General features: G+C 44.1%; 4 long non-coding RNA genes across 11 annotated transcripts; 2 read left to right on the top strand and 2 right to left on the bottom strand.

Annotated features, from left to right (window-relative positions):
- Positions 1 to 46782: 46782 nt before the first annotated feature.
- On the bottom strand, positions 46783 to 48285 carry LOC309845715. The gene is made up of 2 exons (XR_014301468.1): positions 47243 to 48285; positions 46783 to 47024 (listed from the first exon to the last, which is right to left on the bottom strand). It is a non-coding gene; the product is annotated as an uncharacterized lncRNA (long non-coding RNA).
- A 1893-nt stretch (positions 48286 to 50178) lies between these two features.
- LOC309845709 lies at positions 50179 to 266110 on the bottom strand. 8 transcript variants are annotated; one of them, XR_014301455.1, is made up of 14 exons: positions 265756 to 266110; positions 263776 to 264859; positions 262649 to 262721; positions 261047 to 261226; positions 215235 to 215364; positions 186895 to 187061; positions 147912 to 147969; positions 128641 to 128800; positions 111314 to 111754; positions 80518 to 80562; positions 67479 to 67797; positions 55331 to 55412; positions 51366 to 54806; positions 50179 to 50946 (listed from the first exon to the last, which is right to left on the bottom strand). It is a non-coding gene; the product is annotated as an uncharacterized lncRNA (long non-coding RNA). The 8 variants fall into 8 exon arrangements; XR_014301457.1 differs by lacking the exons at positions 50179 to 50946; positions 51366 to 54806; positions 55331 to 55412; positions 261047 to 261226 and adding an exon at positions 70765 to 70980 and having other exon boundaries at positions 62782 to 67797; XR_014301456.1 differs by lacking the exons at positions 50179 to 50946; positions 67479 to 67797; positions 261047 to 261226 and having other exon boundaries at positions 52237 to 55412.
- Positions 120777 to 129022, top strand: LOC309845714. Its single transcript, XR_014301467.1, has 2 exons — positions 120777 to 121880; positions 126248 to 129022. It is a non-coding gene; the product is annotated as an uncharacterized lncRNA (long non-coding RNA).
- On the top strand, positions 198568 to 213793 carry LOC309845711. Its single transcript, XR_014301464.1, has 2 exons — positions 198568 to 212304; positions 212515 to 213793. It is a non-coding gene; the product is annotated as an uncharacterized lncRNA (long non-coding RNA).
- Positions 266111 to 288358: the final 22248 nt, after the last annotated feature.

Raw genomic sequence — 288358 nt, 5'->3', positions numbered from 1 at the left:
CGAGGAGGGGCTTGACCCCAGGACCCTGAGATCATGACCTGAGGTGAAGGTAGTTGTTTAAACGACTCAGCCACCCAGGTGCCCCAAAAGTATTCTTTTCAACAACAAATGGACCTGAGACAAAAGAAAAAACATACCCTTAACCCACAGGACACAAAAATCAACTTCAAATAGATCACAGACCTAAATATAATAGCTAAAATACGTTGAAGAAAATCTTCGTGATCTTGGATTAAGCAAGCATTTCTTAGATATGATACTCAAACCATGTTCCATAACAGAACAAACTGATCAAACAGACTTCATCAAAACTTAAAACACTTCTTTTTTTGTTTTGTTAACACTTAAAACACTTCATTTTTTTGCTTGTTAAAGTAGGCTTCATATTGGGCATGGAGCCCAACATGGGGCTTGGGCTCACAACCCTGAGATCAAGACCTGGGCTGTGATTAAGAGTCAGACACTTAGACAACTGAACAACCCCAGAAGCCCCCAAACTTGAACTCTTCAAAAGATAGCATTAAAAAATTAAAGGTCACACCAAAAACAGAAAAATATTTGCAAAGCACTTATCTGATAAAGGACTTGATCCAGAATATAAAAGAATTCTTATAACTTAATAATAAGAAAAATAATAAAATTAAGTAATAGGCAGTAGATCTGAATACCCATTTCACCAAAGAAGATATATGAACAGCCCACAAGCACAAGAAGAGATGCCCAACACCATAAGGAAATGCAAATTAAAACTTCAGTGGGACACTCCTACACACCTATTAGAATGGTTTAATTAAAAAGAAATCAACATACCAAGTGTTGGTGAGGATATGGATAAATTATAACCTTATGTTTTGCTAATGGGAATGTAAAATGTATAGTCACTTTGGAAAACACTTGGACATTTTCTTTTTTTGTTATTGTTGTTGATATTTTATTTATTTATTTGTCAGAGAGAGAGAGAGCACACAAGCAGGCAGAGCATCAGGCTCCCAACTGAGCAGGGAGCCTGATGCAGGACTCAATCCCAGGACCCTGGGATCGTGACCTGAGCTGAAGGCAAGCACTTAACCAACCGAGCCACCCAAGTGTTCCCATTTTGGCATTTTCTTTAAAAGTTAGGTGTAAATGTATCATGCAACAGAGCACTTTGACTCCTAGATATCCGTCCACGATAAATGGAAACATATGTCCACACAAATATTTCTAAGTACATTTTCATAGCTGCATAATTCACAATAAACAAAAACTAGAAATAATCTGAATGTCAATTAACTGGTGAATGGATAAACAAAATGTAGTATATTCACCTATTACTCATCAGGAAAAGGAAAGGAGCTACGGATAAATACTACAACAGGCATAATGGAAAGTTAATAGGCACCGTTCAAAGTTAATGTGAGAAATGTTTGCATGTTCTTTAAAGATGTAACAATGACATTTGGATAACCAAACTTGGGTGTGAAGGGAAAAATGTGCAGAGAGATGCAGAATAGATTATGCTTATTTCCTTATGTTTCAAAGTAGGAATCCAATATAAATCTAATGTAAAGTAAAAGACGATTGATCCAAAACCTATGGGATTCATTTTGCTGTTATAAGAAAACAACATTCACATTGGATCAGAAAGCCAAGCTGTTTATAAAGGACACAGCCGAAAGTAAGTGCCTCAGGATGTTCAAAAATAAAAGGAGAGGCAGAGTCATATGAAGCAAATTCAATGAGGAGAAAGTGGAGATTTTAATATCAGGCTATGACAAATAAAAGAAAAATTAGCATTAAATGAGATAATCATGCCATTTCACATTCATGACTTAACAGTCATGCATATTTCATATCAAATAAAACATAAAAACAGAAAATCTGGAGGAACCAACCATACAAAGAGAAACAGTACTAGAAGATCTTAGTTTGCCTTTTTGCTACTCATAAGAGATGAAGAGATTTTAAAGGTAATAGTAGTGGTACTGTGGAGATTTCCCCACTGGTTCTTCCGTCCCTTCTGCCCCAATCCTCAAGAAACAGAAACAACTGGAGAAAGGGTAGGAGTGAGGCAGGGAGGGAGTCCCGCCTGGAATTCAGGAGTAGCCCTCCTTGTTCTAACTTAATCAGAACCATCCTGTCCGCCTACCAGTGACAGTTTTCAGCAAACCAGGCCAACATGATCCCTGCATGCGATGTCCTTTACTGATGATTACTTAGGATCGAATGGGGTGGGGTAGGTAAATAATCCAGTTTAAGACAAAAGGTTGGAAAACTTGTTGGGGTTTCTGGGCCAAGTTCCCTCATTCTTTTAAAAAAAAAAAGAGAGAGAGAGAGAGATGGTCAGCTGTCTTTAGAATGTTGTTGTGTGGGAATGTGACTTCTGGAACTATCTATTCATCTTGCAAAGCAACTGGCCCCATGCTGACAAGCAAGAGTTTAGCCCAAGAGAATCACAGGGAAATTTTCTGGTGCTGTGGCCTCTGGTAGGTAAATTTGAGGCTCACCCCAACCCTTGCACCTATGGTCATGTGAGCCAATGAATCTCATTATTGCTCACGTCACTCTGAGGGGGGTTCTCTGTTACCTGAAGTCAGATATGGCTAAGATAATTAGTCATATAAATAAAATGGTTAATAAGGGATGGCTAATTAAGTTAGAAAAACCCACACCTGCAAGTCAAGCATACATCTTGTTTTCAAGTGCCTGTGAAAGTTTTCCGAAACTGAGCACATATTAGGGCACAAAGAAGACGTCAATCCGAAGCAAAAAGAGTGATACCCCAGCCTCTAACCATAGTTCGAGAAAGTTGGAAATGAGTGTCAGCTCTAGAAAATCCACAGTCCCAAATGCTGATGTAGATGAGCGATGAAGAATAAAAATAAAGTTCAGAGTGGCTCTATTCACAATAGCAAAAAGACAGAAATAACCTAAATGTCTGTTAACCGACGAGTGGATAAACCCAGTCTCACAACAGATAAAAAGTAGATTAGTAGTACCAGGGACTGGGGGAGACCGGCGAACGGAAAGACGCTGCTAATGGGTACGAGGCTTCTTTTGAGGATGTTCTAGAATGAGTGGTGATTGGTGCACAGCTTTGTCAATACACTAAAAATCACCGAGCCACATGCTTCAAATGATTGCCGTTTATACATGTGAATTACAGGTCAACATAAAAGGTGACCTACTTCTGCCATATTCTGTTGGCCACAGAGGCCAACCATGATGCAGTGTGGGAAGGGACACAAAGCATGGATACCAGGAGGCAGGGAACATCTGGGGACTGTTTTGGCGGCTGGCCACGACACAGATCTCCAGAAAGTGTCTCCTATTACACACCATATCCTCTTCCATGTCAATCTGTCACACGGCTAATTCACTGGCACTAACATCTCTATACTTGTCCCCTTTGAGCGGCCATTCCCGGCTGCATCTCATGACTCCTTTTCTATCCTAAACAATGCTCGCTTTGAACAAGGGTGATGTGATTCAGAAATCACTTTCTAACACAATATCATTTCTTACTGAGCTGTCCGCTCTCCCGGACAAGAGTTTCTGCTTCTAAGAATCTCAACTATATTCAACGTAGATTCATTATTTCCAACCCTCATAGAATTCTTGCAGAGTGGTCTATTATTGGCAAAGAAACTGAGGCTTGAAAAGGTGACATAATTTGCCCAGGGTTTTATGGCTAGTGAGGGGCAGCGCAAGGACTATCCAAATCATATAATGACACCACCATGAGAGTGAACACATATAAATATTTAGGCATTTAATATTAGGAATTTATATTTAGGTATATAAATATTTAGGTAGATATTATCATCAATATTGTACAAATGGGAAACTGAGGCACGGAGAGGCTAACTCACCCACAGTGACAAAGGTGATGAGTGACAGCACTGACTCTAACCTGGGTTCATTGGACTGTGGGTTTACTCTTCTTGATAACACACTGCCTCTCAGACTAGAGCTGAGTAGAACAAAGTGGGGGAGGGTATTTTTATTTATGTATTATTTATTAATTTATGGACATGACCATTATACCCTTGCCCCAGACATGATTTGAGGTGGCCAGAGAATCTAAGTTTCCCCTCCACAAGGATATAACTAACTCATCTTTCTCATAGGGAAAATAAAGGACTCTAGTTTTTCATGCATGTCTTTCACAGAAAGTCTGAGTGAATTTTTCTAGATTCTGTCCCTATATCCTTCTCTATAAACCTTCTGAAATGTCTAATTATTTTCTCTTTTAAATTCTTATCACCGCAGGAGATCAAGAAGAGCTGGTTTTAGACCCAACTCCACCCAAATGGGTTTTCCTCACAACCCACCCTGTCTCAGAAAAGATTTCTAGTTCCCAAAGGGGGCGCTGTGGTGCAGGTGGTTCACGTGAGTGCCTTCGCTACAAAGTTCCACTTGAGCTTTCTTACTTTTGTGTCCCGGGAATGATGAAGAGTTCCTCTTTTGGAGGCGCTCAACAACTCCATCATCAAACACAACTCAAACCGAAGAGTCTGTATTTCTTGGAGGAAAAGGAAACCACTGAGGTTTCTGCAGTTAGAATGGGAGGAGTATCCCTCAAAGAACTGTCCCACTAGCTAAGAACTAGACTAAGACAGACTTAGATGAACAAGGTCAATGATAACTAGGCTTCAAGATCACCTACTCGCACAGCCCTTTCCAAGTCGCAGGAAGAGGACCAGCACCCAGGGTGTAATGGTCATGTTTCTATAACATTGTCAAAGTGTTAGATTTATTTCCACCAAAGTCTTGTTCCTTCTTTGACTTTCCCTTGGGTCACGTGCCTCCTCAGCTCCACTCCTAGTGGGTCACCTCAGTGTGACCTGGATCTGGCTAAGACAGAGAGGAGCTGGAAATGGATTTAGTTTGGGGTTGGTAGAGTATCTTCATGAGATCTGCAGTCATTTCTGTTGAATTAAGTTATTGCTGGGCATTCTGGTGCTAGAGTGGCTTCCAAGAACACTGTTAATCACATAGAGCCAACTCTCCCAACATCATGATATAAAGTTGTGGGTCTGTGGTGCTGTTGCAGTGGAATGGTCTGCCAGAAGGGGGTGGAACCTAAGGGGGGGTGTCAGTGGTTCAATCCTCTGACTCTTGATTTGAGCTCAGGTTGTGACCTCAGGGTTGTGAGATGGAGCCCCGTGTCCAGATCTGTGCTGGGTGTGGAACTTGCTTAAGATTCTCTCTCTCCCTCAGCACCTCCCTCCAAAACAAACAAACAAACGAAAACCACAAAAACCGAAAACCACACACATAAAAAAACTGTATGCCTGGCACCAAAATGATGTCAGTTGTAGTAGAATTAGGCTTGGAATGCACATACACAGAAGCCAGTCCACAGAACATTCACACATTTCTTGGACATGTGCAATTACAGGCACAGGATTTAGTTCTCATAGATGCCTAGTCAAAACAGAGCTACTCTTTCACCAGGCATATACTCAGTAATGCAGCATATCCAATTATAAAACCCAAACATTCCTATGGGAATATTTCCAGGGCATGAACTTGCAACCACCAGCAGTAACTTCTGTGGATGAAGTTGAACCTTGGATGCATCTTGATACGCTATCAAAATACATAGAGACATGTGATAAATAAATAAAAAAAAATATATATATATATATAATTTTAAAATATATATACAACCATACTATAAAGAGTAAAACATTTTTCTCTCCTCTCTATGGAAAAGGATATTACAAAATCACTACCACAGAAACTGGGGATCAAAGAGCATGTGGCCAAAATATGTATGGGAAAATACAGAGGTTTGTCAGGCAACAAATGAATTAAAAAAAAAAAAAAATATATATATATATATATATATATATATATATGTATGTTGGATTCGATTTGTGATGTTTGTGGCATTTATCAGCTTTTTACAATTTGTTAATTTGTTCCAATTTATAAATTTTAAATGGATATTCTCATTTCTGCCTAACTATAAATTTATATTCTCCAGCTCACAATAGACCTCCAAAATTACCTATGCTTCAGGCCCCACAAGACCTGGAAAGGTCCCTGACTGGGCATGCTATCTCTGATAACTAGAGCAGAAGGAAGGCAGAAATAAAGTGTACTTCAAACTTTGGCTTATTTAATAGTTAGAGATATTTCTGAATTTAAGATTTAGTTCTATGAACTTGCCTTTTTAAAAAACAGATCTTATTTATTCATTTACGTCTTGAGAGAGCATTCACGCGAGTGGGGGAGGGGCAGAGGGAAAGGGAAAGAGAGAGCCCCACGCAGGTTTTGATGCTGAGATCAAGATCTGAGCCAAAATCAAGAGTCAGCCACCCAATCAACAGAACCACCCAGGTGCCCTGCTGTGAGATTCCTTTTTGACTGTTTTCTTTAAGTATAGTTTGCACCCAGACATATGCAAAAGTCTTTAATTACAGTAATTTTTGACAAATGTATGCATGAGACCATACGAAGTACATATATTGGTCGCTGCCCCCCAGTTCCTGGCACAGAGCTCCTAAAATACTCATAAATTCCTAAGTGATAAGAGCACAAGGAGCATCTTCTGTTTTAATGAGATGACTCTTGTGGGTGCCTGGATGGGGGGGAGGGGTCAGTCAACCGAAAAGACCATAAGCCGTGATTAGAAGCTGGGAATTTCATCCCCACCCTTCATCCTCCAGAGAGGGAACAGGGGCTGGAAATGGAGTCAAGAATTGATCAGACCCATCTTAGCAACCCTCCATAAAATCCCATAGCATATTGTTCCGATGTTTCCGGGTTGGCCCACACATCCACACTGGGAGGAGGATGCACTTCAACTCCATGGGGACAGAAGCTCTTGTGCTTGGGACCCTCCCAGACCTTGTCCCATGTATCTTTTCATCTGGCTGCTCATTTGTATCCTTTTTCATATTTTTAAAAATTAACATATAATGTATTATTTGCCCCAGGGGCACAGGGGCAAAGACAGGTCTGTGAATCATCAAGCTAACACATTACACAGCACTCACCATAGCATGCACCCTCTGCAATGTCCATCACCCAGCCAACCGATCCTCTCCACCACCCTCCAGCAACCCTCAGTTTATTTCACGAGATTATCATTTTTCTCGCTCCAGATCCCACCTTGTTTCATTTTTTTCCCTCCCTACCCCCAACAGCCCCCCACCCTGGCTCTCAAATACCTCATATCAGAGAGATTATATGATAATTGTCTTTCTCTGATTGACTTATTTCACTCAGCGTAATACCCTCTAGTTCCATCCATATGGTTGCAAATGGCAAGATTTTGTTTCTTTTGATGGCTGGATAGTATTCCATCATATATATATACCACATCTTCTTTATCCATTCATCTGTTGATGGACATCTAGGCTCTTTCCATAGTTTGGCTATTGTGGACACTGCTGCTATAAATATTCAGGTGCATGTGCCCCTTTGGAACGCTACATTTGTATCTTTAGGGTAAATTGCAAATCTCCTATTATTTAATAAACTGGTAAATGTAAGTAAATGTCTCCCTGAGTTCTGTGAGCTGCTCTAGAAAATTAATTAAACATGAGGAGCTGTAGTGGGCACATCTGATCTGTAGCCAAGTGGGACAGACATCATGGGTCTACTTCTTGAGACTGCCGTGGGAATGGGATGCGAGCAGGCTTATGGGACTGAACCCGTAACCTGTGGGATTGAACTGAAGCATAGATTACTCAGTTGGTGTTGCAGAGAATTGTCTGGTGTGGGAAAAATTCCCACACACTTGGTGACAATAAGGGTTCAAAGTGACCCATGGGAGAGTAAAGGAGACCCTGGAGAAACTCGGGAGGGGAAGAGTGGGTTTTAACCGACACAGGAGGAAAACCATCGATTTTTCCAACTTGGTACAAAGGCGTGAAGCTAACACCCAAATAAAGATATGACATTTTTTTCACCCCCTAAATTCCTTTGTGTCACTTCCCAGTAAATCCTCTCACACCAGAGGAAACGGACACTCTGATTTTTATCTCCAGAGATTATTTTGCTGTTCTGGAACTTCACAGAAGTGGAATCATGATGTATTACTGAGCAATTTCTTCACTCAAAGTGTTTCTGAGATTCACGCCTGCTGCAGCAAATGTCAGTAATCTCCTCCCTTTTATTGCTGACCACTTTTCCACTGTAGCTGTATCATGATTCATCCATTGTTCTGCCACCCGTTTGGGTTATTTTCAGGTTTGGGCATTATGAACAAAGGTGCTATAAATGTGTGTATAGTAGTTTTGTGAAGATAGATTTTCTTTTCTCTTGGCAATGTACCCAAGCATGGAATTGCTGGGTCCCTGGGAGCTGGATATTTAACAATAAGGAACTGCCAAAACTTTTTCCAAGGAGATTGTACCATGTTATACACCCATCAGCAGTTAAGGAGAGCTCCATGGTCTCATCTGCTCGCCAATATTCTAATGGGTGTCAAGTGGTGACTTGTTGTGGTTTGAATTTACATTTCTTGATTAATAATGACATTGAATGCCTTTCCCTGTGCTCACTATCCAGTCCTGTATCTTCCTCGGTGAAGGGTTCCTCCAGGTAATCCATTTTTAAAAATTTATCAATTTTGATTCAGATTGTCTTTTGTTAATGAGTGGTAGGAGTTTATAAACTCTGGATATAAGTCCTTTGAGATACATATTTAGAAACATAATATTTTGGGGGAGCTTCAGTTAAGTGTCTGACTCCTGGTTTTGGCTGTCATGATCTGGGGTTCATGAGATCAAGCCACACATCTGGCTCCTCACTCAGCATGGAGCCTGCTTGAGACTCATCGCCCCTCCCTTTTCCTACCCTCTGCTTCTTGTGCTCTCTAAAATAAATAAATCAAATCTTTTTTTTTTTTTTTAAGATTTTATTTATTTATTTGACAGAGAGAGATCACAAGCAGGCAGAGAGGCAGGCAGAGAGAGAGGAGGAAGCAGGCTCCCCGCCGAGCAGAGAGCCCGATGTGGGACTCGATCCCAGGACGCTGGGATCATGACCTGAGCCGAAGGCAGCGGCTTAACCCACTGAGCCACCCAGGCGCCCTAAATAAATCAAATCTTTAAAAAAAAAAAAAAACATTTCCTTTCAGTCTGTGATCTGTCTTCATTGCTTTTTTTTTTTTTAATACTTTTTTCTTTTGGAATAATTGTGGAGTTCAGAAGAGTAGCAAACATGGTAAAGAGAGCTCCCAAAAACCTTTCACTTGGCTTCCACTAAAGTTAGTATTTTACATTTTCCACAAATTTTTCTCTTTATCTTTGACTTTCAGCATCTGTGTGTTATTTTACTGAGTTTGCTGAGCTTTCTGGATGTGTAGATCAATGTTGTTCACCAAATTTGGAGCATATTCAGCCATTATTTCTCCTTCCTCTCTCTACTCTCCATCCCACTATGTGTATGTGGTATGCTAACAGTGTCCCACAGAGCTCTGAGACTATGTTCACTTTGTCATTTTTTTCTTTTCAATCTTCAGATTACATAATCTCTATAAATTTACATTCCAAATTGTTCTTTTTTTTTGCCTGCTTTCATGTAATGTTAAACCTGTACAGTGAGTGTTTTATTTCTGTCACATTTTTCAATGTCATAATTTCCATTTGGTTTTTTATAATTTATATTTATTGTATTGATACATTTTTCAAGATTTTATTTATTTGAGAGAGAGAGAGAGGTAGTGAGAGAGAGCATGAGCATGGAGAAGAGGGACCCTGAGATCGTGACCTGAGCCAAAGGCTGATGCCCAACCAAATGAACCACCCAGGTGACCCTGTATTGATATTTTCTATAAAGCATTGTCATCATTCCTTCCTTTACTTCTTTCAAAATTATTTCCATTTGCTTTTTTTTTTTTTTTTAAGATTTTATTTGAGAGCAAGAGCATGAGTTGGGGGTGGAGGGGGTGATGTCTACCACCCCCCTCCCCAACGAGTCAAGCCTCTGATGTTGCTTCTCAGAGGGTGTACCCTTGGGCAGGTGCACCATCATCCTGGTATGGCTGAGGCTTTTGCAGGACTCCCTGGGACTGGCCCTTCCTCTGCTCATGCCTGCTGTCAGGCTCACTAAGTGCCAGCTGATTACTCTACTGTTTCACCGCCCTGGGGTATACATTGCTCCATAGTCTGATCTGATCAAATTGGTCCCGTTGCAAGGGTTGTTTTTGAGATCGGCCTTTGAGGTTTGTTCTGACCTTAGGAGGGTTCTTTGTAGTTGTCTCTCCCTGGATTTTCTGGTTAGGTTAGCTGGCCTCTGGTTGACCTTGTTGCTCTAATGGAGCCACCAGCCTCTTCCCAGTGTTACTGCCAAATAGCCATTATTTTTGAGAGTGTCCTCAGTATTGAATTTCCTCCTGTTCTGTTTCAAATTGTTCTTTTTGGGGGAGAGCTTGGATGCTCCCTAATCTTATGGACTGCCTCTCTCCTCTGGGCAAAATCCCTGGAGCTGGCTTCCTTCAGACTGACACCCTACCTTAGGAGTAGGCTGCTGGGAGATGAGCCCTTACACTCCGAGTTTGGGCTGGGTGGAGGAAGGGTGTCCTATCTCTCAGACATGCTCACCAGGAATTTAGCCTCGGCAACTTGAAAATTCTCACTTTTTCCCATCAGCTGCCATCCAGCTTTGGGGCTAGAAGGTGCTAGAGCATTAGTACTACCCTGTATTCTTCCAGTCTAGCTCCTGGTTTGAACAGGTGTATTCATCTGCTCAATAACAGAAAGATCATAAAAGAGATCCTTTAGACAACAGAAACGTATTCCCTTAGTTTCTAGAGGCTGGAAGTCTGAGAACAGAGTGCCAGCTTAGTAGTGTTGGGGAGGACTTCCTTACTGGCTTGTGAACAACCATCTTCTCAGCATGTCCTCACAGGGTGAAGAGAGAGGGACGAGCGGGCTGGTTTCTCTGATCAGGGCACTAATCCCATCAAGGGGGCCCCAACTTCATGATCTCATTTAAACCTAATTACCTCCAAAGGCCCCGCCTCTAAATACCATCACACCGTGGGTTAGGGCTTCCACCTATTAATTTTGTGTGTGGGGGGGCAGGGGGCAGGGAGGCACAGTGTATATCAGCAGGGTTCGGGATTCTTTGAGAAGGTCCTGGGGCAGAAAAGCAGAAAAACCTGGCATACCCTTGGGGTGAGATCCTATTAGCATAAATATATATATACATACATATATACATATATATTTTATATATATGTGTGTGTGTGTGTGTGTGTGTGTGTGTGTATCCCATGCACTGGAATATGCTGGTTAGATTTTTTATAATCTCATTTTTTCCCATTTGACTTGTGCCCTGTGTTGGACCAAAAGTGACATCAGCTAGTTTTAGTGTAGTTTTATGTATTGTTCTTATATATCCTTAAGTTTCTGATTTATAAAGGTAGTTCTGATGTTCTTTGGGTCATATTCATCCATAACTGATGTATTATCATTGTGAATTGTGGCTCCTGGAATTATCCTGTATCTGAAAGAGGACTTCAGCTATTTCCACCTTGACCTCAAACTTTCTAATGGAGAAGTCCTTCTTTGCAGCTCATCTCCTAAGTCAGGCAAAGACCGTGCAAGCAGAGCATCCCCCTAAGGGAAACAAAACTCGCCCCTCATGCAACAAGGACTGCCCCGAGCCAGCGAGACCCCAGATGACCGGCCCCAAGACTGTGATCATCCCGACCTTTACTGCCCACCTGCAGGTACCCACCAAACTCCGTCCCACATTTTCCTTCTATAAGCCTGGAAGTATTGGGGGCACCTTGCCCACAGTGTTTGAGATGCCAGTCCACCATCTTCCCGGGGGGTGGGGCAGTGGCCTCGCGGAAATAAATCCCTTTCTCGTTTCACCACTACAGTCTCTCTGCATTTGGATTTTGTCAGCGGCAAGTGGCCAAATCTGGTTTGTTTGGGCCCTGCCCCCACTCCCCTTTCCCTGCCCCCCAGCCGGGTACCCTTGCACCCCTGCTCCCCAGCCACATATTCTGCTCTCTTATTTAACACTTTTTGTCCAAATGCAACATTTCCTGATATCATGATCAGAACATGTGCTTTCTTATTTTCATATTTGCCTGCTATACCTCTGCAATGCTCTAGCACTAGCCATTCTGAATGAATTCGATTTAGGTGTATCTCTGAACACAGCATGGAGTGGGGTTTTGCTGGATGAATCTGAAAATCTTTTTCTTTTAATAGATGAGTTTCCACTTACACCTATTGAGCCAGGGGACAGATAGGGGTTTTTTAATTTTTGTTTTTGGTTTTTTTTTAAGATTTTATTTATTTGTCAGAGCAAGAGTGCACAAGCAGGGGAGCAGCAGACAGAGGGAGAGGCAGGCTCCCTGCTGAGCAGGGAGCCTGATGCAGGGATTCCATCCCAAGACCCTGGGATCGTGCGACAATTACGGCTTTAAATCTATTTTAATGTTGTATTTATTGGGTGTTTTGCTTTATTTAATATGTTCCTTTTTCTGTGCGGTATGTTCTCTTAGCTCTTTTAAAATTTTCTTTGATGTTTGGAAAATTTTGAAAATTGGTTCCTGCAGTTATCTTACCAAATTTCCATATGTCACTCTCTCTGGGTGCGGGGCTGTGTCCACGTTCCCACTGGTATAAGGACACCAGTTACACTGAATTGGGGCCTACCCTACCCTACCCTGACTTCATCTTAACTAAGTTATATCTGCAGTGACCCTATTTCCAAATACAGTCACATTCTGAGATACTGGAGGTTAAGTCTTCAGCATACGCATTGTGAAGAGACACAACTCAACACATAATAACTTCCGTCTGTATATTTACTGTGGTTGCCCTCAGACTCTGTCCTTTGATTCTTGAAAGCAGGAAGATTGTGGGTTTCCATCCCAGTTTTTGTCCCACCTAGGGAGAAGGACTGTGGGCAGCCCTCAGGCTAAAAGTCATCAAAACAGTAAACTTACCCAGTACAATGCTCTCCTTCCAAGTGTCTTCCAGTTCTGCCTCTTTTTGGTTGTTCTCCAGCGCCTTCAAGTGGTTGTTTTTATATTGACAGGAATTTATGACCGTTATTTGCTGATCAAAGACTCTCTTCCATCATTAATGCAATACTGGTTCTACATTGTCCTGTGTTTGCTTGCTTGGTGTTGGCGGTGGTGATGGTGGGGTCTACCCCTGAGTTTTTGCATTTGGGGATCTAGATGTTTTTTATAGCTGCAAATGTTTAAGACCGCTTCATTCTGATCCATTACTGTGAATCCATTTCGTCCTGCTTCATGTTGCAGAGGGAATTTTTACCAGCTGAAATGTTTTGATTTTTATATATTGGCTTTGTTTAGATGTGATCTACCATCCATTTGCCATTTATTGAAAATGTCCTGGTTTGGGTTTTTGTTTTGTTTTGTTTTGTTGTTTTTCCCTTGCCCCGGCAATAATAGGCAAAGATAAGGAAATTGCATTTTGCAGTTCAAGCGCGCCCTCTTCTGTTGATTTACAAAATTGGAGTTTCTTTAGTAATCCCACTTTTGCGGGGGTAGATTGGATATCTTTTGCTTTTGTTCTACTAGTTATTACTTTTCATTAAAAAACATACGCCTAACTTCCTGGGAGGCTAGTAAGTTTTTATTTCTTGATGTGTATGATGGCTGGAAGGGTGTGTTCATTTATTGGAAATTTAGTGAGCTGGACACCAATAAATAACGTCAAGAATAAAACGGCATTATGTTTGAGAAAATTATTTTCTACCGTCCACTTCTGTTATGACTGATTTATCATTTTTTCCATCCGTTACTCTAAAAATTATATTTTGTACATATGCCTAAAAATATTTTACAAATACACTTGATAGTATCTTACAGTAACTTGTTTTCAAATCACTTGATGCTTCCTGCCAGTCTGTTCAAACTATGTCTCTATCACTCAGGAATTCTTTATCTTGATTTATCCTGCAGGTGGCTGAAGTATAACATCAAGCAATTTTTAGTGGCAAATAGCCACAATCAAGGAGCACTCCTTCATACTCCCGCTGTTAAAGCTGATACGACATTCCATATCTAAGAGTGTCCATCACTTCAAAGAAGAAAATCTGCCAGATTGCAAATATATCCCCTCAAAACTTGTTAGACAATATTACCTTATTTTCTGATCACATTCTGTGGTGGACTATGAAGCCAGCCTGGTTTCCAAAAATGTCAGTGTCTAATTCTTGTGTTGCTAGTGTATAAAAGTATAATTGACTTTTAAATACTGATCTTGTATCTAATAACCTTGCTAATGCACTTATTGATTATAACAGTCTGTTGATTCTTTTGAATTTTTTACATACGTAATTGTGTCATCCCTGAACTATGGAAATTCTATAAATTCTACTTGCTTCTATCTACTAGGACTCTCTTCTCCTGCTTTACTGTGAGGTCTACTTCCCTGGGTTTCCCTTGGCTCACATATCCTGGCACCTGGAACCCTGCCTGAATGACCTATTCTCTAAATATTTAAAACAGGTTTTTAGCTATTCCAACTTTGACTGTTATTTCCAGTAGAAGAATTCATCTGTTATTATCTATTCCACTCCAGCTAAGCCCTTGTTTGTAAACTTTACTTTCCACTTAGGCATTTATGGATTCATTCTTCATCCTTAAATCTTTTAAAAAATATATTTTATTTATTTGAGAGAGAGTGCACATGAGAGAGAGCATGAAGGGGGAGTGCATAGGAGTGGAGAGGGAGAAGCAGACTTTGCTGCCCAAAAAGGGGCTTGACCCCAAAAGGGGCTCCATCCCAGAGACCCCTGGATCATGACCTGAGCTGAGGCAGCCACTTAACAGACTGAGCCACTCAGGCACCCCTTATTTCCCTTAAATCTTAATGCTTACAAAGGAACCTGTTGGGGTTGATTGCTTTCCATTTACTGGTTGTTCCGTGGGAATCTTTTTGGGTCTTACTGGGTTCCATCCACTATTATTCCATTTCCTTTTTTCCTAAGTCGATGAAAATAGACAACCAAGGAGCAATCCCTTCACAGTTGCATCATTAAAACCAACTTCCTACCTGCCTTCCTACCTACCTGCCTTCCTTCCTCCCTACCTGGTCTGTGACCAGAGGATCTCTCTTCCAGTGAAAGAACCACCCCTCCCCTTTGCCCTGGATCAGGCCCCGCTCCCTCCGAATGAGTTAAGCTCTTTAGCTCCTGCAGTGGTTTCTCCCGTGGCTGCTCAGCATCAGCAAACAAGCACGCCCCACTGATCTGCCATCCTGCAGGTAACAAGATCTGCCTTTACCATGTCTCCTCCAAACTCTGTGCCATTCCCCTTCAGAGTGAAACTTATCATGAAAATTCCCCTTAATCTCTTCCGTTTCCTCCCATTCCCCCCCTACCCCCACCCCCCTCAGTGTGACTTTTTCCCCCAGAACGCCATTGAGACTTCCCTGGTCACAGCACTTGTCAAATACAATCATGGCTTCACATCTCACTCAGTCTCTAAACAGCATTCAGTCACACTTTCTTCTTTGACTTCTATGACCACATATTAGCCCAGGTTTTCTCCTAGCTTTATTTATTTATTTTTTTTAACCTAGCTATAGTCTCTCTAGATGATGGAGTCATGAATAAGTCCTTTGGCTTGTTAATCATTTATATGTTAGTGACTCCCAAGTAGATACACATCTAGCTCTGGACATTCCCCTGAGACATGGGGCTGTCCATCCAGTGATTTAACACATGCACAGAGATACCTAAAGCTACTAAGGAAAGAAATGAGTTTCATTTCCTTCCTTCAAGCCTGTTAATCCTCCATTTACCCCCATTTCAGTAAATAACTTTATCATATATTCAGTGGTCCAGCCCAAAGCATAAGAATCATCACAATCCCTCTTTCCTTCAACCCCCATTTTCCAGCCTTCCACACACCCTGTCAGATGCACCTGCAGAACACATTTCCCCAAATCCCACTTGTGTTTGCTTTGCCTGTTCCCACTGACGTTCAACTCACCACCATACTTCACCATTACTAGCTCTCTAATTGGGCACTGGGGTTTCATGCAGCAGGAGGCATTATCCCTTTAAGATGTGATCAGTATCATCCTCCTAAACTCACGACGGACTGCCTCAAAGTCAACTCCAAGTTCTGCACCGCAGTCTACAATTTGTACATGCTCTGGCCCCTGCCCAACCACAAAAACCCAGAAAGAATAATCCTATTACATCCCCACAATGTGAAAAGCTCTAATAGCTATCACACTCCATATATTATTTTGTTTACACACTGTTTTTCTAGTTATGAAATAGATCGTAAAGAATGAACATTACTGTGGGGAAGTGCTGACGGCACACAGTGACATGTAACGTAGTCCTCCTTTTTCAACCACCCTCCTTTCTAACACAACAGACAGCCATCCATGAACAAAAGCACCTTTTGTGCTTGTGGGAGTTGTTGGATTCTTTACTATCCAAGCACCGAGGGACCCAGAAGAAGTCTCACCTACCTGTGCATCCAGTAAGAGGCAGACAGACCTCCGTATGGGCTGTGGAGCCAGGAGAGCCAGTTAACCTGCCCAGATTCCTCTGGCCATGGGGGAAGGAGGGGGCAGTGGGGGACTGGAGAGTGCTGACCTGGGCAGATGCCCATGCACAGGAGGAGAATTTGCAAAAGTCCAGCCTTCCTGAGAGGAAATTCCAGCACGCCGTTCTAGAAAAAAAAAATTGCTTTTGGTCGTAGCAAAGGGGGCAGTGAGAGAAACTTTCCCAGCTCCCGACCCCCTCTGGCCCCCGAGGAAACACTGCCAGGCTCATCTATCTATCCAGGGGTGGTGGTGACCTCTCTTTGGGGGAAGAAGGATAGCAGTGAGTGAATGCCTGGCCATCCCAGTTGTGCAGGATGTGGCTGGAGAAACCCATTTATTTCCAAAAGCACCCAGAGTACTGAAGCAGGACCCCCATGATTGGAGGGGAAGGGAGGAGATGGGGAAAGAGGCAGACATGGGACATCTTTCCTGCTGATTGCACTCGGCCAGAAGTCCACCCACAAGCCCCTGGAGTACCAGATCGTCAGGCACCCCCAGGGTCTCCAGTGCTAACCCCACATGTCCCCTCACTCTGCAACAATTCCCTGTGCAAGCTTCCAAGTGTGGCTGTAAGAGCAAGCTCCTGGAAACAAAGAAAGGGCTCAGAAAACAGGCCGCAGTATGTGGGCAAGGGAGAAGCCACAAACTTGAGCTACAGTGCCACCTTGTGGACAAGAAAAGAGAGGTTTCCGTAGCCAGCCAGGTGACTTTAAAAAACCAGAGAAGACAAAAGGTTAAGAATCTTGCCACTTGAGAGAAGAAGAGTAGAACAGGTAGATAAAACCCCAGATAATAATCATCAAACAGAATGTCCCATCTGAAAGCAACCAGCAAAGATTTCAGGAAGTGCCTGCTACTTCAAATGCAAAAGCAGCAATGCAAAACTACAAGGCCCCTGAAAAATCAAAGAAACCTGCCATCACCAAAAGAAAGCAGTAATTTTCCAAAAACTCAAAGGTAAGGAATTTTGGGGTCCAGCTGATGGAGAATTCAAAATGGCTGTTTTGGAGAAATTTAGCATGCTACGAGAAAACTCAGAAAGATAATTCAATGAAATCTTGAAAAAAACACATGATTAAAATGAATTTTGTTCAAAGAGGTAGAAATTAGAAAAAGAACTAGAGATTCCAGAGCTGAAGAACTCAATAGATGACATAAAAAGAATGTAATAGAGAGAAGCTGCAATAGTCAAACAAGTTAAAAATAGGATAAATGAGAGAGGATATGAATTTTGAAATAACCCAGTTAGAGTCAAACAAAGGAAACAGTGGGGGGGAAAAAGATTGCATACGTGATCTATGGGATTCTATCAAAAGGACAAATATTAGAATAATTGGGATTCCAGAAAGAAAAGAGAGGGAGAAGGGAACTGAAAATTTACTTAAGGAAATAATAGCTGAGAACTTCCCAAACCTGGGAAGAGAACTGGACATCCAAATATGTGAAGCTAATAGATCAGCTCAATTTTTAAAAGTTTTAAAGTTTATTTTTAAGTAAGTTCAACACCCAACATGGGGCTTGAACTCATGACTCCAAGATCTAGAGTTGCACCTTCTTCTGACGGGACCAATCAGGCACTCCTAAGTCACCCTATTATCCCCATACAAAAGACCTTCTCCAAGATACATTATAATGAAATTGTCAAAACTCAAGGAGAAAGAACAAAGTTTAAAAGCAGACAGGGGAGAAAAGATTGTAACCTACAAAGGTACTGTTACTAGGCTATCAGTGGATTTCTCAACAGAAACCCTAAAGATCAGGAGAGGTTGGAATGACATATTCAAAGTGTAGAAAGAAAAAAGTCACCTGCCAAAAATAGTCTATCCGGAAAAGTTATCCTTCAGATATGAAGGAAAAAACAAAGACTTTCAGAGACAAACAAAAGCAGAGAGAGTTCATGACCACTAGACCTGCCTTGCAAGAAATGTTGAAAAGAATTCTTCAAGCTGAAATAAAAAGAAGTTAATTAGTGACATGAAAATAAAAAATAGCACACTGGTAAAGGTACATAGAGAGAACTAGAAAATTCTAAATCTGTAATAGGATGCTATAATCACTTAACTATAGTATAAAGGTCAAAGCAAAAGAGTATTAAAAATAATTATAGTTATTATAATGTGTTAACAAATACACAGTGTAAAAAGAGGTTAATTGTCATGCCAAAAACATAAAAAGGGGGGAGTAAAAGAGTGAAGCTTTTGTAGGCAATTGAAGTTAAGTCACTATCAGCTTAAAATTGACTGTTTTACCTATGAGAGGTCTTTGCAAGACCTATGTTTACCACAAAATGAAAACCTAGAGCAGATGCATTAAAGATAAAGAGAAACAGAACATACCGCCAAGGAAAACGGCCAGTTTACAAAGGTAGGCAGAAACAGAGGGAAAAGAAACAATGGAAATACAAAACAGCCAGAAAACAAATACTTTAAGCCAAAAAAAATAACAAGAGACAAAGAATGCCATTGTATAATGATACAGTGGTCAATTCATCAAGAATGTATAACAGTGATAATATATATCCACCCAATACCAGAGTATCTAGATATATTAAGCAAATACCAATAGATCTGAAGAAAGAACTAGACGACAATACAACAATAATGGAGGACTTGCACACCCCATTTTTAGCAACAGATAGATCATCCAGACAGAAAATCAATAAATAAACAGTTGATCTGAATGATACAATTCGATCTAATGGACCTAACAGACATTTACCAAACATTCCATTGATTAGATACAAAAGATACATTCTTCTCAAGTACACATGAAACATTCTCCAGGATAGACCATATGATAGGACAGAACACACGTCTTACCAAATTTAAGAAGATTGAAGTTGGGACGCCTGGGTGGCTCAGTTGGTTAAGCAGCTGCCTTCGGCTCGGGTCATGGTCCCAGCGTCCTGGGATCGAGTCCCACATCGGGCTCCTTGCTCCGCAGGAAGCAGAAGCAGGAGCAGAAGCAGGAGCAGGAGCAGGAGCAGAAGCAGGCAGGGAGCCTGCTTCTCCCTCTGACTCTGCCTTCCACTCTGCCTATGCTCGCTCTCGCTCGCTCACTCTCTGACAAATAAATAAATAAAAATCTTTAAAAAAAAAAAAAAAAAGATTGAAGTCATTCCAAATAATTTTTTCCTTTTTTTTAAAAAAAGAGATTTTATTTATTTGAGGGAGAGAGAGCAGGGGTGAGGAGAGCAGGTGGGGGTGGGGAGCAGACTCCCCGCTGAGTGTGGAGCCTGACTTTAAGCTTGATCCCAGGATCCTAAGACTGTGAGCTGAGCCAAAGTCAGACACTTAACCAACTGAGACACCCAGATGCCCTGCCAAGCATCTTTTTTTTTTTTTTAAAGATTTTATTTGCTTATTTGAGGGGAGGGGAGCACAAATTGTGGGGAGGGGGAAAAGAAGATTCCTTGTTATGCAGGGAGCTCTATGTGGGGCTTGAACCCAGGACCCTGGGTTCATGACCTGAGCCAAAGGCAGATTCTTAACCAACTGAGCCACATAGGTGCCCTGCCAAGCATCTTTTTTTACCATAATGGTATGAAACTAGAAATCACAAGAGAAAAGTGGGAAACTCTACAAATAGTAAAAATTAAACCACACACACCTGAACAACCAGTGAGTCAGAGAAGAAACCAAAAGCAAAATCAAAAGATATCTCAAAACAAATGAAAATGGAAGCCCAACATACCAAAACCTATGAAATGCTGCAGAAGCAGTTTTGAGAGGGAAGTTTACAGAAATAAATGCATATATTAAGAAAATAGAAGGATTTCAAACAAATAAAACCCTAACTTTGCACCTCAAAGAACTCTCTGCCTACTTGTGATCTCTGTCAAATAAATAAAATCTTTTAAAAAATCAATAAACAATAAAATACTTAGGAATAAATTTAACTAAGGATACGAAAAATCTGTGCAGTGAAAGATGACAAGATCTTGATGAGAGAAATTGAAGAAGGTACAATTGAATCTCTAGATTTAATACAATTCCTACCAAAATTCCAGTTCCATGGTCAAAATTACGTTGTTGTTTTGTTTTGTTTTGTTTTGTTTTTTACAGAAATAAAAACAAAATCCTAAAATTTGTATGGAACACAAAAGACTGAATAGCCAAAGCAATCAGGAGAAGGAGAATAAAGCCAGAAGCATCATACTTCCTGATTTCAAACTATTATAAAGCTATAGTAGTAAGACAGTATGATACTGGCATAAAAATAGACATACAGACCAATGAAACAGAATAGAGAGCCCAGAAATAAACCTCCACACATTCTAAAAGGGAACCAAGGACACTCCATGGAGAAAGGATAAACTCATCCACAAATGACATTGGGAAAACTGGATAACCACATGCAAGAAACATGAAGTTGGATCCTAATCTAACACCACTCACAAAAATAAATTGAAATGGATTAAAGAGTTAAGGGTTACGATTGATACCATAAAATTCTTAGAGGAAAACATTGGGAAGAATCTCCTTGACTTTGCACTGGGCAATGGTGTTTTGGATATGACACCAGAAAAACAAACGTAAAAATCAACAAGTGAACTACATTAAACTTAAAAGCTTCTACACAGCAAAAGAAACCATCAACAAGGGGCCCCTGGCTAGCTCAGTTGGAAGAGCATGTGACTGACTCTTGATCTCAGGGTCATGAGTTCGAGCCCCATATTGGGTACAGATATGACTTAAACTTTAAAAAGATTAAAAAAAGAGAGAGAGAGAAACAATCAACAAGATGAAAAGGTAACCTGTAAAATGGGATAAAATATTTGCAAACCATATATCATATATAAGGGATTAATATCCAAAATATGTAAAGAACTCATATAATTCAACAACAACAATCTTACTTTTAAAAACAGGCAGAGGAACTAAATAGACATTTCCCAAAGAAGACATTCAAATAGCTGACAGGTACATGAAAAGATGCTCAACACCACTAATTATCAGAGAAATGTGGATCAAGTCCACAGTGAACTATCGATTCAATCTGCTAGCTGCCACCAAAAAGACAAGACACTGGGGGGTCTGGGGGGCTCAGCTGTTTAAGTGTCTGCCTTTGGCTCAGGTCATGATCTCAGGGTTTTGGGATGGAATCCCACATCAGCATCCCTGCTCAGTGGGGAGTCTTCTTCTCCCTCTCCCTCTGCTTCTCCTGCTGGTGCTCACCCTTCCTACCTTTCTCAAGTAAATGAACAAAATCTTTAAAAATAAATAAATAAATAAATAAAGACAAGACATAACAAGCATTGGCAAGGATGTAGAGACAAGGGAATCTTATACCCTACTGGTGGGAATGCAATTGGTTCAGCCACTGTGAAAAACAGTATGAAGGTTCCTTTAAAAATTAAAGGATCCATAGGTGCCTGGGTGGCTCAGTGGGTTAAAGCCTTGCCTTTGGTCATGATCCCAGGGTCATGATCCCAGGGTCCTGGGATTGAGTCCCACATCAGGCTCTCTGCTCAGCAGGGAGCCTGCTTCTCTGTCTCTCTCTGCCTGCCTCTCTGCCTACTTGTGATCTCTCTCTGTCAAATAAATAAATAAAATCTTTTTTTAAAAATTAAAGGATCCAGCAATTCCACATCTGGGTATCCGAAAGAAATGAAAACAGGAGTTTGAAGAGACATATGCACTCCCATGCTCAGTACAGCCATTATTCACAAAAGCGAAAATACGGAAACAATCTAAGGGTTGATCAACAGATGAATGGATAAAAAAAGTGGTGGCATATATATGTACATATACACATATGTATACAGGCATATGCATAGGTATATATGACCATTATTCAACCATAAGAAAGAAGAAAATCCTGCCAACATGCAATAACATGGATGGACCTTGAGGGCATTATGCTAAGTAAGGTCAGTCCGACTGAGAAAGACAAATACTATATGATATCAATTAAATATGGAATCTGAAAATGCCAAACTCATGAAAAACAGAGAGTAGAAAGGTGACTACCAGAGGCTGGAGGGTGTAGAAATTGGGAATAGGTTGTTTAAAGGTATAAACTGGGAACTAGTAGATAAACAAGTCCCAGAGAGCTAATGCACAGCATAGTGGCTATAGACAGTACTGGATTAGAGACTTTAAAGAATTCCTAAGAGACTAGATCTGAATTATTCCCATCTCTCTCTCTCTCTCTCTCTCTCTCACACACACACACACACACACACACTCTTATGAAACATGATAGAAGTGTTAACTAACCCTACGTGGTAGCATGTCACTATTATTTAAATGTATTCATCTTAATGTCTAGGGATGTTTGTGTTGTCCCTAGTTTTGGCTTTTGTAAACAATATTTCTATGACTATTCTAGTACATGTCTTGTGAGAGCGGAATTGCTGAATTATGGGATACCTCTACTCCGTAATGTCAAACTCTTCAAAAGTGATTGTAAATTGTACTCTCAAAACAGCATGAGTTTCAGCCAACTTTTACCTTGGCTGTATCAGCTTTTGGTTCTGCACTTTTTCCTTTCAGCCAGTCTGGTGGGTATATGATAGACTTATTTTTTGTTTTTAAAGATTTATTTGTTTGACAGAGAGAGAGAGAGGGAGATCAAGCACAAGCAGGGGGAATGGCAGACCGAGGAGAAGCAGGCTCCTTGCTGACCAAGGAGCCCCATGTGGGGCTCAATTCCAGGAGCCTGGAATCAGGACCCAAGCCAAACGCAGATGCTTAACAACTGAGCCACACAGGTGCCTCTGTTTTTGTCTTTTTTGAGATTTTATTTATCTAAGAAAGAGAGCATGAGTGGGGGGAGGAGTGAAGGAGAGGGAGAAGCAGTCTCCCCTCTGAGCAGGGAGGCTAATATGGGACTTCATTCTGGGACTTGATCCTGGGACTCCAGGATCACGACCTGAGCCCAAGGCGTACGCTTAACCAACTGAGCCACCCAAGCACCCCCATTTTGGCTTTGTTTTGGTAACTAAGTAGGTTTGCCACCTTTACATGTTGATTCCCTTTGTTAGGGTGATGGGGTTATACTTGTTCTCCCAACATGGTTATTAAAAGGGATGGCTTGTATTCCCTAACATGTCACTTACGACAATAAATTACATGGCACCCTATTCCTTGTGGCGTTCCTTCCCCAACAAGGAAATTTCTTTCTTGCTCTTTAGGATTAAGGATAATACTCCTGCACTCAAGCAGCTCTAAGGGAAGAAGAAAAAACTGGAGTAGATGCAGAGGATGGAGTGAAAAATAAATGGAAAGGAAACCAAACTTTACTAACTATGATGACTCAGTCTGACTCAGGGGGACCATTTCCAAAACAATGTGAGATGGAGCCTTCTCGTGGGCACAGGCAGATGGACCTGATCATAATCAAACAGTCAGCGTGGAAGGATTTGCTCATTTATTTCCCAGAAGTGACTCGAGCACATTGTTTGAAAGCTGGTCACCAGCATCTACTGCAACCACTCCTTTCCCTCTCAATCTGTAATAGTTCTCTTAAAAACTGGCAGGTGAAATGAAACAGTACTGTTCTGACATTGAGACCATGCTGTGAAGTCCCCTAGTCTTTTTTATATTTTTTAAAGATTAACTTCTTTATTTGAGAAAGAGTGTGTGTGAGAGGCAGAGGGAGAAAGGATATTAAGCAGAATTGGCCCTAAGTTCAGAGTTTGCACTTAGGACTCCAAGACCAAGACCTGAGCCAAAATCAAGAGTAGGACACTTAGCTGACTGCACCACCCAGGTGCCCCTCCCCTTAATAATAACATTATAATATAATAACATAATGCTATAATAATAGCATTATTATGCTATAATTCGGTAACATCTTCATTTTAATTTATATTGGGGGATACTTTGCATTTGTTAAAATGGTTTATAATGATTATAATGGTTCTAGTCTTTTCCCTCAAGGGAAAAAAAAAAAAAAAACAACCTGAGGAAGCATCCCTCCCAAGCTGTTTACGGAAAACCTAGGGGGCCCATCGAGGCTGAGTGGTTCCTAGTCACTAAGGAGAGAAAGCAGATAGATTGCCTCAGAACTTCTGAGTCTATGGTTTAGCTGAGCACAGGTCCCAACAAAGCACGTTTTCTTCCTAATATGAGCTAATGGGGTTGCGGAACCCACTTGTGCTGAGGACCAAATGGTGAGCTGTTTTCTTGCTTGATATTCTTCCACCATCATTTCAAATATGAGCTATGTCTATATCCCATGTGCCCCATACTGCATGTTGGGAGACTCACCCATCAGCGTGTTATGGAGACCACATGGCCATATCGTCCAATATGCAGCCACTTGTCATGTATAACTATTACATTTTAATTACACACAATTTAAAAATTCAGTTGCTCAGTTTCCCCAGCAGCATTTCAAGTACTCAGTAGCCACATGTGGCTGGAAGCCACCATACTGGATGGTGCAGATGTAAACTAGGTCTCCATCACCGCCTGTAGTCCTATCTCGTAGCGCTGCTTCTCAGTGCTGGGGTGAGCAAGGCTTCCCAGAAAATTCTGGTGTCCACCTTGTGGGCTGCCTTGTAACTTGTTCCAAAGACCAATGCCTTGCTGGCCTGTACCCCCATGCATACACCACTCTTCATCAGCCTGTGGGTTGTCTACACTCCCCCAACCTCTACGGGAAGCCTCAAATGTAGAAATCCACAGGTGTGTTGGAAAAAAAGCTTTTGGACAGTGACTTTTAGAGCAAGGTAACAAGAAAGCCAGTCTCAGGAGTACAATCCTTATAGTCCTATTGACTTTAACTCTCCATCTGGCAGGTCACCCAGCTCTCAGCTGGTCTCCCACAAACATGGTCCTGGTTCCAGGTGAGCATGGGGCCGTGGTCCCACCCTCCGCCCACCCCCTCTGATTTCCCAACACACCCTGCCCTCCAGGAGCTCCACGTTCCCTACAGTCCCCAGATATGCCTGCCTCTCCTGTCTCACATCTTCGTTTCTGGTCTTGGCTAAATCCTCTACATCTGTAGCTGACTTCTTTCCGGATTAGCAGCAGCTTGGTTTATACACTTAACAGAACAGAAAGAAAATCTGCCATTTCTGAAGAAATGAGGCAGTAAATGTACAGGGCAGGACAAGATTAGGCAGGATCAAAAGGCAAGTGCCGGATGCTCATAACAAAGCAGTTTTTAAATTATAACCGTAATTGTTCATTGTGTTGGAATTTACGGGCTGTCAGCACATGTGGGTGTAAATTGTAAGGCATCTGGATGAGTGATCTCTCTTCTCATTCCTGGCTCTCTGACGGCATCTCCTACAAAGCTCCATGTCATCATTGAAACAGAAAAACAAACAGCACACTAATGAATTAACTTGCTTGGATGCAAGTTTTTGAGCAGCTCTTTGAGTCACAAATTTAGAAATCAGGAAATAGATATTTTACATAAAACAAGTGTAAGAGTATGAAGTTAATTAAGTACATGGAATATTTGTCTTCAGTTCTTAGTTAATAGTCCGCTCATGAGGGTTCTTCCGAGAATCAGAGCCAACAGTACGTGTGTGGTGGGGATGGGAGTGGGGAGAGAGAATTATGAATTGGTTGCAAATCTGTTGTCTGCAGGGTGGGCAGGCTGGAAGTTCTGGCAAGAGTGGATGATGTAGTCTTGAGTTTGAAGGCAGTGCAGAGTCAGAATTCCTTTCTCTTCAGAGGACCTTTTTTTTATTTAGGGCCTTCAACTGATAGGATTAAGCCCACCCACCTGGTAGAGGGTAATCTGCTTTACTCAAAGTCTACTGACTTAAACGTTAATTATATCTGAAAATACCTTCACAGCAACATTGGGACTGCTGTTTGAATAAGCAAGCAGGCACCAGAGCTTAGTCAAGTTGCCACATAAAATTAACGAGATCACAGCCTCCAAACATCCAATTAACATGATGAGTGGGTATGTTTGCCAGGGCAACAAAGTACTATGGACTGGGGTTGGCTTAAACAACAGAAATGTATTTTCTCACAATACTGGAGGCTAGCAGTCCAAGATCAAGGTATCCCCAGAGCTGGTTTCTTCTGAGGCCTTTCTCCTTGACCTGGAGATGGCATTTCCTCTCTGTGTCTTACCATGGTCTTCTCTCTCAGCACATCTGTGTCCTTCTCTCTTCTTCTTATAGGGACACCCCTCAGACTGGATTAGGGCCACCAGAATCACCTCATTTTAAGTTAATTGCCTCTTTAATGACTATCTACAAATAGTCATTCTGGGGTATTGGGATTTAGGACTTCAACATATGAACTTGTGTGTGTGTTGGGGAACACAACTTAGCTCATAATAGTGGGAAACTATGAAAGAATTCAAGAACGGTGGTCGCTATAAATTGCGCTAAAAAGTGCTGAGTTCATTTTAATCATTTGCAATTGATCCATTTGGCATGGATCTGGAAGGAGATAATCGCTCTGCTTTGAAGATGGACAACTTTCCCTGTGAGAAGCTTTATGACTGTCCCCACATATAAAGAATGAATGTTTACAGCTAATGTGGTACTCAATGATGAAAAACCGAGAGCTTTCCCCTGAAGGTCAGGAACAAGACAAGACACTCTCACCAATTTTATTCAACATCATACTGGGAGTCCCAGCCACAGCAATCAGACAAGAGACTACAAGGCAGATTACAAAGCAATAGTAATCAAAACAGTAAGGTAATGGTACAAAAAGGGATAGGTCACTGTAGCAGGATAGAAAGTCCAGAAACAGACCCATGATTTTATGGTCAACTAATCTTTGGCAAAGCAAGGAAAAATATGCAATGGGAAGAAGTCTCTTCAACAAATGGTGTCGGGAAAATTGGACACCTATGTGCAGGGCATGAAACTAGATCACTTTCTTTCACACACCAAAATAAATTCAAAATGGATTAAGGACCTAACTGTGAGATCTGAAAGCATAAAAAGCCTAGAAGAGAGCACAAGCAGTAATTTCTCTGACTTTGGCTGCAACAACATCTTTCTGGATAGGTCTCTTGAGGCAAGGGAAACAAAAGCAGAAATAAATTATCAGGACTACATCAAAATACTCCACACAGTATGCCATGGGAAAGAAAACAATGGACAAAACTAAAAGGCAACCTAAAGAATGAGAGAAGATATTTGTAAAAGACATATCCCACAAAGGGTGAGTATCCAACATATATAAAGAACTGATACAACTCAATATACAAAAATAAACAATCCAACTAAAAGTGGGCAGAAGACATGAACCAACATTTCTCTAAAGACTACAGATGGCCAAAAGACTCAGGAAAAGATGCTCAGCATCACTCATCATCAGGGAAATGCAAATAAAAACCACAATGAGAGATTGTCTCATACCTGTCAGAGGGGCTAAAATCAAAACCCTAGAAACAGCAAGTGTTGATGAGGATGTGGAGAAAAAGGAACACTTGCACGCTGTTGGTGGGAATGCAAGCTGGTGCAGCCACTAGGGAAAATGGTAGGGAGGTTCCTCAAAAAATTAAAAACAGAACTACCCTATAATCCAGTAATCATGCTACTGGATACTTACCCCCCCAAATCCAAAAACATTAATTCAAAGGAATACAGGCACCCCTATATGTTTTGCAGCATTATTTAGAATAACCAAATTATAGAAGCATCCCAAGTGTCCATAGATTAATGAGTGGATAAAGAGGTGGGATATATATTTACAATGGAATATTATTCAGCCATAAGGAAGAACATAATCTTGCTATTTGCAACAACATGGAGACTGCTGGAGTATAATGCTAAGCAAAATAGGTCAGAGAAAGACACATGTGGAATTTAAGAAACAAATGACCAAAGGGGAAAAAAAAGAGACAAACCAAGAAACAGACTTTTTTTTTTTTTTTTAAGATTTTCTTTGTGAGTGTGCACATGCATGTGGGGACAGGGAGAGGCAGAAGGAAAGGAGAAAGAGAATCTCAAGCAGGCTCCCCACTGTGGAGCCTGATCTCATGACCCTGAGATCATGACCTGAGCCAAAATCAGGAGTCGGACGCTCAACTGACTGAACCTCATCAACCATAGAAAACAGATGTTAGCCGAAGGAGAAGTGGGGGGAGGAGGGGAGGATGGGTGAAACAGGAGAAGAGCATGAAGACGACACTTACCTTGACGAGTAAGGAGTAATGAATGGGACTGTTGAATCACTCTATTGTACACCTGAGACTAATATATATAACTTTGTATGTTAACTAAAGAAAAAAAAAGTGTTTATATGCCCTACTATTAGGTTAAAGAAACTGAGATATAGGATAGGGAATTAATTTGTCACCTCTAAATATAGGGTAGTAATGATTCCACAAGGTCGTTATTTACAAATGTCAACCGCCCCTTTCCCCCAAATTGTAAAACAAACTGAAGGACAAAGGAAGCTCTAAAGAAGGATTGTTGGGCTCTGCACAGCAAATGTTGTTGGTTACTCTCCTAAGTTGATAAGCTCATTACCTGGTTTTAATACTAAGACTGAAGTGGTCTTCTAGTTTTTATTTTTTTTTCTAACTAGAAAAATAATCTGGCTCTTTGCAGAAATTTGGGAAGTGTGTAAAAGAATGAAGAAATACTTTAAAATCAGAGCAATTTCATCATATATTTAGAAAATCATTTATTTCTAATCTTTTTTTCTGAGCATACATAGGTTTTCAATAAAATTAGGATTATGCTAAATATAGTTAATGTGCTTCCACATATTATATTATAATGAACATTTCCTTATTTCTTATTTTTGGAAAAAAACATATTTTTAAAGATTTTAAGTAACCTCTCCATGCAACATGGGACTCGAACTCACAACCCTGAGATCAAGAGTTGCATGCTCTACCAACTGAGCCAGCCAGGCACCCTGAAAATATTTTTGAAGTGAAGATTTTTTTTGAAGATTTTATTGTCTTCAGGGTATCTGGGTGGCTCAATCAGTTGAGTGTCAGCCTCTTGGTTTCTGCTCAGGTCATGATCTTGGGGTTGTGAGATCAAGCCCTGAGTCAGGCTCGAGGCTCAGCACAGAGTCTGCTTGTCCCTCTCCCTCTGCACCTCTCCACTCCCATATTCTAATAAATAACATCTTAAAGATTTTATTTTCATAAGAAAACAGAATATGAAGTTTAGAACTAGATCACTTGGCCCTTCATCTTCCTGATTCAAAACATTTGTCTCTTTTCTTTTTCACGATTGATTGATTGATTTGACAAAAAAGAGAGAGAGAGATCACAAGCAGGCAGAGCAGCAGGCAGAGACAGAGGAGGAAGCAGGCTCCCTACCAAGCAGAGAGCCCAGTCCGGGGCTCGATCCCAGGACCCTGAGTTTATAACCTGAGCCGCAGGCAGAGGCTTTACCCACTAAGCCACCCAGGAGCCCCCAAAATATTTGCCTCTTAATAGTTAAGTGTTCACTTAGATCTGCAACTGGCCTCACCTTCAAGCCCTGGCACTACTTTTTTTGTAGTTTTAGCTTTTTCTGGGAAATCAGCTTAGGCTTCTCACCATAGCCGCTCTGCTTCCTGTACTAATGCTGCTTTCCCTGGACACAGACAGCATACTGGCATTTCTGTACCATGTCACCTTGTGGGGTTGGTACTTGCCTTGCTTCTTACAGACAGTACAAGGGGTTTGTTCAACATGTTTTCCAGGGTGCTATCGGCCTGAACATATTTAAACCATTGTTAGGTTGCATTTATCTATTTCTTTGTGTGTATCTATTCACTTCATACTTTTTTTTTTTTTTTTTTAGTGCCTTTAATGTCCTGTGTCTAGTGCAAGTCTCTGGGGATGCATTGATAAACAAGACAGTGGTCTTGCCTCATACAGCTTTCCCCATTTTATAGATATCTGAGCATTTATTTAACGATATCTTTATTCTACTCAAAGAAAGCTGATTTAGCTGGGAGGAAAATATTTTGTCCTTCCCCCTCTTTCTGCTGCACACCTGAAATGTGAAATGATGGCTGGCACTTCAGCAGCCATCTTTGACCATAAGGTAACTGAAGACATAAGCCAAATACTGAATACAGGACATACAGAAATCGGTGTCCATAAACAAACCATAGAGATAGTTCATGGGTCCTGGCCTGTTCACATTAGGAATTCATCTGTGTGAAATAAAAAAAGCTTCTAACCTGTTTCAGTTACTATTATCATGGGTTTTTCTGAAAAATGCAGCAGAGGCATTGCCTAATTGATACAATGCTATTAGTATAGAAGCTTCACATTTCCATGTAATCAAATGTCACGTTTCATCAACTCTAAGACACATTTTTTTTTCTCAACAATGCAAGTGTATCTGAAATCCATATCAAAATTCACCATCTTCTGTTGAACAATTCAGTGGCTTTTAGTAGAGCCACAATGCATTCATGCCAACAGTACCAATTCCAGAACAGGAAACCATGTACCTTTTAGGTAGTCACTCGCCATGCCCCCTTCTCCCAGTCCCTAGCAATCACTAATCTGCTTTCTGGCTCTGTGGATTGGCCTATTCTGGACATTTCATATCAATGTAATCATACAACATAGGGCTGTTTGACTTCTTTTGCTTTATATAATGTTTTCTAGGTTCATCCACATTGTAGCACTTATCAGTACTTCATTTTTTATGGCCAGATAATATTCCATTGTATGGATATAACACATTTTGTTCATTCATCAGTTGGTAAATGTTTGGGTTATTTCCACTTTTTGGCTATAAGAATAATGTTGCTACGAGTGCTTGTGTACTTTTTTTTTTTTTTTTTTTTTTGAGGCTATGTGTTCTCATTTCTCTTCAGTACATATGGGGGAGTGGAATTTCTGGGTCATATGGTCATTCTGTGTTTAGCTTTTGGAGGAACTGCTGAACTGTTTTCCAGCATGGCGGCAACCACTTAACTTCTCACCAGCAATGTACCAGGGTTTCAATTTCTACACATCCTCACCAACACTTATCTTTTTTAAAAAATATTTTATTTATTTGACAGAGAGGGAGACAGCGAGATAGGGAACACAAGTAGTGGGAGTGACAGAGGGAGAAGCAGATCTCCCGCTGAGCAGGAAGCCCAACCAGGGGTTCCATCCCAGGACCCTGGGATCATGACCTGAGCTGAAGGCAGATGATTAACAACTGAGCCACGCAAGTGCCCCAATCAACACTTACTTTTTAAAAAGTATTTTTATTTATTTGAGAGAGTGCATGTGCACAGAGAGAGAGGGAGAAACAGATTCTCTCTTGAGCAGGGAGCCTAACACGGGGCTTGATCCCAGGGCCCTGAGATCATGACATGAGCCAATTGCAGACACTTAACCAACTGAGCCACCCAGACATCCTATTATTATCTGTCTTTTTTTTTTTTTTTTAAGATTTTATTTATTTATCTGACAGATCACAAGTAGGCAGAGAGGCAGGCAGAGTGAGAGAAGAGGAAGCAGGCTCCCCGCTAAGCAGAGAGCCTGATGTGGGGCTTGACCCCAGGACCCCGGGATCATGACCTGAGCTGAAGGCAAAGGCTTTAAACCACTGAGCCACCCAGGCACCCTATTATCTGTCTTTTGATTCTAGTCATCCTACTGGGCATGAACCATCTTTTATTTATCCACACCCCAGCTGATGGACATTTGGGTGGTTTCCATCTCTTTACTATTATGAATAATGCCACTACAAACATTTGTGTACAAGTTTTTGAATGTATGTTCTCAATTCCCTTGGGTATGTACCTAGGCATGACATTGCCAGGTCATATGTAATTCTGTGTGTAAATATTTGAATATTTGAAGAACAGTCAAGTTTTTTTTTTTATAGCCACAACATTTTTATATTCTTGCCAACAATGGATAATTCTTCACACTCTCATCAACACTATTTTTATCAACATAATTTAAATGACAGATTTTAAATTTAGAAACAGAAGCTAAGATGTATGCAAAGTTGTATTGTTGCTATTGCATTTGGCTTTGAGCAACAAAGAACCATATTAAAAGTGTGGAAGACATTTATTTCAAGTGGTAAGAGGTCCAGGGCTGGTCAAGGAGGCAGTGGTGCCATTCTGGACCTAAGCTTCCACCAGATTTCTCTGCCATCCTTTGCCCATACGCCTATTTGCTCATGCTTCTAACCTCATGGTTACAAAATAGCTGCTGTGGCGACAGGATTCCTATCAGTATTCAAGGCAGGAAGCAAAAGCAGGGCTCAGATCAGGTTCTTGTCACAGGCCAGCCCTGTGCTGGGTGAGTAGTCTTTAACCCACTGAGCCACCCAGGCGCCCCTGGGTGAGTAGTCTTAATGGGAAATATTCTCTCTTATCCTTCAAACAAAATTGGTATTCTGTTAGGCTGGGAAAGGAGAAAGGAGATGCCTACCACAAGGGTTATTAGAAATGTGGATTTTATGTACATTGATTCCTAGTAGTCTCAGAGTAGGTGAATGCTGGGAACTTACTTACAATTCTTTTCAAAGATTGAAGACAGAATGTGTACACGAGTCAGCAGGGGGAGCAGAGCAAGAGGGAGAGAAAAAATCTCAAGCAGACCCTGAGCTGAGCACAAGCCCCATGCAGGGTTGGATTTCAAAACCCTGATATCACGACCTGAGCTGAAACCAAGAGTCTGACGCTTAACCAACTGAGCCACACAGGCACCCCAAATTTATTCAGAAATTTTGACTACTCTAAAGAACACAGAGTACAGAGTGTCTACTTTTCATTGCTTTGTTGGTCACTATTTTGTTCATTCTGCACCACCAAGTATCTGGGTTTCACTTCTCATTGCCCCTTTTTACTAATTGAAAAAGAATGTAAAATGTTAGAGCTGATGAATATTTAACTAGGCACATGCTATCTTATGATGAATTTTCCAGGTATGTCTCCTGCCATAAACGTGCTGAAAACTTTATAGGTATAGGCTGTGGGGTTGTGGGAGGCAAGCACATGGGCTTAAGAAAATCTACCTTGTCATTGATTGTTTTGTGTTTGTAAGACAAGTCTTCTTTAGTGTCTCATATTATTAACGTAACTCATAAGTGCTCCTTTCCAAGTTGAAAACGCTTAGCAATACGTGCGGGCTGGGCCAGAAAGGGTGTGGTGCCTTTATAGACCATAACCGAGAGCTGAGTCATGGAGAAGCTGCACTTGAAACAGGAAGGAGGCTATCTGGACATGAAAGGAGAACATACATTAGATTCCACAGCAATTAGACTTTTCTATAAAAGCAGCATCTGGTTTTGGAACTTGCAAGAAGAATAAAAAGAATTCAAAGCAGCTCTGGAGGAAAGCATCAGGACTCTCGTTAAGTCAGTAATTAACAAGCAAGTCCTGTGAAGAAAACCTGGCCTGTGCAGTGTCCTCCCTGAGCTACTGCCCAGGAACACCCTGCAACTGGGGCTGCACCTGCGCTCCAGCACTGTTAGCACAGAAAGAGCATAGGTGTACACATGTGGCTTTGAGTCACTTTTAATATTCATTTATTGCAGTTTGTTTTATCCATTCCCCATTCTTCAATTCTATCTATTCTAGTATAGATCAGAGAAGCACTTCATCATCTCTAAGTGTCTCCTTGAATAGCTTATCTTTCCAGTGGAAGGATTTAGTTCCATGCTTGCTGGATTCTGGAATTTTTGAAACATGGACAAAAAAAACCAACAACACTTGGATGGAGTGCTCTCTGACCTCAGATGACACAATGTGTGTGTCAAGCTTAACTCATATGCCTCTTTAGGAACAAGAATGGTTTCCTTCCCCACGGCCTGGCATCGCATCCCTGTCGGTGCACATGTTCTTGTGTAAGGGAGCTAGAGAGCGACCACATTGGACTGCTGTGAGGATGGACGAAGGCAGTTTCCATTGTACATGTGCTGCAGGGGGGATGCTCAGTAGATGCCAGCAATCTTCCCCCCCATCCTTCCAGAGCCATCTGCATGCTAAGTGTGTCTGCATTTGTATGGGTTTAGCCTTTGCCTTAGCGGGGCCATTACAGAGGAAGCCCAGAGAGGATTCTAGGACCAGGAGCTCTTCCTCCAGAGTCCTGGGGGACAGCCTCCAACCTCGTCTTGGAGGAGGTCTCAGACACTTGGACTAACACAGCTCAGAGATAGAGGACTCTTCTCATGTCACAGATTAGCAGACATCAAAAACCCACATGGGGAAAGAACCTACATCCAAAGTCAAAAGACACTTGATGGGATACGTTCAGAGTGAGCCCTATGGCTGTGGATCTGGGTGTGGTCCAGGTGACACCTGGAGATAGAGGTGGGTGTATTATGGCATGGAGCTGGGGTTCCTACAGTCTTTTCTGTGGCTGACCTGAACACTGGTCTGAAAGCTCACTTGAGTGGGAGAAGGAGAATATTTTTTCTTAAAGATTTTTTTTTTAGAGAAGTTTTACATTTACTGCAAAATTGAGAAGAAAGTTCAGAGATCTCCCATAACTCCCACATGCATAGCCTCTCCTGTTATCAGTATCCCCCACCAGAATGGTGTGTTTATCCCTAACCCTTGGCAACCGCCGATCTTTTCACTGCCACCATAGTTTTGTCTTTTCCAGAATGTCATATACAGCCTTTTCAGATTGGCTTCTTTCACTTGATAATATGCATTCAAATCTCCTCCATGTCTTTTCATCTATCCGTAACCTTTTTTTTTTTTTTTTTTTTTTTGGTTAGGGCTGAATAACATTCCCTCGTCTGGATATACCACAGTTGATTCATTCACCTGCTGAAGGACATCTTGGTTGCCTCCAAGTTTGGTCGATTGTGAACAATGGGGCTAAAAACAGCCAAGGGCAGGTTTCTGAGCAGACGTAACTTTTCAGCTCCTTTGGGTAAATGCAAAGGAGAACAACTGCTAGATGTATGGTAATAGTAGGTTTAATTTTGCAAGAAACCACAAAACGGTCTTCCAAAGTGGCCATATATACCACTTTGCATTCCTACCTGCAATGAAAGAAAATTCCTGTTTGCTCCATATTCTTACCAGCATCTGGGGTTGTCAGTGTTCTGGATTTTGGCCATTCGAAAATGTGTGTAGTGCTATCACACTACTGTTTAAAAGGAGAATTCTTCAAGTAAAGATTCCCTTTGTTTTTCTCCTGCACAGAGGACTTCCTGGAAGCCCAAATTCACCCTCTCTTTGGCTCTGACCATGGTGCTGAATCCTCAAATCTTGAAAATTCAACTCCTGCAACGGCAGTGGATTCAAAGCCTTTCAGTTGTGGGATGTGTTAAAGCGATATATCGTTAGGATATGTGCTCCTTCTCTCTTGTGTAATTCTACTAGTTACATATTTAAGCTATAGAGTTTATCTATGCTCTTGAACCCTTCTTGAGGAATAGGACTGGGGGAGAATTTTTGCCTACAATTTACAGATTCAGATGCTCCTAGTATCTGAACTACATCTGAATAGGAGCAGAAGATTTTTGAGTAGTCCGATAACCATCTGGCACCAAAGTAAACTGAATTCAGGTCAAGAAGACTTCCCCCCTTCAATCTCGAGGGAACAGCAGCATCTATACCATAGTTCCTAAAACAGTGAGCATGAAGAGGCTTCTGCCTCTCTGAGTGGAGGTCCCTGACTTTAACGCAGTCTGTTTCACTACTGACATCCAGCAAATTTGTGTTTACATAAGGCTCTATCCTAGGTTTGATAGAGCCTTATGTAGGCCTACTCTCCTAAAGGTTTTGTGGGAGCAGAATAGCATTTTTCATGCTAATTCATCACAGAATGCCTACACGGTGCTAGGCATGTGGACCCAGACATCAAGAAGCTTACAGCTTATTAGGTAAGAAAAACATGAATAGGAGGGACTCTAACGCAGGGCAGAATGTACTCTGTGCTACGTGTTAGAAATGCCACATGTGAGAAAAATTGTGACAGTACAGTGATCCATTCTGATCTGGGATCTAACCAGAGAGAGCTCTCCAGAGTCTTGAGCTCTGGTCTTAACTGGGCAGACACATCTGAGTTGATTAAAGAGAGGTTTATGGCTGACCAGACTTAGAGGTTTACGAGGTTTATGATGATATGCTGTGCGATGATATTCTCAGGACTCCTGCTTGCAGGGAGCTGGGGTGGACAGCAGTTGTGGGGACCACTGAGGGGACAGACACGGGCAGGTTGGGCAGATAGTATTAAGCTGTCTTATGGGCAAAAATGCAGCTCCATCTCCACCAGCTCTGTGCCAACAAGCAAAGCAGGGAGATTAGGGTTGGAGTAAACAAAGGGACACACAAGTTTAGGAGGGACAAACCATATGATCAGCCTCCCTTCAGCTGACTTTGGAGGACACGGATCAGGAACAGGATCAGAGTGTCTTTCATCTAATTAAACATTGGCTTTTCCTCCTACTGTTCATAGGATCTCTTCCATCAAACTTAAAGTACTTCAGAGAGAAAGTTATGGCATGCTCAGCCAGATGCCAGCTTTGTCTAGGAGAACAGCACAGATTTTTAAAATAACTGCATGAAAAGATAGCACTTGCGATAAGTTTTCCAGTACCTGGAGAGGGAAATGGCCCTGAGGAGCACAGGGGGACCCCATAGGCAGTGCCTACAACATTGTAGGCATTCCACTAATCTTTATTCAACCAAATTATTGCTGAGATACTAAGTGAATGGGGGATGGTTGCTTCCCAAGGCCAATGTTGCCCTCCAGAAGGCAAAGAGGAACCATTCATGAGTTTTGGTCCTTGGGGACACGCTCACCATCAATAGACGGTAATTCTGACGTTCTGTAGCATTGAGGAATTCCTGGGATGAGAGGTGTGAGCTCGGGAGCAGTGCGCCCAGGGACTCAGTCTAAGCCATCTCTACCTGCCACATCGTCTTCCATTGAAAAAGGTGAGTATACACATCTAGAACTCAACTGTTTCTCTTTATGGACATTGCCACTTTCACCTACAAGACTTGTCAATGAGGTATTGCTACTGGCCTCACCTTTCAGTAGGGAAAAAATGAAGTTACTGGTTCTTTTCATGCACATCAGTGTGGAAACAGGACCTTTCCAAGGTCATTTCAAAGTCATTCCCAGGTAGAGACCTCCCAAGAATCTCTTATCTGCTCACTGTTGAGTTGTCAAAGCCCTGTTCCCTTACATGTGTCCCAGCCTTTTCCCCCGACCCAAGTCTCTAATTCTGTTTGCTTTGTTCTCCACGTGCAGGAAGTCAGCGAGCTAGGATTAGAACATGGCTCTATGTACAATCCACACCTCCTTCCTTTGTCCTTGTTCTACTGCCTGCCCTTGACCTTCCCCTCTGGCCTGTTCAGTCACAGGAAGGAAGCTTGAAGGGAGAGGCAGCTGTTTTCATAGACTAAAAATGCCTCCCACAAAAGTATACCTAAGGGCCGTGCTTATTTCCAAGACCAGTTCTGACAGCTAAGAAGGCCGGCGCCCAGCTGGCACGCTCCGATACCTTTGTCCTGTCACCTCCTGCCACATCAAGCCTTTGGCACAGTCCTGGCTACTCGGCCTGTGCCAGGCCTCCCCCAGCTCTGCCCAACCCACAGCGGGAGGTGGCCAACATGTTCAGGGTTGATAGATTGGTATGGGGCCATACTTTTCTGGCCTTTTCTTCCCCCCGCCATGGAGCCAGGATTTGGAGAAGCACCACCATCCTCCGCCTGGCCCCTCTGACTTCTGATGAACAAGGTCTCCGTCCCCCTGCAGGCCCTCTCACCACCCAGGAGGAAGCGTTCTGGGTCCACTGCCCCTTATCCCCTCTCTGCTTTTAGAAAGCGCTCATCTTGAGACAGCAAGTCTGTACAGTTTGGCCTGAAGCTCCCCGACCGCACCCACATACCAGGGCAGGGCCAGCTCAGGCACCTACCTGTGCTTTCCACACAGTGGGCCGGGCTGGCCATCGGGCACTCAAGGCCGCCCTGGTGGAATGAGCCTTTTCAAAGCAGGATGGCTCCAAAGGCATTGGCTAGAGTTTATTCCCTGGCCCTTAGGACAGAAAGAGCAAAGCTGAGGGGTGTGGAGCCCAGAACTTCCCTAAGAGCAAACCATAGGGATTAAAACAACAAAAACAAAAAAGTCAATGCCAAAAAAATTCTTCAGTCAACGTATTAACAAAACACACTTTCCAAGAGATTCCAAGCTCCGTGCTCAGAAAAATCAAAACCCACAGCAACGGGTGGCCATTATGCCTTGATGAGGCAGAACAGAGACGATGCCTCCTCCCAACCCTCGCTGACCCACTATGTAGGTGTTACGACAACAGCTCTCCCTTCAGATACCTCCATTTCACCAGCTGTAGAATGGGCCAAATACTATTTTTATTTATTTTTTTTAAGATTTATTTATTTATTTGACAGACAGAAATCACAAGTAGGCAGAGAGGCAGACAGAGAGAGAGGAGGAAGCAGGCTCCCTGCTAAGCAGAGAGCCCGATGTGGGGCTCGATCCCAGGACCCTGGGATCATGACCCAAGCCGAAAGCAGAGGCTTCAACCCACTGAGCTACCCAGGCGCCCCCCAAATACTATTTTTAAAAAAGGTTTTGAAATAGGTTTTAAGGATGGTTTGGCTAGTAGAGCTGCTGCTTTTATTACAGGCTATAGGAAATAATCAACACGACTTTTATTCACTCACCAGACTCAACTCTCCAAAGAAAACTAGAGCATGCAAAAAGAAAGAAAGAAAGAAAACAGAACAAAATGACTAGCGCACAGGAGGATGGCACAAAAGTCACAGGTATGTAGCATCCATCCAATCAATAATAATCCCACTGGGGTAGGACACCTGGGCTTCTGAGGTGCCTCAACCACATGGAAAAGGAAGACAATTAGCAGCACAGGGCTGACCTGAGCTCGCCGCAGGTCCAGAGATAAGGAACGGTAACTTCAGGATCACTCCAGTTTCTGAGAAATCGCTTAGTGGAGACCCTTAACAATTCCTCCGAACCTACACTACAGACTGTGCCATCCTCCTCCACCTCCCCTTTCCCAGCAATACAGAAAGACGCTCCATTTGTTAACCACTTAACCCGCCACCCAAAGCAAGTGCGTCTTGCTCCTTAGCCGGATACGGTAGATCGTGCCCAGAATCCCAGGAGCTGGGCTGCCCCTCGGGTCCCGAAGAGCTGGAAATAAAGACCAAAAATCATGTAGGGCTGTCGGTACAGGGTAATACTATTAGCGAGTCTGTAGTTCAGGTTAGCCTGTTTTCTGACGTCGTCGTCAGAATCGCCTGCCACGAGAGAGCATGGCCGAGGACGCCACTGCGAATGTCGCCTGTTCCAATCCGATGCCTGCTGGCCAAGCTGCCGCGTCGATTTCTCACCATGATTCATTCCATGGCGTTTGTCACGGTGAGCAAACGAGAGAGGGTTTCTTTCATCTCTGCTCAGTCCTTCCACTGGCCGTGCCAATTAGCCGCCATCCACAGCCACTTAAATCTCGAAGCCTCTTGATTCTCTGAACTGAATTCAGACTAACTCCGGGACTTCAGCTTTTTTAGGGGGGAGGAGGGGCGAGGGAGGTGGGGGAGGTTTCCTAACAGTACATTGAAACTAACTTTTAAAAAGGCCAGCTTCAAATGTCACCTTTGAAATCTATTATTTTTAAGCCAGTGGCTTTGGGAATCAGAATGTCAGGTCTTAAAAGTGACCTCAGAGATTATCTGAACCTGGGGGTTAATGCCCTTGGAGGGTTGGTGGAAGCGTTGGGGGCCCATGAACCTTCTAGAACACATTCAATTTTGTATGCATGTGTACTATTTTTCTTAAACAGAGAGAGACCACAGCTTTCTTTAGCGTCTATTTCAAGACCCATCAGGGTACCAACTTGCTTTTAGAGAGCAGAAAACCAGCTCCTCACAAGTAAAATGGTGAGACCACTAGAATAGGCCGCCTGACTTTGTGTTCTTTGCACTGTAAGATTTTGATCTTAAAAATCACACAGACTTTCACTTAAACACAGTAACACGTGGGCTTGTGTTTGTCCTTCTGAAATCCCACTAATTTGACGATCAAGAAACAACCGAAGTAGGGACCAGCAAGGATGTAGAGAACATGTACTGTAGTCACAGCAGCAGGGGAGCCCGTGGGAACGTAGAGCAGAAAAAGCTGAAACCCAAGCCCCCAGAGAAGCAAGCCCGCGAGAAGCAACCCGTGCCCCATGGAAAGGCTCAGGAGCCAGGGCGGGGCTGAGAGCAGGACCAGGGAAGGCTCCGTGGAACCCGCCCTTCTCTCCCTTCCTCTCCAAGCCCAGTTCCGCTCTGCAGGGCTTGCACTGGAGAAGCCCTGGACTTAGGAGTATCAGGCACAACCAAGGAAAGAACAGAGGCGTTGCTACAAAGAGGGGCTCAGTTTGAGTCCATATTCCAAACAGTAGGACTCCCACCCTTTCCTTAAGCAGTTCAGCCTCCAGGACCCAGCAGCCAGGCTTGTCCCTCTATGCGGGACTATCTAGGACAGTCAACTTGCCACCATCACCAGCCCACGTATGGGTGGGAGCCACATTTCCCAGAACCCTCTCCCTGCATGGTTCCACGCTCCTGTTTTTGCCAATGAGAGAAAGGTGCGTGAGATTTGGGAGGCAGAAGGGACATGAACCATTATTTCAGTGTTGGACGTGGCGTCGTGGACGTCTCCCCGCCAGCTTCCTCTCTCACCCCTCCCCCCACCCCCCACCCCCCACCTGGGGGCTCCATGCCCCAGTTTCTGGGATTTTCCCAACTGCCAGCTTTTCTCACCCCAGGGCTGCGAGCTCAAGTCTTTGGTGACAATTTCACTAGTTGTCTGGCTGTAGCTTCCAAGACCCTCAGTCCCTCAGCAAACCCTGCATCGTGGACGCCATCATATCCATAACGAGACCCTTTATTCTTATAAACTTCGGAGAGACTCTGTTTGAGCCTGATACCACCCCCAGCAAGAGACGAAAGGATTCATCTCTGTGGAAACTAGACCAGACCAAGGGAGGAGAAAACCCCAAACTTACTAACCACCATATTGGGAGTCCTCAGTGAAACAGCTGAATCTCCCGTCACCTTATATCAGCTTTCTATGGCTGCTATCACATTCCACAAACTGAGCAGCTTAAAACAACACAGTTTTCCGGCTTACCGTTCTGAAGGCCAGAAGTCGATACAGGTCTCACTGGGGTAAAAGCTGGGTCCACACAGCTGGGTTCTCTTCTGGAAGCTCCAGAGGAGACTGCCTCCTTGCTTTCTGCAGCTTCTAGAAGTCGGCTGTGTTCCTTGGCCCGCAACGCCACATCTAACCTCTCTTCTGTAGTCACGTCTCCCACTGACCACAGCTGGGAAAGGCACTCTGCTTATGAGGACTCACGTGACTGGATTGATCCCACCTGGGTAAAGCACGTTTCTCTCCCCGTCTCAGGGTCCTTAACTAGAAACACCTGTGCAAAACCCCTTTCGCCATCTAAAGCATGTTTTTGCAGATTCTAGGGATTGAGATGTGGGCACCTCTGGGAGCTCCTTCTTTTGCCTACCACACATCCTACAATGAGGCCCAAGAGTTGTTAAGTCCTGACGAGGCATAGAGTTTCCCACAGTTTTTGTTTTTAATTTTTTTTTTTAAATTTACTTGACAGAGGAAGATCACATGCAGGCAGAGAGGCTAGCAGAGAAAGAGGAGGAAGCAGGCTCCCTGCTGAGCAGAGAGCCCAATGCAGGGCTCAATCCCAGGACCCTGAGATCATGACCTGAGCCGAAGGCAGAGGCTTAACCCACTGAGCCACCCAGGTGCCCCGAGTTTCCCACAGTTTTAAAGGCCCCATTCGTAAGTATAAGCGGATAGTCAAGAATCCACAGACCTCTGAGAAAACTTCTACCACGAAAGATAAAACTAAAACCAGCACACAAAGAACCCAGAAGACACAGAGACAATGTCATGAACAGAAATTGTCAAAAAGGAAAAAAAAAAAAGGTTTAACATCCTTAGAAACATTTCTGAATCCTCAAAACAAAACAAAATGCTAAGAAAAACCTTTCAGATGTTAAAAATACATTCGCAGAAATCAGAATTCAGTGTCAAGTTTTGGAAATAGCGCAGGGAGTGGGGGGGGCGGATTTCCCCAGAAAGTAGGACAAGATCAAAACAATGAAAAACTGGAAAGGAAACAAATGGGAAAACTCAGCATTATTCCGGGAGGGCCAATGTACAAAAAATAAAGACTTTTTAGAAAGAGAACGGTGAGAATGAGGAAAGAGAATTATCTGAGGAATAAGAAGATTATTTTCTAGAATTAAAGACATAAGCCTCCAGAATGAAAGGGACATTAAACTCTTGGCCAAATAAGTGAAGATGCCCTTTATCCCGGCACATAATTGTGACATTTAAACTCAAGGGATAAACTGACTGTTCTAAAACTTCTGGAGAAAAAGAGCCAGAAATCAGCACTGTTTCAGACTTTCCAATAGCACGGGGAGTCAGAGATGGACATTAAAGTTCCCTAGCAAAGACCAGGCATTAAGTAAGTACATGGAAAATTAAAGAATTTTTTTTTTTAAAAAGGAAATTAAAAATTTCAGAATTTAAAGAGTTTTAAAAGGAAATGTCAAACTGCATCGTTACATGGTCAATAATATCGATACAAGTCTGATTGAACCCAAAATCATGCTGTAATGAAGTCGTGAGGTGGACAGAGTCGGAGGCATAAGAATGGGGGTGTTAAGAGCTAAACCTTCCTTTCCACAGTAGAAAAGTAAAATGAAGTCAAAAGCAAGAAATAGCCATAGGAGAGTTTGGGGTGGGGGAAACAAAAGGGACCCGTGAAGGGGCTCCAAGTGGCTGCTTTGAGGGAGGGCAGTGGACAGCCAGCCCTTCGTTCCTGTAGGACTCGGTGCCGCTGACTTGTTGGTCTCTGGACACATAGGATGTTGGCGGGATAAAAGCATACATGTAAAGAACCCCCCAAATGTCCATCAAACAGACGGGTGGGTAAACTATTCCCATCACCTGACTTGATGGGACAGGATTCAGACTTAAAAAGGAGTGAAGCGTGGACGCACGCTACAACATGGGTGAACCTTGACGACGTTATGCCAAGTGAAAGACGCCCATCACGAAAGGCCACATACTGTGTGATTCCTTTCTATGAACATCTAGAATAGGTAAATGCACAGAAAGCAAATTAGCAGTTGCCAGGAGCAATGAGGAGGGGTGCATGTGGGGTGTTTACTTAACGGCTATGGGGCTTCTTAGCGGGTGATGGGATTCGTTGTGATGGTGGCACAATATCATCAATGTCCTAAAAGCCACGGAATCGTACACTTTTAAATTGGCCGAAATGGTGAATTTTATGTGAATTTTACCTCGATAATTAAAAAAACATAATGAATATAGTATAATGGATTCTCCCTAGTGTACAAATTCTATTTCATTTCGGCCTAAAGGAGAACTGTTTACAAAGTCTCTACAACATGTTTATACATTTTTCGGTTTCAATGAACACAGGACTATGAATTAGACGGAAGCTTTTGATGATTTACAGTTTCCACAGTATCTGCGGATCACTTGTCATTTTGAATGAGCCAAGATTATATTTCAGGCACAATAGGCAGAAAATGAATTATGTACTAACCTCAAATGTGGTATTAGAAATATTTGTGTGTGCAGTTCTTCAGTTAACCTAACAGCTTGATTTCTTGTAATCTGACACTTTGATTTCAAAGTTGAGAAGCGCAGAAAATGTAATGAATTCGGAGTTCTGGGAAGTAGTATGTTGTAAGTGAGGTTACATTGTGTTTTGCTCCCTTTTCCCCAATTAGATTTCATTTCTCTCTCCTTTCGCACTCCCTCCTTTTCAACCTTTTCCATTCTCTGTTTTTCTCAGGAGTCAGCTATTGAAAATCATTGAGTCTTTCTGGCAATGGAGAAAAGCTGGGCCCCTAGAGTCAAGCCTAGAAGCAAACCTCGGCCACTAAGATTTGGGGTCTTGTGTGCAGTAATTTCCAGACTTCAAATCTGTTTCTGTTATTTTATGACTTATTTGGGTTCTTTGGTAGATCACCAAGGAGATTTTTAAAGTCCTGTCTTGCTTAATGGCTTTTAAGGATCTACACAAAGCTTAAGGTCACCTGATTTTCTCATTATTCACCCTGTTAAAAAATTCAACCAGATTGTATGTGGAAGTAGGAGGTCTTTTCTCTTTCAAGCAGCATCACTCACTTTTCCCCAAAAGCTTTACTTTCGTCTTGCTTGTTAAGGATCATCTGGAAATGCTGCAAAATAATGCAGCTCAATGTTTAAGCAATCAGGAAATAGGAGTTTTTATTACCATTTTACAGTTTTATTTACAAAAGATCTACAATGATTAAGCATCTGTAGTACATGATTAATTCGTTGTAAAACTCTGATAATACAAACTGATACTACAGGAAAATCCAAGAAGACTAACTGACTTGGCCAAGATCACACCGCATAGGAATCAATAAAAAAGGAAACTTGTTCTCTTAGATGGACAGTTTCCATTTAAATACTTATGAGAAAATTAAGTAATTACGTATTATATAAATAAAAGTTAATTTGTACCAACATGGTAATGCAAAATAACCACTGGCTAATCTGATATTTGATATTCTTATTAAATAAAAATCAAAGTCTTCATTTATTAAAAAAGCATTATTGATTTTTTAAGTCAAGGTAGACTTGACATTTAGAAGTATTTTTGACTTGTTAGGGTATCATTTTTAACTTATAGCCCCCCCCACCTCCCCCTCAGTAATTTCCCATAATAGATTTTTTAAAAAAATACTTTATTGAGGGGCGCCTGGGTGGCTCAGTGGGTTAAAGCCTCTGCCTTTGGCTCAGGTCATGATCCCAGTGTCCTGGGATCGAGCCCCACATCAGGCTCTCTGCTTAGCAGAGAGCCTGCTTTCTCCTATCTCTCTGCCTGACTCTCTGCCTACTTGTAATCTCTGTCAAATAAATAAATAAATAAATAAATCTTTTAAAAAAATTTATTGATTTATCTATTTAGAGAGTGAGTACGTGGAAGTGGGGGAAGGGGCGGGGGGAGGGGCAGAGGGAACAGGGGAGAGACACTCTGAAGCAGATTCCCCACTGAGCATGGGGCCCAAAACAGGCTCAACCTCACAACTCTGAGACCATGACCTGAGCAGAAACCAAGAGTCAGATGCTTAACCAACTGAGCCACCCAGCTGCCCCTAGACATTTTTCATTAATGTAATGGTTATTTTTCCTAGTAATTATAAACAAGACCCCAGTTAAAGATCTTGCTAATATTCCTTTATTATCTGTGAGTAGATCCTCCAGATTTGAGCAAACATATATGTATTCTTCTTTCTTCCTACACACACGCACAGTTATGAGGCATGGTAGCTACTAGGCTTTGAGCAATTCTGGTGTAGAAAAAGGACATCAGTGGGGAAACTAGTGAGATATGAATAAAGTCCGAAATTCAGTCACCAGGAAGTGCTAATGTTGGTTTCTTAGTATTGACAAACGTACCCCGGTTATGTAAGATGTTAGTAACAGAGGAACCTGGATGAGGGACAGACGACAACTCGATTACCTGTGCAGCTTGTCTGCTAATCTGAAGTGATTCTCCAACACAATGTTTACCTAAAAACAAATTAGGTACCATAAGCAAAGTCCGAGTCTAGGTAGGAGTATCACAAGCTATAACAGTCCTCTCTTGCTGCCTAACAAGTAACCCCAGCATGCAGTGGCTTAAAATGAAAAACATTTATTAGGGGACAATTTCTGGGTCTCCCAGGGCTGTAGTAAGGGTGTTGGCTGGAGCTGTAGTCATCCCCACACGTGCTGAGAGAGCGAGTTCATTTCCAAGCTCGTGTGGCACTAGGCAGACAAGACATCAGTTCCTATCCACCTGGGCCTCTCCATGGGGCGGTTCCTGACATGCAGGTCCTTTCCTTAGTGAGAGAAAGAGAGAGCGAGTGAACACAAAAGCGTGACAGGATCAGCCCTTTCGTAACCGAATCTTGGCAGTGACTCCTCACCTTCCCTGTGTTCTATCCAAGAGAAGTTTAAGTCACTTGGTCCAGCCCACGCGCCACGGGAGGGAACTGCACGTGGCGTGAACGCTGGCCGGCAGGGACCTATGGGGGCCACGTCAGAGGCTCCCTGGCCAGAGCAGCAGGCCGGTCATTACATCAACCACTATGAAGACAACAGTACTCCTTAAAAGCATGGGAACTGGCTTCGTACACCTGCCTGAAAGCTTGAATGTTACGTGATCGGGGACAAATGACTTTGTTCTTAGTGGGGTTTTTTTTCTCATCTGCAAAATGGGAGTGATGATAATTATAATACCGCCCTCCCATAAATCAATGCCTATCTTTATTTCGAAAGTTAGAGTAAATTAGATAATTTACATAAAATGCTCAGCAAGGAACAAAGTAAGAGCTCAGTGTTGGCTGCTATCATCATCGTCATTGTTTATTATCCAATTTAGAATGCAAATCAAATGCCAACGCATTATGAAACCCCAGGCAAGTGACTTTTCTGTGCTTCTACTTCCTCATCTACGACTTGGGGGAACTACCCACCTCGCAGGGCTGCTGGGTGTGATGGGCGCTGACTGCCCGGTGGGCACGCGGTCGCTGTAAATTATGATTTTTAATGGGCGCAGCCTTCTCGGCAAACATTTGCTGCCTGTTAAGAGTTAGGGCACATCTGTTTTCGTGGTTTTGGTATTCTCTAAAACAGGGACAAACATCCTTCCATAATAATTATTCTCTCCAAGGCTAACTCATTAAATGTACAATTCCTAATACTTATGCATAGAAGAAGGAAAAAAAAAAAAACCCACCCAGATAATCCACAGTGGAACATCCATCAACATCGTATTTCAGAGTTTTAGAAAAGGATACATGCCCTCTGAAGCCCATGTACTGTCCTCTATTTAATGTAGATGACGACATCCCTGAGAGCAGTTTTCGTTCTCCGTGCCTTTGGCAAATGACCATGGGAGAGAGACCCTGAACTGGCTGAAAGGGGGAAGCACAGCTCAGAAGGAACACTTGCTAAAGAAGGAACATCTGCAACCTGTGAACGGAACGTACAGTGTGTGTGACTCCGATCCCTCTCCAACGCAAGGATCTCAACGGCCAGCAGGGAAGACATGGGAAGTCAGTGACCACAGGACAATGTGGAGCGTGCCATCAGGTTCTCAGGACAGAGAAGGAAGCCACTGCCAGTGCTCTAACCCTCAAAGAGGAAGACCAAGTGAAGGCCTCACAGACAAGCACACATGCCAGCCAGGGGCGAAGAATTAGCTGGAGCGCCCAGGACGAGGAGGAGGAGGGTGGGTCGGAGGAGGAGAGGGCCAGGCAGGGGAAACAGGGTACGCACACGCTTGGAACTATGGAGGTACTGGGAAGGGAAGCAGCGGCAAGGGGCTGGCTGAGCTCAGGGAACAGGCCGGGAGAGGAGTGTGAATCACGAAGGATGGAGAAGGGACAAGGTTGCACGCGCGCTGCAGAAAGGTAACTGGTAGAAACAGAAGCGGGACTGACGGTGGGAGGTGGGACGAGAACGCCACCGAGGCGGCTCAAGGATGGCTTTTATTGTATTTTATTAAAGATTTTATTTATTTGTCATAGAGAGAGCACAAGCAGGTAGAGTGGCAGGCAGAGGCTGAGAGAGAAGCAGGCTCCCTGCTGGACAAGGAGTCCGATGCGGGACTCGATCCCAGGACCCTGGGGTCAGGACCTGAGCCGAAAGGCAGCGGCTTAACCGACTGAGCCACCCAGGTATTCCAAGGATGGATTTTATATTATTTATTTATTTGACAGAGATCACAAGTAAGCAGAGAAACAGGCAGACAGAGGGAGGAGGAAGCAGACTCCCCGGTGAGCAGAGAGCCCAACTCGGGGCTCCATCCCAGACCAGGACCTGAGCCGAAGGCAGAGGCTTTAACCCACTGAGCCACCCAGGCACCCCGCAAGGATGGATTTTAACGAGTGGAAGGAGAACAGCCACAGGACTTGGTGAGGAGGGTGTCAGGGGGCAGCAGGGTAAGCGAGCGAGACCCGTCCTGCAAGTCTGTGGGGTCTAGCCTTAACCACGGGCTACAGCAGGGAGGGCGCAGAGAGAGAACGGGCATGGCTTTGGCATATTAAATTGAGCCAGGTGTAGACTAGCAAGTAGAACTATCTAGGAGCTCCTGAAAACATGGCAATGGAGAGTTCTGGAAAACGGTCTGTAGCTAGAGCTCTGGTTTGGGGAAAATCCAGCCCCACTGGAAAGAGGAGTCAGGGAGGAGCGCGCCATGGAGGAAAGCAACAGAGAGGGTTTTGGGGAAACAGTAACCACAGGACAGCAAAAGAAGAAGGGACATGACCTCATGTCCTGTGGGTGGTAGAACGTTTTGGTTGCCGATTCCAAGTGCTTTCCCAGACAAAGGAGGAGGAGGTCAACAGGAGGAAGTAGGCATGAGAAGGGCGGGAAGGTAGAGAGGCGAGTCCTGGCATCCACCTGGTGGCCCCGGCCCGGGTCGCTGGGAAGCTGCGTGGAGACCCGGAGGGACAGCATCAGGCTGACCCTGGGCCAGAGGCTCAGTACGTGTGGCCACAAGCAGGAGGGATGACCCCTGGGAGCTCATTCCGAAGCCTTTTCTCCCCGCCTTGCTTGGTTCTAGAAACCCAGGGCTGTTTTTTTTTAACCTCACCACTTCCCTTCCATGGTAAGAAGATGTAATTTAGGAGAATAGTCCGAATACCACCTCTGGCGCCCCTGACCTTGTTTTCTGACGGAACGGAGCTGTGTTCACTTAGTTCTGTCCTAGACACAGAAACCTAGTTCTCTGTACCATTTTTCCTCCTGTGCCTCGTTAGACTGAACTTCTAGCCGGCTTGAGCCTGGCACTGCCTTTTACGAAGGTGACCTGGTTAACCAAGGACTGAGCTCCCCGCCAGGCCGGAGAGGGTTCGTAGATGAGGTCACACACGCATGTGTCCCACGGGGAACAAAATTTACTCCCTCGCTGTGCCTTTGTTTTGTTTTGTTTTACGTTGCTTTGTTTTTCCTTGCTGCTCCTTTTCAAATGACCCGAGGCAGTCTTTGATTTTATCCATTTTTTTCTAGGTATCTAGCATCCAAACAAAAGTCTTCAGAAATTCTGTGGAGTTTCTCTAAAATATATCGATGGGCATCTGCTAACAGTTAACCAGTTATCAGCATTATAACGCACGCAATTCAGGGCAGTGAGAGTTAACTTAAAAACCAAAGCACTATTCTGTTATTTCTGCTCCATATTTCCACTCTCTTGGTTATTATTCATGGCCTCATAGGTCATTGATACATTTTCTCTCCTTTCATCGGCTGCACGGTGCTCTTCCCCAATCATTATAACCGATTTCAGATGGTGCTAGAAAATTATATTGACTCTGAACACCAAAAGAAATCAGTCATCCTCTAAGGGGGTCACAGGAGGACGGGAGGGTCAGGAGGGACCAAGGAGGGATAAATCCACCATACGTTTGTCCTCTGACCCTCAGACGAGGAGTCTGTCCTGCAGGAGGGTTACACAAAACAAGCACTAAGAATAAAGACTTCCGTATACTGAGCTTTGTTAAATGTGACACCACGGCTGGGAGGGTGAGCAGCGGGTCTGCCGCATCAGGCAGACTCCCGTGGCTGTCTGGGCTCTGCGTTCAGGCACTCCGGGGCTGTCCCATTCATTCCCTTCACTACACGCAGTGCAGCTGGTCTCCCCCAAGAACACTGATTTCAAATGGTGCTAGACAATCACTATTTAAATCTAAACCACCATGTGAAACCAGCTTCCTGAAGAAGTTTTGCCATCTATTTCTTCTTTACAGTGAGCTCTTATAACGGCCTCCAGACAACCTAGAAAGGAAAATGCTGAAACGTGGCTGTGGCTATGTCACTCTGTGGTCTGAACGGAACTTCCCTGAATCACGTGGGCATAGACTGCTGTCACTGCTTGGCTGGGTGGTGGTGGTGGGGGGGGGACACACGCCTGTGGTTCTTTACGCTTGATCTGCCCAGACGCAGGCTCCGTGTTGTCACCCACAGCCAAGAGCACACGTCAACCCCTTTACTCTTGATGGGAAGCAGCAGAGCTCTTCCAGGTGCAGATCTCGAGGACGTGGTGCTGATGGACCTGACCATGTACATGGAAAGACACACTGTAAGCGGGTGCTCTGGGAGAAACGGGAGAAAACCCTTTCTTAAGACTGACTTTCTCTTTGGGATAGTTTTGTTTGATTCAAAGGTTTACTCTGATTTTAGGGTCCAAGGAGGACAAAAGGCTAGCTCAGAGGCAAAGTCACAGGCTGACACTAATGAGATCCTAAGGTTGTTTTCCAGATTAGAATTCCTTTGACCACATCTATGAGTTAAAGATTTTTGTTCGCTTTACTTACGAGTCTCCTCCTCTACAATCCAAAAGTCAGGCCTTGACCTCTCAATTTTCCTTGGCAAGTTATTTTTTGCCAGTTTTCTCCTTCCCATTAGGATTCCCAGTGTCCTTTTATTAGGAAGACTGTTGTCATCCCCCTTAGTGTTCTGAACCCAAGAAGATACTTCGTGCATCCAGGCCACGGGCCATCTAAAAAGAAAGGCATTCATTTTTTTAATTGTTATGAAAAACTTCAGACATGCATTACATTAAAAATGACATACCACTTCAACTCAACCACTATTCATTTTTGCCATTTTTGCTTTAGCTGTGCTACGTGTATGTAAGAAACATGCCTCTTTCTTTGCTGGACTATTTGAAAGCAAGCTGACAACCATCCCAACACTCTGCTCCTAACTTGAGCAGGTCTAAAAACACGAGGTCATTCTTCTATATAATTATAATACCTTTACCATAACGAAGAAAATGAACAACTCTTGGTATCCTCTAATAGCCACGCCAAATGCAACTTTTCCCATCAGCCCAGCTCCCATCAGGGTTCACTCACTCGGTCTTTTCACCTAAAATGTTCCCCTCACTTTTCCTTGGTTTTATCACGATAGCATCACCTTGGGAAGATGGGTTCTAATCCGGGGCACACCATTCACCGAGCCTGTCTGTTCTCTTGGCTTAAATAAATCCTCCAAATTTCCCAGCTTCCCCTCTTGACTTTCTACATGCGTCCTCCTGATTTATCATCTTCAAGGAGCATGAGAAGAACTAGTAGGAGCTGAGTCAGGAGAGGCAGGGGGCTTGGCTCAGGTCTGACGAAAGTTCTTGCCCCTGACTCTTCCTAGGAGATCCCAATACAAACTCTTCCTCCTTTAAGGAAAAATATCCACCGAACAGGATGTTCAGGACGCTCCTGGTCCTGGGCTGGTTGACTCGTCCTCTGTAAGTAAGAGAATGAACACCATGGGCTTGCAAGGACATACAGCAAGGACATCACCGCGATGAAGCTGCCATACACTCATGGACTGTGAAGGAATGCGTCTACTCTGTGAAGCGACAGGCGGTTAGGCACCGGTTTCAACCGGAGAGTCAATTCAAGCATTTAAACCTTAAAAAGTACCAAGACAGGGGCACCTGGGTGATTCAGTGGGTTAAAGCCTCTGCCTTCGGCTCAGGTCATGATCCCAGGGTCCTGGGATTGAGCCCCACATCGGGCTCTCTGCTCCGTGGAGAGCCTGCTTCCTCCTCTCTCTCTGCCTGCCTCTCTGCCTACTTGTGATCTCTGTCTGTCAAATAAATAAATAAAATGTTTTTTAAAAAAGAAAAAGTACCGAGACAGAAGAACCCCTGCAATCCTTCAATAACTAGTTCATGAATTTTGTGACTCATTTAGATATCCACTGCCTCCCTCCGTGTGTGCTATTAGAATTCGTAGTATCAGACTGATGCGTGCAAGCTTATTCTCACCGGTTCAAAAAACCCAAAATCTGAACAGAAAGGTCTGCTTATTTTTATTTTTATTTTTATTTTCTTACAAGTGACTAGTCACAGCTTTTCCTTACTACCAGTTAGAAGCATTTTTCAAGTGACTGACACTTCAGTTACGGGGACAATTTTTCCTGAAGCATGAATTTCTTCCTTTTGCTTATGTCTGATAAGATCATATGTATCTCCCACCTCAAATGCACATCCCACCCATATATACACAGACGTGTTTCATACACACACAGATGTGTTCCATACATGACCGTCCAGAACGTCCAGTTTGACTCCCTTAGCAGAAACAGATATGGTAAGGTTTTCTGCATTCTACCTTACTCTGGCTTTTCAAAACCCTCAGCAGAAGAGCAAAGGGAGGTGGACTCTCTTGTGTCTATCTTGGTCTCTTCCTGGGAGTGGTCTGCCAAGGCGTTTCCAGCAGACGGACTTAGTAAGCGCAGCCATTGTACACACTTCTCTGCAGGTTTTAAGCCCTTTGGGTTAGAAACTGAGATACTGAGCTGGTAAGTCTGAAATGACTGAAAACAGGCTGAAACAGAGGTCTTGAGCTCAGGCCTCTGTTTTCACAACTTCATCCAAAGCACGAGGCCAGTTTCTTAAAAATAAGTCTATGGGAGGAGACTGGCGAGCCAAAAAACATGCAGGGAAGGCTACACTGTTCACCAGTAGGAGATGAAAATGAGTTCGTTGATGAAACCAACAGGGGCCCCTTCATTCTCCTTCCAGGACGTGCACAGGGAAACGGGGGGCCAGCGACTGGCTCCTGAACTGGGGTGAAGAAGTCTCTGCTTCCTTTGTTGAGTCTTTCAGAGACAGTCAACGACCAGGAAGGACGGTCGTCCGTGCACATGGGCAGGCTTCCGTGCCTCCGTGTCCTCCAACCTCTGACAATCAACCGGATTGTTCTGTATTTTTAGGCCAGGATGCGGGAAGGGCTGAGTTTCTGTAACTCGGGGCGTTTCTATTTTTAACCATCAACCATTTTAAGGTCTTGTACCTTTTGAAAGGAGTGTTTTCTGGCCGGTTCTTTCTCACACACACAGAACACACACCTAGAATTGTTCACCACCTCCAGCCTGAACATAATCACCTTTTGAGGAAAAAAAAAATCCTTCCTCGGCGTCTCTGGGCCCACAGGCTCTGAGAATGGGTCTCCATTTCAACATCCAGTCTGTACCGGCAGACTTCGTGCTGTTTTCAAGCAAGCTTGCCTTTTTGTAGTTTTCCTTCCAAATCTGATAGGAGACTTGGAGTCTGAAACCGTGAATCAAGAAACCACATGGCTGACTCCTGTGTGGCAGGAGCGGAACCGAGCAAGCACATTGTTTTCGTGGCAGCACAAGGCCAGTCCCTTCTTGCACGAGCAAGCCAGGTTAAGACAGCCTCCCTGGCGGTTTGAGGATTTCCCAAGAAGACCGTATCTGCCCACGACACTTGTTTAAGAATGCGCCTTCAAGACGCTGCGGACCTCAGGACATGGCAGTCCTAACTGCAGCCCGGGCCAGGCTGGAAAGGTGAGCTGGGTCCCTCTGTTCTAAGTCATTCTCTGGCTGACTTGAATGCCCTCAAAGAACACTTTCTTCTTGTAAGAAGCAGACGAACGAGCGGTGTGGGATCTGGGTTGAAGTCCTGGCTGTGCTGGGTGCAGACTTTTCTGAGCCTTGGGATCCTGAGCTAGAGCAAGGAGATATGCGGTCGTATGCTGGGGTGGTGGTGAGGGTCAGGGGGGATTCAGCACGTGGAGACGGTCGATTTTTAAAGCACTACACCCTTATCTGTCATTTCATTAGATGGGTCAGAACTCTAGAGAGCCTTCCAGGGCAAAGGCTGGAATGACCTCAGAAGTAGACGGGAAGACATTCAACATGAGCTTCCGTTCTGGGAATGCCCCCTCCATCCCAGGCACCGCGTTTCCTGCTTCCTGTGCATTTTCTCAACACTCGCAACCACCACTGAACAGGGCTGGTGGTACCTCCCTTTCCCAGGTGAGAAAACAGAGATTTAGAGAGGGTACGTGACTTGTTGCTCTTGGTGACAAAGCTTACGAATGGCAAATCCAAACCCCAATTTGCCCGATTCCAAGCCCAGGCTTGTAGCCACCATTTCTTCCCTGCCCAGTGCTTTACAGGCCCTGTCACAGCTCATCTTCCACAGCCGCCTGGACCTCTGGGCACACACAGGCTCCGAGCTCCAGGGTTTCATCAATAGGCACATGAGCAAACCGGTAAAACCAGCGTGGGTTTTGATTAGCAGAAGCACCACCAAAGCAGCCCACCAAACAGGAGGAGAAAATCTAGAAATGGGCAGGACCTGGCTAGCACTGAAGGAACGTGACAGGACAAAATACCGGCTCCAAAATACAGCTCAGCCGCTTCTCCTTCTGCAGTTCCCGTTTCTGCAGGGCAGTGGGGCAGGAGGGGCCGTGTGGGCTTCTGGATCAGGTGTCAAGCTCTGCAGCTAGCTAGCTCCCCGAATCGCCTCGGCTGGGTTATTTTGACCCTGGGCCTCCGTCTCCTCACCTGTAGAATCAGGGTAACAGCAGCACCTGCTGCACAAGGCTGTGAGAACGGAGATACAGAAGGAAAAGCAACTTGAGTTAGAAAGAGCACATGGTAAACATTCAGTAAATGGCGGCTATGAGGCTCGAAGTAAGAAATCACAATTCTTCCGCACACCGTTAGCAGAGATGAAAGGACAGGGCTCACAGATCCTGCCTGCATCTGTTTTGCTGTACATGGACGCATTCCAGAGTGGCCAACTACAAAGGTGTCTGGAGAATACTCAAATCTGGAAAAGATGCCCTGGGATGTCCAGATGGTATCTCCTGCTGAATTAACTGAAATGAGTATTTTTAGTATTTTCTAACTCCTTCTCCTGTTCCCATTCTCAGACCCAAATATGGGATCAATACCCTTGCTTTTCAGCAGGCCCAACAGTAAATCGGGAACTGAGTGTTTAAGAGAAAAGGTATAGAGATCAAACACTGATGACTGTTTCAAACAGTTTTACCGGGGAATCATCCAGGAACAAAATAAAACAGAACTCCCTTAAGGTTGATTTACGAGCACAAGCCTCTACTTACACAGGGATGTGAACGCAATCTGCTGACAGATATTTTCCAGACTCAGAAATCCTCAGGAGGCATTCGTTCACGAAATCGGCACCTGGAATTTAAATGACAGCGTGAACCTTTAGGAAGTATCCCAGAGCAACAGAGAAAGTATAAGTCAGTTGTTTTCTCTTACTGCTTCACCAATGACCTGAAGAGATGAATTAAAAACAAACAAAAACAAACCTGGGAAATAAACAGCACTTTCTCTTTTCTGCTTAAGACGTGGAGGTTGTGGGCAAGTTCCTGTGCGGAGAGGGACCTCCCGCTGGTGTGCTCTCTGTCCTGGGGGCTGCTGCTATGGAAACCGTCTGCAGCGCACGAACCCCTGCGTTTCGCAGAATGTCAGGGTTTGCTCAGCAAGATGTCATACGGAATAATATACGGTATAAGCCTCTCGCTCCAGTCACGGGAGAAGGCATAAGAGCAGCCTGCCCAGAAGACGTGAAGAAGTTTCTATTTTAAAAGCAGACTCTGCACCCTCACAAGGCACAGCCCGGGCTCCTGACAGCCAGCAGAGGGCAGCACTAGTCTGTAGGTACCACCCCACCGCTCCAGAGGTGGGCGGAGGGCCATTTAGAACCAAAACCGCAAGACTTTCTCCCCTCCGTGGTCTGACTTTTAAAGCAGGAATGCACCTTTCACCACATCACAGAAAAGGAAGCCCATCAGAGGTTTCGGAAAGGCAATCATTCAAGGGCACTTTAGTCTTCTGACATGGGACAAGCCGCAGCCAAGGAGTGGGGTGGGGTGGGGAATGCCTACGTAAGAGCTCCCAGGAGGGATCTTCACGAGGGGCTTCTATCCCAGACTGCGAGAGGCTGAGTGACTCAGCAGTGTGTGAAGAGTCCCACGTGTCAAGTTACCACCTACTGCAATGTCTAAGTTAATGATTACACTGCCACAGAGGACCTTAAACACAGCTGAGGCCACAGAGCATGCCACGCTTATCGTGGACAGGGTGATACAGCCTAGCAGAGCTGATCGACTGTGGTTCCCAGGTGTGCTCTTTAAGCCGAGTTCTCCCAAACACGTTCTCGAAGTTACTGCCTGAGCACTTGAAGATGCCATCAAAACCGGGACCTATTACACTGGGAGCATTCTTGAGAGTTGGGACTGAAACTCAAGGAGGTCTTGACAAGAGGAGTGGTCAAGAGAAGCCACAGTTATATTCAATACTGTCTTGGAAGAGAAAAACGCATCTAAAAAATTCAACTAGAGAAGTACAAACGAGAAGGAAGGTCTGTCAGGGTAAACATAAAATTCAAACCAATGCGGACTAACCGATCACACATGATTCTGAAATATTTACACACTGTCATCAAATAGCATGTTTCCACAATTGTCTGATCACAAAAATGAAGACAGGACCCCAAGTAAGAGACGAACTCTTGCCCTTTTCAACAGTAACGAAGATATAGGCCAAACTGTGAGGAATGCCAGGCTCAAGTTTTTCTGGAGCTTTTCAGTATTTGGAAAAGCACTGGGAATAGTTCGTTCAAGCTGCTGAGAAGTACTGCTTTAATTGACATTGTCTTATAAATGCACATGATAAGGCCTGATTCTGAGCATGCTGTTCCCATCCCTGCCAAGGCTCCTCCGTGAGCACTCACCTGCAGCCCCCTCGGGTTCAGATGTCTGTGCACTATTTATAGACAGGAAGACCAGAGCACAAGAAGGTAGGGTTAAGAAAACTGTAGAAATTAGTGATAAGGTTTCTCAGTTATGAGGATAGGAGTTTGACATGCATTTTCAGCTTTCCACTAGCATCCCTGCCTCCCCTGATAAGCACTGGGAATCTGTGCCTTCCACAGTGGCTCTTAGTGGTTCTGATCTAAGTGTAGAGCTGAGGCCTGGAGCAAACCTCTCCCCGGAGCTGAGAGCGGCCAACACGAGTGCTTCACCACTGGGATTCCTGCAGCTTTCTTGAAAGGGAGTCAAAGGTCAAGCTGCCCTTTCAACAGGACAGCCTTGATCCCAGAGACAGCCCTGAAACTTTAAGGTCTTAGAAGCAGATCTCTATCAATCCCTGATTAGAACCAAACCTACCAATAAATATCTTTTCCTCTGCCTTTCCTCACCAGCCCGTCTGAGTTAACATGCTTACATGTTATTTGTTATTTATTGCTTTTTAATTTTTAAATTAAGTTTTATTTCATCATTATTATTTTTTAAAGTGACAGAAGTTTACTAAGTGAAGATACAGAAAAAGCTCTCAAGAGTGACAGGGGTCCCGAAAGGGTTGACCTAATTTTTGAAACTTTTTAAAATTTAAATTCAGTTAATTGACATATACTATATTATTGGTTTCAGAAGTAGAGGTCAGTGACTCATCAGGCTTATGTAACACCCAGTGCTCATAATATCATGTGCCCTCCTTAATGTCCATCACCCAGTTATCCCATCCCCCATGCCCTCCGGCTGTCTTTTTAATGTCAAGTGCAATGAAGTGACTGCCCATTTAATGGCACCTTTAAACTGGAAATAAGAGGCAAGCTGCATAAGGCTGGGGACCAGAAAGACCTGAATTCAAATTCTCCCTTGGTCTTCTCTTACACAGCTTAGACAAGCCATTTACCCCTTCTGAGCTCTGGTTTCTTCATATTTGAAGTGGAAATCGTAACGTTAATTCTTAGAGTTGTGAAAATGTAACTAACTCAGACCGCAAGGTACACAGATCTTCAATAAATGTGAACCCTGCTCCCCCATCAAGGGGATACACGTCCAACGTTCTGCGTACATGTCCAAAGTGTGTTACGTGTGATGTGTTAGACTAACCTAATGTTGGCTTCAGTACACAGAGGCTGTGGGTCTGGGGGCTTCTCTCAGGGCAAAGGGTAGTGTACAAACCAAGGATGCGCCAACAGGAAAAGACACACAATCGGGAGTGGGACGAGGATAGTGCAATATCTCTAGTCGCCTATTCCCGCACCACTGACTGGTGGAGTTCACTGTGTCCCAGGAGCTGTATGAGGCTCAGAGGGTACGTATCCCAACAAGGCAGATGAGTCAGGTGTAAGTAAACATGGAGAGAGAGGAGGACAGAGCATAACAGGACTCCAAAGGGAAATGGCCGGCGACAGGGCAAACACAGGAGGCTCCATTCTGGGGGTGGGGCGTCCTACTGGGACAGATGCATCCTTCACAGAGGGACTGGCCAACAGCAATGCGGCGGGCGGGGAGTTCCTGCTCAACACTATCAATAGAGACAGATCTGTTAAGATCCATCGACTGCCATTCCCTGATGGGCTCCTGAGAGCCCAAGAGCTGTAACAGACACACTTGAAAAATACACAAGTAAATGATGGGACGACTTTCACGTGGGGCCTTTAGCTGTGGAAAGGAGTCTAATGTGTGCCACAGCGCTGAAGCATGGGACAGAGACAAGGGTCATTTAGGATTAGATGAGCTTGAGACAGGAGGACTAGTCTGGGGGCTTCAAAGAGGAAAGGGGCCTCCCCTGGGCTCTGCAGGGTGGTCTGAGCCGGGGAAGGAAGGAGAGGGCTCCAGGGAGGGGAGACGGTACATCGTGTTACACACAGCAGGGAGAGGAAGATGGGTGAGAACGGGGGAAGCCACTGCCACATGGACGGGGGACCTTCAGGGAGCGGGACTGCAGAGGGCTTGCGAGGACAGTGGACTGCAGGAGGAGAGGGACGGTGCGCCCACGGTGAGAATCTGAGAATCAGGGACGGCACAGGAAGAGAAGAAAGGTGAAATGTAGACGAGCAGGAGACAAAGATGTCTGCTAAGACCCAGCAAGTGGGAAGCACTGGAGACACAAAGGGAAGACAGGGTAGCAGTCCTCCGGGAGCTGCTGGGCTAGCAGGGGTATGGACAAGTCAACAGGCAGGATCAAGACAACAGGAAAGGTACTAGAGACAGGAAACTGAGGGGGCTGTGAGAGCCACAGGAGAGGCACCAGACTCTGGGGTCGGGAGGAGCCTCCCCGAGGGCCTCCCATTCTCTGTCTCAGAGGAATGGGCCAGATGAGATGGGGTGGTCATTTCCCATGGGTTTCCCAGCGGGGCTTGGGGCGCCCTTTCTCAGGACGCCTCGACAAAACGCAGTTTGGGCTGGGGAGAGAACAGACTGCATGCTTCCCTGTAAGATGCCCTCAGTGCGACAGGAGTCCCGCTCCCTGACCCCAAGCCTCGAGGAGGCCAGAGGGAGAGGACCGTGTCCCTGGATGCTGAACTACACGCACGCCGAGGTGAAGCACCCATGAGCTTAGCCCTTTCCACAAGCCTGCGAGTGCCAGGGCCATTCGCTAGGACTGCCCCAGAACCACAGCAGGGGAGGAGGCCTCTCACACCCTCTCCCCCGTCCCCACCGCCTCCCACAAGAAGACCCTGAACGCAGCACCGCCCCAAGGAAGAACCAGCAAGGGCGGGTGAAAGGACACGCTCATCCAAAATGAACACAAGTGTCTTAAGAAAAAACAACACAAGCTGCTTTCGATTCCCTCTTTCCCAGCTTCCGGAGAAATTTTCTATCAGGAGCATCTTACCCACGGCTTAAATTTCAAACACCTGCTGGATGATCCTTTTTTTAAAGTACATACAAATATAATGAAACCAGAAAAAAAAAATATCCAAGATGGATTTAAGTCAAAGCACTGCCCGTGCGCCCGTCCGTCACTCACGCCTGCACTGCACGGAACCGGCCCCAGATCCCCACACCAGCGGTCCTCGGTGCAGGCCACGTGGACACAGGGCACCCCCCCGCCAAACATCGCTCCTGCCTAGCTCTGTACAAAATGAACTGTCCAACTTAACAACGGAGACAATACAGGTGATGCCGGGGGGGGGGTGGTGGTGGTGGTATTGTTATTTCTGTCCAGAATCACGCTAAGATTTTTTCCTCCACATTGTCTCCACCGGCTGGAAAGAGGGAAGAGTGGCTCTTGCTGTTGTAGGACTAAGACCAGTTCCCTCTTAGGCAAAGCTCTTGCTGGAAATGCTTCACCTATGACATATTTTAGTTTGCACTCTTAGGGCAAAATGCGTTTTGTAATAATCATGCCATTACCATAACAAAGCAATGAATGACAGCTGCTTGACTGCTTCCTGGAAAGACGGGTGCAGGATCTGCTCCCCGTGAGGGCTCAAGGGCTTGCAAGGCAGGAATCTGGTGCAAAGCCCGGCTCTCTTACTTTTCCCCCTTAAGATAGATTCTTTCAGTCCTTGGTTCAGGTCATTGCCCTTCTACGAATAAAGGCAGCGCCTTCTTCTGGGACCCTGGGGAAGCCGCTGTGAGACACCATGCAGGGACCTGCCTGCCCTCTGCCTTTCCAGCTCCTGTGGACAGTGCAGGTGGCACGGGGTCTGCGGGAGAAACGGACCTAACCGGATCAGTGGGCCCGGCAGGGTCACCAGCTCACACCCTGGCTTCTGGGGGAATGAGTCTTTCCTGGGGCCTTCTGGACACCCTCAAGTCCTCTGCCCAGCAGGAGGGTATGCCCGCTGCCCTTCCAAAGCCTCCTCCTCCAGTCTGTCCCACTTCTCGGCCCCGTCCTTCCCCCCAACTGCACCCCCCTTTATTCTAGAGGGACTTTCAAACTTCTAGAGCATCTTCTAAATACGACATTTACTCAGTGCCCCAAAGAGGACAACATGTTCTTAGAACATTGCTCAATTCTTTCTCCTGTGGGGAGGATTCAAAGTTTGTTTTATTAAGATCTAATATGGCACAGGTTAATTCTCATCCAAAAAAGAAGAAAGAGAGAGGGAGAGAGAGAGAGAGACAGGGGTGTAGCAGGTCTCTTACTCTGGCACGGAGATAGAAATGTTGTTGTTATTTCCACCCAGGATCCAACAAATTCACAACTTTGACAGAAGAGACCGAAAAAGCTGTTAATGACAAATAAACCACTGATTATGTCCTTTTTGTAAGAAATGAAGTTCTCTGTTCCGACCTAAGTAGTTTTCTAAACATTCCTCAAAGGGCAGGTGTCCTCTCCTGGCTGGGAGGCCAAAGGCACATGGGAGTCTCCTCCCCAGGCTCGGACGAGGGGCTGTGTGGCCCAAGGAAGGAGGCCTGGCACAGGAGGGCCTCTCCTTCACTCTGCGGCCCCTGGCAGACCGAAGCCCCTGCCTTGGTCTCCTCTCTGAAACAAGAAGCTGCACTGGATTGTCTACCCTTTGCTCTAAAATATGTCAGTGAGTCTCAGGCTGGTTTCTGCTTTGGACCTCACCTAAAGGGTTTTCAGTCATAAGTCCGTGTGTGGGGAGAGAGAACATTCTGAATCATTCAAAACCATTAAGAATGTTGGCTCCAACTTCTGAAGGGCAGGATAAACAAACCCGTGCCCAGGCGGGAACTCACTTACTGGATGCCTCTGCCTTTTTAACTCCTCAGAGCTCAACTGCTTCCCAAGTACCTTCTTCCATGCTTCCTGCTGTCCCTCGGGTCCTATGAAAGCACCCTTCTGGAAGGCTGGGCATCCGGATGGCTTTCAGTGCTGAATGCTAACTTCTCTGTATGTTCATCTGATTGGCTTTTCTGCAACCTTTATCCAAATGCGGGTTAGTTCTCCCACCCCAAAGAGGTCAGAGAATCAATAAAACTTCTTTAAAAAAATCCTCTTTCTCTAAACTGCACTCCAAACCCAGTGCGTCTAGACATTCTTTTGACTGAAATGGATTCTAGTACAATCAACGGACCTCTCACCTCCAAATGCATCTGGATACGAGCCATTATCGATCTGAAGTCACAAAGGTCGTAGAGATCGTTTCTAGTAGAACCCGTCTCAATTCTTCCGCCTTACAAAAACCGAGGGGAGCTTTTAATGGGTCCTGTTTTTCTGTGGCTAATTTCTTAGACATCCAGCGTTTATGGCAAGTGAAGAGAAGAACAGAAGAGGAAACTTGAGCACTATCTGCCTGGGCCCCAGGGAGCTCACAGGGCGTGTGTATACTACCCAGAAACTCATAGAGGAGTATCTGTTCGAGAAAATGGCCAGGTTACGTTTCTGTCTTCAGAGACATGCAGCTGTATAGAATTAACTGGGGACATGATGGGTAAAGTGTAAAAAACAAACAAACAAACAAACCAAAACACGAAGAAACAAAAAACTCAACTTCGAAGCTAAGAAAATTCCACACCCAAGAAGCAGTCAATGTGATGCTACTTTCTGTAAGTTTGAAAGCTCACAGGAGTGACAGCAGAGTCAGGCATGCACGACATCTGCCATCAGGCAACTGACTAATTGTCACCAGACTTTTTTCCTGGCCTTATAGGAACTGAGTAAGCTGACAATATTTCCTAAGAATTATTGTTCAGTTGTGAAAATGCAGAGAGCTTTCTGCTTTGTTTTCTGGAAAATCCCAATCAGCTGAAATGTCGACTGGGTAGTCAGACTTGCCCTTCTGCTACTTGATAAAGGCTTACTCCGCCAAGCAAGGAGAGCTATTACAGTTAACTTGTTTTTTTGTTTTCTCTCTCTCTCTCTCTTTTTTTTTTTTTTTTGACTGAGGTCATCTCTATTCATTGGTGTAGTAAACAAGCCAGACTTTTTTTTTTAAAGCCTCCTTTCAAAAGCCAACAGTACATTTTTATCTTTCTTGGGCATGAAATACAAGCATCGTAATTTTAAAAAAACAACATCCATCAGAGTATTTATGAATAATAAAAAATGTAAAACAAAAACAAAAACAAAAATCCCAACCCTCCATCTCATTTGATCATTTCCTAGAATATGGACAGCTTACGTGGCTCTCTTGTTTTAGTCCTTGAGCTCGCTCTCTTAACTCACAAGCTTAAAGAGAACTTTGAAACATCGTTTTAAAATCTTCTTCATTCCATTTTTAAAGATATCTGGAAATGGATAATTTTGGTGTGTTTAAATAAAACCACCACAGGCTGTAACGGTCATCGGGAGAAAACCTCTTTGTGCCATGCCCAAGGCACCAGCTAGGGACCCCCATTAGGATCAGTTCCCTTTTGGCTCTTCAATGAGCTTTACTGTACTTTCCCATCAGCTTTGGTGCGACACTGCGTTTCCACCAAGGAATCCACTTCTCTGTCGCTCCGGCGGCCGCTCTGAGAGCCCTTACAGAGCTGGGCGAGGTGGAGAGCTCCGGGTTGGCCCAGGCCTCCCAAGGGCACCGTTCCCAGGGTGGTGACTCAGCTCTGTGGGCCACCTGCTGCGTGGGTGCTGCCACCTTCCGGGTCATTACCAGTCACGAGGGGAGAGGAACTGGGTAGAGCTAAACTGACCCAAAAGGTCAAGAGCTCAGAGTCAGGTCAAGGGCAGCGCCAGAAGGAAAAGCTTTGTTTTACCAAAGATCCGCCCCCTCCCAGGTGAGGCATTAAATCACCAAAGGGCTTCATGCCTCGATCCTAAGTTCTCCGTCTCCCCAAGAGCTTCAAAGCTGTGATATAAAGTGAAGGCAGAGCCACGGGGCAGCGCCCACATTCACCACCACTTACGGTCCCCCGCTCCGTTTCCAAAGCAGAAAATGGCGCCCGCGGCCTGCAAGGTCTCGCCTCCAGCGGAGTCCAGACCGCCTTCTGGGCACTCTCTCTACTTCCTTGAGATAAACCCTTTGCTCCAAATTAAGGAAATAAAGGAAGCTGCCTCCGCTCCCCTGCTAGGCAGGGCTTCCCTGGCTGCGGTGTTTTGAGAAGCAGACGAAGCGTGAGCTGTCACAGACACCGAGCTATCTACCTGCAATTCCTTTTTATTCTTTGCCCATTTTAACGTTGGGTTCGATAGTTCCCACTTGCCCTGATGAGCCTCCCTGGAGGTCACAACACTCCTGTCCTAACCATGTAAAGTCGACGGATGTTCCCCGCGTCCTGAAGGGACACGTCCTCGTGTCAGACGCTGTGTTAGGTGCCGGGAGCATGAAGGAAAAACACAGGGTCCCTCAGAGGCTGAGAGCAGTGCACGTGGGGAGCCCTGGGGGACGAGGGAGTGCGGAGGCACGGCAGGGGGAGTGGCAGGTCTACTGAGGAACTCTAGGCTGAGTCTTCAAGGGGGGCAGAGTTTTAAAGGAAGAAGAGGCTAGACAAGGAAGGGAGATGAGGAGGAGCGAACCGTGCGAAGGCGCCTTCTCCTCAGTACCCCTGCAGCTTGGGGTTCAAGGCTAGGGGGCCCATGGTCCATGCAAGGGAGGGGCAGGCGGCAGCACTGCCTGGAACTGGGAATATTACAGCGAAGAGGCACTTCCACAACTACCATGTCTCATCACTGCCACATTCTGGAGCCATTGATTTGGCAATTAATCAGACCGCCTGGTGACACGTTCATTTCTGCTGTCTCGTTCCTTAAGGTCTCCTGCATTTTGTTGTTGTTTTCGCCCTTCTCCTGGACTATCAGCTCTCCGCAGGCACCCAACAACACCTTTTTTCCAGATGATTCCAGAAGGACTGGCACAGCTGCTTACACCCACAGACATACAATAACGTAGGTCTTCAGTGAAATTTTAGCGTGTGCTTTTGTCATACTGCCTATCAAGGAAGTCATTCAATCCATCGGCAAATAATTCTCGAGTCTTCACATTCAGATGGTCCTTAAGGGCATGTATAAGAAGGGGCGTGAAATACTGGGAAGGTGGGGTCATGCTGGGAGCTCCTGGAGGGCCGGGCTAAGGCACGTGGAAGTCTCGTGTAGAAGGGTTTTGAGCAGGGAAGTGATCGTGATGGAAGCACGTGCAGAAGAGACTACTCTGGCAGTAGGGTAGGCTGACGCAGCAGGGACTAGTACAGGAGGGGTTAACGAGCATTGCTTAAAGAGGTGAGAGTTTTCCTACCATCTGCAGGGACACAAGGGCCTTTGCTTCCGGGCCACTTGGCCTTAACTTTGTTCCTGAGCTCTAGCACACCTAAGAGGGACACTTGCTGACACGGGTCTTTGCCTGCTTTTCTTCCCCTTCCCTTTATTCCTTTCTAATAATTAGTGAGCCACAGTTATATACCAGACACTGATTCAGAGACGTGAGTCTAATACCTAATATAGGGCAGAGGATTTCCCGAAGGAGGTGAAACAGGAGATAATCTTCAGAATGCGTAGGTGTTACCAGTTACACAGAAGAGAAAGAGAGATGGGCACATGCAAAGACACGGCCTAGGGCAAAGGACCTGGGCTTGGGGATCGCTGGAGAGATGTGCTGGAACACGGAAAAGGAGAAGCCATTAAAGGACTTTAAAGAGAAAACCATTAAAGAGAAAGACAATTAGATTTACATTTTACCAAGATGGGTCTGGAGCCTGAAGGTAGTGGGACCCTGGAGTCGAAGAAAGGACAACGAACGGATGTGACAGACACAGAATGGCTAAGTCCTGGAAATGGAATATGGGTCGGGAAAGGGTGACTGAGAAAAGTCTTTGCAAAAGACCTTTAAAATGGATACCTTTCACACACGGGGGTCCAGCAACAGGTAACACATGCACTGCTGGCCGCTGGCCACAAGGTGGCAGCCGCACACAGCCATTCTCGCGGCGGGCCCTCCCAAGTTTGCAAAAAAACTGGGGACATTTGCTTTTGACCACCAGAAGTGCCTGACTCTTCTTAGGCTTTCTGGAGGAACGATTCTGAATGATAAAAAACACTTACCATTCTCATAGCTTAGTTTGCTGTGAAGTCAGTTTGAGACATTTAGCTATTCAGGGTGAGATCTGACCTTGACCCCGTGACAAGTATTTCACGTTTGTGACCTCCTTGCAAGATAGTCACACAACTTTAGTGCCCTCATCTCGTGTCTCTATCTCTAGACTGCTTGCTGGGTTAGCCCCCCTCAGATCTGTAATGCCACCGGCCAGTGGACCAAAGGGACCTCCCTTTGCCCGGGGGTCAGGGGCAGGGGCAGCTTTTAATGAGGTCGCTCTCCGTGGAAGAGTGGATGCAGCCACCCAAACTGAAGAGAACAGGGCTCTCCCCCACGCAGGGCAGAAGAGCGAAATACATTCTGGAAGGGCGCCACGGGCTTTGTAAGCTGGCTCCACAAACACGCTTTCCTCCCTCTGTAAACCTTGGAAGGCAGAAGCCGTGAAGTATCAACCGATTCGGGGGGAAGCAGCCTGAAAACTAACGCTCTTCTTCCCTCTCAGTGGGGCTATTGTAAGGGCGCCCAGCTGAGCCCTCAGAGAAGCGTGCTGGGAGTCTGAACAGCGCAGGCTGAGGAGGAAGTTTCCGTGAAAGGGTTTTCATCCTGGAGAACCAGCTAGTAAAGAGCTCGGCTGCCACGCTGAAGTCTGACAAGGGCCCTCGAGAGTGCAGGGAAACTGGCGAGTGCTGCTGGGGATCCCCAGCAAGCATGCGGGCCGCTGGGCCCAGGTCCGCGACCACCGCCTCCCTGAGCTGCGGTTCAGACCCGGCCTAGCTTCACAGCCTGCCTGCTCTCTGCGGCCTCGTCTCCTCAACGGGGCGAGAGGGAGCCCAGGTACCCTGGAGAACCAACCCGGGCACTCATGGGCCGGGAAGAGGGAAGACTCTGGAGGGAAGAAACCAGACGCCGACCTCCTAATCCCACCCCAACGCGTCCTGCACGTGTCATCTCTCCTATGTTCGACGGCCAGGGAGAGGCAGATGGAGCCTCCCTCGAAACGCTGACCAGCCAAGCAGCAGCTCGCGGGGAGCAGCTTTCCCACTTTCCTTGTTGCACGCAAAAGCCCTTTAGCTCTTGCAAGTGCTTCTGGAGAGGGCCGCTCCGCCCCAGACAGGACTCCTTCCCTCAGCTTCCCTTAAGCTGGACTTGATTCATCACCGCACTGAAGTTTTTAGTTGGTACACGGCCAGTGGATTAAATCAGTGCCCCGAAAGTTCGAAGAACCTCCCAGCAGAGGTCACGTTGCCCTCAACATTCAGGCCTGCTGGAATCATCTCACAGGAAAAGAGAAACAGAGCAAACCATGTCCCCAGGCCCCGACTTCCAGGCGAAAACCATGCTTCTGAGGCAGAGGAGGGGTCTCCCTGCCACTGTGGGACACGGGGGCCACTCCCCCGGAGGTCCTCTGCAGTAACACCACCCATTTGGGCTGCGTCAAAAACCAATCCCACAACGTGGGCTTCAAAGCTACTCCTTTGTCAAGTCAGCAGCCCACCAGGCCTCATGAATATTCTGCAGTAGATGCGGAAGCCATGCGTTCCCCACTGGATTAGAGCAGATGCACTTACCGCTGTAACACCCCACTGGAGTGACTCGGGAGGGGGGCGGCGGGAACCAGTGCTTCCAAGCAGCCCTGAAGGGCTAAAAATATCTCTGACTTCTCCTTTCATCTGTCTGGTCACTGTCCCAGACGCAAGCTCAGCACCGCCTGGTCCACCGGACCTGCTGAACCGCCGTCTACCTCCAACTTGTGGACAGAGACAGAGCATTCCCCGGCGGGAGCGCGATGATGCCCCAGATGACCAACAGGGCGACGTTGCGCTCAGACACAGCTGTTGGAGAGAAGGCTTCAGACGGGCATCGCAAGAAAACGTGGAAAGTAGGGTCCTTTTTTTAAGAAAAAGGAAAAAAGGGGAGAAAAAAAGAGGATTGATTACTTTCACTCCGAACTGGTGATAACAGCTCACTCCAGAGATCCCGCTCAGGGTTCGCTCTACAAGTTCCTGACGATTCTCCAGCAAATGAGATCTTACAAAGGGAAACTTGTGCGTAATGTGCCTGTGGACAAGCTGCTCTGACCTCCTCCTGCGGCTTCAAAGATATCCTGCTCTATTGCATAACCCCTAGCCTTGAAAAAAAAAATCAGCTTTTCCTGCCAGCAGCTTCGCTGCATCCACCTGTCCCTACAGGTAGTAAAAGATTAGAAAGATCAGAACCGCAGTGTTTACACAACACTTTCCAGAGCTCTCTTCCTTCTAGCCCCCACTCCACCCCCAAGTTCAAAGTTCACTTCTTCTAAACGAGGGGCAGAGGTGGTTCACAGGGGACACAGGTTAAGAGTGAAGGAGACGCAGGCTTGCTACCAGACTGCCCCACCCCCACGCCCCACCATGTCACAGGTGGGGGGGGGGTGGGTCACAGGCAGAAGGGAGGCAGGCCCTGGGGACCCGGCCAGCACCACAGCAGGCGAGGGGAGAGGGGCTAGTGAGGCAAGCAGGCCCCGAGGCCATCCAGATGCTCACTTGGGATCCCCAAACTTGCGTTAGTTTAAAATTAGAAAGGGGGCCCTGATGATGGTCCCTGAGGAAGCAGGTTCACGGCCTGCAGGGGATGACCTTCCCCAGCACAGGGGGGGGGGGGCAGGGGGAGTGGGGAGGGGGCAACTCTGCAGGTTTCACTTTTCAGAAGACCCAGATTGTGTTTCTCTTCCCACCGCCTTGCTGTGTTCACCACCCAGTTCTTTAGCTCACAAGACCCGTATGGGGGAGCCACAGTGGAGCGAACCCCCTCCATTTAAAGTCATTTTATAGTCCCTGGGGCCTATTTTTCATGCTTTTTAGCACCTGAAATGGCTCCTGGTTTCAAGTTCACTAAAATCTGCTTTCACTATTATGTCCTTATTCCCCCTGACAAGGGACACTGACAGAAGAGGAGCATGGCAGGCAGTCTCTTGGGGATGAGGGCTTTCCTGAGAGCCTGGGGGATGCCCCGGGCTGGGGACTTAACAGGGGTTATGAAGAGACCCCAGGAGACTCCGGGGATGGATGCTTTCCGGAGCAGAGGCACAAACGAGGGGCCATAGCTGCTCGCCCCTCCAACCCTCCTCCTGGGCCACACCTGCTGCCTTCTTGATCCCCAAAGGCCAAACACGTCCCCCCTCCAGAGCCTTCCAGATGTGCCGTTCTCTATGTTCAGAAACTTCACCCCCAACTTCTCCACCCACACACTCCTTTCTCAACCTTTGGCTCCCACTTTAGAAATTACCTCTTCAGAGAACCACTCAAAAGAGAGCCCCCCCCCTTTCATCTTAAAGCACCTTTTCCCTCACAGCATGCAGCCTGAGGGTATTTTGGTTTTTGTTTTTTTGTTTTTTGTTGTTTTTTTTTTTAAGCCCACTCTTCTGGGCACTTACTTGGCTTCCATGACTGAACAGAGACCACGTTTGTTTTTTTAATCCCCACCACCATCATTATCACCCTGGTGCCAACCAGAGCCTGGCACCGAGGGGGTGCTCACGAGAGCCCTGACAAGGGCATGAACAGTGACAAGAGCCTTCTCCAAACTCCCTGAGCTGCTTTGATCTCTGAATGGCCTAGAGGAGGTCCCTCTAACCATAGCTCCGGTGACCTGCCCCCACTTCCCTCACACCCAATAAAACCGTAATAAATGCTGGTGTATCTTCTGACTGCAAATAACCAGGTATAAAAGGAGAAGTTTATAACGAACACTCCCAAACAACTGCTGAAAGGATTTATGAACTTGGCCTGAGTTCTACGGTCAGGGCAAAAATTAACTTCTCCATGAAATTAAAAATTCCTCCCTTGGCCACAGTGCTGGGAGCACTTAGACCAGAGCAGAGCTGAAGATGAAATTCTGAATTTTGCAGCTGCCCCTGGTCGCTCTCCCTCCCTCTAATTGTGCACTATTCCTTGGACTACCTGCTTGCGGGAATGAGGCAGGCCCTGTCTCCCAGGTAAGTCATTCCCATCTAGTTCTGTGTGTCCAATGATGCTGTCAGCTCACTTGCACCCACTCTGCTCCCCCACAGACCTGTGCAGAACACCCCCGTCTGTAATGAAGATTTGTTCAAGGTTTAATTACAACGCCCCTCCAGCCAGCAATCTCTCTACAGCCTCTTCCTTGCCAACCCAGTCAGCCCCCAACTCACATCCTCTTGCTGACTTTCTCACTGCTCGGGGACACACATCTCCTACTTGATTCACTTCTCACTCCCCAACACCCCTTGAGCTTACACAGTCAACACACCCAGGGACTCCATCTGAACTCTGGCTCTCCACTTCTCCAAAAAAGCTCAAAGCCCAAGGAAGGAAGAGCTTCAGCCAGCCTGGGCTGAATACAAACAAGAGATTCACCACCAGCACCTTGAAACTGGAAAGAATCCATCCCTTGTCAGTGTGAGGCTCTCACTGGGGTCTCTGGGAGGTAGGAAGATGCCAAGAGGGAAAGGGACAGAAATTCAAGTCTGTCGATTCTCCCTTTGGATCTTGCTGGTTAGGATAAGAATGATATTGCCTTTTTTTTTTTTTTTTTGGAGATTTTTGTTTATTTGAGAGAGAGTGCGCGTAAGTGACAGCAGGGGGAGGGGCAGAGAGAGAAGACAAGATGACAGAGCAGGGAGCCTGACTTGGGATTCTATCCCAGGACCTGGAGGTCATGACCCGAGCCAAAGGCAGACACTTCACCGACCGAGCCTCCCAGACACCCCAAGGATGACACTGCTTTTGTAACAGATTCTAACATCTGTTTTACCTAGAGGTGATATTCACACGGTACATTAGAACATAAGATCTTGGGTCAGAAGACGGAGGCTCAAATCCAGTCGGCCCCCCTCACCCACAGTTTCACTTTCCAGCTGCCCAGGGTCTCAGTGACCTGTGATCACCCACAGTCTGGGAGCTGATGATCTTCCTTCTGACTTATCACAAGGTCAGTGATAGCGGAAGGCTATGGCACATTGCTTCTGTCATTCACCTCACCGTATCTCATCACAGATCCATTTTATCACCTAGCGTCATCACAAGAAGGGCGAGTCCAGTACAGTAAGCTATTCTGAGAGAAAGATACATTTATATAACTTTTACTACAGTAATTATAATCATTCTACTTCATTATTAGTTATGGTTGTCAATCTCTTATTCAGCTTCATTTATAAATTAAACTTTATCATAGGTATATAGGAAAAAAACAGCTTATAGGGTTTGGCACTATCCGAGGTTTCAGGCATCCCCTGGGAGGGGGCGGTCCTGGAGCACGCTCCCCCACCAGGAAGCGGGGACCACCGTACTGTGTATATACACCAGGGTAAGCAGGTTTTTCCAGCTTAGTACAATGGGGATTAAGAAATCTACTCCCCAGAGCTGCTGTGAGGATTCAGGAAAATAACGTATACCAAAGTCCCTTATAATCCATAAATATTAGACACTGTGCTAGTTCCCATTGTCACCAAGTATGTCATTTCTTTTTTTTTTTTTAAAGATTTTATTTATTTATTTGACAGAGATAAATCACAAGTAGATAGAGAAGCAGGCAGAGAGAGAGAGGGGGAAGCAGGCTCCCTGCTGAGCAGAGAGACTGATGCGGGACTCGATCCCAGGACCCTGAGATCATGACCTGAGCCGAAGGCAGCGGCTTAACCCACTGAGCCACCCAGGTGCCCAAGTATGTCATTTCTATCTCTCGCTCATTCAAACACTTGCTGACTGTCTGGCATCGTCAGGCACCGTCTTCTGGGTCAGGGTGTTCATCCAAAAGTAAACTGTACCCCTGCTGGCTCTTACGGTGCCAGTGCCAATCAGGGAGGCCAGATAAGAAACAGGAAGTTAGAGCCTCGTATGTACATGCACAAAGGGTAAGCAGAGGGTGCTGTGGAAGCAAGTGGGGGCACCTGACCCGGTCCTGGGCAGTCAGGGGAGGCTACCTGGAGGAGGGTTCATTTGAAAGGAACAATAGTGGTTGGATCGGAAGAGAGGAAAAGAAAAAGCTTCCATGCAACAGGCAATCATGAGCAGCTCCATCTGGCTGGTCCAGAGACCACTGTAGAGGGGTAAAGATGGGGGGAGGGGGAGGGTCAAGAAAAGAGAGCAGAGCACGAAGGGCCTTTGTGCCACATGGTGGAAGGGCAGCCTTCCTGGATGAGATGCTCTGCAGCCAACTCCGCAACAAGCATTTCACAAGACAACAGATTCTCTGGGGTCCTGACAGTGGGCCTGAACCTACTGGAAGGCACAAGGTTAACAAGCTTCTGTTCCTTTCCAAAAAGGAAAGAAAAGGGATTCCATCACGGGCCATAACCAAGTTGGTTCGTTCAGCACTGGGATAGCTGCTTTGTTAATTCCATTTTTTGGACATACTCGAACCACCAGCACATTGGGCTGGAGCCCCGGGGGTGGGCTGTGGTTCTACACACCACTCATAACAAGCTGTAATTAGCTGATCCAGGACAAGCTACGACACCAGCATGCCCAGGGTTGGGGGATGCACCCTAAAAGATAACTGACCACATGTGGCCCCAAAGGATAAAAATGCCTCCCAAACAGGAAAAACCGAGGCTCAGGAGCCAGACTGCTGTGATCTGAACCCTGGCTCCCCCACATACTTGCTGCATCGTTTTGGGAGAAAGGACTGATCTTCTCTGAGCCTTAGTTTTCCATCAGAAAAGTGGATATGATGAGAGCACCCGCCTCGCAGGATCATTTATCCAACCGACGCACAGTGCTCAGCCCACAGTGCGGGCTCCTGCTGCTACTGCTGTGTCATGGTGAGCCCCCCGGATTGGGACACGTCTGTTCACGCCTACAGCTGATGTGAGTGAAAAAGGGCAGAATGAACACAGAAACAAGTGGTCCCTGTCAACCCTGACCCCAGAACACGGGTGCGACGGGAAATACCACAGGAAATGCCCCGGCAGTGTGCTGGCCTTCTGGGTCAGTCATGGTCAGTACAGACTCGGTCAGAGCTCACGGACACTGTCTCACCAGAGGAGAGATCCTTCAGCTTCACAGGAGAGCGCTCGAGGCTCAATCAGCCCATGAGAAAGGCTACACTAGAAAATACTCATCGATCTAACACATTGTTTCTGGGCCCAGTGTTGACCTTTTTTTTTTTTTTTTTTTTAAAGATTTTTGTTGTTTTTTAATTTATTTACTCGACAGAGAGATAGAGCCCAAGTAGGCAGAGGGAGAGAGAGAAGCAGACTCCTGCTGAGCAAGGAGCCTGACACAGGAATAGATCCCAGGACTCTGGGATCATGACCCGCGCTGAAGGTAGACGCTCAACTGACCGAGCCACCCAGGCGCCCCATGTGGATGTTTTAAAAAACCCTTGAGAGTGACACCATGGTGTGTTTCATTCGAGCTATCTTAGATGTCCAAGGATGTACCTCAAATACCTCGTGTTTTCCTTCCTAACCTGTTAAGTAATCCCACTGCCTGTGAATATACCCAAACTTTATGTTTTAATATAAACTCATCTTAAAGCTATTTATATTTTTGGCATGTTGACACCTTTGCAGACACCAGGTTCCACACGGGCGTGACTCACTTGTGATGCGGCCTCCTCAGGACTTCGAGGGGTAACATACTGGGATCTGGTAAATTAACTTCATACTCACTCTGTAGCATTTATGATCTCACAACCTCTGTCCTGCAGATCTAGCCTGGAGCGAAATTTTAAAGGGAGCCTGCGGACTGGGGAGATGTTCAGAAACCCGATGCAGAGCATGGCAGTGACTGGTGGGAAGAGTCAGCCTTCCTCACATTTTAACGGTAAGGAAAATAACAGGTTACAGGAGCGCTTTCCAACTACCCTCCCTTGCTCCCGGCAAGGAGAACACCAAGAAACTCAGCCCGTGAGCACTGGCGGATCTGCAGTGTGAAAGGCAGCCCTGGGCTGGGAGCAGGTACCATGGTGGGGCTCCTCTGGGCCAGAAAGGGGGCCACAAGTAAGAATGGGGGGGAGCTACTTCTCAAAGACAGGGTAACAGGAAAGGCTGGGCAGGTGTGGGAAGCAACAAGCTGACTCTCGCTGGAGGACAAACACTTGAGAGGGAACAGCAGCAAGAGAAAAACGCAGTTTATTTCATTGTTTTTTCTGAAAATCATTCAGGGGCGCCTGCGTGGCTCAGTAGGTTAAGTGGTGAAGCGTCTGCCTTTGGCTCAGGTCAGGATCCCAAGTCCTGGGATGGAGCCTCACGTCTGGTTCCCTGCTGAGCAGGGACCCTGCTTCTCTCTCTCTCTCCCCCTACTGCTCCCTCTGCTTGTGTGTGCATGCTGTCAAATAAATATAATCTTTAAAAAAGAAAAGAAAAGAGAGTCATTCACTCAAAGAGGATGCCTCTTTTGAATACTGATGTTATAAGAATACCAACTTAGGTTATGTTAAGTTTTTTCTGTGAAGCTATTCTTAAATGCCTAAGCAATGAAGCTGGCTAGACTTCTAAAATCCCACAGCATTGCTCACTAAGGGTGAGGAATTTAGAACAAAGGTGACACCAGACCACCACAGAGTGAATCTCCTGGAGGTCAAGGGGGAACATGCTCGGTAAGCAGCTAGTCAGCAAATTGGCTTCCTGTGAGTAAGGCTTCCTCTGAATGATCTCGGGAAGGCCCCCTCAACCCTTGCACAGGAGCTAACAGCTTTAACATCCCAGCCCCAGGGGCCAGGTCTGGAGAACTTGAACTTCATCAGTAGGCCTACCCTGGAAAGTATTAATCAGAGAAACTGAAACAAACAAACAAACAAACAAACAAAAAGAACGGTTTTCCCAGATTTCTGAGAAAGGCGTGGATCCTGACCTACAGTCAATGTTCTAAATTAAAATCACAGATTTTCAATAAAGAAAAAAAAATGTTCTCCATGATCTCATAAAATCAACTTATTTTACAAATAGGAAACTGAGGCTCAGATGGCAGGGAGGAAAACCCTGTACAAAAATTAAACCACCATTTATGTCTAGTGCCGGCCAAAGGCCAGTCTTTATCAGGCTCTGCATTTTCCGTTCAGCTGGGTGTACGCGCGACTACGAGGCAGATGTTGGTAGGTCAGTCTACTGTTAAGACACAGCTGCAAACCCATCTCTAAGGCTGGGACGCTATCAGGCCTCCAAAACTCATGGGAATTTAGGGAGCTCAACCAATAGGCTGGGAGAGGTCATTAAACCCCTTGATATAAGGTTTGACCTAATCACCCACAGTGAACCAGGAACACTCGATGCCACACGCCAGTAGAGGTCTGAAGTGATGGGCTGCCCAGGGCAGAGCAGTCTCTATGCTAAGGGATCCCATGGCAGAGCCTGACGAGGGCCACTTGGGAAGGTGACCTGACTCTTTCAAACCCTGCTGTGCCCAGGCAGCCCCCTTGCTGGTGCGGACAAGGCCCCCTCATCAGACCTCTACAAGCCTCTCAGTGCCTACTGTGCGCCCTCCTCTCTTAAATGTACTCTTCAGCTCCAACCAAAGGAACAGAAAGCAAGTCTCTTGCATAGGGGAAGATGGAACCCTTCCTAGGGAGTAATGTTTGCAAAACAAATTTATCACATGTGAATAATCATCATAAGCCTTAAAAATCAAACCGTATTCATAGAATTAGAGGACCAAAACATAGATGGAAAGCAGCTTCCCTCGGTATGTATTATCATACCCACTACTTTACTGTATTGATATAAAGAGCTGAAAGTTTCCTGGAAATCAAACCTACAAATTAGAGGAAAAAAAAAAAACCAGAATGAAAGAAAATGTCTTTGATATGCCACTTGAAATCAAATCATGATTCAGGAGTTTTAAAAACTGTCACATGAATAGGTAAATAATAAAGGTGAAAAAAATGGTAAAATATTAACTGTAGAATCCAGCTGAGGTATAGGTGGGGGTTCACTGTGAAAATTTTTCAACCTTACTGTATACTTGAGGCTTTTAATAATAAAATGTTGGGAAAAAAAATTATCACACCATCTACTCAGGTACCAGTATTCCCCAAATTTCATGGGCTCTTACGGTTAGATGCAATGGTGAAAGGTCTTAAAGAATAAAATTTAAAAAGCACTAAAAATTAACTGGGGAAAAGACAAGTGACTCCATTAAGGATACTTGGGGGACTGACTATGTGAAAAAAAAGATTCCTTTACACCTTACTTCTAATTTGGTGAGCTTAATACAAAAAATGAAATTATTTTAAAAAAAATCAGAAGAATATCATCTAACTTCTCGGTAGGAACCTAAGCCCATGCTAACAGTAGAGTCACAGAGGAAAAAAAAAAACCAAAAATCACTTATTTAGAATGTAAATGTTCTGTGTCGCCAAAGAATCAAAAAATTTTAAAAAAATCAAAGAAGCCGAGAAAAATATTTGCCCCAATAGCACTAACATACACAAACTTGCCCCTCAAATAAATGATAAGAACAATTGCACGTTGACAGAAAAGTTGATTAAGGGACACCAACAGAAATTTACAAAAAGAAATGATAGATTCACAAACCCAGGAAAAAGTTAACCTTTCCTGGAAGCAACTTCAGAATGCCATGTATTTAGCACAGAGTGGGACGCCATTACACAGCTGCCAAGGGGCGCCTGAGTGGCTCAGGTGGTTGAGCATCTGACTCCTGATCTCAGCTAAGGTCTCAATCTTAGGGCGGTGAGTTCAAGCCTCATGTTGGGCTCCACACTGGGCGTGGCATTACTTAAAAAAAAAAAAAAAAGCTGTTGAATAAATGAGCCAAAAATAGCGTAACATTTTTCTGTACAAGGTAATACTCGGTATGGATGAAGATACGGCAGGAGGGCCATTTCATTCATTGCTAGAATGTGGGTAACTTGTTAACAAGCTTTCTAGGTAACAGTTTGGCCAGGGTTATCAAGAACCTTTAAAAAGTTTAATTCTGGGGTGACCGCATGGCTCAGTCAGTAGAGCATGGGACTCTTAGTTTCAGGGCTGTGAGTTCGAGCCCCAGATGGGGCATGAAATCTACTTAAAATGAGAAGAATAAATACAAAGTTTTAATTCTTTCAACTTAATAAGCTCACTGCAAAGAATCTATCCTAAGAAAGTTATGTTCATTGGCTATTTAATATTAATACATTATTTTATTATATTAATGTTATCAATGTTTTATTAATATAGGATATTAATATTATTACATTATTTAAATATATTTTTATGAGAACTATCCAAGATTCATGTATTTAAAAGGATCATTATTATAATGTACAACTGGCTTTTTAAAAGAAAAAGGAAGATCTGGGCACCTGGGTAGCTCAGTCAGTTAGGCATCTGACTCTTGATTTCGGCTCATGTCATGATCTCAAGGTCGTGAGATCGAGCCCCAGTCAGGCTCTCTATTCAGCATGGAGTCTGCTTGTCTCCCTCTCCCTCTGCCCCTCCCCTTGCACGTGGGCATGCATGCATTCTCTCTAAAGAGAAGAAAATGAAAGCTAACTAAACACTCCCCCCCAATTCGGCACTGTTAAAAATGTTTTTAAAGCATTTTAAGCACTTGGGAGAAAATGCTCATTTAAGAAATGGGATATGAAAGTTCCTACAAAGAATGATGCTAATTCCGTAAACTCTGTGTGTGTGCAGGAAAATACTGAAAGGAAATACACACAAATGTTGGGTGACAGGATCAGAGATCATTTACCTTTCTTCTTTATACACTTTCATATTTTAAACAAGTTTTACTACACGTTAAGTTAGAAAAAACAAATACCATATAAAAAGTTTGGAGGAGTGATCCACTGCTTTAGAAACAGGTCTCACACAAGTCAAGACCAGTAAGATAATGACTTCGAGCGGGACCTCGGGAAACCCATACAAACCACTGGCCTCTCCCGGTCTCCCACACGCCGGCCTGTCGGTGCGCACTCTGCCACGTCCAAACGCTCCCTTACCTTCCCTCAGACCTGCTTCTCCTCTGGTGTTTCATCTTGTGGTGAAAGGTACCCCTTCACCACCTCAGCCACCATCCTTAGGTCTCTTCCCCCCTTTCTCGCTCACTAACCTCCCCCTGAATCCACTGTCCTGGGCCGCCGCCTCGTCGTCTGCTCTACTGGAGGACTCCAGCTGGGGCAGCTTCTCCCTGTCCTGCCTCGCTTGACCTGGCCCAGTGGGCCACCTTCCCCTGCTGGACAGAGGCCTTCAGGCAGACGGCGAGTGATGCCGTGGGCCTGTTGTCAGGGTCTCCCCTCCCACATCACCTTCTCTTCGTGCGCCTCTCCCACGCCCTCCACCGGACCTCGCAGCCTCTGTGGCTCAGAGCCTTGCCACAATGCTTGCCTCCCCTGTCTGGCTAACTCCCTTGAAGGCTGTCCCGCAGGAGTCCATCAGACATGACCTTCAGCAGGAAGCCTCACAGAAAGGGGCTAGGTGCCACCCGGTCCCACAGCATGCTGATCTCATGCAACCTCAGGACTAACCGTACACTGTGATCTGTGTGTTTGCACCTTGGCCTCCTTTCCCAGAATGTGAGCCCCTAACAAAGTAGAACCTCAGTGTTTGTTGAATGAATTAAGAAATGTTTCCACCATCTCAGACAAAGTAGACAGAGTTAACCTATTCTCATCTTGGGAAAGATCTCAACCCAAGATTTCCTCACTTCCCTCAGCTCACCACTCATCTAACTGGATCACTGTCGCAACTGAGGTCATCTTTCTGATCTATTCATTAGCCAACAAATTTATTTATTATAGACCTTATGTCTTGACAGTATCTCTTTGGTTTTACTGGAATCCATCTGCTCCCGCCCATCCTATCAAAGAAGTGTTACCAACGCCCCCACATGGGACGCTCATTTAAAGCTCTGCAATTTACTGAAAGCAAGGCAGTGTGTAAGCCACCAGGGATATAAAGATAAATCAGACTCTTACTACTCAAAGACCATTAGCAAGAAATCCCTTAGCCTTTTTCAGGCTGGAACTCTGAGGCACTTTATCTTTTGCTGGAAGGGTGTACGACTTCTGCTGCTGGTGGATCCGCTCTTCGCAATTCCCCAAAATCTTTTTTCAAATGTGACTCAGTTGGACACAGTAATGAGTGTGACTAATGCAAGTCTTGTTTTCTTACTCTTCTATGTCATACTTCTGTTAATACACCCAAGATTCATGTCTATTTTTTTCTACAACAGCCTTACAGTACTGTCCTGAATTTACTTGATGGGCATTAAGGGCTACAGTTCTTTTAAATGGTGGTTTTCTGTACTCAACTGAACTACCTTCCATCTATCCCTACTGGACTTCTTGTGCTAATGGAGACTCATTCTCCAGTTGGTTACAATTGTTTTCAATTACATGTCTGGAGTTCGGATGATTTGTAGTCCTGTCTAATTTGGTAGCGTACACAATGGAAAAGGAAAAAGAAAGAAAAGAGATTTCATTATGTATGAGAAAAACTCGCTGCAACTGTTAACCGTGAGACTTAAAGTCTCTACCAGAATTCATGATGTACTCTACAGATTTCCTGGTTAAATGCTTAGGGAATCCCAGGGTATCTGTTCAAGGTTCTGAGAATATTACCCATTCTCTTTATTTATTTAATATTAGTCACCTATTTTTGCCACCTTTCCTCCTTTTCCCTAAGCATTGTTCCCTACCTCTCCAGGCCCAGCTAGCAAACAGAGAATGACTTCTTTCTGACTTGGATTCCTCCGCTTTTAAAAATCTGAGTGTTTGCTGGCAAGCTCACAAATGAGAGAATCACGCCTGGCTTTGGGCCGGTGTCCTTAACCTGGGGAACACAGATGAGCCTTAGTGAGCTGCAGATGCCCCCCAAAAGGCAGGCAAATGTTTGTGTATGAATGTGGCCGGAGGATTCAAGGCTTCTACCATAATCTCAAAGGGGCCCAACACCCCGACAAGCTCTCAGGCACTGAGCCGTAATAAAGCAGTACACTGACATAGCAATGATAAAATGACTGAGTCAACCCTCTGCCATGCCATTTCCAAAGGGAGAGAGAAATTCTACAGTAATTATACATTAAGCATCTTTTGCATTAACAGAGACCATGACTTAAGGGTGTGACTTGGGAATCCAGCACATATAAAATAACACAGAGGCAATCATCGAACCCTTCTGAGTATCTATCACTTCCAGTACCTGAGTTTCTACTTCTCACAAACTTTGGCCCCTTTCTTTGTCCTCTTTTGCTACCTCCAGCTTAGCTGGTAACATTGATTTAAAACCCAGACATCAGGAGATCAGAGGTGTCTCTGCACATAAAGGTTACTAACCAAAAACATGTATCTCTCACCAACTATCAATGACTGTATTATAATTTTTGCTAGAAGGTACTGTTATCTTCCATACTTGGGTTTTAAAGAACATCAACAAAAAACACCACAAATATGTCAAAATCAAAACTGCCTTCAGACAAGAAGCTGCAAAACTGAATGTATCTCAGCTCATGACTTCTATTGTCATCTGTAGGTTATGCTATCTATGGTTATCACCACATCCAGAGTATTTTCTACGTCAATGTGAAACCCAGCATGAACGGGTCAGGAAAAGACACGCTCTAAAAGCTAATCCTTTGACGAAATGCCATTTAGAAATTTAGAAGCAAGAGCCAGTGAAAATCAGAAACTGCCGCCATCCGTACTCACCACTGCGCAGGACACAAAGGATCCCGAAGTCAGGCTGGACCTGTCCTGGAAGGAAGGGATTGAATTCCATTAGGAGAGCAGGCAAGCAGAGACAGCAAGTGGCAACACCACCTTTCTCCAGCTCCTCTTATTTGCAGACACACAGATTTTGGAATCTTCCAGGACTAACAATGAAAACCACACTAGGTTGTTTTCCCAATTCCTATGAAATGAGTCAGTAGGTCAAACAACTTCTCTACTTGGGAGAGAGAACAATTCCTTCAGCTGCACTCACTGTTTCCAGGGAGGGGACTCCCTCCCTGCGCCCCCTGGATCAAAGCGTGGCCACAGGAAGCCACGGAGCACCCACCACGTGAGCCACATCACAGGGACTGCCAGGAGGTCTGTCTTCTTCATGGGACAGTTTCTCCTCGGGAATATTGAGGAGGACAAAAATCCAGTGAGAAGGAGGATGTGGCTGAATTCTCTTCATTGAGAAGGAGTTGGCAGAAATTTTTCTCTGCTGAGACCGAGGAGTCATTTACTTGTATCTCCTAAATATTAGAAGAGCAGTAACTAGACCTCGAAAAGCGCCCCCCGCCCAAACTGTTCCTGATGTAAAATAGCCTTTCCTCCTCAAGAAGGACTGCATTACTCAAAAAATCCAATGATTATTCAATCAATCCACATTTTGAAAAACCCTTCCCAGGCTTCCGTGAGTCCCACCATTCAGACCCTTAAATCAGATAAAGCAGAAGTATTTAAGAGCTTGCTAGCAGTCTTTTGAATCCACAACTCGAGACCATGAACACTGGCGCAGCCGTCATCATCGGACTCTACCGCCTACTCACCGGAGAGAACCTTTCTTGTCGTTAGCGACCTTCTGCATTGGAAATCACCAGCACCCCGCAGTGCGTGCTGAGAACTCACACACATTCAGGCAAGTGCACGGACGCTGTGTCTCTCAATACAGGTACGCAGGTCTTCTGTGACAGTTCTTCCCTCGGAGACTGGAAATACTTTTGCTTTCTCTATCGAGAGTACTTTCTTTCCTTTTCAAGAAGAGCTTTCGTTTTGATCTTGAGAAATTCTGATAAAACCACCAACTGAAAACCTGCCATTATAAGTGAGGGATTTCACAACGTTCATTCCAGAAAGACGGTGGCTGTTCATTTCTGGAAGTGATTCACTGCGAAAGAATCGCTGTTGGCGGCGGAGGGAGCCTTCACTTGAAGAAGGCAGCCTGCCCTCCGAGCAGAGCCCTCAGACCCGGCAGCCACGTGCCTTGCTGACCCCATCGCAGCTCCCTGAATCACCGTCCCTGGAGATGACACGCAATGACCAATTTCCTCTTCTAAACTCCCTCACTGTACAAAAAACCCCTTTGGTCTACACACCCTGAATTAATCCTCTGCTCGGGTGGAAACGTGCAAATAAATCTGGGGAGGGCTACAGCCGTCTTCTCCACCTGTCAACGCTCAGTCGCTGGCGAGTAACCAGCATATGGATACTCACTTCCTGTGAGTATTTCTAAAAGAGCTTATGATATTTCCTTTGGTCGGGGGGGAAGCAGGGAGAAAAGCAACGCAGGGAGAAGTAACTCCAACAAAACTAAAAGCATGCAATGTGATCACTGTTTACCAGCCACGCCTAATTTTAATTTGGTTTCTCAACCCCTGTGTAATTAAGACAGCCAAGAGAACAGCATCAGGAGAAAGAAGAAGAAGGGGAGAAAAAAAAAAAAAAAAGACATTTCACAAATGCTTAGACCTTCAGTGCGCGTGACCAGAAAAGTAATTTTAGGATTCGAGTGAACCAATCCGAAGCTGGTGAGAGCATTAACCCTTCAAGGAAAGAGAAAGAGTTCTTTCCACTTCTCCCCCAAATTTCAAATACGGAAATCATCTCCCTCCCCCTGCTGGGCACAGAGACACTGAAGGCACAGGCTCCGAGTGCCAAGCCGAGGGTCTGTGAAAAGAAAGAAGTTTTTCAGATTTGTGTGTGAAGGGGGCAGTAAATAGTTATTTATAGGACGCATCACATTTACAGGGCGGGCATGTGGCTTTCACAGCAGAGCACCCTTGGAAAACGGGCCACAATGGGCTCCAATAGAACTTTCTGTATTTCTCTTGGTGTTGGCCAAACCTGATCACTTATGCCAGAGAAGACTAGAATTTCTTCACTGCGCAGAATTTATCCCACCTTGGAGAGGATCAGTGGGGACAGAGTTCACTTTCTGAGGGGACTAGCAGACATTCTGCTGAAAGAGAAGCTTAAAAAAAAAAAAAAAAATCCTGTCCTTTATTTCCAGGCTACTAATGTCCTTCTGTCTTGGGTGGAAATGGTGGGAGGGGGAGCTCCTGAAGGTAGGAGAGGAAAAACAGAAGCTTTCACTTGGGGCAGACGGAGGCTGAAGGCCAAAGAATCAAATGCAGACACACAGCCGGGACACGGCAGTTTTGGCCCTTCGTTTCTGACAAGGTAACACTTGGCCACTTTCACCCCGACTCCTCTATTTCTCATTTTTGAGTGCTCAAGAGAAACATGAAGATAGACACGAAAATTTTTAATAAAGCCAACTGTATTTTATACTATGGAAGGAAATTTTCACCCATGTGCTATGGATTTAATCATTGCCAAACTGCTCTTTTCAAAAGAACGGTATGGGAACCGCTCACACAGTATGAATACACTCTTCAAATTGGGAGTGAGTGAAAACAGCACTGATAACTGATATGAAGAATTTAATTTGCACCAACAACACTACACAACAGTCACCCCTCTGCCCTCACTCCCACAACCTTGTGAACCTCCCCAGTGGCAAGAGCAACACTCTATAAAATATCAAAAGAACAGCAGGAACCTATCTATTGTAAGGACAGCAGTTTTAAATACCTACAATTCCAAAAAATCCTATTGCTTCTGGGCTTGGCGAGCTGAAAAGCAATGATTAGAGGCCTGACAACTACTCAAATATTAGTACCCCTAATTTCCTCACTTACTGAAAAGTCTGCTTCCCTCTCCCACTGGGTCATGGTCACACACACGCCCACAGGTCTCAAAGCTTCTGTGTACTTTGTTCCTGTTTCAGATCGTGCTTTATAGGAAAGTTCCTCTCTTAAGGCCTGTGAGGTCAACACAGACGGTTTGAGAAGAGAAAGGAAAAGCAGAGCAACACAGATAGAAAGATCTGAACTACGTGCTTGGGGGACATCGAGGGGACAACAGACAGAACATGAGCCCAACAGATGTGGCCAGCGCCAAGAAGCTACGGCCTGTTAGGACATCCTGGGCACTGTGGGGGCTGAGAGGGTGACTTCTCAGGTTGGGTATTTTGAATGTGACTGAACTACAGAGACTACCCAGGTCTGGCTGCTGAGCTGTGGACATGACTCAGGGGCAAATTTACAGATTCTGTGTTCCCTCTCCAGACCTCTGGGCCCGCTGTCCCCCATCCCCACCCCCATTCTCCCCAAACAAAATAAAACCCTGTGACAAATGTTCTCTATATTTGACTTGATTCCAAGCTTTCTTTTAAGCAATCTGAAGGAGTGCACTCTTCAGTGGCACTTTTCTAGAAAGGAAGGGGGGTGTGGCCTCACGTGGGAAGGGTACCACACTACAGGTAATCAGAGGGCCCATGTTTTGAGTCTTGGCTCCTCCTTTGGCTACGCTTTGCTCTGGTCCAGATCACCCAACCTCCTTAAGTCAGTTTAATCATCAGTGTTAAGAGCATAATGACAGGCAGGGCTGGCTCAGACACTACCAGGAGCTAGACACAGACCTGCTCATTAAATTTTCACTGCAACCCCAAATTCCATTACTGTCCATTACAGACAAGGAAACTGAGTCCTGGGGAGTTTAGGGATTTGACCAGGATCATGCAATCAGTAGGTGGTAAGGCCAGCATTCAAAACCAGGGAGCCCCACCTTGACCACTCTGCTCCGGAACCTTCCATCAGGATGTATGGCAGTCACACCAGGCTGAGGTGTATGTGGAGTAACACAGCACTTAACTTAGGAAACTACCTTGTAAGTTATGCCTGGGGCAGATTTGTCATCATGCCTCACACAAATATTTTCTGCAGAACTTAGAAGAAATTGAGTACAACTCCGTATTGATAACTCGAACACAGTCATGTGTCCTTGAGAACAGCTCTGTATCATCAGCAAGTTACTCTGTAAAATCTGTCATATGGAGTTTTAAGACAAGAAGTATGGAGAGACCGTTTTCCATCAGTGTGGTTAAGGGAAGGTCAACGTCACAGGGTTAAAGCTGGACTCTCCATCCAGTGACGCTGGGAGTGGTACTGTGTCACAGCTCACAGGGGCTGGGGGTACACATGGAACTAGGAGACCCTTCAGGGGCATTTTCATCTGACTGACTGGCCTCGGTCCATTCATGTGATGGGCGTGTTTGTAACCCTGTTCTCAGAACAAGCACCACTTACAAACTTTCTTCTGACTACAAGCTCCTCGGACTTGAAGAGGAAAAGCGAAAGATGAGAAAAATCTTTTCTTTCCATTACTACTATTGCTATGATTACTATTATTTTAAGTCAGGGAAAAACGAGGCCCCCATGAAAGGTCTGCCTATAAGGAACATCACTGAAGTTTTACCCAAGTCTTTCTTTTCTTTAAACTCACTCAGAGGCGGACTCTTCGATGTGAAACAAACTATGTTTCCCACATGCACACTGAACGGACCACAAGAGTAAAGGAAGTTGGGGGATCCCTCTGCTTCGATGGTGAATGATGATTTAGTCCTTTACTCTTCAAGGAAAAAGAAGGTTCCTACGTAGGGTCTTCAAAGCTTTTCATGCTATCTATTCTACAAAGTCGACTGCATTCACTTAGAACTTTCTGAATGGTTCCCTATCACGTTGGGTCACACCAAAACACTGAAAATACCTATGCCTAAAACAAAGACATCTGTTGACAAGAGAAGTTTAAGAAGAGAAAGAAGTAAGACCACATTCTGGTGTGATTTCCACTTGAAAGGGCAAAGAGTCTGGGAAACCTACGTACATTAGATTTCGAAGCCGGCACTTGTTTCTCCCCCAAAGTCTACTCGGCGTGAAAAGCTACTTCCTATACTATAGTCATAAAGTCAGATACTATTTGCTCCTATCATAACCATTCACATATTTCCTGTCATAAAAACTTGAACTCTGCTGGAATACTTGAGAATACATGCCCAAAAAACTACAGGCAGGAAATGACCATACAGATATATATTGTAAGTTCATATACCAATCTTAGCAAGGGACAAATCTTAGCAAGGGACGAATCATCTTTTCTTGGAAAACCAGTATTGTGCTTTATTGTCTTGGGTGACTAATTCCATTTATGGCCCACAGAGTGAACTTTCAGTATAAAAAGAGCTTTATTTACTGAGCTTAATCGATAGTTTTGTGGCAGCTTTAAGGATGTCTCTTAGAGGTACAGTGTGTGTACTGGGCTGCAAAGTACTTGCGGAGTTTCCTGGCCTGGAGCTAAAATCATGAAGATTCAAAACCTTATATGGGGTAGATGTGCACATTCTAAACGCACATGCAATTTTTTTTTTTTTTTTTTGCTGCCTTCGTACCTCTAAAAGAGAACAGGCTTCTCAATTCCTAGGCTCCCGTGTGTCTGGAGAGAAAAGCAGAGCCAGCTGCACACACCCAGTGATAGAAGAAAGTGTACAGGAACAGATTTGTTTACAAAACAGGGCCCCGCAAAGTCTGTCTCTCAGTGCCACAGCAGGATCCATCCAACAAAACAAACACACAAATGCAGAAGAATCTATGGGGACAACTCTTCCTGCTGATGAAGGTACAAGGGTTAGTGACTTACAGTGCAACAGTGCGGCCCGGTCTTGAACTCGGAATAGGTCACAAAGCCCAGGTGCACATACTTAGACAAAGTATGGTTTCAATGCTCCTTCTTTGGCATTTAAAAGTCTCAAATTTATTTCTTCAGCGTTGGCACGCTGTCCTACTTGGAATCCCATGTATTTCTATCTGGATAGGGTGGTCCCTTTAAACTCATCAGGAAACAACAAAACCAACACATTCTACTTATTTGACTTCAATTGACTGTTTGGCCACGCAGCCAGGTTTGCAAGTTCAGCCTTTGACTCCCTTCTTCATGGGGCCAAGTACAAGCAGCACCTATTTTCAATGACGACTAACTCTGTCCTCCTGCCTCCCTTTCCCACTGCCAATAAACATGGTGGACCTTTATCACTTCGTTCTTGGACAAGCATGACAGCCTCTGTAATTGGCTCCTTGGCCAGTGAGCAACTATGTGATGGAAAAACACAGTAAAGTGAGAGAAGATGGGGTTCTGGGTTTGGGTCTGCCAGATACAAACCACGTGATCCCAAGAAAATTGTGTCATCTCCTCAGAACTCAGCATTCCCATCTGCAGCATGAAGAAAACGGCCATCAAATCCCAGGGCATCATCCATTATGAACACAGTCACCAAATATGATCTTTTGAAATTCAGCTTCCTCAGATCATGGCACACCTTAAAAAATCTTTAGGGATTTTGCTAAAATTTCAGTTCTTCAGCTTGAATTAAACATGAGAGTCTTCTATAAACTGGAAGGCACCACACAATGCACCCCCCTACCGGGAATCATTTCTTGAGTTGCATGCACTAAGTATTATCCAGGACTTTTATATATTTTTAGACACATAGGCTCTAAGTCCCATGGCCATTCTGGAAGGCTGGTTTCATAACTCTACATTACATATCAAGAACCTGAGGATCTGTGAATAATATACCCAAGGTTATGTAACCTTGTTAGGTGCAGGAAAGTATGTACAAACCTACACGTGCTTAATTATCAAGCCTACTAAGCCATACTGAATGCTTTGTTTTTTAAGATTTATTTATTTGTTTAGAGAGAGAGAGTGTGCACACATACATAAGCACACAGGGGAGGGCCAGAGGGAGAAAGGGAATCTCAAGCAGATTCCCCGCTGAGCGCAGAGCCTGACTTGACTACGGGTTGGATCCCATGACCCTGAGATCATGACCCGAGCCCAGACCAGGAGTCAGATGTTTATGTGACTGCCCCACCCTGGCAGCCTGAGTGCTTTAACTGGAACATAATAGTGTGTGTGGGGGGGTATTTTTCCTAATTACATGAGTCATCATTCTCTAAGTCCCCAGAATGATCAGGCTGTATAAGGAAGGGCAGATCATTATAACATAAAAACGTTGACAAATAAAGTGATCACCTCATACTTCATCCTCAACCCCAGCCATCTATTCCTGCTCATTTTTTAGGTTGGTAAACATCACAGAATACAAACGCAAATGCAGTGTAATTTACTTGTAGACAGTTAACTTGTTCAACAGTTAACCGAGGAAGTCAGAGTCAATGGAGATGATCTCACGAGAGGTAGACTCTTCCAAGAGAACGGTGTGTATACCCAAAGACTACGAGTGGCCCTTGGGAAAATGTGAATGCTCACCCCAAAATCACTCTCTTTATGATTCTACCACAGAACTCACCAATTTTTGTTAAAAGAAATAACACGCTGTTGCATCATACCCTAAATTTCTGTTCTATAATGTGAACCAAACTTAGATTCCGTTTCTTTTGAACTCCTCAAAACTGAGTCCTAATAAAATCTCTTTAATTTCTTTTTCTTTTTAACTGTTTGCTTTAAATGTTTGATTCCTTTCAAGCTGATTCTATTAGTTTTCTGGTACTAGTTACCTTCAATAATAAGGACCTTCTGAAATGACAGGAATAGAAAAAGGAAGAATGAAAGAATTATTGATAGTTTCCTGATGATCCTTACTTTTTTTTTTTAAATCATCTGTTTATATATAACAGTTTGTAATTTGGAAGAATTTGGTCTTATAAGACTTCACTTTGGAAGGACCCCACTGTATCAAGATCCTTCCCGACATAAAACGTGCATATATACTTGTATATAAAACTAAATGGTTTTGCACAAGAAACAACAAGCATTGGCAAGGATGTTGAGAAAAAGTAACGCACATGCACTGTTGGTGGGAAGGCAAACTGGTGCAGCCACCATGGGAAACAATATGGAGGTTCTTCAAAAAATTAAAAAAAGAACAATCCTATGACCCAGTAATCGTACTACTGGGTACTTCGCCAAAAAATACAAAAACACTGATTCGAAGAGCTATGTGCACCCCAATGTTTACTGCAGCATTATTTACAAGAGCCAAATTCTGGAAAGAGCCCAAGTGTCCCTCCACAGATAACTAGATAAGGAAGAGGTGGCAGATATGTACACAATGGGATATTATTCGGCCATAAAAAGGACATTTGCAGCGACATCGATGGAGCCAGAGAGTATCATGCTAAGTGAAGTAAGTCAGTCAGAGAAAGACAAATACTGTATGATCTCACTCATAACGTGGAATTTAAGAAACAAAAGAACACAGGAGAAAGAGATAAAGAAAGCAAGAGATAGACTTTTAAATTTATTATTATTTTTTAATTTGACAGACAGAGATCACAAGTAAGCAGAGAGGCAGGCAGAGAGAGAGGAGGAAGCAGGCTCCCCGCTGAGCAGAGAGCCCGAAGCGGGGTTCGATCCCAGAACCCTGGGATCATGACTTGAGCTGAAGGCAGAGGCTTTAACCCACTGAGCCACCCAGTTGCCCCAAGACAGACTTTTAACTGTAGAGAACAAACTGAGGGTCACCAGAGGGAGGTGAGTGGAGGGCAGAGGAAAGAGGGGTGGGGATTAAAAAGTGCACTTAACTACGGTGAGGAAAAATACACAACTAAGTGGCTTTGGTTCCTGCAAATATCCTTCAAGCAAAGGTTCAGACAAGGGCTATTCTGAGAACGATTTAATGGGATTTATACTATAAAACCTCAAACGCGTATTGACTTAACCAAGACGACTCTGGAAACAAAGTGTGATTACTATGCTTTTTCTAGTGACTATAATACCCACTTCCAAGAATCTAATAAAATAATGTGTCCCATGCCAGAAAGAAACCCAAGAAGGCATGCCCTCAGAAAACCTAGTCTTAAGCTGGTAAATTTGGACTGTGAGCAATCAGAACACTACTGGTGAGCTTTCCGTCCTGCAGAATTGTCTGCTGTAGGGATCTCGAATTGTTCCTCAACAGACAACAGTTCTCTTGATAGCTCCTTCCCTCTGAAAAGCAAAAGGTGCTACTCTTCATTAAGGAAAATTGAGAGCCTGTGATCTACATGTCCCAGTAGAGATCCTTTTCCCCTAGGCAAAGGATGGGCAGAAGCTCAGTAAGGCGCAGTCCAAAATTAACACGTAAGTACATCTAAGAGCCTTTCCTAGATGTCAGCCATCTGGGACTGGGGAATGGGGAGAGCAGAAGTGGGATGGGAAGGAAGAGGGGGCAACTCAACAGCTCTGGACTTCCATGATTCTGAAAGCATGTTTAACACAGGACCCAATGCTTTTCAAAGGGGATTCTCCAGCACTGATGCCAAAGGTGGCCTAATGATGCTGTCGCCGTCTATGTTCCCGAAAGCTGCCAGTAACGGTGCTCTCTCTTTAAGCCAGAGCAGAAGCTGAAAATGCAAGCGGACAGCATGGGGCCATGTGGCAGCAGCACTGACAGTCCTCGCAAGCAGCGAGGCCCGTGCTTCAGAAGCTCGGGGCGGAAAGCTTGTTCTGGAGAGCACCCAGCAGAGAGCATTGGGTTTCCTCCATCTAACCAGGTCACCCAGGCATGGAATGCACAGCTCTGCCAGACAGAAAGCGTTTTGGATGCCTGAGAAACAACAGCTTGTCCGGGCTACTGATGCGGAGAGAGGCCATGGTTTCCTTTCCCTCTGCTTTGAGTGGCGTCCTTGACGTCACAACGGCAAGGAACCACTGTAGGGACAGACAACAGGGCGCAGGCCAAGAGCGCCCTGCTCCATCCTAGGGCGGCTTTCATCTCATTCTGACATCTTCTCGGGCTGCAGAGAGTTGGCGCAAAAAGAGGTGAAGGGTTGCGGCTTAAAAATAAAGGTCATCTCTGGGCTGAGCAAACAGACCTCTGGGCACGCTAACCGTCACCTTTGAGAAACTTCCAATGTGTTTCAGACAGAGCAGACTTCCCAGGGAATGTCTGCAAGGATTCTGCTGATGGTGCAGACATCTGTGCTTTCCCTAAGAGCTCAACTTCTTGGATATCAAAACATAGCCTCTCCTAAGAGGCGCATTAACTCCTGAGAGAGGCGAGGAGCTTGGGAGAGCAGGCAGACGATCCTTGCAAGAGACGTGTCCTGCTCTCCGGGATAAAAATACCCTTTGAGGGATTTTATAACTTAAGTTCGAGCAATTAAACATGTGCATTAGTCCCCCAACTGCAGGTGTTTGGACAAATGGCGAACGCTGTTCACACGTTGGCGGGTTCCACTCACCATTATTTAAAACGAGTTGTCTGTATCAGTCCTCAGAGCACATTGAAAAGCACGATCTTTTGTGTTTTAACCTCACATCAAAATTATAAATTATATTTAGCTACATGAGTGTCAGATCATTTATTTCCATTATAAACGCAATGCTAACTCCAGACGTACCAGGCAATGTGCAGACAGCATCTGAAAGCATCAGCCCACCGCTTTCATAAGCAGAGAACAGTCTTCTGTTGCCACAGCTTTGCTCTAGGCTCGGTCTTCTGCCTTGGGAGCACTCACGGCTCTCACCAAGCCTGAGCCCTAACCTTTGGGGTCCTTTGGGACAGATGAAGCTAGAACACCGAGGTCAGAGGGGCTGGTTCTGGGGGGTGGGGTGGTGTGTGTGTGTGTGAGTGTGTGTGTGTGTGTGTGTGAGTGAGAGAGAGAGAGAGAGAGAGAGAGAGGTGTGATTTGGGGCAGAGCACAGCATACAGAGAGCAAGGGGTACACCTGTTCCCAGGACTTCTGTGCTTGTATTTGGAAAAGCAGTTCAGCAGAAGGAACAACATTTCTGAGCTACCCTGCCCTTTTATCAGCTTTTCCTTTTCTTAATTAAGAGGAACACTCCCAGTGTGGCCCTTGGGTCAATCTTATTTCAACAGAATGATCCGCTACGAAGACTGACTTACTTTCAAAGGTAAAAGAGGGTAGAATTCTGACCTCAACTCTCATTTGAGACCCCTACAACAATACCACCCTTCTGCCTCCAGGCTGTCCGGAACAACCCTCACCTTCTACAGGTGTCTCAGGCCCTGCTCTGGAAACTCGTCTTTGGGCTAAAGTGCTCTTACCTGGGTAGATAACAAACTCTGGGTCCCATTCCTACTGTTAAAAAAACAAACCAAAACAAAACTCTCAGTATGTTCAGTGATTAAACAATGGAGAAGATGCGGCCAACATTACTTTTTACCTACATTTTTTTCCCCACCAAATGCTGGTTATACTCAAGAGGTAAAACTTATTCTAGCCCTACCTGTGTTTTTATTTTATAAGAGCTCTTTATTGTTTAAGAACCATAGTTAAATCTCCTCTGAACTGATTTATTAAACTTAAGTTTTCAAGAAGACAACGAAGAGATTTCTCAAACTTATGGGAGACGATTTATTTTTATCTGATGTAAAGAGAGCGACAAATAATTTCTTGCCATTCGTATCTTGATTAGAATTTTCTAATGCTCAAATTCCTGGTTATAAGCCATAGTAAACAATCAGTCCTTCATTCAGGAGCAACTACTGAAAAGGCGATATTTAAAAGAGGAAAAAATAAAACATGATGTGATTAAAACCCTATGCACGTCTTCACTTCAAGGCAAACGCTGTGCCCATCTGGGTATTTAAAAGGTGCCAAATATCATTGGGATCTAGATTTAATTCATGTCATAAAGAAAGCACCGTATTTAATTTGTTCACAAAAGACCTAGAACCTCATGGAAATGATGGTGGTGATAAGGACAGTGAAGTGAACGATGATTAAAATGAGGTATTCATTTTTAAATTATTTAAATGCAGGATCAATCACAAACGTGAACAAACTTTCAATGATCTAGTGTTCCACTCTTAATGAGAAAGGGCAATTTTGAAGATAATTTTCAGCTTTAGTAGGTTTCTGCCCTAATTTGCTCCTCTGTTGGGAAATCTTTTAAAAAATTAGTGGGTTTAAAAACCCTGGCTGTGTTCAGTCGGGAGGCCAAAGAGGGAGAGACAACACTTGTTCCCAGGGGCCTCAAAGACAGAGCCTGAGAACTTGGAGACGCAAACACATGACCCGAGTGGAAGGCACTGTTTTCGTTCGCTTTAGTGGGTACTGAGAACCAGGGAGAACCTGAGAACACAACCATCTTTTCGAGTGAGAGGAAACCAGACATGTGCCGGGCCACGCTGCCCCTGCACAAATGCAGAGGTACCCATGTTTAGAAGTGACCGCTGTGCCCTCCGACCTGCCTCTCAGGGTGGCCACCTTCAGGGCTGCTGGTTTCCTCACGTCCACACTCTCTTACCCACTGAGTCTTACAAGGAACCGCAGCCCTGATCCCTGTTTTCAGTCCAAGGACTCTGATGGGATTTCGTTATGAATCTTCCTTAGACCCAACAGCCAGAGACGACCTCTCCCTTCTCCAATCGCCCTTTGAAAATGGTAGAGAATAGGTCTATCCAGTTCTAACTGTATGGGTAAAAAATAAAATAAGATTTAGGGGAACCTGGGTGGCTCAGTGGGTTAAAGCCTCTGCCTTCCCAGCTCAGATCATGATCTCAGGGTCCTGGGATCAAGCTCTGCATTGGTCTCTCTGCTCAGCGGGGAGCCTGCTTCCCTTCCTCTCTCTCTGCCTATCTCTCTGCCTACTTGTGATCTCTCTGTCAAATAAATAAATAAAATCTTTTAAAAATAAATAAATAAAATTTAAAAAGAGTTCTCCTCCAGTCTATCCGAACTCAACCAACAGTCATCATCCGATCCTATAATGCACACATGAGAAATCCGTTTTCACAGACTGTCACTTGTGCTTGTTACAAAGAACTTTTTACATAAGCAACTATGTGTTCTTTTCCTTCACAGCACATTATAACCTGCAGCTGCCTTTGTGCTTACATGCTTCCTGTTTCCTCCACTAGGCTGTACATTCCATGAAGGCAGGATTAATATCTGTGTGATCCTTGCGGCAACACTATGGATGAAGGGAGGGAGGGGAGGGGAAGGGAGTAGAGGGGAGGAGTGAGGGAAGAAGAGAAGCAGCAGGAAAAGCAAAGGAAGGGAAGGGAAGACTAACCCAACAGCAGCTAGGCTGGTTTTGGTAAACAGAGGAGGACTTGCGCAGTTTGATCAAATTTTACATTCACAGAATTTAAAATTATTCGTCACGATAATCCCATCAAGTTTCATTACCTCAAGTCATCTTTTAACATTAAATTAAAATTATTACTTCCGACACAGAGGCATGGAAGTGAGGAGTAAATCGCTTCCCGATCTTTTTTGTTGGGTCTATACAACAGCCACTGAAGGAGGTCCTTCTGCTTACTGGCCTTTTAAGTCGCCTGTTTTTAAATACAAAGCTCCTTCTCTAGGTGGATGGTTTAAGGATTGTGATAAAGGCCCCGCATTTCTTCCTTTTTAATCATAACCCTATCTTCGAAACACAAAGCTTCACTTTTAACCTTGGATACGTTTACTATAAGGAAGAACTAGTTCTCCAGAAACCCTTCTCATTTTTACCACTCAAGTAACAATGTAGTTCCTGGTAAAGGGACACCAGTCAATGAAGAAACCACGTGCCAACAATAAGCAGAGTCACAGGGCCAGTTCCCTGACTAGGGCCACCTCAGACCTGACAGCTAGAAAGGCAGGTGTGTCACTAAGAGGGTTCTCATGAGCCCTGATGCCCTGGCTTGGGGAGGGGGAAGCCCCCGAGGTGTTCATCCTCGGACAACGTATCCCACACCAGGCACCATACAGGCTCCCGCCGCCCCAGCACCCCGAGGCTGCACACACCTCCCCGTGGGCCTCAGGGCTCAGTCTCTGCAAGGGACAGGGCTGTAGGAAGCAGTGACAGAATCACGTGCGCCACAGATGAAGTGTGAACGCTGACTCTTTTCGAGGGAAAGAAAAGTTCAAATGGACCAGTATGGTTTTGAAGCCATCCGTCCAGGAACGGCGACCAGCCAGAGAATTTAGCCTGCTGAGCTGAGAGCACGCCCCGTCTGGCCTCCTGCTGAGGCAGAGACAAGCATAAACGCATGAACTCGAATCCTCGGGAGGTCACCGGCCTGGGAATTGTGAGAATTAACAGAACGAACGCGCGCCTTTTGCGTCTGAGTCCTGTGGGTCTCCTGGGATCATCTCCCCGTGAAAAACACATCCAAGGACAGATCACGGTCTGTCCTTCCCACACTCAAGTCGTTTAGAATCCAGATGCTCGCCTCCCTTCTCCTGGATGGTGGCATCTTCTTCTTGACTGACACAGCATTCACAAACCCAGGGAGCTACCGGAGCTACCCTCGGGACACCCATCACAGGGCACGAGAGGCAGCGAGGTCTCCCTCCTGACAGCTGGGCTAATTCCCCTGGGTCCGGGCCTGCGTCACCCGTGTCCTAGGAATGTAACCTTCGCCACCACGCCCTCTGATGGCAATCAGCTGTGACGTGCTCATGCTGAGGTAGGATGTCGCGCATGCAGGGGTCTTAACACCTCCAGCAAGCCCCACTGGGAGACGGGACTCGAAGCCAACAATCTATAATTAATCCTAGTGCCAATGTGGGTTTGTTAAAGGCCCCCAGAGCAAATCGTGTTTTCCCTGACTAGGGCTTGGCTTCCTTGCTTTAAAAAGGATTCTTAGTATTTATTGCAGTAAAATTAAGCACTTTCAAATTTCTGCCAGATCCCCTGGAGAAATACGGTTTATTAATACCAAACAAATGGGATGCTTGAAAGGCAGGAGACCCAGATTCTAGTCCCTGGCCTGCTACTGACTCACTGGGTGGCTTCAGGCAAATCACTTAAATCAAGTAGACATCATAGTCAACAGGCACAGAATGGTGCCTTGGTAGGTGGGCAGTGCCCTGTGAGGTCTGAGGCCAGGTTCAATGGTGAAACTAAGTCAGTACAGACAAAGCCCTCTGCTAGCGGCCACTGCCTGGAGCGCCATTTCTGTAGCTGGGATCAAAGCGGCCACCCTGAAAGACGACCCTACAGTTTATTTAGTTCTTGAAGCTGAAGAAATGGTGTGAAACTTATTTAAAAGAGGGGCAGTCCCACATAGGAAGGAGCCAAGAGCACAGCTTCTAGAAGCGAACTCTGTGGATCTGAATCCTGGGTCTACCACTTGTGAGCATTTGTTTTCTCATCTGTAATATAGACACAAACAGTAGCTACTGGTCACATGTAGATGGGTGTGAAGATTTCAGGAGTTACTACTTGTACTGGGGGGTGAACAGGAGCTCTTGGCTATACAAGTTAACGAAGCAGCAAAATCAAGTAAAGTTAATATTCTCTGGAATACGAAATAAATTTATAAACTTGCATTTGCAAATAACCTTTATACTATGGAGTTCACAGAAATGCTTTTCCCCCTATTTTCTTGGAAGCTCATACTCTCATTGATGCTTTTACAAAATCACGCTTCAACAAAGTTGCCAGGCAGATTGGGGAAAAAAGCAAAAATAAAAAGAAGCCTTAAGAAAAAAAAATTCTAAAATAAAAAATCCCAATTGATGGATGAACCAGCCTTCTAGGAAGAGCTGGAGAACTAACCACCTAGATGCCATCCACGTGCTGCTCTCTCTACTTCAGACCTCTCTTCTGAATCACAGACTTCAGTATCCACCCGTCTGCCCAACACCTCCATGAGAATTCTAACAGCCATCTCAAAGTCAACAGGTCGAAAACAGAACTCTTGGTTTTGCTCCCCTCCCCCCATAAACCAGATAGTGGGTACGGTACTATGGGATACATTCACACACACCCGAACACTGTAGAAGGAACAGCTAGATCCCCAACAACATGAATGAATTTTATAAACATAATATGGAGGAAAAACATATAGCTGCAAAAAACTGCACACGTGTTTATACGTCTCAAAGTACCTTTAGCAATGCACATTTATGTGATAACATATATATGTTTGTTTTTAAAAAAAAAATCAAGAGAATTACAGACACCAATTTCAGAATTGTTAGGAAACCACAGAAGTACAGAGAGATCCGAAAGTATTTGTAATGTTTTGATTCTTAAATGGGGTGGTGGTTCTCTAGAGCACTTTTTAATTGTCCTTTAGAGCTTATTTTTATGTTGCACATCATCTTTTGTATATATAAAATGATCAAATTAAAAAAAAATACAACCCATAAAAATGAATTCTGTTGAAAGTTATATTTCAAAATAAAAAGATAGTAAGTTATATTTCAAAACAATAAACTAAGCAGCGTAGAAAAGTAAATCTTGCTAAAAATAGGAAGAAATTAATGTATACTAATACCGCTGGTTATGGAATATAATTAGTTGATCAAGGTGATTAAGACACACACGTAGTGAGTGGATCAAATGCCAAGGAAAAACTATTCTGACCAGGTTCACAGGTCAGAACAAATTTATTTATCAGGAATGTGTTTCCTAATTTGCTAGGTTTTCTTTAAAAACAAAATGGATTAGCATTCCTCGTTAGCAGGACCATCTGGGCCTGCAAAGGATGAGGAGGTCTCCCAACCCGCCCCCATCGAGGCCAAGGGTTGTGTAGGAGAAGCTCAGAGCCACACCTGTTGAAGGCCCATGATTTTAGATTTTACTCTTCTTTCCTGCATCAGCACGGATGACAGACAGTTGCTGTAGCCAGGCTCAAAATACGCTTCCTTCTGTTTAGAACATCTGAGTTGAAGTCTTAACTGAGCACAGTATGAGAGTCTGTTTTGGAAGGGAAGTGACCGAGCTCAGAGCAGCGCTAAGCATGATGTTTACCTATCTGTCCCAACAGGCAGAAGACAAAAAGAGGCCTGTGCATTTCTTGTCCTTTTCCAACAGGAGCTGGATCTCTCTGAATGGCCAGGGAGGAAGAGAGAGTCTGATTTAGAGTTGGCAAGGGTTTATGGGAAGAAATGTCTTTGTAGCTCGTCCTAAATATTATGGTAACTTGGACTGAGTTAGTCTCCAAGGGAGAAGTCGCCACATGTTATAACAGAAGCCACTGGGCTTGGCAAGGAAGGAATGAAAGAATTGCAATTAAAGCAGTGCCATTTCTCCATCATGGAGAAGACAGGAGGGCCAGGAGGATACCCTGTCCTCTTTTTCCAAGGCCGGTCCAATTAAACCCTGCCCTCTTAAATCAGCCTTCCCCATACTCTAAAGAGGACTAAATGCTGAGATGAATTTTAATTTGTCATCAATTCTTAAGGAGAGCTTTTTCTTCCTTCCTACTAAAAAAAGAAAAAACAAGTCAACAGACAGATTCAAAAACAGGAGTGCCAGAAAAAAGATCTGAGCTTGAGAAGGTTGCGAAGGTACAGTTTTCAAATGTATCTATTACTTTTGTGGCTCTAAATAAGATAAGATTGTGTTCTGTTTTTGATGTATACCCCACCACCCCACCATTTAATTTTTGAAAAATTACATCCTTGCCCCTATCTGCCTTGCTATTTTGATGGGTCATTCCCAAACATAAAATGCCCTACTTTGAGGCTTTCCAAAGCTACGAGGAGTGCATTCTGGTACAAAGCAGGCTGTTAATGAGTTTTTACTGAGTGAACCTGCATTCTTTCCTGGCCTTGATTTGGATATAAATTATAAGGCTTCGTAGACAAACAATAATGTAGTTTCTAGCCAGCCAGGTTTCTTCTTAAGGTGAAAACAAATTATAAAAGGCATAAACCTTGGTTCATAGATTAAATATATACACAGACCCATGTATTTTATGAAACACAGGAGCCCAGAGGTGACTCTGCTATGTCATACCAATTTTTTTATAAATAAAAAAAGAAAATTCACATTATTTACTATAAGCCTGCAGAAATCATCATACACTTGCATGATTAAAGCCAAGATTATAAAGCAAAGTATTGAATGCTACTTATGCTTGTATTTCTTGATCAAACTCATCATAATTTACTATTTCTAAGAGGAAAAACAAGCTTATATAATGGTACTCATTACCATATCTAATTTCCAGTTATGAGAAGCAAAGGGAATGAGTTTTGAGGGGAAAAAAGAAAGAGACAGAGGTGCCTGGGTAGCTCAGTCATTAAGCATCTGCCTTCAGCCCAGGTCATGATCCCGGGGTCCTGGGATCGAGCCCCGCATTGGGCTCCCTGCTCTGCGGGAGGCCTGCTTTTCCCTCTCCCACTCCCTCTGGCTGTCTTCTCTATCAAACAAATAAAATCTTTTTTAAAAAAGAGGGAGGACAAAATATAAATGTAAATAACACAGTTTGGGTTTACAAAGTGGTTTTCCATGTATCTCATTTGAAAAGAAAGGAGATGTGTTAACTAGACAGGTGAGGAACCAAGGGGGTGTGTGTCTGTGACTATGTGAGTGTGAGTGCACAGGTGAGTGTGAATGTACGTGGGTGGGTGTGAATGTGTGTGCATGAGTGTGAATGTGAGTGTCAGTGCACGTGTGAAAGACACAGGAGAGAAAGAGAGTGGGAGAGATCTAGAATAACTGGAAGAAACAAGAGACCTTTAGGAATGTTCAAAAAACATGTAATTTGGTGTCTCCTTAAAAAGCACCAATATTATTTAGATACTGTCCTAGGTTGGTACAGAGTATAAGCTACGGAACAGTAGTCCTGAGTGCTGATGACAGGGGTGTACAGAACGTGATTTAGAGGTCTCTGGGGAGGGTGATTTACTGGCAGACTCCTGCCATAGCTAATTGAAGGCCAGGCTGATACATTCATCCGGACACCCAGAGAAAACACCCTCCAACAGGCGCCGGAGGGCTCATTCAGCAGAAATTCAGAGTCCCCCCACCAGGTCAGGGCTCCCTCCCTGGCCCACAGCAAAGGCTGGTGGTGATCACAGGAACAGAGTGATCCACATCCACGCATTAAGGACCTACTATGTGTCAGGCAGTGCACGTGGCAGATGCTGAAATGTGGTGGTGAAGGCAATGAAGAAAAAGTTCCTGCCCTCAGGGAGCTTACACTTTAGCTGGGCATGCTTCCCAGCATGTTCCAGGGAGGGACAGCAGGGACACGGATGGCGCTGGCTGGTGTCATTAAGACAAGAGTTTAAATCTTGCTCTGCTGCTGACCATGGAGACATTCTTGAACTCCCTAATCATGGCTTTCTTTACATGTGAAATGGGGTGATCACGTTAAAAAGACCGTGGGAGGTATGTCTGTCTGTCAAGCACTTGTGAGTTCTGGTGCACACGGAGCCCAGCAAGTGGCGGCTACACAACAAAGGACACACACAGAAGCTTGCTCTCTTTCCCCAGAGCACTCCCCGAACTGTTGGACAAGGAGCTAAACCACATCATCCCTTCACCAAAGTTCTGTACGATTTTGGCCAATCAGATGGCCACCAGCGCTACGGGGCTAGACAGGCAAGTCTAGTTGCTAAAATAGACCCCAGCAAGAGGCCCAAAGTGCTGCTGTAATGGGTACGTTTTCCGTTTCTTCAGGAGGTAGCAAGCAGGTATTATAAGATGGCCTCTAGTAACTTCAATAACTTATAAGCATTTTCTCTTTTAAAACAAACCTAGGACTCTTCTTTCAATAAAGATACTTTAACAAAATAATAAAAAAAAATAATAATAAAACAAACCCCCTAAGCCTGGGTGGCTCAGTCCTTTAAGCATCTGTCTGCCTTCGGCTCAGATCATGATCTCGGGGGTCCTGGGATCGAGCCCAGCGCCGGGGGAGGGGGGTGTCCCTGCTCAGCGGGGAGCATGCTCCTCCCTCTGCCTCTGCTGCTCCCCATGCCTGTGTGCACATATGCACTCCTCTCTCTTAACTACGTAAAATATTTTTAAAAAACAAATACAACAAACCCTATAAAAAGTACCACCACCACAGTGAATGTTCTGGATGATGACGCCACAAGGAAAGATGAAGAGCTCCACTCAGGACCCCCATGCTGGGAGGCCGTAGAGGGGAACGGCTGGAGGAGTACTGCCTGGCCCCCCAGCGCCCCCTATCCTTCACTGCTGTACAGCAACGACCATGCTGCTCCCTGGCACACAGCGCTTTAAATCTGTCACACGGGGTATGGAGCTCACTGGGCAGTTGTAAGGATTAAAATCACAAACATCTGCAGAGCAATCAAGTGAATACCCAACATACAGAAAATAGGACATAAATGTTAGTGACCATTACTCATGGCAAATCCAGTAATGTTATTATCTTGCTAATAAAAACACAGGAGCCAAGCATCAAGACAACAACTGAACCACCGCAGAGGAAACCGAGTTCTTTCTTTGGTTCTCGGGCCAAGTTGATACATTGCAGTGTGTACGCCCCATCCCTTCTGCAATCCACTTCCCTCACCTACACAAGTTACGTACAAATAGAAGCACAAATCTGTCTATGTGCGTGAAGGTCTATGTGCACACACACCCACAGGGAGGCCTGGAGAGATCTGGCGCAGTCTTGTTAATATCCACCGCGGCTGAGCCACTGACACGTCGGTACTCTCCCATTAGGATGCTCAGGGTTCTTCAGAGAAACAGGAACAAACAAGGTGTGTGTGTGTTTTGTGTGTGTGTGTGTGTGAGAGAGAGAGAAAAAGAGAGAGAGAGAGAGAGAGAGAGAGGGAGACTGTCTCTGTGCAAGTACGGCAGAGAGAAAGATGGAGAATGATAGAGATTTTTCTTAAGGAATTAACTGGGTCAGGCGGTTACATGGAGTGGCAAATCTGAAATCCGCAATCAGGCTGGCGACCCAGGGAAGCGCTGGGTGGCAGTCCGAACTGGAAGGTCGTCGGGAGACAGAATTCCTTGTTTGGGGGTGGGAGGAGGACCCATCTTTTTCTCTTAAGGCTGTCAACTGCATGAGGGTAATTATGGAGGGTAATTTGCTTTACTCAGATCTACTTTAAGTGTTTAACCTCATCTAAAAATACCTCCACTGTGACATCTATCTCAGTGTTTCACCAAGTATCTGGGTACCATGACCCAGCTAAGCCGACACATAAAATTAACCATCACGCTCTCCTTGCGAGAGAGGTGACATTTGGATGGTTCTCCGCCACAGGAAAAGCCCCTAGAATGCATAAACATTTCACTCTCTGCCATCAGATTAAAAGCAAGATATTCGGGGCGCCTGGGTGGCTCAGTGGGCTAAAGCCTCTGCCTTCGGCTCAGGTCATGATCCCAGGGTCCTAGGATCAAGCCCCACATCAGGCTCTCTACTCAGCAGGGAGCCTGCTTCCCCCTCTCTCTCTGCCTGCCTCTCTGCCTACTTGTGATCTCTATCTGTCAAATGAATAAATAAAATCTTAAAAAAAAAAAACAAAAAAAGGCAGAATATTCACACGAGGCACCCACTTCTCTCGGGGTGAAATCGATACCCGAACACAACTGGTGAAGCAGATGCAGAAGACGACGGCGCAGGGACAGCAGGACAAGGCGGGGAATGAAAGCGCTCCAGTCCACAGAAGCGACGGGCCTCTTGAAGGAGGGCTGCGAACTCAGTGCCGGGCAGAGCCAGGCGTGTAACACAGAGGACTGACACAGACAGTGTCAGGAGTGCCTGGAGGGCACAGGGCATCCACGAGAGCTGCCCCCTGCTGCTCGCCGCGGAAGCCTCCACGTCCACCATCCTTGTCCACCATCCTTTCCGCACCGGCCCCAGGAGGCAGCATGGCTCAGGGGCAGGGCCGCCGACCTCCACTGAGACAAGAGGGGGCCCCGGCTCCCAGCCCGACAACCCGTCAGCAGCCCAACCTGGAGTGAGTTCCCTACAACAACGCCCTAAGCCTCTGTTTCCCTGGCGGTGCAGAGTGATGGGGAATACTCAGAGAATCTAACGCTTCTTAAAGCAGGATGGCATGTGTACGTTATATATGACATGTAATAAAGATGATCTGTTAGTTTAACGTAGATCTTAGTTTCTTTCTTGGTTTTTAGGTACCCTCATTCGTTTATCACTTACTGGGCCCAAGGCACTGCTTTACAACTCACGGGGCCCTCACAACGACGCTGTGAGGCAGGCCCTTGTTTTATAGATGAAGCACAGAAAGGGTAAATATAGTCTGACCGGCAACAGGACACACCATGGAGAATTCTAGAAGACTGCCAAGAAATACAAAAGAGCCAGATTCATTATTAGATGCCACTGCCGATTCACTCCTCAAGCTAACATAAGCCTCTCTTCTTCCAACTAAACACGTGTTGCAAGTGGGGGTTATACCTGCTGCTGTCCCCTGAGTCCCACACAGCCCCTAACTTCCTGCCTGCCCTTCACCCCCGCCACTCCAAGGAGCTGCTCTCTCACAGGTGCTGAGGGCTTGGGGGCTCAGCGGGTGCGGGTCCCTCCCGGTCCTTTCCTCCTGAGCCTTGTGTCAGTGGGGCCCTGCCGCACACCTCCATCCTCAGCACGGACCGGACCTTCTTAGGTCTTCCAGGACTCAACTTTTTGAAATCGCCTCCCTGACCTCCTCCCACCCCTAAACTCCTCTCAGAGGTCGCCCTGGGTCCTACTCACTTGGTCTTGGTGCCCCTGCTTTTCTTCACTTGCTAACGCTGTCACACAGTACACGGAAATCCCATTTTCAGGGCACACCTCAGTGCCCAGCCTCTGCGCCCTCCTCAACAGGTAGGGCCTGACCTCTGCACGGACCCTCTCTGCTCCAAGTCCGGCCAACAACCTTGTGACCCCCACCTCCACGTGAAAACCCCCTCATCTCCCACAGCAGCCTCCACCCTCCGCTTCACCCACCTGCTCTCACGACCTTGTTTGTTCTCTGATCACCCCCTGAACTGCTTCACTTGTGCATTAAGAAATCTGGACATCCAGGTCTCAATTACCGTGGTCACCCACTACTCGGGATACTCAGGATAACCAAACCTAACAATTCCAAACCCCAAGTCTGACCCTCCCACTGTGTCATCTCGTTAAGTACCAGCAATAGGTCAGCTGTCCGTCAGAAACCCTCATGTTGGGGCGCCTGGGTGGCTCAGTCAGTGAAGTGTCCGACTCTTGATTTGGGCTCAGGTCCTGATCTAATGGGTCATGCGAGCCCCACGTCAGGCTCCCCTGTCAGCAGTCGTCGGTTTGAGATCCTCTCCCTCTATGCCTCCCCCAACTTGGCGCACTCTCACTCTCTAATAAATAAACAGATCTTTAAAAAAACAAACCTGTATGTTGACTTTTATGCCTCTCCCTCATCTTCCAAATCCCCAAATCCCAACACATCGACCATCCTTAAATATCACCCAGCCTCTCTCTACACCGATTGCTAACATTTCTCACCCAGACTCCTCTCCCCAACGGTTTCCTAACCTGTTTCCCTGCTTCCAGTACTTCCTTCCCTACAATCTCTTCTCCCGCAAACAAAACAGTCATTTATTTATTTATTTATTTACTTACTTACTTGTTTATTTTTATTTTACATAATCTCTACCCCCAACGTGGGGCACAAACTCACCACCCCAAAATCAAGAGTTATATGCTTTTCTGACTGAGCCAGCCAGATACCCCAACATGGTCTTTCTAAATAGGAGTTCTAACCATGTCACCCCAGGGCTTAAAATTAACCAACAGTTCCCCACTCTCCTCAGACAGTAACAGGTTGGGGAGCGGGGTGCTTGGGTGGCTCCGTCGGTTAAGTATCTTGATTTTGGCTCAGGTCACGATCTCAGTCATGGGATCAAGCCCCATGTCAGGCTCTGCACTCCGTGTGGAGTCTGCTTGAGATTCTCTCCCTTTGCCCCTCCCTCCTTAAAATAAACAAGTAACATCTTAAGAAAGAAAGAAAGAAAGAAAGAAAGAAAGAAAGAAAGAAAGAAAGAAAGAAAGAAAGAAAGAAAGAAAGAAAGAAAGAAAGAAAAGAAAGAAAGAAAGAAAGAAAGAAAGAAAGAAAGAAAGAAAGAAAGAAAGAAAGAAAAGAAAGAAAGAAAGAAAGAAAGAAAAAGAAAGAAAGGAAGGAAGGAAGGAACTGGATTCGTTAGCACAGTTTCTGGGGCATTTCCCGATCTAGTGACTGCTGCCTCTCTAGCCTTACCTGATGCACTTTTATCTCTTTCCAGTCACCTATGTCCATTCTTCAAATGTGCTGTGATTCTCTCTTACCTCCGGGTCTGGTACATTCTATTTCCACTACCTCGAATACACCTTTTTTTGCTTTATCCTGGCACCCACCCCTGGGTGTCATGTTAAGTACTACAACCTCTTCAGAGACCTTCTGTGTCCCCAGACTCGGTTATGTCCCCTGGGTGGCTTTCCTATAGCAAATGTGCCCCTCCCCCTGCGTGGCACTCAACCCCCAGGGTGCCGTCTTCGTCCCTGGCCTGCAGCTCTGTGAATCAAGACTGAGGCTCGCTCCCTCCCCACCGTACTCCTCTGCCATGGAGCGCTGGTCCGAAGGACACTCAGCAAGTATTTACTGAATAAACACACGGTTGATTCTTAAACTCTGCTCCTCCTGACTTGGTCCCCGAGATTCAGTGCCGCGTCTCCAGTCACCAGACGTCTCACCTGCGCTTCAGCTGGGTGTGTACAAAGTAACAGAGAGAGAGATCACCTTCTCTCTCGTCTGCTGTCTCCCAAACCGAGTTGAGCGGAGAGAACATGAGCGTGGAAGTCAGGGACGCCTGCCATGCCCTGCTCTATACCCTGCAGCTGTACACCTTTAGACAGATCGTTGTCCGAGCCCTGGGTTTCTCGTCTCTGCAACAAAGACAGCAGTGCCAATGGTTCAGCACGAGGACACGACTGAATGAGAGAACGCAGGTGAAATGCCTGGCAAAGGGCAGAGACGTCATAAATGGCCCCTGTGCTCCAAAATACGAAATCGGGGGCACCTTGTGGCTCAGTCGTTCAGCGTCTGCCTTCGGCTCAGGCCATGATCCCAGGGTCCCGACTCAGCAGGAGGCTTGCTTCTCCCTCGCTCACTCCCTGTTTGTATTCCCTCTCTTTCAAATAAATAAAATCTTTAAAAAAAAAAATTAAAATGTGTTTTGCTTCCATCCTTCCTCCCCACCAGCCGACCGTGGTCATTTGGGCAGTTCTTAAATCTAGTTTTCTCCATTCCAACTGTCCCCCGTCACCTGGGCCCTCTTCCCCTCCTTCCTGGACTGTCTCACCAGCTCGCGAGGCTTCACGCTCTGATTCTCTCACTGGCCGACCGCCCCACGCGCAGGACACCCGATGAGGCTTCCTCCAGGAAGAGTTCCCACTGTCATTCTCATGACCAGAACTCTACCACTGCTCCCTGGTGGCTTAGGATTGAGTTTAAATCATTTAGTCGTCTGGCATGCACGGCCTTCCCGGATCTGGCCTCAACAGACCTTGGCCGCCTTATCTTCTCATTAGTCACTTTTGCACACACGGTTGCCCGGCAACAACAAATCAGTTACTGCCCACTCTGTCCACTGGAATTTCACATCCCTCTCTCTGCCTTTGCTCAGCTTCCCTTGGATGTAGACACTCTCTCTCCAAGTCCTCAAGTCCAATGCTACCCTTCTGTCAACATCCAGCTCAAATGCTCCTTAACCTGTAAAGGATTTCTTGGTCATCCTGGTCACAACAAAGCTTTCTTTTCTTCAAATGTGTGGTTTGCTCTTTCTGTATCAGCACATTTATCTCTCTCTCTACATTCATTCTGTCCCCTGTGCACAGAACCTTTGTAGAAGCTCTTTGAGGGCAGCCTCTGGCCATCCCCACGTGGCCAGGTACAGAAAAGCACCCAGGAAATGGGGTCTGGGTGAGCGCAGCTGGGGAGCACTAGCATCTGTGGTCTACAGCCCATCAGCCCCCTTGATCAGCTCCCAGAACCGTGCCTGGCATAGAGTGACACTCCAGAGGAGACTGTTAAATGAACTGATCCACAGGGAGATTGACAATTGTCTACAGGAGAGGAATACTGTCCCCACGGCATACAACATGAGAGAAGACGTGAAGCCTTTTCTCTCCCACCATGCTTAGAAATGCCAGCAAGCTTCATGCCCCCCACGAGCTTTACGGCCAATTCTTAGCAGTAACTATGACGTGTCACACTTTGATACATGAGTATTTCAGATGTACCGGCTTTTAACATGTAAATAAGAACCATTCTTCAAAATAGTCTCCTTTGGAGAAAAAAGTTATTCTAACAATGTCAAAAAGTTTTTTTAGGGGCACCCGGGTGGCTCAGTGGGTTAAGCCTCTGCCTTCGGCTCAGGTCATGATCTCAGGGTTCTGGGATAGAGCTCCGCATCAGGCTTTCTGCTCAGCAGGGAGCCTGCTTCCTCCTCTCTCTCTGCCTGCCTCTCTGCCTGCTTGTGCTCCCTTTCTCTCTGTCCAAAAAAAAAAAAAAAAAAAAGTTTTTTTAGACCCCCCTTTTATGTAGGTACAACTTTTTTGAGGGGTGAGGGGCAGAGAGAGAGAACCTGAACCAGGCTCCATGCCCAGCTCGGAGCCCAAAGCGGGGCTTGAACTCATGACCCTGACCACGATCTGAGCTGAAATCAAGGGTCAGATACTTAAGTGACTGAGCCACCCAGGTACCCCAGACATCTCTTTTTTCTTAACCAAAAGAAACTGTGGCTATATGGGTGCCTGGGTGGCTCAGTCAGTTAAGTGTCCAACTCTTGACTCTGGGCTCAGGTCATGATCTCAGCGTCATGAGACTGAACCCTATGCTGGGCTCCACGCTGGGTTCTGAGTTGCCTCACACTGTTGCCCCCTCCCTCTCTCTCCCCCCTGCTCCTCCCCCTGCTCACGCTTTCTCTCTCTCAAATAAATAAATAAACAAAATCTTTAAAAAAAAAAAAAAAAGATGTCTATTACAGAAGGAACACCTTTTCTCATAAGGCTTTCAACTGGCTGAGAATTTATTTCAGAAATAAATTCCAATCTCCTCCTCCTCCAAATAGAAAAGGTTTTTTTTCAGGGCTTTCATTTTCAGAATTCTATTATGTAAGCCCCTTTATAAGTCATATGTACAACAATTCTCATTTTTCCATCACATTTTATTGTAAACCGCCCCCCAGCCCCTGGCCCTGGGCCCTAGCAACACTGTGTGGGTCTCTGCTAGGGTACCTGTCTGGATGTACTGTTACCTCTGTACAGGTCATTGATCCGGCCACTGTGTCCTCCTGGAGGGCCTGGCCCCCGGCATGCTCACTTTGGAATCTGCAGTCCTTCGAACTGGAAGATAACAGGTGCCTCACTAAATGTTTATATGAATCAATGACTCAGGTCAGTTATTTGATTTTAAGTCTGTTCATCAGACCTAATTACTGGCTCCTTCCTATCCTCAGAGGACAGAGAATTTCTACCCCAGGGGGTAATAAATTAAAAAACAACAGCAACAACAACAAAAAAACAAAGGATGGAAGGCTCTTAAGGCGATAGCAAACAAAAACTTGTAAGTGTGTCTTTGGCAAAGAGGGCACTGCCGCGCTAGCAGCTTAAATCCTTCCCAGCTGACGGGATACTTAAAGAAGGCAAAAGTCAATGGCATGTCTGTGTGTCCTTTGCTATGTGCCTTAAAATTTTAATCACATTACTTCAGAGTCACACTTTATAGATGCGTTCCATTCAGTTCGTTTATTTAGTTCCCCTGAAATAAGTAAAAGACAGGTAGAACCAAGTAAGTTTTTTTTTTTTTAAGATTTTATTTATTTATATGTCAGACACAGATCACAAGTAGGCAGAGAGGCAGGCAGAGAGAGAAGGAGAAGCAGGCTCCCCGCTGAGCAGAGAGCCCGATGCAGGGCTCGATCCCAGGACACCGGGATCATGACCTGAGCCAAAGGCAGAGGCTTTAACCCACTGAGCCACCCAGGCGCCCCAGAACCAAGTAAGTTTTAAATCCTATCTTAGAAACGACAGTTACTGAAGCACCTTGCCGAGTATCTAAAATTGTTACATGAAGACGACAAAAAGACCTGCCTGTTCAGCATGGCACACCCTTTAGTGACTAGGAAACGGTCTACTTTTCATTATCCTCCAATTACCCAGACTGACATCAGTGTCTCCAGAACCTACACACTGCTCTCTCTGGTCTCCACAACATAAGCACATCCACAAGAAAGCTCACTCAAGTTGATGGCAATGGGGCAGGGGAACTTCAAATAAAATTACAGATATGACTCTCTCATTTGGGCTTTCCAAACACTGAGGGCTTAACAGACATCACATTTCCTTGTCACAGAAGGTACTAACACCCAGAATATTCTGGAAAGTCCAAATCTACTGCTTGGGGAGTACTGCTTAGGTACATAAAAACTGAAAATGGAAACAACCAAAGATGCTGGGATTTTTTAGTTATAATACAGCTTTTTTTTTTTTTTTTAAGATTTTATTTATTTTGACAGACAGAGATCACAAGTAGCTGGAGAGGCAGGTGGGGTGGGAGGGAGGCGGGGGAAAGCAGGCTCCCCATTGAGCAGAGAACCCGACATTGGGCTTGATCCCAGGACCCTGGGATCATGACCTGAGCCAAAAGCAGAGGCTTTAACCCACTGAGCCACCCAGGTGCCCCTATAATAAAGCTTTTATCAAAGACAAAACATTATTTCATAGTCTCTTAAATATTTCTGAAAGCAGCACATATTCCTTCCTTTAAAGAGGTAGAAACTGAGGCAAGAAAGCTCAATCAGTTAGTTAGAGCACTTGACATTTCAAAAGCAATGAAAAGCCATGACCCCAAATTAAATTCTCCAATAAGCTAGTCTTATGAAAAAGGGGCTAAAAGGCTTATTGCCTAATGAAAGGATAGACAATGTGAGCTGTTTCAGCGACCGGTCCAGTAAGCCTTGGTAAGCACTGAGTAATACGGGCATGGGTGAGTACCCTTGCCCACGGTTTCCCCTGCGATGACATGTGTGTATCACAGTTAATAGGTAGTCTTGATTTTGGTAAGAACAGCATTTCTGGACGTCCCCACTGGCTAGCTACATGCTGCCATCTTCTGATTATGCCCAGTGGAGTGTAAAAATTTTTTCATAAAAAAGTTAAATCAATACAACTAAAAATCCCTACTTTTCCTGTCAGTAGTGTCTTCAGGAACAAGAGGAGTAAAGACACCAACACAGAGATTACCAACACTCTCAGACATAATCCGAGCAGAATTCTAAATGGATAAGCACATGTTATAAACTTTTTTTTTTTCCCTGCAAGTGCCTTGCATGCTTATGTTACTATTCATTCTCAGATAGATCATCAATGACCTTCTGGGTCACTGACTAGGGAGAAAGCTGACTATGAACAAGAGTGGGAGAAAAAATACGGGGGGGGGGGTGCTTCCTTCCACTCCAGGCCCCCTACTGCCTTGAATGAAAGAAGACAGATGGCAGCCACCTTCCCCTTTAATTAGGAGGGGCAGCTCAGAAGGGGACAGCCCTGTTCACTTGGCACCATCTTTTAACAAACCGTTTCGATGGTAATGCTCTGCTCATTCACCCTTGTTTCAAACGTTCTCAATCTTTAATTTACAAACCAAATCTCAGTAAATTTAATTGTGATTAAACTATAGCTCTGAGCACCATACTGTTACATAAAGAAGGTATTTAAAGAAGTTTGCTGAATTAATAATTCGTAGACATTCATTTAAGGAGCCTGGAATGTTTTAAATGAAGAACAGACACCCCAAGCCCTACCACCACCACTCTGAGATAAAAATGTGAGCTTCCCAGGGCAGAGAAGCCCAATTTAAATTCACAGTATTCCAGTATTCACAGCAGATTTAGAAATTTCTGTTTCCGGTGCCACACCACAGTTCCACTGCCTCCTTCTACCTTCTAGGTGTTACTGTTCGAGTTGAGAAAAGTCAAGAGAACTCTATGGTAAAAACAGTCCACTTCAGGAGGAAGGATAACCTAGTTGCAAATCGTAAACTACTCTGCATTTCCATTCATGGGGCAGTTTCAAAACCACAGAAGTTGGGATTAAAATGGCACTGAGTCATGCAACCGCTCTGAAGCTAGGAGCAGGTAAAACGCAAACAAACAAAAATGGAAGACGGGGGTCAAGTGTCAAAATTAGGCTTGCTGTCCTGAAGTCCTCTGCAGAGGTGATGATGCCTCTGAATTATTTTCTGAAAGCTCCACATTTTCTATAAATCTGTAAGTCTAAAGCCCCAAATTGTCTATAAATTCCATGACCCTTTCTAACATGAAGAAAAACTTCAGCTTCTGTTGACAGGTTTAGGTCTTTGTACACTGTTATCCCATTCTTATGAGAAGTCTGGTTTTTTGTTTGTTTTGTCTTGTTTTTCCAACATCATCAATAATTTATATTCCTCAGCCCCTTTCCATTTCTTGACAGGTTTTTAAATTCCAGCCTCTTGTCCAGGCACCATTCCCACCCAGTGCCTGTAGTTCCCACAGCGGGGGACTCTCTGTTTTCACACACGTCTCAGACACCCACCCCTTCTGCTTCCCAACACAAATAAGGACAGTGAGCTGGGGCTATTTTGGTAGATGTGCTCCTGGCTGCACCACGGAAAAAGCTTTGCCTGTGTCATTGTCATTTAATTAGTGGCAAAGTTCTCAGACTGTTAAAAAAAAAAAAAAAAAGAGCTTTTTGTTTTCTGATAATAAATTTCAATCTCTTGCTATCTCTAACAAGCAAGCCGGCAGGGCGCTAGATACAGGAAGAAGGACAGAAAAGATAAAAGAAGCAATTAGCTATTTAACAAACTTCATATCCTACTTCCCAATGAAGGGGGAAAACACCCTGGCGTTTGCCAGATACGGAGTGTCTAATATAATGTTAGCAAGAGAAAACATGTAGGAGCGATTGGCTAACAAAGAAACAAACAAAACTTACTTTGTTTCCCGGCACAGCACAGTGAGCAGGTCCGGAATGAGATGAGGGCAATTCCTTCCTCGAGGCCCCTGCTTTCACTTTGAAAGCTGTGTTTATGCTCACGTCCAGATCTGCTGAGGCGCTCCGTGATGCCTGCACTTCGCAGGACGCCCCAAGTTCACAGTTCATCTCCGAAGCCCCGAGGACCAGGAGTCCCCGGGACAGATGGCAGCAACCTCTGGGCACCACGTGGCATCACAGTCGTTATTAGCAAACACTCGCCCGGGACGCCCACTTGTTACCTCAGGAACCAGGCCACCAGCAGATAACTGCTCAGATGCATGTCCGGAGTCGCCGGCCTCTAGCAAGGCTCAGGTTCACGGTTGGAAAAGGCACGGAGAGGAGAACCACGAAGTCAGCAGGATTCTGCGCCGTTAACTTTCTGGTTCGTAACATGCCTGTCTGAAGAAGAGTGAAAGGTACACAATTACGAGGAATATTTTACTAGTGACTGTGATTGGCAGTTACTGTGCACTGGGTCATCTCTTGCTCCCTGAAACTGCCTTTAAAAATCCCTCCAACAGGATTATGTTCATTTCCTCTGTGAAAACTACAGAAAACCAATAGAAAATAAAAATGGGGAAAGTATAATTCTGCTTAAAAATGTGACCCTTACTTAATCTCATCTGCTTAATTTTTTAAAGCCCCAGAAGTAAAACAAACAGAAAGCATATAAATTCGGTTTGTTTTGAAAAATTACCTCATCCACGTACTGTCCTGCTCGTAAAAACAAACCTCCTTCCAGCAAAATGGGACACTTTGACCTTGTTTACTGCAGTGTTTTGAAACCACCCGACACGTAACTCCTGACATCACCGGACACGCATTAGCACCTTTACTGCTGCTGGCTGCACATCGGCTACCCCAATGGTCTTCTATCACCCCTGGTTGAACAGATTTTCCCCAGAACAGTCAGGATACTGGCCTTAGCCTTAAACCCCCGAACTCACGTGAGATCTTTTGCAAGTGTCCTTCCTTGGTCACTTTTATAAGCCTACAAAAGCATCGGACTACCTGATACCTTTGAAAGTTCCAGCATCCAGGACCTAGCACGGATCATTCTTTTTCTGACCCTCTGCCTACCCAAGAGAAGAGCTTCCTTTCTCACCAATCACCATACTGGCAAGAACTTCTGCCCCACGGTTTTATGAAGAGAAGATCCTGACCTACTTTCTCCCCCAGAGAAGATTCCCACAAACTTTCCTAAAGGATAATTTATTTTACTATATTTTAGACCTTCAAAGAGCATTGCATTTTAAATTTTGACAAAGTCATATTATCCCATTTCTAAAAATAAAAAATTATGGAATATGCTTTGGTGTTGTATCTGAGTGTTGCATTTCTAAAGAAGTAATTTCCTCCTGTAAGTCTGACACATTCCCTTCCATGTTCCCCAACTCTCATTCTAGGTACATCCGAATCAAACCAAAGGATAGTTGTAATCCCTGAAGCAAGTCACCATTAAATTTTGGGGGACCATCTCCTACAATCCACCTCTTTAAATAAAATGAAATTCTGGCCCTACAAGAGCAGTACAATTTGACAGAAAAGTAACCAAACCCCCAAGTTTAACCTATCTGAAAGCAATCGATTGCGTTCTTGTTCTTTTCCTGAAACAACTTAACAAAACACCAAGTCCTCAAACAGTAGTCCCCAAACAATAAGGAACATGAAAGATACATATGTGAGCAATTATGGCCCTTGTTTGTCAGAGAAAAGCAGGAAAGAAAAACATCCAGAGTTAATGAAATTAATTAACTCTAGCGAAAGGACTACTTAAAAAGCCCCTCCGAATGTCATGCTGTTACTATGACCACTTCAAAACTGCTTTGAGAAAACGTGAAGGATTTTAAGATCCATGATAAAACAAGTGTCATCCGGCCTGCGAGAAATTACTTTCATTTAAAGCAGGCAGCAGGAAGGCTAAATGGCCATTTATAATTCTGATATCAGATCATTTGTTACCTTCTGACAGATGCTGCACTCTTCATTCACATCATAAAAAGAGTAGTAAGTACAGGAACATCCCTCAGTCATCGGAACCATTTTGATTTCAGTCCTGCAACTCTACCACTCCCACGGTCTATCTAGTTGCTACATTATTTTTATAATGAAAGCAAAGTCTGATTCAATCTGAAAGGGAGGGGACAAAAAAAAAAAAATCCCTAACCGTCTCTTGTTTCCAAGTACAAATAGGCAGGCACACACTCACTCTGTTTTTTTTTCAAATGTCAGTAAGGAAACAGAAAAAGAAAACAGCATTTTTCCCCCTTAAAATTCCTGCTTTTAGGTATTTAGACTGATTTATGTTTTACGTAATCTTGATGGCTCAATCAGGAAGTAAAAATTTTAAGTGCGTGTGTTACAGACGGGAGGAATCATGTGACCCACAGCCAAGAAAATTACGCAGTAGACAGCATACTAAGAAAAATCAGCTTCTAAGAGGGTTTTAAAAAGACTGTCTTTAGGATTCATTGAGTCATGAATATATAATGGTTTTGAGAAATAATAATTTGTTTGGAAGCCTTGGAAATAAGCCCTCAGGACATTTTAAAAAATATTATGAGATCAAAGCAGTCCGGAGTTAAGAAGTGAAAGTTTAATTAATAAAGGAACAGTTTCTGTGAAGATCATATCCACCCAAGGTTTATTTTAAAGATTTTATTTATTTATTTATTTATGTATTTATTTGACAGAGAGAGAGATCACAAGTAGGCAGAGAGGCAGAGAGAGAGGTGGAAGCAGGCTCCCCGCTGAGCAGAGAGCCTGATGTGGGACTCGATCCCAGGACCCTGAGATCATGACCTGAGCCGAAGGCAGAGGCTTAACCCACTGAGCCACACAGGCGTCCCCCAAGGTTTATTTTAAAGGCGATTTTTCAGTGTTATTTGAAGATCATTCATACCTAATTGGAATCAAACAAAACATCAATTGCAGCTCCATATAAACACTTATGCTTTATTTAATGTAGGGTACTGTGCATTCCTGGAGCACAAGGAGAAAACTGCCTAGATTATCCGGCTCCTCCCAAGTTGTGTAGGTTTCATGTAGTCACCGTGTTTTATTACAGCAAATACACTCTCCAGAGGAAAATGTCAACACAGTGACATTTTCATCTGCGGATTCTAAACGCATAAAAGATCTTCATTAAATTGGATCTGAACTATCCTTATGTGTTAAATAAATTAAGCCACAGACATCAGACCATGTTCACCTGCTCTGGAAATGAAAAAGTGGGAGATGAATGTTACAACATTCATGACTGTAATGGACTGACCGATAGAGGACTTAACGATTATACAAAAATTACTTAAGACCTATTTTTTGCGCTTCTTCTCTAAAATAAGAGTAGAAAATTCTCTAAAATAGAGTAGCTTTGAAATAACTTTCAAATACAGTTATTTGAAATTGGCGTGGTTTGGCCTGTGGTTGTGTTTCTCAATGCAATTTCCGTTACTGATACAGTAACAAATAATTTATTAATATCCATAATAAACGACACGGTTGAAAGTACAAATTTGTACCTTCTAGACATTACTTGTATCACTTTAACGCTTCACAATTTTCAAAATGCTTTTTACACTTCTATTTCAGCTTTTTAGAAAAATGTATACCACAGCTCTGGGCAAGTGACAGGACAAGATCTGGGTACTTCTTGATCACTAGCTCATCTCTCTTTAATTCGTAAACATAAGTGGTAGCTAGGTAAAACAAGAAATTATTAGGAAAAACAAAAGTCTTCCAGAAGGGAAGCTTGAGGCAGATGAAGACAGTTAGGAAAAGTAAGAAGCACAAATTCTCCAAGGTTGGGTGTTAAATGACACGGGGATCGCCTTACTGAACCGGCTATCATACTGGCTGGCTGAATAAAGGAAAGATGAACTAGTTACCAAGAAATATCCCCCAATAGACTGACAGCATAGACTAGCTCTGTCACTTGCCTAGACCACAGCTTACGGAGAATAAACCTCAGGGAATATATATCTCACCTCCCTAATTCCCAATAAATGAAGAAATCAGAGAAGTTGAGAGACTTTCTTATGTGGCACAGACTGGCCACTGAAACTAGACCCAAGATTTCTGATTTTCCTAGGCTAGGGTTCTTTTTCACTGTGTGCTGCCTTCCACCTATAACGTGAGGCTCAAGTAAGTCTCCAATGAGCACAGACCTGGTTGCTTATCTTAGTGGTAGAGAACTGAAGTAGGGTCAAGACTTAGAGTGCCTCACTCTGGACCTCTCTCTGGACCTCACAGGCCCCGGACCGTTGTTACTGCTGCCATCTCAGTCTTCCACCAGACTGTGCTGAGCATTGTCCTTCCTGAGCTGGCACGAGACAGGGTAAATTCTGGGCTGAGGGGTAAAGCTCGGAAAGATGGTACCAGCCTCTCTTCCTGCAACCTCCCTTCCACACACATATCACAGTCTCCTCCTCTTTTTTCCAGTGGGAAAATCGAGAACTAAAATAAGAAAAAGCACTCGTTGGGTTCACTTCTCAGTTTCACTGGGATTTTGGACACACATGAATGAGAGAATATTCTAGAAAAACTAAAATTAGCTCCTACTTTATAACCTTCACCAAAATTAATTCTGTAAAGATTGAAAGAGTTCAATGTAAACAGGGGTGGGGGGGGGGGGTAGAGAAGGAAACACTTCTGAATTAGAGATAGGAAAGGAATTAATTTAAAAAAGAAATAAAAGGCTACAAAATTGGAATCAAGCGGACTATGTTCTCCTGTACATGTCCTGTATGTCCAAAAGCAGCTGAAGTGAAAGGTAAAGAAAAGAAGGAAATACCTTCAACAGGGTAGTAAACTTTGTATCATTTATCAATGCACAAGGTACAAGATATTAACACTAAGACTAGGCACTCCAAAGTATACAAGGCCAATTAACAAGAAAAAGTGTTGGATTTCACTAGCAAAAACCAAGATTTTTTAATTTTTTTTTTCAGCCACCAAATTCACAAAGATGAACAACAAAAAGAATAAGCTAGCGGACTGAGATGAGCCCATCAGTTCAGGAAACCAACAGTATCTTTTTATAAGCCTTAAAACTGTTCTGACTCATTAACAGGTCTATAAATACCACCTCAAGAAACAATCACAGATACACAGAAAGGTAACTGAACAAGGACATACTCACAGTGACCTAAAATTGCTACTAGGTATCTAAAAGTGGAGGGGAACATAAGACTAAGTGTTTAATGGAGAATACTTCATAACAAGATACAGTGTTAGGTGAAAATACGGGCTGTAAAGTTAAGGTGTGGGTACGATATCGGTGCTGGTGAGTAAGAAAGGAAAAGGGGAGGGGGAGGGATGCACAGAAATGGAGAGTACAAAAGCTCATCTCAAAAAGATACTGGAAAAGAGTAATTTAAAAAGCTGAAGAAGGGGGCGCCTGGGTGGCTCAGGTCATGCATGATTCCAGGGTCCTGGGACTGAACGCCACTGTCAGACTCCCTGCTCAGTGGGGAATCTGCTTCTCCTTCTCCCTCTGCCTCTCTCCTCACTTGCACTATCACTCTCTCAAATAAATAAATAACATCTAAAAAAAAAAAAAAAAAAGAAAAAGAGAAAAGAAAGAAACCTTGTTTTTATAACTGGGAAAAAGTTACTTAAACTAATAAACAGCCCATAAGTATTTTTCAGCCATATAAAAGAATTAAAATATTTGCAAAGACCTTTTAACAAGAGAATGCTTATACTTTATTTTTTCTAAAGATTTATTTATTTATTTGAGAGCAAGAAAGCATGTGCATGTGCTGGGGAGGGGCGCAGACAGACAGGGAGAGAGGACATCAAGCCGACTCCATGCTGAGCACTGAGCCAGATCCAAGAACCCTGAGCCAAAAGCAAGAGTCAGACATTTAACCAAGTGAGCCACCCAGGTGCCCAGAGAATGCTTATACTTTGTTAAGTGCAAAAAAGAAATACAAAACAATATGATCTTAAATATGCAAAAACTCACATTAAAAAAAAAACAAGAATATGCAACAAGAGGATAAAAAGGACTGCCTTTCAGTAGTGCTACCATATGTGATATTTTCTCCATACTTTCCATGTTTTCTACCATTATCATATAATGTTTCCATGACCATAAATATATCATAATTATAGGACTGACAGATCAAGAAGATGCTACTGTTAAAAGTTAAATTTCAAAAATACAAAAGATCTGTAGTCACCAAAATCTATCCTGTTACCTAAGGGATTTTCATCTTTTTCAAGTTAAGAACCGGTGGTACACCCTTCAGAAAACAGGCACTGGTGAGTGGGTACGAGGTGGGAACAAATCCTGCCTCGTAGCTGTCGAGCTGTTTTCTCCATGTAATAGCTCTGTGAGGGTCATACCAAAGCCTGAAGATGTCAGCAGCAAGACATTATTAGGAAAACAGTGAACAAGGTTGATGGGAGAGGGCCAGTAAGTGGCCCAAAGAGGAAGGCAGGAAAACAACAGAAACATCAAGACAGAAGGTTTAAAAAATCATTAGGTCCAAAATAATTCAAAGGGTCTTGAAGAGATACATGTATATCTATGTATCTATAGATTATTTAAATTATTCACATTTAAAAGGTGGAAGCAACCCCAGTGACCACTAACGAATGAATGGATAAACTAAACATGGCATATAAAATACAAAGGAATATTATTCAGCCCCCAAAAGTACAGAAATTCTGACACATGTCAACAAGGTCCAACCGTGAGGCCATTCTGCTAAGTGATACAAATCAGTCACAAAAAGACAAATACTGTATGAATCCAGTCCCATGAGGTACCTAGAGTGGTTAATCCCTAGAGACAGGGCTGGGAAGAGGGGAAAGGAGGAGCTGGTGTTTAATGCATACGGCGTTTCAGTCTCGCGAGATCAGAGGGCTCTGGAGATGGACGGTGGTGACAGCTGTTCAACAGTGTGCAGGTACTCAACGCCACCGACCTGTACACTTCTAAATGGTGAAGACTGTAAATTTTACATTGTCTTCTATACACACACACACACACTTGAAAGGAAGAAAGAAATCTCTAGAATGAGAAGTCCTGAAGAGGGCTTCTGATCTGGCATGTCAATAGTGCAGGTATCAAAGTAAAACAGATCTTATTTCTGATACCGGATTCTTTAAGCATAATTACAGAAGTCAGCTCAGCAACACAGAAGATCAAAACTGAAAATAAAAAGGGACATCGTGTGTAACTTTGAGAGAACATACCAGACCTCTCTGTGGTTTTTGAGGACCCTCTCATTACAGCCAGCTTGAAAAACTCCCCACAACTAGGAAAGAACCTGCCAGCCCAAGCAACACAATGACGTCGCCTCCTCAGCTAACAGGAAAGAACACAGCTGGGAGGGAAACTCTGAGTGTCCTAGAAATGTACTCCGCCCTTACTGCAAACCTGCTATCACAGAACTCAAGACTGGGCGGGGTGGGGGGTTGGACAAAGGCCCTCAGGTAAAGCTGCTCCAGAGACAAAGACACCCAGAGAGCTTGGCCAGGCTCACTCAGTAACCCTGGATTTCAAGACAAACCCTCGAGCACAGTTACGGTTTGTTTGTTACGTCTTTTTTTTTTTTAAGATCTATTTCTTCATTTGAGAGAGAGAGAGAGGAGCAGAGCAAGAGGGAGAAAGAATCCCAAGCAGACGCCACGTGGCATGTGGAGCCTGACCCAGGGCTCGATCTCACGACCCTGAGGATCACGACCTGAGCTGAAGCCAAATGTCGGGATACACAACTGACTGCACCACCCAGGCAGCCCTGCTGTCCTTTTTTAAAGGGTACCTTGTTACAGATAAGAAGAATAACATAACTGGAAGGAGTTTTCTGTATGTCATTTTATTAAATCTGTTCAAAAAAACAAGAGTACAATACACACTGTGTACTATGTACAAGGCACTGAGCTAGGTGCTGGATGAGGAGCAGGATGGGCTCACCCTTCCCCCACCAGACTAGCAATCTGATTTAAAGGAAGCACAAGGTGCTACGGGTCCACACAGAGGGGGCTCTGATCTGGTCCAAAGGAATGGAACTCTGTAAGAGGTGACACTTCAACAGACGTTACCCTATCACCGTAGCAAGCTGGACTGATTACTACGGGTCAGACAGTTTGAGGCACTTTCCATGAACAAATTAACTTTCACCGCAGTATTACAGGGTAGGATTTTAAAGATGAGAAAACCAAGTCACAGAGCAGTCACACAGCTCCCAAGTGGCCGGATCTGACTGTGCCCTTACTCAGAATCTGCTGTGAGGGAACCCAACCTAAGACGAGACAGTGATGCGACTCAGATCAGGACATTCGGCAAAGAGGGGAGCTGCTCTGAGAAAGAGAAGAAGGGCACACAGAAGAGGAGAGCCCCAGGGGCAGAGGCTGTGGCTGGGAAGCCCAGACAGGCGAGGAGGGGAAGAGCAGGAGCAAAGCCATCAGGAGCTCCGGAGGGCGGAGGGGCTGTAGTGCAGCAGGGACGTTCATGAAGTTCTGCTGCGTGGAGTGGGATGTACTCTCGTCTCCGTCTCCGCCTGAATTCTAGTGCTCGGACGCCTTCTTTACGCATGGGGTGAGAACAGAAACCCCACAGAGGCCCCCGCCCATCTGGGGACGAGGGATTACAGAAATGGATCAGAGTTCAGGCAGAGAAGGGACACAACACGAATGCTTTTTAGAAGCGTCACTCTGAGTGCTGTCAGGGAGAGAGACCCACATGCAGAGCAGACCGGGGGAGACCAGGGACAGCAGGGAGAGGGGTGCTAAGGCAGGAGCTGTGGGAGCAGGTGATGGAAACTGGCAGGGACACACACTGGAAACAAGGCAGGTGGAGTGGAGAACGTGACCGGATGTGGTTTCTTTGTGGACGGGGGAGGGGAGGAGAGAGAAGGGTCAGTAAGTTACAGGTTTCAAGCCTGGGTAATCTGGGTCGGTTTGGAATCTACTGGATATGAGGTGCTGGCAACACAGCACCGTGGAGGGGCGCCTGGGGGGCTCAGTCGGTGAAGCGTCTGCCTTCAGTTCAGGTCAGGATCCCAGGTCCTGGGATGGAGCCCTGCCCTCCCTGCTCAGCAGGGGAGCCTGCCTCTCCCTCTTCCACTGCCCCTGCCGCTGCCCCTCCCCACATCCTGCTCACTTTGTCTCTCCCAAATAAATAAATAAAATCTTTATTAAAAAAAGATATCAACGTGGAAATGTCCGACGGACATCTGAATACACAGCACGAAGCAGGAAGAACCCGCAAAGGGCAGGGGCAGGGTAGGGTCCAGGAGGCCAGAGGAGAGGACAGCAAACGCTGTCACTGCGCTGAGGTCACGCACGGAAGCTGAGAGTCCAGACATACCTGATCCGCGGGGCCACAGCGGGACAGGAGACAACCACCGGCTTTGGCCAGAGCGTACCAGTTTGGTCACAGGTCCAAACGCCAGCCTGGAGTAGGGAGGAGGGGGCAGGAATGAGGAAGTGGAGGCGACCGACACGGGCCATTCTTCCAAGAAGGCTGGCCCTGGCACCAGTGAACGCAGAGTGGACCGAAAGGCAAGCAAACACTGAAAGTCTGTGTCGTCTGTGTGTACACGTGTGTGTTTCATCAGTGAGACGTGCATAGGTTTAAATGCTCATCAGACGTGAACGGCAGGTATCAAGTCAGAGAGAATGTGTCTGAGAAGGGGAGGGCAGGCGGGGTTGGTATCCAGAGTGGGCATGAGGAAGGACCCCGCTTCCGCCGCGACAGGAGGCAAGCGGAACAAGGCAGGCGCAGATGGGAGTGTGCGGACAGGGCAAGAACCCAAGGGAGCTCGCCTCCGGCTTTTCTCTTCTCTGTGACGCAGGAGGGGTTGCAGCTACAGGGCAGAGAATTGGGGTGAAGGAGTAAACAAGTATTGTGCGCAGGGGCTGGCAGGGAGGACAAGTGACCTTGTAGAATGCGCTTCTCCCGCAGGTCGAATCAGGAGAGCCACAGGCTCTGAGCACAGGTACTCTGTGCACCTGTGGCACTTCCCAAACAACACCAAGAACGTAAACAAAAACTCAGTTACTTTGAGCAGACCTCATGAGAAGTCTCGCCTTCAATACCGTACGATCAGCTAAGTCAGCCGTAATAACATCAGTTCTCCTCAGGCCTGACCGTGTACCCACGACAAAGACAAATACTTCATAAAGACGAAGATGGCCAACCCATGACAACGTGTGGGAAGCTCCCAGATCGTGCTAGGGGTAAACCTGGTCTGTATAAGTAACCAAAACATCGTATTTCACCGGGAATGACATCCACGGTGCGTTAGCAACTTCTGCGTTTGGCCTGAGCTGGATTTTGCTTCTGGGTTGGTGCACAGGGGATTGCAGTTAGGGTCTGACACTTCCCTCCCTCCAAAGTCCTGTGGGGGAGATGAGTGGGCAAAAAGGCCTGTCACAGCCACTTCTCCCAGACTTGCCTCTAGTTCCGGCTCTGGCCAGGAAATCGCTAGAGAAAGCAAAACAGGGGCCAGGAGCTGAGCACAACTGTGCAAGTTCAAACACAGACTACAGAAGGTGGTAGGTATTTCAGGTGAGTGGATTTTTTTTTTTTTTTTTTTTTTTTTTTTACTTGAGTTAACTGAGCAAAGCAGGAGAGGAAGACATGAGCTTAAACGAATATCTTTCCTTGTAAAATCTTTTTACAGAGACAGAAGTAGTTCTGGAAATTAGCATGAAGTGCCTCTTGTATTTTCAGGCAAATATCTCCCAAGGAGCTCAAAATAAAATCCTTTAGTTCTACACCCTTTTGGGGGAGAATGGGAATTAACAGTAAAATGTGACCAATTCAACCAACTGGGAAGTCTCCTGTGAACAGTGAGGTGCTTGAATCACAGGCAGAGTGTAATATAGTTTTGCTTTCTGGTTTTCCTTTCTAAAAAAATTTCCTGTTTGCATATGTTTGTATATAATGTTACTACTGGCCAAAAGTTACATAGTGCTCACTGTGACCCAGCTCTGAATCTTCAGACACTCTTATTCTCTGGGTTTTAGGGCAAAGCACAGCGGCATATATCATTTGTCTGTCAGGGACGAGGAGAGCTGGTGTCCCAAACCAGACGGGCCAGCATCACAGCTGTGCTCAACCACTGAACTACAGTGCCATACCATGAAAACATGAAGTTAAAATTCTAAAATTCAGGGTGTCAAAAAGAGATGATCACCATTTATTCTATCTTCCTAACAGAATAACTTTGGTATGTTTCCTACTCTAGTCATCCTCTGGTTTTCAGATTAAGGAATCTTTAAAAAGAAAGTTATTTTTTTATTAAAGTCAAGTAAAAATACTATGCAAAACTGTGTCCCAAAACCTTTCTAAGTAGAGATTCCACTCATAGGCAAGATTTGTTTCAAGTCAGCAAATCTATAATTCTGCATATAATGTGAACAAGTTATTACAACAGATTTTTTTTTTCCACAAGCTTCTTTACATTATGAACAATTTCCATCTTAAGAGTAATATTTTTGGGGGGCACCTGGGTGGCTCAGTCAGTTAACCATCTGCCTTCAGCTCAGGTCATGATTCCAGAGTCTTGGGATTGAGACCCACATTAGGTTCCCTGCTCAGTGGAGAGTCTGCTTTTTCCCTCTCCATCTGCCCCTCCCCCTGCTTCTGCTCTTCTAATAAAATATTTTTATAAAGATTAATATTTTAAAAAAATATATTTTTATTTGACAGAGAGACAGAGACAAAGAGAGGAAGAACACTAGCAGGAAGAGCATTAGAGGGAGAGGGAAAAATCAGGCTCTCCACTGAGCAGGGAGCCTGACACAAGGTTTGATCCCAGAATCCTGAGATCATGACCCAAGCCGATGGCCGAGGTAACCAACTGTGCCACCCAGGTGCCCAAAGAGTAGTATTTTTTAGTCTGAACCACACTTAATTATAACTAGTTCCAAATCAGTCATGTTGAATCCATGCATATCTAGATTGCTTTTTTTTTTTTTAAGATTGTATTTACCTGAAAGAGAGAGAATGAGAGAGAGAGAGAGCATGAGGGGGGAGGGTCAGAGGGAGAAGCAGACTCCCTGCTCAGCAGAAAGCCCGAAGCAGAACTCAATCCCAGGACTCCAGGATCATGACCTGAGCCGACAGCAGTCGCTTAACCAACAGAGCCACCCAGGTGCCCAATATATCCAGTTTTCAAATAAGAAAAATGACTGTTTAGTTCTCTGTGAAGATGGCCACAGGCTGAGGCTGGATCTCACAGATTTAACATATTATTTCTTTGCACATAAGAGATTATACTTAATGTGTTAATGCTGGAACTTCTGGAAGCCTCAGCAGGGTTAGCAAGCAAAAAATGTCCCCCATATAGCATCTGTCAGTGACTTTTGACACAAGTGTTCCATTATATAGAAGTCCAAGACTGCCAGCCACTTGAGGCTTATTAAAGTTGACCGATGTGTACTCACTTCCTAGACTTAAGTGCATGCCACATGTGGTCTATACAAACATTCTTCAGTTTCCTCTGAAATAGCCCAAAACATATATGGGGAACTAATTTCAATAAAAGTGCCAAAACAATTCAATGAGGAAAGGAAAGTCTTTTTGACAAATCACACTGCAACAGCCAAGGAAACATGCAAAAAAACACCTTTCACCTCTACCTTACCTGATACATAAATATTAATTTGTAATGCTTCATAGACCAAAGCACTAAGTTTATTTAAATAAAATAAAAGATCTCTAAAAGAAAACACAGAAGGATATCTTCACAACCTTGGGGAAGCAGATTACTTCAAACACAGTAAGTACTGATAATATAGAGGGTTACTTTGTTAATTGACTTTAGATTTAAAATCATCTGCTCATCAGCGGCACTGGGTAGGTTCAACGGTTAAGCATCTGACTCTTGATTTTGGCTCAGGTCAGGATCTCAGGGTCCTGGGATTAAGCCTTGCATTGGGCTCCCCACTCAGCAGGGAGTCTGCTTCTCTCCCTCTGCCTCTGCCCCTCCCCTGCTCGCTTTCTCTCTTAAATAGAGGTCTTAAAAAAAAAAAACTGCCCATCAAAAGACATTTTTTAAGAAAATGAAAATTAAATCACAGACTAGAATATATGTGCATCACAATTTTCTGAGGTATGTATACGTATATAATACAAGTATCTTCAGATTTTCTATATATATAAAATGTTACTTAGGAATCTGTAACAGTAAGAGAAACAATGCAATATAAAAATGACCCCCTCAAAAATTAAAAATGGGTAAAATATGAAACAGATGCTCCAAAAACAAAGATCTACAAATGCCCAATAAAAACATATTAGTCATCAAAGAAATACAAATTAAACATCACAATGCAAAACCACTTCATATTCCCAAGAAAGGCTAAAATCAGAAAAACCAACAATACAGAAAAGCTGAGAAGGAATTGGAGCACCTGGAATGCTCATCCACTGCTGGCTAGGGCGTAAAAGGGTGTAATTACTTTGGAAAACTGCTTAGAAGTTTCTCATGAAGATAAATACAGACGTCTGGCATGGCCCAGCAATTAAGCCTAAATCTCAAATGAGATGTGAGTGAGCGAGAAGGTGCTCACAGCGGCTTAACACCTATAACAGCCAAAAAAAGATGAAGGCAACCCAAAACTCTGTTGAGAGGAAAATGGGAGTGCCAAGAGGAAATTGGGTCTCTTCATGTAAACAGAATGCCACCCAGCAATAAAGGAAGAATGAACACCTGATACACAACACAGAACTGGGGTGAGAGGCCGGAGGGGAAAGAGTACATGCCCTATGATCCCATCTACATGATAGTCAAGAGCAGGGAAAAACAATTCTATAGGGACAGAAATCAGAAAGCATTTGCCAATGGGGTTGGTGAGTGCCTGGATGTTGGGGGTCGGGGGGGCATGGGAGAACTTGGATGGTAGAAATGTTCATTTTGTTAATTGTGGTTTGGTTACTTGAGTATATTTGACACTGATGTGTTTCACATGTGAAATTTCCATCTATTAAAAAGGATAGCTGGGGGCACCTGTGTGGTACAGTTGGTTAAGCATCCAACTGTTGATTTCAGCTCAGGTCATGATCCTGAGGTCATGAAACTGTGCCCCACATGTGGCTCCATGCTCAGCGTGGAGCCTGCTTAAGATTCATTCACTCTCTCTCTCTCTCCTCCTTCCTCTGTCCTACTACCACTCCCTCTCACTCAAAAAAAAAAAAAAAAAAGAAATGGCGGGGGGCGTGGAGGTAGGCCTTCTTAAATGTCTTTTTATCCCCAAGAACTCCTGAAAAATGTGATTTGATTTGCACCCCTTGGCCCCACCAAAGGGAAACTCTATCTGAACTACTTTCAGTAACAGACAACCAGTTTGACAACCATCATGGCTGTCTTATTTCTTTGACCACCTATACAAGATACTGTCTCCAAAAGAAAAGAAGGAACTTGCTGGGTTTCCTCTCCTCTAACAGTAACAGTCAGTCAATGAATAGTCCAGGTTCCAGTGTAAGACTGTTCTAAAAGCTCATTCTAAAAGCTCACAGAATGTTCTTTTTAGGCTCATTATTTTTCAGTATACAGCTGATAACCTGCATTCAACACATTCCTCATCTCCAGCAGGTTATGGGGGATGGATGGAAGAAAGTAAACTTGGGAAGAAAAGTACCTAGAAGAAGCTGATGATACTTGTTCTAGCCCATACCAGAAATAAAATTATCAGCATGTCCTGCCTGCCTGAGAGCTCATGACATTTCAGCATTCTCCATATCCACTTCCAGGGTCATGGCCTCCGAGGGCATGCCTCTTGGAACCCCAACTGTCCAAAGGCTCTAAACTGGTAAACAATGTAAAGGATACAGAATTTAGATACCAGAGGACATTTACAAACTTCAGTTGCCTCTATGCCCCTACACACAAAAAATAATACCCAATTGTATTACTCTACAAATTCCAGAGATGGATTTGGGGCTCTTGGTACTATGCCACAGATCAGACAGGCCTGAGAAGATTCTTCTGGGATCCCTAACTATGGAGGACCTCTGGGGAAGATCTCCAGGAATTTTTCTAAGAAAATGGCTACTTTTTTCCCAAGTGAAATGACGGAATGATAACACTGGAAACATCAATTCAGAGTTTCTTCTAAGACAAGAAAGGATACCACTTGTGTCAGGGAAGTTGAAAGACTAATTAGCTAACATCTAATTTTTCCCATCTACATCTACTATGCATTTTCAGGAACTACACAACAAGTACAAGAAAGGAATGAGTAAGAATTTGGAGTTTTTTCACAAAGGGAATAAGAAGGAAGAACAGGAGATGCTTCTTACAAAAAAGGGGAGAAGTGTGGGAGATCCATCCCTTAAGGAATATGAGTTCTAGAAATGAAGGAATAGGAGATTCTCTCCGGAACTCTAATGCCAAAGGGCAGAGAAGAAATTTAAAAGTAAGCATACCTATATTTATACTTGTCTTAAGATCAGAAACAACTACCACTACTTGTATGGATTTTTTTTAAAATGACCAAGTTGGACATTTTACAAGATGCGTCTTTTCTTCTAGCAGCAAAGCTAGAAGACCATGAGAGGGCTCTGTGATTAATGGTGATTGCCTCCACAGCGGGAAAGCATTATCTGTACAATAACATCAGCTCACTGTTCCTTCTGGGCCAAGTTCTTCAGAGGATTAGCTTCCCCAAACCCCAATACCCATGCAGTTCTTGTGCCCCCAACACAGCTTTTCCCGGGCTGATACAATTCTTCAGATATGCTTCTGACAAATCCACAAATGCCAGAACTTCTCATTTATTAGAAACGGAATGTGTGGGTCTGCCCCCAAATCTGTAAGTTGAAATACTGATCTGATGGTATAAGGAGGTGGGGCCTCTGGGAGGTGATTAGGCCGGGAGGGCGGAGCCCTGAGGAATGAGGTGACTGTGCTCATGAAGGAGACTCCAGAGCTCCCTCGACCCTTCCACATGTGAGGACACAGCAAGAGCAAGGCTCTCTATGAACCAGCCTCCAGAGCTATAAAAGAAGGAATACATTTCTGTTGTCTGTAAAGCCACCCATTCCATGGTACTTTGTTACAGTAACCTAAACTGACTAAGATGCCATTTCAAAATGGTGGTGTTCACGGCACATGAAAGATCCCACTGCTGTTACTTTAAAAAAACAAAAAACAAAAAACATATACTCCCACAACAATAAAAACACTATCGGGGGGCACCTGGGTGGCTCAGTGGGTTAAGCCGCTGCCTTCGGCTCAGGTCATGATCTCAGGGTCCTGGGATCGAGTCCCGCATCGGGCTCTCTGCTCAGCGGGAGCCTGCTTCCCCCTCTCTCACTCTCTGCCTGCCTTTCTACCTACTTGTGATCTCTCTCTGTCAAATAAATAAATAAAATCTTTAAAAAAAAAAAAAAAAAACCACTATCGGGCCTCAGAGAATTCAACAGATGTCTTGGAAACCAGAAGTACTGACAGACAAAGTACTGACAAAGCTGAGGAGAGGCAGCTTATAGCCCCGAAATTTCTCTGAGAGTGTTGCTGCTGAGTGGAGGGATAACTGACTTCCCCACTGAAACCCCAAAGAGGCTCTAGACTCAGAAAAAGCAAATACGGTGTGGGACAGAAATGACAAGAATGGCAGAAAAGGAAAAGATTAACTAAAAAGTCCAGTATCAACAATCGTTCCTTCCATGAGTCAACTCCTGTCTTTATCAGAAACAACAAAACTTGCCCCCAGGCAAAAACTAAAAAAATCACCAATGAATTCTCTGAAGAAACTAAACAAAATGTCGGCTGAGGACTAAACAGTGTGGTTCTGAGAACCCCGAAGTCAAGCCCTCTGCACCCAGACACTTGGTGGCTCCCCCACACGAGGACATGCCTCCCGTGGCAAGGTGCACCCACACGCACAGAGCCCCGGTGAGCCTTCACGTTACCTCAGCTTGACACGCAGGAGAGGCAAGGACAGAACTAGAGCTAACGCGGTGTGGAAATGGAAAACTATGATAAACAACAGAAGGACCCTGGAAGAAACAGAAAATTCCAGGGAGTGAAGGTACTTTAGAAAGAACTAAAAAAAAAAAAAAAGTTTTGTTAGTGTCCCTATTTAAGAAGCAATCATTTAGGAAGCAATAATTACATCCATAAAACAAGAAAAACACCACCACAAAATACAAGAAACAACCATCCAAGAGAAAGATCAATCGAATGAAAATTCCGGCCCCGCAAAGCCAGAGTGAACGCCACGGGCACGCGCCTGGGTACCATAACCTCACAGTCGTGACTCCAAGGATTTAATTCTACCACACTGACAACGCCTTGCCTAAGATGGGCGGTACTCACAGCATAGTCAGAAGTTCACACTGCAGACGGGGAACATGTCCATGGTGAGGAGACAGGGAAACCGAGACCCACTGTTCAAGAACACCTGAGTCTGTTCTTCATTCCTCTGCTGGGCTGCAGGATGACCCACCAGCTCCTCTCAGTACCCGTCTGTCCTTTCCTACAGAAAGAAGGAAACCAAAGGTTGTGTTTTTATAGTGACATAATGAAGACTCCCGGAAAGTATTACGAAGGAAGAACTAGCTTTGTATAAAGACTTCAAGATACTAAAACATATTCATGGGTAACATGTGCGACTTTTTTCTGTGGAACTTCACAGAGAAGATAAACACTTCTCCCATCTGGGTGACTCACATACTGTCCTTCCTGAAAGTATAGAGAGGGAATGGGATATTCCCAAAGCCCTGTTTTTAGAACCAAAAATTCCGTAACGCCCTGTTTACTATTCTGAAATAAAATTCATTGGCAAATAGTAACTATTTATTTTATTTTTTATTTTTATTTTATTATTTATTTATTTATATTTATTTATTTTATTATTTGAAAATAATATACGTATTTTTAATAATGTATTAATTTTTTAATATACATATTATTTTAAAAACATCAATACAATACTCTAAACATAACATACAGGAGAAAGTAAAAGAAATCCAATTCATAATAAAATACTGCATATTCAATACATAAACAATTTTTTAGGTTCGATGAACTGTGTAATGAAATAGATGCTTTTTAACTTGCTTATAAGGAATAAGCTGGAGTGTTTGCTTCGGGAGCACATATACTTAAAAAAAAAAAAAAGAGGAATAAGCTTGGATTACGAGAAGCCAAATCAGAAGTCTTCCATGTTAAAAGTACTGGAAAACAAAACAGGAGCAGTATGGGTGGACAACAAGATGAAAAGGAGTATATTTTGTGTATATTAAAAGTATGCAAAAGTTTCTTGTGTTCTTATTTAAATGGAGATAGGTCTAGGCTCAAGTAATTATGAGCTGATTATTATATCCAAGATGGCAGCTGAAAGTCATGTGAGATGCAGGACAATTCTTTCTGTCTCATCCACCATGGAACATCTTAATTCTCTTCCACCCATTTAAAAAAAGCCTTCACTGTAGAACCAAACACCATCTCATTCCTACTAAGTCCTCTAGGAGGCGGTACTGTTCCCATGAGAATCCCTGGCTAGATGAGCTATGGAAGACTGCTTCTAGCTTTTATGGTCCATCACTAAGACTCTAATCCTGAAGGACAAATCAGCAGTACACTTTAGAAATGTATTAATTTACTATGGAAAATGACTGAAAAAATTAATTTAGGTTAGGCGTATGCCATTAACTGGAGCCATAGTCAATATTATTTCCTCTTCCTGAATTCAAGATAATTGCTTACTCCATATAGACTACGGAATGACAAACTCTCTCTCTGCCATTTATTTACACAGCACAAAGTGATCCAGATTTTAGAATTTTTAACATTCAAATCTGGTTAATTAATAATAAAAAGGGAGTTTTTCATAGAACTCTACAACTCTCATTTCCTCAAACAAGAATTAATGCATTCTTTCACATGTGGTCATTACAGGAAGGGGGGGGGAGCCATTTACTGTAAATGCTTTTCTGATGCAATTCTACCACCTCTTTCAAAGAGAGAATTCATCCAAGAAGCCTTAGTCACTTTTTCAAGAAAAATGCCACTGCACTGAATGTACACAGACTAAACCACATGCCTGAGCAAAGAAGCGGAGCAGATCCCACCACCAGAAAACATGGAGAGAGGAGAGGCAGGGTGGGGGGGGCAGCGGGGGAAGGGAATCTCATGTCAGAACAGATTAAGGAGTACGTCTCAAAATCTGGCCTTTAGTACAGGGAGAAGTCTGACACACATACAACATCACTGTTTCACAAATCAAATGCAAGCATCGATATCCCCCCTGCCCAACTTTTAAAGCTACTTCCTAAAAATATAAGACTTCAGCTCTAAACCAGGAAGCTATGTGTAATTAGTATCTTAGCAACTATAGTTATTTCATTTTCAAAAAATTTCATGCACGGAAAGAAAAACGGAATCCTCACTTTACTATCTGAAAATGAAACTACATTTTGAAGGTCGATTTCATATTAAAAGGATGATATACAGAGGGGGAAACACTTAAGACAAATAAGTTCTGAACTCTTCTCAAAGACAGGACTAATCCTTCTAAAATCTCATATCCACCCAAAGAAAAGAAAGGAAGGATTTCTCCAATTTATCCTTACCTGAATCACCATTAATTCTTCTAAGAGCCAGATGCACCGACTTGTTTCTATAGCACAGTCAATGCTAAGCCCCAAACCAAGCAATCGCCCAAAACGCAAAGCATTTGCTGCTGGAGCCTGAAAATCCCCTTGATGAATGAAACTGCCCCTCGTAATATCCACATTCTGAGCCAGCTATTGGCTACGAGAAGGCAGCACGTGTGGAAGTCTGATTTGCCCGCTCCTGGGCATGCCTCTCTTATATCCCATCTCAGAAAGACTACAGACACACAGCTCCTGAGTGAGTCAAAACTAGAAAGGGTTCGTTTCTCAGTAGCATTCTCTCTAACGCTACGGAAACCACGGGGAGAACAAACCACAGTGAGCCTCTCCTTCGCTAGGCAATGCCAACGAAAGAAAGAATTATTATGTCAACACTGGCGATGTACAAATGAATCCCAAACCTCTGCCAAGTTTTTCCTGTTATATGACCGCCTGTGAGTTATACATAGGTATAGGCTTGGTGCACATTATTTTTAAGTCAAGAATTCTGAGCCATGGTTTGGAGGCTCAAAACAACCAAGAAGTAATGAAAATTCTCAAAAGAAATGTAATCTTTGGGCTACACTAATAATGATCAAGAAATTAAAACCAAGAATAACACAGCAATGGTGTAAACTGATCTTTTTAGAATTAGGGGTTTTCTTCTTTTTTTTGGGGGGGGTTACAAAAAATATTTTACTTATTTGACAGAGAGAGAGAGAGAGCACAAGCAGGCAGAGCAGCAGGCAGAGGGAGAGAAAGGAAGTAGGCTCCCTGCTGAGCAAGGAGCCTGATGTGGGACTCAATCCCAGGACCCTGGAAGGTTATTTCTTGTATTTTGTGGTGACCTGAGCCGAAGGCAGATGGTTAACCACTCGACTGAGCCACCCAGGTGTCCCAAATCAGGGGTTTTCAGCATGTAGTCCTTGGACCATGTGCTTAGAATGACCTAAGACTGGACTTAGGATCTGTGGGGTGGGGGCACCTGGGTGGCTCAGTTGGTTGAGCGTCTGACTCTTGATTTCGGCTCCAGTTGTGATCCCAGGGTCCTGAGACTGAGCCCTGCATCAGGCTCCATGCTCAGTGGGAAGTTTGCTTGGAACTACCTCTCACCTTCTACCCCTCTCCACACTCCCCCTCTCTAATGAATAAATCAATCTTTAAAAATAAAAAATAAAAAAGAACCTCTGGGGTGAAGCTCAGTTATCCCCATGTTAACTAGACTCATCTTATATACTTTGAAGTTTGAGGACTATTCTTCCTGTCAATGCAACTGAACAGCTGATTATAGTTGCTGTCACTTTCCTTTCTTATTCAGTTATTTTGTCTTCGATTACTGTTGAAATCAGAAGCAATAAGAACTATTTGTGGCTTTAAGTCCCCGGTGGGGGGGGGGTGAGCAGAGCTGGTCTGGGTTCACCTGACCTTCCCTTACCCCCACCGCCTCTCTATCCCTCCAGACTCGAGCTGCAGAACGTGAAAAATGTAGTACTTGAGGTTGAGATGAACATTACATTAAAAGATGCTACCACTGGAAAACAAGCAAAATTTACAACTGCTAACAGCAAGAGGAAGAAAATGAAGGAGACAGGACACTCAGATTACTGACTGCTGACCACGTTCCAGGTGTCAGGTCAAGAACTTTCTATCAGTTTGTTGCCTCAGAAGTCTCACCAAAAAATAACTTCTTCAGAAGTGTACAAAGACACAAGTTCAGAATTCTACACCTAATAGCAGGGACACAGCAGCAGTACATTCCCTAAGCTGGACTTGACACTGGCCTCCTGTGCCCACCTCCACCTCCATCATCCCCTGCACATAAAGGATTTTTTTTTTTTTTTACAACTGATTGATTGAATGGACTGATTGATTTGTGTGTGAGAGAGAGAGTATGCTCTGGCATGTGGGTGCGAGAGGCAGAGGGACAGGAACCCAAGCAGACTCCTTGCTGAGCACTGGGAGCCCGACACGGGGTTCAATCCCACAACGTGAGATCATGACCTGAGCCGAAATCAACCAACTGAGCCACCCAGGCGCCCCACATAAAAGATTTTTTAAAAAGGAAACTGAGAAACGTATCTGAAATGATGCCATCTTCCCATAGCTCTTGTCTGCGGTACCTTCTTTATCCAACTGAACACTGTGGTACCTTTCAGAATATTTACAATACTTTTCGATCAGAGAACAATCCCCTGTTCTCTACTTTGACCAAATTTACTTCAGTCCGAAGTGCTGATGGGGGACGCCCCATCATTATAACATGAGCAGTAGAATCAGTGTTTTTTTGAGTATCAAAACTATGTTTCACTTTAACACAAAGGATTTTACCTTCTTCCTCCAATACACATGAAGTTTCTAAGGCAATTTTCTGGATATGGGGAGGACCCCAACCAGCACATTTAGAAGTAAGTTCTCCAGTGCTCCCTCTGTGTTTCAGGACGACTAGGCCCTCGGACATCTGACAGTAAGGAAACCCACTGTATATCTTCAACTTTTTACCATGAGCTGCTGCAGAGAGTATCTGGTGTTCCAACTATTTTGTCTAACAGGATCTGTCAGGACAGCAGTTCTCACAACTATACGTTAGCATGGAACCAATGTGAACCCCAAATGAAATCATAGGAGAAAGTCCAATACGGACACCAGACAGAAGTGCAGCGACGTGTTGTTGTGGCGGACTAGAGGAAGGAAAGTCCCCCTCTGGGGGTTTACCTGGGCTGACTTACTCATCATCCCCCAAGGTGGCTACTGAGCCAACACTGCCAAGCCCCAAGGGCTCTATTGTTTTTAAAAGATTCTTTGTTTATTTATTTGGTAGGGGGAGGGAGAGAAAGCAGGGGGAGGAGAAGAGGGAGAGGGACAAGCAGACTCCCCGCCAAGCACAGAGTGTGATGTGGGGCCTGATCCTTGACCCTGAGATCATGACTTGAGCCGAAACCAAGAGTCAGACCCTCAACCAACTGAGCCACCCAGGTGCCACCCAAGGGCTCTATTTTATCCCTTCTCATACCCTGGTAACTTTTTAAAACTTGGGTTTTATTTTATACTGTGTATGCCTTTGCATCTCAAAGTTGGGAATATACAAGAAATTTTCAAATGTCAAATCATATTTCAAGTGTGCTTACACTACATTCAACTTGGGAATCCTATTTCATATTTGGCTAATGTGGACCTTAACACAAAAAAGTATGGTTTCTATTTGTATCTCTTTGGCAACAATATCCTTAGCATATTTGCAAATTCAACTTTTTTTTTTCTTTCTTTCTTTTTTTTTTGAGAGGGAGGGAGGTGGAGGGACAAAGGGAGAGAGAGAGAGAGAGAGAGAGAATCAAGCAGGCTCCACGCCCTGCACAAAGCCTGACATGAGGGCTGATCCCACCACCTGGAAATCATGACCTGAGTCAAAATCAAGAGTCAGCTACTGAGAAGCCCCCCAGGTCATGGTATAAACACAAAATTTTGTCAGGATAACGCATTTTATTTTATTTTAGATTTTTTATGTATTTATTTGACAGAGAGAAATCACAAGTAGATGCAGAGGCAGGCAGAGAGAGAGAGAGAGGGAAGCAGGCTCCCCGCTGAGCAGAGAGCCCGATGCGGGACTCGATCCCAGGACCCTGAGATCATGACCCGAGCCAAAGGCAGCGGCCTAACCCACTGAGCCACCTAGGCGCCCCAGGATAACGCATTTTAAATGAAGAAGAACATCACTGGAACTCCTGGATGCCCTGCTGTGATTCTACTTTTCATCAGTGGCTGTTAGCTTGCTACAGATGGTACAGTAAGTTTCAGACTATACATAAAAATACAAACAAACAAACAAAAATTACCTTGAGATCTAATATGAGGAATGAATTTGAAGTGTTGCCAGGTTATCGTTATTTTATTTTATTTTTTAAAATATTTTATTTATTTATTTGATGGAGATCACAAGTAGACAGAGAGGCAGGCAGAGAGAGAGAGAGGAGGAAGCAGGCTCCCTGCTGAGCAGAGAGCACGATGCGGGGCTAGATCCCAGGACCCTGGGATCATGACCCGAGCCGAAGGCAGTGGCTTAACCCACTGAGCCACCCAGGCGCCCCAATCGTTATTTTAAAAAATGGACTACTACATCAGCACACAGAACAAAGACTGAAATGCCTTCATGAAGAACCAATACCTCTAATATTCTGCTCACAGAACATGTAACAGCCTTTTCTTCCCAAGTATTTTCTGACTGGCTTTTCCCCAGTTTTATTTTATTTATTCCAGTTTTATTAAAATAAATGCTATTTAGTTTAAAAGGTTAACGTATCTCTTCCGGGAAAGACATCACGTTTCCAGTGTTCTTGCAAGACAGTGGTCAGAGCGTAGGGGCTGTCCTGAGTCACTTGGGACTACCAACTTGAATCAGGGAAAGGCCTCAATGTTCTGTCCCTCAGAATAAACATAGTGTTTAAAAGTAGCAAACTCTATGTCCAAGACAGTGTCATAAACATTTACATACATAGAAGGGATAACAGTGACTTGTTGTTTCACAATTCATGATTAACTGTATTTCTCATTTCAAAGTAGTGTGAATTCTCCCATGATTTTCGTTTTAACTTATTATTAAAAATAATTATGGGAGCACTGTAGTCGTACTTGGATAATTTTAAAGCAGTCAACCTCATTCCAAGAACCAAAAGCATGGTTAAGAGAAATAAGTGGTTATGTTCCCCAAATATATCTATGTTAGTGCTTAAGACTGGAGCTACCTTTCCCTTCGGAATGATGCTGCCAGTGACAGTAGCTAGATCAAGCCACAGAAGCAGATTTCACTTATGATGTATCTGTAATACGATATACCTAAAAGAAATGTATATTGTAACTGTACTGCAATACCAGTAATTATATAAGGAATGAACTAATAGAACTAAGAATTATTTTTATTTTTCTGTGTGCAAATGTGTAAGAAAATTTAATCAGAAGAGGATGACCTTCCCTAAGACACTCATGATTACTTAAAAGTTGATGAGCCCCACATCCGGCTCTCTGCCCAGTGGAGAACCTACTTCCCTTCCTCTCTTTCTGCCTGCCTCTCTGCCTGCTTGTGATCTCTGTCTGTCAAGTAAATAAATAAAATCTTTTTTAACAAAAAAAGTTGATAACACTGGTTATTATGCCGTATTTTACTTCCAAATATACTACATTCTTTGATAATGATTATATCCTTACCCTTGGGCTTAAAGCGGTGACTGGCATCCCTGGCGGAGGAGCTCTCCAAGACGGAAGAAGGCAAAAAGCTTAGAAAAAGAGAGATTTACTTGAAATATAGAAAAAAATGTGGTACTATGTTGGGTGAAATTCACAAAGACTAAAACCTGAAGAAGCGGTTGGACAAAGAAGAGGATTTAACAGATTTCCACCAGGTGAATGGTGAAGTGTGGGATTAGACCTCTTAGCTGAGCTGGACAGCCTGGCTGTTTTACGGAGTGGGGGAGTCTGGGAGGCCAACCAGAGGCAATGTGCGACTGGTCATGGGGGTGACCAGAATGTGTGTGAAGCGAGTGTTTATAACGTGGGAAGGCTTTGTGTGGTAAACCTGGTAAGAATTCGGTTGTCAGTCTTTCAAAAGAAGCAATTTATCTGGCCTGGCTGGTGACTCAGTGGATGAGAATAGAGTCGAGGCTCAGCAGGGGGCAGCGAGTGGTGTGTGTTTAGCTTCATGGTCACGGGGCATGAATAGCTCTAAGCAGGAGGCTCCCACGCTGGCCAAAAGGAACAGACCGAGCCTATAGACAGCACAGTGTAACAACTCTCTAGCTGTTACAGCAACTCTGTTCTAACAATCAAATCATTTTTCGGTGGTAAACTGGGGACTCCTTATTTAATTGGGAAGGGGTGGGATGGAATAGAAGTTAGGGATCACAATCTGAAAAACGGGTTCCTATTATCATACCTAACCTCACGCTGTTTCCTGAAAGTGATCACAGGACCCTACCTTAGAGTGATGGGAGCTCCACGTGGCTTTTTCTTTAGTAAGGTCTATACCCAATGCGGGGCTCAAACTCACGACCCAGATCAAGAGTTGCACACTCCACAGACTGAACCAGCCAAGAGCCTGAGCTACGTGCATTTTTAACGTCACAAATGTGCTAAAAGTAAATCTGAAATACAGTATTTAAAGGCCTTTTATTAATTTAATTTAATTTATTTATTTGACAGACCGAGATCACAAGTAGGCAGAGCAGCAGGCAGAGATAGAGGGGTTACCAGGCTCTCCGCTGAGCAGAGAGCCCAATGTGGGGCTCGATCCCAGGACCCTGAGATCATGACCTGGGCCGAAGGCAAAGGCTTAATTCACTGAGCCACCCAGGCGCCCCACTTAAAGGCCTTATAGATCACAACACAAACTAAATAGACGGACTGTACTTCTGAATGGGGTGTGAGCATGAGTGTGACTGTGTGTTTCTAAAGCTGGGGAACTCCCTTTCCATTACTGGGCGCCTATGGAAAGAAAAGGAGAATATTGGTTATAGTCAAAGGTATTCCCTCCCATCTGGTTCTGGACAAAAGTCAAACCCTTAACGTGGTGTTTTTCAAACTGTAGGGTGGGTTGTAAAATAAACATGATGCATTACACGCAGCATTTTTACAAAAACAAAACAACAGAATAAAATAGAAGAGTTTCTCACGCTCAGTGTAGCTATTAGTTTATAACATAGTTGTTTCTTTAATGGTGTGTGTGTTATGTGCACTTTTCCATGCTGTCAAACATAATCGTTTCTGGGAGTCCCAAGAAACAAAATGGTTTATTAGGAGAGAAGATTAAAGATCATGTTTCATGTTTGAAATGAGGGGGAAGGGTTCGTGTGCGGATTTAACTGAACCGGCGCCGTGCCTAGGTGGCCTCATCTCGGAAACTGACCCACAAACCAAGATGTATTTACATTACTAACTGACAACGGTAAAGATACCACGCAAGTCATTATTCACTCATTCACCAGTTTCGTGTGTATTCTCCCTAATCAGAGGCTATGGGGGGAGGATAAAATTACTAAAAAAAATTAAATAGGGTCGTATGATAAAGTAATTGCTAAGACATGCTGAGTGCTGAGTGACTGTGTTCTCACTGACTCATTTGCATGTCATTAACTCCCAAGAACCCCACAAAGGTAAATACTATTACCTATCTATATTTTACCGAGAACCATATAAATTCAGTCAGTGGTCTCTGAAGCAGAGTCACCTTTGAGCCCAGGAAGTCTGGGTCCAGAAATGTCACCCTTAATTGCTGTACAGCATCGTTAGCAGTTCAGTCCATGATCATTCCTAACTAAGAGGAGGGCTGTGGCGCTGGGGCTGGAGCAGGAAAGAAGTACACCTCAGGGTGTACTCGTGCTGCTAAGGCTCTGGCCTGCTCTGGCCTCGGCTCTGCCGTCTTCCTCCCTTCTCCCGCAGCTAAAGCCCTTTGCACGGATGCCACACACAGTTAGCCTCCTTTACACTCTGATACCCTGATGCATTCTGAACACGCTTCCCAGCACATTAGTTCAAACTCCATCTCTTCTTTTCCTCCCTCGAAAACATGCAGAGGGAGAACTGAGCGCGTCCCTACTTTTCGGTAATAAATCGAACTCTTATTCATTTAAAGTTAAAAAGAATTCGTTCTCTGGTCCTTAAACGTTCCTATTAGCCAGTCATTTCCAACAAACTTTTGTGTCCTGCCTCCTCAAACCAGTGACCGGGCAGCCCTCGTGTTCACTGGGCACTTCTTTCTCCGTTATCACTTGTGTTGCTCTCATCGGTTTCAAACAATATCCAAAGATATGGCAGATATGATATACACTGTGAAAGGTGCACCTTTGTGTTTCAGGAAAAATATGAAAGAATCGTGTACCAAAGATTTCTCTTTTTTGTCCAATCTACCCATCCTTGCCTTCAAGATATATAGTAAGCCCTACAGACCGAGCGTAGACAGGCAGTAAGGGAGGTAAAAATCAACACGATTCTTGGTAGCATAGTTACCTTTCCTAGCTACCAGGTCCACACGTAAGAAACTAACACAGTGTTGTATAAGTGCCAAGCAAACACGACGTGCTTCTCCATGCTGAAAGGAGAAGGAAGTACTATTGCTCTTTTTATACCATCTAAATTAAAATGGCCAGTGCAAGAGAATCCTGGAACCAAAGGGAAACCATGTTGAGATCTTGGTCTGACCTCCCCACCTTGGCCACATAATTTGAAACTCTTCCTCCTAAGAGCACCCTGTGGCCAAACACAACTCCCTTTCAAATTTAAAACTATAAAAAATTAATGCCTATTGATGCACTGTATGTGGAGAATTAAATGATGAGAATAATTCAGGATTCTTTCAAAATGTAATGCAATACTCATATAATTAAGACAAAATCTGAGGCTTAAGCATATTGTGACAATGCTTTCCCAGCCTTGGCTTGAATATACATTTTCCAAGAAACCTATTTAAAGTAAGGCAGTGGTAGGGGCACCTGGGTGTCAGAAGAGCATGCGACTCGCTCTCAGGGCCATGAGTTTGAGCCCCATACTGGGTGCAGAGATTGCTCAGAAAGTGAAAAAGTAAATCAAAAAAAGAAATAAGGCAATGGTTTAACACTTTTAAAAAATACATATCGGGGCACCTGGGTGGCTCAGTGGGTTGAAGCCTCTGCTTTCGGCTCAGGTCATGATCCCAGGGTCCTGGGATCGAGCCCCACATCAGGCTCTCTGCTCAGCGGGGAGCCTGCTTCCTCCTCTCTCTCTCTCTCTGCCTGCTTATGATCTCTGTCTGTCAAATAAATAAATAAAATCTTTAAAAAAAATACATATCATATAGAGTTCAGTCAAAATAAAATTTCTAACTGAGTAATGACCGTGTACGTGCCAGGGTCAATGTCATAACCCAAGCCAGAAATATGATTTTACTATTTACCACTACAATAATTTTTAGGTTATTTTTAAGTATATTTAAAGTTACTTCTCTGCTAGGTAAGATTATACTGTTTATTTCTAACACATAGTCATCAGGTCTAAAAGCAATACTTCTCACAGGGGCTACAATACATTTTTTATAGTTTAAAAAAAAAGGATGATTCAAGTTTATACCAACTTAGTGGATCAGTTTCTAAGAAAGATGAAGACCAAGGATAAAAGATGACACTTTTTACTAGTGGTATTACATAGTGGGACTTTTCTGGGGTGACAGCATTCATTTTCCTGCCCATTTACCTGGGTTCACTGCTTGGGACCAAGGGCATTCCTGTCGAAGCCAGCCATCCAGATGAGCATACTGCCTGGCCATGGGAATCATATTCTCTTAACGTGGAAAGCTGAATGATTTCTTGGGAAGGGGGAAGGGAGCCAAATGTAAAACTGCAGCCTCCAAAACTGAGACTGCATCTATATCTGCAGAAAATAATATGGGTAGTAACCTCCTGCACGGACCTGTTCCTAGAAACTTTGCTAAAACCAAGGGAAGCAAGGGCAAAAATTTAACTACTGGGACTCGCCAAGATCGAAAGTTTTTTTGTTTTTGTTTTTTTAAAAAAGATTTTATTTATTTGACAGAGAGAGACCAAGCAGGCAGAGAGGCAGGCAGAGAGAGCGAGAGAGAGAGAGGAGGAAGCAGACTCCCCGCCAAGCAGAGAGCCCGATGTGGGACTCGATCCCAGGTCCCTGAGATCATGACCTGAGCCGAAGGCAGAGGCTTAACCCACTGAGCCACCCAGGCGTCCCCAAGATCAAAAGCTTTTGCACAGCATAGGAAACCGTCAACAAAACCAAAAGAAAAGCGACAGAATGGGAGAAGATATTTGCAAATGCATATTAGATAAAGGGCTAGTATCCAAAATCTATAAAGAGCTTGTCAAACTCAACACCCAAAAATCAAATAATCCAATCAAGAAATAGGCAGAAGACATGAACAGACATTTTGGCAAAGAAAACATCCAGATGGCCAACAAACACACGAAAAAGTGCTCCACATCACTCGGCATCAGGAAATTACAAATTAAAACCACAATGAGATACCACCTCACCCCAGTCAGAATGGCTAAAATTAACAAGTCAGGAAACAACAGATCCTGGTGAGGATGTGGAGAAAGGGGAACCCTTCTACACTGTTAGTGGGAATGCAAGCTGGTGCAACCACTCTGGAAAACAGCATGGAGGTTCCTCAAAAAAATAGAGCTATCCTACAACCCAGCAATTGCACTACTGGGTATTTACCCTAAGGATACAAATTTAGTGATCCGAAGGGCCACATGTACCTGAATGTTTATAGCAGAAATGTCCACGATAGCCAAACTATGTTAAGAGCCTAGATGTCCATCAACAGACGGATGGATAAAGAAGATGTGGAATATATATTCAATGGAATACTATGCAGCCATCAAAAAGAAATCTTGCCATTTGCAACGACGAGGATGGAACTAAAGGGTATTATGCTAAGCAAAATAAGTCAATCAGAGAAAGACAATTATCATATGATCTCTCTGATATGAGGAATCTGAGAAATAGATTGGGGGTTGTGGGGTGTAGAGAGGGGAAAAAAAAGAAACAAGATGAGATCAGAAGGGAGAAAAACCGTAAGAAACTCTTAATCTCACAAAAAACTGAGGGTTGCTGGGGGGTGGGGAGGGAAGGACAGGGAGGCTGCACATTGGGGAGGATACGTGCTATGGTGAATGCTGTGAAGTGTGTAAGCCTGATGATTCACAGACCTGTACCCCTGGGTCAAATAATAAATTATATGTTAATAAATAAATAATAGTAAAAATAATAACCACCTGCACAGGAGCATTTTGTTTGCTGAGGGGAGCTGCCCCATGCCTGAGAATGCATGAATTAGGGGCGTTGTTCTCTAGGTTGTGAAGGGGTGCACACAGTCAGAAACACCTGGAACTTCCCAGGGAGCCGCTGTTAGGAAAGGAAGCGGGGTCCAGGTGGAAAAGTTATCACACACAGGCTTCGTGCTCATGGAGGCGCAGACAGCGTCTCTCTTTCTTTCCTATCTGTGCACACATAAGGCTGCCCCCCCAGTCTAGCAGAGGGGAGAAACAGAGCACTAGGTACAGAACTAGGCTGTGATCTCTGGGACACTTATGCTAAGACACGTGCTTTCCAAGGAGTGTGTTAAAAAACAAAAGACAAAGAAGACTGAGGTTTAATACCCATTTTTGAAAATTATTCAAGTGAAAGAAACCCTATGACCAGTTGTGTGTGTGTGTGTGTGTGTGTGTGTGTGTGTGTGTATCTCCATCCATCCCAGTACCCTTTATTTTGCCATATTATTTGTCAATTATACCGTAATAAAAGTAAAAAAAAAAAAATCCCATTAAAACTTCTGGTGCAGTAAGTACTATCTCCATGTCAGGATCAGTTCTGGCTCTTAATAGCTCTGTGGCCTTGTGTAAGCCACAGGGAGCTCACTTTCCTTATCTGTAAATGGAAAAGGTTAAGGTAAATGTCCTCTAAACTGCCTTTAACTTACAAATTCACAAGCTTAAATTTATTTTCCAACTTATTTTCCCCTTCCAAGATCTCTGATCTTAATCCTATACTAATTTTGCCTTAAAAGGAAAAAAAAAATGGGAATAGGTGGGTAGGGGAGCCAGGAAGGCTTGTCAAGACAGATTCTCTCATTAACTTCCTGCTTTGCCCTGGACATTCACAGTTTTAAGAATAAGCAAGAAACAGGGGTGCCTGGGTGGCTCAGTGGGTTAAAGCCTCTGCCTTCGGCTTGGGTCGTGATCCCAGGGTCCTGGGATCGAGCCTCACATTGGAGGGGGGGGGGTCTCTGCTCAGCAGGGAGCCTGCTTCCCCCTCTCTCTCTGCCTGCCTCTCTGCCTTATGATCTCTATCAAATAAATAAATAAATAACTTAAAAAAATTTTAAAAAAGAATAAGCAAGAAACATAATGAACTCCCCATGTATTAATTCTAAACACTTGACAATATCTGCGACATATTTTAAATTATAGAGATATTCCTCTTTTCATAATTACATACTCGGCCACTTCTAAATCCAACGACAGCTCTTTGCACTCCAGAAAACAAAGAACCCTAAAGCAAAAACTAAACAAGAAAATAAGTTATGATTAACTATGGTATTACTTCTTCCCCAGTAAGGTGGTCAATGGAAAACTGGGTGTAGATAATATTTATTTGTCCTTCAATGAGAGGTGCTGGATTTACCTTCTTCCAATTATTGGTGTAGATACACCCCAAATCCTGAAATCCTCTGGAATCTGTCTGCCTTAAATTTCCTACTGCACTAGCAAGATATACCACGTCATCAGGATACTCGGGAAATATATTCAGATATTCATGCTGAGAGAGTGGTGCAGGGGAGGGAGAATCTCAAGCAGACTCCCCGGAGAGCAGGGAGCCTGATGGGGGGGCTCTGGCTCAGGGCCCTGAGACCAGGACCCACGCTGAAACCAAGAGTGGGAGGCTCAACCGACTGAGCCACCCAGGAGCCCCGGAGTTACATTTCTAATTCTATTAAATCCCCTTTTCTTTCAGTAAGTGGTATTTTCCTTTCTGGCTATCCCAGCTCATCAACAACATAAAACAAAAAGCTTTTTCTGAAGCTTCATGTAAGCAACATCATTCTGAGCCAACTAGCATTCAGGGACTGGCGACGGCTCATTCCCGACGGGGGTTAGGGAACTGTGGTCTTTCACACACTAGCCTCCCTGAGCTTCCTTATAATGTGCACATTCTGCAGAACGGAGAGGATGGGGGGGGGCGGTTGTCGCTGGGTGATGGGCATTAAGGAGGGCACATGACGGAATGAGCACGGGGGTTACACAAGACTGATGAGTCACGGACCTTCACCTCTGAAACTAATAATACATTATGTATATAACATAGAAATTAACTGAATTTAAAGAAAAAAGAAGAAGACTGGGATGACAGTAATATTTATCTACGCTCATGCTCCACACCCAATGCTTGGCACACAGGGAACACTGAATGCTAGAAACGTTGTTGTTTTCTTTGTCATATAAACAGTTCCCAAAAATACAGACTAGAGCTAAACAAATCCATCCCTGACTGGAATAAGCACAAGGAAAAGAATGTCCTGAGAGTGCCACCGAGTAGCTCCGAAGGTGGCAACGACAGGGGCAAGTAGGTACCATGCACTTACAGGAGGCCACGCAGTTCACGTTCCTTGTTTCAGGACAACGGCCACAGAACTGGACCGAAGCCCTGGACTTCAAACCTCGCAAACCCACACCACCCTGTGTTCCCTCTCTTACTGTTCACGTCTTCTGTTTCTTCTGTTCGTGCTTTTGGAAGAAGCGCTTGGCTACCAGACGTGACTTCCTGCACTCTTCCTGATCATTCTAGGTGCCCTGATAAAAGGAGTAATGGTTTCTATTTTCACTTCAGGTTCCCCTCTCAGAACAGGAATAAAGGAAGATGGCCAGAAAAACTGGGTGCGTAGGAAATTTTTTTTTTTTTTAAATATGTGCTATTCTTCTGGCTTAGCGTTTTAAACTCAGAGTATTTTATGTTCCCAAACACTGTTTCTGTATTTGCCATAATTTGTGTCCCTGAACCATTAATAACGTTCTTTTTGGCCATTCCCTGCAGCCAGTACGATCTTGCTCAGGAACAGTTCATCTTCTACAATGGAGGGGAGAAGAGAACAGTGTGGGCGGACCAGGCTTTAGCTCCCTCTCTGCACACTCTCACAGCTCCTGTTTAAAGGGACGGATGTACACATTTTGGTGTTTTTTACCAGCTTCCAGGCATGCACGGTGTACTAGAAGTAGAGACGGAGAGAAAACTAGAGTATGTTGCTCTCCTTTATTATCTACAACCTTAGAAACAGTCCTCAAAAACAGGTGGATATTAGTTTTGCTTAAAAGAACCACACTAGGGGCGCCTGGGTGGCTCGGTTGGTTAAGCCTCTGCCTTCCGCTCAGGTCACGATCGCAGGGTCCTGAGATCAAGTCCCGCATCGGGCTCTCTGCTCAGCAGGGAGCCTGCTTCCCCCTCTCTCTGCCTGCGTCTCTGCCTACTTGTGATCTCTGTCTGTCAGATAAATAAATAAAATCTTAAAAAATAAATAAATAAAAGAACCACACTTTGTGGGGTGCCTGGGTGGCTCATAGGTTAAGCGTCCAACTCCTGATTTTGGCTCAGGTCATGATCTCAGTATCGTGATCTCATTATCATGAGATCAAGCCCCACATTGAGCCCCACGTCAAGCCCAGAGAGCTCTGCACTGGGTGTGGAGACTGCTGAAGATTCACTCTCTCCCTCACCCCCTGCCCAGCTCGTGTGCACGCTTTCCCTCTCTCTCTCTCTAAAAAAGTTAAAAAGTAAAAAAGTGAAGAACCACTTTGCACATTAAAATCTTTATGATTTCTTTATAAATAAACTTGCCTCTGATATCAACAATAAAAATTTTGCTAAAATAAGCATTGCACAGAAGTCACTATGATATTCCAATTTGGACTTCAAAATAAAGCAGCAACAGATTTTAGATTCCTGTTTTCTAGCACTAGATTTATAACTACAACCAAATGTATTGCCCATTTAACAAACCAAGCTGCAAACCTAAACCATTTAAAACTTAAGTTCTTAACCATCCTGGAAGAGTGCATTATCATTTCCAAAAGTTTTAAATGGATCTTGGCTTACTGGGAGTTTTACTAAACTATCAATTTGTGGTCCCGTTAGGAACACATGAAAGGAAGGAATCTAGTTCTACCATGAAGTCCTTTTCCCCATGAGGCATCAGCTTCTGACTGGGTGATGGGCTATTAATACTTTTCAGTTCATTAGACGTGGAGCTGGAGAGTCTAAGAATGCTGCAGGGGGCTAGGGGAGTGACTTCGGTGCGTTCCAACATACCTGTGCACAGGTATGCATGGCTTACCTGTGCATCATGAAAGCTTAAGGTCCTAAAAATGACAACTTGATAGACTTCAGAATGGAAAAATGCTGCAACTCTACATCTGAGCCAGCAGGTGTCTCTCTGTAGCCCACGACACCAACCAAAAAAGGACACAGAAGACCCCTGCCCCACTATAATTCTGTGATCCTGCGAACCACAGAAGAGCATGAACTGTGAGATGAGACTGCCAGAAAAGGCAGGTCTCTGAGAAACTGAATATGGGGATCTAAGCAGATACAGGAGTGTTACCTTTTGAAAATTACATTTACTAGGCAGGATCTAATAGCACTGAGCGACCTGTTTTAGTCAAAACGGTAAAATGATTCTCGGCTCTTGGTCAGGAGAGGAAGGTCCAAGTTCAAACAAAGAGCACTGAGAAGTGAATGGTACGTGAAAAACAGAAACACAGGCTTACAAAAGGAAGGAGAGGGGCGCGCCTGGGAGGCTCAGCGGGTTGAGCGCCCGACTCTTAATTTTGCTTCAGGTCACAATCTCGCGGTCCTGGGATCGCTGTCCCTGACCTGGAGTAGGGCTCAGCACTGACTCTGAGTTTCTTCCCTGCTACACTCACACACTCTCTCTTGCTCTAAAAATAAATGATGAATTTAATAATTTTTTTAAAAAGAACAAAAATTATTTAATAATTTTTTTAAAAAGAACAAAAGGAAGGAGAGAGTTTTGCATATAAAGAACTAAAATAAGGCAAGTCTGAGGGAGTATTTAGGGATAACGGAGACCTGTGCAAGTTACTACAGAACATGGAAAAGGAGAAACACGTGACCGTGCCGCTGGTCAAAGTACCCCTTACCAGTAGTATATGGAACCTATTCTGTAAGTAATCAGGAGCAGCAGAGACGAAAGCAGCAAGAAAAAAGAGAAAAAAGGAAATTGTATCACAGCTCCCAACAGTACAGGTATTATTTTGGGAAACCACAGATCCGCAGATACAAATGTGTGTGCTGGGACCTCACGTGACACCCAACTCCTTCCTGGGGGCTTCCAGCCCAGAGGTCTGGGAGCCACGACCTATGGAGTGCAGCGCCAGTGCCCACCTCTCTCAAGGTGACAATGCCATCTGTAACACCTCCAAACAGAAAAGCAACTTCCAGGGGCACGTGGGTGGCAGAGTTGGTTAAGCACCTGACTCTCGATTTCCGGCCAGGTCATGATCTCGGGCTCAGGTCAGACACTGAGCCGAACGTCGGGCTCCGCTTCAGCTCAGAGTCTACTTAAGATTCTCCCTCCCTCTGCCCCTCCCCACCTCATAAATAAATAAATCTTAAAAAAAAAAAACTCCCAAAGGTAATATCCCAAAATCCCAGAAGGGAAATGTGACAAAACATAAATGACAGAGTACTGCAAGTCAACTACGTAAGTTGGGGGGGAGGGGGTGCAGTGTGAACGCCATTTAGAGAAACATCTAACTTGACCTAATCAGACTGGGGGCCCCGCTCCTGGCGTGTCCTCTGGGTCCCGAACCAAGCTGACGTGTTGAGGGAGAGGAGCCGGGGGGAGACAGAAGAGCTGAACTGAGAGGGAAGGTGAGATACAGATCAGGAGACCCAAGCCTCCCCAGAACAAGGCAGAAAGGCAGAAACTGTGCGGCTCCAGAAAACTGGACATAGGGGAGGTCAAACGTGAGAGGTGAACTTTGCAATCTCATTCCCCAAATGACAAGGAGCTGTTTCTTTAAGAATTTTTTAAAAAGCTTGTTTTGCTCAAAACAGAAATGGAGCTGACACTGAAAGGGTCTTCATCAAAATCAAAGATGAACGGGTGCTCAAACACTCTGGGTGCTGCTCCAAGATGAAGACAGCAAGTTTCTCAGGCCAGGTTCACAGGTCCCACAGAATTTACCAGTGATGGAAAAAAGAGGAAAATAATCTGCCAATGATGTTCCCAACGGCTTCAGGAGCAGAGGGTTTGTTTTTGTGGGGGTACTTTTTGGTTGGATGCCTAGTCTGTTTGGGGCTCAGGCACATTTAAAAGAACTTCCCAAGAGCAAACACATGTTTCACAATGTGCCAGGTACTCTTGAAGGACTTCACAAATGCGACAGGTGGCTGTATACACAACCCCTGCTCATTTCAATTATGTACCTGCTCAGTGGCTCACTCTGTTCCACGGGAAAGTGCCGCTGTTTCTTCCACTTTTCTCCTGAGAAAAATGAGGAAAACACAGTGAGAAGTCATATAAGCATACATGAGTTGCATATCATTGTCTGACATCTTTCAAACTCAGGAGCACCCAAAGGGCTTCCTGACACCTTAGTCAATTACTTCAGCTGCGTCGTTTCAGGAGTCCCCAGGTAGAACCATTAAGACGGTATCACCGTACATTTAGATAATAGATTTGGAAAACAGATATGGTTTATGGTTTCAAAGAAAATCAACATGCCATATTAAAAAGTTAGATGCAGGGGCACCTGGGTGGCTCAGTGGGTTAAGCCTCTGCCTTCGGCTCAGGTCATGATCTCAGGGTCTTGGGATCAAGCCCCACATCGGGCTCTCTGCTCTGCGAGGAACCTGCTTCCCCCCTTCTCTCTACCTGCCTCTCTGCCTACTTGTGATCTCTGTTGTCAAATAAATAAAATCTTTAAAAAAAAAAAAAAAGATGCGTAGGGAAACAATTTAGAACAAGGTTCTCCTTGACTCTGAATCCTTCTACATTTATTATGCCTTTTCAAACTACATTCCCTCTCAAGTTCTTTTTTTCAGGTAGGCAGCACCTTTCTGTGGGCGGGGGGTGGGGTGGATAATTGCAGTTCTAAGGGCAGAGACGACTGGTGATATAGCGATCAGAGATTTGCTTTTTTTTTTTTTTTTTTTTTAAGATTTTATTTATTTACTTGACACAGAGAGAATGCACAAGCAGGGGCAGCAGCGGCAGAGAAACAGGCGCCCCACTGAGCAGGGAGCCTGACACAGGGCTGGATCCCAGCACCCCGGGATCATGACCCGAGCCCAATGCAGCTGCTTCGTCGACTGAACCACCCAGGTGCCCCATATCACAGATTTACCTAATTTTTTTAAAAAATGACAATGGGAAAGCAATCATCAAAAAAGAGGGTACTGCCTAGGGAAGGCGGCTACTCAGAGCACTGTCACCAGATGACACTGACCTCTGGGAATTCAGGACTGTCTTTCAAATCTCTTGCATCCAAAAGTCTACCTCACTAAATTTCCAGAAATGTAATCCAGTACTGATTAAAGCTAACAAAGCTCAAAAGACTGATGTATAAGGCTATAATACCTTTATATTCACATACAACGAAGACCGTCATTGCCAGTCTGGACACTTGCTCCATCCAGCTTGACCAATATATTTACATTTCTCTAGCCAACAGGTATTTCCTGAAATCCCAGGTCCAGGCAACTTATAGGCAAGTGAAAGGTCAAGCCAAATCAACTGAAGCTTGTTCAGCAAACATATCAGAGCAATCATAACCTCGGAGCTAATGGCCTCCAACACTCTCCCCTCCAGATAAGTGTTCTCCTATCTCCTGTACCACATCACCCTAGTCCAGGCTCCATCAACCATCTCCTGGACAAACTCAAGATACTCCCACGTACTCCTAGCTTCCACACTTTCCCTTCCAGACCATGAACCACAGGGTGTCCCAAGTATACATCCAAAGATAGAAAATAGCTCAGGGCCCAGCCTGACTCAAACCCCTTCAGTGCTGTACACTGGGCTCATGATTAAGGCCCAAAAAGCTGCCCGGAAGGCTCCCTCTGGCCCCGCGCACCTGCCCCAGCTTCCTTCAGCACCACTCGCCCTGCCACCTTCATTCACTGCAACCACGCTGGTCTACTTTCACTCTCTTGAATGTGCACAATCCCTCGGCACCTCAGAGATTTTGCATACCTCATTTCCTCTGCCTGTAAATTAATACACAATATTCTGCCCCTTCCCCCCTCAAAGCACACACTTGCCTAGTAACTGGCAGATCCTACTTTGAATGACCTGACCTCAAGACTGGGACAAATTCTTCTTCTTCTTCTTCTTCTTCTTTTTTAAGATTTTATTTATTTATTTAACAGAGATCACAGGTAGGCAGAGAGGCAGGCAGAGAGGGAGAGGGAAGAAGGCTCCCTGCTGAGCTGAGAGCCCGATGTGGGACTCGATCCCAGGACCCTGAGATCATGACCTCAGCCGAATGCAGAGGCTTAACCCACTGAGCCACCCAGGCGCCCCCAAATTCTTCTATTTAAAGCTCCCACACCATCTTGATCTCCTTAGTAGCACTTACCAATAACAGCTTATAATTGCACATGTATGTGATTATTTATGCGTATTTCTCCCATTAGAGTAGTAAGAAGCTCCATGAAGGTGGATACTGGGCTCAGCTGACGAGCACATTCCACAAGAGTGGACATGCAAGAGAGATTTTATCAAAGGAAGAAGAATGGCTTTGGGCTGTAAGAACCTGCTGCATCCATCACCGAAACAGGAACCATTATGCCAGGTAGACCATATGGCTTCCCCGACTGGCCCCATCCTCCCCAGGGTGTCCTCCCACCCCTGCAACAGCAGTAATCACATGGGCACTGTCTACACTCACTTCGGTAACACTACTGCTACCTTGAATTCCATGGCCACAATAAATCTTGCGATACTAAAAGACAACTAGCACAAAGTTCAAGATACATTTGTGTAGCAACTCCGCACAGAGGACTTGTGGCAGTGGGTTACTAAGAAACGCTATAAACAAAAGTGAAAACATAAATTGTGGCTAAAGGAAGCCCTCAATGAGACAACACCGGCAAACAAAATATACTGGCACACACGCGTGCACACGAACACCCAAAGTGCAGCCCTTAGAGGAGGGGGGCACCAAGGCTGAGTGTGCGTAGGATCCTGCCACAAGGGCTGGTAGCAAGAAAGTGTGAAGACTCCCGAAGAAGGCCCCAGATACTTCTCTTCTCTGCCTCCCCGGGCCCTGGCGCACAGGGGACCTGCTGTGTACCGTGTGAGTCTCCGATTTGCCTTACAAATCAACAATTAGCCGGCATTTCCTAACATACTATGTACAATGCTTTCAATGGCTCACAGCTGGGCTTACTATTTTAAAGATGGTCTCCTAACATTTCACTCCTCTTATGTGATGTGAATGAGAACAGTACTGGTGGGAAGAAGTCCCACAATGCCCTTGGCGCTGGAAAGGGGGGGGACTTCACTCAGTCATTTCACAAACACGATGCTCCTCGAATAAGCCAGGCACTGTTCTAGGTGCTGTGAACACAAGACGAACAAGACAAAATCCCTTCTTCTCAAGGAAGTAATATTCTAGGAGGAACCAAACAATGAACACATACTAAGTAAAACATAAAATATGTCCAGTGGGGAAGGGTGGGAAGGGGAGATTAAATTTTAAATAGGGGAGTCAAGGAAATCCTCAATGAGAAGCTGACATATGAACAAAGTCCTAAAGAAAGTTTGGCAAAGAGTTATATAGATAAATTGAGAAACAATTTATCTATATAACAGAGAAATCAGCAAGTACAAAGGCCCTGAGGCAGAAGTGTGGCCGGTCTGAACTGGGATATGCAAGGGAGAAGATAACAGGATAGGGGGTCAGAGAGGTAAGCGATGGGACTCTTAAGGCCCTATAGGCCTTGGACTTTTATTCTGAGAGCCCTAGAACACAAATGAGATGTCTGGGGCAGAGGGGAATATGATCTGGATGTGTGGTGAAGATAGAATGAAGAGAAAGCAAGAGGGAGACAGCAAGACCAGTTAGTGGACTCCTGAAATAATCCAGGCAAGAGTGCAGCCAGCCTCTAATCTAGAACAGAGCAGTGACAGGGCTTCTAAAAAAAATCTGATGGATTCTTCAGGGTCCTTGAAGGAAGTGCCCTGGGATTTAACTTTAACTCCTGCAAGGACTGATTCTAGTCTTAATCCTTTTCTCACGAAGAGTGTTTTTTGGTTTTAATTCTTCCTTTCACAAAAGGAAACTCAGTGGATGTTTATCTATATACAAGTAACATATGATCATCTCAGACAGTGGGGAAAAAAACCAAATGCAAAAAAAGAATCTTTGCATCACTTGATGAAAGAACACCAAACAGACATGCATTTAAAAACCAGACTTGGGTCAGTATGATCTAACCCTGACATTTGTCAGCTGTACCAGACTAAGTTCAAACCAGAAAAAAAAAAAAAAATGCTTGGCACATCACTGAGGAAGCCACATTTTTTTTTTTTTTTGCAGAATTTTTCCCCGACAAACCCATGATGATAACGTGATGTAAAGTAAAAAGTGGACATGATGAATTCCTAAAATTTTTTTTTTGAAAATTTTAAGTAAGTACTCTTTTTATTCTCTCCTCTTTGGTTAAGGGTAGGTTGGGGTGGGAGGGAGCAAGGCCCAGCTGTTCTCGAGGAAACCATTCTGCCCCCCGGGGCAGAGAAGCAGCTCTAAGCTGGCAGTCAGCAAGCCAGGGGCCAGTGCCTGTGCAGTAAACAAACCCCTGCAGATCCCTAAACAGGGCGCTGAGGTTTGGTCAAACGCTGTCAGCAGGCCTGGTCTCTAGCTGCAAACAAAATTAAACTGACTGCCAGCATTTAACACCTACAGCTCATATGCCTCATCTGTTCAGCTTTTCTCAAAGTGTGCAGGTTAATCTCTCACCGCCAATCCACTACTATCAGGGCCTCTCTAAAGCAGCCCCCCTCCATCGGTGAGGCACACACGGATTGCCTGGGGTTCTGTTCACTTGCAGATTCAGTCTTGCTACCTCTGGGTAGGGGCTGGAGATGCTGCATGCGCTTCTAGTAGGCTCTCTGGTGGTGATGCCCCTGCGGCTGGTCTGTGGACCACAGGCTGAGATTGCAGCGGTCCAGTATTTACCGTCCTGTCTCCATCCCCACTGCCTTCCATTTCCTTTGTAAGTGCCAGTGACAGAGCCTGAGACATGGCCATTTACGACTCTGCCCTTCATCATGGGGGATAATGAAATCTCAGCAACAAGCAGCCTTCCCGAGGCATCGTTTGGTAACAGATCTGATTGGAAACTCCCGTCTGACCGACCGTGTAAGGTTCTCTTTCTCTTCTACCTCCCCTTCACTCATCCCCTTTCCACACGGAGGAAGGGTCCCCACAAAGGACCACGGCTGTAGGTAGGCTACAGGCTTCGGCGTGAGGTGAGGGTGTGGAAGAACCGAAATTGCTCAACATTTTCTAACACGTCCGTTTTCAGTGAAGAAACTAATCCACAGACAATTGTGGCACTGGATGAGAACACACGGAATTCTCCTCACAAGAGGCGGGAAGGAGCGGGTGGCCTGGGCTGCTTCAGGTACCAGCACTACTGGTTTCTAGAACAAGCCCTAGAGGGCGCTTCCACAGGACCCGATCCCTCCACCTGCTGGTGGAGGGGCCTCCTGGGGTGTACACAGGGGTAACACACACGGCCGGATCGCTCCTTCGGAAGATAACTGATATTTCCTAATCACAGATAATTCACGTGAAAGTATAACCCGAGCCAGAGCACGCCCCTCTCAGCCCTGAGCCCTGAGCTAGTATTTGAGTGTGTCCTCTAATTTTTATTACCATTTCACAGGTATGTATTTATTAGTCTGTTTCTAAATCAGAAGATCATAGTGGTGAGACTGTTTTAAAAAAAAAAAAAAAAAGACACTTTCTGTAGGGTAAGGATCCCCTGTACATGTGTGAAAAAGGCCTACTTGTTTCTCTGAAACCCGAAGATGACCAAAAGCAGACAAGGCTGTGGGGAAAAGGAGACCGCAGGGACCAGGGATAAAGAGGAGAGGGGGACCCACGCCCCGAGTGCAGCCCCTCCACCGTCAGGGATCCTGTAAAAAGCCCCGGGGGGAGGAACCGGGCAGAAAGGGGTCACCGGACAGGAGGGTGCGGGGGCAGTGACCGCCCGGAGATCTACCGCACCCATCCAGGAGATGGCAGTCGCTGGTCTGCAGACTCTGAGAGGACGAACCGGAATTGTCGTTGCTTATATTAAGGGAACAAACTAGTCACCAAACTCTCTTCGAAGGGATAAATGAAGGTATACACAGCGTGGAGCAAGATTTAAAGCAGCAAAATATCACTTACATAAAAGGCGTGTGGCAAAGAGCAGACAGCTGCTGCTGCGGCTTAAACCCAACGTGAGAGAGAAGAGAGATCAGACTTGGCACAATATAAGGCAGAACTTCCTAACACAACACACTTCTCCGCCACGTTTCTGTTTTGGCCAAGTAGTGAGCTCCTGTCGAGAGGGAGACAGTCTCATCCTGCCCCCCAGCCGCTCCCCACCTTTGTAGACCACGACGGAGCCAGGCGGCAGGTGCTCCCCAAACCCAGCTTCGGGATTTGAGGCCTCACAAGGGCTCTGCCTAGAATGGCTCCCGGTTTCTGGGCCAACCAGACTGGAAACCTCAGCTTCCACGTAGCCTCCGTGAGTCCTGCGCTGCCTCTCTTCTAAGGGCAGGGGCACAGCCTGCCCATGTCCAGGGAACTTCCCGCAAACACACTCTGCTGTGCACGCCCAGACCAGGTGGCCTCTGTGGGCAGCATCCCAGGGACTTACCTGTGTACCTGCAGTGCCGACCACAGTGGCCACACCCGGTGTGCAGGTGAAAACTGGAGGAAGGCAGAGGACAGGGAAGGAGTTGAAGAGAAGCCACTGCCCAAATTATTATCTGTTAGATTTATCACAGAAGGACTTCTGATAGTGAGAGGAAAGGCAGTCTGCATGAACCTATTCTATGGAGAAAGGCATGAATTACTGTGTCATTCCTAAGGCATATCATTTTATGTATTTTTTTAAAAGATTTAATTTATTTATTTGAAAGAGAGAGAGGGAGGGAGGGAGAGCAAGAGGGAAAACCAGGCTCCCCACTGAGCAGAGTGTCCAAGACACGGCTTGATCCCAGGATCCGAAGATCATGACCCAAGCCAAAGGCAGACACTTAACCGACCAACTACGCTACCCAAGTGCCCCTACGTTTTAATCTAATTATTCTTTAATCTAGTAATTGTCTGGAAATAGTCTTCAAAATTTGTTTTTGCTTATGTAGGTAAGTGCACATATGTACTTGTTATTCAGTAATACAAATAATTTCCTTACAAGTTGGCACATAAAAAAAGAATCTTTCATACTTACTCAGAAACCCACAAAAGAAGGTCCAGGGTATTTCCCTAAAGTTTGGAATAAATCTATCATTAAAGCAGGTACAGAGGCCAGGACTGGCAAAACACCTCAGCAATACTTTATAGGTGTTTCTGTTAAGATTCTGCATACCAGAAAGCAAATGATGTCTTCAAACTTTCCCTAATTCATGCAAGCCTTTACCTTAATTACCAATAAATACAAAAAGGGAATTTCTTCCCCCGCCTTTTTAAAAAGATTTACTTATTCACCGAAGAGAGAGAGAGCAAGAGAGCACACAGGCATACGCAGGAAGTTAGAGAGAGAATCCCAAGCAGGCTCCACATCCAGCATGAAGCCTGATACAAGGCTCAATCCCATGACCATGAGATCATGACTAGAACCAAAACCGAGAGTCAGACACCCAACCAAGCCACCCAGGCACCCCACAGATAAAGGAAATTTCACTGCACCTCTTATTCTCATTTTCTTAGGAATCTTCACCCAAGGGATGCCTGGGTGGCTCGGCTGGTTAAGCCTCTGCCTTTGGCTCAGGTCATGATCCCAGGATCCTGGAACCGAGCCCCACATCGAGCTCCTTGTTCAGTGGGGGAGTCTGCTTCGCCCTCTGCCTGCTGCTCCCCCCGCTTATGCACTTTCTCTCTCTCTGACAAATAAATAAAACATTAAAAAAAAAAAAGAATCTTCACCCAAGTTAACTGACTTCTTACCCTACCACTGGCAATACTCAAAAACACGACAAGTCCATGCTCTGTGGTCACTTACAGGAAGGGCCATTCTGACTGGGACGTCTCAGCGGAGTGACAGGTGAATAAATCTGGGAACTAAGGAAGAGTTGCTAATAACAATTATTACCATCCGGAAAGATTTCCATAACCTGCACCACACCTTTCTCAAAAGAAGACATGACAACAGGTAAACGCACACCTGAGACCAGAAAACTGTCCCACAAAGCCTGGCTCTGCATCAACACGGCCCCGAGGTCGAGTTCCTCCCTCCTCCTGCTCCTCCCTCACAGAAAGCCACCAACGCATCCCCCACCCTTCCCCCGACCTCCCCAGCATCCCGCTGCCTTCAGTCCCACTGTGCTTCCTGTGGTGCCTCCCTGGGTGGGAGAGGATGGTTTTCGGACTCCGCAGGTGCCACATAGGCAACCCAGGCGGCTCTGGGACCAAGGTCTGACCAAGTGGCCGCAGCCTCCTCCCTGGGGGTGGGGGGCCACCCCGGGTCCTTTACTACAGAGGGAAGCATCGTGGACCTTCTCCATAACGAGAACCTTAGAAGCTGGTGAAGGTCTTTAGTTCCACTCATGAGGCTGAAAAAAAAGAGTTCTGAGATACAGATTTCAGAGGCATTCGCCCAAGTTTTCTGGCCTGACATGGAGTCACATGATAGGATAAAATTCTTCCGGCGGTTCTTTTTTTTTACGGAATGTCCTAGATTTGTGAAGTGGAAAAGGGCAGGGTGGTGCGGCAAGCGGGCCAGATGCTGATTTCATCATATCAGCTCTCCAGTGGCAGTGAGAGGTGGCTGGTGCCAGGTGACGGGGGACGCGGGTCTGTCCCCAGGCCAGGGTGCCCGTGCAGAGCCCCGGGGACCGCAGCGTGCCTGACCAGCACACAGGCTGAGCGACAGGATGTCTGGTGGTTACTCTTGATCTGGGGCCGTTCGCAGATAGGGTGTCATTTTCAAAATAAGACTGTTTTACTTTTAATTTTGCCAGTTCTGCCTTATAATTTGAGCAAACGCGAGGGGAAATAAGCAGCAGCATCACACACGGCTTTCTGCGGCCTCGGCCGTTCCTCGGCCAGCCACGGCGGAGGAGGGCGCTTCTCCCTCGGTGGGCTCATCAGGAGTCCGGCTACAGGGCAAAGCCGCCACGTGCCAGTCCTCCATGTGGAAGTCCGGTTAGGTAACTAGAAAGAACTGACCCAGGACCTAGCTAACCCTACAAGAGGCCTGTATTCTATAAGCCGAGACAGAAACAGGGGAAAAGGAAGGACTCGTTCCTGAGAGTTCTCCAAGTCCCGCATGGTTTCTCTCGCAGGTGCTGCTGGGGCACAGTTGACTATTCTGGTCAAGTCACTTTCTGAGCTCAGCTCTGCCCCGGGAGACTTCCCCGAGCCTAAGAAGCCCTCCTTTCACCACATCCCGGACTGCGTCCCACAGGAGAGGGCCTGATGCACACCTGTTCTCATACTCAGAACTCAGAGCAGACCTGCTCTACCGACAGCACTTCACCAGGACAAGGGATGAAGTGCCACGTAGAATAAAAAGAAAATCCAAACAGGACAGGAACCAGTAACTAAAGGTCACACAGACCCCATGTCAGAGGCACCGGCCTCACCCACGTCCCCAGGATGCAGACAGCATGCGCCCAAAGTAGAAGCACCCGCAATAGGTCCCCGTGCATAGAAGGGGTCTCTATCCCTGCCTACAAGAACCAACAGAACATTCCAGAGCACTTCCAGGAGGGCCCTGCTGCAGACCCTGAAACTGGGGCACCACACAGGGAGCCTACAGTTCATCAGCAAGACGTTGTACACTGTGTCCCTGGGCTTGGGAGAAATGAGCTCCAGGGCGATACCAGAGGACGACGACGAAGCCAAACTTAAGAAAACAAACCAACGGGGCTGGGGGGGGGGGGCGGGTGCTCCCCTAGAGTTGGGAAAGAGAAGAACATGAAAGACGAAAATGTTTGTTTCTCTATTCCTCCCCACTGAGAATGGAAAGCAGTGACCAGGAAGCACTGGTAAGGCCGAGGGAGGGGGATGACCCCAGTCTCAAGTAGGAACAGAGAGTTCACATAAGCCTGGGTGTGTACTTGCTTCCACGCCCGCCCACCCACGGTTCCTGGGGCAAACAAATTCTTGGCTGAGCAGGTATGTGTGGGAGGCCTGATTTATTTTCCAACCAGTAGAGCTTTGCCCAGAATTACTTAATCAGAAAATTTCAAGGTCATACATTCAAATATGATGCTATATGGCCTTACAAAAGAAGGAACTCGGGGGTGTGTGGAGCAGGAGGGTGGGAATGGGACTATGGGAAAGGAGCGCGTGCTCTTCTCGTTCTGATTCAGCTTCTTAACCACTCTTCCTTCGTAGCTACTCTGTATTCTCAGAAAATAGAACAGCTGGAAAAATGCATAGCTGAAAGAAGTAACAGCTGATCTTCACCTAATGCTTCCTCTGTGGCAGGCCCAATTCTAAATGTTCTGTATGCGTTCCCTTATTTGACCTTCGGCAAGCCTTTGAGGTGTGTGCTAGTTATCGTTAAAATCTGTATTTACAGATGCATACAGAGGTTAAATGACTTGCCCAAGGACCGACAGTCACCAATAGTCGCGCCGGGCGCTGGGGTGCTCTGTACGATACTCCCCCCTCTCCGTGTTCTGTTCTTCCGGCCCTCAATAAGGCAAAATTATAACAAGAGCTCTTTCCGTTATGGTATATCTAATTAACCACGCCCTTCCTGTAGAGTTCTCTTTAAGCGACTTTCCTGAGAGGAACATTAGAATATTATCAGAGCCAGTCCCCACCTTCAAGTACAGTTAGGACAACAGTAACCCTGCTTGCTTAGAAAGCCATATAAGCTGGAAACGTCCCAAGACTCGAACCACAGTTCCCTTTACACACTACCTGATTAGAAAGTAGTTCTAGGCGAAGCTTTGATCCTTGTTAAAATGTGAAAGTTCTGGGACGTGCACACTTTAGGCTGTTACCAGTTTATGGGAAAAGTTGCACTGTTATCTTTTTAAGTGTAGTTCAACGATAAGAAGAAAGGTGGTTTCCAGGCATCCCAGTCCCCGTACCGGGGCTGACTGGTTCAATGCTGGGAGCCTAGAACTCTCCAGGACCTGCACTTTGTAAAGGTGCTGGATAGCACCAGTGAGGGTGAATGAACGGATGCATGAATGGCTATCACTGGTTCAGAGGCCAGGTGTCTGGCAAGTATGTGGGACAGGTCAGCCCAAGTTGAGCAGAGTATCACTGGGAAGGTGTAAAAGGGAATGAGTGAATCACTGACCATAAGTAACCACTTTCAAGGAAACCTCAGGCATGTTTAAATCTACAAAAAAAGTTCTTTTTTGAGATTATGAATGGATTACATTTTTAAATGCACACAGAGCTCATTTACTAGTGAAGAAGGCTGTTTAAGACAATAATGGTACCTACACTATTTTTTTACACTATTTTTGCATAAAGTTATCCTCTCCGAAAAAGGTGGAGTGCCCTAGAATATCATTTCTCCTCCCTAATGTTCTCATATCCGAGACCTAAACATCCTCAAAGGCCTCCTCAAATGTCTTCTCTTTCAGGAAGCCTTCCCTAATTTTCTGGCCAGAAGAGGTCCCTTCCCCACGTGTGCCCGACAGTACTTTGTTCTTTGTGAACGCAAGCTCGCCTTCTCAACTGGAGTATTTTTTCTCATCGGTGACGACCTAGTTGTCCCCAACTTTCTCTGTCTTCCGCAGGAAACCGTTTTTCCTAGCATAAATCAGTATGAGATGAACGTTTCTAAAAAGGGCATTTCTGTGGAAATGCTTCGCGGATACCACCATCTGTGTCTCCTGTTTGAACGGATTTTAGGTATTTTTAAAAAGCTGTAGTGTTTTCAGTGACATGGTAACAGTTAAATGACACAGTAACCTTTCATGTATGGCAGGTCACACCTAATGGCCCCGTCTAGGGGACCCACATGGCCCCCACAGTAGGCTCCTGGGCCGCCTGTCTGGGCACATACGAACTTCTTGGAAGTGTGACACGAAGATGGGAGGTCTCAGCCCCGCCTCGGTCTCCTGTGGTCTCCCGTGCAGTCGGCCGGCCGGGGAACACGCCAGTAAAACCACACCTAGTACAGGCCTCCGTTGCACGCCGGGCGGGGCTCAGGGGCGTCCTCATGGCCTTGCTTTCACCGCAGTCAAAAAGTCCTTTGTGATAATATCCTACTTGAGAGAGGGTAAATATTTATTCTCAGAATTAGAGGTTTCCTGTATGACTTCTGATTTATGATAAGGAATGTACGCAATTGTTTCCATAGGTTTCGGTACAGGGTCAGGGCTCTGAGACAAATATTCCCTACCTCAGGCTGGTGCAAGTGAAAAGCATCCTGGGATTCCAAGGCAAGTTATTTAAAAACAAAACACACACATACACACAAACCCTGTTGTAATTTGTGAGCAACTACCTGGTAAGAGCATATTTCTTAAATATTATGCATTTAAAGCAAAGGGTACAATTTTATTAAACACAGAAGCTGATGTGAATACAGCTATTACCACAGTTACTATCAACACCGGATTTAAAGGTTTTCTTATTTACTTATTTATTTTCATTAAAAGCCTCACTCTTCTGACTCTTAAGTAAAAAATTATACGTGCAGGAGCACCTGGGTGACTCAGTTAGTTAAGTGACTGCCTTCAGCTTGGGTCATGACTCTCGAGTCCCACATACGGATCCCTGCTCTGCCGGGAGCCTGCTTCTCCTTCTGACCGTCTCCCTTCTAAGGCTTGCTCTCACACTCTTTCTCTCTCAAATAAAATAAAATCTTTTTAAAAAATTATATATATGTAGACTTCAAAAAATTTGTACTAGTGCTATATCACTTTATCTGTTTTACATGGTAGAGTTTCATATAAAATTTTATTTGAACAGGGGATTCCCTGCCCCCACCAAAATCTGGAAACTTCTGTCAAAGGTGTTTCTCAAACAGCAGTCCATGGAATGGCTATGGTGGACCTGGATAAGCTTTTTTAACATACGGATTCCTGGGCTCTTTTCTCAATAATTCTCTTCTAATAGATAGAGAACAGACATGAAAATCTGGCCTAAGGGGGAAGAAGAAACAAAAGAAGAAGAAGAGGAAGCTACTGATCTAATCAACATATCACCATCTTCATAGAATTCTCGGTCAAATGCCTTAGTAAAATTAAGACAAAACGTGTCAACGACATACCCTTTATATGCGAACTCCTTCAAAACAGGAAATAAAGTCAGTATAGTATTTGTCCTTTTGTGAAGTGCTAGACCTACTAATACCACATGATTTTCTAAAGGTTGAGAAATCATCTCTTTGACTCTGTTTCACTGGGGAACGGAAAGTCAAAGCATCTGGCGAAGCTTCTGGATTCTCTTGCTTAATTTAAAATTTGGACAAAGGTGGTTTTCCTTCTCTACTGGACCCCTTTCAAGTCTGCTGTGATTCTTCAAAGGTAGTCAACACTGGGGCCTTTCGAGTTTCTCTGCCATCCTCCAGCAAACTAGAGGCTGAGAGCTACTGATTTCCACAAGGAGTCACTGGATGTTTCCCCCATTGAGCTACACTTCCCAGGGGACCGCTGCAGCTCTTTACAGGGTCAAAGTTGTTCCTCTTGCTGACAAACACGGGCAGTACGACAGCGGTGATGCACTGTCACAGACTTTCAGGTGCAACTACCCTGCACCGGCGTTTTCAGAGAAGGGAAACACATTTAGCAAAGATACGCAACCTCAAAGAGTCACGGACAATGGGAGAACCCAACCCAGCAAGCATGTTTCCAGGGTTCAGTAACCAAACATCTCTGTTCACCAAGAGCTTCTCCCATGCACAGGCTGCAGGCACTTGGTTAAAACCAACCCCCCAACCGTAGGCCACAATCTCCTTACATGTAAATGTGGGAAGAACAGCACCCAGAATTGTTATGTAAAGTTAATAATAAATTATTTAATAATAAGTAAACATTAATTAATAATAAAGATACTTAATGGTCTTCTAGGATAGCATCTGGCTCCATGTAAACACACAATCATGCCAGCAGTAGCTGAAAACAGGTTTGGGGGCTGTTTTGGAGGGAAGATGGTGTTTCAGAATAAACCTATGGAAACAATTTAGAGTAAAAAGAGAAGTCTCTAGGTGGGTGAACTGATCTAAGTGCTCTGAATTTTAAAGGTGGAGACCAAAGGAATTCGAGCACTAAAATCCCCCAAAGTGATGGGGATGAAGGCTGGGGGCTTGTGGGACTGCAAAAGTGAGTTATTCAACCCGCAGAACTGATTCTCCCCAAACTGGGAGGGGAAAGGGTTAGGGTCCCATGAAGAGCAAAGCCCTGACCCATCTACACATCTACTGGAAGTAAGACCTCAGATAAAGATGTGGTCACAGTTCTTATGGAGACTGTAGTAAACACAAGGTTTGGGGTGTTCTGCAAAGACCCCTTTAGTGGGCTGGCCAGGGGGGAAGCAGAGCTACTAGCGAGCCCCCCTTCTGAGTGATGTCAGGGGTCCCCAGCAGGTGCACGAACCGTGGCAACCAGGAACAGATGAGGACCAGAAGTCCTGCTCTCCTTCTAGGAAGTAAGGGATCCCAACAGCAGCGGAGACTGGGTTTCCCACACACCCCAAAGTGGGAGCCTTCACCAAACATAATTCCATGTAGAAAAATGTCTTAGATCAGACTAGTAACAGTGGGAGCTAGGACACAAACCCAAGATCGCCTGACTCCAAAGCCCTCACTCTTGTTACCCACACTGCCTTTGTTCAAAGCAGGAGTTCCACTGGTAGTATGTTCCAAGGTGAAGGTTAGTACATAATTTTCCAATTTAAAAAATTTTTTAACTGGAAAATAAATTTTTTGGTAGGACTATTTGGATGGACTAGATCTATGAGGTTGCACTGCTTCCCTCTGTAAAGAGGAAGGTCAGAAGAAAGAACGTCCTGTGAAAACTGCGCAAGAAGATCTTTGGCATCTCCAAAGAGATGTTTAAGCCCAGTGTAAGAAACAGAATTCTAGAGAAATGAAGGCACCAGAGTAAGGGACCACAGCCACACCTCTAGGTTCCCTGGTTCAGAGGAAGTCTTTAGAATGTTGGTAAATAAAACTTTGATTCCATTTCTACCAGCTAGTACCTGACAAAAGCTGGCAAACCAGACTGTTTGGCCCTCTATCTGCATTGGCATTGAAGAAGAATCTGATACAAGCACAAGTCTTGTTGATAGCCAGATATGAGAGTTTTGATAAGAAATCCCTGAGGGACTCATCAATTCAACTTAAACCAAAGAATTTTCTGTTTCCTAGTTACAGCCATTAACTAAGGCCAGATTTATATAATGACTTAGTGCCATATGCCACAGGAAATAAAACTGAGCCTTAAACAACCTGGGGGTTAAACACCTCCCCCACCTCAAACAGTTGAAAATCCATACAGAACAGTATATAACTTCTGACTCTCCCAAAACTTAACTACTAAAATAGCCTACTGCCAACCACAAGCCTTACTGATAGCATAAACACGTATCGATTAACACATATTTTGTAGCTTGTATGTATCACACACTATATTCTTACCATAAAATTAGGTAAAGAAACAAAAATGTTATTAGGAAAGTCATAAAGCAGAGTGGGCACCTGGGTGGCTCAGTCGGAAAAGCGTGAGACTCCTGATCTTAGGACGGGAGTTCAAGCCCCACATTGGGTGGAAAGGTTACTTAAAAATAAAATCTTTTTTTAAAAATAAAGAAAATCATTAAGAATGAGGAAATATATTTACATGACTATACTGCATTTGTTGGAGAAAAAAAAAACCACCATAAGTGGACCTGCAAAGTTCAAACCCATGTTGTTCCAGGGCCAATGCTAGTTTTAAATTTTTTAGTTTATTTATTTTTTTTTTTTAAGAATTTGTATTTATTTATTGACAGAAAGGGAGAGTGCATACAAGCAGGTGGAGTAGCAGCAGGTAGAGAGAGAGGGAGAAGCAGACGTCCCACCAAGCAAGGAGCCAGATGTGGGGCTTGATCCCAGAATCCTGGGATCGTGATCTGAGCCAAAGGCAGAGGCTTAACCAACTGGGCCACCCAGGTGCCCCTGTAGTTTTCAATTAATACCTGTTTCCCCATTGTGAGAAACATGACTTGAGCCTGTGAGAAAATATGTGAAAAGGACTTCTGTTTGTCCTGCCAGAGGTCAATGTCACACACTAGTGTGTGTGGGAATGAAGTGGGTTTAGCTTGGAGCCTTGGCCAGGAGAGGAACCTCAGAAGGGTTAGGTCCACTAATGCCAGCACTCTTGAAACACTTGGAAGCTCATCAGACATGAATACCCAGAGCTACTGAATCAGAATCTGTATTTTGTTACGCTCCCCAAGACTCACATGCACATGGGAACTTGAGAAGTACTACATATAAATAAGTACTTCATTTTCAGAAATGCTGTCATTTGGTACCATCGGCTTTCTGTTCTGGAACTGTCACCAGATCGTTCTCATCATCTGCCAGGTCTTTCTCATGAATTAAAATGTTCCTCAGAGGGGCGCCTGGTGGCACAGTCAGTTGAGCATCTGATTCTTGGTTTCAGCTTAGGTTGTGATCTCAGGGTCATGAAGTCAAAACCTGCATCAGCCCCCTTGCTCCGTGCGGGGTCTGCTTGAGATTCTCTCTCCCTCTGCCCCTCCCACTCATGCGCTCTCTGTTTAAACTAAATAAAGACATCTTTCTAAAAAATTATTTTTAAAATGTTCCTCAGATGTTCTAAAAGAAGAGAAAGGCTATTACTCTCCTTGAAAAAAATGGCCTGACATTCATCAAATCTTTTAGATGGACTCCAGACGAGCCATGTCACATCGTTTTCCTTGATATATTTTAATACCATAGATGCTTTGTTTTTAATTTTTGATCTGATTGTCCTAAAATGACAGCAACTCCTAGAACTTAAAAAAAAAAAAAACCTGTAAACTTAAAAAAAAATTTAAGACTTCCTCTTTCCCTCTTACTTCTGTTACCAAGTAATGGTGTATTATAATGAATTCTTAAAATATATTAATGGGGAGTTTTAGAGGAAAACAATTTGCAAAAGAGAAACATTTATAACAAAATCTCATCCTCTACTGAACTTCCTCAGCCTCTTCCAATTGATTCGTTTCTTAGTTTAGATTTCTAAATCTGAGCTTCCTCAGAGCAAAGGGCAAACTTCATTCTCACTGATGTCACATACCCAGAGTGCCTATAAATAAAGGGGAAGGACACTAACAGTTCACCATTTAGGTAAGACTTATAAACACAGAGACAATTTGTAAAAAATAATCATATCCAAACAAAAGATGGGGGCGGGGCACACAGAATTACAGGAGAATTCTGTACTTCCAAATTTAAAACAAATTTTAAGTTATGTTTGGGTGTTAAGTTATGTTTGGGGGAGACCACAGAAGAACAGCTGAATCATCAAAATAAATACATAAATAAGTAAATAAGCAAAGATTACAAAGGGGATCATCTACATGCAAATTAACCTTAAAAAGAGATGAGTTGTGAACTATCCTGCATTGAAAACTTAGATCACTCCTTTCATAAAGAATGTTAAATGAGCTACTCCGCTATGCTAGTGTAGCATGTTATCTTAGCGCCCTGCTCCCCATCCCCCCCCCCCAATGAACCATGACTTCTGGAATTCACATCCTGCGCGGCGCTCTCCCACACCAACTCTGGGCTGGACTAAAGGGATGTCAGCAAGCACAAGGCAAGCAGAAACTTGACAAGTATTTGCACAGCAGGGCTTGTCCTCTCAAATAACTACTGAATGCAGCTATCAGATATAGAAGACCAAGCAAGCCGTGTAGAAAAAGAGATCAAAACCTCCCAAAAGACCAGATGCACATGAGTGAAGCTCATGTGCATACTCTAGCCCCAGCCACCATCTTGCCACAACCACCGTAGGTCATTAGGGAGACCGCAGAAGAACCCCCCCGCTGAGCCCCAGCCAACTCATGGAGGCAGGAGCAGATAAAACAATTGTGTTAATCCAGTAAGTTTGGGGATGGTTTATTATATAATAACAGATAACTCAAAGCACTAGGAACTACATCTGGTTTAGAATAGAAGAGTCTCATGAAAGAAACCTAAGGTGATTCCCCCCCACCGTAAGCTCCTACTTAAGAAAGTATTTTGTAAGTTCAAATGGGGTAAGTGACTGAAGGTGTCTCCTTCAAAGGATTAGATAAAAGAAGATTCATCTTTTCTCTATAAGATGTGGAATTGAAATACAGAGAATGCAAAAGCAACCAGGAGAATATTTTGGAACTCAGAGCTAAAGTCAGTTTAAATACCCAAAGCCCTGGTAGAAGCTGGAACACAGCACCATCAGGGGGAGAAGCAGCCTAGAGCTGAAGCAGAGATTGGACAACTGCTTCAATCTGGAAAATTGTACTCATATTTCTATTCTAGATCTTCTGCAACTAGAAAAAGGAGGCAGAGATGGGGAGGAGGAAAGGAGGGAGATACTACAAAAAATTCAATGTGTTTACTGAGGAATTCCAAAAGAGACAAAATACAAACTCAGTGATCTAAGCAGAGAGTGATTATAAGCTATTTGGAACAATGATGTTTTTCACATTGCTAAAGCACTTTCTATCTATTATCTTTTGCCAAATTCACAATAACTTCCAAGGCAGAGAGAGATTCTTAATTTGGAGGAAGGGAGTTCAAAGACTCCTCTGAGGATCCAAGAAAAAGGAAGGGTAAGGGCCCCAGACATATGTAACTACGTATGCAGTTTTAAGGAAGACCATCTACGGATTCCAGGTTACAAATCTATGTTCTCTAATGAAATAGGTATCCTCCGCCTCATTTCACTGATGAGTAAACACAAGTGTTCAGAAACTGTTACCTGAGATCATACAGCAGGTGACTGCCAGGACCTGCAACAGAACCCCAGAGCTTCTACCACTAGGCTCTTGTTTCTGACTTCATTTGACAACCAAAACAGGACTGCTGAGCCTGAGGAAAAATAAATTCTTCCCAATTTCCAATTTAAACAGTACACGAAATGGCGAGGCAACTGGAGGTAGGGAAAAGAAGATGAACAGCCAGGAGAGACCAGCCCTTTCCTGGCTACAGGATCAGTAGTGGGGTCAGTGAAACCGCATTCCCGTAAGATACACTAGGCACCCCCCACCCAATACCAAAGAAGTGCCTGTCCTCAAAAGCAGTTTCTGCTACGCACATTTCTACAGAGCAGTGTGTCACTGGGTTTCTAGCTCTAGGGCATGTGGGTTTCGATCTTCTCCTTGTCCCCACTGGCTGAGCGAGACCCTCTCCAGCTCCTGTGGACTCTCCTCAGAGCGGCAGGACCCAGCTGGTGCCGAGGGAAGCAGAGGGGAGAACACCACACAGCCGTGCTCAGACCATTCCCAAAGGCTTTCCGAGGAGACTGAGCACCCACTAGAGTCCCAGCACCCTTCTGCAAGGACTCTAATACCCTGTTTCGAACATACTACTATCACTGGCTCTCCTCATTGTTTAGAGTTTTAACCTCTGAGGGGAGCATATAAACCTGATCCCATTACTGAACAGACTCAGCAGTCTGGGTGGTAGAGCTCTGTGCCCCCCCAGGAGCAGTAAAGTCAACTTTGTAGACTGGAGACTACACGTTAAGGTCCACACTTGAATCCGGGTGATCCAATACCCAATAAAGTAACACACGTCATCTCTTTCTTGGATGATCTACAATTACATGCCTCTTTTACCCCCTGCCTACTTCAAAGCATTTAGAAAAATCTGTACACAGAAAGGACTGGGGTCTACCCTGTAATGTGTGTGATTATGTCACCGTTAAGCTGAAAAGCCTCTTGCTGACGCATCTTTAGAGACAAGTTGATTTTCCCCTTCTCTGTACCCATGGGAAATGCACCCAATACTGCGCTATCACCTGTCAGACCCAGAGTACTGGTGATGTTGCTACCGATCTGTTTAACCACTTCCAACTGGCCTGGTGGCAACTACCACACTCGGACTAAGAACAGCAGGCCATCCAAACACACGTGTGGGCAGCTCCGGCAGCTTTCGGAGAAAACTACTGGCAGATCAGGAGGTATTCACCTCCAATCGCAGTCCTTCACTGCAAAGTTCTACCGCAGAACAATTATTTTTTTAAAAGATAAATCTCTTAAAGTATTTATCTACCTCTCTAGCCTCCAGTAACACTGATTTGAGCCCAACCCACAACTGCCACCTTTTATATTAAAACTCTCGACAAACTAGATCCATTCTTTCTCTGGGAGAAAGACGGGCACTCCTGAGGCGCTGTTCCCCACCGTGTAACCCTGTATGGCTTTATTTCTTCTTTATGCAACACGAGCCTCAGACCTGTATGGTATTGCCTTCAAATGCCTCGCATCTCACACATGCACCGTGTGTGTGTTTGTGTGTGTGTGTGTGCATGTGCGAGAGAGGGAGAGACGTTGAGATCACTGAGCACCCACTGTGCCCCACACACTGTGTTTTCCCTCCTCCAATGCTTTTTATTTCTACAGCATCTTGATCAAGTATTCGTTCTGCAGATTAGGAAACTGAAACGCAGAGAGGCTTAGGCTTGGCCAAAATCGCAGAGCTGGCCAACAGCAGAGCGGAGTTTCAAACCCGGGTCTGACTGATTCTAGGGCCCATGGCACTGAAGAAGTTAATATGCGATGCATGTTCAATAAAGGATTTAGCGGGCAGCGTTCCTGTTCAGGGCTTTGTGTGGAGAACTACTGGGAACCAGGAATGCTTTTAAGTTCAACTGTAAAAAACTGCCCTACGAAGTAGTAAGTGACAAGGCCAAACCCGGGTGTGCACAAATGCGAAAGACGTTCAGGGGACCACGAGGTCACATGTTCTGGAGGCAGGTGGGCGAGTGAGGAGGGCTGGGCGGAGAATTAAAGTTGGTCACAAAGAAGAGGGTGCTGCGTTGCAACCTGCATTTACGCAAGCATCGGACGAGTGAGTGGTAACGGGACGTGAACGAGGGAACTGGCCTCACTCTACCATTCTTCCTAAGGCGGCAGAGGGGACCAACGTGAGACTGTAGGTATCCTCGGCAGCACCACCTCACACACCTGCTCTTTATGCAGTATCCACCCTGGAAGGATTCGGTAGATACGGATGGCAGAAAGGACAGCGAAAGGGTGAAGGGAATAGGGGGTTCGTTTGTAGGTCTCCTTAGAAGGTTTAATTCGCTCACTCACGCATTCCGCGTGCAGTCTGGTTTTCCAATGCATTATTCATAAGCCCTGCCCTGGTCATTCACAGCCTCTCATTAGGTTGTCCGCGCTCTGCACCCAAGCATGCCTCCACGTGTGCTCGACCCTTGCGTCCGCAGCCCTGCATCACAGAAGCAGTCCTATTCCCCCAGCTAAGTACGAAGGTGTTGTAATCTACTTACCTGTACATTTAGGGCTTCTGTTTGGAAAAAAAGCTTTGTTTAAAAACAGGTAAAATTAACAAAAGGAAGCCCGCCTCCCCTAAAAGGGAAAAGGGGAGCCATCCACATGCCAAACAACGTGATAGAAATATAAAGGCAAACTGTTACAGTAAAATGTCAGATTCGCTTCAAACGGGAAACAAGGCTTCTTGAATAAATAAATGTGGTTAGCAGAGAAAATCAGCCAGCTGTATTATGCCTGAAGCCATGAAAACCTGTTTCCTCCTTTCCTTCTTGTCCTTTTGAAAAGACATTATGTCACAGTCAGGGTTTTTTTTTTTTTTTAACGCCATTCATTCTTGCGACAAACGTTTGCTGAGGTGAGGGGGGGCTGGGGAAGGAGGAGGAAGGAGGACAGGAATAAAAAGGCGAAGAAAGCAGAAGAGAGGAAACTGCAAGACGCCATCTGCTGACAAAAGGGAGGAAAGAAAGAGGAGGAGCCATCTGAGAGCCCTGCTTCCAGACCAGCGCGTCTCGGGAAACGCACCACCATCAACTTGCAATGGGAATTTCCCTTGGGAAAACAAGTGAAATAAAGTTTTTTCACTTTTGTAGATTTCATGTCCTGGGACGTATTATTACTACTGAATCAAATGATAAAAGACCCCCACCGCTCCCCAAGTGCAGAGAGAATCACACCCAAACTATTTTAAGCATCTGAGTAGTATCAATGGAACCGAAACATCCCAATGATACTTCAGTTCTCCAGGCAGAACAAGCTGAGGGATGAATTCTTTGGCTAGAAGAAGTCACCGGTGTTTAAAAAACAAACCCGGGACAGGAGAAGCCTATAGGATACTAAAGGAGTATCATTATTTATAAATAGGATGTTGGACATTCCTCACCACTGATTACAAGCTAGCTGGCCAAGACAATCTGTCAGTCTCTCACTCTATGCTACAAAAAGGCATAAAAGCTTATGAGAAGAAAAAGCCCTCCGTGACTGAATGAAATCAAACTAAATGATAAACCGCAGGACTTTGGAAAAAGGCAGGAAAAGGGAAAAGGGTTTCTCTGCATGCATATCTTCAAGAAGTTGTAACACACTGTGGTTTTTTTCTTTTTTCATCAATCCTACCATACCACACATACACACACACTCACACGCATACACACGCACGCACAGCTGTTTCCATTTCTAACACATCTATCTTTTCATTTGAGTTAAGACATCTCTGCTTTGCAGGCAGCTTCTAAGAACCCCGTTTTCCGTATACAGCACTTCTCAACATTTAAGAACCATCTGTGCACGCAGCACCTGAGGGCCAATGCGGTGGGGGACAGGGGGTACTAGTGGACATCGCCATGGTTTTAGAGCTAAGTGTGTTGTATGGAAGTTCTCATTCCACACCACTTGGGGCTCATAAATTCATGCACTAGTATCGGCATTTAACCTACACTTAACCCACAGCACAATGTTTTCATTGATTTGTCTACAGACTATTTGAGTGTTTTGCATTAAACAGATTTTTAAAAAGGTTGATATCTTGTTACCAAATTATGTTTTGCTTTTTTATTGTGGTCTTAGACTCTTGGTGAGCAATAGCTCAAGAAAAGTGGACAGAAAGCCGTATTATAGAGAACATATAACGCCTTTTTAGGTCATGTTGTGGTAACTATGCTAATCCTTCAAGCAATTATGTCAATTTCTAACTGGACTTAATGCTGTGTTACCACAAATGAATGTCAGCTTGAGGAATGAAAGTCACTTACATTTTTCCTGTTGCAATTAACTGAATATTGACAAGTTTTAAGAATTTGTTCTACAAAGGTTTTTCAGAACAAAGAATCCATATAAAGCTAGGGCTTTATAAGTGTTTTTTTTTTTTTTTTAATTGCAAAGTTGTTTGTTTTTTCACTTAAAAGACTTATAAAACATCTTGGAGGGAAAAAAGAAATGTGGACAGATGCTAATACATTTTCACAGAAGAAAAATGCACCCGGGGCTTGGTGATCGATGCAGTTAAAGTGCCCGAATCCACTAACAGGCTCTCATGGAGAACCACAAAGAGTTAGGGGCACGGAACCAGCTACATTAGTTACCAGAAAAAAATCCCTCATTAAGAGAGCACACATGCTGTAGTGCTGAGAGGCCTGGAATGGCGGTCAGAAAAGCATGGCTCTCGATCCCAGTCGTACCCCTAGCAACTTGGAATCTTCATTCCTGCCAGTCTTCTCTCTGAGTCCTTCCTGCCCTGTTACCATCAGCCTCACTGGCTAAGAAAACAAACACACACAAAACACCTATCCACTAACTGAGCTTCCAGACAGAGCTGTTATAACTTAGGACTGACGCATCGTACATTAATAAGAAAAAACGGGCTCTGCTCAGACCGCTATCCTGAATTTAGTGCTTATCCAGCCCACGGGTATCTTCATACACTTATCTCTACGCCATTGAAGTTAAAGGGTGGGGTCTTCCTGAACTTGTCTCTCTATGCACATGTCCCACCGTCTCTCTAGGGTATATTCCTGGAAGGAGAAAGGCTAGATGTGGGGGGTCTGCTCACATTAAGCCCATCTATACATCCTCAGTCCTGTTACTCACACAGAATGGCTTCTTACAATGGAATCTACTCTTAAATCCCATTCTCACAGGTTTCTGACCCACATGGACTTTTGCCCTTCGTAATTTACACTCAACCCAGCTTTTACCAAATGGCTTTGCCTTCCCCCCACCCCCGGGGCCCCTCCTGCTTAGAGATCAATCCTACCCAATCTCAGGACCGATTGAGGACCATGCAGGCTGTGCACGGTATGTGAACGGCATTCCCACGGATACCACGACTCCCAATTTCAAAGGCCGCCACTTGATATTACAAAAATCGACAAGTATTTATTGAGTCTTTGCTCCGTGCGCTGCACAGAGACCCAGCATGTATGTGCAGCGTTGGACTTTCCTACACAAACTCACTGAGTGCTACACATCAAAGGCTTCAGTTAACAGATTTCAATGAAGCAGCTGCCATGAGAAGCCCCCACCTGAGGTCTGGGGGCATTTCCAGGTAAGGGGATAAAGGAAAGAGGTGTGCACGGGACAGGCAGGCAGTAGTCCAGCCCCTACCGTCCACCCTATTTCAAGGCATATGTTGGATTTGGTGCGGGGGTGAAGACATTCTCTGCAGGACAATGAGGATCCTGAACCTTGTTCCAACAAGTACCATCCCGCCTCCTCCTCATGCTGAGGGGTCACGATGGACAGGCAGCTGCCTGGCATGCCTGTTATGTCATGCCCCAGGCCAATCACTTGCTCTCTAAAATCATTCAGAATCTTCTGTCTCTGAATCTCAATTGCCTTACCTGCCGGACTTGTTATGGAGATTAAATGAGAATGTGTAGAACATGCATATGCAGTGGGTTTTTCTACTTTCTTCCCCGAATGGGGCTAGAGGGCAAAACCAGGAACACAGGCCAACGTCACCATATGGCAGATGTCCACTCAATACAAGAACGAACCTAACTGCTCTAATGATTAGAGCGATCCTAAGACAAAGGAGCAGTTATGTACCAAAGTTCAAGCAGAGGCTGTAAGGCCTGCTCAGTCAAAATTATCCCGGGGCGCCTGGGTGGCTCTGCTGGTTAAGCATCGGCGTTTGGTTCAGGTCATGATCTAGGGGTGCTGGAATCGAGCTCTGCGCTGGGCCCCCTGCTCAGTGGGGGTCTGCTTCTCCCTCTCTGTCTGCCCCCTCCTTTCCTCCTCCCCAATGCGCACACTCTCTCCCAAAGAAACCTAAAAATCTCTAAGGGAAAAAAAAAAATCAAAATGATCCTTCATTAACCTTCTCCCTTCTGAAGGAAGAATCACTCTAGTTCGACTAGGAGAAAACACTGCGGCTTTATTCTTTTTCTCTGAATTTTAAGACTGTAGACAGTATTTCATAAAAACATAAGATGAATACAAAGAAACCGATGCCACAAAAATTGATGACAGATGAAATCATGACACTTAGACCAAAAAAGAACCTCTCCTAAGAGAAAACTCCAGTTGCAAGAGCCTACTAATTTCACCACGGTAAAAAAGAAAAATGTAAATTAAAGCGAAGTAATAATTTGGACTCTAATGACGTCAACACTCTTGACCTTGCAAAAAGCAATTTCAGAAATCCTTCTTTCCAAACCCTTCACTTCATGAAAACCAGACGAGGGGCATCTCTGGCAGGTAATGAGCACTGCCTGATGGGCTCTAGGTAGCTGCCAGTCTATAAAGTGTGGTGACAGCTGCAATACGGTCTGTTCAGTTGTTCACCAGGTCACTGCGGAGGAGCGCCCCACCCCCAAGCACCGCCAGAAGTAACACAATTTCTGCATTCTCCTCCACAGAGAGCTTAAGTCATTCTTAGCCACAAAAATAAAAAAAAAAAAATTTTTGGATTTTGGGGTTTCCCCTGTGGCCCTTTTTATGTAGCAGCATCTATGCCTCCCCGGGCACTCCCTCTTCTCTCATTTTGTACCAATCCCAGGAAATGGCAGGAAATCAAACATCAGTTCTTTTGCTCTCATCTACCCCAAGTGGGAGGAAGCACTAACAACAAACTACTGAAAGTCAGGAACTGACTCCAGTAATTTCCACTAGGAACCGAGGAACGGCCCATGGAGAGACCCTGGCCCCTCACTTACTAGCTGTGTGGACTCTGGCAAACGACTTCACTTTTCTGGGTCTTAGTTTCCTCAACCAGCACGTGAAGGGGCACAATTTAGATGACCTAAACGGCCATTCAAGCAGAAAGTTTTGCTGCTCTCAATTAGACACAGAGACGCATTACAATCTGGAGAATAAGGCCCGGCAAATAAGGACAAACAGAATGCAGGGGCGCCTGGGTGGCTCAGTGGGTTAGGCCTCTACCTTGGGCTCAGGTCATGATCTCAGGGTCCTGGGATCGAGTCCCGCATCGGGCTCTCAGCTCAGCAGGGAGTCTGCTTCCCCCTCTTTCTCTGCCTGCTGCTCTGCCTACTTGTGATCTCTCTTTCTCTATCAAATAAATAAATAAATAATCTTAAAAAAAAAAAAAAAAAAAGAACAACATACATGATGTGAAAAAAGTCCCATGTTGTTAGATGCTAATCTTACATCTTCTCAGGAATCCAACCTAGTCACATGGCAACTTCTAATGCCGTTATTAACGGCTTATTGAAAGAATCATGGAGGAGTTTCCCTAAGAGGTCAAATTTAAAAAAAATACAATTTTTATTTTCAAGTATGTTTAAGAAACTGGGTTAAATGAGGTGCAATAGATTTCTTACTTTAGGCTTTTTTTTTTTAAAGGATTTTGTTTATTTATTTGAGAGAGCACATGCACGCACACATGAGCTGGGAGAGGGAGAAGCAGGCTCCCCGCTGAGCAGGGAGCTGGACATGGGCTCAATGCCAGGACCCCGACATCATGACCTGAGCCGAAGGCAGACACTTAACCCAATGAGCCACCCAGGTGCCCCTCACCTTAGACTTTTAAAATGGTAAATGTGCAGTGTGTATTTCTGAGACAGGTATTAGAACACAGCATTTTCCCAAACCTGTTTGCCATAGAATTCTTTTTTATACAGCAAACCCTGCAGATCCAGTGTTCTCAGGAACACACTCAAGAGACTGCTGTTCCAACCAATTAAGTGTCCACTGTGAGATTATAAAAATGAATGGACTTGAAGCATCGCCCAGGGCACCACCAGGAGCCCTGGCAGCAGGTCAAGAGCCCCTGCTCGATTACGGGTCTGCTGCCAACTAGTTGTTTGCACTGGCCCCAGTTCACCAGCCTCCCCAGACCTGCTGCATCCCACCTGTGCTCCGGGCATCAGCTGCCAGTCTGCCCACTCCGCCCCAGCCCCAAGCAGCATGGCACACGGCCACCTCATGTCTCTGTTCTCCTGTCTACATGTTGTAGAAATGCTGGCTGCCAAGGCTGCCCCATGGGACAATCGAAATAACGCATACCCTTCACCCCACTGTCATCCTAATTTCTACATCATCATACATACAACAGATATGGGAAGGGAGGATGTTCTGGAGTTGTGGCACAGTAAGGAGAATTCTAAAAGAATCCTAGATTTTCCTGAAATATCCTCCCGTGTACATATAACTAAAGAAAATGAACCACGCGGTCTCTCTCCGAACTATCTTCTTTTCACAGAAATGTCCTAATTAGAAGATGACAATTAAGCAAACACTGGAAACTAGAGGAACAACACAGCTTTCTTTGAAATTTGGGGGGAAAAAAAAAAGTTTTCCTGATAAGTATTATTGACTGAAAAACAGTTAACATGTTTGCCACTTTCAAAAAGCCACAAATGAATTTCTCTGAAAAGCCCAACGTCTTTTTTTTAAAAAATCCACAAAACTGGGGCTCTGCCAAAGTATGAATGTTACAAAAACCATGTGCCACATGGCCTTTATGTTTAACATTAATTACTAAAGCAAGGATTAAGTTCCCGGTGATTTGAAGTCAGAAAGATCTGACATGGATTCAAATGCTGGCTCTAGTATTTGGGAAAGTTCCTTCATTTTTTATTCAACCTCCTAACCCATTAAATAGGAACCTGAAGACCTAGTTCACAGGAGGGTTAAGAGTTTAAATAGAATAGAATTTGCCTAGTGCACTAGGGACCTACAATTGCTAGATTTAGGTTTGGCTGGGAGTGTCTGCAAGCCCAAAGTATCTGTGGTTTAAACAAGAGAAGTTTCTTTCTTCCTCAGGTAAGAGTCCAGAAGTTGAGTATGGTACTCTACCCATACTGTTGCTCTACCATGAGTTGAGGTCAACGTCACGGTTCACCATCGTGGCAGCCACATTCCAAGCAGCAGAACAGGAAAGGCATAAATTGAGAGAGGGCAGGGGGGACACATATTGTCCCTTGAGGAAGGTTCTAGAAACAGCCATGTAATGATGCACCTCCCATTAACCAGAATTTAGTCATAGGGCCACAAAGCTACCAGCTATGAAGTAGGGCTGCAATGACTCTAAAAGATGGGTGTTATGGACACTGAGAGGACAAACTACAGGTTCCGCCACAAGACCCAACAGCAGCACTATGGCTCACTTCTGGTCTCAAGTGGACCTTGCTGTTCCACGGGAGTGACACTCAGCCCGTACACACAGGTACAGCCACACCAGTAAGTGAGGCTGTCATTTATGCTCAGTGTGTGAATTCCTACACTGGGCTGGTTGTTAAATATTATGAAAATTAGCCTTGCCTTTGGGAAGTCCTTGCCTTAAACTTCCACAATAAACAAGATCTCCTTTGTAATGCATGCGGTTTAGGGCATCATTTTTCCCTAACTGATTTCCCCTTACTTTTCTTTGCTGAAAAAGTACAAATCCCACCATTTGCTTTAATAGAAAACGATCGAGTCTGCTGAACTCCAGGGTTCTGTAACACTTCCCTTTGGCTCTCTGGGCACTCCATGCTTGATGTCATGGTTTCCTGGAAGCTGGGATACACAGACATGATGTGGAAGCAAGCAGTTCTGTCCTGGTGGCCCACGCCTCCCCCCTGCTGGACCCTCCCACCCCACGGTCCCTGATAGTGGTTGTAGGCAAAGGATGGGGAAGGAGATGGGGCAGTGCGGGCTTCCAAGTCCATACTTGGCATACACGGGACTTTTATGTGAGCAGTACATGTCCAGCAAAGCTGTGGTACATCACTGTTCAAATTAAACTCAGTTAACACCAATATTCATCTTCTTGAAAGACTGGTGCTAAAGCAGGGTGTCCCAGAACTACAATAATTTCCTTTCAACCTCTTCTTTCTGGGATAATGATTTCCAAGAGTTTAAATCAGCCATTTCCTAAGCTGTGTTCCACGGGTGCTAAGAATGGTGGCATGAAAAAAAACAACAACAACAACAACAACTCAGTACTGGGAGTGTATTTTTTCTGCTAAAATGTATTAACGCTGAGGTACCAAGACAGTTGTATATAGTTTTAATTACTGCAAAATATCCAGCCTGTAAGAAACAGTCTGCCAAGCGGGGACCTGGCAGGCCCCGGGGCCTCACGAGGTTTCATCTGATGGTCACATGAAACGTCAGACCAGCCCTCTGCTCCTGCTGAATGAGAGAATTCTTTCTGTTCTAAGTGACCCTTATCCCCTAAGCCATCTTTTCTGCATCTCGCACATTTTTAATGATGTGTTTTATGTTGTCCTTCACTGTTTTATTATTTGTTTTTTGCTAAGGAACATAGCACATAGTTACAAGGTACATAAAGAAAAGGGTAGAGTGACGAAGTCATTCTATTATACCTCCGTCTCCCTCTTATACTATCTCCCGTCCCAGAGGGAAGGTGTCCTGTAAATCCACCCAGATTACACATTTTCTAACATAAATGCAGCATTTTTCACGAAAGGGTGCCTTTCCAATATCCTTTTCTCACTTTAAAAAGTTTAAACCTAATCTATTGTCAGCACTCACTGTAACTAATGCATCTAAATATTTTTTTTAAGATTTTATTTATTTATCTGACAGAGAGCAAGCGCACAAGCAGGGCAAGAATAGAGTATTCAGTTCAGAACAGAAAGTGCAGGGGCACCTGGATGGCTCAGTCGGTTAAGCATCTGCCTTCAACTCAGGTCAAGATCCCAGGGTCCTGGAATTGAGTCCCGCACTGGGCTCCTTGCTCAGTGGGGAGCCTGCTTCTCCCTCTGCTTGTGCTCTCTCCCCCGTTCTCTCTCTCTGACAAATAAACTACATCTTAAAAAAAAAAATACTGAACGGTAACATTTAGTGGATATATAGGTGCTATGTAACAGCATATATACATAGCCAATGATCAAAGTAACATTCTAACCTTGAAATGCCATTGGTACCAATTTTCTTTCCCAGAATTAACTTACTATGGAACACTAATTCTCAACAGATAGTCAGAGGACAGACACCTTCAAAGGGGATCAGAATCTTGAGCGGAAAGGGCATGGGGTGAAAGCTCTCCACTCACTCCCATAAATTCTGAGATATCCTCCTTGACAGAGTCCCCGATTCCTCAACCGTGGGGAAATCACTGCAGTGAATGAACAGTGTATCTGAAGGAAACTTCCAGTCTAGGGCTGTCCTACAGAACCCTGTGCAACATGGCAATGGTGCAGATCCACGGTGTGCACCAGCCACATACAGTTAATGAACGTGGACTAGTACAACTGAGGAACTAAATGTAATTTCCATTTAAATAACCACCCATGCCTCATGGCTACCATTTTGGACAGCGCTGGTCTACTGAACAGTGAAATACTAAACAGGAGAAGGTTACTATACCTGCTACAAAACAGGAATAAGAGGAAATGTGTGTGTGCGCGCCTGTGTGAGTGTTGAGCATAGTAGACTAAACTCAAGCTACAGCTTCTGAATCGTCTTTCTTCACATACCCAAGGCTGACTGGACTATCTCCAAAAATAATTTATTTAGTTGAAGTTGGGACAAGCATTAAGGATGTGTTGCAATTACCTCTAAAATCTGGAATTAAAATACTTTTAATTTACTAAAACTCTACGTTTGATTATGCGCTCGGTTTTAAATTTTTCCTGGCATGATGTTGCGTGTGGATCACACCAAATTAACAGTTTCTCTGTTAGGTGGAAAAAACAAATTACAGAAGAGTATGTACAATATTATGCCAACTGCACAGATATATGTGTGTGTGTATGCACATATACCCACATATACACACACATTTGTATATGAATAGAATTCATCTAGAACCATGCTGCTTGACAGCCCGTTCTGTGATGATGGAAATGCCATCCGGTCTGTCCAACACGGAAGCAGCTAGTCACAGAGGGCCACTGAACACCTGAAATAGGGCTGGAATGACAGAGGACTCAACAGTTAATTGTATTCAATTTTATTTCATTTAAATTCGAATAGCCCCAAGTGCCAAATGGCTACTGCATCAGACAGCACAGGTCTAGCAGAAGTAGGGCTGCTCAAAGGGCCACTTCAAACGGGTTAAGACTGGTGGGAGAAAATAAACTTTCACTTAAATTTTATATACCGCTGTAGTGTTTGAATTCAGTTATTCAGGTCTATCCACCTGGCATGTAATAGCTCATTCAACCAGCAACTAGGAAGAGAAGGTGTTTTAGCTTGGGCTGCTGTAACAGAACACCCCAGGCTGGGTGGCTTAAACAACAGAAATTATTTCCCTCAGTCCTGGAGGCCTTAAGTCCAAGATCAGGTGGCAGGAGGGTGGAGTTCTGGGGAGGGCTCTTCCTGCTTGCCCATGGTGGCCTTCGCGCTGTGTCCACGCATAGGAGGAGGGGCGAGAGCTCCGGTCACTCTTCCTCTTCTTACAAGGACACCAATCCCACCGTGAGGACCCCGCGCTTATGACCCTTAGATGTAAACCTAGGGCGCCTGGGTGGCTCAGTGGGTTAAGCCACTGCCTTCGGCCCAGGTCATGGCCTCAGGGTCTGGATCGAGCCCCACATCGGGCTCTCAGCTCAGCAGGGAGCCTGCTTCCCCCTCTCTCTCTGCCTGCTGCTCTGCCTACCTGTGATCTCTCTCTCTCTTTCTCTCTCTCTCTGTCAAATAAATAAATTAATTAATTTTAAAAAAAAAGATGTAAACCTAATCACCCCAAAAGTCCACTCCCTAATACCATAACACGGTGGGGGGGGGGGTTCGGTCACACCCCACAACTAATGTATCAGCAACGATACCAACTCTACCGTCGGGGTCTCCACTCCAACCACCTCTCACAACCCCCACTACTACCAACCCAGTCTCATCCAGAGCACACCACGCTTCCACTCTTCGTCCCCACTCCCAGCCCCACAGCGTCCCAAGTGACCTTTTAAAATGAAAAGTCCTAGCACATCTGTCCCTGCTCAGCAAGGCTCCCCAAGCCACTGGGAATCGAATCCGAGTTGCCCACCACTAGGGCCTTACACGGACCGGCCCCTGGACCTCTCCAACTTCATTTCCAAATGCTCTCGCCTTTGCTGCCTGATCTGCCCCAGCAAAAACACTGCAGCCCACAGGGCTGTTCCTCTGGTGTGTCTCATCTTGGGTCTTGGAACCTGCAATCCCCAGGGCCTGGAAAGCTCTTCTTACTTCACTTAGTGCTAGAAGACCGAATGCTTGTGTTCCCCCAGGACTTCTCCACTGAACTCCTAATTGCCCGTGGGGCTATTTGTAGATGGCCTAAGCCATGCGAGTGGAGGACCAGGGCCCTTCTAAGAGGGAGAAACGACCCCTCTCTAACCCTGCCGCAAGAAGGCAGTTGTCTGAAGCCGGAAAAAGTGGGCTCACTGGAACCCGGCCCTGCCGGCACCCCGCTCTCAGATGTCCAGGCTCCAGAACTGTGAGATATGAATGTCCGTTGTGAGGCCACCCAGTTTATGGTTATCTTGTTACAGCAGCCCAAACTAAGACACTCCGGTGTCCAGGTACATGTCACCTCCTCAGAAAGCTGATGACTTTGCTAAATGGAACAGCAGCGCGTCCTGCCACCCCCACGTCTCCTCGTCCCTGTACTCAGCTTTACTTTTCTTCACAGCTTGCATCAGCATCGGGCACTTATCATGTTCCTGGTTTCCTGGGTGCCTCCCACACCAGAACGAAAGCTTGGAGAGGGCAGGGAGCGTGTGCCCTCACCAAGATGGCAACCGAGGCCACTGGGAATCAAATCCAAGTTGCCCACCACTAGTGCCTTTCCTGTTCCTGACTTCACGCCCTTCACCACAACAACAAATCTGTTGGAGAATAAGGCACCATTGAGAGAATTCTAGAACACAGGGGTGAGGCTGAAGCATCCCCTGCACCTTGGGGACCAAGAAAGACCGCATCAGAAGGGTAAGGGTAAGAGAAGCAGCTACGTGTTGACCACGCTGCCCCACCCCCAGGCCAGTGCTGCACACGGAGAGGTCTCCGGTGGGAAAGGAGAACTCAGGAGGGACAAACAGCAACCAGTGTTGTGTTGAGCCCCCACTCTAATCCCCCACCACGGGGACTGCAGGGAAATGTGAGGGCTCCATCACTGGGGCTGAAACTCTGAGGGAGGGTGGGGAGGGGCTTACAACAACCAGCACAAGGCTCTTGGCAGATGAAGACCCTCCCGGCAGGGCCCTCAGAGTCATCCCAACCAGTGGGCCCTGCTCATCTACAGAACTAGGCTGGGGGCACACCCTGACCGGGGAGCCCGGCAGGGTGCAGATCTGCCAGATTCGGGTCCCCAAATGAGGAGTTTTTCCAGTGCCTGGTTGGCAGCAACGCTCAGCAAACATTTATTGGATACATTAACTAAGCAGTTCTCACAGAACCAGCTCCTAGAATAATCTGTGAATTGGCAGCTTGGAGGGAAACGATAAGGGCTCACAGTGGGGGAGAGGGTAGGAACCCCTAGGATCAGAACAGAGGAAACAGAAGCCCCTCCCACCCACCCCCACCTGAAGCCCCGCCCCCATCAGGACTCCAGGCCCAGACCAGGACCCGAGCAGGTCTGGCTCCCCAAAGCAATGCCAGGGGCTAGTTTGCTGCTAACCAGAAAGGACAGAAGTGGACCATTAAGGTTAACACCGTTCTCTTCAGTGATCCAGAAAGCAGTTCCTCTATACCCTCTGTGACAGATAACCCCATTTTTTTTTCTCTTCCAGCTGTAAGCCACTTAACATTTAAACCTATAGTGAAGTGGAAATTTGAATCTGGCTCTTAAGAGGGTAACAGATGGGCAAATAAGATATTTTTGTATAGAACATGTTACACACGAGAAGCCTAGTGATAACAAACGCATCATTAACTGAATAATGGCGGTATCATTTCCAGGCAATTCCACAGAAACAACCCAAGAATAAAAACACACCAACCAAGGACTTCTAGCCAGTTATAGTTCTCCAGCTCCTCACTAATATTCAGGTCAAGAGTCTATTTCGAGATTCTACTGTTCACGGTCAGCGCTCGGAGACTGGGAGGCAGGACACTGGATTCACGGTGGCAAAGAGCATGAGCTTGGCAGCTCAAATGGGGGACTGTACTTCCCACGGTGTAACCTACTGTTTAAGTGACCCCATCCAAATGACTACATTTCTCAGAGCCTCCGTGTTCTGCTCTGTAAAACAAGGACCAAAAAAACCAGCAACCTCACAGGAATTTTTTAGGATGATATGAAGGGATGTAAATAAACTACTCAGCCCAGACTTCAACAGTCTTTACTACAATATACTGGAACACTGCATTTCGATGTTTCTCTCTTACGGTCACCAGAAGGGCAGCACTGTCATTCTCTTAATGTTTGCATCCTCCCCCAGGTGCCCCGCTCTGGAACTGGACAGTTAATAAATCAATGAATTGTGTCTACTACATGTTTGTATTTTTTAATGTTTTATTCATTAATTTACAGAGAGGGAGAGAGTACAAGTAGGTGGAGCAGCAGGCAGAGGGAGAGGGAGAAGCAGGCTTCCTGCTGAACAGGGACTTGATCCTAGGACCCTGAGATCATGACCTGAGCCAAAGACAGATGCTTAACCGACTGAGCCACCCAGGCACCCCCAAATGTTTGTATTTTTATGTGAAAGCCAACAAAGAGCTGACACAAAGAAAGAGAAACCTTGGGGGGGGCTGTTGGATGACAGGAGTAAGGAGCTACAGAGCAGCAGGTGGGAGAGGCAGCGATTACAAGAAGCAACAGGGACGTGGGCAGCAACCCTCCAGAACAGGTCAGAGAATCGGCACAAGCAAGTGTAGGAAAGAAGATCTGAGGTCTCCTTGGCAGAAGTGGGAGGCAAAACACCCACCTCACTGCACCCCAATAACTTGTAAAGGCGTCGGTGAACCACACCAAAGACAACACATACAGAGCCCTATGATAATGATCAAACTGATCTGTCTAGGAGATTCCTGCCCATTGCTAATCCGAAAGATGCCCATCGCCTTTTCCCCTGTATGTATGCAGAATAAAGCCCAGGGGACTATTTCTGCAGGGTGCAGAGCCCCTGAGCAGCCGAGAGAGATGGTTCTCATCTAGAGCTCAAGGCAGCAGCGAGCTAGATCACAGAGTGAAGTCCTCTGGCCGTGCGAGCACCCACTCGCGCACCAGGAACATGCGAGGGGCCTGCCACCCAGCAGTAAATCCTGGTTCTCTCCAGCAGAAGGCAAAAGACAGTAGTGCAAAAATGTGTGACTGTACTTGAAAGAGGAAACAGACATCTTGTACTTGCCTTCTGACAGAAGTCAGTCTGACAAGAGATGGAACAACAAAGATGACTACGATGGTATGAAACGCAGAAGAAAAACCAGACTGCCGTCAGCTCATGCATGCCAAGGGACAGGAGGCAGCTCAGTGGCGGGGAGGACAGAGAGCCCTACGGCAGGAGAGCGTCCTCTGACCAGAGGAAGCAGGGAGGAGGAGCAGTCCTAAGGTTTAGTTAGAGTCCGCATGAAGAATCAGCGAGGCAGACAGCTAGCCAGGAGAGCAAGAACTGTGCATTGTGCTGAACAAATCACCTGAACTGATGTGACCAGGCACCAACCTGCCCAGTTGCCAGACTTTCTCCAGCGCGGCTCAGAGGCAGGTGCAAGCCAGAGGACAGAACGGTCAGGATGTGTAGAGCTTGGGTGAGAGACTGATTTTGCACCAGGACTATGGATTCTAAGATGAATCAGGATGAAAATAAAGATGGAAAGGTATGGAGCAAAGGAGGCAGCCAATGAGAGGTCTCAGAGGGACTGAAAGAGAGGTGGGGTACCCGATGGCTGGGCCGGGCAGGGTGAGGTCAAACAGGAGACTTCTGACCAACTAATCTGAGCCATGAGTAGCCATGGCCTAGAGAGAGGGGGGAGATGGAGGAAGTTGGGGAGAAGACCCCTGGTGATGAGAAGCCCCCACACCCACACAGCTGGGGAAGTAGGTGGGCCACTCAATGTAGCTGAGACAGGGTGGGGGACAATAAGGCGGTCCAGAGTGAGGGAGGGAGTAACAAGAGAGAGTCAGCAGGTTACGGGGACAACAGAAGGTTACCCATGTGGCTTGATGCTCGGAAAAAGCAGGGGTTGTTACCGGAAGGGAGAAGAGCAAAAATCTAGTACCGCCGCGCCAGCATGGGGGCCGCCACTCCACCTCCCGAGTAGTCTTGTCCCTCTGCAAGGATAACGTTAATCTACCTCATCGAGCAGTTCCTGCCAGTTTTTATTCTGAAGGAAACCCATCTTTCCCCAGCATTTATTCAAAGTAAATACCAGCAGGCTATCATTTCTCCAGGTGAGCAGAGCTTTCCTAAGGGGAAATCTGCAGTGATTGGGAAATTCATCTCAGAATGCAAAAGGGGGTCACACATTCACCCCCATGCTGACAAAGTATAAATAAATTAATGGTTTTATTAGATCTTTGTGTAAAGGCCAAGTTTTTGTTTTGTTTTGTTTTGTTTTGTTTTGTAAAGCCAAGTTTTTATCCTATCTTCCGCTAACTGGAAGCAAAGGTTTGCCTCAACACTGGAAATCTACGTCTTTGTCATTTATACTGAAGATTGTGGAGACTGGGTGTATTTTTTACTATCTCCCTGTCACCAATACTCTTGTCACTGACTGGTTCAACCGATGAGCCCACTTATGAGGCAGTACTTCAGGTCACCAGAGAAGGATTTCGGGGCTCTCCCACTGCTCTGAATAGATCTGCTCAGGGACTGTCTTGCTTCGGGAAAATTTCACGGTTTCCCATGCATCTAGTCCCTATTCTCCCAAAGAGATGCTACGCCATTGTGCCAGGCCTCCCCGGGCAGGTCTGTTAATGCACTTGACACACCCGACAGTTAAGAAAGACAAGCCTTATGATGAAGGACAAGCACCTAACCTCAGAACGTATGCACGTGTGAAAGAGTAAGAACTTCACGGTGCTTTTGTATCCCTTCATGAGTTGAAGGTTATGCCTAGAAAGTGCCTGGCATATGGTAAGAGCCACAGAAGTGTTTGCTATTCTTATGAGGATATGTGCTTGCATGTCTCCCTTTGTGGACTTACTGGCACCTTTTTTTTTTTTTTTTTTTTTTAAACTAGCATCTTTAAAATAGAGACTAAGTCTTAATCACTATCCCCAGAGCCTAGTACAGTGACTGGCTACTTAGAGACATTCAGGGAATGAATGTCAATCAATCCATTGACAGGCCAATTTTTATCTCCCAAGAAATGTGAAGACGTAGACATTTAAAAATAATAAAACAAAGGATTACCTCATTTGTAACCCGCCTCGTTTAAAAATAATTACAGGCAGTTCATAAACTATGGTCTGACCTTTCAAATAAGTAATTAAATGAAACAAGTTAAAATTAAAGGTAGAATTCCATTATCAGTATCACTGGAAAGTCAGTGGACTTAAGAATTAAGTACACCTACATACCTTTTTTACTCCAAGGATTAGAAAATTTTCACTTTTGTTGTAGGAAGGTGAAAAAAAAAAAAAAAAAGCCCAAGACTTCGGCTCCCCACCAGGATTTGCTATCCTGGTTTCTTCCACAGGTCTAGGAACTAGGGAAGAAAGACCGTAAGAACAAAGTTCACCTACTTCCTGTCACATGTCTGCAAGAGGAGAGTCTCAGAGCTGCTGGTGATGGAAGGGAACCAACGGAGGCATCCAAAAGAAAATTCAAATTACTGAGACTAAAATCTCAAAATGTTCATCAAGCCCACAGGTGCTCAGAGCGGACAATCACCAGCAGAAGAGAGCCATTCTGTAGACTTTATCTCGTTTTCAACACTTAACACCTGATATAGGATCACAACATAGCCATACTTAAAATAAGCACTGCTAATATAAGGATAAATTAATATTCTGGTCCACCTCGGAGGATCTCTAACACTACAGAAAACGAGTCTGTCACCTAACGAGCAGGACTTTCCTCTTTCCCGGGTGCGTGAAAAACACCACCATATGCATGAAAATGGAGTTCTATCTAAGTCCCTGGGAAATACAGTCTGGGAGTGCCGGTGTTTCCCAGTGCAAGAGGAATGTTGATCTCAGCCTTACAGCCATCCGGGAAGAAACCTGCGCGGCCAGGAGGAGAACGAGGCGTGAGAGGGACATCTTCCCAAGTCGAGGCTGCGTCTCCTTGATGGAACAGCCCCCGGTTTCCGTTCAGGGATGGCCCTTCCGCTCCTGCCCTCATGCCGAGGGCACGAGCCCCATCAAAGGCAGACTGACACGATGAATACAAGTTCAAGCACGTGTACTCAAAGCAGCAGCAAATGATGAATAAACTCCTCTTTCCATGCCAAAGTTCTCCCGATGGCTACAAACTCCGATACAGGCACATCCAAGGAATGCCTGCTTTTCCAGTAACTTCCCAGTAACTGAAGTTACTCTGACCAGTAACTTCTCTCGTGCTTTTCCAAGAAAGCCAGCATTCACACCTACACACATTCCCATCAGAGAAAGAGTGTTTAGAAGGTAAGGATAAAACACAACACAACACACACACACACGTACACACACACACATCTTAATAATAGTGCATTTTTCCATAATTATTAAGCTTTTTTCACTTCTTTTTAATAAACAAAACAAAAACTGAGGTCTCAATCCAACAGGGAGTATATCTGAGGATTAAAATTTCCAAGTACGGGGCGCTTGGGTGGCTCAGTGGGTTAAGCCGCTGCCTTCGGCTCAGGTCATGATATCAGGGTCCTGGGATCGAGTCCTGCATCGGGCTCTCTGCTCAGCAGGGAGCCTGCTTCCCTCTCTTTCTCTCTGCCTGCCTCTCTGTCTACTGTGATCTCTCTCTGTCAAATACATAAATAAAATCTTTAAAAAAAAAAAATTTCCAAGTACATACCCTCCTAGTTCCGCATCCTTCCATGACTGCATAAACAGTCGCCTGGGGACCTTCCTCGAAGAGGTGCAGATGAACTCCTTTCCGCGCTCGCAGGCATGACTCACTCACTACCTTTGCGCCCACAAAGTCAGTCCTCCTGAGTTCCCACAGGCAGGTATTTTTGCAATCTGGAGAACATTAAAAAAAATTTTAAAAAGGGGAACAATTACATACTGTGAATGTAGATTTCTAACAGCTAAAAAAAAAAAGTCCCCGTTCCCATGAAGTTCAGAAGACGATCGTAGATTCTCCAATATGCCCATTCCATCTCCGCCACCTAAGCATGGAGTGTTATTTTCATGGCAGTATGTTGACATGACAATGATCAATGTCACAACAAAGGACGCTGCAACAATAAGGCCATGGACACAACAAAGGTGAGTACAGTCGGAGGGGCATGCTAGCCTGGCCCCCCAAAACACTGCACACCTACCCCCAAGGTCAGGTTCCCTGATGTTTCTTGCCATCTGTCTACACTGTTGCCCACAAAGACACCACAACCTCATGAACCAGCGACAACAAAACACATCATCGACCCCCGACCCTGCCACCCCATCCCCCCCAACCTGCGGAAGCGGAGCGGCCGCCCAGGGCAAGGGCACCTCTGAAGCCTCTATTTTAACCCCCTCAGATGCACTGAAGGAGGTTCTGCCTGCAGACTCTGGGGAAGGGCAGCATCTTCCGTAATCACAGCAAACCCGGGTGGGAATACCGCTAACAGGCTCGAGGCCAAGGCCAGGTGACAGCAAGGTTCTGAGGCTGCTTCTGGGGCCTCAGGACAGAGATGGGACCCGGCCCAGCGAAGGAGAGGGGCAAGGTGATGGGGCCCAGGGCTGGACGCTGAGTACCTCCATCAGAAGGGCCTTGGTCTCCCTCCTCTGAGCTCTTACCGCAGCCTGGGTGTTGCTTCCAACATCTCAGAATTGTCTTAATATTACCGTATTTTCTTTCATTGTCGTGAGAACAATCACCACTTAAAACTGAGTAAGTTAAAACCAACTCTGCTAGAGGAAAAGCCAACTACCAACTTCCACCTCTACTCCCCTACTCGTGGCTCTCAGAGCTGCACCGGGCCCCGAGGCGGGACGAGGGGCAAGCGAAGAGACACGCTTCAAGTCAAGGCCCTCGGCAGTGTTTCCTTGGAAAACAAAAATACTCGGCTCACTTCCATCCAGCTGCGGCCATCTCACACTGTGCCTCACCCCACGTGGATGTCTGGAGGGTTCAGCTAAGCTCAGTGGCAAGGGCCCTCGGGATAACAATCCAAACTGAAAACTGGACTGCCCACCACCGTGACCTTGGACTTCTTCAAGAAAAAAGGCCCTAAACCTGGCTGCTTACTCTTCATTGACAACACCCTAGTGGGAGGAAATCAATAGCATTCCAGATGAAGTATTTTTTTCTGATGCAATTTTTTAGTGAACTTTAAAGAAGATTAAGCCTTGCTCTGGGGAACTCATTACCATTCACCCAGATGACTGTCAGTTATCAACTAGACTAATTAGAGTCTAAAGATTTTTAACCAGACATTCCTTTCAGTGATGATCCACTCATTCTTTCTTCCAGTGACTGAGCCCTACGAAGAGTGCGTCTTCGGAGTACAGCTACCGGGACGCGCTTCCCTTGCACTGCAAAATGGTCATGAAATGCTGGCATGTGTTCATAACTCAACTGTCTCAGAGGTTTTCTTTAACCAGCCCTGACCTCAGACAGGTCCTCATGCTCTGCTGTTTTCAGCATGCGCCTCTTCTCCAACCTCTACAGGCCTTTGAATACAGGACCAACCCCTACAGGCCTTTGAATACAGGAACACCCACGGAGCCTAACACTCCTGCTGGCTCTCTGTCTCCACCCAGCTTATCACAACCCCCATCTTCTCTCCATTTACTGGTATGCTTCGTTCCAGTGCTGGGTCTTAGGGTGGTTTCTCCAGAAGGATGTGTGGAGCATCTGGTCCGCAGGCCCTCCCCAGTGCTTCTGTATCAGAGCTGCCCCCCACACAGCCTTCCATTTCCCTCATGGTACTGGAGGCTCACTGAAGTCAGCACTGGGACTTCCCATTTCCATACCCCCACCTCATCACCAAGCCTGGCTCAGAATGAGCGTATCATAAATGTCTGTCAGATGAACGAACGTTATCCGCCTCGGGCCAGAGTCAACCTTCCAGGCATAGGTGTCCCATTCGCCCAGGCAACCCACTTGTAGATGCTCTGCTTTGGATCGAGTCAAAATCAGACAGATACGTCGACATAAAGAGGGATGCTTTTGCATCTTAGTGTTAAAAAAAGGGTACTGCAAGAGGGACTCCTGGTGCAGCTTAGAAAGCAGGCCTGGGATGCACTGTGGTTCTGGAAACAGTCTCTGTCTTCAGATGACGCCTCTGCACCGAGACAGCCCACGCGGCACACTCCGGCAGGCCTGGCACCGGGCGCCACACACGGACCCACTCGAATCCACGGAAACACAGGAGGGCCAAAGAGGGCCGATTCAAATGGAAAATCTCCTGAATGCTTACAACTAGAGGAAAAACGCAGGGGATTTTAGAGGAGAAGGAAAATTTATTAGGAGGGAACTGAAGACGGATAACTATTTTAAGGCAGCCTTACAGATCTGAATTTCTGGGCACAAGAACATAAATAGTTAGTTTTCCCTGGAAACATGTTAGGTAGGTGTTGGGGATGTAAAGGCCTGAGGAAGAATCCCGATCATTCAAGAGGAACTCTTTCTCTCTGTTGGCTTCTGAATCCGGGTGGGAGGACCTTCCCGAGGCCTGAGGGGAAAGGGAGCCTCTGCTCCCCGCCCATTCCCCCTGATCCTTCTAACCTCTGGGGCCCTGTCCCTGGGAACAAACACACTGAGGCCCCGGCAGCTGCGGGACAGGGCAGGGGCTGTCCTTGCCCACGGGCTGCTGTCTGTGCCCAGATAGGAGTCTTCCTCTCTGGCAGGAAAATCTGCACTCAGCACTAAGCTTTCCAAGTGGGCTGATAGAGTCAGAGGATGGATGCGAGGCTCCTGTCTCCTGCTGGGGACTTTCACCCGTTCCTAGCGGGTCAGGGTGACTGAACAGACAGGGGGTGTCCCTACAGAAGCCACTGTATCTCCCCACACGAGCTCAGGAAAGTGCGAGCCCAGCACAGGTGGTCCACACACTTCCGCCTTACTCCCAGCAGACCAGTGACGCAGGAGAGGTCCTGACTCTTCGTGCCACATCTCCCCAAAATGGCCCAATACTCATGGACTGTTTGAAGATCACTTCAAGGCCTTAACTGACCTGAATAGTAACAGCAGGCAGCATACTGGGCAGATCTGAGCAGTGGAAATATGCCTGAGTCCGAGCACAAAGGACAGGAGGGCCCCCGGCTAACCAGAGAGGACGCGGTGAGCACAGTTAGTGCGGGGAAAGGCAGGGCAAGAGCACCCGTGTCCCACGCTCCGCAGAGTTCTCTGTGCTCTCTATGGAAGAAGAGAGTCGGTGTACACCCAAAGATTTTATATGTAGCAGATCTTTAACTGACCTGAGAACACACTGCTTCTTTGTATTTCACTTTATAACACTCAGCCTTTCTCGCTCTTGCACATCCGTCCTCAGAAAAAAAGAATGAGTAATATTAAAACACAGGAACGGTACGCGAACAGTCCTCACACCACTGAGACACGAAACGTGTGCGGTACTATTCTCCCTCCTACACACATATAAAAACCTTAAAAGAGGCTTAGAATAGAACACGTGGGAATCCCCCACATGAATTTAAGACTCTTTCGACAGACTGAAAGTAGCCTTGAGGGGCCAGGGAAAGGATTTCCCATGTGGCTGATTCAAAGTGGTATTCTGTTTCTGAGCGGTCATGCCAAGTGGTCCTCAAGTGAGCAAGAACTCTTAAAATGTATTTTTGAACTTCTCTCCCTAGTGCTAAGCTTCAAGACTGACTTAAAGACCTAATATACTCAGAACGATTTCTTAGAGAAGTTCACAGTAAGAAGGAACCATGAAGTTTTAATGTTCTGAAAACACGCTCTAGCCCGTCCTGCTCAATGAAACATTCACACCTCTCTATGAAATTAAGTGTCTACAGATGTGGGTTTGCAGATATGATCATTTTGGGGCATCGCAAATTTCTCACAAGATTTTTTGAAAGAGAAGTTCCTAAGAGACATAAAATGTGGATTCAGTGAATACAAACCTGATTTATATACCATTTCAAGAACATTTCCTGTTCAATGCTAAAATAATGATACGTTATCCTTTTTAAATTTTTTTTAAAATTCTGATTCAGAAACGGACTTGAAGTGGAAATGTAAATAAAGTCATTTGAGTGCAAAAGGAGTAATCAGAACAACAACAACAAAAAAATCAAAGTCACTGAGAAATTCACCCCACAAACAACAGGACAACAGGCAATCTGTAATCTGAACTTATAAGGTGCGGTGGCTTTCCAGACAGAGGCGAGGGGTAGGCTTGCCTATTATGGTATCAAGAGAGGTGTCTAGGAGCATTAAAACTCATAAATTTTTAACATAATTTTATAGAGAGAAAATATTTCTATCACATTAAGTAGAATAAATATACTGTGGTGTTTACTAGATAAGCTTCTATATAGATAAACATGTTCTTATACTGAACTTTTTCCCCAACAGCCAGAGCAAAATGAAGCTCTCTTAGGCTAGAAATGAGGTATAAGCTGTATATACAACCATCTGAGCAGAAGAGAGCAGCCTATGTGGTATGAGGATGTGGTGTACAAGTCATACACATTTTTTAAAACATTTTATTAAGTAAGCTCAATGTCCAGTGTAGGGCTGGAACTCACAACGAGAGATTAAGAGTCTTGTGCTCCACCGACTGAGCCAGCCACGACAGAGCACCTGGGGTATTAAGATTTTTTTTTTTTTAAGATTTATTTATTTGACAGAGAGAGAGAGATCACAAAGAAGCACAGAGGCAGGCAGAGAGAGAGGGAAAGCAGGCTCCCTGCTGAGCAGAGAGCCTGATGTGGGACTGGATCCCAGGACCCTGAGATCATGACCTGAGCCAAAGGCAGAGGCTTAACCCATTGAGCCACCCAGGCATCCCGGGTATAAATAGTTTTTAAATAAAACCAATAAACCAAACGTAAGAGGAATGGAATAAAGATTCAACAGAGCTACTAACTACTTCAAATCCTTCTTAAGCAAAGGCAACTTTAATTTTTTTCTTAGGGCTTTCAAGACAAAATCTACTCACGCAGAATACCAAAAAGCAACAGGCGCAGTTTAAACATAACATGGTGCAGACGGGTGAGACAATTAACAGAACTCTTAAATTGAGTCTACACTGTGCTCAGTGATTTGCTTCTGTACAGCAGAGTCTGGAAGAGGGTAGGGAATAAATTTACAGGAAGAAACCTACCAACACTACTCTGGCCAGGGGATCAAGGTCAACGTCATGAGAGCTAAGTCATGAAGATGGCATGTTCCCTTCATACAACATGGTAGGAACAGCATGTCACTTTGTGGTTTTCCTCTCAAAACCCCATAAAACCCCATGTAATCAGGAAAAATATGAGAAAAACCTAGACCAATGGACATCTTACAAAATATCTGACTGGTTCTCCCCCAAAGGGACAGGGTCATCAAAAACAAGAAATGTCTGAGAAACGGACACAGACCAGAAGAAATTAAGGAGACATGAGGACAAAATGTAATGTGATATCCTGGGTGGATCCTAGAACAGGAAAAAGACATTAGGGAAAAACTAGTGAAATTGGAATAAAGTGTGGGTTTGAGTTAATAGTAATGTACCAGTTCCTTGTCCCTGAATTGAGCCAAACGCAGTACGATAATGGAAGAGTCAGCAACTGGGGTAACTGGATGAGGGACATACTGGAACGCTCTGTCCTATCTTCGTCATGCTGCCCCAAATCTAAACTCATTCTAAATCAAGAATTTACTTAAACTTTTCAAAACTGAGTCCCCGGCCCCAATGGAGGGCACTGCAGGTGTGTACGGCCTCACGGGCCACACTGGCCAACACGGACCAGGACCCCGAGCACTGCCTACAGCTGACCATCACTTCAGCCAATCTGGGAGCCCGTCTAAGGTGCCAGGGGATCACAGATGGTGTGCAGGCGACAAGAACAAACATCTCTGGAGTGCCTAACACACCCCATGTGAAGTGAAAAAGAGGCAGTTTTATGCAAGCAAAAAGACAAAGGCTAAATGGGCTGGCCCAGTGCCATCAGTGCTCTGTGAAAACACATGACAAACCAGGCTTCGTCCTTCACTAAGCGAGCACCACTGCCAGAATCCAAGCAGGTGTGAAAGAGAGTTATGCAGACTCCCCTCCTGCCCGACACGTTTTGCATCTTATTTTCTTACCATAAAAAAGGGGAATCAGAGAAGTAAGGGCACAGAATTCCTTTTAAGGATCTGTGGGAGAAAGGGAGCCATATTAAAACAAAAACAAAAACAAAAACACTTCTCTAACCAAACAGCACACAAATTATTACCCGTTTTCAAGAATCTGTCTGGACGGGGAACATGGGGTACCATGTGAGCCATGTTTTGTAAGAAGGAGGCAAACCCTTCCAAGTGCTGCTCAATATAGAAAAACATTTTGTCTTTACAGAATAAACATGTGGCATGATTCTGTTTGCTGCAATGAATTTCTTTAATTGCCTTGAATTTTAATTGAAAAAAAAATCTGGGGATTTAGCCTCTCTAACCAAAAAGTTCCAGAATTTGCAAACTAGATGAATATGCAGTACTTATTAGGCCAGAAAATTTAAATATAAATGTCTTTAAATTTTTCAGAAAACTAATATACTGTCAATCAAAACCGTTAACAGTTTTAAAGGAACAGTGACCGATTATTTCAAGTTCATGTGGGGCCGCCTGGGTGGCTTAGTCAGTTAGGCGTCTGACGCTTGATTTTGGCTCCGGTCACGATCTCAGGGTCGTGGGATCGAGCCCCGTGATGGGCATCCTGCTCAACAAGGAGTCTCCCTCTCCCTATCCCTTTCCCCGGGCGCATATACACATGATCACTTTCTCCAATAAATAAATAAAATCTTAAAAGAAAATTTTAAAGTTCATGTGAAAGAAAAATAAGGCAGAAATCGCCCAGGAAAACCTGAAAAATAGTAATAACAATGACGATGATGGTGAAGATGAAGGCAGTCCTGTTCTACCGGCTCTAATAATTCAAACTGTGTGGTATAGGCTTAGGAATGACAGATCAGTGTGAACAATAATGAACACATCTGAAAATAAACCAAGTATTAAAATCTGGTTCAGTTATTCAAACATTTATCAAATGCACTGTTGACGGGTGCTGGATGGTGAAACAAAACAGGCTAGGGTCAGTCAAACCAAAAGGACGAAGTACGCAAAAACCCGTTAACCACATGGGGAGGAAATAAGTTAGAATCTTTCTCATCTCTTACACACTTGACATCTCAGATAAATAACTAATTACACAGAATATCCTAGAATTACTAGAATAAAACATAGCTGCAAATATGATTTTGTGATGGGGAAAGATGGGGTTCCAGAAAAATCACTGTGAAATATGTTCCTCTAAATGTCAATGGGGGCGTCGTTAAATAAATGACTGTGTAGCCAAGGAATGGATTGTTACACAGTCATTAAACTGTTAGTGAAGATATTTATTAACATGAAAGAGTGTCAGTATCTAGTAAAAAGGTGAAGTTATAAAAATGCTGTGCACAGTAAGAAGACCTATATACAGGTATTAAGTAAGACATCGACAGGACTCATCCAGTGTTCCATAAAGATGTCAATTCTCCTCAAATTAATCTATAAATTCAGTGCAGGAACTCCATCAAAGGAAGGTTTTCATGGAAGGAACTCTAAGATGCATATGGGAGAGTGAAAGACACCAAAGCATGGACAATTTTAAAGAAGAGTAAGAAGGGAGGAGGATTTGCTCTACTGGACAAACAAGACCAAGAAAATAAAGATGGCGTGAAACTGGAGCAGAAAAAAAAGAAGTGGACCAGTGCACCAAGAGTCCCCAGAAGATCTTCATCGATGGAAACACCACGACAGGAAGGCTGCGAGGAAAACCGGCGCCCAGAGTAAAGTAAAATGAGGTTTCTGCTCCTAACAATATACACACAACGCCAGGTTAGACGAACTGCAGGCAAGATGGTGCAAAGCAAAACTTTAAAACTTTCAAGGAGAAAACAGGGAGTATTTTTGTATGACCTCACCAGAGGAAGAATTTTAAAAATAAGATACAAAGACACAATGCCACACACAAAAAGGACTGACTGCATTGAAGGGAAATTCCTATTCAGCAAAAGAGATTATTGAACAATCAAGCCCCAAATCAGGAGATGTCTGTGCACATACAGACAACAAAGAATGAGTAAGAAAAATATATAAAGCTTGCCTACAAATTAACTTTAAAAAAACAATAATACACATAATTGGAATATACACTAGAATACACAGTAGAAACCCAAGGAGCTAACAAAAACATAAATTCTCAATTTCCCTAGAATTCAACAAAATTCTAATTAAAACCACAATGAGATACCATTTCATACCCATAAAAACTGGCAGAATCAGTCGGACAATGACAAGTGTTTTGAGGGTATAAAGGCACAACCACTGTGGAGAGCAGTCTCATTACACTGTAGTTAACTAAATTTGAAGTTGTCCCTATCTTAAGACCCAGGAATTTTCTGGTTACATAACCCACTAAGTGCATGCAGTAAGGAAATAAAATTCATAGCCACATTTTTTTCAAGAGTGAAAACTTACACTTCAACATCTGTCAACAGGGAAATGTGTTTAAAAACTGTGAGGTACTGGGGCACCTGGGTGGCTCAGTGTGTTAAAGACTCTGCTCTCGGCTCGGGTCATGATCCCATGATCCCAGGGTGCTGGGATCAAGCCCCACATCGGGTTCTCTGCTCGGTGGGGAGCCTGCTTCCTCCTCTCTCTCTCTACCTGCCTCTCTGCCTACTTGTGATCTGTCAAATAAATTTAAAAAGAAAAAAAAAAACTGTGAGGTATTTCGGAGCTCCAGGGTGCCTCAGTCAGTTGAGCTTCCGAGCTCAAGTCCTGATCTCAGGGTCATGAGATGGAGCCCCGCATAGGGCTCAGTGGGGAGTCTGCCTGAGAGTCTCTCTCTCCCTCTCCCCTCCCCCCACTCATGCCTACGCACTCTCTCTCTCTCTCAAATAAATAAATCTCTTAAAAAATCTGTGAGATATTTATAAAACGGTATACTATGAGACTATTAAAATGAGTGACTACAGCTATAGACATTAATATAAATAAATCTCAAAAACCTACCACTGGGCCAAAGAGGCAAGTGGAGCACACACAACATGCACTACAGTGAACGGAGATCTTCGTGCCACCAAGCCTCCTGTAGCACTGCAGGGTTTCCTCCCCCAGCTACTAGGAGTGCTGTAGGCTGTGGGCTCTCAGCTGAGAAGGGTCACCTCACCCAACTGATGGCCCCTCTCAGGGGCAGCCTACATCCAATTACTGTTCCATGTGTGGCCCCTCACCCCAACCTGGGATGATTCTGAAGGGCAATCCCTCCTCCCGTGCTCCCCTCAGGATCAGCTGAGGCCTTCCTTGTGACGACACTGCTGCCCAGTCTCTCTCTCTCTGCCCGGTCCTGCTTCCGTCTCTTTCATGGTGTTAATCCTAAAATTTCCTTAGTAAACTTCCTGCATGTTAATCTCCTTCTACAGAGTCTGCTTTCCTTGGAACTCTACTTGCTTTCAACAGATACAATTTATATCTTGTTTGAAAACATGTACCACTCAAATTTAGGAAGACGGAAATCATACCAAGTGTATTTTCTGACCACAGTGGAATGAGACCAGAAATGAAAAGCAGAAGGAAGACCAGAAAATTCACAAGCATGTGAAAATTGAAATAACATGCCCTTGCACAACCAATGGATCATAGACAAAATAAAAAGGCAAATTCGAAAATACCTTGAGAAAAAACAAAAATGAAAACACAACATATTAAAACTTATGGGATGCAGCACAGACAATCCTCAGAGAGAAGTTCATAGTGAGGAACACCCACATTAAGAAAGAGGTAAAGAGGTAAGACCCCCCAAAAAATAAGCCAACTTTATACCTCAAGGACTAAAAAAAGAGCAAACCAAGCCCAAAGTTAGCAGGAAGAAGGAAACAAGATTAGAGCATAAACAAACAAAACAGAAAGTAGACAAATAGGAAAAAAAAAAAAAAAAACTTAGAGCTCGTTTTTTGAAAAGAGCAACAAAACTGACAAGCCTTTAGCTAGACTAAGAAAAAAAAAGAACATTCAAATAAAATCAGAAATAAAAGAAAAGACATTCCTGATGCCACGGAAATAAGGGATCATAAAAGACTACTGTGAACTATCCACCAACAAACTGAACAACCTAGAAGAAATGGGAAAAATCATAGCAATCCACAACCTACACCAAGCCTGAATTAAGAAGAAATAGAAAATGTGAACAGATTTGTAACTCGTACGGAGGCTGAATCAGTAATTCAAAGCTTCCCCACAAAGGAAAGCACAGGACCAACAGCTTCACTGGTGAATTCTACCAAAAATTTAAAGAAGTAGTAAAGTGACTTCTTTTCAAACTGATGCCAGCCTTAAGACACACATGTGGCCCAATGGAACAGAAGAGAGAGCCCAGAAGTAACTGGTCACGTTTATGGTCAACTGATCTTCAGCAGAGGTGCCAAGATGGAAAGGACACGGAAGGGAAACGATGATGTCTTCAATAAATAACCTTGGGAAAACGGGATCTCCTCATGCAAAAGAACGAAACTGGATCCTTACACTGCACACAGGAGTCAACTCGAAATGGGTGAGAGACAAGCCTAAGGCCTGAAGCTAGACAACTCCTAGAAAAAAACCAGGAAGAGGAAGCCACAAATCAGCACCTCTGTCCATCTGTCCTGCCCTTAGTTCCTGTACTCCGAATCCACCCACCGAGGCCCCGGAGCCTATCCACCCAGGAGAAGTATGACCTTCCAGCTGGGTACCCTTGATCTTGGCCAACAATGCACCTCCCAACAACCTTGGCGTGATGGCTCACACAGTCAATGGGCACAGAGTCTGACCCCTTAGGGCTGCTCCTCAGTGGGCCACCTGGCCACCCCCCCCCCCACCCCTCGAGACAGCGTCAGGAAAGGACAACGTTCACCCAGGTGCAGCTAGATGTGCTGCTGAAAACCTGCATGGATTAACAATCAAAGAGCAAAGGGCCATCATCAAGCTGGAACTACTACAACACGGAGGTCAAAACAAAGTCAGAGCTGCCGAGAAGAGGATATCTCCAGCTCGAAAGTGAGTTCACAGAGGGGAACCAGTGGCCCTCCCCTAGCACCTCGGTCCCAGCTGTTTCCAGCAACAGGGCTCCTAGGTCTATCTGGACCCCAAATTGTCTCCCCACTGTCCGATCCCTTGTCTTCCTCCTCTTCCTGCACACAGAGGCCCTACCCTGGGACCCATACTCAGGCTTCAGGTTACAGTCAAGGAAATGCTGCTCAGTGTCCTACTCTGGAGACATGGACTATGGATCTTACCTAACCCCCGAGATCCCCAGCTTCCTGGGCCAGGGACGCTCGACCCCATGGGTACCAGTGTAGGCACCAGCTGTCTCAACCAGTCCGAGCTTCTCTTTCTGCCCAGGGATGTGGAGCTTCAAGCTTGTGTTCTAACTCAACCACTGACTGCCTGGATTATAATGCCCGAACTACTTCCCAACAGCTTAGCTTCAACGCTGAGCGCTCAGATTATAAAGATCAGGTATGCTCGTCGTGGAAACTCCAGATCTTGTGAAGGCCTGTAGAACCTCTTCTCGTGGGTGATTTTTTAATATACTGAGCTGGACATTCCAGTTTGAGAGAGACACTGGTTCAAAGAGTTACACAGTATGATACTCATCTTCTGATTGATGTTCCAGGAGTCATAGAAGGAAGAAGGAAGGGCCTTAGAGGGGCCACCGACCAGCAGCCTGAAATGGACAAACCAGTCTACTCAAGACCCCAGCATTGTTTTAGATCACCGGCATCATTTTAGCCAAACTGGTTTTCCTGATGTGCAAAGTGATCAAAGCATTCCAGCCACGTGCGACCCAACACCCCAAACTAAAGTGTGAGGGAAAGGAGAGACTAGAGGTGTTCGAATGCTTTGGCAGTGCCTCAAACTCATGTTGGTGTTTCATCACCAACTGGAAGTGGACACTGAGAGACTTCTCAAGGCTGTGCGAATCGGGGAACTGATTGTCCTCAATGCACTATTTAAAAAATTATGTTCTCATGGAGTCCGTATGTAGTTTAAGAGATAATCAGCGCATCTGGTAGAAATGCTACACCTGTGGTTTTTAATCTGCACTAGACTTTAAAACTGGGATGATGTCTTAGTGCTGTACGCAACCGTGAACTCCACATCTTCAGGGTTTCTTCTGTGACTGAATAGGCTATAATTATAAGCAAATTCGGAGCAACGGAACTTAGCTAAAAGATGATCTTTGGCTGGAGGTGAGCTGCACTGAATCTTTACAATAAAATGTCTCTGGACAAGGAGAGTGAAAGAAGAGAAAAGAGGACACTAATGCGTCTGTCGTTTCCTGCTGGTAAGCCCAGCAGTAAAGATCCACTGCTCCACTGCTCAGACTCTGATGAATTTATAAACTGAGATTACGGTATGTGTGCTTGCAGATGTTAACTGGGAAAGTTATACAGGCAGAAACCTTTTCTTCCTCAATATGACAGATAGGTATAACTATATTAAAATTCTAGCATCCCCCCCTCAAAAAGGGGAAAAGCTTCATGACATTGGTCTTGCAACAAGAGCAAAAATAGACATCAAACTAAAAAGATTTTGCACAGCAAGGGAAACACAACCCACAGAGTAAAAAGGAAACCTAGAGAATGGGAGAAAATATGTGGAAACCACATATCAGGTAGGAAGTTAGTATCTGTAATATCTAAGGATCTCTATAACTCCACAGCAAATACAGATGAAGATAGATGGATAAACACTACCAAAATGGGCAAACAACATGGACAGACATTTCTCCAAAGAAGACATACAAACGGCCAACAGATGCTCAGCATCACTCATCACCGGGGAAATGCAAGTTAAACCACAATGAGGTATCACTTCACACCTGTTAAAATGGCAATTATAGAAAGAAAGAGAGAGAGAGAGAAGGAAGGAAGGAAGGAAGGAAGGAAGGAAGGAAGGAAGGAAGGAAGGAAAAAAGAAAAAGAAAAAAAGAAGAAGAAAAAGAAAGAGGAAGGAAGCCAGCCCGCCAGCCCACAGGGACAGCTGGGTGGCTCAATCAGCGGAACATGTGACACTTATTTAGGGGTTGTGAGTCCAAGATACATGTTGGGTGGACAGACTACTTTAAAAGAGCAAAACAATAAAATGACATCTTTTTAAAAAAGAAAAAAAATGGGGCACCTGGGTGGCTCAGTGGGTTAAAGCCTCTGCCTTCGGCTCAGGTCAGGATTCCAGGTTCCCGGGATCGAGTGCCGCAATCAGGCTCTCGGCTTTGCAGGAAGCGGCTTCCTTCTCCCTCTCTCTGCCTGCCTCTCTGCCTACTTGTGATCTCTGTCTGTCAAATAAATAAAAAAATTTTTTAAAAAAAATAAATAAATAAAAAGAAAAAAAATAACAAGTGTTGGCAAGGATGGGAAAAAATAGGAACTCCGGTGCCCTGTTGCTGGGAATTTAAAATGGTTCAGCTACTATGGAAAACATCAGGGAGGGTCCTTAAAACATTAAAAACAGAACTAGCATATGCTCACGAAAATTCCACCCCTGGATAGTTATCTCAAACACAGGGTACCCGGACTTCAAAGAGATACACACACTTCCCTGTTTACTGCGGCGCGATTCACGGCAGCAGAGAGGGGGAACAACCTCAATGTCCATCGACAGACGAATGAATAAAGAAGATGTGACACAAACATAAAATGGAATATTAGGGACACATGGGTGGCTCAGTTGTTTAAGCGGCTGACTCTGGCTCAGTTCATGATCCCAGCGTCCTGGGATTGAGTCCCACATCGGGCTCCTTGATCAGCAGGGAGTCTGCTTCTCCCTCTGCCTCTGCCTGCCATTCTGTCTGCCTGTGCTCGCTCTCTTTCTCTCTGACAAATAAATAAATAAAATCTTTAAGAAAAAATTCACAAATACTTTAAAAAAACAAATAAAATGGGTATCAATTAACCTTAAAAAAGGAGGAAATCCTGCTGTACAACATGGAAGGACCACGAGGACATTATGCTGAGGGAAAGAAGTCCGTCACAGAGGGGCAAACACTGCATGATTTCCTTTTTTTTTTTTTTTTAAGTTTTTTTTTTTTTTTAAGGCTTTATTTATGTATTTGACAGACATAGATCATAAGTAGGCAGAGAAGCAGGCGGGGTGGGGGTAGGGGACGGGGGTGGGGGGAGCAGGCTCCCTGCTGAGCAGAGAGCCTGATGCGGGACTCGATCCCAGCACCCTGGGATCATGACCTGAGCCGAAGGCAGAGGCTTTAGCCCACTGAGCCACCCAGAGGCCCCACGATTCTAATTTATATGAGGTATCCCAAATCGTCAAACTCATAAAAGCTCGAAGGAGAATGACAGTTATTAGGGGCAATGAGGCGGCGCTGTTCAGTGGATATAAAGTTTTAGGGCTGCTGGATGAGAATTTCCAGAGACACACTGTCCAACATTGTGCTTGCAGTGAATAATGTACTAGATAGCCAGAAACTGGTTAAGAGGGTAAAAAACACGGACTGCAATTTTATTTCTGTTTAGGAATACATCTGTATTTAGTGAAGCATAAAAACATGAGTGAGGAGAAACACCAAATTCGGGACCTGACACCTGGCAGAAAGAGGGTCAGGCCTGTGGACGACTGCACTGCACATGATGTTCTAATGACCACGTAACACTGTAATTCTTTAGTATTCCTTATGCTTTCTTTATATGCCTGAAATAGCCCATATTTTTAAAAAGTAACTTTAAAAGAAAAGGGTCAGTTTGCCCCTGTATCAACTGTTCTCTACCTTCTTTTTACAACAACAAGAGGATGACATTCATATGAACAACAGATTACCATGGGCGTTCCCCCATTTTGAAACAAGAACAAATTTTGCAGTAGAAGCAAAGAAAATAGAGCCAGTGCTTTTTTTTTTTCTTTTATATTCTTTCTTTGGGGGATGTTGCAATCTCAAAAGTATTTACAAGTTTGTAACTCCTTATAGTGTCCCCGCAGCCATCATATTAAAACGGTGGCTCCACAGATAAAATGATGCGTAACTTCTAGAGTTATTCCTCCTCTGTTTTTCCTGCTCAAGAAATTACCAGATTTCAAGCAACTGAAAATGAAATTAATTATAGGACTAACTCTGCTTTTGTCAAGTTTCAAACACAGTGGTGCCGTAACATGAACCAGGACAGTCTACCCCCAAACTTGGACAAGTCTATTACTAGGAACAACCCCCAGAGAATTCTAAAAGTAGGGTTCGAAGTAAGGCGATGCCTAGGAGTGTTGTTTTTCTAAATTCAGAACATTTTCCAACACAAAAAGCATTAACAGTATAATTACTGTTACATAAAAAAATTATGTGCTCCTGGTTTTTCATAAAGGGACTGCCTTTATTATAAAAGGGTAATTAAAATTAAAAAACCAACATTCACATGAAATAGTCACACAGTTGAGATAAAAACTAAATACTGCCCTAAATTTACTGGAGTAATTCCACAATTACCAACTTCGCTCTTTCTGTTTCGCTTTGATCTTGGTTTCAAATTTTTAAATTTCACTGTATAATGTAATTACTTCCATGTCCCTAGGGTTCATCCACAGAACAATGTTTTTCCTTGTCCACACCCAACCTTCTGAGCTATGTATGACAGAAAAACATCACATAAAAGAATTCAGAAGCATAAACAGAGGGAAAAAAGTATACAGAGTGAGAATGGCAGGATGGAAAAAAATTCACGTTTTTTCCAATTTCCTAACTGAAGGCCAACACATTTTGTACATAGCCAAGGCTTGAAGCACAAACAATCTAATTTATCTTTACCCAATATTAATTGTTTGGGACCGCTACTGAAAAACTAAACTACATTTGTTTGATACTAAAGATTTATAGACACAGTTGCAGAGAAGAAGGAAAACAAAATAAATACATCAAAATTCTCAGATACAGACAAAGAAGAAAGCTTGTTGACTGGGAATGGAAATCCATAATGATTCATGTCAGCAAAAGCTTTCGTATTTTAAAATTCAAGCCCGTCCTTTTCTTCACTGTGTTTTGAGTATCTCCTTCTGGTGACACTGTCAAAACAGTCTTTGCCTTTCACATTTTCCCAGCAATCCACTCATTCCCAACTTCACCACATTTTAGAAAGGCATTCAGGGCGCAAGCTCAGGTTAGCAACGACACAGGAGCTCCCTCTGGTGGTACAAAAGGGAACTGCCTGTGGACGCAGGCATTTAAGACCAAGAAGTTATTTTTCTATCATTGGAGGAGGTATTTCATTATCTTCATTTTATAAGCAAGGGAACAGCCTGAGGTCCAGCAACTTACTCCCTCAAGGTATTTCAACCAGGAATACATTTAAATCAGGACTGACCACTTATTACTAAAAGATCAGTCTGAAGTAATAGGTAGAACCTAATTTTAACTTCACTGTTTTGATGTGGTCTCAAAGCAACTGTTTACATAGTATCTTTGGTTTCATGTATATTCGTGATCACTTTAAAAAAAACAGAAAAGTAAATAATGGGCAAAGTTTTTCCATGAGAAAGGAGTTATTTTCCAAATTATTCTTCAATCTTCTTGAAAAGTATAAAATATGGTACTATTTTGTGTAATCACGAATCTACTTTCAAAAGAAGCACAAGGCAGAAATAAATAGAATCTCTAAAATAATAAACTGTCATCCTTGTTTACATGATAAACTCAATGGACATGACTAAGAATATATATTTTGTGTTAATGTCATGTCAAAAAAAATTTAAATCTGTTGATGTCTAAATCCCTTTACAATGAATCCTTAACATGAATTAATATGATTAAAAGGACCTCCTTCACAAGGTTGTTTTAAAAGTTAAAATGAGCCAATACACATAAAGGATTGAACAGTCTTTCCTAAAATTTATCTGTTTTCACCTTCTTTATAGAGTGTACCTTATAAATGACAAAAAAATAAACTAAAGGAACAATTAAATTTTTTAATGTGATAGGTTTTCATGGGCAAGGATTTGTGCTCTCTGTAATTACCCTGTTTTCAAGAATGATTCCACCTGTAAACATGAGACAGACTATAGCCCGTGATAACTGCATGCACACACAGCCGGCCAAGACCTTGTCAGCTTCCACTTTCCTCCCTAATTCTCCAAAGCGTGTCCTACCAAAGCTGAACAATGGGTCAGAGCATCATTTTTAAAGTTCAATCAAGTATGTGCAAACAGCTGCATTCCTCTGACAAAACCTCCAAAGTGAATTCTTGTTTTCCCAAATCAACAAGCGAAACAAATACAAGCCCCAGGGGTCTTACATTCCCACCTCAAGAAATGATACACCATCACCTGCTGAGATACGGAAGTTGGACCAATCCCCGGCTCTTTTTTTCTCCCATATCCTTCAAATTCAGCTAGTCTCAAAGTCAAAAGTCAGTCACTGAATATCATCACTCTTCTCTCTTCTTTAAAGCCAATAAATCCAGCAAACTTCCCCCCACCTGGTTAATAACCAAGTCCTATTCATCCTTCAAACCTCAGCTCTCCACATGCCTTTCTCCAGAGCCTTCCCAGCCCCTCGCTGTAAGTGCCCCTCGTCCCTCCTGAGGCAGGTTAGGTTATCAGCCTCCCACCTCTACCCCCTTCTCCATACTTGTGTTATCTTTGTAGTTGTATCTCATCTTCAGAGTCTCTGACTAATATGAGTGTCCCCTAAATCTCTGCTGAATCAAGGGTTTACTTGCAGGGAGGAAAAGTAGCATTTGGTTTAATAACTAGTACTTTATTTGGGAAAATGAATGAATGACTTCCCGTTAAAGCACTGGTTGTTTCCAAAATAAATTTTTCAAATTTGCACAACATGAGGCAGAATCATGGACAAAACATTCCAGGGTTGTTGATTTTTCATCAAAATTTGGCAACTTTGTACCAGAAAGAGATGCACTTTGACCTAAAGAAGTAAAATTCAATTTCCTGCTTTATATATGAAGATACGCAGGAGGTGAAGGCATGAAGGCACTAGCCCTGAGATTCTGGTCCCTAGTCTGGTGCAGAAAATGGCCAGGCCCAGCCAGAGAAGTGCTCCAGAAGGACTTCTCTTGGTTGCACTCTATACCCCCATTCCCCACACCCATGGGATCTTAACGTCCAGAGTACCTGCTTGTCCACCTGTACAGGGCTGAGGACTGGTGGACACTTACAAGGGTATGCCTTTCTGTATCTAGAACATGCAAAGGTATTAAAGGTATTAGGCTGCCATAAATTTCCTTCCTGATAACCTACCTCCACACATTTGAACCACTTTACATGACTAGAACATTAATCTAAGAAACGACCATTTCTTCCAGTGAGGGAGGTGGGTGTTAATAGTTATTAAACATAAAACCAATGTTTACATGCTAGGGAAATACAGTTGTTAATGGTCACTAAATTCTGTGAAAGAAAACTAATGATGATTTGTTTTACAGTGAGAACCCGAAGAGTGCTTGACATAGAACATGAATTTAATGGGTCTCACCAGAGTATTCCAAACAGATACTTTACAATGAAATCAGCCTATCTAATCCAACTTCTTGAATGGTCACCTTACAAGAATTTAAAATTCTGAGTGGCTACTCACTTTTTTAATGGCTTTACTGAGCTATAATCTACATGCCATAGACGTCATTCATTTTATGTGTACAATCAGATATGCTCTGGTACACTTCTACAGCTGCACAACTGTCACCAAGAATGGTTTGATCACCCCCAACAGTTCCCTTGTACTTCTTTGGGGCCAGGCTCTGCTCCCACTGTGGCCCTCTAGGCAACTGCTAATCTGACCTATAGCTTTGCCTTTCCTAAAATTCTCACAAAAATGGTATCATACAATATGCGGTCCTTTGTTTCTGGTTTCTTTCACTTGGCGTCAAGTTTCTGGGATTTACACATGTTGCAGCATGTCTCGGTAGCACAAATTAGTGCTTCATTCTTTCTCACGGCTACATAATACTCCGTTGTAGGAACACAACACACTTTTGCGTATCCATTCACCGGGTGATGAACTGGATTGTTTCCAGTTTTTGTCTATCACAAATAACGCTGCTATGATCATGTCTTTGATTTCTGAACAGGCACAATTTTTACAACCTTATTCGGGTAGAATTCATATATCATAAACTGCACATATTTGGAATGTACAATTTGATGAATTTTGACTTACATTTTACAGCCACGAAGCTACTGTGCATAATCAAGATGATGAACCTATAATCACCTCCGATGGTTTGTGTGCTTTAGAATCCTTTAGAATCCCTTTAGAATCCTTTTCTCCCTCCTCCCCTAAGCCATCCACTGATCTGCAACCAATGGCCTGCTCTGTCACAATGAATCAGTTTGCCTTTTGTAGAGTTTCACCTGAATGGAATCAGACGGCATTGGTACTTGCAGGGCTGGGGGTGGGGGCGGATATTAGTTTTATTCATGCAGAATATTCTGAGACCCATACATGCTGTTTGTGTGTATCAAGAGTCCATTCCTTTTCATTACCGAGGAGCGTGCCATCGAATGGACGTGCCACGTTGCTCACCCATTCATCTACTGATGGACACTTACACACAATTTTCAGTGTCCGACAGTCACAGATAAAGCTGTTAGGAATACTGCATGTAAGTTTTTGTCTAGATACAGGCTGTTACTTCTGAGGGCCCAGGTGGAGAAAAACCTGCTGGGTCATACATCAAGTGTGTGATGGATGTTTTAACAAATTGTTTTCCAACAATGGCTGTACCATTTTATAGTCCCACCAGCAATGTGTGAGCTTCCTGGATTTTGTTGTTTTTTTTTTGTTGTTTCACATCCTTGCCAAAACATGGACTGTCTTTTTAATTTTAGCCATTAGAGAGCATGTATAGTAATATCTCATTTGCCCTTCCCTAATGATTACTGATGCTGAAAATTTTTTCATGTGTGCATTTACCATTCATGTACCTTCTCTGGTGAGGTATCTCTCCAAATCTTTTGTACATGTTTTCAAAATTATGATTAAGTTAATCAATCTTATGACAGTTTTAAGAAAGCTCTTTATGTATCTTCAAGATACAAATCCTTCATCAGACATCTGCTTTGTAAATATTTTCTCTAAGTTTGTGGCGTGACTTCTCATTCTAACAGTGGTATCTTTTGAAAAGCAAAACTTTCATTTTGATGAAGTCCAGTTTATCCTTTTTTCTTTTATCTACTTCATGCTTTTTATATCTTATTAACTAAGTCTTTGTCTAACATAAAACACGAAAACGTCCTGCTATCTTTTCTTCTTTAGGTTTCCTATGATCTGCCTTAAGTTCATTTCTGCGTGTGTCGTAAAGATCTGGGCACATTTTAGTTCACATGGGTGTCCAACTGTGGCAGAACTCTTTGCTGAAAAGATGATGTTGTCCCTACTGAATCACATCAGCACCTCTGTTTAAAAGTCATGGGTAGGGGGGCACCTGGGTGGCCCAGTGGGTTAAGCCTCTGCCTTCAGCTCAGGTCATGATCTCAGGGTCCTGGGATCAAGCCCCGCGTTGGGCTCTCTGCCCAGCAGGGAGCCTGCTTCCTTCTCTCTGCCTGCCTTTCTGCCTACTTGTGATATCTCTCTGTCAAATAAATAAATAAAATCTTAAAAAAAAAAATCATGGGTGGGGTGGCTCAGTCAGTTAAGCTTCTGACTCTTCATTTCGGCTCAGGTCATCTCATCAGGGTCGTGAGATTGAGCCCCACACATCGGGCTCCATGCTCAGCAGGGAGTCTGCTTGAAGATTCTCTCCCTCTGCCCCTCCCCCCACCTGCTCAGGCATACACCTCTCTCAAATAAATAAATCTTAAAAAAAAAAAAGAAATTAAGAAAGAAGAAGAAAAAGGAAAGTAGTGGATCACACAGGATCTGTATCTGCTTCTAGATATTCCATTCCACTGATCTCTATGTCCATCCCTATGCAATCGCCATGCTGTCTTTATTACTTTCTTTTTTAAAGTTACTTTGATTATTCTCTATTCTCTGCATTTCCATGTGAATTTTATTTTTTTATTATTTCTTTAAGATTTTATTTATTTATTTGAGAGAGAGGGAACACAAGCAGGGGGAGTGGGAGAGGGAGAAGCAGGCTTCCCACCGAGCAGGGAGCCCGATGGGGGCCTTGATGCCAAGACCCTGGGATCCTGACCTGAGCCGAAAGCAGACACTTAACAACTGAGCCACCCAGGCACCGCATAAGAATTTTAGACTCCGTTTCTTCTACAAATACTTTCAAAAAATCCTTTCTGAAACTCTAACGATAACTCTGTTGAATCTACAGAACAATTTGGGGGCAACTACCACATTAACTATATTGTCTTCCAGCCCATAAACACAGGTATTAAACATAAGACCAACGGTCACGTGCTAGGGAAATACAGCTATCATTGCTCACTAAATTCTGTGAAAGACAGCTAATAAGGATATTCCTACTTATTTGGGTATTCTTACTAAATACTGTTCTCTTAGTAACATCTCTCATTAAACTTCTTCCTGTGTATTTTGGCCTTTTTGATACTATTACGAATGGATTTGTCTATTCTTGACATTTCATATAAATGGAACTCTCCTCTTTCACTTGGTATAACGTTAAGGTTCAGCCACGACATAGCATGTGTCAGTACATCCCTCCTTTTTTTTTTTTTTTTTTAACCACCAAATAGTATTCCACTGTCTGGATACTCCACATTTTAGTTATCCACTTATCCGCTGAGAGTCCTGAGTTTTCTAAGGGATGATGGTTCCTTAATAATCTGCTTGCAGTTAAACTGTAGAATCTGTCTCTTCCATGAATATAGCTCGTTATCTTTACTAACTTTTTTTTTAAAGTAATTTCTACACCCACCATGGGGCTCAAATTTACAACCCTGAAATCAACAGTCGCACACTCCATCAACTGAGCCAGTCAGGTGCCCCCAGCTTAGTTTTTAAAATTCATATTTCTGGAGACACCTGGGTGGCTCAGTGAGCCTAAAGCCTCTGCCCTCAGCTCGGGTCATGATCCCAGGATCCTGGGATCGAGTCCTGCATCAGGCTCTCTGCCTAGCAGGCAGCTTGCTTTCCTTTCTCTCTCTCTGCCTGCCTCTCTGCCTCCTTGTGATCTTGTCTGTCAAATAAATAAAACAAAATCTTTTAAAAATAAAATAAAATTCGTATTTCTGTCCTCTGGTATGGTTCCCTATGAGTTACCCCTGCATCTGCCTCGGGTACTGGTCAGCCACAGTGATTTGGGCAGAGTCTGTGTTCGAATACTCTGTACCTGGAAAGACTTCCACCCTCCACTGAGGAAGCTGCATGTGGGTTGTAAAAGGGTTCAGAGTTGTCCCCAGCGCTCAAGAAACTCCCCTGACTTCAGCTCTTTGCTGGGTTCCCTTAAGTATCAATCCCCTAGGCATGCAGACTTAGCAGGCGGCCGCAACTGTGTGGAGAGCTGATGTCAGCCCTTCCATGGCTCTCCCACTTCTGGGATTGCCCTGTTAAATTTCTGGATGGTGGCTGCAAACCAGGACCGCAACTTTGAGGAAGCAAAGCTGTAGGTCTTCCCCCTGTCCATTACGAATCAGGTATGCCACTCTTGGCCAAAAAAGCTGTGGGTTTCTATCGCCAACCCCCATCAAATTGCATCTATCACTTCTGGTAAAAAGTACAAATTGGTAAAACTGTAGTTCTCACCGAGTGAGATAAGAGGTAGGAGAGGGGCCCAGGCAAGAGGGCCACAAACTCCCACTCTTTCTAGCCAAGGCTGCAGCCTGTTTGTTGTCTGCCTTCCCAGTCTATTTCCAGTACCCAGGAATGACTGGTTTTGTCAATCCTGTCCCATTCCAGACTTGTTTTATTGAGAAAGAACCACCCATCCTCTTCACACCATCATGAATGGAAGGGACCATGCCAACCATTTTTAATTTCTCACTGTACCATAACATAATCTCTTTGAAAAATAAAGCAGGACAATAATTCCATGTCAAGTATCAAATACAGAACTGCTCTCCAAGTCTGACATAAAATTTATCATCAGAGCCTGAATATTTTCCATTAAGAGCCCTTCCACACAGCACCAGCAAACCAACATTATAGGAGAAGTACCAAAACAGTCAGATGTTCAGTAATTCTGAGGTTCCCAGGGGATTCGATGAATGACTACTTGGATCTCAGCCATAGCCCTTAACCACAAAAACTCCACGATGGCCCAAAGACAAGGGGTTCTGTGATGTTGTCAGCAGAGCTGGACTTAGGCAAAAAGGAAATTCTTGCAGGTGCCATTAGTATTATTCTATGAGTATTCTCAATCCAGATTTTGTAATCCAATGTCTTCTCCTGTTATTCCAGATACTATCACAAAACCCTCAGGCCTAACTTGCCTTCAGCACTGGGACACTGTATTTATAGAATGCTTTGAACTTGACAAAGCTCTTTCATCTCCCGTCTCATGTGATCCTATGAAAACCTCACATGGTAGGTAGGACAAATACCATCCTCATTTTATACCTGTCAGAACGGAAATACACAGGGATTAAGTGTTCCGTGTAGCTGGTGAATCAGATCTAAGATCCAGTTACTCTGGCAACATTTCATCTTGTGACCTTGTACATGTCTATGCTTCCATTTCTTCCAACGTTTTGGTAACTTCCTTAAACGTAAGGAGAAGAGGGGCGCCTAGGTGGTTCAGTTGGCTGAAGGTCCACCTTTGGGTCAGGTCATGATCCCAGGGTCCTGGTATCGAGCCCCACATCAGGCTCCCTGCTGAGTGGGGAGCCTGCTTCTCCCTCTCCCTCTCCCTCAGCTGTTCCCCCTGCTAGTACTCTCTTTCTCTCTCTGTCAAATAAATAAAGTCTTTCCAAAAAGAAAAAAAAGGTAAGGAGAAGAGATTACCCCCCAAACAATCGCTTTCTCAACACTTCCAATTGAGAACACGCTTAACACTTACTTCCTTGAAAATTCTAAAATTCTAATTATAGCAGTGTGAATGCACTCCCTAAGCAAGAAGAAATAAGGCCAACTTTTCTAACAACTACACAAAAGCACCCTTTAACATAATGCCAACCTCTCCACACCTGTACACATATGCGCACGCACACACACACACACACACACACACACACACACAGTACAAAGCACTGTTCTAGGACCCCCCCCCCCGAGGAGGGAAACACTAAACCTACACACACACACACACACACACACACACACACACACAGTGGTAGTCTGAAGTGTCACAAACCTGGTGGGTCATTTCAGAAGAGTATCTTGAAATCTTTTTTAATACACACATTGGGAAAAAAGTAATTTCTCCCATCAGGTAAACAAACACCAAACACTTCCTTGACTGCCCCCCCTTGCCTCCACAGTTCCTCAGAAGAGGGTCTACACTCACCCTCTTCGGGGCACTTCCTCCAACTCTCCCTTGAACCAGTTTCATTCGGGCTTTTTTCTCCACCACTTCACGAAAACCTTTTGTCGACCTTGCTAATAACCTCCCCGCGGCTGAATCCCATGCTCGATTTTCACCTCACAGCGTACCTAACGCCCCAGCAGCCTTTGACAAGGCCGGTTATCCTTGCTTGTCACAACACCTCCACCCCTGGTGACTAGAATATCCCAATGTCTACCTTCTCGTCCGTTCCTCAGGCTCTCGTGTTGAGACTCCAGTTGTTGCAGTGGTCCCTGGCTCAGGTCCTAGACCTCTCTCTGTCCTTTCTTTCCTTTTTTTTTTTTTTTTTTTTTAAATGATTGAAACCAATGTACAAAGATGCAGTTTCCAGATCTGGCTCTGCTGCGACACGGGCACGTGACCCTGTGCAAGTCACTTCACTTCCTGGAACTTCATTTTATTAATCCCTAGCGGCTGAGGCAGGCTGAGCGGTGCTCCAAGGTAAATCCCAGCCCTCAGACTCAGCGGCCATATCTAAAAAGTACTAATTTCCAAAGAACTGATTTGGTTATTAGGTAACATTTCCCAAAGAAACATTTCCCCTACCAGCTCTGACTTATTTTATGGTTTTCTATTCTTACCCAAGTCAAACATGTACGGAGTGTGTAGTGTCAAACACTCAGCGAGGCTTATGAAACCAGCAGCCTACTACCCTCCCACTTGTCCCTCTTCAGAGGTGCTTTTTTTTTTTTTTAAAGATTTTATTTATTTATCTGACAGAGAGAAATCACAAGTAGACGGAGAGGCAGGCAGAGAGAGAGAGAGGGAAGCAGGCTCCCTGCCGAGCAGAGAGCCCGATGCGGGACTCGATCCCAGGACCCTGAGATCAGGACCTGAGCCTAAGGCAGCGGCTTAACCCACTGAGCCACCCAAGCGCCCCTCAGAGGTGCTTTTAACAACAACTTTGAACCTGCAGAAAAGTTCAAAGTATACAGGTATTCGGCTGAAGGCCCACACGCTGACATTTTAGCACACTCCTTCCAGTTTTTTCTACAGTTCTTTTGTGTCAGGCCATCCACAAGGGGGAGAGAGACATAGGACACTTCCCCCCTGAATACGTCAGTGTGCAGCTTCCAGAGATAAAAGCATCTCCCACGTGGCTACCGCATCACGGCCGCCCTGGAGAAGACCGACACTAACTCGACAACGCAGGTCCAGTGGGCCTCTCTGAGCGCGGACGGTGCTCCTGAACCACCGCCCACTCCCTCTCCCCTTTTCCGTCTCTTCTCACTCCTTTGGTGGCTTCAACTCTTCTTAGGGCCTTAAAGTAATGGTAATCGCTTATGATTTCAAATTCGCCTCTTCAGCCCTGACCTCTCGCTGAACTCCAGACTCTGCCTACTTGACCTTCCCACTCAGAGGGCTGAAGAGGAATCTCAAATGGAACGTGTCCAGAACCGAGCAGCCCCTCGTCATTCTGTTCACTCCAAGCCAACCCAAAAGGCAACTCCATTCTTCAGCGGTTCAAGCTGCAAATGGAGTCACTCTTGACACGTCTCTTTCTCTCTCACTCTACATCCAGCTCCACAGTAAGGGGTAGCTAGAATTCCCTCCCTTCTCTTCACTTTCCTTGTTTATGGGCTCCGGGACCATCATCTCTCACGCGGGTCACGGCAGCAGCCTTGGGGCTCTCTGCTGCCACCCCTGGAAATGCTCCCACCCTCCCCTCAGAGATGTCTAGTCGAAACAGCTTCCACAGAAAGATCTGGTCACTTCTCTTCTCAAAACCCACCAAGTGAGCTCCGTCTTCCTGGAGGCTGACGTCCTTGCAAACGCTCACCTGCTGTGCCCAGGCGTTACCTTTCATCTCCTCCCCCCTCACTCACTCCACTCGGAACCATCACCACTCCGCCTTCCGCCACCGCTGGAACAAGCCAGCACACTCCTGCCACAAAGGCTGTGTGTTTCTACTCCCCGTGCCTGGAACAATCTTCCCGAAGATCTCCACAGGGTCCTTCTCTCACCTTCCTCAGTGAGGCGCTCCTTGAACACCCTACATTGTTTCCAGAGTGCTTATGGCTTTCTAATAGATTATATATATTTTTTCTTCTTTGTTTTTAGTCTGTGTTTAGTTTCCACTGCTAACTCCATGAAAAGGAGGACTTTTTTTTTTTTTTTTTTAAGTAGGCTCCACACCCAGTATGGAGCCCAGCATGAGGCTTGAACTCACGATGCTGAAATCAAGAGCTGGGCTGAAATCAAAAGTTCGACACTTAATGGAATTGAGCCACCCAGGCGCCCCAGGATGGTTTATTTTGTTCTGTGCTGTATGGCCAGTGCCTAGAATACTATCTGGCACATGGTGAGTATTAGGAACTATATGATGAATCAAAGAACCATATATATAGATTTATATATATATATATATATACATTTATAATATAGATTTATACTGACTGATCCATACACACACCAGAAGACTCAAGCCTACAGAATGGTGAGTAAGGGATCACTAAGAATGTTGATCACATATGACTACTTCTGTCCATTAGAAATAAAATGTAATCCACAAGTAATTTAGAATTTTCCAGCAGTCACATAAAAACGCAAAAGAAAGCAAGTGAGTTTTTTAAGAGGTTTGTTGAACCTAATATAGCCAAAATATTGTCATTTCAATATGTGATTCATACAAAAATTATTAATAAAATATTTTACAAGGTTTTCTTTCATGTAGGTCTTTAAACGTGGTGTGTTATGTTATGCACAACACATCCCAGTGGTGCTAGCCACATTTCAAATGTCAGTGGCTACATGAAGTCAGTAGCTATCATATGGGACAGCACAGATAGCGACCAAATTTAACCCATCGTAGAGGGAAACACCTGTATATTTATTAATCATTTTTAACTTCACAATTCAAGACCATGATACAACCTCATGGTTTCCTAGTTTTGTTAAAACAGGATCGACTGCTATAAGAAGAGGAGAAATAGCTTTCATTCTGAGAAACAATTTCTATCAAGATTACTGGCTCAACTCTTTAAATTTCATCCATATGTTTTGATTAGAAAGTATGGTTGCCCTTCCTTCTTAGTCTCCTCAATTAAAAAAGAAAGTTAAATCAGGAGAGATTCTGTGTTTTTATCTCTATTAGCAGGGGAGAAAAATCATTATTTTCAAATAGAAAGAGCTATTAAAATTCTACTTCTACAAAACAAACCAGTATTTATTTCACGTTAACCAAAATACAGTCTATGTTAAAAGACAACTTCGGTACAGATATAGTTGTATTTTTAAAATTTATGAGTTGCCTTACCAATAATTTTGCATTTCATAACATAAAAGTAAAATAAAGCACCAGGGAGAACGCTTTTAAGTTTCTAATACATGCACTTAGGTCTTCACTAGATTTCTTACAAGCTCAAGTATTATTCATGGAAAATATTTTCACAAACTTTTCTTTTTATCATCAGGGAATTAATTTCTTCCAGAATCCCATTACTTACAAATACTCACTTGTTGGAATTACAATAATTGCCATCACTACTCAACAACAAAACTTAAAGGATCCAATTAAAATGCATAATACTTTAAACTTTTAACGTTACGAAATTTTACTTTCTTCTTAAGCAGTTAAACACAGCGCACAGCGGCATCTCTACTCACTTGGATGTTACAGGGGCTTACTGATCATCTCCCCGAACCGGGCAGCCCTCAGCTCAGATCATCAGCAGCGAGTCAGACAAACTCCAGAAGGCAAAATATCTTCTAATTTTCAAAAGCATTAATAAAATGCCTGTGTGAGAGGGAAAAAAAAAAAAAGAGGGGGGGAGTTAGAACCAAGAGAGAACTTCTCTCAAGTGTACTGTCTAGATAGTAACTTCTGTTTCTTCTTTCCTCTCTCTTCAAGTGAGGGCTCAGAACACGTTCACATTCATGGTCCTATGGATGTGGGCCATCTGAACTGGCAATACTTGGTATTACAACCACCCTCTGTTTTCAGAACTCTCTCTGGGGAGAAGCCCAACTTCGTTTAATAATATAAGTATATTCTGAACTATAACCTGATCACCCTTTTACAGCTCTGATCCTTCAACCAGCAGACATCCTTGTTCCCTAACCATACAAAGGAAGACATTTTTGAGAGTGAAAAGAGGAACTTTGGAAATATTTATTTGTTAAGCTGATCAACTGTCTTTATTGTATTTATATTCTAAAAAGCAAAAATAATGTACGTCCACTACATCAAAGCAAAATTTAAGATTTATGTGCATTACATGAACACTTAAGATATCCTAAACAGATTAATTATTCTTGGTACATATCCTTGTACTTCAATCTGTTTTCTTAATAGATTCCATCTGTAATACTGTGTCACTTGTACTATGGGAAAAAAAGGCTGACATGATCTTATTATTTTTAATTTTTCACAAAGTTGCCAAAGTCTTTTTCGAAGTTTCATTTTATGTTAAATAATCTGAAATCACTTGACATCATCTGGCCCTTCTGTATTGTTGTTGTTTTCTTTGTTTTCTTTTTTAAGATTTTATTTATTTATTTGACAGACAGAGACAGAGAGGGAACACAAGCAGAAGTGGGAGAGGGAGAAGACAACTTTCTGCTGAGCAGGGAGCCTGATTCGGGGCTCGATCCCAGGACCCTGGGATCATGACCAGAGCCAAAGGCAGATGCTTAACAACTGAGCCACCCAGGCGCCCCTGATGTTATTTTCAACAAGAAATGCTCTTTTCACAGCTGCTGAAAAACTTGGTAAACTCAAAGCAAAGTCTGCTAAACAGAGGATATTCTCAATTCTACCTTTTTCATACCAAAATTGTTAAGTATTTCAGGCTTAAGATTTTAAAGATAGTATCTTTTTTTGCCCAATTTGGTGTTCCTTCCTCCACACTCACCCCCCTCCAATCCCCTCACCAGGATGCACACTCCCACACACAGTTTTCTTCCCTAGTGAAAATTCCGTCACACCACTTCCCAATTTACCAAATGCCCAATGGCTTCCCATTGCTCCTCGAATACAATCCAAAACCTTAATAGGGCCTCCAAAGCTCTGAGAGACCTGGTCCCTCCCTACCTCTCAAACCCTCAATAGTAGCAGGTCCTCCCCTGCCCCAGGGCCTCTGTGTGCTCCTTCTGCTCTTAGAGTCATCTGAGAGATTCCTAACACCCCCAAATCCAAGTTACCCCATGGTATCCTCTCCCCCAAAAAGTACTCTGTATTTTTGCATTCATCAAAATCTGTACTGACCTGTGTGCTTTTAGAAAGCCTATCTCCACCAGACGGTAAAAACTTCAAGAGATTGTAGACATCACTCCTGGTTTTTTGTTGTTTTTTTTTAAGATTCCATTTATTCATTTGACAGAGAGCATGGCATCACAAGTAGGCAGAGAGGCAGGCAGAGAGAGAGGGAGAAGCAGGCTCCCCACTGAGCAGAGAGCCTGATGCAGGGCTAGATCCCAAGACCCGGAGATCAGGACCCAAGCTGAAGGCAGAGGCCTCACCCACTGAGCCACCCAGGTGCCCCATCACTTCTGTTTGATTTACCTCTTAATCACCAGTCTTTTTACCCAGCACCTGGCACGGTCCTTGCCACCTTGTGAACCTTCTGTAAATATTTGGTGAATGAGTGAATGAATGACTGAGGAGGAGAAAGCAAGGACACAAAGGGCAATCTAGTTACTTCAGTCAACTCGTGATTTATGACCAAAACACCTCTCAATCTTAAATCCAACTACATCACCAATGGTCCCCTCCACACAGGCCGGCTCTCACCAGCACACAAACAGGCTGTACTTCCTCCCAACCTGAGGGAAAGGGAGAGAGAAAAAGCTCTCTCTCAACCCCACATTCCTGTGAACTCCCCATTTCTCTAATCCAATTTTATAGGAAAATTCAGAGCTGACAGTATCTGCTGTCTCCAATTCTTTCCCCCCATCCTCACTTAAACCCATTCCCGTCAGGCTTTGTCCCCGCTGCTGTCCTGAAACTGCTCTTGTTAAAGACCCAACAACCTCCATCCTGAACTAGGCATCCTGAACTATCTATCCAACCATCCAACTATCCAACCATCTTGAACTAGCCAGGTACTGCGACACGCACTTAAAGCGAATTACCCTTTTTAAACTGTTCATCACGACCACTCCCTGAGGCAGCTAGCATAGTTCCCTCCAGAGAGAGCCACCCTGAATTCATTCAAGGGCACCTGGGGCGGGGGGATGGGACGGACCAGGAGAGACATTTTTTACTGAAATTAAATAGTTTTCATTCTAACGGGACCTCGTCTTACTGAACCTGTCTGGTACTTAACAGACCTGATCATTCCCTTCTTTCTTTGCTTGGTTTCTAGGACACCACACTCTTCCCTGACTCTCCTCCCCCTTCACTGGCCATTCCTTCTTAGACTTCTCATTATGCCAACCTTTTAGGTTAAAAAGCAGGGCTTTCGGGTCTCCAATTTCTTCTCTATCTCTATCCCCTCCTCTTCCTCATATCAATAGGTCTCAGACCACTTTATTTTTTTTTTTTAAGATTTTATTTATTTGACAGAGAGAGAGATCACAAGTAGGCAGAGAGAGAGGAGGAAGCAGGCTCCCTGCTGAGCAGAGAGCCCTATGCGAGGCTTGATCCCAGGACCCTGAGATCATGACCTGAGCCGAAGGCAGAGGCTTAACCCACTGAGCCACCCAGGTGCCCCTCAGACCACTTTAAATACCACCCATAAGAGTCTAAACCTCTTCCTTTACCTCACTCATATTTTCAGCTCCCTACCTGACATCTCCTCTTGGACATCAAACAGACATTTCACACTTAACATCACCCCACACCAAACTCCTGATGTTCCGCCCCAATAAGACTGATGCTCCTACAGGATTCCCCATGTCGGTAAATGGTAATTCAATCTTCCACGTCATCCCTGACTTTTCCCTTTCCTGCACACCACATATCCAATCCATCAGCAAATTCTGTTAGCTCCATCTTAGAAATGTATCTAAATTCTAACTACTTCTCCCTACTTCCACCCCCACAACTGCTACCTGAGACTCCTTTGCCTCCATCTGGATTCCTGCAACAGCCTCCCAATCGATTCTTCCCCTGCCTCACTGCAGTTTTCAAAACAAAAGGCCAGAGTTACCTTGATTTATTTTTTTCAGTCATAGTGATTTTTTAAAAATCAGATCATGTCACTTCTCTGCTCAAAACCCACCAAAAGTTTCTCTTCTCATTCAGAGTAAAAGTCACGGTAGCAGCCTTCAAGGTCCATAACTGGCCCCAAGTAGCCACTCTGGCTTCATCGCTGCCACTCTCTTTTCCTCATTCATCCCTCTCTTGTCCTACTGCCTTGGCTCCTGCTTGAGGACGCGAACACACTCATGCCAGGGGCTTTGCAGTAGACTGCTATTCCCCTCTCCAGAATGCGCTTCTTCAGAGACATCTACATGGCACTCCTGCTCACAGACCCTTACTCCACAGCAGACCCTTACTCCACAGCAGACCCTTACTCCAAGTATCAACCCATCAGGCGGGACTTCTAGGCCACTCTATTCCATGTAACACCTCATCACCACCATTACAACTATCTATCCAGCCACCCTGATTCACTTATATTTGTTTATATCCATTCATTCATTCATCTCAGCCCACTGGGTACCCCTCCCCTCTTTCTTCTCTTCCCCTTGTAGACTTTAACTTGATTAAGGGAAGAAATTTTTGTTTTGTCTAATACTGTATGCCAATATAAATGCATGGAATAAATGGTTGAAAATAAGATTCTGAGAAGGCAAACGAACTAAACCTCCAGACCCTACTATTCTTAAAGAGAATCGCTTAGGGAACAAGGACCATGCAGTTACAATCAAATTTTGCAGAGTAACTTGTATACAGTCTCCAGGTAATTTCATCACTGATCATATTTTGCACTGAAATTTTAGTTTTCCCACATTATGAACACGTTACGTGTTACCAACTTTAAGAGTTAAGTAGGACATTTTAAAATGTGACTTTTGGGTCTCAGTTATCAATGCCGAATTCCCTCCCTTTACACCGCAGCCATCCAACTGTGTCCTCATTTGGGGCGGGGGGGCATTTATTTTTAAAGCCTTGCCTGTGAGTCCTGATGGGAGTCCCTCTCAAGCCCCCACTGTTACATTATTTGCCATAGTATATGTAAGAAGAACTTGTAGTTTCGCAAATACCTAAACTGGGTGATAGGAAGAATGGTGACTGAGAGCCTAGGTACGGCTGCTTTCTTTCACAAGGTGGTTCTTTAAACTTCTCTGGTACAGCTACCAAATGCTTTAAGACTTCCAAAGGCACTTCTCAGCCTACAGCTAAATGACTTCAAGGTTCTTTTCATGAATAAGTCTGTCTTCCAAGAACCCCTAGACTCTCACTGGCTACCCCAGCACATTTCCATCTCTAATCCCCAGACTCCCAAGTCTCCACTAAGTGGAGGTCCAAATGGACACTACATAAAGAGCATTTTATCAAAGCAATTTGTGTGTGCATAACTAAGTCTCACAAATAAAACTGGACCAGGTTGGATTCTGTTACCATTACTGTACTCCTGAACACTGTTCAACCTTGTCTCATACCACCTAGAAATTCAAAAACCATCTGCATTATTTCCTGAATCACCATCAACCTATAATTTAATGAGAAACTATACACTTTCACTATGTTATTCCCACTTTTTCTTACGGGTCCCTGTAAAACAACACTGCTAACATCAGGATAGATCCCAACACGCCCAAATATATATATTTATACCCATCTAGTATAAAAACAATTTGAGAAGAACCACAGAATGTGGTCATCACCAGTAATACAAGAGAATGAAGAACTAATATTTATTAAGAACCTACAATATGCCAGGCATTTTATCCACATTATCACAAGTAATCCCTATAATGGCCTCATATAGGAGGTATACAGCACCAGACTTCAAAAGCCCTCAAGATGCCTCCTTAAAATCCCAGTACCACATCCTCCTACCTACGTCGGTGTGATTCAGTCTTAGGAAGCAGCCATTACCAGTCAGATTTTATCAAAATGAGCAGCTAATAATTAACACCCATATTCAAACTGTTTTATGTGTTAAACACATAAAGATCAATCTTAAACCGACAGGACAGGCTAACACGTCTTAAAATTTTTTCAGTGAACTCACTCTGTTAGGCCCAAGGGATACAAACCTTCTTAAAAGAAACTGCACTACAATGACCATTCTGAGGCTTCTCATGGGAAAGGTGGATAGTTGGTTGTATTTGACCATCAAATATTTTTTCTTCCATGTCACAAAAGTCGTGAAGTCTTAAATAACTGTCTGGCACAGAAACATGTGAATGAATGCAAGCTCCTTGGGGAAAAGAAGATTCCACTGCTGTCCCTTACTCTGCTGCCCCTTACTCTGATGTGAACTAGACTTCAGAGTGGGCAAAAAATACAGACCCAGCTCTTCAAACTCCATGAAAGGTGTTATTTGCTTCCTTTGGTGCTTAAAAGCATCACCTTAATGTGCAAAAATAAAATATGTCCAATGCAGATATTTGTTAAGGGACATGAAGACAGAATAAAATCAGCACCTGTACAAAGACCGCACTGACAACACCTAATACTTTAGAGAAAAAAAAGCTAACGGTCCTACTGGCAATTGTGATTTTTTTTTCCTTCCGTCCTTCCTTCCTTCCTTCCTTATCTTTCTTCCTAAGATTTATTTACTTAGAGAGAGAGTGAAAGAGGGCAGGGGAAGGGGCAGAGAGAGACTCTCGGGCAGACTCCCCACCAAGTGGGATTCGATCCCACGACCCTGAGATCATGACCTGAGCTGAAATCAAGAGTCCGACGCTCAGCTGGCAGAGTCACCCAGGCGCCCTGCGATGCTGATTTTCTAAGCTCCTTCCTTCAGTACAGTTTCAAAAGAGCGGAGGTGCTGGATTCTGTGCTCCGAGGGACCCTGTGCACCCCCAGCCCCAGGCCGGTACACACACCTCTTGGGCGGTGGCCAGGCAGCCTCCTGCCTTCGGGAACCCGATCTGCAGGAGCTGCACTCCTGGACCTTTGACGTCACTGTGGTTGAAGATATTTTTCACCAGGTTCTTTAAACAAAGATTCACGTGATAAATTTCTGTTCGAGTTTAGTTCCAGGAAATGTTTGGTTTCTGCAGATGTTTACAGGCTTCCGGTTGTCGGCACATGAAAATTATATAATCCTGTGTTTCTTTTTCTCACTTGAGCAAGCAGAAAACGTAAAATCCAGTATCTCGCCCGAATTTGCTCACTGTGGACCTTGGGGAATACTTAATCCTCAACTTCTTTTAGTTGGGGTTGGTTTTATTTTTTGAAAGGCTACACTGCCTTTTGACCTAAACTGCCTTAAATGCTTTTCAGGAGCAAGAAAAGCTGCAAAACGTAAGACGTAAAAGACCTAGTGGTGACCTGCTTGTAAGCTACAGGTGAAAATCGAAAAACGAGAGAAACACAGCGGTGTGTATACACTGAGAAGGTATAAATGGCCCAGAATAAACGCCCAGAATTAAATTCCCTGCTCTCCAAAAGATACAAAAGATTCCATAAGGAGACAAAACAGCACTCTACCTTCTTTGCTGAAACCCAGCTCACTGGTTTGTGAACCACCAAATATGCTCTTGGTTGAATTTCCCTAGCAATATTAAAAGCCTGAAATTTTTACAAATTACTGTAGTAGGAGAGTTCTTCAACATTATTTTGAAAATTAAAAACGTCTCAGAGAAAGTAAATCAAACTGGCTTTATGACAGGGGTTACATTCTAAGCCCCTTCATTTGGAAAGCCGTCCAGATGACATATCTGGGTACTGCCATCGTCATCGGCCAAGAATTGCTTTTAGGTCCCTCACTCCTCAAAACATGTTCTGTTGTAAGTGACTCCTAATTTATTACTGCATTTATATTCCATCTCCTTTGACAACACATTTGAGATAGTCTATCAAAATGCAGACATTATAACAAAATTTTACTTTATAAATATAAAAATCTGGACAAGGGAAAAAGGCCATGCAATTATGCAGGCCTGAAGGTTACTTAAATTAAGCCATAAATTTGGCCCTATACTGCCTGGTCGATAAAACAAAAGAAAAAAAAATTTTGCAAAATTCATATTGGCCAAGATGGGATGCTGTCTGGAGAAACAGAATTTGTCCTGGTATGCAAACCTAAGAAAATTTTCTCTACCGTATTATTACATAAATAATACACTGGAGTCTTTGGTACTGTCCTTGACAAATAATCTGACTAGTTCATCCAGCAGTTTCTTATAGTATATAACATAAACAATAAAAATAGAGAGCTCTCGGATAATCTGGATATATTCAGATGATAAAAAATAAGACCTAGGAAGTATGTCCAGTAGAACTTTCTGTGATGCTGAAAATGCTCTACACCTCTACCCTGTCCAAGATAGGAGCCCACGAGCCACATGTGGTTGGGAAACACTTGAAATGAGGCTAGTGCAATCAAAAGCTACATTTTTAATTATACATAATATTAATTTTAATAGCCATGTATCAGAAAAGCAAATATCTACCCACTGGACTGCACAGGTCTAAACTATTACTTACCAAACTTTTCTTAGTAGCAGAACCATTTGGGGGTCGGCAAACCCAGATGGAATCTAACACGTAAGAAAATAAAGATGGTGCATTGCATGTATTTATTTTTATAAGTTCAAATTTGTAATATTAACTTATAGGCAACGTGAGTTATGAGTTTTCTAATGGGTAAAAATTAAAAACTGAAGGTTGTGAGAGTTCTAAACTCAGATCAGCCCCAGTGAACTTTCTGTATTTCGTTTGGATGCACGAGCAGTGCCCATGTGGGACTTCTAACTGCACAGTCTGAGCTACCCAGTTAGCAAAGACCACACACACCACCGTCATCTACCCAGAAAGCATGAAGAAAATAACAGCACGCCAGCAGGGCCATTTCAAGCATTTCTCTTCATGGGAGGAGTCTTCCCAGGAACCCACACGGCCATCCCAGATTCAGACCACAGCTCGGGTGCAAGGAAATGAGAATCAAGAGAGTGAGTGCAGAGTCACGCTGGCTTAGAAGCCTTCCTCACAAACAGAAACCAGTACCTCACCTGACGGTCGCAGCCACAGCTTCCAGGGACCCCACGAAGGACAGACCCGTATCTGTAAAGTACTCCCAGGGAAGCTCGAAACTACTGCTTCTAACCAAGAATTCAGAGTTCATGTATAGTTCCCTCCCAGGCCAAACACATCTACCAATTAAAGGTCACTTTAATCATAAGCAATGTTGCCTAGTAACACAGTTAACTTTCCATTTTTATCAGGATTCAGAGGAACTTAGTAGAAAGTTCATCCAAGGTCAGATCTGCCTTTAGAGATTCAGAAATGATTCTGTTCATTCTTGACCCACCTTCATGATCTAAAACCATACCCGTGTGCATGCGCCCCCACACACACATCCTAGCATATAAAAAATAGAAAAGAACTTTATCAAAACCCTATAGAACAATCATACCTAATGATTAAATAGTAGAAGAATTTCTTTAAAAAGCCAGGAAATGAGACAAAGATGACTACAACTGTTACTTCTATTCAATAGTGTAGAGGTCCTAGTCCATGTAATTAAAAAATAGAGGGGCATGTGGCTGGCCTAGTCAGTAGCGCATGTGACTCTTGAACTCAGGGTTGTGAGTTCAAGCCCCACATCAGGCATGGAGAAGAAAGAAAGAGAGGGAGGGAGGAGGGAGGAAGAAGGGGTAAGGGAAGGGAAGAAAAGAAAAGAAAGAAGAAAAGAAAAGAAAACTAACAGAAATGAGGTAAAAACTCAGAATTTAGGGACGCCTGGGTGGCTCAGTTGGTTGGGCAGCTGCCTTCGGCTCAGGTCATGATCCCGGCGTTCTGGGATCGAGTCCCACATCAGGCTCCTTGCTCGGCAGGGAGCCTGCTTCTCCCTCTGCCTCTGCCTGCCATTCTGTCTGCCTGTGCTTGCTCTCTCCTCCTCTCTCTCTGATAAATAAATAAAATCTTTAAAAAAAAAAAATCAGAATTTATGTAAGGTGACCAACTGTCCCTATCCCTGTGTGATACTTTTTTATACAGAGAATTATGAAGGAAAGCTATTAAAGCTAATAAAAAATAAGTTTATCAATGTTTCTGGATAGAAGAATCAATATGCAAAAGTGAATATAATTCCCATAAGCCAAAAAACAGCACTTTGTAACGTAAATAAGAAAAACTACCATTTAAAATGCTAACTACAGCTATAAGCTCTCTAATAATAAATCTAACAAAAAACTTCAAGAGCTTTATGGAGATAATTACAGAGCTGAGTAAATGGAGAAATATTTGTGGGTGAAAACCTAATAAATACTCCTAAATTGAACTGGAATTCAATATAATTCTAATAAAACTTCCTAAGGGTCTTTCGTGAATCATAGTAAGTCGATCCTAAAATCCATAAGAAAAAAGAGCCAAGAACAGCTCTGACAAATTTGAAGAAGAAAACAAGTAGGCAATTTACCCTCCACAATGTTAAGAGATACAGTCTGGGGGCGCCTGGGTGGCTCAGTGGGTTAAGCCTCTGCCTTCGGCTCAGGTCATGATCCCAGGGTCCTGGGAACGAGCCCCGCTAAGCAGAGAGCAGAGAGCCTGCTTCCCCCTCCCTCTGCCTGCCTCTCTGCCTACTTGTGATCTCTGTCTGTCAAATAAATAAATAAAATCTTAAAAAAAAAGAGTTACAGTCTGCCACAGTAAATAAAATGGTATAGGCGAAAGAAAGGCAACAGACCACCAGGAAAAGGACTCCTATTGTGATTAGAAATCTGACATAAAATAGCAGAAGCACTGCAGATCAGAGGGGCGAGGATGAACTACGGAATGGCACTGAGACACAGGTCACTGTTAGGGAAACAAAATTAGATCCATGTTGCATATCACTGAGAAATATTTTCAGGATAATTAAAGGCTTAAATGTGAAAATAAAACTTTGGAAACTTTTACCCATGGGGTAATGCAGGATTTTAAAGATAAGACTTAAAAAGTTGATAAATATTACTACATTTTTTTTTAATTCTAAACAACCAAATATTCTTTAAAAACAAAGTGAAAATCCAAGCCATGGACCTAGAGAAGATACTGATAACCAGCAAAGTGTTTCTCTGCAGAATACAGGAGAACTCTCAAAAACCAATAAGCAAACACAAATAACTGAGTTGAAGGAAAAAAAAAAAAACCTGGAAAACCAATTAACAGAACAGAAAATCTGAGGGGAAAATAAACATAAGATGTCCAATCTCAGTACAATGCCATTTAACACTACAGTAAGATACCATTTCACACCAGACTGGCAAAATAGGATACGATAATGAAAGAAAATTGAACTGATTGAACCACTTCAAAGAGCAATTTGGCAAGAATAAAGGTGAAGCTGCTTATGCCACAAGCAAGCAGCTCCCCTCCTATTCGGTAGAGAAATGGGCATATGTACATCGGGAGGCACATAGAAGAATGTCTGTTACCAGTGCCTGTAACAGCAACAAACCGCAAACAACTCAAACATGAATTAATGGGAGAATGGATAAGCATATGGTGATATTGTTTTATAATTAAATACTACATGTATTTAAAAGAATTAAAGACAGCCACATTATCAAAGATGGATAAATGTTAAAAAAAAAAAAAAAAATAGTGGGCTGCCTGACTGGCTCAGTTTAGGCATCTACCTTCAGCTCAGGTCGTATGAACCCAGGGTCCTAGGGTCCAGCCTGTAGCTGGGCTTCCTGCTCCATGAGCAGTGTTTCTCTTTCTCTGGCTCCCTCTGCCCCTACCACCTCTCCCTAACCCCTTTCTCATGCTCTGATAAATACATAAAACCTTAATAAAAAAAAAAAGATAAGTTAGGGTGCAAAACTCTTTTTTTTTTTAAGATTTTATTTATTTACTTGATAAAATAAAAAAAATAAAATAAATTTTAAAAAAATAATAAAAAAAAAAGATTTTATTTATTTACTTGAGAGAGAGACAGTGAGAGAGAGCATGAATGAGGAGAAGGTCAGAGAGAGAAGCAGACTCCCCATGGAGCTGGGAGTCTGATGCGGGACTCGATCCCGGGACTCCAGGATCATGACCTGAGCCGAAGGCAGTCGTCCAACCAACTGAGCCACCCAGGCGTCCCAGGGTGCAAAACTTTAAAAAAAAAAAAAAAAAGAAAAAGTTAGCTTCTGCAAAGAACAGAATAAAAGGCAACCCAAAGAATGGAAGAAAATATTTGCAAATATGGAAATGATAAAGGGTTAATATCAAAATATATAAGGAACTTCCACAACTCAATAGCAAAATATCAAGTAACACTTGATTAAAAAATGGGCAAAGGACTTGAATAGACTTCTCCCTAGAGAAGACCTACAAATGGCCAACAGGTATAGAAACAGACGCTCAACATCATTAGTCATGAGGGAAATGTAAATAAAACCACAATGTGGTACCACCTCACACCTGTTAGGATAGCCATTAACAAAACAACTGAAAACAGCAAGTGCTGGCAAGTACCTGGAAAAACTGAACCCTCCCGCGCTGCTGGTGGGAATGGAAAATGGTACAGCCGCCATGGAAAACAGCATGGTAGTCCCTCAGAAAGATTATAAGCAGAACTACCACGGGATCCAGCAATCCCCACACCTGGATATTTATTCAAAAGAATTAAATGAGAATGTGGTACAGACACCTGCACTCCCATGTCCACTGAAGCATTATTCCTAATAGCCAAGAGAGGGCGACAACCCCAGTGTCCATCAGTGGAGGAACAGATGAAGAAAATGTGGTCTGTCCCCACAATGGAGTATTAGTCAGCCACAAAAAGGGAATCCTCTCATATGCAGCACGGATGAACCCTGAGGACATTCTGCTAAGGGAAACAAGCCAGTCGCAAGAGGACAAACACTGCACGACACCACTGTGTGTCCTGTCGAACACAGAGGAGCAGAAAGGAGAAGGGTGGCTGGCAGGGGCTGGGGAGGGAGAAATGGGGAGTTGCTGCTGATAAGTACAGAGACTGAGTCACCCAAGATGAAGACATTCTAGACACCCCCTGCACAACACTGTCTTACAGTTAACAATAATGCATTGTGCACTCCAAAATTTGTTAAGAGGGCAGAGTTCATGTTACGTGACTTTTACCACAATAAGAAAAAAGTTAGACAAAAAAAGCTACAGAAGACTATAGACAGTGAAATGTTTAATGAAGTCTGAAATCATTGAAAATATGAAAACATACAAGTCTGTTTATATTATATATGTCACATATATATATGCTATCTATATAAAAAAGGTAACATTTCATTATATGTGTTCATATATATTATATAATATATATATAATATATATTATATATATATTACATTTCATTATATATGTTCATTATATATGTTAAACACATTATATGTGTTCATATATATTATATAATATATATTATATATATAATATATATTATATATATATTACATTTCATTATATATGTTCATTATATGTTAATGAACATATATAATGAAATGTTACCTTTTTTATATAGATAGCACGTATAATATATAAATTAAATATATAAAATATAATACAATATATATTATTTATTTAGATAGCATGTATAATATATAAATTAAACATATAAAAATATAATACAATATATATTATTTTTATAATACAATATATATTATTTTTATTTTTATATATTACATGTTATATGTAATACATATTTATATATACTTATAATATGATGAATACAATATAAATATATAATGTAATAAATAAAATGTATCATATATTATATATAATAAATAAAATATTAAAGTATCTATATATATATGAAATGTCACAGACTTATATGAAGGTACTAAAAGCATAAAATATATGTTGAAATGTTGCACACTAAATTCAGGATAGTGGTTTCTACTAAGGACAAAGACAAGAGAATGAGACCAAAAAAAAATGCTAAACAGAAAACGTCTATCTTGTCTACGATATTTTATTACCTAGGGAACTAAAGCAAGTATTACTAACCTGATGGTGAGAGTTTAGTCTATTTTTCTATATGCTTAAAATATTTTATTACAGAAATAGTCTTTTTTAAAACCTAATACTGAGAACATTTTCTTCCTTTCTAAGAAATGAATATGTTTCGTCTCCGATAACACAAGGTTCCTAGGCCCTCAGTGGGGGAAGATGGGCCCCAAGTTACAGCAAAGTTGCATCTGGGAGTGTGTTCACTCTTCTCAGAAAAAGACCCACAGATTTCATCAGAAGGGTCTGTGACTTAAACGAAAATGCTAAGGGTCATAAATATAATAGATATTGGCCATTTTGCACTAGGCAACAAATAAAAAAACAGAATCCAATCTGAATTAAAGTAAGTCAACACATGTACAACCTTTTTCTTAGTTCTGATTTTCTGTTGATATGCTAGTTCATTTTATGTATTTTTGTCCAAGAATTGACTCAACCCCTCTCTTAAAAAAAAAGGTAAGGTATTCGTTTTTAAAAAAAAGAAGAAAAGAAAAAAAAAAAGAAGAAGAAGAAAAGAAAGAAACCCCGGTTAACAGATCCCACCAAATCCATGTAAGTGAGCCCAGAAGAGAGGACTCGGCAGGACAGGACGTAAACGATGACACCGCAGCTTCAGGATGAAATGTCAAGACAAAATGGTTCCGTCACTGACTTTAACAGTAAAGGCTACAGACGGGACTCAGACACAGGGCAGGCACTCACGTTTTGGGCCTCAAAAAACCGAACCCCTAAGGAACAGGACAGTAACAGGAGGAGGTCAGAATCTGGGGGTGAGAGCTTGTAATTCATTTAAGAAATTCCCCCCAGATCGTTCTGAAAGACTTCCCCCCAGTCTGGCCACCAAAGCCCCTGATCCCTGCCCCAGCTGAGATCATCACTGGGTTAGAGATACACTTTCCATTTGTTAAACATTCAACGGATAGTTTGCTGAGCACCCACTGTGTGTCGCTGTCAGGAAGTGAGTATTCGTATACCTCTGCGCACTTAGAGCTTTCTGGGCAAATTTCACGGAGATCCGGATTAAGGTAAAAGCCTCAAAACTTAAAACTTAAAGGACAACGGTATAGATTGTAAGAAAAGTATCTCCCTTGAGGTATGTGTGCACATTTCAGAGGGTGATGAAACCAGGGCTGTAGAGAAATTCCAGGGGTTATAAACTCAGTCTCCCATCCAACAATACTGCTGTTCGGTAACGATCTGTCCCTATCTCCCATGTCTACTTTCAGGATAATACAAATAAATCCAGACACTAAAAACGATCAGTCCCCAAGCACTAGGCTAGTTCCTAAGGATATCACTGGCAACAAGAGAAAGTTCCTGCCCTCATGGACCTTGCAGTCAAGTGTGATACTGACACACAAGTAACCTATCACAGTCTGTGACAGATTCCAGGCCAGTCACGAGAGGTTAGATAGATGCAACTGAGACCTAAAGGATGAGTAGTCAGCCAGATGCCTTCATCTGGCAAGGAGAGAAAATACTGAACCAACTTTTATACAACAAGAAATCCCAAGGAAGGAAAGGCCCAACCATGCCAGACAGGGGCAACAGGGTCGCACCGCCTTTGTACTCCTTCATCCTTCCTGTGACCGCTGGTGCTCACTTGGGGCCTGCAAGATGGCTGGAGTGTGGCCCACGGTAGGCAAGATCTTCCCAGAGAGAAACCCTTTGCCTAAAGCTCTCATGGGCCAGAACCAGGTTCCATGCTCACACTGAAACTAACCACCTGGTAGGAATGGAGCTTTCCGACAGCCGGAGGCTGGGGTCCAAGCCCACCTTCCCCAGGGCACATGGACATGCAAAGATTTCTGAACAAAGCCAAGGTTCCATTAGAAAGGAGTATTTTCCCTTCTGTAGAATACTATGTTCTCACTAACAGGAAATACAAAGAAATAAAAGATCACCTTTTTCTTATACAACTGCATATGCCTATTTAAATATTTTAATACACGCAAAAAAAAAAAAACCCACTAAAAATTAATGCAACTGGCACAGAATGAACCAAGTACCACAAGGCTGGGACATCAGAGCCATGGAGAGGGATCAGGTTTTGAATACAAAGAGCGGTCCTCAGAGAAGAGAATTATGAAATGACAGGCCGATTCATGTTTAAAGGCACAAAGGTAAAAGTATGGGCGAGAAAAGCCACCTCTGTTTGGCTGTCAGAGGGACTCTGTGGAGAACACACAGAAGAAAAACACGTAGGCAAACACAAAACCCAGGAGGGCCGAACCGCTGAGGCTCTGTCTTGTTGTAACAAAGGCACTCAAAGGTATTTGCTGAATGGACGAGCGAATGAACAGGCTTGGATCTGAAATGCTGTGTGACCGTGAACTACCAGAGATTTCTCATCAGAGAACACAACGGGCCAAAACTATTTTTGATACAAACTCTCGTTTTCAATGAGCAGAATGGGCTGGAGGAAAACCAAGACAGAAAGGGTGATCGGTTAGGAAGCTACTGCACTCATTCGTGCATAAGAGAATTGGGGGCAGAGATCCAGAGGTCCAAGAACTAACACCTAGAAGCAGTTTTTTTTAGAAGTGGTAGTTATACCTGAGTACATACTTTATTTCATTTACAAACCATTTCCCAAGCACATAAAGAAGCACTGTGCATATGTTAGATTCATTAATTAGTGCATTATGAAAAACAGAATAAGCAACTTTTAATCTAGTTTGATCCTGAATTTTAAGTTTTGATAGCATTTCAAGAGGACTTTCTACCCTCGGTTTCCTTCTCAACTCTGAAGGGAAAGTCAGATGCATGACTCAAGCTCATCTATCAGAATCGAAGTCTCTGTGGCCTCCTAGTGGTAGTTGTCTGGAGTGACAGCTTCCATGGCAAATTATTAAAATAGTATAAACTTGCTTATACTCTCCTCTAGTTTTTCTTCCACATTTATATATGGTAGTAAGGACATTCCTAAAAGAACACCTCAACACTATTCACAACCATACCAAGTCCACGACTGAGGTGAACAAAATCCCTACCAAGCTAAGAGTAATGTCATTAGATCATTCATGCCTATGTGTCCAGCATTATTTTCTAGAACAATCCGTGAGGAGCTATACTGCCAGGGTTTCTGTTTTATTTTTGTTTGTTCCAAACAAGATTTGGCTTTTTTTTTTTTTTGCTCATATCTTATCTACCATTTTTTTTTAAAGATTTTATTTATTTATTTGACAGAGGGAGATCACAAGTAGGCAGAGAGGCAGGCAGAGAGAGAGAGGAGGAAGCAGGCTCCCTGCTGAGCAGAGACCCCGATGCGGGGCTCGATCCCAGGACCCTGAGATCATGACCCGAGCTGAAGGCAGAGGCTTAACCCACTGAGCCACCCAGGCGCCCTCTTATCTACCATTTAGTCTTATTTCACCCCTGGGAACTTCATGTATCCACTCTGCTTCTCCACAACTAATCCCTATAAAAAATAACCAGTGCTCCCACCTGTCAAAAGACTCAAGTAAGTCTCCCCAATCAAAGAGTCTCTGATCTTCTGACTGAGTACTTCTAAGCTTATAATACATACTTGAGGAGCTCCTGCCGATAATTAGTCTTGGTCACACACAAATGGGGGTTCCACTTCCAGCAAGACCCTGAGTCCCAGGGCCCCTCCGGGCGGCAGGAGAAATGCTCCAACTAACCTAAGGAAAAAACACCAGCACGGGGGAAGGCTGTGTATTGGCTGGCAATGCTGCCCACCAATGATGTGATCTGCACAGAACACCCACAGATCTCTTTCATGGAACCAAAACATTACAGAGATGGGAGTAGGGCAAGTCTTTGTGTCATGTGGACACTTCTTCTATGAATTACAAAGTATTTCATCAGAAGAACTAAACAACTGGCTCAAGGTCACATAGCCTAACTATATTTAGACACCTGGAGAAGAGTTTAGAAATGAGTAAGTGATAAATACATAAACATTAAGCAAACGAACATCACTCTCCTCTCCAAAATACACAATTTTTAACACCAGGGAAAACTTTCACAGGTTATATGCCTCAGCAGCAAGTAACGTCTCCATAGTCATAATTTATATAAACACTGATAATTATTCAAAATTTAACTAGTAATGAGAAGGGAGGAGGGCTCCCTACCTACAGTGAGGTTTAAAATAAAGATACGTTCTCTCTTTTTTTTTTTTTTTAAGATTTTATTTGGGGGCGCCTGGGTGGCTCAGTTGGTTGGACGACTGCCTTCGGCTCAGGTCATGATCCTGGAGTCCCGGGATCGAGTCCCACATCGGGCCCCCAGCTCCATGGGGAGTCTGCTTCTCCCTCTGACCGTCTCCTCGCTCATGTTCTCTCTCACTGTCTCTCTCTCAAGTAAATAAATAAAAATCTTTAAAAAAAAAAAAAAAGATTTTATTTGTCAGAAAGACAGAGAGAGAGAGAGAAAGAGCAAGCACAAGCAGGTAGGACAACAGGCAGCGGAAAAATGAGGAACCCCGCTGAGGGACTCAATGCCAGGACCCTGAGATTATGACCTGAGCCAAAGGCAGACGCTTAATGGACTGAGCCACCCAGGCATCCCAACTTCTCTGATTCTATCATGAGAAGTCAAAGGTAATGCCTAAGACCAAAAAATTTAAAAACTGGGAAAGCAACATGCATTTAGAGATCTGGAGGCAAGTATAGCAAAATCAGGTCTCAGAGCTGAACTCCCAGGGGCAGGGACCTGGGCTGTAGTTTTGTAACAAGTCCTGTAGAGCTCCTGGACTCCCAGAATTCCAGGCACGTAGAACTGAGATTAAAATTAAATGAAAGAGTGGCCAAGGGCAGACACAGAGCTAGGGTTTCCAACTGTGTAATACTTGTTCTAAATAATAATGTAATATCTAAATGTAATACTTGCTCAACATAAAATTGTGTTGTTTTTCCATCTGAATAAAATGTAGAGAAGACACATGTTTTATTTGAACAACTTAATTTTCTATTGCTTTCATTGTGGCTATTGTGTTTTCATTCATGGAAGAAAAAAAAATCAAATATTCACCCGCTGAACACGTATAGACACGTTCTTAGGGCTGGGAAATCACACAGGACTAAGTGCTTCCCCTGCAAAGGGTCACTCTCTACTAGAGAAACACACAAGTAACCAAAAAAGCAATGAGACAGGTACCCTAAACTTAACTATTCTGTGAGCCAGGTTTCCTCACCTGTGAAACGCCTCCTCCGGTGTTTGTGAATATTCAGTAATTCAGTGCATATAAAGTTGTAAGCACCCTGCCTGCCGCATCGTAAGAAAAACAAGACCAAGACGACAAATCCTTGCCTGCCTGATTTTAAAACCCATGTTCGTTCTGCTTCATCACGTTTTTAAAATAACTCTATTTTTTTCATACACTAAAAATTTATTTCCCTCCGGGATCCAAACAGTAGCCAGTAAATGAGCAAACTGTGAGTCACTACATATGTAGATGCAGCATAAACTCTAAGGATAAAAAAATCTTTTCCAGCTCTTCCCCCCCCCTTTTCTAGTTCTTTTAAATTATTTATGAATATTTAACTTATTTAGAAATAGTCCCCTCTAATATGTCTTAAGAGTTGGACATAATTAAAAGTGAAGTTCTTGTTCTCGATTGTATTAAGAAGCAAAACGCGGCAGTGGACTCTTTCTCAATAACCAGGAAGTAAACGGTTTATCACTAGATGGCACTGTATTGGATAATTAAACAAAAAAGAGAAAAAATTTAGTATGAGATCCATTTTATTTGTCAAGTCAAAAGAATGCTTTCTTTCAACAGAAGGTAAGATTATATTACTCCTGTTCTATTTCACGGCTTTAAAAATAAAGACATGGTTTAATGGAAAAGAAAACAATGACAGGATCAAGTTAAATTTCATTTTTACACTACTGCGATGTCTTAAATAACTATTCTGGTATTTTCTAGGCAGAAATAATCGTGAATGTCTCTCTTGTGCACCAGAACGTGTGGTTTATACCGTAGCAAGCTGGTTAAGGTGGGATCCCCTTCCATGAATGTCAGTAGGTCAGAGGTGACCAAAAGGGGGATTTATTGAGATCTGGAAGGAAGAACTAACTACACAGCAGTCACCATGTGAAGCCCTGACTCTCTTCTTGGTTAGATGAGGTGACAGACATGGACACTGGCAGGTTCCAGCTTGTCCTCATATCCTACTGGTTCATGGTTCAACTCTTTTTCCCAAATACTGGGCCTACTGACCAACAAAGGCCCCAGGCCCAATACCAGACACTTGGAGGGAGACACAGAGGTGGCATTCAAGAAATATGTAATGACTGAATGATGTACCTTCAGTAAGCTGGGAACAGTGTAATAAATGATTTAAGCTCCTCTTCACACACTAGCTTCAATGTATTGATAATGTTCAATTAATTTATAGAATTATATAACCTTTCACATGTATCAAGTATTATGTAACTTTTTTTTTTTTTAAGATTTTATTTATGTATTTGACAGACAGAGATCACAAGTAGGCAGAGAGGCAGGCAGAGAGAGAGGACGAAACAGGCTCTACTGAGCAGAGAGCCCGATACGGGGCTCGATCCCAGGACCCTGGGATCATGACCTGAGCCAAAGGCAGAGGCTTAACCCACTGAGCCACCCAGGCACCCCTATGTAACCTTTTTTTTTAAACAATAAGGCACATCACAGGGCAATCAGTGATACTGAATATTTAGAGATATTAACGAAGTTGAGACCACAATGTCTGAGCAAAATAGTTACCTAAGAAATCCAACACCGGGGCGCCTGGGTGGCTCAGTGGGTTAAAGCCTCTGCCTTCGGCTCAGGTCATGATCCCAGGGTCCTGGGATCAAGCCCCACATCAGGCTCTCTGCTCAGCAGGGAGCCTCCTTCCCTTCCTCTCTCTGCCTGCCTCTCTGCCTACTTGTGATCTCTGTCAAATTAAATAAAAATTAAAAAAAAAAAAAGAAATAAATCCAACTCCACCTTCAGTAGCTTCACTCATTTTGCCTGAAAACCCTCCAACATTCAAAACCCCTATCTTGAACAGTCAGCCGAACTCTTGAGTATGAGAGCCAACCGCCAATACGGCTCCTTGGCTGTTTTATTTTCAGCACTGATAAACTAGGTCTAGCACTAGGATCCGTGATAGGAGTACCTAACACACTCAGTAACTGTATATTTAAAAACTTGGTGAGTTATCTTCATATTGCCAGCAGTTGGACTCAACACCTTTAACATCTGAGTTATCGCAAAATAATATAAACAAAACATCAAAAAAAATAAGAAATATAATCACCAGTCCACTTTTGCAGATAAAAAGAGTAAGATTCTGTGTTCTGTCCCATCATTTCTTGTGTTTGTTTGTGGCAATGCCTTTCAGTGTCACACAGCCTTAGTGACTGCTTCCATACGTGCAATTCCCCAAGTCCTATCTTTAACACTGACCCTCCAGCGAAGTCATAATGCCCTGGGTCCATGGGGCAGCATCCTGTTCATCCGTGTGTGCTCCAATGTTTACAGAGGACTTCCGACGTTCTAAATCCCATACAGCTACTCTCTCTGTAGGCCTTCAGGACTCCTATGAGATAGGGACCATTATACTGATCCTGCTGCTGATATATACTAGCTGTTTAACCTTGGAAGCCTTAGAGAGACTGAGTAGCTTTTTCTGTATGTCTAGTACCTGTCAGCACCAGGATCTGAACCTACGCCAGGTCCAACTACGGAATCCATCATTTGTCCCATTAGATCAGAAAACTTGAGAAGAAGGTCTGCCTCTGATGCACCTGAGTATCTACCTAAAGCATGCAACACACGTGTATTTAGCATGTGCCTATAGTCATCTGTTGACTATACTTTGAGTGAGAAAGTTAGCGGACATGTTGCCTGAGAGCAAAGAAGAATTTTTGCTCCAATTTAAACTAGAGAACACTCTAAGTTCTAAGTATGAAACACTAAGTCTCATAAAATTTAACAACAGTGCAAGACAATCAAGACAAAAATCAGAGGGTAATTAAACTAAAGCCAAGTAACTAACCGCTGTACCTCAAACCTGCCCTGGTCTTTAGGATTCCAACTACACAACAGGGCAATCACAGAAAATGTCATAGTGGGTCTAGAAGATTTTTTTTTTTTTAAGATTTTATTTATTTGAAAAAGAGACAGAGACAAAGAGAGCACAAACATTAAAAGGAATCTCTTGGGCACCTGGGTGGCTCAGTCAGTTAAGTGTCCAACTCTTGGTTTCAGCTCAGGTCATGATCTCGGGGTTGTGAGGTCAAGCCCCGCATCCGACTCCGCTCTCAGCACAGAGTCTGTTTGAGATTCTCCCTCTGGTCCTCCCCCTACGCACTTGCGCACTCTCTCTCTCTCAAACACATAAATAATCTTAAAAAAAAAAAAAAAAAAAAGGACTCTTCTAGGCCTTCCATGATTTTATTTTCCTTCTGGCCAGCAATTCTTTGGAGTCAGTCCTCTCTGTTAGGCACTCTACCTCTGTCCCAGGCACAGGCTGAATACTCAAGCCCCGTGGTTCAGAGAGCAAGTCCATTAGCCTCTGGGCCCCAGATCTAGTCATTTTGAGTCAAAGCTTTCTCCTCAGCCAATGGACCCACCAGCTGACCATCCAGGGGTCCCCTTTCCAGAGAATTCCTTCTCCTTGAGCATATCCTTGGCCCCATGCCTGCTCTGGGTGGCATGGGCTCTCAGTCCTTTTCACTACAACTCTGCCCAGCATCACCCACTCACCTGACTCAGCAAGAGTCACACACAAATTGCATACTTTAAAAATACCTTTGCTCTATATCTGGAGCATTGTTCTTTCCTTTACATTTGAATAAAACGATACGGCGTGAACACTTGATTATAGTTTAAGTTCCTGACTTGAGGCAGGCAAAATGCGCTCTTTGTCCATGACTTTTTAAAATAAGAAATTTTTCACTATACACTTTAATTAGCTGCTTTTAAATTTTATGCAGAGCTTTGATGTAACAGAAGAGATTCTGCAATTCCTTATCACCTAGATACAAAAACACTTGAATGTTAACCACCACTGGGGGTGGTGAAATTTCTAATTCTGTCAATCCTCAAGGAAAAATAAAAAAACAAAATGGAGAGAAACACTGATCTATCCTGAACAATTTGGTTTTATTTGCCTGAAGGCAAATAAAGTGTCTTAGAGTTCTTCCAATTTACTCCTTGTTTTTGTCATTAGTTCAGAAGGTAGTATCTACTCCAATGGTTCCAGAGAACCACTTACCCTTTTCCAAGCTTCCACTGTAGGACTGAACCTGACTTTTGATACTCTTCCTTCTTTAAACTCGTTCCAAAAAGGGGCTTCAGAGAATGACTTTCTAAACTCAACACAAACTCCAGACTTTGGATCTCTCTAACAATCACTCTGTCGCAGAAGAGATTCAAAAACTCAGGGATGCTCCCAAAGCTTTCAAAGCAAAATAGTTAACAAAGATGCAGAGGTTAAGTCCAGCCTTCCAACAACACCAAAGCCCACTGGCTTACTTCCACGAAGGTTCCCAGTTCTGGACCTAATTGTTCTATCAATGACTTTTTTGTTCTTGTTGTTACTTAGGACCATCCACTCCAACAACTTTGATATGTCACTGTCATTGCTTTGATCTTTAAAGAAAAATGTTTTTCACTGGTACAGGGTAGAAGATTCAAGAATTCAGAGAAACATTAATAGGTAAAAAAAAAAAAAAAACCCTTCAGCAAGGCAAGTATCAGATTGTAGCTTTTGGCTTTAAATACTGCAGTCAGATTACTTGAATAATATTTTGCTCTTTGAGATCCTTGAAAATGAATAGTTACATATTTCTCATTTTTAAATTCTTCTCCTCTCCTATTTGTGATCAGGACTGAAACATAAATTCGGTCAATACAAGTATTTTTCCTTCAGAAACCTATACTATAAATCTATGAACTTAGTGCTATAAACTGCCACAGATAAATTCCAACTTGGACAAACACACCAGAACAACATTAAATAAATCACCATTGAACTCAATCAGTTACACAAGTAATTCTTCACTTCTGGCAAATGCTTGATTCTTTTCTTAAAAGCTTAAAAACAAAACAGGAACACTGGAGTGTTCCTGAGGGGACTTGTACATTTGCTGAACACAGGAAAGCCTTAAAAAACACATCTTCATTAAGTTCAAAGCAAAGAGAATGGGACTCCTTCAGAAGAGTGTACTTAGCAACAGCACTACACCGAGAGCTGAAGGGTTGTAAGAGTGTGGAGTCTGGTACCAGGATGACCCGGATTTGAATCCCAGCTCAGCTGGTTGCCCAACAGCAGTGGGACCTTCCACAAGCCCCTTCAAGCTTTCTGAAATTGCATTCCCTCCGCTGTAGGATGAGAGGAACAGTAACATCTACCTCGCAGAGTTGCCGTGAAGGCTGAGTCAAATGAAGCATGTGCAACCCGTGCAGCACCTGACACCTGGTAAATGGGAAGGAGGTAATGACCGGGAACTCCCTTCTTCTGCCTCCCTGCCCCGTGAAAAACTAACGTGGCACAGTCTGAGACTTGACAGTGGTTGCGGAAGAGTTATGATCTAGAAAACGTGGTGTTTTCAAATCTTATTTTAAGAACAGTGAAGGAAGTTCTGACCTAGGCAACAACACAGATGAAGTTTGAAGACATGCTGCTAAGTGAATTAGAAAATCTTAAAATATCAAATAGGGCAAAAAGGGCAAATATTGTAGGATTCCTCTTGTGCAGGTTCATAGAGCAAAGTCAAACAGACAGAGTAGAATGGTGCTTGCCAAAGGCTGGGGTGGGCAAGGGGAGCAAATAGGGATTTCTGTTTATTTGTTTTTTAATATTTTGTTTATTTATTCGACAGAAAGAGAGAGAGCACAGGCAGGGGGAGCGGCAGGGAGAGGGACAGGGAGAAGCGGGACCCCCGCAGAGCAGAGAGCCCGGATTGGCCTCAATCCCAGGACCCTGAGATCATGACCTGGCCGAAGGCAGACACTTTAACTAAAGAGCCACCCAGGCTCACCAAGGTATTTGGTATTTAATGGGCACAGAGTTGCAGCTCAGGATGATGCAAAGGTTCTGGAGACGGACGGTAGTGATGGATACACAAAAAGGGAAGGCACTTAAATGTTAACAGAATTGCACGTTTACAAGTGGTAAGTTTTTTAATGTTTAAAACAGTAGGTCTTATGTGTATTTGACCACACACAAATAAAGAATACCAGAAAGTAGTTATTTAAAAAAAAAAAAAAAAAAAACTTACAACAGGGGCACCTGGGTGCCTCAGTCATTAAGTGTCTGCCTTCAGCTCAGGTCATGATCCCAGGGTCCTGGGATAGAGCCCCGCATCAGCCTCCTTGCTCAGCGGTGAGCCTGCTTCTCCCTCTGCCTGCGACTCCCCCTGCTAGGGCTCTCTCTCAATTTCTCTCTGAAAAATAAACAAAATCTTCAAAAACAAAGAAAACATTACAATAAATTCTTTTGAGAAAAAAAAAAAACATTATTTCGCAAAATAAATAATCACATTGTAGTTTATTTGTTCCAGCTCCCAGGCTAAAGAGAGTGCCATGGAAGAAAAGTCCGGTAACTCTACCATTTGGTAGAACAACCTGCTTTCCACTCCAGGCAGGCCCTCACTGCTGGGTAATACACCATGACCTGTCCCTGGTCAGCTTTTTCTCCATTCCTGCAAAGGCTGTTCCAAGCATGTGTGAATACTACCTGATCCTAATATAAAAACCTTCCTCACTGTCCTTTATCTGTAACCTACCTCCTATTTTAAATTGCTTAAAAAAAAAAAAGAGGGTGGCCTATATTCATTTTCCCTACCCATTAAGACCCACTGAACTTAGTTGTTAAAATGAAGCTTCTAATGCTAGCACTGCAATTTTTCTCATTGAGAGCCTCTGACTTGGTCAAACCCTATGGCCTCATTTTACTTTTCATCCCAACGTAACCTCTTGGTGGCATCTGATGTTGGCGACTTCCCTCTCTGAATCTGTTCTCAGATGGCCTTCTCCTGAGTATGCCCTTTAAATGCAGGGGCGGCCCAGGTCCTTTGCTCGGCCTTCCTTCACCGCTCAGCTAGCTCTCCCTCTGTAATCATACCCTTTCACATGTGTGATGCCACACTCTGTATCTTTCGCTCTGGAACTGGAGAGTCACGTTTCTAAGAGTCTGCCAGTTACCACTATTCAGATGCCCATTCTCAAATGTCCAAACCCAAGCCCAAGGCTTGATCGCAGGATTGGCAGTTCAAGCCCTATGTTGGGCTCCAAACTAGTAATGCAGCCTACTTAAAAAAATAAATACAATACAATACGCACCTGTGCCATTCTTCTGATTTTTTAAAACCTTCACTGGCTCCCCACAGCTACACGAGCATTACACACACAGTTCCTCCTGATCCCACTTCCCGCCATGTTCCCATTCCCCAGCAAACAAGGACTTCAAGGTTCCCCTGAACAACTCAGAAAATGATCCTTGGACCTCTACAGCTTGGCCCACGCTCCTCCTTTTCCACACAGTGAGCAACCACATACTCAAAGACTCGAGTCAAACGCCAGTCTCCCCATGACGTCCCCAAGCTGAATTAATGACGCGCTTCTAGAACAGCCGTACCTGAAGCCTCTCCTAGAACACCCGCCACACAGCATCGCAGAATCTGTCTCCTGCTCTCAGCCATCCCTGAGACCTTCTCGGCAGAGCACCCCTACATCAGGACCTCCCCCTACTTACTTGTCAGTCCGCCCTGATTTCTTTAAGGCTCGGGTGGTCTATCTCTACGGTCAGGCAACCATCAGAGCTCAGCGATGTCCCTGCCACACAGCCGGATGGTGGTGAGTGTGTATGCCACAAGGCATGGGAAAATCATTCCTCTGTTGGTTTAACCGACACGTATAGATACAGGGATACACAGACAAGTGAGACTTGACCCTTCCCACTGAGGCGCTCCCAGTCTAGTAAAGAAAACGAACACATCGACAGGCGTACATGTCACATTCTGGAGGATGTTCTGGAGATGGAGTGCGCAGAGGAGCAGAACTAGCCCAGCCAAGTGTGGGGCGTGGGGAATGGAAGCAGCCACTGAAGGAAGCTTCTAGGACTGAAGGGAGATACCTTTCATGAGGTCTCCTCAGAAAAGATAAGAGAAAGAGGAGGGGCTAGGACGTGTGGGAGACAGGAAAAGGAAACTAGACCAATTAACCACATGAACTTTCTGACAACTGCCCAACCACAAATAGTTAAGAGTTAGGACATACGCAATTATATCCAGGCCTTTAATTTAAATTTAATTTTAATTTAATTATTTGTGAAGACAAACAACACAGTCTTTGATCCTGTTACCCCCTTCGCACTCCCCCTTTTTTCTTCTGACCTTCTCTCTCACACCCACTGACACGCAGGAAAAGCTACAACAGGTATAATAAAATTCACAATGGGTGCCTGGCCGGCTCTGTCGGTGGAGCACGCAACTCTTGACTTTGGGGTTGGGAGTTCAAGCCTTACGTTGGGTGTAGAGATTGCTTTTAAAAATCTGGATTTTATTTATTTGAGAGAGAGAGAAAGTCAAAGCACAGAAGGAATGTGAGAGGGAGAAGCAGGGCTCCCCCAAATAAAATCTTATTAAAAAAAAAAAAGTCACAAAAGAACTTTCACACCACTGTTTCTCTGTCTGTACCTCCAAGAGCCTCTTGTTACCCATGCTGTGCACACCAGCCTCTCTCAGATTCCCCTCACGCCTATGACTCAGGCTCAGTTTCCCCAGCCCCGCTTCACCTCCCCCATGCTCACCCTCTCCACATTCTGCAGAGCGAGCCTGCCTTACTCGTGCCGCCCGACTTATTCAAAGATGATGCGACTAAGAGCAATCTTATCTTTTTTGCTAAATAGAACTTATCAAAATAGTTCTTTTTCTCACAGCAAAAAAGTCTACTCTTTGATTTGAAATGGTACTTATTATCGCTATTCTATTTAGTTTCTTGAAGTCTTTAGTGAAACGGAAGTTCTTAAAAGAAAACCAACCCTATCAGGAAAAAAAAAAAAAAAAACGAAAATAATCACCATCACATCATGTAGTAAAGAAAACTCAAGATTTACTCTTTCTGGCTTTGTTACTGTTTCACTATGCAATTTCTTGGTCCATTTAATCTTAAATCCTTACAGAAATCTTGAAACATACTATGTCACATACAGAAACTATACCAGTGTTTTCATGTTTTTGCTCCATTTTATCACACTCATTTTACTAATGTGAAGATTGATTGTACACATGTACAGACACATAATATCAAGGAAGACAAAAATCCTCAATTTAGTATGGATATTTGTCAACTGCTAATTGTAATCACACCTCGTAGGTATTAAGTGCATCCCTGTTCCATTAACAAAACATGAGTAGCAGACTCGCTCTTGAAGTTGGGGGTTAAGGGACGGGGAAGGTGGGTGACCCCCAGTCTGGGAACTGATCCTTAAGTCATACAAACCAGGGCAAGGCGAAGGAAAGGCTAGGAAGGGAGGAGGGGGAAGAGCCCAGGTGAGAATAGTTAAAAATAGGTCGTGAAGTAGAAGAATGATAAAGGAAGCTGACTTCACTTACAGTCAAAAGATTCTCTGCAAACAAGTGAGGCAAAAATCCTGCTTCATCCCTCAAGCCAAGATCTGAGGAGTGCCCTTCCAGGGAGGCCTGGTGGTGCTCAAAGGAGGCAAGGAAGAGGTAAGATCTCAAAATCGAAAGGCATGGCAGCCACTCAGCCTCCCACCTGGAGCACTTCTTAAAAAGTTAATCATCGAATTAAATGTTATAATCCAATTTCCAAAATTGTTCTACTGCACTTAAACTGCTGTCACCTCTAATAATCTCACAGGCGAATGCATTCATTTCAAACATCATTCTCCTCAGAGTCTGCCCCATCTGAAGCTCTTCATCCTCCACTTTTCTCACAGCCGCCACCGGGAATGGGGCTGGGTCGCCTCTCACTCTAGCGCTGCAGCGGCGGCTTCTCTCACTGACTGTCCTCGGAGCCAGAGTCTCCGACACTCCTGTCCTTAAAGCATAGAACCCCGTCACCCACCCACCCCTGAATGTGGGCTGAATTCACAGGCTCACTTAAAGCAGTGGAATGCGGCAACAGTGCTTCCTGCTCCCAAATCCCAGATGCACAGAAGCTGTTAGAGAGAATACATGCTTACCGGGATAAATCACTACCGTTAGGGGTAAGTTGTTACAAGGCAACAGATTACTAATTCAGGAGGTCTCTGCAGCTGAGTGGGTCAGACCCAAACCGTGACCACTCAGGGCCTTCCATGGCCCGCCCCCACTTTACTTCTATTTTTTTTTTTAAAGATTTTATTTATTTATTTGACAGAGAGAGATCACAGGTAGGCAGAAAGGAAGGCAGAGAGAGAGAGAGAGGAGGAAGCAGGCTCCCTGCTGAGCAGAGAGCCCGATGCGGGACTCCATCCCAGGACCCTGAGATCATGACCTGAACGGAAGGCAGCGGCTTAACCCACTGACCCACCCAGGCGCCCCTGAACAGATCTCACTGACCTCACGTGACATGGCAAAATCTTGCTTCTACTTTCGCCTGAGCAATAACCATTTGAAATGTCCTTGACTCTCTCTACTCAACTACATTCGACACTTCCTTTTAGGTTCAATTTAAAGTCCACCGACCAAAGAAATGTTTCTATTTTTTAACGCATATAGATAAACATGCACCTGATTTCCAAAACTATATTTAAGTTATATAATGTAGAAATCATAGCTTTGCTGTCTTTATATTCCTCACATTAATGTACACATAGAATGGAACATTTTGTTTGGGGTGCCTGGGTGGCTCAGTCAGTTAAGCATCTTTAACTCAGCTCAGGTCTCTATCTCATGATCGTGAGTGCAAGCCCCACGCTGGGCTCCATGCTAGGTGAGGCGACTATTTAAAACCAAAAACTTCTTTGGGCGCCTGGGTGGCTCAGTTGGTTACACATCTGCCTTTGGCTCAGGTCATGATCCCGGAGTCCTGGGATCAACCCCAGCAGCAGGCTCCCAGCTCAGCAGGGAACTGACTTCCCCCACTGCCTCTTCCCCTGCTCATGCTCTCTCTCTCTCTAATAAATAAAGTCTTAAAAAAAAAAAAAAAAAAGATTTCTTATTTCGGCAGAGAACAAATTAACATCAAAAACGTCAAGTTGCTGTAAATTAATTTAATGCAATCCACACAAATATACCAAGAATTCTTTTTAATGAAGGTGGCAACTGAAACTGAACTTCATGTTAAAAATACATGTGCAAGATCAGTCAGGAAAACCCTAAAATGCTAGAGCAGAGGACTAGTCCTTCCAGACATTAAATTATACTCTAAAGACTCTATAATGAAAAGCGTGTTGCCGGCCCAAGAGTAGACAGACAAACCAGTGTGGTAATACAGAAAGTCAGAAAAAGACCCACGTACAGATGGAACTTGAGTACTGTATAAAAAATCAAAAATTTAAAAAAACAAAAACAGAGTATCTAGAAATCACTGGGGCAAAAACTGACTTTTAATAAATCACTAAAACAACTGGTTAGCCATCTGGAAAAAGATAAAATTAGATCCATAGTTCATACCATACGTAAGAATAGACTCCAAATGAATCAAGGATCTAACTAGAAAACAATGAAGCCAAACAAGTACTCCAAGGGGGAAAACATGGTGATCTTCTCTAAGTCTGATGTAAGGAAAAGCATGCTATCTGTGATTCAAAATCAGAGAAAGTACTAGAAAAAAACTAATAATGTGATTACATGAAAATTTTTAATAAAAGTCTGCATGGCAAGAAATAAAAAAAGTCATTATTAACCAAAGGTGATAAATAAAATGAGAGAAAATATTTGCATCATATCACAGATAAAGAGACAGTATTCATAATATACAAAGAACTCTTAAAATTGAAACTGAATACTAGTAACTTAAGACGGAAACACAGACAAAAAAACATGAATACATACACACACATATATACATACACACATACCCCATAAACATACGAAAAGATGTTCAACTTCACTCATAAACAGAAATTAAAACTACACTGAGTTGCTACTTCTCACCCATCAGATTCGCAAAAATTAAACAGTTATAAAAAGTCACTCTTAGGGATGCCTACTTGGCTCAGTCGGTTAAGAATTGCCTTGGGCTCAGGTCATGATCGAAGGGTCCTGCGATCAAGTCCTGCATCAGGCTCTCTGCTCAGCAGGAAGCCTGCTTCTCCCTCTCCTGCTTCCCCTGCTTGTGTTCCCTCTCTTACAGCCTCTCTCACATAAATAAATAAAATCCAAAAAATAAAAAAAAGTCACTCTTGGCAAGGCTTTGGAGACACAGGCATTCTCACAAAGAAGAACGGAGATGTGACCACTTACTTTCAGGACGCAGGCAAAGTTCACGAGGACGACTCTTCGGGTCACAAAGTAAGGATGTGTCAGACAATGATAGGGACATGTCAACAGAGCACAAGAGCCAGCCTCAGGGGGCTCCCATGGCCCAATCCAGTACAATTTGGTAATGATAAAATAAAATAAGATTCAAGTACAAATCCACCAATATAAATAAGTAAGAGCAAAGGGAACACTCTTCTTTGTGGGAGAAAACCAATAAATAAATGAAGAGGGAATGGTGGCATTTTAAATCATCACTGGGTAAACTTTGTAAGAACAGCCGATTCAAGCAAGAAATCACCCAAAGATTCTAAGCCTATGACTAAAAGTTTGAGGAGTCATTAGGACATGAAGTGAAAACACCACTCCACAAGACAATTATTGTCTGTAAAGGGAAAGAGTAACCTCACAGGGGCAGACCTGGTAGACCGTACCCTAACCAGGTGATCAAAATTAACATCACCAGCTGTGGGACAAACAGACATCATGTGACTCCAATACGATGTGCTGGGAAGAACACAATGTCCCTCACGCGGCATTTCTGCTGAAAGTGCAAAACCTGAATCTAACCGTGGGGAAACTTCAAACAAACCAACGCTGAAGGAAATAACTGACTAATCTTCTTCAAAAATATTCATGCCATGAGGGGACACCTGGGTCGCTCAGTGGGTTAAGCCTCTGCCTTCGGCTCAGGTCATGATCTCAGGGTCCTGGGATCGAGCCCCATATCGGGCTCTCTGCTCAGCGGGGAGCCTACTTTCCTCCCTCTCTCTCTGCCTGCCTCTCTGCTTACTTGTGATCTCTGTCTGTCAAATAAATAAATAAATAAAATCTTAAAAAAAAAAAAATTCATGCCATGAAATTCAAACTGAGAAACTTATTCCAGATAAAATAAGTCTAGATGTGAAATATGATCTGGTATTTTCCTACTCTAGACATTTTGGGAATAATTGACAGAATCTGACGAAGGTCTGTACTTTGATAATATTATTATACAAGTGTTAATTTCCTGATTTTGAAAAGGAATGAACTTATTAAGGAGGGGAAAAGTGAGTTCTGGACCATTATGCATAACCTATCCTAAAGATGAGAAAACATCAGACAGACAAAATGAGGAAATGTCTATTATTTTTTTAAAAAAGGACAGGTATGAGGATATTCTTCAAAAATGTCAATCTGATAAAAGACAAAAATGTGGAAATACTCCAGAAGAAAGGGTATTAAAAAGATATGACAACTAAATAGGATATAAAACCCTGGCCTGAATCTTTTTCACAGGAAAAAATGTTACAAAGACCCTTAAAAGAACAACTGATAAAATCATAATATGCACAGATTTGATGATATTTTAATAATATAAATTTATGGAGGATTAACTGTATGCAAGCAAAAAACCCCCATTCTTAGGAAATGTCCACTGAAATATTTAGAGATAAAGGGCCAAGAAATAGGTAACACCCCAAGGAACTCAGGAAAAAAATGTGTAACGCACATATACTTACAAATAAAATATAGAGCAAGAAAATATTCACAAATGTAAACAGAGGAAAATGTAAATAGGTGAATCTGAAAAGAGCTCTTCTTTACATTATCTTTGCGGGTTTTTTTTCCAACCTTTTTAATTTTTAATGGTCCATTTTCTAAATGAAACTACTCAAAATTATCATAAGGAAATCAAGATCAGCATTCTTTAAAAACAACAACAACAACAAAAACACCAGCCTACCCTAAGTTACTGCTTAAATATTTTCAGAGAAACTGTATTTCCTGAGTGTTCATTTGACAGATGAGAGAGAGAAGTTTGTCTCAAAATGATTATGGAATATTCTAAGGAAAACACAACTGGAAAGAAGCTGAAAGGCGCAGAAGAAATTCTATCACATGTGGATAAAGCATAAGGTTCTCTAGAGTCCTGAGACTGGCTCAGAAGTTGGGCTCTAAGCCCTAAGCTTTCCTAAACTCTGATTTTCTCACCTATGAAGTGGGAATGGTAATAGTACCTATTTCCCTAGGGCTATTACGGGATTAAGGGAATAACAGAAAAAACACACACGAGCCAAATGTCCCACACATGCCGAACACTCACTACTATTAGTACTATTACGTCCCCATCGTAGTGGAACACACCCGGCATAAAGCCCTGGGACCCTTGGTAACTGATTAGCAAAGGGAACTGGAAAAGAATTCTTCCTGTTTATCCAGCAGCGCACTGTAGTAAAGCAGCTCTAATTTTAGGCCCCACTCTTTACGCAGAATAGCTCCGAGAGGGAAAAAAAAAAAAAAAAAAGAAGCCTTCTATCAAATTCCAGTAACTTGATGGAAGTATCAGTGGAAGACCTCCAATTTGTCCCCATCTTATTTCTATGTTCACCAAGGAAAGTTATGGTCCAAAGGTTATCCTTTCAACAAGTCTACAACTGGCCTTAGTACATCTTCCACTGCAAAGTAACACACGATGTGTTCACCCTGCTGGAAGCTTGCTTAGCTCTGCCGGCCAGCCATCATTCAGTTTCACAAGCCCCATGGACTCTGAACAAACTGGTAAAGTCAGATTTCTTCAGCTGCAAGTCTCACACCCTGGGGCCCTGATTCAACAGAGTGGAGTTCCTCTCCTTTCCTCTCCTCTCCAAAGACCTGACCAGCAATCAGCGGCTTCCCTCCCTGACGGGAATTTAACTGCCACTGTTGAAATGTTAACTTTCCAGAAGCATCTATCAAGGGCAGGCTATCTGTCTCTATTAACCACAGGATGCCTAATGGACAATGGGAGCAATTCAACACTCACTGATTAATAAACACTGGCCTTCAAAAGAAAAGGCACTAAGTACTAATCAATAACTTTTTGTTACTCATACAACAGAAAATAAACTGTGGCTGCGACAACTCTGAAATTAATTTTAACCTTTCATGCAACTTAATTCAAAACACTGCAAAAAAGTTGTTTGGTTTTTTTTAAGGATAAACATCACACAAGTTCACTATGGAATTATATAAAAATCATCGCATGAAATAATCAAGTTGCTATCAATTGGAAGTAATTTACTAATAACATAGATCTCTGCTATCTGCTCAATAAGGTTCTTTTAGCCTTTTTTTTTTTAAGATTTTTTTTTAAATTTATTTGTCAGAGAGAGAGAGCGTGAACACAGGCAGACAGAATGGCAGGCAGAGGCAGAGGGAGAAGCAGACTCCCTGCTGAGCAAGAAGCCCGATGTGGGACCCTCTTCCCCCAACCAGCAATTCCTGAAAAACATGCCTTCTTGTGTCACGAAACACCATTTCCCATTAAGCGGCACAAAAGCAGCTTTCCCTTCAAAACTGGAAAGATAAAATTTCCTCCATCCTCTATCTTTGTTTCAGGTCTCAGCCTCCAAATTTCTTCAGGACACACAGAGAAGCATTACCCTGCACACTACAAAGCTAACAGTAGTTTCAACATATAAGTCTAGCTTGCTTACTAGCAAGTAGTACTTACTGAGTACTTACTAAGTACAGTAGTGCTTACTGAGTAAGCACTGAGGGTGCGCCTGGGTGGTGCAGTGGGTTAAAGCCTCTGCCTTAGGCTCAGGTCATGATTCCAGGGTCTTGGGATCGAGCTCTGCATTAGGCTCTCCGCTCAGCAGAAAGCCTGCTTTCCCCTCTTTCTCTGCCTGCCTCTCTGCCTACTTGTTATCTCTGTCAAATAAAAAAATAAAGAAAATTATTTTTTAAAAAATTTTAAAAAAAGAATATAAGGAGTTTCCTTTCTGTTTTTATGACTTTGAATGTTTTTATGACTTTGAATTTATATGTTTAAATTCTTTATATGTGACTTCTAATTTTTTTTATCTTTTTAAGATTTTACTTATTTAGAGAGAAAACATGCGTGCAAGTGGGGTGTGGGAGGGGCAGAGGGAGAAATAATCTCAAGCAGACTCCCGTCTAAGCGAAGATCCCGATTTGAGACTCGATCTCACCACCTTGAGATCATGACCTGGGCCCAAGAGCTGGACACTTAACCGACTGAGTCACCCAGGTGCCCCTCCATGTGACATTTTAAATATATACAAGCCAGTTTCCGTGGCTCTAGTCTCTTGTCCCACCAATTCATTCAATACACGTTGTGCCAGATAAGCCTTCCTGATTTTAAAAACAAAGATAAATACACATTCTACTCCCAAATTTAAATATTTTCTATTTATTAGATGTTATTACATCAGTGCTAGACTTCTTAGGTGTGGTAACTGTTGTCATGACACATAAGAAAGTCCTCTTTCACAGGTATTTAGAGGTGAAATGTCATGGTATCTGAAACTTATAGTCAAGTGGTGACGTAAAATTATAAATATACATACCACATTTGATTCAAAACACATACACTGAGCATGAGGGCAAAAGCACAGCAAAATGTTAACTGATTCATCTACAAGGATGTATGAGTATTTACAGTACTGTTTTTTCTAAAGGTTTGAAGTTTTCAAGATAAAAACATGAAGTAAAAAGGCTCTGGTACTTTCACAGATCCCCTCATTTACCACCTTAAAACATGCGATGGTCATCTCCCAACTCCCCAGCTGATGTCCTGACCTAGCTTACCAGCACCCCCGCACGCTTAGCCTTAGCTACCAGTCCTTCCAGCTGCTCCAACTGCATGGCTCCTTGGGGTCCTTCCCTACTGCTGCGCTCCTCCTCCCTTCTCTCTCCTGCCAAGACCACTCTTCGGGGTACTCAGACATTCACTCATTCCTTTCATGGTCTATGCACTGGGGACCCAGCCAGAAGTTAAACACTAGAGAAAGTTCTTATAGATAATTCTTCTGTAGTTCCCACAGCACCCAGCTCAATGCAAGGCACGTGAGAGCTGTTCAAAAGTGTTTAACTGAGGGTGCCTGGGTGGCTCAGATGGGTTGAGCGTCTGCCTTCGGCTCAGCTTGTGATCCCGGGGTCCTCAGATAGAATCCCGCTTCCCACGCCCTTCTCAGTGGGGAGCCTACTTCACCCTCTGCCTCTCTCTCTGTCTCTCATGAATAAATGAATAAAATCTTTTTTTAAAAAAGTGTTTAATTGAAAGTATGGGTTTCTTTAAAGCAAAGAAGGGCATGGTGACTACTGCTAAGCAATGAAGGTAGGGGCTCAGAGCTCAGGGTCACACTCCTCTTCGGAAAGCATCTCCAGTGTCTTCAACTTTTTCTCCAATACTTTCAACTCCTCTCATCTTTCCTATCATTCCAGATTGTCACAACTGTCTCCCCTCTGACACAAACAATGCCAGATTATCCCTACTAAGAATGGAAAAACCTGTTCCACAACCCCAAATAAAACAACTCTAGAAATCAGAAGAGCCAAATTCTCTTAAATCTTATTTACATGACACTGCTTTCTTTTTTAAACACTAATTTATTTATTTGAGAGAGAAAGAGCATGGTGGGGGGCGGGTGGCAGAGGGAAAGAATCTCAAGCAGACTCCCCCCACCACTGCCATGGGACATTGCATGTGGTACCCCCTTCACCAGTTTGAAACTAGGGGAGACCTGCCTCCAAATCTGTGTTTACTTCAGTTAAACACAATGAAGCTGGAGACACTTGAATACAGAAGCCACTGTCACGTTAAGAAAAACCACCTGTCTCTAACGACAATATACTTTGGAAAAGTTGATTCACTCACAATAAAATACACGAATGATACCTACTAAATTTAAATTAAAAAAAAAAAAAGGAAAGCTATCTATCCAAAATAAGACACAAATTGAAACTGCAGAAATGCACAACACGAAAAAATCTAAATCTATTTCATTTTTCTCACCAGAGTACAAATCACAGCCCTGGAAAGGACCTTAAAATACAACCATCCATTAACTGGGATCCAGAGGGGTTAAGCACCTCATCTCTCAACTAATAAATTTAAGTCAAGTTGGGCTTAGAATACGCATACTCCTCTCAGCCTTCTCTGCCCATTTTCCCTTGAAATTTCATGAATCGAACTTTCTGTCCAAAAAAGCAGAGTGGACAGCGATGTGGAAGACTGAACTGTCGTCAACTATGCTACTAACCAGGCAGGTAAAATTAAGTAAATTGCCTTATCTATAGAGTAAGACCAGGGATTAAATTAGCTCTGAAGCCCCGTGTAGAGCTAGAAGATGCTCTGATCTTTAAGAATAGCTTAAGTAATGTTGCATATTTAATACCCATTGGACTCTCACATTTTTTCCACACCAAACTTTGTTACAGCTTAAGCAACTTAAAATCATTATGTTATATTAACCCAAACATCATCACTGTTTACCAGAAATTTCATAAATAAAGAATCCTGAAGTTCATTATCTATCTGGTTCCTATTACCTAAATTTTGGCAGACTGCCCTTTAGGCACAAAACTTAAACATCCGTATGAGATATATTTCACATCATACTTTCCATCCAAAGTGGAATATGCTATGTATATGTATTAAATTCTTCAGAGACTACTTGCACCGGCACACACACTTACCAGAGGAAAACTTGTATTTAGCTCTGGGCTGCCACTAGTCAGGCTAAAAAAAAAAAAAAAAAAAAAAAATGCCAGCAATAACTTCAGGGTGTTACTAGGCTATCCACAGCAGGAATGGCAAAGGGAAAAGGGGAAAGGTAGAACCAAGGAAAAAAGAACCCAAAAAGAAAAGAAAGAAGAAGAAAAAAAAAAAAAAAAGGAAGACGTGGAGAGAGAACATAGAAAGAAAAGAGAATAAACAAGGAAGAGAGGAATGGCCCCAAACGGCTCGTCACGATCCTGGGGCCATGCTGTGCCCAAACCACACAAAACTTGCAGAGAGGTGCCGGAGATCTTTAAGCGTTGTCTGTTTTTCTTTGGTTTAGTTTTGGACACAAAGTTCGCCCAGGGAAGGATACATTGATTTGGCTCTGCTCCTTACAGTCCAGGTCCAGGATCAGGAAGATTCCGACGAAAAGGAACATAGAAAGTGCTCAATCCAAAATACACTGGATCTTACCAGGCAAGCCCAGGACCCGACCTGTTCCTGATGAGTAATCTTTCCAGAGCTTAGATCCCTTAACTTGAAAAAAGAGCACAATGTTCTAAGATGATGGTTTAGCAAGTACTATGTATATTTATACAATTGCAATTCAGTGTTTTCAGACAACTAGGACTCTGCAAAACAAGAACATACAGTAAGAAGGAGGGCATCTCCGCCCCTTGCAGAGTCTCACTGCCAATGTCCTATAATGATGCTGGGTCCTTCCTGGGTTAATGGGCTGGGACCACCAGACACAGACAAGCCAGGAAACCCCACCACCATCACCCTCCCCACACACACGCAGGAGCAAATGTTCTTCAGCTATGGTACGGCATGATTTCTTACATGGATAAAAGCTTTTTAAACCAAATCTCTGCTGTTGAGATATTTCTGTTGTTTACAATCGCAAATGATCTGCTATTGGAAAATACTCTGGAGATGAGAGGAAATGACTAAATAAGGTACTGATTCGTTAAACCTATGAAGCCCTGTTCCAAACTGCTAGTTACAGTGACAAAGATAAATTACAAGGAGCAAAATTCTGTGTACCTTTTCAGAAGAATTAAATTAGTAGTAGAAGAAATGCTAACTTTGAACTCTTTAAGAATGGGAGAAAGTAGGATTTTGATATCTTTTGGCTCAAAAAAAAGAGAGGCTTACAAACACAGCAAAGCACAGTAACTGTTCACAAACTAAAAGGCATAAAATAGACCACAGATTTCAAAGATAAAACCCGAAGAAAGGCTATAAATGGCGTTCTATTTAAAAATACTTTTTGCTTGTTGCTATCAAATACCTGCATTTTTAGGCAATAATCCCTAAAAATGGAAGAACTATCACAAATTCTTTTGGGATAGAGCCTACTATAAGAATTAGGTATTATACAATTTTGAAAAACTAAAAAAAAAAATCGGAAAAGCTGAAGGAATATGAGCAACAGTAAGGACAAAGCTGATTAAGTAAGTGTTCCTAGCACAGCCATGATTAATCTCTCTGGAAACGTAAAGAAACAAAAAAGATAATCACAGATTTTTAGAAAATGGACAATATGTGCAATGAATGCATGATGCATCAACGTAAAAGCAGAAAGCAAAACAATTGTCAGTGGCCTTGACAATGAACAGATAAGTAGCTTGGCTTTGTTATGAACATGACCGAAAGATTTCAGCACTAACAAAAATTCCCCTAGAAGTAGGAAACAAGTACTCAAGGTCACACACCGAGTACAACTTCGCAAGAGAAGGATCTGAGGTAGCACTTTTTTATGAGTTGTTCAAGAATTAACAGAAGAATTAAGCAGGTTCCCAGAAATTCCTCTAGGGAGCCGTCAAGGAAGGGATGTCTTTAGAAGCCCAGTGCCTCCACCATGGAGATGAAAAGCAGTGAAATCTTCCAAAATGGGGTCAACAACCTTTCCAAAGTAGAGTGTCCGGGTTCAATTTTCAGGTCCTCTGATGTAGACAGCACAAGTATAGAGAAGGGTTCCCTTGAGATGCATCCAAAAGCTTCTGAAGGAAAAAGGCAGCCAGCCACACTGCAGGCAGTCTAAAATAAGGAGTCCTGGGTCTCCTGATCCTGGGGCTGAGAAGCAACACCCCTCCACTGGACCCTGGTCCCGATGAACAGGGACCTTTCAAAAAGCTTAAGTCCCACGAGGGTTTACAATTATACGACAACTCAATCACACCATTTTAGGGACAGAAACACCTTCCTTACTCCACCGAAGCCCCCATTTTCCAGACGAACAGCCTATGGCACAGAGCTGGACACTCTCCCGAGGTTCTGTAGCTTGTAGGACCTAGCATTCACAGTGGAAGGAATATGAAGCATTTAGCACAGTCTCCAAACAAGTAGGTACCCACTCATCATTCTTATGGTTATTAACACTGCTCTACCTTAATACCCTTTCCACCAAACTAAATCAATCAGCCATAGCACAAAACAGAACTGAGGGGAGACGGAGAACAGAAAAATGTAGGGGCAGGATCATGAAGGAAATCCAAGTGGGGCCGAGAGGGGCGGGGGTGTGGCTTTAGCCAACCAGAGGCCAGCCTGAGAAGCTAGATGCCTGGCCGTGAAAGAAACAAATGACACAAGTTGGAAGAAAGAAAACTCAAGAGATGGAAGGGACAAAGAAAGATGCTGCCCAGGGCCAGTGTGATTAAATAGAAGAAAAAATATTAGGTGACTTAACTCCCTAAAGCACTGGAGGCTTTTAAAAGGTCCTAGGGGGTAGAGTGGGGGGGGGGGGGGGCTCAGGATCTTACAGCAGCACCTCCCACCTCCCACTGCTGCTCTGTGAAAACTGGCCCAGTGGCCACCCCAGGACTCCAGCCATACAGACTGCCAACACCAGCCTCAAACCAACAAGTCTAAAGAACACACAACAGTTTCACAGATTCAGTTATGAAGATTAGGTCCCAGATATTTGAGTCAAGAAATGACTAGCAGCAAATCACATGTAGTCCCTTTCAAGGAAATAAACTGTAGATCCAAATCGAAGGCCCTTTCCAAGAAATATAGTCTAAAATCAATGATACGAATGCTGACTCGACTTTAAGATTGGAAGTTCAGTCATTTTGTAAAAGCAGTTAGAAAACAGAGAATTTCCAGATAAAAATTAAAACCAGTAGATGCGGAAAGCAGTGAGATCTCATGGTCTCAGCCCAGATGTGTGGCCTGTGCTACACAAATGATTTGTTTCCTAATCCATAAAGTACATCCAGTAATAAATACTATGTGCGCCTTCCAGGAATTTGATTTAAACAAGTTCGTGATCATAAAGCAATCTAAAAAAGTAAGCACTGCCTGCATCCTAGGCATAACTTTGGAAAGGCATGCAATGTGAATCAAATAATAGCATCTGGTGATATTTTGATGTATCCACCGGAAATGAAAAGGAAAATTCGCTAATTCATTTTCTAACAAAGAAGCCTGTGCTGTTAACTAGTCGACATACACACACAAAGTTTTAGAGTGGTTTAAAAATTTAAAACCTTTCGGGGCGCCTGGGTGGCTCAGTGGGTTAAGCCGCTGCCTTTGGCTCAGGTCATGATCTCAGGGTCCTGGGATCGAGTCCTGTATGGGGCTCTCTGCTCAGCGGGGAGCCTGCTTCTCTCTCTCTCTCTCTCTGCCTGCCTCTCTGTCTACTTGTGATCTCTCTCTGTCAAATAAATAAATAAAATCTTTAAAATGCAAACTATTAAAAAAAAAATTTTAAACCTTTCATTTGTACCCTCCCACTCACTACTCCTCACCCCATTTCATTTTTTTTATGTCTTCTTGCCCTCAGATGAGATTTTTCCCCCCAATCTTGCTCTTCCGTCTTCTCCAATAAATTCACTCACATTAGAACGTATTGTCAAACCTCACTTCTGCTCACCTCAAACCTTGAGTCCACCTGACTCTTGGCACCTGGGAGTCTAGGTTCGTCGGAAATGCTTTCAGAGCACCACCTGTTAGAGTGCCTTAGAGTCTCCACAAACCCCTTGCCATAACCCCCTCCCCTACTCTCTACCACCACCAAAACAGACACACACTCTGGGTTAAGAACAGTGTGCTTGCCCTGCAAAAGCTGCTTTAGGACATCTCCTGCTCTCTCCACAGCCTTCCTGCCAGATTCCGGCCCAAAAGGCCCTTTATTTACAAACTCCCCTCTTTCTCAAAAAGTTCTCAAAACCCGGAATGGCCCGCCGTGACAACTTACTCTTCCTCCCCCTGACGGGCATCTCCCTCCTGCGACTGTGCCTCTTCTGCAAAGCAGTTCCCTTCAGAGGGCATCCAGGTTCACACTATCGGTGTACTGCAAACCCAAACCCAGAGTTGTAACAGGAAAGGAATTATGTCTCATAAACACCATTTTATTTAACGAGCTCCTGACTATGTAATATGCTCTATATCATACCCTATTAAAGCTGTCTATTAAAAGGCACTTGGTTAGATCTGCTAGAACATTCGGGCTTAAGAAACAGTGAATAGTTCTTTAATATTATGAGGAATATTTCAATAAACTGTAACTGGAGACCTTGACTCTTGGGTTAGTATACCCAATCTTGGGTTGTAACAACAGACCCAAAGGTTTTGTAAAGTATCTGTAATTCTCAGGAAACACTCAAAATAAAAACTAATTCAATCCATTTTAAACTTTTACAACTCAGTTTGCCATACAGCAATCTTTAAATGACGCGATGTTATAGAAATGAAATGGGGGAAAATGCAAAATGGGGGAAAATGGGCACAAACACTTTATAAAACTTCAGAAGAAATGATCTGATCCAGAGGTTCTCAAAATACAGGCCCTCTGACGAGCCTCAGCATCTCCTGGAAATTTGCAAAAAATGCAGATCATCAGGCCCACGTAGACATGCTGAGTCAGAAACTCTGGGGTGGGGGTCCAGCAATCTGAGTCTAGCCTGCCCTCGGTGATTCTACCGTGAGAGCCCAAGTTTGGGAACCACTGATCCAATCCACCCGCTCCGATGAGGAGAAAGAAACAAAGCCAGTAACTTCCCTCAATTCTTACACCACCCTACTGACCAATGTCACTAGAGACCGTTCTCAATATACCTAAAATGATTCTTTAACCGTACATCTGAATCTAAGGGGTCCCATATGATCTTCTGCAATATGAATTCTTATATTACTGCTATATGGACACATATAAATTATTCTGTCTTGGATAATTTATATTTAATACCTTAAAAAAAAAACCTTCAAATTACTGACGTCTGCACAACTCAAATCTCAAAGACTTTTTTATTTAATTGGGAGGCTGAGTTAACTTCTGTTGCCGACAGCAGAGGTGAGTTTTGTCTTGTTATGGTCATATTTTGGTTTGGTTCTGAGGGTCAACAGCAAGAATTTATGGGACGTGTGGTTGATCGTTTGGGGGCTTCTTCCCACCCCCACTACCATCAATGGCATTGACACCAAAAGTCTGTAAAGAGCACCCATGAAGGATTAAGAGGCCAGAAAGTGCTAAAAGAGAAAGTAACCCTCCTCATCCTACCTCCTCCAAAAGAAACGTCCTATTTTTTATCTTGGAATGTATCGTGTGGTTAAAAAACAAAAGACTGGGGCACCTGGGTGGCTCAGTGGGTTAAGCCTCTGCCTTCAGCTTAGGTCATGATCTCAGGGTCCTGAGATGGAGCTTTCTGCTCAGCAGGGAGCCTGCTTCCCCCACCCTCACCCCCAGCTTGCTGCTCTTCCTACTTGCCATCTCTCTCTCTCTGTCAAATAAATAAGTAAAATCTTAAAAAAAAAAAAGAAAAAAGAATTTACATTTTCAATTATGTTTTCCTTATGCTAGCATAAAATTAGTTTTCATCTGTGCAACACATACTAGCAGAATGACAGGAAGCTAGCCTGCATCCCAGGCACGAGGATAGGCCTATAATTCTGCCATGCATCACACCACAGGGCAGGTGAGTCTGACGCAGAGCACAGAGCCACCGCGCCATCTTCTACAAGCACTCGACCACATATCGGGCTCCGCATCAACCCACCAATAAAGCACCTACCACATGAAATGAAATCTACAACTTCTGGCCTTAGGGCTCGCCTTTGGAACAGATGTTTGATGTGTATGGTACCTTTCTGCCTAAGCATTTCAAAGTGTAGTAGTGGTTATCTGTATCATTAAACATGTTTCTATTTACATTTTTAAGTATCCCCTTTTAGAAATTCATAACTTCAGTGTTAGGATTACTATGGACTGAGATTTAGAGATTTAAGAAATAAGTGTTTCCATTCCCGTTTCTCCTGTTGAAGCTCTTTTCTCCACGTCATGCCACATTGGATGTATTTTCAGAATTCTCTTCAGACTCTATTAACATACATAATCCCCTTCCATTTTACAAACCAAATTTTCTAACACAGCTCGGTGCCTGATTTTAGTTCTTTGAAGAAGAATCCTGGACAAGCACACAAGGCAATGTAAGGAACTCCTTCAATATGATTTACACTTTCAACTCCCTTATTGTGACCTGAGCCCCCAAATCTTCTTGTGACTTATTCTTCTGTTAGTTACTGAGAGAGAGAGAGAGAGGAGGAAGCAGGCTCCCTGCTGAGCAGAGAGCCCGATGCGGGACTCGATCCCAGGACCCTGAGATCATGACCTGAGCCGAAGGCAGCGGCTTAACCACTGAGCCACCCAGGTGCCCCAAGGTTTTCCTTTTAAAGGCACAACAACCTTAGCCTAAACATTCACCCATCAAGTACTAAACTAATCATAAGCAAATTCTCATACATCTTAGAGAAATACATCTTAGAGAAAGGGTAAGAGGTCCTGCCATTTATCTTACAGGGAAGAAACCAGAGTCACTGAGCTAACAATTGTGCCCCTGAAAAGACTCCATTCCTTGGAGGAACAGTAAATTCAGGTTAGTTACTGCTACTCAGCCCCCTCTCCGGCTCTACAACATAACTTCTGAAGCTAAATTAGAGGGATTAAGTTACTTGAACATTTGTTCATTCAACAAATAATTATAAGCACCTGCTATGTGTCAGGCCCTGTACAAGGCACGGGAGATACAATGGCCAGTAAGACAAATGCAGAACCTGCTCTTCACAATACATCTTACAGAAAGTGATTAGGCTTAAGGCACTTTCATTTAGTTTACAGGCCAAGGGCTTGAATCCACCAGCCTTGTAACTACTCCTAATTATAATTATTCATAATCAATCTATTCTGCTTCTAAAAAAAAAAAGAGTCCTCATAAATTACCTGAGAAGTTCACAGAACACACAAACAAATGCTCTATAATAGGAAGGCCTCACATGGGTCCAAAATACTACCCCTGTAAACACCTTAGAATCTATAAAGGAGAAGAACACTGTCAGGCCCAAAAAAGGAATCAAGGTTTTCCTTTTATTTTTTTTTTTAAGATTTTATTTATTTACTTGACAGAGAGAAATCACAAGTAGGCAGAGAGGCAGGTAGAGAGAGAGAGAGAGAGAGAGAGGAGGAAGCAGGCTCCCTGCTGAGCAGAGAGCCCGATGCGGGACTCGATCCCAGGACCCTGAGATCATGACCTGAGCCGAAGGCAGCGGCTTAACCACTGAGCCACCCAGGTGCCCCAAGGTTTTCCTTTTAAAGGCACAACAACCTTAGCCTAAACATTCACCCATCAAGTACTAAACTAATCATAAGCAAATTCTCAGTAATGGTGCTGTCCCATACAGCAGCCGCTTGCCAGCTGGGTGACGCAGAACAATACCTGATCTGTTCCCAACACGACTTCAATTCAGAGGGATGCAGCAAACCTACGTGCCTACCGGACCCCAGTGATAACAGGTCAACAATCACCACTCCCACCTGCGACAAGCTGAATTTAGCAGGAGGTTTCACCCCACATGTAAACAAAACCGGTATGACACGTTGTAATAAATGCAGTGACGCAAGTATGTACAAAACACAGCGCGGACACAAGGAGGGTATTTAAGTGTTTTCTGAGGGGAAACCAGAGGAAATTTCCTCAAGAAGGAACTCAAAAGGCAGAGGAACCCCCTGTGCAGAGCAGTGCAAAGGAACCGTAACTGGTTAAACAATGCTGGACCAAAGTGGCTCCAACGGTGAAGAAAGACGAGGATGACAGGAGGGACAGGATTTCCATGCTAGGCCCACGCACTCATGTCTATGGGGATGGTCTCGCCTGTGTGGGTCCATAAACTTTCCTCACCCTAACTGCAAGCAATGTGAAAAGCAATTCCTAAAAGTTGGTAATGTGCTTCCGTCTGCTACACAGCTAAGGATACCGGACAACAATCATTAGTGGGAACCTGAAGGACTTCTGTGTCTGCTCACGTAAATCTCTGGAAGATACCTGCATCTTCTGGCCACGTCACTTTATCCCTACCCTGACATCTCAAAACAAAAACACTTCCATAGAATCTGTTCTCTCCACAGCACCAGGATCCCCCTCTCCTCACAACAAACTTCATGTAAATGTTCGTAGCCTATGAGCCTTTAGCAATCCACCAAGGGATTCTCCTCCCTTCAATACAAGCAACACTTTGCAAATAAAAGTACATACGTAAATACACGCAGTTAAATTCGCAGGGATTCCTAGTCACACACAAGGATGGGGCTCTTAGGTGAAGGCCTAATTCCAGCAGCATAAGCCACGGTCCGAAGCCTGAGGTCCGGAGGCAGCCTCCCTGGGTACTGGTCACGGGTCATCACTGGCCAACTTTTACTGTTCCTCCTGAATTTCCATTTTCCAACTGTAAGATGGGGAATGCCAATATTTCATCAAGTATCCCAATCTGCGCAGTCACCATGCCGACACACAGTGACCCTTCTAGTGACAGATCAACTCGTGCTAACCACGTCTGTTATTTTTACGATTTCATCCCTAACAAGGGATGGTTTCATTTCCAACAAGCTCACTACATCAGTAAGTTCTCACCCGTCACTGTGCGTCAAAAATACCGAGGGAGATTTTTTTTTTTTCCCTAAATACTCAACGTCCAGGCCCTATTTGGATTTGGGTTCAGCTGGCCTTGGGGCAGGGCCAGGCAACGCAGTTCTTTCTACGGCTCTCAAGTTGTTTGTAATTTTCAGGCAGGATTAAGAACCACATACAGATCTTTACGTGCCCACAGAAAACTCCGGTAAGGTCGAGCTCGATCTCGGCGCAGGCCGGCCCCCCGCCTGCTTGGAGGAGGCTCGCCTAGATGCTGTGACGACGACCTCGAAGCGCTGTGGGATTCACACCCACGTCCGAACAGCGCTCACCAGCATCAACTCCCACGAACCCCACCAGATGCGGCCCGGGCACCCCGCACGACCCGGATCTGCCCGGGGCACACGCCCCCTCGCCCCGCAGCCCCCGCGGGCGCCAGGCCCTCCAGACGCGTGCGTCACCGCGCCCTCGCCTCCCGCGCCCCAGCCCCCTCCCGCCCACGGCACGTGACTCGACACGCGCCAGCTGCACGCGGGCTCCATCAAAACAAAAACAGAAGAGGCCGGCCGGCCGGGCGGCGGGGGCGCGCGGGGGCGGCGGGGAGCGGGCGCGCCCCCGCCGCCACTGCCCAGCGCCGCGGCCGCGCCTCCGCCGCTCCGGGCGCCGCCGGCCGCGCGCCCCGGCAGGCCGGGGGCGGGAGGGCAGAGGGCGCCACCCTGTTTACAGCCCTCGCTCGGGGCCAGGGACCCCGCCCGGAAACGGTCTCCCGGGAGAGGGCTGTGAAGTGCGCACCCACCCGCGCCCGGGACGCCGGCCCAGCGGGGATGGCGCCCGGCTCCGGCCGCCGCTCGGAATAAAACCGTCGCCACGGCTGCGAGGTCGGGCCCGCGCGAGTCTCCGCTCCTCCGCGCGCCCCCCCGCCCACGGGTGTTTCGTGTCCGCCCCCGGCACGACTGTGCTACGCACTTCATACCCATCTCTGGGCTCCAGCGCTTCCACAGACCACCCAGACCACCCTCACGTGGCCGCCGCCTCCCGGCCAGGCAGTCCCCGGCGACGAGGGCTGCGGACCCTCGCGCACTCCGGGACCCGGCGCCGGGTCCCACCCCGTGGGACGCCACCCCTGTCGGACCACCCAGCCCGCATTCCGCCCGGGGCCGGGGGTGGTGGCCACAAGCTGTCAGATGCCTAGTTTTCCACATGACGAAGCTCACCCTCACCCTTAAACATCCCCACTCACCCTTCAGCCTAGCTTCGAGCTGAATCCGTATTTAAAACGGGAGGAGTGGGATGTAACGTCTTGATTTTTCTCCCTAATTTGAAAAAAAAAAATAATTAAGACGCAGCTCTGCCCATCCACGTCGTCCCACCAATGCAAGACTTACAAAATAGAAATGCCCACCACACACCTGCTACGCAACCGGTCCTCTGGAAACCTGGAGACCCACCCAGCCCGCCTGCAGGAACCTGCGCCTGGGGCGGGGTGGGAGCGAGACAGTCTAGTCCCCTAAAGTAAGAAGCAGTGAGAGGGGCAGGCACCCCCCGCCCCTCCCGGGAGCGCTGTCCGCCCGTTCCCCGGCCCCGGAGCAATCCGAGGTAACCTCCGTCCCTCCCGGCGAAAAGGAGGTAGCCCAAGGCCTGAGTGCCGAGGGTGTTTTTCCCTTTCAGAACCCAGACGCCGCGTCCTCCGCGAGCACCCTCCCCCCGCACCCCCCTCCGCCGCCCGATTTCTGGTGGACAGCAAAGGTGGGGTAGGTGGGAGAACCCGGCGAGTGCTCTCTGCGTTCGGGATGTTGGTCTCCGCGGAGTGAAGAGGTGGGATCTCGAAATGGAAACAGTCTCCCCCTCCCTCCCCCCCTCCTCCTCCTCCTCCTCTTCTGTTTACCTCAAGTTTGAATTTTATCTGCGCAACATTAGCTGGAATGCGGACATTGAAAACACACACACACTCTCTCTCTCTCTCTCTCTCAACCCGGCAGCAGCTCTGGAGGAGCCATGTGGCATCAAGCCACCTCAAAGGGGAAAAAAGTGCTCTTAGCAACACAAACATGGCGAAATCGCCTCGGCATTCCCGGCCAACGCCACTACCCCTACCTTCCCTCGCCCGGCTTCCGAACATCCCGGCCGTGACCTGCGGCCCCTTCCGGGGGGAGGCCAGGCGCCCCGGGGAGTCCGAGGGTGGGACCGCCGGGCGTGCGAAAGAGGAAATAACAGAGTCCACAGTGGAAATGTTCCTGCTGGACCATCCGACCCATCCGCGTCGCCTGCGGCGAGGGGACGCCTCGTTCACCTAGAGAGGGCTCCGCGGAGAGCAAAATTCCCACCGAAGCCCTGCTGGGCCGGCTCTCCCCACCCTCCAGAACTTACCTTGGGGCGGAACGCACGCTGCCGCTCGGATCCCTTTCTCTTTCCTTGTAGAGCGAGACGCAAGGAGGAAAATGATGCGCATGTATATTTGTAGAGCGTATTCTTCTAGAATTTCCCTTAGATCGTCACGAGGAGCGATGGAGGCTCCGGAAACAGGTGCGCTGGTGGCCGAGGCTGCCGGCTAAAAGTTGTGCTGTCCGCGGCAGGCGGCAGGGTCCCCGGGCCGGGGCCGAGGACCCCGTCTCCCTGCCCCCCGGCGTCGCCCACTTCTCGCCGGCTGCTGCGTGCGGCTCGGCTGCAGGGGAGGTGGCGTAGTTTCTCTTCCTCCCACCTCTTCTCACTTACTTGTTTTTGTAGCCGTGGGCTCCCCTAATGCTTTCCTCTCCACAATGTTGTTTCATTATATCATGTCCATCATGTGACACCGGAGAGGCCTCTCTATGGAAACTTAAAGGGGCTCCCACGTGACTGCAGCAGCAACAACAGCAGCAGCGGCAGGAGTGGCGGCGGCGGCCGCAGCGTTCCTACCACCACCCACCGGGAGCCCCTTGCAGCATCCCGAAGGGGCTTCTGGAGCTGCAGAAGCCCAGATAAGGGAGCCACAGCATCCGGGAGCTGTGGCGTCTGTGCGTGCGTGTAGCCTTTGCTCGTTACATAGGAAACCGAACAGAAGGCGCGTCCTTAAATCCTTTCCTACAGTCGCAAAACCCACGCTCTGCTAAAATGACATTTCGTGGCTCCTACTTTATTCTCCCCGAGAGCAATGAGTTTTCTACCGGGGCTGATTAATTTTTACAAAGTCTAAAAGAAAAACCGGATTTCTCCCTGCGAGTTCAGCCAGCTCTTGAGTAGAACAGAAATGACAAAACAATAATAACAGAAATAGAATCAGGCATTTGATACATAATTACCATCACCACCAGCTTTAAAGCTTTCTGGAATTACATTCCTCCAGTAACTGTTGATGATGCTTGCAGGAGGCTAAATGCAATGCAGTTTTTCTCTTCCGCAGCTATATTAGGGCTTTGTTGCTGACAACAGTAAAAACTTGTTTGTGTCAGGAAGTGAGGTACGAAGATATGACCTGGAAGGTACAGACAAAACCAAAGTGGCAGTTTTTGCATTACTTTTCTGACCACATTCTTTCAAATGGTGAGAAGCAGCTGGTTTGCTGTAAAATGCGTAGCTTGTGTTTTGGTGGGAAATAAAATAATCACAAAAACATATGTTTCCCCTAATCATACTGTACATGCTAGACACTAGAAATTATATATATGTATCTATGTGTGAGTATAGAGAGAAAGAAAAAGAAGCAGGTGCATTTTTAGGATAGTTTCAGCCAATAACTTTGTCATCATTTCCAGTGCATTTACCTGAAACATTAAGCAAACACTCTGACTTATTCAAGTTCAGTGTTGTGTGGAAACTGTAACACCAGTTTTGAGTGCCCTCGGCATTACTGAATCACAACCCCTGTAAGTGCTTGTGCCTTAAACCCCAAATCTCTGCCTCAAAGTTTTTGTGGACCATGGAGATTTTATGCTGTAAAGCTACGCAAAGCAGCTATTTCCATGCTTTAGTTCATGCGTTTCCATTTTAAGGAAAACTCCCTGTATGTACTGGTGGAATTATGAAAAACTTCTCAGTAAACTAAAGGGTGGGAGGGAAGATCGCCCTTTCCTTTGGCTCTTCCTCAACTGTATCTTTTCCCACCTCATCAGTTTACCTCATCAGCCATGATGAATGATCTCCACTACACCTCTTCTAATAATGCCCCCGATTTTTACCTTCCTATCCAGTGCCTCATTCTTCCATCCCTTTCCCTTTCTGTGCCCTTGCCTCCCAATTCTGCCCCCATACTGCCTGGGTACTTAGCTCAGGCCTCCCCCAGTCCTCCCTCCCAATCCTCCCTGCCCTGCAGCTCCCCCCCACCCCCCTTTCCCAGCTCCGTCTCCCTTCTCAGCAACTCTCCCTCCTTACCTCTCTTTGACCTCCTTCATTCTCCTTCACAGCCTGGCCCTTGACTTCTCGGCCTCTTCTTTCCCTTCTTTACCTGCAGCGTCCTGCCCCTACTGGGGTCTCCTTCGCACCCTTTTCTCGGGTCCCATCCCTTCTGACGCCAAACCCCAGCATTCCTCAACGGCTCGGCCTGGTCGACTTTAGCCCGATTTGGCTCCCATGCCCCTGGGCTGGGAAACAAGTGTGCGGTGCAGAGTGGGGGCAAGAATCCCCCTCGGCGGTGGCCCCTGCCTCGCCCCCCTTCGCCCCTCCCGAGTCCGGGTTGCGGGCGCTTCCTGGGCGGATGGTTGGGACTCGCCGCAGCAGCTGCGGTTCTGCTGTGTCATGCAAGAAGGAGGAGGCGGCGGCGGCGGCCGGAGCTGGAGGGGGAGGAGGGGAGGAACCTGATCTCTCCGGTAGCGAAGGGCTGGAGGCAAACACCGAGCTCCCCCAGAGCCGCCCGGGAGCAGGGAGGGCACCGCTACCCCGAGGGGCCCTCCCCTCGGGGCAGATGGTAAGTGGGGCGGCGCAGGTGGTCGCCTTGGGAAGGGAGCGCGCAGGGGGGCTGGGGGAGGGGGGTAGTTGGGGAGGAGGGGAGAACTAGGAGTCATCCGGCCAAACTGAAGGAGCCAGTGTCTAGTCGAAAGGGACCCAGGCCACAATAGGGGTGACCAGCCAAACGCAGCAATAATTACCATTCTAATAACACCCCGAAGCTGACCGAGGCTACAGAGAAGAGCTGTGCATCCCGAACCCAGAACAGAGCTAGAGCAATGATTCAGGGTTTGAGAACCATCGTCCCGTCAGGCTTGGCGCTTTAGGGTACAGCTGAGTAGCAAAAGTCAGCATACACCATATTCCTATAGCCCGGCTGCGCTTTGTGGGTCGTCTTGTTTAAAACTAAGGAAGGGGATGGAAACCTGCCCAACCTCACTTTAGCCACCAAAATAATGCTTTTTTTTTGGCCAGCGGCCTCGGACGAACAGCCTCTGGTGCAATTAAACAATCAATAGGAAAAATAGCTCCATTCCCCCTCACCACCCTCCTTCCTCAGGCTCCTTCCACCAGGATAATTTATTCTGCATAGAGGGGAAAGAAACCTAGCCCCCCTCCAGCCTCCTCCCCACACAAACTGCCCACCCCACTCTTCACCCCGCTTTCTGACTGTGATGGATGTTGCACGAGGGGACTGCCTTAAACTCTCAGCCACTTCCCTTCCATTGCCCTTTACCCACAGGGGATTCAGAAACAGAGAACCGAGAGCACTGAATGTGGGGACGGGGTGACACATAGGAGTTCTTTTACGTGAGAACAATTCTCAGAACAACTTTTTTTTTTTTTTAAATTCCTTCCCATTTTGCTCCTGGAAATTGCAAAGCACTTTCTGAAATATCATTCCTTTTCTTTTTTTTTTTTTTTTCTTTTTAATGTCAGTCATACATTTAGAAGTAAGGGGTTGGCGGGATTAACTGAAAGGCTAATGACGGTCTCAAAAGCACATGCTGTTGCTAGGGAACTCAAGCTCATCTCGCTCCCTAACCACTAGCATGTTCAGTGGAAATCAAAGTTCTCAGGGTGTTATTAAAATGAGTGGCATTTGGTTCAAGGCGTTCTTCCTTGCTTTGTAGCATCCTGGATTGTTATCGATTGCCTCACACCCACATATCTTGTTTTCCTAATTTGATTTCTGTATTTGCGTCACTGCCAGGGACACGCAGACTAGACCAGTCAGGTTCACTTCCTGTTTCTCAGAAGTGTTTTATATTTGGTCTCCGTGCACTAACTGGTAAAACATTATCAAACCGATCCTCTTGGAAAGAAAATCTGGGCTTTCCGTGAAAACAAATTATCCCAATTAAATTCTGATTCCCGTGGAAAACGTCATCATCTGAGGAATAAATTCGACTTCCAGTTGCCATTTGAGAAAGCCATTCTTGAAATGTAAAACCTAGAAAAATCTATCATCTTTCTTTCTTTTACTCAGAATCCTCGTTCCTCAGCGTTAGAACTAAAACAAACTCAAACACAGAGCAGATTTAAGTATGATATTTCTAAAATGAAGCTCAAAAAAATACACATTGAAGCCGAGGAAATCATTTAGACTAAATAAAGCATGGAATTGAATGGAATCCAGGCCCCGGGAACAGACATAAGGTTGGGTTAGTCGGGGCGTTCAGAGAACAGAGTGTGATGACCTGGCTACCCTACAAATAAGAGCCCATTACTTTATGTACTAATTGTCTCTTTTACCAATTCCACCTGGACGAGACAGCCTTGCTTTCTTTTTTAAGGTTCTTTCTTTTAACGATAAGAATGCCACAAAGGCAATATAAAAATAAGTGCTATGTAAAACATTAGGTGGGACGATGTAGATAATATTTTTAGATAGAAAATAAAAGGGTACATGGTAGAAAGATCGGTCAACTGAAAGACAGAAATTTGCTCCTATTTGTCCTCTAAACTGGATGACCTTGAGCAAGCCATTATAGGTCGGTCTCCTCACCAGTTTCCTCTGAGAAGCTTAATATAAGTGCTGGACTAAAGATCTCTAAAGTTCCTTCCATTCATAAAGTTCGGTGATTACATTGAAGTCACTACATAAAAATTTCAATTTTAGCTGGATTTTGCCATGTTAAATTTTAACACTGAAACTGGAATGCCTATCCATAGAGACCGTGGGGGAGATGATAATGGCAAGTGATTTGCTGTTGATACATCATTTCTCAGTGCTAGTTGTCAGACAACCCAAATAAAATCAACCTTATTCCCAATGTACTGAATCTCTGGTTCCCTGGTGGTGGTGTAGAAGCAACAGGATAAGAGAAAGAATATAAAAAGTGTATGGAAAGATCTTTCAGTCATTTCAGATTTAGTTAACCCACGTACTTTGACGAACAAAACCACAGAGTGATGAGGAAGAGCTCTACAAGAAATAATCAACCAAATTCTCATGGAGATAATAATCTATTTGTCTCTATTTTAATTAGTGATAGGCAAAAATACTTCTAACACAGATTTCCAAATTTTACAAGTTGAAGATGTTAAGAAGTAGCATGAGGAAATGTGAGATTTGTGCCACAGAGAAAAGAGCTCATTGTGATTTTATTCACTTGTTACTGAGTGCCTGCTATGTGCCAGGGACTGTGCTGGGCACTGGGAATACAAAACTGAATAGGGCAGCCTGCTCTAAAGGGCCTTATAGGATAACGAGGGGATAGATGAGTTATGGCTGATCACACAACAGTGAGATGATATCCACGGGAGGGGTCCCTAATCCTGACTGAGTTTAGTTAGGGTCCCTCACCAGACAAGATGAGTTTGGAAATGAGTCTGGAAGGATAAGTAGAAGTAATCCAGATAAGTGGGCAAGTTAAAGAGAAATGACAAAGAAAGTAGTATGTGTAAAGTCTTGGTAAACATTGTGCCCAGAGAGTTGAAGGTAAGAGACAGTGCCCAGCAAGTGGTAGAGAGTCTCAGTAAGTGCATTGTATGAATATGTGGTTAAAGTTCTAAAGGACATGCCAAGAAAGATCAACAAGGTCTTGTATTAGGAAAGGTCTTGCATACCTTCCTAAGAGGTTTCAACTTACCCTAAGGCCAATGGAGAGCCACCGATGAATTAGAAGGAGCACACTGAGGTGATCAAATGTCCATTTTAGAAAGAAGTTTCACTCCAGTTTGGATAATTTATTAGGGTGATTAACACTATAAACAGGGAGACTAGTTAGGAGATTGTTTTAGTGTTACAGGAAAAAAAATATGACGGACATCTTAATATACACAGCAAGAATGGAAATGGAGAAAAGGGAAGGATTCTGGAAATATTAAAGACAGACTCAACTGAATTTTATTATTGATTATATTTTCAATTTTATTATTGATTATATTATATATTATTGATTATATTTTATTATTGATTATATTATATAATTTTATTGATTATATATTGATATATTTGCATTATGTTTTATTATTGATTACATTAATATAATGTAATCATAATGTAATATAATGTGATGTGATCACATACAATTGCAATTTTGTTATTGATTATATTGATTATCTTAAGGAATAAGAGACTTATGGCTTAGGTAAATGGGAGGATCATGGACCCTTTTCTAAGATGGGGACTTCAAGAAGAACAGTAGGTTGAGGAGGGAAGGTAAGTAGTTTGATTTTATCAGTGTTGAGTTTAAAATCTCTGTGAGGATATCAAAGTGAAGCTGTCTATACATAATTGAACAGGACAATCTAGAACTCAAGAGATCTATGATGAGGACATCAGAATAAGTGATAGCTCATGGAAGTAAATGGAATCCCCAAGAGAAAAGATGGAGAAAAAGGAGAAGAGGACCTACTCTGGAACCTATTTAAATGCCAGCATTTGAAAGATGCGGCAAAAAAAAAAAAGTGAGGACACAATGCTACAGGGGAAGAATATCCATAGAGGTTAGGAGGACCAGAAACAAGTTGTTTCAGAGAAGCCAAGGGAGGAAATGTCAACAGTATTAAATGCTAGGGAAAGGTCAAGAAAAATAAGGACTTGGATTTGGGGACAAGGAGGTCATTGTGTTTGGCAAGAAGGAGTTTATCGGGATAATGGGGTAGGAGCAGATTATAATGGATTAAGGAGTGGATGGGAGAAGAGGAAGTAGATAGAAGTAGTTGTTCGGGATAAGGACGATAGGGCAAGTAGGCAAGGAACATAAAGGTATTAGGGGAAGAGTAAAAGCATGGTCTGTGAGGTAAAGGCTGCATAAGGAAATGAGGAAATACTACAGTGATACACAATTCTTCATTCTTGGAGCCTTCTCCTTCAAACAGATGTCATTACCGTGCACTAGTTCTTCAAGCCAAAAAGCATGTAGATACTCATGGTTCTTCTCTTTTCCTTAAGTTCTCATATCCACTCCATGAAGAATTCGGATCAACTCTACCTCCAAAACATTTCCAAAATATGTCTCTTTTGATCTCCATGGCCACTCCCTAATACAAATATCATCTTCTGGTCTCCTGTAATAGTGTTCTGGTTGGTTTTCCTGCTTCTACTCTTTTTCCCTGTTCCTCACAGATAATGTGACATAAATCAGATCATATCAGCTTCTCTTCTCAGAATCCTTCCATGTCTTCTGATTGTACGTAGACTCCTTTGCTGGCCAGTGAAGCCTTACAGGCCATCCCAGACCACCTCTTTAGTCTCATCTCCCGTGCTGTCCTCCGACTTCAATCCCAATGGCCTTTTTTCTGCTCCTCGAGCACAGAGGGTTTGCTCTTATTTTAAAGTGCCCAGCTCACATGTTTCCTTTTCCTGGAACACTCTTTTGGTCATTTTGGTCTGTTTAAATGTTGCCTCCTCAGGCGCATGGGTGGCTCAGTGGGTTAAGCCTCTGCCTTCGGCTTGAGTTATGATCTCAGGGTCCTGGGATCGAGTCCCGCATCGGGCCCTCTGTTCGGCGGGGCGCCTGCTTCCTCCGCTCTCTCTCTCTCTGCCTGTCTCTCTGCCTACTTGTGATCTCTCTCTGTCAAATAAATAAGTAAAATCTTTTAAAAAATAAATATTACCTCCTCAAAGAGGCCCTTCCTGACCACCCTGATGAAAGTGCCCTTCTTTGTCCACCTTTCCGACCATCCTATGTATTTTTTCATAGAAGTAAAACTTTATGACCACCTGGGGTTTATTTTACATGTGGCTGATAACCCCTTTGAAATGTAAAGCCCATGAGGATTCCTGGCATATCATAGATACTTAAAAATATTCATTGGATAAATTTACAGAAGGAAAAAGAGAGGATCAATAATTACTAGAAATTAAAGGCATCAAGGATCGGAGCCTCATGCAGCTCAGGAATGACCCATCAGTAATGATGGATGGCGACACTTTGAAGATTCCAGAAGAGGACCACTTACTAGCTGTGTGACCCTGGACATTCACATACTCTGAGCTTCACTTTGTGGTTTATATAACATATGCCTTGAAGGGCTGTTAGTAAAATTAAATGAAATAATACAGGTATGCATATGAGACTGATTGTCACGCTATTTTCAGGAAGTCAGGACTTTTGCAAATCAATTCATAATTTTTACATGTGAACTCTTCATGTGGGCTTCCCTAATGGAGTTAACATTCAATGCTTGCTTATTATTAGAAAAAATATTGGCTGGGGGCATCTGGGTAGCTCAGTTAGTTAAGCTTCTGATTCCTGATTTCTGCTGAGGTCATGATCTCAACGTTGTGAGATTAAGCCCCACGTCCAGCTTTGCACTGGACATGGAGCCTGCTTAAGATTCTCTCTCTCCTCTCTCTGCCCACCCCCCCCTTAAAAAAATTGGCTGAAGTGTGGCTTTTAAAAAATACTAGGATTTCTGAGAGAATGTGGAAATTAGATTATTTGAGAAGAAATCAAATCGCTCCTATAAATCAATAAGAAAAATATCAAAAACCTTGGAAAATGGAGTAAAGGAATAGCAAATATGGTACAGTCAAGGAATCTTTAAAATCTGTAAAAATGCTCTCCCTTTCCCTTAACAAGAGGTATGCATATTATAACTGCAATGAGGTGTATTTTCTACCAGGTTGACACAAATCAAAAACTTTAATAGTATACGTGGTCAGGCTGGGAAGCAGGCACTTTTTGACATTGACAATAGGAATAAAAGTTGGTACAACCTCTGTAAACAACCTGCAGTATTTATCTAATTTTTAAATGTACAAACCCTTTGACCTAACGATTCCACTTTTTCTGTGTTCGTCCAGTAGATTTATGCATGCTTATCTTGAAGGATAACTTGTAGGATCTTCGCTGAAGCATTAATTATAGTAGTTAAAGACTGAAAAGCTAAAATGTCCATCTATCGAGAAGTTGTTAAATAAATCATGGTACATTATATAAATGGGTGGTAGACAGCTGTTAAAAATTGTGACCGGTAGACTGGTATGAAAAGATGTTCATGATACATTATTAAATAAAATAAAATCTAATTGAAGAACAACATCTATTTTGTTAGCATTGTGGGTTTTTCATTTTAAGACTTTATTTTATTTTTTATTTTTTTGCCTAAAAGACATTATCTGTGAGAAGATAAAATAGAATGAGGCAAGAGCAGATGTGGCAAGACCAGTTGGGAATATATTATTTCAGATTTATGTGAGAGATGATGGTTTCCAAGACGATAGTGGTAGGCATGCACAGGAAGAAAAATGACCAGAGTCAAGAGTTATTTTAAAGGACTTGATGATTGAATGGAAATGGTGGGTTGTGGAGAGGGAGAGTCATGATTGACTCAAGAGGCTTGGCAAGATTTGATGCATGAGCAAAGGTGTCAGTTTGCGAGATGGAGAATCTTTGGATGGTAACGGAATTGTAGGAGAGATCAGAGTTCCGTAAGAGTAAAGATGTCTACTGCAGATTTCTGATATGGGGCCAAGGCTCAGAAGACCTGCTGGGACTGGATTTATAAATTTGGGTAGAAGATTGCCTGAGGACAGTAGATAGAATAAAAAATTTTTAAAAAGCAGATCCAGGACTATATTCTGATCATTTAGAGACTGAATAGAAAGGAAGAGCTGACAATAGACACTGAGAAGCCGAAACCAGAAAAATAAAACCAGGAGACTATGGGAACCAAAGAAACCAAGAGAAGACTATGCTGGGGAAGATCAGTTCAGATTAAATGTTGCCAAAAGGTCCTGGAAGATCACTGTAACTTGTTTCTCTTATAAATCCTTGTCCTGTGTCTCACCCATAATAAATGATCAATAAACTTCTGTTAAATTGGAAAGAGAGAGAAAAAGATACAGAGAGAGGGAGAGAAAGAGACAGAGATACAGAAAGATAATAGAATGTATCTTTGGGTCTCAAAAAAATAAATACATAAGACATATTCCCTTGAATTTTACTGCAAACCAAACTTGATCTCAGGAAAAATAAGGAAGTTCTTCTCCCTTGGTTTTGCTCTTGACCCATCACATTGACTGAGCTCTCACAGTGCTATGCTATTATGACGTTAAGTGACTCCCCAAAACATTCTGATAAGTACTATTCACCTGTGTCTGGTCATTCTGAGTCATTTTTGTCTTTATTTAGGTCCTGGGTGATGAAAAAAGAGCAATTTGCTTTTCCTCGTCTATCTCACTCCATCATACCACCTTGCATCAGTTGATGGAGTCTGGAGAATCCCTTTCGGTGCCACTACAGCTCTGTAATACACTGTAACCACTCACCAGGATGCCCAGCCCCAGTTTCCCATCAAAGGCAAAGATGACTTTTTATCAGGAAGAGCTGTATCACCTCTTAGAGAAACCACCAGCTTCTCAGTCCGCAGAAAGGTGCTCCTGCCCTCAGGAGAGAATGTAGAGAATATCAAAGGAGAAAAGGTTTTGACTTTGTCCTGAGAATATGGAAACCTGTTATGACCTTTCATTCCAGTGTCCTTGAATTAGAAACTAAAGTAACAGATGTAGTTTAAACAACATTTTAATGTTATGACACCCTGTATTATTTAGTTAGACTGGGGGTTGGCAAACTTTTTCTGTAAAGGGCCAGATGGGAAATATTTTAGGCTTTGTGGTCCATTCTCTGTCCTAACTACTCAACCCTACCATTGTAGTGTGAAAGCCACCATAGATAATACGTAAATGAATGAGCATGGCTGGGTGTCAATTAAACTTTATTTATGGATCCCAAGGTTTGAATTTCATATAATTTTCACATGTTGCAAAGTATCATTTTTTAAAATAAATCTTACTCAGCTACTTAAAAATGTGAAAACCATTCTTAACTCACAGACCATACAAAAACAAGGGGTGTGCTGGATTTGGCTTATGGGCAGTGGTTTGACAACCTCTGATTTAGACAAAAATGAAGACCATGTCATGAGAAAGATTTTTCAGGCTCAGACTTTGGAAGAAAATAATCTGTTTTATGGATAACCCTTTATTTTAACTACTCAAATGTATTTGAACATATAAACACATTTGCCTTCACCTGACTTATTTGGGAATGACATATGTCTTCTTAGTTCAGTATTGATTTAAGACTTTGCTCCTTCTCTTCCTTGCAGTGAATAAATGTGCATGGATGTAGTATTTTTATAAAGCAAACTGAAGAAAACTTACTAGTCGACTATAAATACCCAAACCAAAAGGGCATAGTAATTCTTTTTTGGGCGGGGTGGGGGGGGACATAGTAATTCTAATCACATTTTTAAACTGCATTAATTCATCCAGTAAGTATTTATCAGCAATTGGCTTCTTACATAGTGCAGTACTGAATAGTGTTACAGAATTTGAGATAAAAGTAGAAGATAGATGGATAAGTAGGTAGATACTTAGATGAAAAATCTAGTGGCTGATAGGTGTCAATAAGGCTTGTTTGGATGAATCACAGTGTAAATGAAGTCAGTGTAGTCACTTTAGCAACACATAGATTGTTAGACAAAATCTAAGCTCTTATGTGTCCCAGATGTGTGACCTTGGGCTGATTACATAAACCATATAAGCCTCAGTTTCCTCTTTTTAAGATGGGGACAATAATTCCTACCTCTCAAGGATGCTGGGGCCACTAAATAAGCTAGTGTAAGGTAAATCAGCTAGTGTAGTATCTGGTACACAGTAAATCCTCAGTAAATGCTAGCTGCATTGTATCATGCCAATATGAAACTCTATCATTTGTTCAAAAGAAGCACACAATCAAAGGCAAAACAGAGGAGCCTTGTGAGTTAAGAACTTATAAACACAAATAGAAACCCACAGACCTGAGGGTTAATGCCTAGTAGAGAAGATTTGGGTGAAAATGAAAGCAGAAGTGACCTTGTCACAGGAGCATACAGTACAGCAGCTGGGCCAGTTGTCTTTGCCTTCCTTAGTGACCAGAGGCTGGATTGTCTACAGAGTTCCACCTACATAGGTCTCGCTCCCTGACCTCCCAGATATCTAAACACCATTGTGACTGGGGACAAAATGTATCAACAACATCAGCCCCTGCAACTTGCTTCCTTCCAGTTCTGGACCGCCGTGAGCCTCAGACACCTCTAGGTCCCTCCCGTTCTGCCTTCTGCTCTTATGTTTGTCCGGTTCTGGGCTTCCCCCTTGACCTCCACACCTTCAGTTTCTGGTCATTCTGCATTGCGTCCCAGTCTTCCTGTAGATTTGGGACCTCCTCCTGAGCCCCGGTCGTCTTTACCATGACTCCAACATTTGTTTAGCGTGTCTCAGACCAGTCCTCTTCCCTAGAGGGCTGTATTCTGCTGCCCACACCCCTGTTGGCAATCTCCTTAAACTATGGTACACATTGGCCTCACCCTTCATGCTGGACTGCCTGGTATTAATAGCTTCTTGAACTTTACCTTGGTAAGAGACACCACCCTTGAAGAGCCTAGCTGCCCTAATCCAAGCCAGCTTCTACATTCACAGCCCACGCCGCGGGGAGTACTCCTCACCCCAGTCTTGGCTTATGCTCTCTCTCCACTAGCCGTGTGTCAAGCCTTGTGATCCTGCTATGGCAACATTAATAATGCTTTCCCAATACAAATGACAGAATTATTGGCATGCGGTCATGATACAGGGGTAACAAAGAACTTCAACATCCATGGACAAGCTCGTTCTGCTGAAAAGAGCATCAAATAAAGTTCGCACGACTTAAATCTAAACTAATCGCTTATTGAAGAGGTACTATTCTATGCTGAATTCTTACCAGCTAAGAGGAATGTGTTAGTGAAGTGAAAGTGACACGCAACTTAAAATAAGTGACCATGGCATCCTTGAACTTGTAATAGCCTGAGAAGGCAATTCTGCACTTGCTAACTCGACACAAAGAAGACTTGAGCAAGTTAAGTGAAGAGATGGACATGAGGTTCTGTCTGGCCAGGAACTAAGAAAGAATGCAAAAGAGGAATACAATGACTCGAAAGTTAAATTTTTATAAAACCAGGGCACCTGGGTGGCTCAGTCAAGGGCCTGACTCTTATTTACAGCTCTGGTCACGGTCTCAGTGTTGTGAGATTGAGCCCTGTGTTGGACTCTGTGCTCAGCTCAGGTTCTGCTCAGGATTCTCTCTCTCCCACTGCCCCTCCTCCTGCTCCCTCCCCCTGCTTCCTCTCAATAAATACATAATAAAATCCTTAAATTTAAAAAAAAAAAAAACCGTGATTTCAATGAAGAAAAGGGAGCATCTAAAAAAGATCAATGTGGCTGCTTAAGAAATATTCTGATAAACTCATTCATTTAAAGGACACGTACAGAAGGCAGACGTCAGGCCTTGTTCAAAGGAAGGGCTCAGGCCTGTGAAAATAATGCAAGAGGGCTAATGTCTGGAGACAACTGGAGTCTGCAAAAAGTACTGAGGACAATGAATGGGTTTTTGTTTGTTTTTTGCTTATGTTTATCGTCAGAATGGTAATGAAGACAGGGCAGTACTGTTGAATGGGGCAGACCATCTAATATGCATAGCTAAGAAACACCATCATTCCACTACAGTACTTCCTGATTACAAGGTACAAACTCCCCCTCTTCACATTTTTAATATTTCCAGTATCTTCGATGTATGTGTTTAATGTGGTAGTATTTGGGGGGAGGGCTCTAAAAACAGTAACTAAATGGTGGTGCATGATACAATAAATTGCTCTTAGAATAGAATTTTTATTTTTTTTTAATTTATTTATTTTGGAGACAGAGCACATGTGTAAGCAGCAGGCGGGGTTCAGGGAGAGGGAGAGAACCTCAGGCAGACTACCCACTGAGCGGGGAGCCCAACGTGGGGCTTGATCCCACAACCGTGAGATCATGACCTGAAATCAAGAGTCTGCACAACCGTGAGATCATGACCTGAAATCAAGAGTCCGATGCCTAACTGACTGAGCCACCCAAGTGCCCCTGGAATAGAATTTTTTTAATGGCATTGTATTGACTTAGCTCGGCTGGTATCACTCACACTCAGCAGATGAGGGGTCCACTTTGTGTCCTGGAAGGCCAGTGGCTACGAAAGGTAGGAAAGACCAGAAAGCGGTTTAGAGGCTACATTCAGAAGTATGTTGCCCCATGGAAGGGAGCAGAGAAAGGCTGATAAGCACTAATGAAAAATAGAAGAGTCAAAAATATTAGAGATAGGAATGAGACAAGATAAGAAAATTGGTCAGAACCTCTAAGAAGGAAGAAAGAGACACTGCTGGCCCACAGAAACTAAGTCCCCAGACGGGCACATCACAAGAGAGGAAAGGGATGATGTCTTAGCTTGAGCTGCCATTAAAAAATACCATAGACTGGGTGACTTTAAAAAGATTTATTTCTCACAGTTCTGGAGGCCAAGAAATCCAAGATTAAGGCACCAGCAGATCTGGTATCTGATGAGAGGCCATTCATTCCCTAGTTTACTGATAATCACCTTCTTGTGTACCTACATGTATAGAGAGATCATCTCTTTTGTGTCTTTCCTTGTAAGACCACTAATCCCATTCATGGGGCCTGATAGATGATGGTTTGCTCTGGACAGGGCATCTTGAACCATGACCAGCTTATAGTATGTGGACATGCCTGTGTCTCGCTGCTTCTGAATCACCGTGGTCATCAACTTAAGGCTCCCGTGCTCCAGTATCCAACTTAAAAGGTGTTTACGTTAACAAAGAGATCTGTGCTCACAGACCAGGAAAAGACACTGCAAATTGATAGAAGTAACTCCCTGAGTTAAAAAGAAATAAAGGAAAAGAAAAAAAAAGAAAAGAAAAGAAGAGAAAAGAAAAAAAGACGAAGAATGGCTTAAATACATAACCAGAAAACAATGCAGCAAAAAAACCCAGTGATTTTAGCAGAATAAATTCAGGGGAAGAGTTGGGGATATGATCTATTTCTACTGGGTCTCTAGAACCCATATTAAAGAAGAATTTTGTAGAACCTATAGATCATTCTGCCATGCAGGAAATTTTTCCAACCACATATGATTAGACCTTTAGAAACCATGAAGAATCCAGATGGTCCCTATGTAGCTTGAATGTAAAGAGTTTAGCTCCTGGGGAAGGGACGATGTCTTTTCATGAGTTTTAACTCTTAGTTTCTACCATGTTAATAGTGATAAAACACGTCAGTTTTTAAATGGCAAGGAATTTCTCATTTTCTACTAAAAAACAATAATCTTGATACTCAAAAATATATTCCTTACCTTGTCTTCTTAAATGCTTCCCCCTTTCCCAGCTGCTGATTCCTTTGGGACATCCATGTAGTCCTGGGAAAGCTGACTCCACCTCTATATCCAGGAGGTAGGGCGTGTATTCCATCCTAAGCCAATCGATGAATAATTTGCCCAAGTGACTGCTTCAGGTAGGAGCAGGTGACCTAAGTCAGTCCAATGAAAGAGAATGTCAGGACTTCTGCTAGAAATGGCACAACAAAGGTAATTTGCTTCAGGAGGTAAATGTGGATATTTTATCCCTGGGAACTCTTGGCTGCCATCTTGGGACCACAAGGAGAGTCTATTAAGAGTGGAGCTATCTGGGGTGCCTGGGTGGATCAGTGGGTTAAAGCCTTTGGTCATGATCCTCAGGTCCTCAGGTCATGATCCCAGGGTCCTGGGATCGAGTCCTACATTAGGCTCTCTGCTCAGCGGAGAGCCTGCTTCCTCCTCTCTCTCTGCCTGCTTCTCTGCCTATTTGTGATCTCTGTCTGTCAAATAAATAAATTAAAAAAAAAAAGAAGAAGAGTGGAGCTATCTATCACCATGGATTAAAGCAAATAAATGAAAAGGAAACCTCCATGTACTCTCTACATTGTGTGAGTCACCTGGGAAACATGACCTTGAAGCCTTTGAACTTTTCACTTATGGGAGCCAATAAATAATATTTTTTGTTTAAACCAATTTGAGTTCAATTTTCTGTTTCTCGAAAGCAAAGATTCCGTTTGATTCAAAAGAATGAATAACATGGCTCAGAAGGAATGGAATACATTCCAGATGGGTTAAAGAGTTAAATTTGGAAAATGGCCCATACAAGAGAAGTGATACGTGTTGATGAAAGTGGGGTAAGCACTTCTTTTTTTTTTTTTTTAAAGATTTTATTTATTTATTTGAGATAGAGCAAGAGAGAGAATACATGAGTGTGGGAAAGGGCAGGGGGAGAGGGAGAAACAGTCTCTCCACTGAGCAGAGAGCCCAATGTAGGACTCAATCCCAGGACCCTGGGATCATGACCTGAGCTGAAGGCAGAGGCTTAACTGACTGAACCACCCAGGTGCCCCAAGCACTTCTTGACCTTTATAAAGGTCCTAATGAGAAAAGAAGTAAAGGCTTATGGTTTATAAAAGAAAAACATTTATAGATTTGACTACTTAAATCTTTTTAATTTATGTAGATAAAAACAGTACCACAGATAAATGATTCTAGAACTTTTGCAATTATATTATTTATATATATATATATATGGCAAAGAGTAGGGTCCTTAATATATAAAGACCTCTTACAAACATATAAGAAGAATACATCTCAAAAGAATGGGTAAAGAACATGAGAAGGCCGGGGGGAAAAAAGGAACTCAATTGGTCAATTAAAATGAAAGCAATCCAATCTCACTAGTAATTAGAGAGATGCAGATCAGGGTAAAATCTGATTTTACCTGGTTTTGCTAGGTAAAAAACAGTGGCTAGGCACAAAGATTTGTGCCTAGCAAATTATCAGGAACTTTAAAATGATATCTTGCCTGGCTAAAGATACAGAGAAATAAGCACCACCATACAATATTGGGCATGGAAACTGGTTCAAGCATTCTAGACAGCAATTTGGCATTATGTATCAGAAACCCTAACTTATCCAAACCATATAACATAGTCATTTCATTTAAAAGTTTTAAATATTTGATACATTATTTACCTGGAGGTTTCTAAGTGGTCGTAATAAATCTACCACGTAATATGTGCAACGGTCTATGCAAACATACTTTGCATCTATGATCTCAGTTCATCTTCTCCAACACCCAGAAACACAAGTACAGCTATCATCCCCATTTTACAGATGAGGAAACCAAGGCTCAGGATGTTTCATAAATGTACTTCTGATTAGATGACAAGTAAGTTGTGGAGCTGGGTTTCGGTCACAGAAAGTCTGGTTTCAGAGCCCTCGTGCTTCACTATTATACTTAATATTTTGGGGCCCTTGGCTCATATTCTGCTCAATTTATTTTTTTCTTTTGAAAGGAAGATTTGTTAATCTTGAATTACAACTTAAAAGGCATACTTCTGCTAAGAAAACAAAGCTGAGAAAATGAAAGAGAAAGAAGGCAAGAAAACCAACATTTATTGACTCCATGTGATTCATTGGAATGTGCTACCCTCCTTGAAACCACAGAACCACTTTGCAATGTAGTTATGATTATCCCTGTTTCACTGATAAGTTGAAACAGAGAGATCATGACACGACCAAGGTCACTGAGCTATGTAGCAAAACCAGAATTCTAATTTACATCTGCTTGACTCCTAAGTCCTTGCTCTTTTTACAATTGGCTAATAAAAACCAAATGTACAAATACAATATTTAGTGGGGAAAAAAATAAACTTCTGCAATTGGATTTAAGAAGTCAATTGTATAAATAAGAATTGGGAGACCTATTTTAGGTGCAAAAGATCTCAGGATTTGGGTTGATTGTGAAGTACCGTGAGTAAGTATTGGGACTGTCAGAATACTCCTATAGTCTCAGATGGCATTAACAGAAAAACCATGTCCTGGAGAGGGGCAAGAAGGTTCTATCTGGTTTGTACATTGCTTATATCAGATAAGGAAAATTGAGATTAATTCTGAGTGCCACACTTTAAAAGGACAGACAGCAATGGATGTCCAGAGAAGACCAGCCAGTTGGTAACAAAATATATGTATGCAAGTACACACACGTAAAGATTGGATTATGTCACAAAAGTTCAATGAGAAGACCCAGGGGGTAGCTGAAAACCACCCTCAGTTAGCTGAAGTGCAGCTGTATGGAAGAAATTCTTCTTACATTGTGTGTGACTCCAGCAGACAGGGAGCTGTCATTGGAAGGAGGCAGATTTGGGCCAGTTAATGAAAAATCAAAACATGACCATACCCTGCATATCTTTGTAGGCATTAAATGCCCAGCACTGCATTTAGACATAGCAGGCATTCTGCATATATGTATTGAACCGAACTGAATGTTTGATTGCTACTCAAAAACTCAACGAGTTTGTCTTGTAGGGTAGTGACATGTGAGCAGAAGCTAGCTGGCATCCTGTTGTTAACAGAGACTCCCATTCCCATAAAAAGAAATTCCTACACCTCGCACCATTCCACCTCTTTCCCAGCCATTCCCCGCTTGCCTCCCAGTCCCACTTGAAAGGGGAGACTTTGCTCTGTCCATGCCAACCTGACTTTTAACTCTCCAGAGTATGTGCTCAACAGATCTAATCACCAAACATAACCCTCTCACTCCTTCCAATGCAGAGAGAACTGGGCCATTTCCTGCCGGAAGGGTTCTTCTCCCTTTCCTTATGGAGCTCCCCTGGCCCATTGTCATGCTACCTTTCTGTTCCTCCTCAGCCTCCTCCCCTGACAACTGCCCAGACGCTTTTTCTGTCATCACTCTTCTTCCCGTTTTCTCTCCCCAGGACATCCCTTCCATTCGGAGGACTTAACTACCATTGAACACTGACTTCTGAGCCTACACACTCAGTCCAAACCTCTTTCCTGATCTGCAGACCTGTGTCATTCGCCACTGGTATCTTAAAATCACTGCAGACTTAATGTCACCCATCATCCCCACCACACATGCTCCCCACCACACGTGCTCTCTTTCCCCCATTTAACTTAATGTCACTACACATCAACCTTGGCCTCTCTCCCCTGCTCCCAAACTCCTATCTAATCAATAACCATGTCCTCAATACTACTTCTAAATCTCCCTTGGATTTGTCACTACTTTTCATCCCACTGCTGCTATGGTGATTCAGACCTTAATCCCTTCCTTAGGCTATTACAGGGGCCTTCTAATTGGCTTTCTAGACTCCCGTCTCCCCTTATTCTAACACAGTCCTCCTTTTGCCAACTAAAGTTTTATTATTATTATTTTTTTTAATGTGAATGACCACATCTCTGCCCTATTTAAGAGCCTCTGGTAATTACCTATCGTCTTTAGTATCAAATCCAAATTCCCTACCTAAATCAAACTTCTTCATGATAAGGCTACAACCCACCTTGTCATAGTCATTTTCAGCTCACACCAGACTTGCTTCTTCTTTCTGAATACAGTTTGCCTTTTCACAGCTTTGTGCCTTTTTTCTTCCTGTTCCCATTGGGAAAAGGCCATTCCTCTACATTTGGCCAACCCATCTCCTCCTTCAGTGCCCAACCCAAACTTCAGCATCTCTAGGAAAAAATAAATAAATAAATCCCTTTTATATTACAAGTCAGACATCAGGGCAAGAGATATGGTATTTAAAGCAATTAACTAGGGAGGCCTGGCGGGCTCACTTGGTAGAGCTCTTGATCTTGGGGTTGTGAGTTTAAGCCCCGCACTGGGTGGAGATGACTTAAAAATAAAAATCTTTTAAAATAAATAAATAGGGGCACCTGGATGGCCCAGTTGTTAAGCATCTGCCTTTGGCTTAGGTCATGATCCCAGGGTTCTGGGATCGAGCCCCGCATCAGACTCCCTGGTCAGCGGGGAGCCCGCTTCTTCCTCTCCCACTCCCCATGCTTGTGTTCCCTCTCTCGCTATCTCTCTGTCTGCCAAATATATAAATAAAAAATCTTAATTAAAAAAATACAAATAAATACATAAAATAAAGTGATGGACTGGATGGGTAATTGTAGAGAAGTAAGCCCAGGAGAGCTTCCAGCATTCAGAAATCAGAAAGGACCCAGCAAAAGAGATTGAGAAGGAACACAGGATGAGGTAGGAGGAAAGTCAGTGTGATAAGATGGACGTCAAGTAAAGAAAATGTTTCGGGAAGAAGGGAGTGAACATCTGTGCCAAGAAGCTGCTGAGAGCACAGTAAGGTGAGGATGGTCACTCAACACTCAGATAGGACAACCTAGAAGTCACTGTGACCCTCTCATGTGTGTTTTCAGTGAAGTAATGGGGAACAAAGGGCAGACTGAACTGGATTCAAGAGATAGAAATGAGGAAGTAGATGTTTGTTGAATGGGTAAAGTATTGGATGAATGAAGAAATGATGTCTTAGAGAGGATTCCATAATTGGTCAGGAACCAAAATAGATAGAGTTATTTTGAACTCTCAGTCTCTGAAAAATTTCCAAATAGAAACAAGGATGCAATTGCATGATGCAAAGCTTTTCTTAAGTGACAAGGGAATTTAGAGTAAGAGGAAGCAAGCAGCAGAGTTATTCCAGGGAAGGTTCCATGTGAGTTCTGTAGTGATCCCTTTTTACCAACTGCTGACCCAGTTCATGAAGACGTCCTTCGTGCAGGACGTCTCAGAGGCTCCAGGGAAGAGCAGTCCCTGCAGGCACTTATGTGCAACATATTTGGAGAGTCTTTCCAAACACCTCTTGCTAATGTGTGGGGTTGCCGTAAGAAGCCTGTAAGCCCAGCTCCCATTCCTTTGGAGGCTGGGCTGTACCACGTCTGAATGATGAGAAAGAGGTGAGCAGGAAAAACCTGACCCATCCAACATAGTGCATTGAAAATGCTGTTTGGGGGAATATTTCTATATACATTTTTATACTCAAATAATAATGGAGATGGGCTAAGTGATCACCTAAGTTGAGGAAGAGGGAGGCTGTTCTTACCTGCCACCCCTTGGAATATAATAGTAATGAAACAAAGAGAATACAGACTTTGGGTAGACTAGACCCAAGCTTTGATTCTTTGACGTTCCTCAAGTGGTCAGAGTCTTAAAGGACACTTTGGTATCGATCCCATGTAGAATGTCTTTTTACTTCCATGACTGAGGACAAATAACCTTAGGACCCTAGATTTCCCTTTACAGAATCATCTGTGGTGAAGTCCACAGCTTGGATTGTGAAATAGAACCCACCATAGAATAGTCGATGAATCTCCTGTCATATCGTGTTTCCCACAGTTCCCCAAATGCATAGGGTGCTCCTATTTTCCTGTCCATACCTTTGCCCATGCTGTGTCCTCTACGTGGAATACCCGAATCCCTTGTTCCTGGCATGCCGAGATCTAGGACCACCTTCTCAAGGAGGCCTTCCTCATCCTCTCAGACACAAACCGATCCCCTCTCCATGCTCCTCAAACCATTTTCATGTGTCATTCCATGTCCGTACCCACCACATAGAACTACGGTTGTTTACTTCTCTGGCTGTTTACCCTCACTGGGCTGAGTTCCTTGAAGTCAGTGATGTGGCCTTCTTCCTATTTTTATTCTTTGCGTCTAGAATAGTGCCTGTACATTTGGGGCACACACTCGCTGTTTTGAATGGATGTATGAATGCTTGACAGCATTAATGAATGAATGAAAGAATGAAAGAATGAATACATGACAAGATCAGAAAAAATGTTATCCCCCCAAAAGAAGCTAATAAATGCATAGAAGTGCCATTGGCTTTACATAGAAGCATAATTTGGGCAGGTAAGGGTCCTTTTGAAATCCTGCTGAGATGACAAGATGATCACAACATAATGTGTATGAAGAAGAGATATTACAATCGACTAGTAATATGTCTAGATCAGGTTGGTGAGAACTGTGCTGATTGAAAGCAGAGTTGTGTAGTGAAATTGATTGTTTTTGATCTTGATTTGAGACAGAGAGTTTATCTGTAGGACACATGAACATTTTGGTCTTTGTTGTTTCTTTAAAGCAAGATATTTTTCATCTTAAAATGTAAGGGCAATGTACACCTTAATAAACTGTTTATCTAAAGCAGAACTTCCTTGTGGAAGGAAGGAAGGAGAAAGGAAGGCTTCAGCTGTTATACCTCTAAAATGGAAGCTATGTGTTACATTGAACTGGCCATTTTATCCCAACATGAGTTGGTTTCTCTCATGCATACTTTGTTAAATGATAATAGCCCTTACTAGTATTTACATTATAAAAGTGTTGTTACTGTAAATTAGATAGTATAAAATGGGTTATGATGTCTTCTCTGAAAGACATACACTATACACAAATGAGGTATTATTATTATTTAGTTTTTCCTTTTCAATCTCTTTAAATGAGAATTAGATGACGACTCGGCTTTAAAGCAGTATCGGGTGGGTAAATGATTATTGACTGAAGTGAAATGAAAAAAAAAAAATCTTTAGCTGAAAACTCAGTGTAGCCAGTCTGCACACAAGGCAAAAATATTGTATTTGTCTGTGATGTTCATCACTGTTTTTATCACCTCTCTGTGCTGTAATCACAAACTGACGACAGTGAAGGCTTTCTGTTCAGAGATATTTTTGAGAATATGGACGTCCTGGAATGATTACAGTTTGGCAACATTGTTTCAACTAATCAAGCCATCAAGCTAGTTTTGTTATTGATTTAGGGCCTAAATGAACCTTAGCAAGCCTTTCCTTCTTCCCCTGGTTCTTAGGCTCAGGGATGCCTATTCACTACAACTTTACAGGTTAGTTGCTGCCAATGCCTCTGTGTTCCCCATTCACACCCCCCTAGGCCAGAGCTTGTCTAGCTTCCTCTTGCAAAACAGCATTATTGCAGAAGAAGGGTTGTGGAAATAAGATTTGGGAACTTGTGCATGTTGGGAACTTGAGTTTACATCACGAAGGACTGAAAGTACACAGTGGGAAGATTCGGGATAACAAAGCCAATGGGACGGACTCACTGTCCAGCATAACTGTGCCTGGCTTCTGTGTGTGTGTCTGAGCAAGGACTTCAGCCCATTTCCAATTCTTCATCCTTTCTGTTGGACAAATCCCTCCACCCGCCCCACTCCTCCCCTCATATCCAAACCCCTTACAGTGTTTCTACATTATGTATTGGCTCACCTTCCCACCCTAGGACCAACCTTCAGCATTGTTGACAGCGGTGCTCATCTGTCTTCCACCTGACCCATGTATTTTGGTTTCTGGTTTTTGTTCTCAGAAAGGCCCCCTGCTTGGATGGCGGTCTGGCCAGCTGTGGGGCCAGCTGCCTTCTCCAGACTCCAAGGTGACCAAATTTCTCTCTTCTCCTTCTAGCTGGCCCCAATACATAAACTCTGGCAAGAAATGAATGATAATGATCACGTGACAACTGTTTTGGACCAGATTTTTACTTGTGGTGGGCAGCTCAGGGAGTCCAGGTTACATCAAACACCACAGTGGGCCTGAGGTCCAGAAAGACTGTGCGGGCCCTCAAGGTCTTGAGAAGGATCAGGTGCTGAGGAAGAGCTGGGTGCAGAGCAGAGAAGGCAGATTGAGTTTACTCTACAGTTTTAGCCACATCCAGCACTGGTGGTAGAACCAAGGGCCCTCACACAGGGCACGCCTGTAAGCAAGAGTGCTGCTAGGTAGGAGTTGAGCTACAGGTGACTATAGGTGGTGAGGAAGCCTTCATGGCAGCCCTCTTTTCTTCCCTTGGGGAAGAAAATCAAGAGATTATATCTTCCATTTGTAAGGCAAACTTTCTGAAATAGCTGTGTGGATGTTGTTCACTGGCTGTGTTTGTTCCTTAATTCATATGACCTGGCTTCTGCCTCCACTGGCCTTTCTTGCCCACCCACTCAGGCATCTCCTCAGTCCTCACCCCATGACTGCTTCTCAGCCTTTTTCTTGATCTTTTGACAACATTTGCCTTTGTTGACCACAACCTACTTGTTGAACCGTGCTTTTCCTTTGTCTTCTGTGATACCTCACATTCTTGTTTCCTTTGTCTCCCTCTGATTGCACCATCATACTCTTTTTTTTTTTTTTTTTTTTAAGGAAACTTTGCCCATCTCTTAGGGTTGGTTTTCCTCTTGGGCTCTCTTGAGCCTTTTCTTTTCCCCGATGCTCACTCGGGGTATCTCATTCATCAGTGTGGATTCTATCGTTGCCTTTCATGCACTGACGATTCCTACACCTGAATCCTTAGACTTCTAGACCAAACTACCAGCTGCTACACGGCCAGTGTTCTCCAGGCATCACACACCCAAACATGACCTGGTCTGAACTGGACGCTTCTCCACAGCTCCTCTGTTTTGTGTTTCCATTTTGCTGTCCTAGTGACTGACACCACTGTCTACCCAGGTGGTCAAGCTGTCTACCCCGGTTGTCAAGCCGAACATCTGAGCAGCAGTCTTGACTTTTGCCCGTCAAAACTCGAACATTCAAATGATCACACATCTTAGAAACCATCTCCTCTGTGACATAGCTTGTATGCTTCTGAATAATTTGGGCCCACTTACCTTTCCAATCCCATCTCTGACCGCTCTGTCTCAGCTATGCTCACGTTCAGTGCTCAGACGCCTAGCAAGTACAGTCATTTCTGTGACGTCCCAAATATGCATCCGCCATAACCTCCACCTGAAACAGACTTGCTCCATTTCTTTTTATTTTTTAAGATTTTATTTATTGGTTTGAGACAGAGAGAGAGAAAAGAGAGAGAGAGAGTGCATTAGTGGAGCAAGAAGCACAGAGGGAGAGGGAGAAACAGGCTCCCCACCAAGCAGGGAGCCCAACATGAGGCTTGATCCCAGGACCCTGGGAGCATG

The sequence above is a fragment of the Mustela nivalis genome, assembly GCF_964662115.1.
Source record: "Mustela nivalis genome assembly, chromosome: 12".
NCBI lineage: Eukaryota > Metazoa > Chordata > Mammalia > Carnivora > Mustelidae > Mustela > Mustela nivalis.
This window is presented reverse-complemented; position numbering and strand designations above follow the sequence as displayed.